Source organism: Sander vitreus, chromosome 3 (genome assembly GCF_031162955.1).
Source record: "Sander vitreus isolate 19-12246 chromosome 3, sanVit1, whole genome shotgun sequence".
In the NCBI taxonomy this organism is placed as follows: domain Eukaryota; kingdom Metazoa; phylum Chordata; class Actinopteri; order Perciformes; family Percidae; genus Sander; species Sander vitreus.
The window spans coordinates 32,458,561-32,745,306 of record NC_135857.1 but is presented as its reverse complement, the minus strand read 5'-3'; the positions used below and the strand labels follow the sequence as shown (position 1 = coordinate 32,745,306).

The 286,746-nt window shown below is 41.2% G+C and overlaps 13 protein-coding genes, 2 long non-coding RNA genes, 14 other non-coding genes and 1 pseudogene across 42 annotated transcripts in view; 10 read left to right on the top strand and 20 right to left on the bottom strand.

The window, feature by feature from the left end:
* The window catches only part of myo7aa (myosin VIIAa), a 59,003-nt gene extending 36,240 nt beyond the window's left edge, over positions 1-22,763 (bottom strand). The window contains exons 1-16 of the mRNA XM_078247059.1: positions 22,659-22,763; positions 20,527-20,640; positions 19,596-19,748; positions 17,276-17,460; positions 16,820-16,941; positions 16,439-16,581; positions 15,784-15,897; positions 14,790-14,858; positions 14,524-14,608; positions 12,312-12,388; positions 11,744-11,863; positions 11,158-11,300; positions 9,729-9,939; positions 6,952-7,087; positions 6,251-6,357; positions 446-583 (exon numbers count right to left, since the gene is read on the bottom strand). Of these exons, the coding sequence (XP_078103185.1) occupies positions 446-583; positions 6,251-6,357; positions 6,952-7,087; positions 9,729-9,939; positions 11,158-11,300; positions 11,744-11,863; positions 12,312-12,388; positions 14,524-14,608; positions 14,790-14,858; positions 15,784-15,897; positions 16,439-16,581; positions 16,820-16,941; positions 17,276-17,460; positions 19,596-19,748; positions 20,527-20,640; positions 22,659-22,763 (2,022 nt within the window). The remainder of the gene's footprint in view (positions 1-445; positions 584-6,250; positions 6,358-6,951; positions 7,088-9,728; positions 9,940-11,157; positions 11,301-11,743; positions 11,864-12,311; positions 12,389-14,523; positions 14,609-14,789; positions 14,859-15,783; positions 15,898-16,438; positions 16,582-16,819; positions 16,942-17,275; positions 17,461-19,595; positions 19,749-20,526; positions 20,641-22,658) is intronic.
* A 22,213-nt stretch (positions 22,764-44,976) lies between these two features.
* On the bottom strand, positions 44,977-57,140 carry LOC144515922 (uncharacterized). Its single transcript, XM_078247122.1, has 4 exons — positions 57,121-57,140; positions 56,765-56,853; positions 52,385-52,909; positions 44,977-49,104 (listed from the first exon to the last, which is right to left on the bottom strand). The coding sequence occupies exons 1-4, from the start codon at positions 57,138-57,140 to the stop codon at positions 47,318-47,320; spliced, it is 2,421 nt and encodes an 806-aa protein (XP_078103248.1). The 3' UTR covers positions 44,977-47,317.
* Positions 57,141-59,638: 2,498 nt separating this feature from the next.
* On the top strand, positions 59,639-63,118 carry aqp11 (aquaporin 11). The gene is made up of 3 exons (XM_078247057.1): positions 59,639-60,336; positions 61,487-61,596; positions 62,177-63,118. Exons 1-3 carry the CDS (start codon positions 59,732-59,734, stop codon positions 62,275-62,277), a joined length of 816 nt encoding a protein of 271 aa, XP_078103183.1. The 5' UTR covers positions 59,639-59,731; the 3' UTR covers positions 62,278-63,118.
* Positions 63,119-65,655: 2,537 nt separating this feature from the next.
* On the bottom strand, positions 65,656-76,278 carry clns1a (chloride channel, nucleotide-sensitive, 1A). The gene is made up of 7 exons (XM_078247056.1): positions 75,823-76,278; positions 74,271-74,407; positions 72,351-72,482; positions 71,536-71,646; positions 68,569-68,742; positions 66,105-66,171; positions 65,656-65,975 (listed from the first exon to the last, which is right to left on the bottom strand). Coding segments are annotated over exons 1-7 (741 nt in total). The 5' UTR covers positions 75,942-76,278; the 3' UTR covers positions 65,656-65,974.
* Positions 76,279-78,697: 2,419 nt separating this feature from the next.
* On the bottom strand, positions 78,698-98,428 carry rsf1a (remodeling and spacing factor 1a). 4 transcript variants are annotated; one of them, XM_078247053.1, is made up of 18 exons: positions 98,199-98,428; positions 95,662-95,753; positions 95,139-95,231; positions 94,763-94,968; positions 94,259-94,383; positions 94,005-94,112; positions 91,126-92,536; positions 90,771-90,960; positions 90,463-90,672; positions 89,644-89,748; positions 89,019-89,098; positions 88,820-88,868; positions 88,325-88,431; positions 88,019-88,083; positions 86,846-87,020; positions 86,504-86,757; positions 85,581-85,778; positions 78,698-84,148 (listed from the first exon to the last, which is right to left on the bottom strand). In XM_078247053.1, exons 1-18 carry the CDS (start codon positions 98,350-98,352, stop codon positions 83,382-83,384), a joined length of 4,389 nt encoding a protein of 1,462 aa, XP_078103179.1. In that variant the 5' UTR covers positions 98,353-98,428; the 3' UTR covers positions 78,698-83,381. The 4 variants fall into 4 exon arrangements, with proteins under 4 accessions (XP_078103179.1, XP_078103178.1, XP_078103180.1 ...); XM_078247052.1 differs by having other exon boundaries at positions 90,771-90,981; positions 98,199-98,427; XM_078247054.1 differs by having other exon boundaries at positions 86,504-86,733; positions 90,771-90,981; positions 98,199-98,427.
* A 2,323-nt stretch (positions 98,429-100,751) lies between these two features.
* Positions 100,752-109,526, top strand: LOC144515872 (pannexin-1-like). 2 transcript variants are annotated; one of them, XM_078247051.1, is made up of 8 exons: positions 100,752-100,942; positions 102,409-102,628; positions 103,118-103,233; positions 104,629-104,816; positions 105,499-105,777; positions 106,059-106,281; positions 106,805-107,057; positions 107,991-109,526. In XM_078247051.1, exons 2-8 carry the CDS (start codon positions 102,448-102,450, stop codon positions 108,074-108,076), a joined length of 1,326 nt encoding a protein of 441 aa, XP_078103177.1. In that variant the 5' UTR covers positions 100,752-100,942; positions 102,409-102,447; the 3' UTR covers positions 108,077-109,526. The 2 variants fall into 2 exon arrangements, with proteins under 2 accessions (XP_078103177.1, XP_078103176.1); XM_078247050.1 differs by having other exon boundaries at positions 100,753-100,946.
* A 2,575-nt stretch (positions 109,527-112,101) lies between these two features.
* On the bottom strand, positions 112,102-139,111 carry LOC144515871 (uncharacterized). Its single transcript, XR_013501781.1, has 4 exons — positions 137,524-139,111; positions 137,232-137,446; positions 113,317-113,358; positions 112,102-113,212 (listed from the first exon to the last, which is right to left on the bottom strand). It is a non-coding gene; the product is annotated as an uncharacterized LOC144515871 (long non-coding RNA).
* Positions 119,705-119,868, bottom strand: LOC144516028 (U1 spliceosomal RNA). Its single transcript, XR_013501787.1, has one exon. It is a non-coding gene; the product is annotated as a U1 spliceosomal RNA (small nuclear RNA).
* On the bottom strand, positions 120,854-121,044 carry LOC144516035 (U2 spliceosomal RNA). The gene has a single exon (XR_013501794.1). It is a non-coding gene; the product is annotated as a U2 spliceosomal RNA (small nuclear RNA).
* On the bottom strand, positions 123,535-123,698 carry LOC144516049 (U1 spliceosomal RNA). The gene has a single exon (XR_013501807.1). It is a non-coding gene; the product is annotated as a U1 spliceosomal RNA (small nuclear RNA).
* LOC144516037 (U2 spliceosomal RNA) lies at positions 124,687-124,889 on the bottom strand (annotated as a pseudogene).
* A 3,932-nt stretch (positions 139,112-143,043) lies between the features above and the next one.
* On the bottom strand, positions 143,044-143,231 carry LOC144516038 (U2 spliceosomal RNA). Its single transcript, XR_013501796.1, has one exon. It is a non-coding gene; the product is annotated as a U2 spliceosomal RNA (small nuclear RNA).
* A 677-nt stretch (positions 143,232-143,908) lies between these two features.
* Positions 143,909-144,072, bottom strand: LOC144516048 (U1 spliceosomal RNA). The gene has a single exon (XR_013501806.1). It is a non-coding gene; the product is annotated as a U1 spliceosomal RNA (small nuclear RNA).
* Positions 144,073-145,041: 969 nt separating this feature from the next.
* LOC144516034 (U2 spliceosomal RNA) lies at positions 145,042-145,232 on the bottom strand. Its single transcript, XR_013501793.1, has one exon. It is a non-coding gene; the product is annotated as a U2 spliceosomal RNA (small nuclear RNA).
* Positions 145,233-147,521: 2,289 nt separating this feature from the next.
* vstm5 (V-set and transmembrane domain containing 5) lies at positions 147,522-152,251 on the top strand. The gene is made up of 5 exons (XM_078247048.1): positions 147,522-147,591; positions 147,764-148,108; positions 149,043-149,369; positions 150,355-150,498; positions 150,951-152,251. Exons 2-5 carry the CDS (start codon positions 148,033-148,035, stop codon positions 150,980-150,982), a joined length of 579 nt encoding a protein of 192 aa, XP_078103174.1. The 5' UTR covers positions 147,522-147,591; positions 147,764-148,032; the 3' UTR covers positions 150,983-152,251.
* med17 (mediator complex subunit 17) lies at positions 151,615-162,595 on the bottom strand. 3 transcript variants are annotated; one of them, XM_078247046.1, is made up of 13 exons: positions 162,456-162,594; positions 160,708-160,977; positions 159,344-159,507; positions 158,922-159,141; positions 158,498-158,634; positions 158,121-158,202; positions 157,573-157,725; positions 156,690-156,820; positions 155,572-155,756; positions 154,542-154,679; positions 153,364-153,481; positions 152,751-152,910; positions 151,615-152,057 (listed from the first exon to the last, which is right to left on the bottom strand). In XM_078247046.1, exons 2-13 carry the CDS (start codon positions 160,940-160,942, stop codon positions 151,849-151,851), a joined length of 1,932 nt encoding a protein of 643 aa, XP_078103172.1. In that variant the 5' UTR covers positions 160,943-160,977; positions 162,456-162,594; the 3' UTR covers positions 151,615-151,848. The 3 variants fall into 3 exon arrangements, with proteins under 3 accessions (XP_078103172.1, XP_078103171.1, XP_078103173.1); XM_078247045.1 differs by having other exon boundaries at positions 160,708-160,952; XM_078247047.1 differs by lacking the exon at positions 151,615-152,057 and having other exon boundaries at positions 152,821-152,910; positions 153,307-153,481; positions 160,708-160,952; positions 162,456-162,595.
* On the top strand, positions 156,762-158,106 carry LOC144515870 (uncharacterized). Its single transcript, XR_013501780.1, has 2 exons — positions 156,762-156,841; positions 157,537-158,106. It is a non-coding gene; the product is annotated as an uncharacterized LOC144515870 (long non-coding RNA).
* A 730-nt stretch (positions 162,596-163,325) lies between the features above and the next one.
* Positions 163,326-181,946, top strand: cep295 (centrosomal protein 295). 4 transcript variants are annotated; one of them, XM_078247042.1, is made up of 29 exons: positions 163,326-163,724; positions 163,967-164,167; positions 164,451-164,575; positions 164,674-164,767; positions 165,045-165,158; positions 165,249-165,389; positions 165,858-166,041; positions 166,252-166,431; positions 166,716-166,952; positions 167,903-167,997; positions 168,677-168,889; positions 169,481-169,557; positions 169,865-170,864; positions 172,239-172,413; positions 172,802-173,011; positions 173,610-173,846; positions 173,974-174,071; positions 174,892-174,988; positions 175,728-175,943; positions 176,382-176,530; positions 177,002-177,452; positions 178,311-178,472; positions 178,650-179,080; positions 179,293-179,463; positions 179,541-179,601; positions 180,029-180,370; positions 180,769-180,865; positions 181,593-181,692; positions 181,826-181,946. In XM_078247042.1, exons 1-29 carry the CDS (start codon positions 163,626-163,628, stop codon positions 181,871-181,873), a joined length of 5,805 nt encoding a protein of 1,934 aa, XP_078103168.1. In that variant the 5' UTR covers positions 163,326-163,625; the 3' UTR covers positions 181,874-181,946. The 4 variants fall into 4 exon arrangements, with proteins under 4 accessions (XP_078103168.1, XP_078103167.1, XP_078103166.1 ...); XM_078247041.1 differs by having other exon boundaries at positions 172,239-172,422; positions 178,659-179,080; XM_078247040.1 differs by having other exon boundaries at positions 172,239-172,422.
* A 55-nt stretch (positions 181,947-182,001) lies between these two features.
* Positions 182,002-188,193, bottom strand: ech1 (enoyl CoA hydratase 1, peroxisomal). The gene is made up of 10 exons (XM_078247044.1): positions 187,797-188,193; positions 186,407-186,575; positions 185,988-186,076; positions 185,781-185,905; positions 185,032-185,080; positions 184,507-184,571; positions 184,288-184,358; positions 183,318-183,389; positions 182,666-182,816; positions 182,002-182,536 (listed from the first exon to the last, which is right to left on the bottom strand). Exons 1-10 carry the CDS (start codon positions 187,828-187,830, stop codon positions 182,432-182,434), a joined length of 930 nt encoding a protein of 309 aa, XP_078103170.1. The 5' UTR covers positions 187,831-188,193; the 3' UTR covers positions 182,002-182,431.
* A 2,223-nt stretch (positions 188,194-190,416) lies between these two features.
* LOC144516033 (U2 spliceosomal RNA) lies at positions 190,417-190,607 on the top strand. Its single transcript, XR_013501792.1, has one exon. It is a non-coding gene; the product is annotated as a U2 spliceosomal RNA (small nuclear RNA).
* Positions 190,608-191,576: 969 nt separating this feature from the next.
* Positions 191,577-191,740, top strand: LOC144516047 (U1 spliceosomal RNA). The gene has a single exon (XR_013501805.1). It is a non-coding gene; the product is annotated as a U1 spliceosomal RNA (small nuclear RNA).
* A 3,055-nt stretch (positions 191,741-194,795) lies between these two features.
* LOC144516036 (U2 spliceosomal RNA) lies at positions 194,796-194,988 on the top strand. Its single transcript, XR_013501795.1, has one exon. It is a non-coding gene; the product is annotated as a U2 spliceosomal RNA (small nuclear RNA).
* Positions 194,989-195,963: 975 nt separating this feature from the next.
* On the top strand, positions 195,964-196,129 carry LOC144516029 (U1 spliceosomal RNA). Its single transcript, XR_013501788.1, has one exon. It is a non-coding gene; the product is annotated as a U1 spliceosomal RNA (small nuclear RNA).
* Positions 196,130-196,904: 775 nt separating this feature from the next.
* On the top strand, positions 196,905-197,095 carry LOC144516032 (U2 spliceosomal RNA). Its single transcript, XR_013501791.1, has one exon. It is a non-coding gene; the product is annotated as a U2 spliceosomal RNA (small nuclear RNA).
* A 2,555-nt stretch (positions 197,096-199,650) lies between these two features.
* LOC144516031 (U2 spliceosomal RNA) lies at positions 199,651-199,841 on the bottom strand. The gene has a single exon (XR_013501790.1). It is a non-coding gene; the product is annotated as a U2 spliceosomal RNA (small nuclear RNA).
* Positions 199,842-200,867: 1,026 nt separating this feature from the next.
* On the bottom strand, positions 200,868-201,031 carry LOC144516039 (U1 spliceosomal RNA). The gene has a single exon (XR_013501797.1). It is a non-coding gene; the product is annotated as a U1 spliceosomal RNA (small nuclear RNA).
* Positions 201,032-202,012: 981 nt separating this feature from the next.
* On the bottom strand, positions 202,013-202,203 carry LOC144516030 (U2 spliceosomal RNA). The gene has a single exon (XR_013501789.1). It is a non-coding gene; the product is annotated as a U2 spliceosomal RNA (small nuclear RNA).
* Positions 202,204-205,813: 3,610 nt separating this feature from the next.
* Positions 205,814-219,902, bottom strand: LOC144515864 (heterogeneous nuclear ribonucleoprotein L-like). 4 transcript variants are annotated; one of them, XM_078247035.1, is made up of 15 exons: positions 219,785-219,902; positions 217,397-217,512; positions 216,918-217,155; positions 216,033-216,118; positions 215,483-215,579; positions 215,017-215,089; positions 211,509-211,541; positions 210,376-210,447; positions 209,441-209,688; positions 208,682-208,803; positions 208,139-208,340; positions 207,681-207,738; positions 207,392-207,508; positions 206,977-207,051; positions 205,814-206,405 (listed from the first exon to the last, which is right to left on the bottom strand). In XM_078247035.1, exons 1-15 carry the CDS (start codon positions 219,860-219,862, stop codon positions 206,347-206,349), a joined length of 1,674 nt encoding a protein of 557 aa, XP_078103161.1. In that variant the 5' UTR covers positions 219,863-219,902; the 3' UTR covers positions 205,814-206,346. The 4 variants fall into 4 exon arrangements, with proteins under 4 accessions (XP_078103161.1, XP_078103162.1, XP_078103164.1 ...); XM_078247036.1 differs by having other exon boundaries at positions 207,398-207,508; XM_078247038.1 differs by lacking the exon at positions 206,977-207,051.
* Positions 219,903-222,753: 2,851 nt separating this feature from the next.
* On the bottom strand, positions 222,754-230,110 carry srsf7a (serine and arginine rich splicing factor 7a). 2 transcript variants are annotated; one of them, XR_013501779.1, is made up of 9 exons: positions 229,874-230,110; positions 228,277-228,510; positions 227,773-227,949; positions 227,540-227,626; positions 227,154-227,195; positions 226,834-226,878; positions 226,310-226,402; positions 224,848-225,395; positions 222,754-223,638 (listed from the first exon to the last, which is right to left on the bottom strand). XR_013501779.1 is itself a non-coding variant. In XM_078247034.1 (8 exons), the coding sequence occupies exons 2-8, from the start codon at positions 228,498-228,500 to the stop codon at positions 223,587-223,589; spliced, it is 720 nt and encodes a 239-aa protein (XP_078103160.1). In that variant the 5' UTR covers positions 228,501-228,510; positions 229,874-230,109; the 3' UTR covers positions 222,754-223,586. The 2 variants fall into 2 exon arrangements, 1 of the variants encoding a protein (XP_078103160.1); XM_078247034.1 differs by lacking the exon at positions 224,848-225,395 and having other exon boundaries at positions 229,874-230,109.
* Positions 230,111-236,261: 6,151 nt separating this feature from the next.
* On the bottom strand, positions 236,262-271,470 carry slc8a2b (solute carrier family 8 member 2b). The gene is made up of 14 exons (XM_078247033.1): positions 270,985-271,470; positions 269,233-269,370; positions 268,668-268,895; positions 266,474-266,842; positions 262,250-262,375; positions 260,604-260,799; positions 260,161-260,291; positions 253,783-254,156; positions 249,771-249,874; positions 247,356-247,373; positions 243,286-243,410; positions 240,130-240,229; positions 238,081-238,356; positions 236,262-237,272 (listed from the first exon to the last, which is right to left on the bottom strand). The coding sequence occupies exons 1-14, from the start codon at positions 271,369-271,371 to the stop codon at positions 236,896-236,898; spliced, it is 2,949 nt and encodes a 982-aa protein (XP_078103159.1). The 5' UTR covers positions 271,372-271,470; the 3' UTR covers positions 236,262-236,895.
* Between the last annotated feature and the right edge of the window lie 15,276 nt (positions 271,471-286,746).

The window sequence follows — 286,746 nt, the reverse complement described above, 5'->3', positions numbered from 1 at the left end:
AATAACGAACAGATTAACCATCTACAGTATCTGCAATATAACAGGACGACATTTAACATGTGGAGGAAATAATAAAAAAAACATCTGACGAAAAACAGCTCTAACACAAACGTGTTCAAGCGTTTGCTTCGAAATATGAATTAATAACAGACACATCTACCTGCTTTATAACTGCTGCATTCGACCTAATGTGACCCTCCTCTAAAGTGGAGTTGTCACTATTATTTTGTCTACCCTACATAATTTACAGCATCATTTTTAACACAATTACGAAGTGAACTTGCTGAGAAATGTTTTGCTGGCCAGCGGCTGCAGACAGTCGACTGGTAACCAACCAAGTGGTTTCATTTCTTTTGCACTGCTTGTCAACTTAATCAATATGACATTATAACGACGACATCCCCATCCCTCATGTTCTGTTAGTATTCAGAGAGCAGACACTCACCATGGGTTTCTTGTATTCATTGGGTTTGATGCAGCGAACGAAGAAAGGCTGACAGACGCTCAGAGTTCTCATCAGCAGCTCTAGAGATCTTTTAAACTGGCTGCTCAGAGTGGGCGAACGCTTCCTGGTCTCTGCCCCCTGAACACACACACACACACACACACACACACACACACACACACACAGTGAGACAGCGTAGAAAGTGTCACAGTCAGAAACAATGAGGACTCCTTTCTCTCTTCCTGAGCTCTGACACTAACCCTTTTCCCTCTTTCTGTCTCTAAATAGAAAAGTCTTTGTCTCGCTGACATTGCAGGTTCAGAGATAAATGCCAAATTAAAAGTGAAGCCAGAGCAGCAGCTATCTCAAGAGGTCAAGAGGTAACGATTCTTAATCCAACAATTACAAACATTAGCTGGTTACAACTTCTCAAATGTGAGGATTTAATGTGTTTCTTTTTCAAACATGACCGTGAGCTGAATATGTTTGCAACAAGCTCTTACAAACTAAACTGAACGATTGATTAATCCAGGATATAATGGGCAGATTAATCAATAATCAAAATAAATGAGTTGCAGCCAGCGGTGATGTAAAAGTACTAATACCACACTGTGAAAATACTCCACTACAAGTCCTGCATTCAAGACCTTACTTACGTAAAAGCATTGAGTATTATCAGCTAAATGTAAACGTGTTTTCCTGTTATATCTGATGTTTCTGGATTAATATTCTTGCTGCATTAATGTTTATGTTGCATGTTACTGCTGTAGATGTTTAAGGCTGTGCTCATTTTAACTCCTTTATATACTGTTGGGTAGTTTAATCTACAGTAATGCATCATAGTCTATAAGATCATCATATGTTTGTCAACTGTGATTCAACTTTTCATGGTGTTAGAAAAACTGTTTTCAGCTTTGTGACGATGCATTTTCCAGCTGATCCGAGAGGATTTTAAAGAGTTAAGAAGTAGGAGAAGTTTCTCAACACATAAAAGAAGACTTCATCCTTCAGTTCATCACAAACATTCAACATCAACACATCTGGAGATACGTGGTTTTCACTGGACAGGAAGGGGAGGAAAAACTGTCATCTGAAAAGTAACTAAAGCTGTCAGACAAATGTAGTGGAGTAGAAACTACAATATTTACCTCTGAGATGTAGTGGAGTAACGTTACAAGTATAAAGTAGCATAAAAAAATGGAAATACTCTTGTAAAGTACAAGTACCTTGACATATTTGAGTAGCTACAAATATACTTTGTTATAGTCCACCACAGCAGCTGCTAATTTAACGTGATTTACCATCTTTCTTTATCCAAAATATCTGCTATGCGAAACCAAATATCATCACAGCAGGTTCAAGAAGAGATTGTAGAATTTAAATCACATTGCTAAAGTTTAAACGTTTAAGAAAAATACATTGAACTTTTAGGAAATCTGCTGATCTTACCGAGAAGTGTAATCTTCTCTCAGCTGCTCTCAGCACGTTAGCCTGCGACGTGCTTAGCTTAGCTTAGCTTAGCACAAACACTGACAGGGTAAACAGCTAGCCTAGCTCCATCAAAGCTGTATTTTACACGCTAAAAACACAAGCAATTTGGTTTAGTGAGTACCGTACCGTGGTTAACTTGAGTTCTGAAGCTTTTTATTGACCAATAACAGCTACGCCAGAAACCCGCTAGCTTGCTCCCTAAAACCTCTCCTCAAAGTTCAAGGTGCTGCTGTTAACATTTCATCTGATTCTGTTACCGAGGTAACTTAACTAACGTTAAAGGGAATTTGCTAACTAGCTAACTAACTAACTAACAAACAAACATTATTGTAAACAAATATCAAGTCTACAGCGTGATTAGAGTAGCTCAACCAAGTTAGCAAACTTATTAAACCGCCGCAGTTTGCCGATTGTTTTACTTTGAAAGATTTCGCCGGAAATGTTTGTATGTTTTTGTGTCTGTCTTTACACTAGATAAACTGACGGAAACGTGTTTACTGCCCTCTAGTGGTCACAGTGTGGAACTGCAACGCAATAAATTCCTGTTGTTGTTGTTAATATTATCAAAGTGCCCAAGTCACTGTTAGTGTAATTATTACAAGTAACACATGTATTAGTAAAATACGTATTTAAAAAGTTGTCTGGAGATTATGCTACATAGGTTGACTGTAGAATCACGAGTACCTACTGCCCCCTTGTGATCAAAGTAAAGAAGTGCATCAATGTGATACCTTAGATACGCTACGTGACAACATTATTCACACTTCCGGTTACTGCTTTCAAAACAAAACAGTCAGAAATTATCTCTTATTATCTCTTATTATCTCTAATTATTCTCTTGTAGCGAACTGATAAATCATTTTTATATCGTAGTTTATTTTTCGTATTCGCAATTTGAAAGAATTTAACTTTCAAATTTTGAAAATGTCGAGTTTTTGAGGTGAAAATATTTTATGATGAAGTTAAAATGTCTGCCAGACAATTTTCGAGATAAGTTTCCTGCTTGTTGGTTGTTTATGTTTGTTGGCACTATGTCCGTCTTGCTTATTATCGGTATGAAAAAGACAGGTGTCCTCATACTCATTCTTTGAAACATAAAAAAACTATTGTTATTCACGTTTTCACACCGATGCAGTTGTCATTGTAACCGGGGTAGTAATCAACGGTCGACTGCTGACATAAAAAAGGCTAAAACTAACGTTACAGCTCGACTCTGTTTATTTATGTCAATTAATCGTGGCTCGTGCATTACTACATTTTCACGGTTTCAGACCGGCATTTTAATATAAAACGATCAATCGTCTAGCTCCAAAAGATAATAGCACAATCATTTATTCATTCATTACGGTTTGTTTCAGTAGGGTCACGAGTTTAGTTTGAAAGGACTGACCGGAAGTGTTATCCTTGTTAACATGTCTAACTTTACAGATCACATTGCTGTAGTTACTCACTGTGACCACTAGAGGGAAGTAAACACTCATGATTTTAAGGTGAGCTCCACGCCTGAAAACTGTTGACACAGTTTTTAACAATAATGACGCTACTGGAGTTACTTTAAATTCTAACACTAATAACAATAATACTAATAATAATTATTATTATTACAATTGGGGTGGCAGTAGCTCTGTAGGGAGGTTGGGTTGGGAACCGGTGGGTCGCTGGTTCAAGTCCCCATACGGACCAAAGTATGGTGGTGAACTGGTAGCTGGAGAGGTGCCAGTTCACCTCCTGGACACTTCCAAGGTGCGCTTGAGCAAGGCACCAAACCCCCAACTGCTCGGGGCGCCTGTCCATCGACAGCTGCAGCCCCCCCGCCCTCTGACATCTCTCCATTAGTGCATGTATAGGTACTGAGCATGTGTGTGTGTATGTCAGGCCTGTGTGTAATGTGTAATAACAACAGAGAGAAAACACTGTAATTTCCCTTGTGGGATTAATGAAGTCGAAATTATTATTATTATTATGTATAATAATAATAATAATAATAATAATAATAATTAGGTGTACATACAGAATTGATATGTAATTGTTCTTTAGGACAGTTAAAGACTCAACTTCCTTTACACGTATAAAGATTATTATTATTATTATTATTATTATTATGACAATATTGATATTAACATTATTAATTTTGAGAAGTATTAATACGGTTTATTGTGTCACGTCTAAATGTTAACAGTATCTAAAACTAATGCCCTTTGTTATAAAACAATATGAGCCATTCCAACTCCAATAAAGTAAAACAGAATTGTAAATAGCACCTTTGGGAATGTTTTGCAAATGTCTACTGAAATGTAAGTTGGTGGACAGAATACATAAATATATATTTGAAAATTGGTATAGTGCATGTTGTGACTATTTTTGAGCTCACAATTGACAGGAGTATATTTAGAAACATGAGCGGTTACTGCCCTCCAGTGGCCACAGTGAGGAACTACATCAAGACTTCCGGTCTTTACTTTCAAAATAAGTGTCCAAACTGAAAGCACTGAGGAACCACTAGAATCTAATCTAGAAAATATCATATGCATCTTTCTAGTGTTTTACACATGATTAAAACATTTCAGGACGGAAATGAGCCAAATACAATCAGACAATTCAAATAATACAGAAATAAAACTGCATTAAATACCTATAACATTAACATAAGATTAAATAATAACAATAAAACAGGTAAGACATGTTGGAAACGAAATAGTTAATCAAAAGGATTTTTTTTAAAGATTTAAAAGATGTCACTGATTCTGCAAGCCACAGGTCCTCAGACTGTTTATTCTTTTCTTTAAAACATTAGCATGAACTAAAATGTGGATATACATATTGAATAAGTAGTCCTTTAGAAGTAAGACTTATGTGACGTGTGACGTACTGTGTGTAGCTGTGTCATGTCTGCTTCTGGCGTAACATCACTACAGTAGTTTTTTAGCAGCACTGGCCTCAGACCGGTCAGATTCTTAATGTCAATGTCAACATTAAAGATATTCTATTTAGGGCAATTTACACTTCACCAGATTTTAGTTTAATCTGATGTTGATATGAAAAACGTGAGAATAAAACATAAGACAAAAGTTTTTTAAAAAGAGCATTTCAGACCACTTCTGAAGTCAGAGTTGGAGTTTAATGAGCTCGAACAAATGCTATCGAAACGTAAACGAGTAAAGATGAAGAGATGAACAGATGGAGAGTGTTGGAAAGGAATGGGAAGGGTTTTACCTTGGGAAGAGTTCTGGCAAGAAGACCAACTGAACTACCAGGAGAGTAACCACACAGAAACTGGTAAGGAGCAGCACACACACAGAGACACACACACACACACACACACACACACACACACACACACACACACACACACGACACACACACACACAGAGACACACACACACACACACACACACAGAGACACACACACACACACACAGAGAACACACACACACACACACACACACACACACACACACACACAGAGACACACACACGAGACACACACACACACACACACACACACACACACACACACAGAGACACACACACACACACACACACACAGACACACACACACACACACACACACACACACACAGACACACACACACACACACACACACACACACACACACACACACAGAGACACACACACACACACACACACACACACACACACACACACACACACACACACACACACACACCCAGAGGAAGAGAGAGAGGACAGGATAGTGAGTTTTGACATTACTGAGAAACATGCAGAAGAAAAGAAGCAGCTTCCTGTGGACCCACAGCTGTCTTTTTGTTCGAATGTTATTTAATTTTTAAATAATAATTTATTTGATAACGTTGCTGTGCTTATGTTTCAATCATCTCTTGATATTGGAACAAAAAAATAACCTCACAATTACACCGTGAAGAGACATTTACCAGTGTGTGTGTGTGTGTGTGTGTGTGTGTGTGTATGTGTGTGTGTGTGTGTGTGTGCGTGTGTGTGTGTGTGTGTGTGCCTGCGTGCGTGTGTGTCTGTGTGTGTGTGCGTGTGTGTCTGTGTGTGTGTGTGTGTGTGCGCGCACCTGCCTGCGTGCGTGCGTGTGTGTGTGTGTGTGTCTGTCTGTGTGTGTGTGTGTGTGTGTGTGTGTGTGTGTGTGTGTGTGTGTGTGTGTGTGTGTGTGTGTGTGTGTGCCTGCGTGCGTGTGTGTGCGTGTGTGTGCGTGCCTGCCTGCGTGCATGTGTGTGTGTGTGTGTGTGTGCCTGCCTGCGTGTGTGCGTGCGTGTGCGTGCCTGCCTGCGTGCATTTGTATGTGTGTGTGTGTGTGTGTATGCTACCATGGCAACGTCAGCCTGGAAAATCTGTTTGATGAACTTGTTCTTGGAGGAGTGAACCAGCTGGATGATGTCACCGTATAAAGTGTCTCTGTTCTTCTCCAGAAAGCCTGCAGACACACACACACACACACACACACACACACACACACACACACACACACACACACACACACACACACTTATTGAAATGTTCCGCATTTTATATTCTATCCAATATGCTAGTGATGCAGTGATGTGAAAATTGTGGCCGATACCGATATTAATATTGCTGTTATGGCCGATACCGATATTTACCGATGTCGATATCTCTGTATAAAAACACATTTTTATGATAATCAAATAATCAGTTTTTTTTTTGACTTTTGAGATTTATTTTCAGAAATGACTGATATTGGGCACCTTCACCTGTGTGCAAAATATGACATGAATATGTCATCAGATTTTCAGAAGAAAAAATAAATATTTATATAATTATATATAATTTGACATCGAACCGATACCGATGTGTAAAAAAATGATAACGATATATCAGCCGATATATCGTGCACCACTTCAATATGCAATAAAAGAAACGTGAAATAGCAATAGTAATAATAATTAAAGGAAACACATCAAACTGGTTTCATTAGATATCTGTTGTGTTCATACAGTAAAAGAGGGAGATGTGAATGATTGTTCCCGGGGTGTTAGCTGACCCTGACCTCTTGTTTCGTAGTAAACCACTCCAGCAAAGTGTTGGATGCCAAACTGCGTCTCGTGGTTGTTCTTCGGAGGGATGTAGTTTGTGTGGAGTTTGTGCTGAAAGTTCAGCTTGTTCAGCATGGTGGTGTCTGTGCCCTGCAGGACACACACAGACCCACAGAAACAAACCGTCACTAACAATCATTTTCATTGTTGATTCATTTGTTTGTTAGATCCTCGGTTACTCGATGAGATGTTTGGTCTATAAAATGTCAGAAAATGGTGAAAAATGTGGATCAGTGTTTCCCAAAAGCCCGAGAAGACGTCCTCAAACGTCTTGTTTAGTCCCCAACTCAAAGATATTCAGTTTACTGTCCCAGAGGAGAGAAGAAACTAGAACAATATTCACATTTAACAAGCTGGAACAGGAGAATGTTTTACTTGTTTCATAAAAAAAACGACTCAGACGGGAGTTTGAATGCAGGACGTTAACTTGTAACAGAGTACTTCTACATTGTAGTATTATACTTTTCCTTAAGTAAAATATCTGAATACTTCACTTAGCGCCTCTGGTGGATGTTGATGGTTGACTACTCTGGTTCAACCAAGGACATTTCCAGGATAGTTGCCTGACATCCTGCGCGGGGCTTCGCTCTCTGTGTGCTGCCGTTTTCAAACTCTGTTCGCTTCGCAAACATTTGGATCGTGGAGGGTCGGAAGGATTGTAAAGATTTACAAAGAATATGTTTACGGCATTTCCTCTCTAACTGGGACGTTTTGGGAGCGATTGGTGGGATTGCTGTGGACGAAGTACACACGGAGATACACTGGTAAGAGATAATGAGCTTTAACCATGCATCAGCTCATTTACAGTGGGGCAAAAAAGTATTTAGTCAGCCACCAATTGTGCAAGTTCTCCCACTTAAAAAGATGAGAGAGGCCTGTAATTTTCATCATAGGTACACTTCGACTATGAGAGACAAAATGAGAAAAAAAAATCCAGAAAATCACATTGTAGGATTTTTAATGAATTTATTTGCAAATTCCTCAGGAAAATAAGTATTTGGTCACCTACAAACAAGCAAGATTTCTGGCTCTCACAGACCTATAACTTCTTCTTAAGAGGCTCCTCTGTCCTCCACTCGTTACCTGTATTAATGGCATCTGTTTGAACTTGTTATCAGTATAAAAGACACCTGTCCACAACCTCAAACAGTCACACTCCAAACTCCACTATGGCCAAGACCAAAGAGCTGTCAAAGGACACCAGAAACAAAACTGTAGACCTGCACCAGACTGAATCTGCAATAAGTAAGCAGCTTGGTGTGAAGAAATCAACTTTGGGAGAAATTATAAGAAAATGGAAGACATACAAGACCACTAATAATCTCCCTCGATCTGGGGCTCCACGCAAGATCTCACCCCGTGGGGTCAAAATGATCACAAGAACGGTGAGCAAAAATCCCAGAACCACACGGGGGACCTAGTGAATGACCTGCAGAGAGCTGGGACCAAAGTAACAAAGGCTACCATTAGTAACACACTACGCCACCAGGGACTCAAATCCTGCAGTGCCAGACGTGTCCCCCTGCTTAAGCCAGTACATGTCCAGGCCCGTCTGGAGTTTGCTAGAGAGCATTTGGATGATCCAGAAGATGATTGGGAGAATGTCATATGGTCAGATGAAACCAAAATAGAACTTTTTGGTAAAAACTCAACTCGTAGTGTTTGGAGGGGAAAGAATGCTGTGTTGCATCCAAAGAACACCATACCTACTGTGAAGCATGGGGGTGGAAACATCATGCTTTGGGGCTGTTTTTCTGCAAAGGGACCACGATGACTGATCCGTGTAAAGGAAAGAATGAATGGGGCCATGTATCGTGAGATTTTGAGTGAAAACCTCCTTCCATCAGCAAGGGCATTGAAGATGAAACGTGGCTGGGTCTTTCAGCATGACAATGATCCCAAACACACCGCCCGGGCAACGAAGGAGTGGCTTCGTAAGAAGCATTTCAAGGTCCTGGAGTGGCCTAGCCAGTCTCCAGATCTCAACCCCATAGAAAATCTTTGGAGGGAGTTGAAAGTCCATGTTGCCCAGCGACAGCCCCAAAACATCACTGCTCTAGAGTAGATCTGCATGGAGGAATGGGCCAAAATACCAGCAACAGTGTGTGAAAACTTTACAGAAAACGTTTGACCTCTGTCATTGCCAACAAAGGGTATATAACAAAGTATTGAGATGAACTTTTGTTATTGACTAAATACTTATTTTCCACCATAATTTGCAAATAAATTCATTAAAAATCCTACAATGTGATTTTCTCGATTTTTTTTCTCATTTTGTCTCTCATAGTTGAAGTGTACCTATGATGAAAATTACAGGCCTCTCTCATCTTTTTAAGTGGGAGAACTTGCACAATTGGTGGCTGACTAAATACTTTTTTGCCCCACTGTAAATAGCTCACGTTGCTGTATTATGGGAACAGTTAACTTCATTTAATATTGTATGTGACGTTTTCTTTTGCAGGGTGCAAATATTCCACCAAAACAAGTTCCTTCCTGAGACTATTTTGCAGAGGGCCCCGTCGCTGCAACCAGAGCTTAGCACCGCCCAAGATGATTGTGATTGGTTAAATGAAAACAACCCAGACTGTTTTTTCCTCTATCCCAGAATGGATCCGTGGTGTAGCCAAACCTTACTGCACAGCGCTAGGGAGATAGGTCTGCAAACTCTAACATCTTGACAGTGTTGACTTTTGAGGGATGGCAACCCTCCCCACCATCTGAGCGTACGTACCCTGGGGAACTTGCTCTCCTCGTCGATGAGCGAGATGATGTTCATGGGTTTGATGGCGATCATGTCCAGAGCGTCCTGGTTGTCAGTGAACTCGATGTGCTGCCAGTTGATGTTCTCCAGGTTGTACTCCTCCTGCTCCAGCTTGAAGACGTGACGGACGAAGAACTGCTGCAGGTTCTCGTTGGCAAAGTTGATGCACAGCTGCTCAAAACTGCAGGCCGGACGGCGAGAAGTGACAAGAAAATGATGACAAAAGAACTTCACTCTCAGTTGCTCTTCAAGTAAAGTGACAAGAAGGTGAAAGGAAGAAGTTTAACATGACATATACTGAAATTAGGATAGGCCAGTATGACAAACAGCTTCATTTCAAGTTGATACACAGATAGATATACAGTATATGTACAGAAAACAGAAGAAATCTGATAATAGGACATTCAAAATCAGTGCATACTGTCAGGGTGACTGTGATTAATCCTATAAAACTCATAATAACGAGTTGAGTTTTAATCATTTCCTTAATTTATATATTTTATACAATGTATTCATGTTTATTCAAGTATACCTGCGCTGGGCTTTGCCTCTGAAGTCTCTGCACTTTGCCCTGTACTGAATGTAAGTCTATGACCCCCTTTACACTTCTTTTTAAAATGTGTTTCGGTGGGGCGGCCTCTAGCTCACCCAGTAAGAGCGTTCGCCCCATGTAGGCTCAGTCTTGCAGCGGAGCAGGATTCTAATCCGACCTGCTGCCCTTTGCTGCTTTCCTCCATGTCTCTCCCCCTTTCATATCTATCCACTTACAAATAAAGGGAAAAGCCCCAAAAAAATAATCTTAGAAAAATGTGTTTCGGTGACCCGAACACAAGTAGACAGCCGAAACACATCGCCGTTCACACCTGTGTCTATCATGCCTCTCCAGCTGGTCACTTGTGTTCATATTTTGTTGCTGCCTCCGTCACTTTGGCTAGAAGGCCAAAGGGTACATCCACACTCTCGCCTGTCGGTAGCCGTTGTGTCAGTGGAGATATCGCTTTCAGCAGAATCCAACACATCTCCTTCCATCATGCCAAATGATAGACGGTCACGCAACGCTTTGTCCACCTCGTCATAAAATAGGCAAATAGGCAAGCTTTCACCAAAACAACCACCACGTCCTGCATTGATGACGGATATTCCTGGTAGGCATCAGGACGAATTAGAGCTTATACTACAAAAGATGTGTCAAATGCATCCCAAAGTTGTTTGAGTAATCAGATTACAATGTGTCTTGGTGGTCATTACACTGTCTTGCATTTAGCGCTGTCCGATTGGGATCCCATCCAAGACACATTTCAAACCCAAGTGTATACAGGGTCTATGCAATTTCCCCAAAAGTGACCTGAATTAACATAGGTGTGTGTGTTTGTGTGTATGTGTGTTTGTGTGTGTATACCTGTTGACAGTGAAGTTCTCAAAGCCGAAGATGTCCAGCAGTCCGATGGAGCGTCTCAAAGTTTTGGGCTGTGAGGACGCAGGCTTGTAAATGGCCGCATTGATCTTCTCCACGATCCACACGAACAAACGGCCATAAATTCCCTGCACACACACACACACACACACACACACACACACACACACACACACACACACACACACACACACACACACACACACACACACACACACACACACACACACACACACACACACACACGTCTTAATTTACTGCCAATGGTTTCACACTTCCACTGCTCTACAGGTGGCAATAACACGCTCAGACAAACAGCAATACGCCAGCAAAGGCAGGGAGAAGAAGACTGATAGCTAATAAAAACATAGGTGTAAACAAAGGAGGATTTCAAATACCTTAAATATTAGCTTTGCAAATGTTTTATGAGAAAGGAAATACATTCAACACGTTTATTCACACTTTTAACTTCCTTAATGGATCTTAGTTTTTGGCTCATTTTTAAGGCCATACATGACAATGGGTTATAAATAAAAAGATTAATATACGACTGTTTTAATAAGTGCTGCACCTTAACGAAAGCGTCCCGTACATCCCGAGCTTGTTCCATGCTGAGTGGGGTGGAGACGGTCTCTCCTCTGGTGATCAGAGTTCGGCTGGTCAGACAGTTCATCAGATCCTTACCGTCCACCTAAACACACACACACACACACACACACACACACACACACACACACACACACACACACACACACACACAGTTAGCTAAGAACGCTAAAAGTAGGCATGTCCTGATTTTATGTGATTGGTTATTTTTGTTCCAGATCTTAAGCAAAGTCCTTTTGTGAGTCTGACCATTGTTTATTTTATTCCATAATATAAAAAGAATAACCTGCACCACAGGTTTCCTTTGGATGTCTCCTATAATATTTTGTATTTAGTATATTAGATGTGAAGAGGAGCAGCAGTGTGGGTCGTCTGTGGCAGAGAGCTTCGGACAGGATTTAGACACACTCTCTTCTATGGGTCTATGTCATTTCCCCAGAAGTGACCTAAGTTAACACATAGGTGTGTGTGTGTGTGTGTGTGTGTGTGTGTGTGTGTGTGTGTGTGTGTGTGTGTGTGTGTGTTTGTTTCACCTCCAGCAGTGTAGCAGCAGTGGTAAGGTGAGGGCTGCGGACAACCTCGCAGGCATCCAGGTTGTCGTAGGTACGAGCTGCAGGGTCAAAGGGCAACATGGTTTATATATATACATATATATATATTAGGGCTGTCAGCATTAACGCGTTAATCGCGATGCGATTAAGGGCCGACGCGATACGATAATTATTTTTTTTTTAAATCGCATTAATCACATGCCGGCATTTATTAATGTATTTTACACTTCACTGGGCTTTGCGTCGTGACTAACAGGCTACTATTTTGACCCTTTGCAGCACCGTTACTTATCATCAAGCTGCCACTTCCTTCTAACACATCCTGCTGCTGCAGGCTGCAGGCATGATGGAGAAAGACAGCAGCAATGAAATCCTGAATGGATTTATTTTCCTAAACTCCCGGACGGCTCGTAGACAAGTCGAAACCATATGCACATTGTGTAAAGCGAATTAAAATATCACCGAAGCACGTCAAGCTTGAGCTACCTTAGTTATGTTTTTTTTTTTGTTAGTTAGTTAGTTATGTTTTATTTCTGTGTCATGCCAAACATTTTGGCCCATCCCACATGGGATTACAAGACACCACAAATTTACTTATTTAACAAACATCTTCCTGTCGCATATACAAATCATTCGGAGAAATACATGAATACATATATATACGCATACATATATGTATATACACGTACACACACACACACACACCACACACAAACAACAAATTCTCATCTACAATTCATCTCGATAAAGAGCTTTTTTCCTCTTCTCCCAAGCTTTATCTAGATAATTGGCTAATTTATGTTTCATATGTGAACAGCCATCTCAGTCTTTGAGCATCATCTATATTTACCAAGTCAATCTCTGCTTTTATCCTACGAAACAAAAAAACACGCTGTTCACAATAAAAAGGACAATAGAAAACAAAATGGAACTCATTTTATATATCATTCAAACAACACATGGGACAGATCCGTTTTTCCTCTTCTACGTTAACATATCGTCCTGTTTCAATAGTCAAAGGCAAAACACCAGATCTCAACTGAGCACACAGAGATCTTTGCCTTTTTGACAAATTATATACAACATAATTCTCAGTGCCATATTCTGGTTTTATCATTACAAAAGTACGCAATTTTGGCTTAGCCCATATATCATCGGCCCACTGCTTTTTGTCTTTAGCAAACACAGATTCTTTAAACAAACCAATATTCAGCTTTTCATTATTAAGAAACAACTCACCAAAACCATAATTACAAAACAATTTGCATATATCTACCACCTACGGAGCTAAGCATAGTAGTACAGTTAACGTGATGCTAGCCGCTAGCATGCTACCCACTCAGGCAAAGCATTATTTTGGAGAGTGCTACGAGTGCTACTTGCCGACCTGTGGATGAAACCAAATCCCAAAAAATAACTACAGCTCTTGCGAAACGGGTGGCAACTAACTGCAGACCTGTCAGCATCGTAGAGGACTCAGGTCTTAAAGACGTACTACGGTTGGCATGTTCTGGCCCGTCTCGTTGCCGTCGATGGGGACAGTAGTTTTCACGCATACACAGCCTGTATGACACGGAGAAAGCAGCCACAGTGGAACAGCTGCAAGGTGCTGCAAACGCTGTCTCATTAACCGGTGATCACTGGATGTCAGTGAGTAGTCAACATTATTTAGAAGTTACTAAACACTATAGTGACTCTAGTAAGGATAGGGATTTTTAGTTTTTTAGTTAGGTACTTGGGGGAATTGTGCAATAATGACAGATTCACACATTTTTCTTTTGTTTACAGTAAATAAATAATTACAAATCTTAAAATCAAGTTCATAAAGTAACTTTCTTTGCATTCATTTGATTCCCAATCAAGATCCACTGGTAAGAATGGCTTTCCATTGTTAATATGGACTTAACAACTGTTCTGAAATGCAAAATAATAGAATTTTAATCATGTGATAAAATATGCGATTAATCGTGATTAACTATAGACATTCAACGATTAATCGCGATTTAAAAACATTTATTTTAAATCTATCATTTAAGACCTTTTTTGAGCCCTGAATAGTATATAAAAGTAAAAGTTGACAGACAGACTATAAACAAGCACAGCAGCAGAGGAAGAAAACCAAACTGGGAACATACCAGAAGAGGCAACAAACTAATAAATGGTGTGTTGTTAATTGTAATTCTTTTGACTTTACCTTCATATCTGAGGTTTCCCATGTGTAATATAGCAGCCAGCAGTTTAGATATCTCCCAGTACTCTTTGTCTGTGAACATAAGTACCTGCAGAACAGAGCAAAGGATCCTGATTGAAAAAGAACATGTATCACCTTCGTCTTTAAAATACAAGAGCAAGTAAGTTTAATCAGTTAAAGAATTTAAGTAGCTACTAAGATACAATTACACACACCTGGAGCTAATGTCTCTTTGCTGTACTATAATCAGCGTTTTGTTTAATCAGTACCTTCATTGCGGAGCGGATGTTGGAGTACTCTTTCATGTCGTCTCGGCCATCACACACTGTGCAGTTACCCTGCAGAGAAGCAGAGAGAGGGACTCAGTTTGGGGTAATCAAGTATTACTCATATTCATAATATTTATTACAGTCCTTCCAGAAAAACGAGGAGTTTTTTTGTGATTGTTGCGGTTATAAATCCTTGATTATGCGTCACGTTTTCTTAATAAATGTGATGGAATATGAGGGATATTTATGCAATTTTATGTGATGAAATTGCGGGAACTTGCAAAAACTGCGGTTTCATCGTGGCTTCATCGCGGGGTTTGCAGCTTTTCGATGATGTTCACGTCGCGTAATTATGGCACTTCATAACGTTCCCATGGCAACAGGGGAAAACGGCTGCTCTTGTGTGAAGTTAACGCAACATTTGTCAACTTCCTGCTAAGATATTTGGGACTTTTTTGCAACGAAAAATGCGGGGATTATGAAATCATGCAAGCCCCGCATATTTTGCGCAGAAATCGGCAATTTATGCGGCGAAAGAGCGGCGTATTTGAAAAATGAAAAATGATATATATATATCTATATATATATATATATATATATATATATATATATATATATATATATATATATATAGATATATATATATATATATATATATATAGATATTTATATATATATATATATATATATATATATATATATATATATATACGATGCTAATAACCACTGACAACGCCCATTCAATGAAGTGATAACATTCAAAATGGGTGTTTTGTCTTTAAACTCGTATTTTAGTTTTCTTTTTTTTTAGCTTTTAGATTTCTCAACTTCTTATCACATCTTCTCTGTTTAGTGTTTGGGGGTTGGATTTCCTGTGAAGCTTATTTTTGTGCACTGACTGAGCGGCAGGATGTGCTGACTGAAGTGAACAGGTTGATAACGACATGACAGACAGACACAGCTTACATGAGGATGAAGGTGCCACTTTACTCACCATGGTCAGGTAGGTGTAGTCGGTGGCCTTGCTTAGCCCCAGTTTCTTCTTCTCATCTGCAGTCATGCCCTTCAGCATGCAATAGAAGACGTGGTAGTTCCTCTCATCGTGGGCCTGCAGAGAGAGAGAGAGAGAGAGAGAGAGAGAGAGAGAGACAGGGAAATATAAATGCAATCACACAATGTGCAGTGAAATGTGTTCTCTGCATTTAACCCGTCCTAACTAATTAGGAGCAGTGGGCAGCCATAGTCTGGCACCAGGGGACAAACTCCAGTTGTCATTCCAGTACCTAAGTCAAGGGCAATGGCAGGAGTTACCTAGCATGCATGTCTTTATGGTGGGTGGAAAACTGACCAACCGGAGGAAAATCCACGCAAACACAGGGAGAACATGCAAACTCCACACAGAAAGGCCCTGCCCGGACCGGGGTGTAAACCTAGGATCGAACCGGGGATCAGGGCCTAATTGCTGTGAGGCATCAGTACTAGCTTCTGAGACACCATGCCCTGCATGCAAATACAATGCTCAGACTATGTAAGTAAGGAAAGAAATCCTGTGGTGTAACTCTGGACACTTGGTTATTTGAACCACTGTAAAACTCCAGAAGCGTTTAAAGTTTGAGCAGGTGGACAAGTGTTAACATTTTGTGCCATACCTGTCGACAAACTCTGGATTTCTCCAGCAGGTATTGCTCTATCTTGGCTCCCTCTATGGCTCCTCTCTTGTTGAAATGGATGTCGATGTATTTTCCAAAACGAGACGAGTTGTCGTTGCGGATTGTTTTAGCGTTGCCAAAGGCTGAAAACAACAATAGAAACCAGTGATAATGATGTCATATGAATGTGTGTGTGTGAAAACATTTCAGACAAAAAGACCAGTTAGTTGGGGATAGCTTGTCCAATTTGGTGACAAAAGCCATGTCCCCACTGGGTCAGTGGTTATGCTTAGGGTTGCCAGGAAATTAATATAAGTCTATGTACATGTAATGTCCCCATACGTTAACTAAGTAAACATATGTGTGTGTGAGAGTTCCTACCCTCTAGTATAGGGTTGGCCTCCAGGACCTGCTGTTCTATCCAGGAGTGTTGACCACTGATGGCTGCCAGGAACTGAAGGATCAGTTTGGTGCTTTCTGTCTTCCCTGCTCCAGACTCACCACTATCACACACACACACACACACACACACACACACACACACACACACACACACACACACACACACACACACACACACACAGAAATACATTCATTCAATTGTGAAATTCAAAGTTTGACCTGATGATGGTGCTAGATGAAAAGTTAACAGATCACAGAAGCTTGCAAAGACGGTTAATGTCTACACCAAATCAGCAATTAATCTAATAAGTGTCAAGATATTTCACTCTGGACCAAAGAGGTGGGCTGACTGACTTACTGACTAAAATTAAAGATCTGGGTCACATATTGGAGATTTAGATTGAACTTTTATCCACAGTCTGAGCTCCTTCCTACCTGATGATACAGCACTGGTCGCGGTTGTTCCTCTGCATGTTGAAGTAACAGTTGTCAGCAATGGCAAAGATGTGGGGTGGCATTTCACCAATTTTCTTGTTGGTGTAGAGGCGGATCTGGTCAGCCGTGTAGATGGGCAGCACCTGGTACGGATTGACGGCCACCAGGATGGAGCCGGTGTAGGTCTACACACAGAGGCAAAGGATGAACTGATTTAGGGCTGTTTAAGGCTGTGGATGTGACGCTGAATGATTTGGACTGAAGCTGCTATTTGCTTACAATTTTGAGCCAGTTTGAGCCATTTCATGCAAATGATCAAGACATGCTGGCAGCAGGGGTGGTAGAAGTATTTAGACCCTTTAAGCTTGGGACAAACTTGAAGACTAGCTGAAAAAAAACGTATAACTTTATATAAACCATAAACTGTATTTTGCAGTGTAGAGTAATATTTCAACCTGTTTGTCGAAACAACATGATTTGCATTGAAACATGCTGAAATATTTCTACAACACTAGCACTATTTATGAGAAAATAAAACTCAGTTCCTGATGAGAGGGAGATTGTTTTCACTGTAGAATGTATGTATGTAATTTAAAAAGATTCAGCAAAATATACAAAGCAAAACAACATGTATGTCTTAATTAGTGGGGTAGAAGTATAAAGTATCATAAAATGGAAAAACTAAAGTACAAGTAATGTATTATTATTTTGACCTGAATTTAAAAGCCTACTAGAATAATTCATACAATTCTAGATGTACTGTAGATGAAACTTGATTCCTGGACCGAAGGCAATCTATCTGCCAACTCTGAGTAGTATGTGCATTTGTTTTTAAATCATGTTATTCTTGGAATGAAAATCCAGTCTAATATAAAATCAAATGCGTGTTAAACAATCCAGATTCTTTCAGCAGCGTCAGGGGGCCAGTGGAGGGTAGATGAGGTGACGGAGGTCTTGTAATTCAGATGGTGAAGGATGACAATGAGAATGTCTCAGTGTTCGCTACGAGAGAACAGACGGCCATGTCGGAAACAAATCAACATGCACGCAGGCTGCAGCACTGAGCTTGGTTACCACTAAGCCTGAGAGAATCTGACACTGCAAGCCCATTTAGTTTGAAGTCAAAACATACTGTGTTTTCTACAGGTTATGGCTACACGGTGAGTACATGATACCCCGCCGACTTTATTTACAAAATGTTGGCCACATTCTGCTTTATGATGAATCAGGCACAAATTAAAGGAGCTAATGGTATAACATAATGATTGATAAAAACATTTTGCAATGAAACCCATGATTTCTTTATTAATTTAAAGTTTATGAGACAGAATAATGCTAACATGAAACATTCAAACCGTGCAACATACATGCAGCTTACAGAAACAGTTAAATAGGAAAGTTTTTGAGGACATGCAGGTGTTGCATCAAATACATTATGTGCATTATTTTCAGCTGAGGTCTGATCTCTCTCCAGCTAGGCTTTATGTGCTAAGAGCTGACTTACCCTGCCACCACAGTTTGTCTAAAGAGGAAACAGGAAAAGGAAGTAAGGAAGAAGGATAGAAAGTAGGACAAGAGAGAGAATAAAGAAGCAAGACATTGAGATGAGAGCAGAAAAACAGCCAACAGCAGACGGCTCTGGTTGGATTTGTGAGATAATGTTGAGAAGTGTTGGTAAAGACCATTCAAGACCTGGATAAAGGTGAAACAAGCGTTAAATCACAATAGCTGTCACCACATACGCGAATGCATCCACATGTTCATGCATTCACATACACACACACACACACACACACACACACACACACAACCTCACAAATTTATTTATTCATTATAGGCCACTCTTACTGCCACACGCCCTTTTTTCAAGTTAACATGAACAGTTGATCAGCTGTCCTTTGGCTCATGACCAATCTTTCCACAAATCTTTTTACCATCTTTATTGGCATAATATTAATGAAAAGATTGTTCTTGTCTTGTACTGCCTTCAAATCATGACAGAAATAGCAGGACAGAGTGCAAAAAGCCAACAAAGTAGGTATAAAGCTATATAAAACTCTAATGTGTGAAATTCTTCTCCACATTTGTGACACTTCTAGTGATATGAGCTGTATGACTCCCATTTTTATCTGCTATAAACTGGTTGATATAAATGATTCATATGCCTATGATGCACCCAACAAGTTGAGGTCACCTAATTTTAAGGGATTTTGCCTACCAATCAGTGGTAGTCTGCCAGAATATGGATCATAATGAAATAACAAGAATGCTTAAAACACTGGTGACCAGATGCCTTACTGAGGGTTGATGGTGTACTCACATAAATGAGTTTTTCTCTGTATCTGATGAGCAGGTTGCGGAGGATTCCTGCTTCATTGAGGTCTCCCAGGCGGATCATGTCCTCCACACCGTGGATGGAGGTGGGATGCATTGGCTTGATGTTGCTGGCATTCTGGGGGGAGATCCAGTGCTCCTGGTGGAGGATGGGGATGTGTGTAAATTTCACACTCTTTGGACTTGGACTTTTTGACACTTTGGACAATCAAATAAAAGGGTGTATGCACCACAATTTAAAACGTATGCACAACAATTTGTATGATATCCTACAAAATTACAGCAACAAGCAAAAAGTTTAGCGTTTCTTACAGATAAATTTAGCAGTAAAAATGTTACTGTGAGGTGCCGGTCATTTCGAAAGCCGCTGCAATTGAGTTTAGCCGACAAAAGGTGACCGTCATGTGGCAACGACAGTTTTTGCAAGGTTATTAAGTTTATGCACCAAAACGACTAGTTATGGTTGAAAAAAGATCTTGGTTTGGATTAAAACAACGGTCCTCCTAAGTAGTACTCCACATTTCCTGGGTGAAAATCTTGTGTTTTCCCCTTAACTTCCCCTGGGACACAAACTCTGCTCCCCCACTTGGAAGCCCTGTGTTTTATGACCCAACTATGCACCCTGACCTCCTCCCTATGCAGCCCTGAGCGCTCTTATACAGCAGCAGTCAATGTAGTACATACAGCAATAAATACATGAAATGCATACAAATTACAGTGCATTACTTTTAGTGTACAAACGTTTTTTGGGTACAGCCTGTCTACCAAAATGTTTTGGTGTAGTCAGAGGGGAAAATATTTCAAAGGGGGTACATTATTGAAAAAATGTTTGAGAACCACTGGTCTAGCATGCTCCCCACAACATAAACAAACCTTTTTCTTAACCGAGCATAACGAAAGAGTGTTTCACCACTTACATTTCCTTCATCGTCCAGCACCTGGATCTGTCCCGAGTCACAGAGTTTGACCACCGCACCGATTGGCACCTCAAACTCCCGACCAGTCTTTAAGTCCAACCACACATAGTCGCCCTGGAAAGAAATCAAAAATCAAAACCATGACCAGGAATGGGATTACAATTTAGTCAAATCACAGTCAGAGAAAGAATTAAAATGTTAAATCAGATTCAGAATAACCGATGACAAATTAGAAGAAGAGAAATTAGAGAAATTAGAAGCATGAAGAAACAATGCCTTTATTACAGCATGTGACATGATTAAACCCATGATTAACATCAATGTTTCTCTGTTTAAATAACTGAATCATAACCATTTTCACACTGCACCTAGACCAGGCTTAATGCAATCTGGAGACATGTGAACCTTTTTAACCAAAGTCAGACTGTGGGTTAAAGGCCTCCTACGGTATCATCTTACTCTACAGCTACTGTATGGGCTGACCTTTTCTTCTATTACTACGTTAATTGGAGCTTGCACATTAGGACTCAGCAGTAAATTAATTATAGTATTCAAATAAATGGTGCAGTCTGAAAAGGGCTAACTGAACCCTGGATGATCTCCTGGTCCAGACAGGCAGTCCTGTTTGGACTGGAAGCTTTTGAAAAGGACAAAACACAAAATGTGTACCAGGAATTTGTCGATGTGGACAGGGAGGACATCTAACCAGCAGACAGTCATTATGTAGGAGAGGAAAGAAGGGTTAGTAGATGTACAGAGGGGTGAATGCATGGAGCAGATATCTACACATCAGAAGCACTCAAATACTTTCCTCTCAACCTTTTGAGTATCAAACTTTCACCCCCTATAGACTTGAAAGGTATCTCTGAAAAACGACAGCAATAAATAACTTATGGGCTCTGAAAAAGGACTGAAAAACATCCATCATCGGTAGCTGTTATAATCCTCTAAAAATGCCCACCAATCACTGCCTCGCGGTCAGATTGGAAAGAACCAATAAAATGCCTCTTTGTCCCACTGCACGTGTTCTACACCTGCCGTGTACAAGCCTGAGCTCAATGTGCGTTATAGCAACAGGTTCTCACACCCATCTCGTAAAATATGGACGTTTATATATTACTTAAAGCGACCTTTAGCGCTTTAAGTAAACGCGCTTGGTCGGGACTATTGCCGACCGTTTTGACGCAGTTATGATAAGGAAAAGGTCGTGGGTGGGCTTATGGTTCCGTGACACGCGGAAACTACGGGACGGTTGGGTTTAGGAAAGGGTCATGGGTGGGCGTACGGTTCCATGACACGCGGGAAGAACGGGTCGGAAAGAAAAAAACGACTATAGCAAGTGTGGCAAGCGTGGCAAGCTGGACGCGAACCCCGGTCTCCTGGGTGAAAGTCCTGTGTTTGACCCATCCACCACCCCAACCAAACGTCCTTATTTTCCGAGTTCGGAGTGAGAACGGGTTGGTTATAGCCACCAGAGTTACTGCAAGTCTACTGGAGAATGGAGGAGAAAAAGTTGCTACTACCGCGGTTAATTGCAATTGACCTCCCTGCTAAAAAGGCAAAGAAAAGAAAGAGTGAAGCTCTGCTCTGAGGCAGCAATGCAGTGGTTCTCGTGCACGTCTGTGTGTGGTCACACAATCATGCTAGCTTTCAACATTACCAACCCTGTCTTTAAGCCACTGTTTGTAGCTACTAAATTGTTGCCTTTGTGCCACGGATTTTAACATGCAACAAGACAGACAGACAGACGGACACACACACACACACACACACACACACACGTTTAAAACCTAAATAAAGTTTTCAGATATATAATTATGATTCATAACTCTGAACAGAGTCAAAACAGAAAACCACATTCTTGTGATTCATGCATCATTATTTTAACACAGTTACGCAATATTAGATGAGACAGCATATATAACACACACACACACACACACACACACACACACACACACACACACACACACACACACACACACAAATTATTAATATTTGATGCATGAAACAAGGAACACAGGCACATATCTTACACAATCCTAATCCCAGAATACAGACATACAATTATGACTTATGAAATTTAAAACACACACACACACACACACACACACACACACAGAGTTGCGTACCGGCAGCAGTGTGCTCTGTTTCACCACTGTGTTGACGTTGCGTAGCAGCGCCCATTTGGCCAGATCCTTCTCATAAAGTTCCACATATTCCCGACGCTTGTACATCTTCACGTACACAGTTTAAACTCACACACACTCTGACAATGATATCTGATGTGATGCAGTGAAATGTCTTCCTTACACACGGGCAGACAATTTCCAAATACCAACGTAAAACATCAAACTAAGACACGGGTAAGGCCCACAGGACAACACACGTAGCTGTCATGAAAACACTGAAATGTTCAAAATCATTTGGATTTAAGGTTCAATTCAGTTCAATTCCAGCAGATCACGGCCACCTCTGTTTCTTTCAGGGATGCCAAAAAATGTATGTCAAGAAAAACAGGTCCAATGAGAAACATCTTATAGTCTAACAGGGTCAAACATCCTGGTCTATGACCTCCAGTCCCGTCTCTCTGTACATGTCATATCTAATAAAATCCAGCCTTCTGCTAATTTTCAGGTCACTTTGAAGTATCTACTGGAGTAACATTTTGGGACAATCCGCCTGCTCTCTCTCCCTCTCTCTCTATCACACTCACACTTTGTTAACCCAGCCCCCCACAACCTCCCCTGTTCCCCATGGCAACAAGATGTCACTTCCTCCTCAGGTGTGTCCTATATGGTGTTGGATTTCTGAGTAGATACACAACAGGCAGTACATGTAAATTCTGAATGTTGCAGGATAAAACATGTGTTCCCTATATTAATAAGTCATAAGAAAACCGTAATTAAGTAAGGAACAATAATGTTTTAGCTTATCTTTCATATTTATGGTATTTGGTATATGTGGTGTCATTTTCTTTAGTCTGTGGCCCAACAGGTAGATTAAGCATCCAAGTTAACATTAGTGAAAGTGTTGAAATATGAAAGCATCAAACATGCATTTAAATGAATGAGATGAGGGTATGTCCAGTTGTTCCTCGTCCCTGTTTGCTCAGTGCTGTTAAATTGTATGTAGGGGACGTGGGTGTTTTCTACCCGGAAGTTATTTTAAAGAATCATTGGGATTGAGTATAGCTCACTGAGGCTAAGTTCCTAAAAACATTTGTTAATAGCAATAATGTTAACTTAATTTAAGTCAACTCAAGCCTGTTGGTAGAAAACAGGAAATAGAAAACCGTCAATCCATGTCCAACTTTTAAGCTCTGTTGACCTAAATATTAATATATAAAAGTAATATTAAAGAAATGCTGTAATTTTCTTGTTAGGGCACTCTGCTGACTGAAGACCAATGGTGGTCCACACAGCAATGAAAGTGATGGGGGTTAAGGAACATGCCTCCTTTCAAACGCTCTTTGAGAAGAACATAGTTAATAAATAGGCAAGGGTAATTATTGCAAATCCCTCCCATGGTACAAACACTCTTGCATCCCTCTATCAGTGATTCTCCTAAACTCAGGTCATAAGAAGGGTGTGAAATAAGGGGCTGTGTTTCACATATATGAATAACTTTATGTCTGTGTATGTATTCTTATATGGCAGCCTTTATGTTAAAGCCACATTTCCCCAGGGTTTGTCCCTTTGTAATCTTGATTCTGAAAGTAATGAAAGAAGACAAAAGAAAACTTTCTTACAAAACCAAACAGAGTAACATATACAATGTCTGATGATGAGCTGCTTTCTCATTGTGTGGACAGAGTACCATCCAGTGTCTCTCAGTCATTCGGTAGGTCTAACACTTTGGTCCGGATTTAAACATAATAACAACTATTAGATAGATTATCATGCATTTTGTACAGAGTGACATTCCCAGAGGATGATGGTGACTTTTCCTCACAGGCCACGAGCAGGTTGACGTTTGTGTTTTGTTTTTTGTTTTTTTATGTTGGATTGATTGCTGTGAAATTTGGTATTTGCTCAGCATCAACATGCCAACATTGTTGTTGTGAGTTGGTTAGCATGCTGCTGTTAGCATTTAGCTTTAGTTTTGTTAGTTTTAGTTGTTTCCTAATCTGTACTCTGTGTGTAGCATGAGTGTTATGTCAGTTTAATTAAGTAAATACTCCGTCTGGCAAACTGAGCCACCTGAACATTACACCACCAAGCACCTGTCACACACACACACACACACACACACACACACACACACACACACACACACACACACACACACACACAGAACAGCAGAGCCAACGTCAAACTATCAGAAACCAAGTGTTGAATTATTTAACACAGGAGGATCTGTTTGGTGTCTGTTTTTTGAGTGTCCTCTTTTATGTTTTCTTCTCTGCCTCTGTCTTTCTTTTCCTTCACTTGTTTTTTCCTCCCATCATCCCCACATCTCTTACAGCACATAACTGATCAGCATATGGAGACTGAAGTCAAAGTGCTTTTCCAATGATGATGAAGTCAATTACAGAACTACAAACAAAACTGAAATGTATCTAAAAGTTAGTGACACAGTCAGTCAAAGATCTTATGTGAGGTAAGAAGCCATAGTTCAGTTTGGGATATTTCATGATCTATACTGTATAATACAGTATTGTTTCCACTTTCCAGCAACCAATGTGTCGTGCAACTGGCCAAAATATCTTGAGATATTTGACAGCAAAAGAAGCATGAATGGCATCGTAAAGCTAAAGCAATACAGCATGGGTGATTTTAGACCCTTTTTAGGGGAGCTCAAGCCTAAAAATTGTAATATTAACACTAATTTTTCAGTTTTGGTGCTTCAAGTGAGAGTTTGCGAACTTGTCTGTTAGTGACAGAGAACAAACAATTACAGGTTCAAAGGTTCAAAGGGCTTGAAACAGGTTTAATATCCTGTGTCGCTGTAGCCAATGCTATGCACCTATAACCCCGTCAAGGAAAGGGTTAACAGAAGGTAGTGCTGGCCAATCGGAGGTGGTTGTGCCAGACTCCCGCCTTTGGCTGAATCTAATCTGTCAGAGGGAGAGCAGGAGTGCGGTTGTGAAGTTTAAAGTCCGTAGTCCCCAGAGAAGAAGTTGGCTATTTCATGGCGCAGATTAGAACCCAAATTGAAGCTTAAGCAACTAAATGAATGCCTAATGTTAGAACATTGTGTCAAATTGGTCGTTATTACTGTGACTTATAACATGTCAGGTTATGTTCCATCATAGTGTTAATAGTGTCAAAAAATGTTAGCTGATGTTGTTGTTCAGTAGCTAGCACAATGATTATCGGCTGATGATGACTGTATCCGTGTCACATTCTTATTAGGGGCTGAGCCCCCCTAAAGGTCTGATCCTAGAATCGCCCCTTCAATACAGTTATGACATTGTTAGTTTTGATCTGCCACATGACTTTTGCCCTTTTTATTCCCTCTGTAATCACAAACACTAACAAATTGATAGGTGAATTCATATAAACAACTTTAGAAGTTATTAACAAAGAACTGCTACTGTTAAAATACAAACTTGTCGTCTGTTTTGATGCTGACTGTCTGACCGGAATTTGCCTCAAACAAACTGAGCTGCGAGTGTCTTTCATGAAAGCATTCTTCATCACAACCATCAGTCTCACATCGACAGAGAGTTGTTTTAACCCACAGGCCTTTTGAGCATTTTTAAACAAGTCATTTAAAGATCAATAAAGCCCCCAGGTCAACTAACCAGACACCGCAACAAATGTAGACAGCCGTTCATGATTTTCAGCTGCCCAGGCTTAAAGGGTACAGTTCACCCCAGATTAAAATACACACGTGTCTTATTACCTGTAGTGCTATTCATCAATCTAGATTGTTTTAATGGGAGTTGCCCAGTGTTGGAGCTATCGGCCCTAAAGATGTTTGCCTTTTTTTCTGATTCTGATTCTGATTAAAAACAGCATACACATTCAAACTACGAATGAATAGAAATAACAATACAATGAAATTATTAACACAACACGACAATCAACAAAAACAAACAAAAACGTGTGCAACAGTGCAACCACACGCGCACACACACACACACACACACACACACACACACACACACACACACACACACATTCCTGCCCGTGATAGTGTGAGATGTAAACAGTTACGGCTTCGTTCTTAGTCAGCTACTACTATCATCATCTCACACAGACCGTGCTTTGGACAAACATGACTGAGAAAAGCCACAGTGTTGGTGTGGTGTTAGCAGGGCAGCAGTGATGTAATGTCCACACTGCCTGCGGTGGATGAGTGTGTGTTCTCATCATCTCTTTCTTCAGGTAAATAATTCAGGACAGACATGAGCCGGGTATTGACTTACGCCTGCTAATGTCACTCCTGTGTGGAAAGATAACAAACCACACAGAGGACAGATAGAAAAAGTGGTTTAGGTTAAGACGCCGTCCATGAACACAACGTTCCTGGTTCGGATCTGGCTGGAAACATTTGTTGGATGCATTTGCCATCTCTCTCTCGAAATTCTTGTTATATATCCATTATTACGTATAGAGTCCAAAAAATTCAAAAAACCAAGGAAAAGAGTCTTCAAAGATAAGAGTTAACATCTCCACAAAACCAGTTGTTCACTTTAAAAACAGGGTGAACAAAACCATTTCATCTGCCATCACAAGCAACACTAAATCAATCCATTCTAAAGTATTCTGATGATACATATTTCTGTTAAATAACTCTGGTAACCCTGAGCACCATTACGTGAACAAAGTGGTCAAGTGGAGGGATAATAATGCTCTTGACATTAATACAAAGAAAACAGAAGAAATAGAATTTGGTTAACATCTGACTCTCATAGTTCCTAATTGTTATCCATAATTAGAAAATCAAACATATAAATACTTTGGGGGTTGATGATAAACCAATGCTATCCAAGAAAGACCACATTGAATCTGTCTGCAAAAGGACAAAACAAAGAGCAAAGGGCGAGTAGACATATTCATCTCTTGTTTTCATCTGCTGTCTTGGGGCACAAGACAGCATTAAGAAGCCATATGATTGATAAAGGCTTCATTTGCATTTAGATTGATTATTCAGATAAGTCAAAGGTCACCGGGTGAGATATAGTGACAAGTTAATTGTGCTGGTATTTGTCACTGAATAAACTTGCCCATAAAAACACAGACAGACTGGCTCTCCTTTCTGCTTCAGTGGACAATAAACATTAACATTTTGTCTCTATTCTGCCTCCACAAAGGCTGCAAAAGAAGTAGACAACAAGTCTTTGATATACGGTACATGTATGAGTTTTTCATACATCATATTATTTTTGGAAAACGCTTATATAAATGCTGCTACTACTGATAGTTCTTCATACACTGCTGTGTAGTTGAAACAAATCTTATTTTAGAGGCAGATGTGTTTTGCCTGTTAATCTGTGAATCTTCAAAGTAAATAGATATATGGGTCAAATAAATGTAGCGGAGTAGAAGTATAAAGTGGCAGAAAAATAGTACAAAGGCTCATGTTGTTTCTAAAATTCTGTTATTTCAGCTCAGTCTAAAGTCTCGCTAACTGCAGCTTTGTAGTATCTTGTTACCCTCAATGTGTACTAGGTTTACTACAAGTTATACAAGCTCCCTCCAGGGTCTGTAAGTGTACACTGCAGACCACAGCTCCCCACTGCAGACTGCACAGTATCTGTCTGCAGGTGGGAGCTCTTCTTCAGGTATGGGTCTGCCCTCTGCTGGTGTTGTTATCACCACTCAGAAAACTCTTAGTGCTCTGCAGCTACACAAGTACAAATACCTCAGAATGGTACTTAAGAACAGTATCAATAAATCGACTTGGTTAATCTTCTATAGAAATAGCCAACAGAACGATCAAGTGATGGAAGCAACTGTGCTTGTCTTTGGATCCGTAACGTTTATTTATGAAGCAACCTTTCACAAATGAAAATCTAAAAAGTGCTTTACACAATAAAATGCAATACAATAAATAAAAGACATAAGAATACATAGGAAAAACATAGATACTTAAAATCAGACTGCCATAAAAACCCTCGCCTAACTAAAAGCCTGTTTAAATAACAGTCAATGGGCCACACATACACACGCGCACACACACACACACACACACACACACACACGCACACACACACACACACACACACACACACACACACACACACACACACACCCCTGTCCTGTTCCTATTGTGGTTGTCCAGTAAATGAGAGAGAGAGAGAGCTGCTGAATGAATGAATAGCAGCTCTCCATCGCAATGGAATTTCACCAAGTGAACGGAGACAAAAAACAGCCACTAAACAAAACAAATAAACAAACAGGCTTTGTATAACAAAAATAATCAGTTTTTAGTATGAGGTAGCACAACATCTGCAGTAAATATGCAAAAACCAACAACAAAACAACAACAATTAAAGTATCATGCAGATTGCTTCCTGAAGATTTCTTGCGGCTGGTAAAGAAGTAATTGATTTCTATGATATTTACTTTTTTTAATGTAATCTTGTGAATGGATGTGTTGCTTTGAGTTAAAGCTGAAACTAACCACAGTGCAAGAAAACCACACCGTCCCATAGCTGGGATTTTGGAGCAGCCTGAGTTTTAGATGCATTGTTTTTAACTCAACGAAAAAGGCAAAGCTTCAGAGTGTGATTCCTAACGTCAAATGTGCCCGCTGTAAACCCATCGTGAACCCTAGGCCCTGTTCTCCTCAGGGATGAAATATTTCACATTCCAGGCCACTTTGTTTTCCTTCTCTAACAAACCAAACCAGACAGACAACCTCTGAGGTCAGGAACAATTTCAGAAATACAGTTTATCAGTTTGCTGAAACACAAAAAAACAGCTGAAAAAAACAACACAACTGCCACCAAAGAAGTCGCTGGCAGCCATCACTTGCCAGTACATAAACTAGGAATAAATAGTTAAAAACGATTCCTTATGCAACAGAATGCCAATAAAGAACCCTGGGGAGGATTTTTTTATGTGGCTGTGACCATGTCTTGTAGTTGTCTAAAATGTGTTTAGCTGCTTCCCTGTCGACAGCAGAACATTGATCAGCTTCTGTGTCAGTACCCCAAGCTTCTCAATACTTGGGGCATGCTGACCGCCATTTACTGTCGATAGAACACTGACTATGGAGAAGTACCTCCAACAACCACACTTCAAAAGATCTAAAATATTCCTTTAGGCCCAGTGATAGGAGTATTCCAAAAAACCTGTGTTATACTTTTATAGAAAACCAATGTAAACACAGAAAGCACCAGAACTCAAATTTGACCACATCTGTAAGACCACAAAATACATGTAAAGGGTGCATCGCTGGATAACACGTAGAAAGAAACATTTCAACTGTTTTCCCTTAAGGTTTGCATAGGCAAAAATAAACTAATAGATTACCAATGTGTGCAGGTGTCAAACGTGTGCCCTAAGAGCTTGACACAACACCACATAGAAAAGATTCACACTGCAAATAGTAGCCATGTAGACACCAAAAAATCCAAACAGCTTGATTCATTATGTTTAGTGTTGTTAAACTTACAGTTTTTCTTGATTGTTTTGACACAGCAGTCAACTCAAACTCCACATTTTTCAAAACAGTTAACACACAGGCCGAAACAGTGGCACTCGTGGTCAAAATGACACATTTTGTTTGCAAAAGGCTGTAACCGTGCCAAAACATGTAAAATATGCAACAAAAGCTAATGTTGCCTTCAAACAACACAACTTGCAAACAAGTGTATGAGCTCTTCCAATCAACCATTACACAGTGGTCAACAAAATACTAAATACAGCACTCAGTGGGAATCAGTGCACCATTGATTGTCACTGTAGCCTATTACTGTACGTAGCTTTCATGCCAGAGACATTTGTTGTCATATTTGCCTTCTTGCAAAGAATTGGATCCAGAATTAGAAATGCTTTGATGCACATTTTATTGATTCCACTGATTCTTATTTTCAAACTGTGGTTAACACTGAAATACTGTAAATATTATATATAATACATGTAAACCAAAATAAAATATTAGAGTATAAGAAATTAAGAAAATAAAAATAAAATCTCTTACAGTAAAGTATAAACATCTATTACTGTAGAGTATAAGAAATAGCCACTATTGATACTCAGTCTCTTCTGTCTTGATGATGGGGCCACATGGCCATGATTGATAACGTGATCAATAACAGTTTCCCGAATTTCATCAGAAACCTGAGCCCTTCCAACTATACCTCCACCTCGCACTCGGACTAATAGTTAGGAACAGATGGTTTCTGTTTGGTTACCATAGCTAAAACAACGGAGTTTGGACTGCTTGAATGACATCCGTGTTAACTGTTCTGCTAAAGGGTGGGGAAATGTGTCAATCCAGTGAGAAAGGGTTAACACATTTGCAAGAGGTGTCTTCTGCTCTGCTGAGACAGTGATGATGAAAACTGAGTGGATCCCAGTTTCTTTAAGCAGGTCAAAGCAATCAAGAAAAACTGTAAATCAAAGCACAGACATCCTGTCTTCATCACTCATCAATAGCATCGATACTGTGGTGTAAGACAAGTATGACTGGGTCCCAAACAAATCTAAAACAGGCATTTATAGAGGAAATGTGAGGACTTTATATTCACAATTACCATTAGTATGGTGTCAACTACAAGCCTACTATAAATCTACCCACTACTTTGTGTTTATAAACCAAGTTTTTCAAATTTAAATCAGCTAACTTATTTGACAAAACTGTAATGTTAAAAGTCATTGGTTTTCAGAAGTAGCCTGTCCTCTGACTGCAGCCTGAGTTTACCTGGGTGAGGGTGCATCTGTTGGTGATACGGCATTCATTTGCATCCCAGCCCTCCAGTGACCAATCAGATCCGTTCCTGTTCATTTTCATTGTCATTTTTACCACATCTAGTTAAGATCCTTGGACCATTCTAAGTATAAACTGGACGGCAAAAAGCTAAAACATGAATGATTCCTTCTTGTTTTGTTGTGTCGATTGGTTGATATTATTTAGCCAACCGGTGACAACAGGTCTCCCAAGCTATTTATATTTTTAAAAAGATCCACAGAGACATCCCAAAATATAGACTTCCAATGCAAAATATCCTTGGCTTGGTGGTAAGAAAAAACAAGATGACAAAAAACAGTTACAAACAGAGAAAGAGCATCTTCAGAAACTCTGTCATATTGAAAAGAAAATGCTTCGCTTTTTTAAACAAAATTCCACACGAACAACAAACATTTAGTCATCACAAGAATTGTTGGTTTTTATCCAACGTAAAATCAAAAATGTGTTCCTCCAGATGTAATGATCCTTTTTTCTTCTTCCAAATTCACCAGTTATAAAAAATAACCCTTCAAACTGGCAATAAAAATGTTCTGCTGTTGATCAAATATCATCTGAGTAGTTATCGGCTGATCTGTGTGTGTGTGTGTGTGTGTGTGTGTGTGTGTGTGTGTGTGTGTGTGTGTGTGTGTGTGTGTGAGTTTGTTTTATTGGCTCGTCCCATTTGGGCCTCCACAGCGGGGGACACTGTCAGAGCTGATTAGTCGATCAAAAAGGCTGACAAGTTCAGCAACGCATTCACTGAGTATCAAAAACACCGACACTAAGGGCAACGCATGCTTACACACACATGTGTGTGTGTGTGTGTGTGTGTGTGTGTGTGTGTGTGTGTGTGTGTGTGTGTGTGTGTGATTGACTACAAAGAGGATTCTGTGGAAAGGGTAATGAGCAGCTGAACACTTAATGAAGCTCACTGCAACAAGCAGCACACAGTAGGCTTTCTTTATAAAACTGCAAAAGTTCAGCTATGTGCCATGTGTGTGTGTGTGTGTGTGTGTGTGTGTGTGTGTGTGTGTGTGTGTGTGTGTGTGTGTGTGTGTGTCTGTGTGTGTGTACCTGCTGTAGAATGACCATGGTTCTGGTTTTTGTCCTTATGACTGGACATCAGCAGTTACCTGTAGACCCTGAGAAAGAGAGAGAATGATAAGGACATCTATTCATTAAGATAATTATTTACTGTCTGTTCCTACAGTGGGTAAGGCTATCATATCTTATATAAAATTGCATAGGCCTACAGCAACAAGTAACATGTAGGCCTACAGAAAAGCACCAGAAGAGACACACACACACACACACACACACACACACACACACACACACACACACATTTGGGTGTTGTTTTACCTATAAACATAATCAAAGGAGCAGCTGACACATAAAAGCTGCTTGTTAAAACTGGCTTTGTGTAAATGAAATAGCAAAGCTATGTGTCTGCTAATAGGAGATGTGTGTGTGTGTGTGTGTGTGTGTGTGTGTGTGTGTGTGTGTGTGTGTGTGTGTGTGTGTGTGTGTTTGTGTGTGTTCATTATTCATGAAGGACAGATTTAGAGTTGCTTCATACAAGCTGTACAGAGTAATTGCAGCTACCTTTCTGTGTGTGTGTGTGTGTGTGTGTGTGTGTGTGTGTGTGTGTGTGTGTGTGTGTGTGTGTGTGTGTGTGTGTGTTAGCTCTAGTAAATTATTCAGCCTCCCTTAATATAGCTTTAGTTTGATCTTTTGACTTTTTGACACATGGCAGCCGTGACACCTCGACCTCATTAAACGTTTTGTTCGGGCTTTACACCTGAGCTGCAAAATAGAGTCAGAGTTTAAAGTTAAAGTCCTCCTTTAGATCCTCTCCTTACACTATCACATTTCATCTGTGATGTTATGCAATATATTGCGAGTTCAGTGCATGTCAAATGTAATTTTGTGAGGAAATTATGCAAATTAAATTTTTTGGTGTACTTGATTTCTCTCAACCTGCTTTTTGTAAGTTCCTATATTATATATTTACCATATTTACCATTTCTAGGAAAAACAGTAACTACAGCATCAACCCCCTCAGGTACACACCTGTTATTTGACTTGTTGCATTAATCAGTATGTATATGAGCGAATCAACTGACTCATAAAAACAGCTGTGCAGGTTGTGGAAAAAAATGTGTTATTACACTATTTACACTAAGAGGCATTCAAAAAAAGCAACAAACTTAAAACATTCAGACTTGTTTTGTGAGTATAATGTTCTGTTTTAAACCATGCTTACATATTGAACCAATGAAACAACAATATTCAGTACAGTCATTAAAATCACCACTCTGTCATTTTTGGTGCCACTGTGTTTTCTGTATGCATTTATTTTGTATGTGTATATTTATAAGTAATAGGCTCACAATAAAGCCCTTTGCGTAACACTTTCTGATAATTTGCATGTTTCCATCCTATATTCTTAGGATGTTGACCTGTTGACACAGTATGATACATAGCCTACTACGTGATTGTATATTTGGATTGGGACGTTACGTTTTACTGTGCAGCGAACATTGGAAGTTTTCTGTAAGACCAACATTTGTTCACTGTGCGTTGACAGTTTTATTGATATTTTTATTGTTTCTGGAAGAAGAGCGATTAAAAAAAACATTACAATGGTGAATTATTTTACAGTTTTTGTTTTCCCAGGCTTTATTTTCTCTGTATTAATTGAAATGTATTGATAGTATATTTTTGCTTGTGGGCAGGCGCATTCACGTATGCTGGTGCATGTGTACACTACCCAGTATTCTTGTCCATTGTACAATGCAGAGTTAGACTCGCTACACAAGCAGGATAAGACAGGCTACAGTTGCTGTTTAAAGCTATAATGTGTAGTTTCTGTCTCCCCCATGAGGAATTCTAAGTAATGACAACAAAACTGTTGGCACGTCCACATGATACAAGCCTTCCGTAATCGCACCCCTGCACATACCTGTGTACATGAGAATTAACCACAGTAAATTATTCACTCTCTCATTATCCAGCTTTAACTGTGTCATTTGACCTTTGACACCTGGCAGCAGTGACAGCTGCCTTTCAGAGGCAGAACTGACACTTTCAAAGCAAAACTCTGAATAACTGACTCCCCCAGGGGGAGTTCACTTTGCTGGAAACCTTTCAAAGGGTTTCTTATTAAAACAGACACTGCAACTTTTCCCTCACTACACAACCACCACACCAATCGCAGTGCTAATGTCTACATGTCAGATTTGGTGCTTTGTCACAAACCAGTCACCATAAAATCTGTCCTAATATCACCAAACACACAGTAAACAGCCTTTACTCCTGTAGCTCTTAGTCTGTCTGCACATGTGGCAGAGATCATGGCCTGTATTTATCCAGCTTTAAAAGTGCCATTTTAGTCTTAAGTGCTGAGAATTTGTGTATATCTTAATGTATTATCTTAAAACTTCTTTATTGTCAAATATGTGTTGAATGTAAACTCCTCTTAAGAATTTCACCACTCAATGTGAATTTATCTGAGAATACTCTTAAATAAGTTAATCTATTCAGTGATTGGTCCATGCCTATGTCATCATCCAAAATCCCATTTGTGGCACAGCAAAGTGTCGTGAATCATCTCTAAGACTGACACTTAAGATGTAGTCCTACACTTCACTTAAATTACAACTGAGATGCTTGATTTTAAGCACAGCTTTGAGCCAAGAATTATTTTTACTCTTAAGACAATTCTTAGCAGTGTTCTTGTGAGTAATTCTCAGAGGCTTGATGAATACGGGCCCAGAGCAAGTTTCAAAAATCTTTCTGTGTAAAGACAAAAATGAAGAAATGAAAGAGAGTGGTTGGTGGGTGTCAGTATAGCCTTGCTGTGTATCGAAGTTAACATTACTGAATATCTTGTTAAGCTGTGAATATAGTTATCAATAGCCATGTGTGTTGTGTTTACTGCAGCTGAAGAGGAATACGTCTCGATCATCTAAGATTTTATTTATCTGCATTACCAGCAGCTATGTGTGATAGGCACAAACTGGGGCTACGGTTACTGGGGCTACACACACACACACACACACACACACACACACACACACACACACACACACACACACACACACTCCCTATTAATATTTCAGCATCTAATTACCCCAGCAGAGTTCTAGAACAAAGGTTGTGTGCAGCCATGGCCTGTGTGTGTGTGTGTGTGTGTGTGTGTGTGTGTGTGTGTGTGTGTGTGTGTGTGTGTGTGTGGTATCAGATTTTGTACCTGTAAGACACATTAGCAAAAGACGCGTTTGAACAAAAGAAAGGCAGGAACAGAGAAAGAAGAGTCTCTCCTTCCTATTTCCTAGCCCTCCTGTTTATTTTCTAGCCCTTTGATACATTACTTGGTATAAACATTGATTATATCCACTTTAAAGATGGGGACAATGGCACACAATTTCAAACAGTCAAAACGCCATTCATAGATTGCACTCATGTGTAAAGTGACAGAAATAGTTGTGTTAAAAATAAACAATACTGAGAGACAAGTTAAAACCCTGGCTCCTTCTTACAGTACCTCCACACACCAGGCCAATTGCTGCTTGAAGCAGTGTGAAAGATCTGTTAAAGCATACTGGCAGCTCTCAGACGTATTTAATCTGAGGGTGCCAGAGCCCCCCACATTTTAGAGACACATTAATTCATCAGCCTGAACAATCTGTTCCATACATGTTGCAATCTGTGAACCCAAATCTAACTCCTGCCCATTCTTCACACACCACCAACCCCCCACTGGTAGAGGCAGCGTGGCAGAGTAAAACCCTCTAATGGGACAGCTGTGGACTAATATCGAACCCAAAGGCAATTGATTGTGAGTAACTTTCTGGGGCAAACCCAGATGGAAAGTGAAAGGAGAAGTGCTTCTATTGTGCAATGATGCTGTTTTTTTGAGTTTGTGAAATATGAGTAAATAAATATGTTAATGTTAAGTTACTGTGGATGATGTTGTAAGAATAAGTTTTATTAGAGATGAAGAGAAACTAGAGAAGTCACAACAGCAGTTACCTCAATGAATAAAATAAACCAAGTTCCAAAGTGTGCACATCAAAGTCTATTTACAGGAGTTTGGGAGTGTATCTGCATATGCTAAAAAAAAAGAAAAAAGGTGCAGGCTATACAGCCTTTTGAGTCTCCAGAGGGAGCTATGAGAAGTCTGGTGAAAAGAACGCTATTTTTATAGAGATTTTATTAATGCCTTTGCCCGGGTCCAATTTCTTCCGCAAAGTCACAAAATGATAACACATGCTGATGGGTCACAGAGTTAGGCTTAGCCAGGTACTGTAAAGGGTAGCAGGAGATATCTTTATATAGGCTAGGCCTAATTGTAGGCTAGTCTAATTTTTTTTTTATAGTTATGGCTATAACTGGAGCAGGGCCATCACAGGAAAAAAAGGAAATTAAAACAAAGAACAATTAACAGTAAAAGCTAAAAATGAAAGTGACAGACAACGGTCGAAACCTGAGTCTATCTTGGTCCGGCTTTCAACAGATGGAGACAACTACTGGTTTTTAAATGATTCAAAACTGACCCTGAATTGGCCCCCAGGTATGTAATATGTCTATTTCATTCTCTTTTATTTAAAGATGATTTTCTGGGCATTTTAGGCCTTTATTTGACAGGACAACTGAAGACATGAAGGGGGAGAGAGAGGAGGAATGACATGCAGCAAAGGGCCGCAGGTCTGAGTCTAACCCTGGCCCGCTGCGTTGAGGAGTAAACCTCTATATATGGGCGCCCGCTCTACCAACTGAGCTACCTGGGCGCCCCTATTTCATTCTTAAATAACTTTACATTGCGTGATGTGGTTGTAGTCAGTAGCCTTCATTAAATTACGTCCCACTTCCATTTAGCGCCGTTTTTTATTTATTTTCGGTCCATGTTTTTGTTGGCCTACTATTTTCTTTTCCCTTGTCCCCCTTAGTGTTGACGAACTGACCGAAGAGCCGGTTAATTAACCCGAGTCGTGTCACTGAACCAGGAGAATCGAGTGCCATACGTCAATGAACCGACTCACTCCTGTTTTTTTACCTCATTAGCGCCTCCACTGGAGTGGTGGTAGAATCAATCAGGAAATGGGCTACCTCGAGCAGCACGATTGGACCCAGAGCCATAGAGATATCTGTCTTTCTCTATCACTCTGATTGGATCGAAAGAGTTGTTGAAGAGTTGTAGATTGGAGACCGCGCACCAGGCTACTGAACGAGACCAAATGTAACCGTGCAACCGCTCGAATCTAATGTAATCAAGCGGTGTCTTGGTTCTCGGCAAGTTTGAGTTATTAACCAAGCCTTGTTTCTGGTGCATCTTAGATGATTGTGCTCATGGCAATTCACACATTATCGATGAGGAAGTACATCACATACAAATACACGTCATGTCGTCTTGGTAGTTACGTTAAGTTAAATGTTAGAGAAGTGAATGTTGCAGGCTGCATGGTAGGTAGGCTGTCACGAGGAGACCGCGCGCCAGGCTACTGAACGAGACCAAATGTAACCGTGCAACCACTCGAGTCTAATGTAATCAAACGGGTGTCTAGGTTCACCGTTCTCGGCAAGTTTGAGTTATCAACCGATCCCAGAAGCCTTTATTTCTCGTGCATCTTAGATGATTGTGTACATAGAACGGTGCTGCATTAGGCCCAATGTCAGATTTTGTTTTCAGCTTGTTTTGATTCGCCCAACAGAACAAACATATAAATTAATTCAGCCTTAATAAATTGATGTTGCCGAATTTGTTCATATCAGCGGATTCTGTTGAAATATGAATGTAGACATGACCTCAGCTACACCCAGGTGAGAAAATGATATCACAATGTACACACCCAGATAAGAGTATAAAAGCTTTGTGAGTACCAAAGGAGGGACCAGGCGTCAAACCCAAACTGCTGCACAGTAGTTTCAAATTAAGAGGTTGCATATAATATTTGTAAACTTTGTACAGGAATTTACCTTTTAAAGATGTTTGTGTGTGGCCGGGGTGGGTCAGTGGTAGAGCAGGCGCACATATACTGAGAGGTTTATGCCTCGACGCAGAGGTCCAGGGTTTGAATCTGAATGATGACAATGTCCTGCATGTCTTCCTCCCTTTCTCACCTAGCTGTCCTGTCAAAAATTAAAGGTGGAAAAGCCCAAAAAAATAATCTTTGCTACATAGGGTGCTGATTGGAAAAAAAGACATAAAGGTACAGTACATTGAATGTATGTAGAAGATGTTTTAAAAAAATGAATGTATTATGAACGAATGTATTATTGAGCAAATCATCGGATACGAAAAACTAGGATGTTTTCCTTAACAAGTGATTGTTGTGCCTAAACCTAATCCCACCTCAACCATAGCTGTATACGATCACATTTTATGCAATTTTTTTTTTTCATTTTTATTTTTTTAGTCATCCTGTTGATAGTGCCATCAGACCAGAAAATGATTTAAAGGGGCAACAATGTATTTGTTGTTTTCTTTGGAGGACTTGTTTTGCTGTTTTCATTACAATCAGTAGAAAATTTGATTTATTGTCGTCTTCTACAACCTACGGTACCATCTGTAAAATGTTCTTCAGACCAGCAAAAATACACAGTATAGGCTATCTCCTTTTGGTAAAACTAAAGAAGAATCAGTAAAGTACATCTGTAAAAATGTTCAGTTCATTGGAAAAGTAGAACACAAATACATCTGATTATTTCAAGGAAACCAATCAACTGATTCAGGTGTCCTATCCAATCAGAAACGCCATCCATGTGTGCTCATTATGACATTAATGTTTTCTTAAATTCAGCTTGTAAAATTGTGGCTTCTGACCCATTGATAATTTAGAGATGACACAATTTGTCTACCAGTTCAACCAAGAAACAATGTTCCCTTCACACATTGTTTAATGTTAATTGTTTTTTTCGAGGAGGATTTCATTGCAGAATATAATAACCACCGAAAAAGCAAGTCATAAGCCATAGATAATAGGAAAACTGGTGTTTGGATTATTATGTTATGATAATTATTTGGAAAGATATCTATCACAACAATAATGGAACATTCTACCCCTAACACAACTATAAGTAGTGCTACTACTCTAACAGGAAACAGTTGGTTTTGTCTGTATATATCCTGTATTGTTGACATATTTCCAGAGAAACTTCTTATATTCAACAGCTAATATTTTAAGAAATAATAAAAACATGTCAGCTGGACCACAGTGCAAAAAACACCATGGCCCTTTAAAACACACACACACACACACACACACACACACACACACACACACACACACACACACACACACACACACACACACACACACACACACACACACACACACACACTAATGAGATTATGCATAAAGCCAACATGCTTCTATAAGCCTCCTGACTGACGGTCCTTACCCTTTTGTGTGATCTGAACTCTTCTCGCCCTCTCGTTCTTCTGTCCTTCCTTTCCCCTTGTTTTGGTTTCACCACAGACGTCCTCCTCGGTGGATGGGGGGATGAAGAACAGAAGTAGAGAACTAGACAGTAGGGTCTTTCTTCAGGAGAAGAAGAGAAACCTGTCAATCCCACTGCAGAAGAAGCTGCAGTTAAAAGAGTGACAACTTCATTTTTATCCTTTCCTCCTACCTCAGACCTTTTCCTCTTTTTCTGTATATGTCAAGTGGCTTTTTTCTCTCTCGGCAGATCTTTGTTTCACTCCTTACTTCTACTTCTTGTCTACTTCTCTCCTCTCTCTTTCATCTCAAGGTGTACTGAGGTATAAGGAGTAAATGACTCCCTCCCTCTTTCTTGTTGGTATTCACGGTGACACGGAAAGCTGCCCATTCACAGCCACTGATCCCTGAGAGAGAGAGAGAGAGAGAGAGAGAGAGAGAGAGAGAGAGAGAGAGAGAGAGAGAGAGAGAGAGAGTCAGTGGGGGGTGATGAGGAACAAGAGGAGGTTGTAATTAGACACAAACGCGCACACACACACACACACACACACACACACACACACACACACACACAGAAACACACACAGAAACACACACAGAAATACACACACATACTTCTTAAATATACTTCTGTTTTTCTAAAATACGAAGGAGTTAGTTGTTGTACTCACCTGTCTGAACGGCATTTTGCAAATTCTGAGCACAGCAAAGTCTTCCTCAATCTGCTCGTTCCTTCTCAAAACACAATACAACCAGTCAACTCGGCCTCTCTGTCCCACTGCACTCCTCAAAAGTGTTCAGATTAAATTTGGATTTCCATTCCACCAAACCAATAACCACATTAACTTTGCTAACCACAGTTAAATGCATTTGTTTTCAAATGCATTTAACATTTAACTGTTGCATTGTTGTTCATGCATTGTTTCCTCAGAGAACACTGTGTGTGATAATGTTCAGTGTGAAGGTACAGTCCTAAATGAGGAGAAGAATAAGTAGACACCAACATCTAGTGGTGAGAGTGAAGAACTCCATGAACTCTTCAGTGTAGGCCGAGCTGCTTCACACTGGAAGACAAAACCAAAAAACACATACAGAAAAAGTTTTAAGAAAAGGGGAATAAAATGCTGACATTTCAGCTCAAAATGTCAATTTGCAGTTTGGTTCATGACCGAACACCTACTTTCCCATCATCCTCAGCTGTACTTTGTGTTATTGATGCATTAATTAAGCACAGCAAACAAACACGGCTCAGACGTGCCCGGTCACACGTTACGAGTAAATGATGCAAACCAGAATAGGAACATTCTCAGTGGCCATGGTGTAACAGAATGTACCTTGTTTCTGGACTTATTCAACCTTAACTCCTAACTATCCATTAGATCAACCCTCCCTGTGCAGTAAGTTAAGATAACACTTTGAAAATGTTCAGGTCAAAAAGGTTAGGCACATATTGCGAAGCTTTTAGACACATCCAATGGATATAGATGACTTGATAAAGCCTTATGATTCAAAGTTTCCTATGATGAGATAAAGAAGTCGTTAAAACCACAATTTATAAGCTGCTGATGAGGGCTGGCGTAGAGTTTGAGGTGAGTGGTGTCAGTGTTTGTCGACACTCACAAGAAGACCTCAGAGCAGAATGGCTGCAGCCGCAGAGCTCTCCTTCCTGCTGTTTGCTCTCATCAACATTCATGCAGAAGAACTTATCATCCGAGAGGAAGGGGACGTTTACGTCATCAAGCTCCCCAACAACGCCAACTCCTGCCTGATCTCCAGATCTGTTGGTGAGGAGAAGCCCGTCCTGTGGAACACCTCTGACCTCGGGTCCAAGAACTCCACAGTACCTGAAGACTTGTAACGACGTCTTGTCACCTTTTTGCATCATCTTCAACCTGACCCATTCAGACTCCGGCCTGTACGAAGAGAAGTGTTGGACTGAGGGCAACGTGACACATGAGAAAAGCATTAGTATTGCTGTTTTTAGTACAAAAGATGCAAGAAAACATATTGCAGCAGGACTTGGAGAAACAGTGGACCTGCCATGTAAGGGAGCGGCTGACAATCTGGATATCCAGTGGATCAAACTTAGTGACAAGCAATAAACATGGACCAGAGTTTTTGGAGACAATACGACATCAGTGATGGACGATTTTAGAAGAAGATACCAAGTGGTGACAAACACATCACAGTCTGACGCTGACCTAGGACAACAAAACCAGACTGTGCCTTCAGTGGACCAAAACTACTCGCTGGTGTTCTCATTTCGAACATAAAATCACTCAGGTGTGTACTACTGTAAAGCCTCTATGAGAGAGCAAACGTATCATCTGTTTGTGTGCCCCAAATTTGGCCCCCCTGCTGTAGAGCTCTTCTCAGAAGGAGAAGAAGTCACCCTCAGATGCAGAGATTGGGAAGAGGATAAGTGGGGCCTTTGGTGCATCAAGTCGCACTGAACAGAGGGAAGAATCTTTAGTGTAACGACTAATCCGAGCATGAGCAGAGTGAGCTGGTCTAATAGGAGCCTGGTTATCTCTAATGTCTCACTGGAAGACACAGGGGAGTACTGGTGTGCAGTTATTGATCCATATGATTATCAGTGTGTGTCAACCAGCAGAACTGTGTTAGTGGACATGGAGCCCTTTGGGATTTACTCCACCTTCTTCAAAGTGAGATGCTCAGTGCTCAGTGTTCTGCTGCTGATGCTCTGTGCTGCTGTAGTCGCTGTGAACCAGAGGACCAGGAGAGGAGAGCAGCTTTTAGCTCAGAGAGAGACTTAATATGCATATGTTCATTTCATCATTGGCTTTAATACAGTGTGTTATACACTTGATGTTAAAACAATGGATGTTAGACATTCATGCAAATAAAACATTTGAACATGAACACAAAAAACAGAGAACGATAGAGAGAGAGATTAAAAAAACAAAAAAAAAAAAACTACATAACCTGTATGTGATATTATTATTAACATTATTATTGGGGCGCCCGGGTAGCTCACCTAGTTGAGCATGCACCCCATATACTACGGCTCAGTCCTTATCGCAGTGGCCTTGTTTGAGTCCAACCCACAGCCCTTTGCTGCATGTCACCCCCCCCCCCCTTTCCTGTCTTCAACTATTTTATCAAATAAAGGCCAACAATTAATCTTAAAACTGATAATTATTAAATGATATGATATTAAATATAAAAGAACAAGAGGTGAAATATAAGATGGGAAAAAGACATAAATACCAAAAGTTATAAATACCTAGTGATTATTATTATAATGATAGAAAATAATAATACTGAGAAAAATAAGTTTTAGAAGTCAACCTTTGATCGTGACAGGGTGCAGATGTTCCCTTATCTTCTGTATTAGTTTGTTTTGTATATTTTTTATTTTATTATATTGTATATATATTTAGTTTTTTTTGCTTTTCTTTATTCTGTTGTGGATCTGTGTGATTATAGGAATCACTGCATCAGGCTGCACCCTGACCCACAGTTAGGTGATATTGTTGGTAATTAACCTTTGAACATTACTTTCACGTCATTTTAACTTTTACCATTTTATCTTCTGTTACCATACTGATGTTTTAAATCAAATGATTGTGATTGTGAATTATATGTAATTATATGTAATTGTCTTTTATGCATTTATATTTGTTGTATTTTGCAGTGTTGTCAGTGTTATATACTTGTTATTATACCTCAGTCTATATCAGTCTATAATCAGTTGTCTGTTTAATAAAGGTTATAAATAACCGATAAAACTTGGGACCAAGTTCTTATGGTTTTCAGAGTGATTTCTGATTTAATTTACTAACTTATCTCTACAGTTTTCTAATTAGGCCTACACTAAATAAAGGTTACAGTTTTTTTCCTAATTAATCTGGATGCATCTTGTGTTTATTTGGGTTCTAATGTAATGAGGAAAATGATCCTAAGAACAAAAAGGAAAGCAGATACATGACATGAATCACATATTAATCATCTTAACATACAAGAATACTTATTCTTAAATTATTTAATTCCATGACAGCATCACAGACCAGGTTTCAGCTCAGACCAGTTTAACATTGTTTGACAGACTTGTTTGCTACTCAACAGATACACTATTTATATTTTTTCACATCAATGTCCACAAAATCCCCAGACAACTCATACAATATCTGGGCTGAAAATATTTAGAAAAAAACTGGTGTGGGCTCTGCATGGGCTAAATCTGCATCAGGTATTGGGAGTTAAACAGTGGTGTAGTCTATGTGATACGCAGGTATACTCCATATACCCACTAGGAAAGTTCAAGGATTTCCGTAGTCCCACTTACAAAAGCCTGAGGATACTTAATGATGATTGCTTTGTGACAGAACCTTTACACTTTATAAATACACCGCGAATGTGTTGCGAGTCACTTAGGAACAACACAGTTGCTTGGCAGTCATTCTCTGTGCAAATTGGGGGTGTCTAACTGCGTGTCAATCATTCTCCCTTGGGGGGGGGGAGGGGCTTAGGAAACCGTTTTGGGATTTAGCGAAAAGGGGGGAGGGACTGAGATTGTCGATGTTCAAAAAGTCCTGGATTGTCATAATCCTACCTACTGCACCTGTAACGTTACAGAAACTTCGGAAAATGAACCAGATGAGGCTGATGCTATATGTGGTAGCGTTACAAAATACGCATGGGGTGTTTCGTTCTGGGATGGGCGAGTATGAAGCTGGAAGGGAAAAATCAAAGTATACTCACTACCAAAAACTAGACTACACCGCTGTGTACATCTAACTTCCTTCATTCCACAAGGACAATTGGACTCTTTAATAAACTACTGTAACTGACAGACATCTCTTCTTTCTAGTTACTTTGCAGGTAGTGATTTGTATGAAATCAAAGAAGCAGAGGTGGAAGAAGTCTTCAGGAGAAATAGCAGTATAATTCACGGTAATTAAATTGAGTACCACTGAAATAAATCTGTATATTAGCTCTACTCAAATACAAGTATACAGTATTTAGACCATTTCACAGTGTATATCAAGCTACTTTTCCCATTTTGTCACAGTGACATTTAGTTCAGCTGGATGTTGTTCTGCTGAGTTCTCAACGTGTAAATGAGGTAGGGTTTGAACACTTAGAACTGTTGTCATTTTATTGTTTAAAATAAATTGGAATTAGCCGGAAACCGTATTGATAGATACTTTATTGTCCCCATGGGCAAATTTGACTTAAACCATCATCACACATGGGCACACAACACCAGCAAAATATACAAATAATACAAAAATACACACCCTGAGGCATTAGTTTGTGGTTTTGTACTGCAGTACAGCCTCTAACCTCTGCTTATCTTAGGCTCCTGTTTAAAATTCCAACCGATACACAAACAAAGCAGTTCTTAAAACGATTCAATGTGAACAGCAGAGCTGTGTATCGTCTGCCTGATGGTAACAGTTCACACAGAGAGTACAGAACATGGGATGGATCACAGAGGATTATCTTTACATGTTTAAAGTACGCACTGGTCAAAGAGACACTCAAGATTATGATGATCTTTCTTTAACAAATAACCTAGAACTTTTATTTTGATGATACAATTGAATAAATCATTTTCATTTATCAAACAAAAATGCAAAACATTTGGCCAGAATCTCATCAGAAAACAAAAGGTAGTGTACAAAAAGGGCCAAAAGAAGGCACTTTTACCTTAAATAGGACTTCATATACCGTAAAAAAAAAAAGAACGCCAACACAAAGAAAGAGGAAGGAGACGGACATCTGGCCGAAAAGAGCGACATCCGGCGGCACTGGAGCAATCCCAGAAGTGGAGCGTCATGGATATAGACTAGTGGTGGGCGGATCGATCCAAATATAGATAATATCAATACTAACATTGGTACCAACATAGGTATTGATATTAATCAATACCAGGGTAATAAGATTGATAGTTTAGTTTTAGTTTCTCTCCAGTATGCACCGCTGCAGTTTCATCAAAGCTGCGACCTGGCTGTCTGTGTCTGTCTGTGTCAGTGCCGCTGCTTTAAAGTGACGCAGCGGCGCCAGGAAAACAAACAAGCAAGCAGCCAGGCCCGGCGGTGGCCAGCAGCACACACACACAAACAGGACAGCGACGGAGCAGAAGAATGGCAGAGAGGAAGAGGAGCGCTGTGTGGCTATATTTTCAGGCCGAAAATGAAACAATGGCAAGCTATAGAATTTGTAAAAGGGCTGTAAGACACAGTGGTAACACAACAAATGTATACAAGCATATGAAAATTCTGTCCTGGGTTTGACTTATTAATAATCCAAATGTAAAAATAACAAAAACACTTAGGCTAAAGGTCATGAAAATTCACCCTCCTTAATTATTTAAAAGTATCGGTATTGTATCGGTATCAACGACATTGGCCCTGTATTTACTTGGTATCAGATCGATACCAAATATTGCATTATCGCACACCACTAACATAGACTAAGAACTATCAAAAACTACTCAAGGTACAGCGGGGAAAATAAGTATTGAACGCGTCAACATTTTTCCCAGTAAATATATTTCTGATTAGGCAATTGGAATGAAATTTTCAGCAGATGTCAGTAACAACCCATGTAATCCACACATACAAAAAAATCAAAACATGTATGTCCATGACAAACGTTGTGGAATGATATTGGGAATAAATATTGAACACATGGAGAAAAAGGGGTGTAAAAAGGCAGGGGAAGCCAATAAACCAGCTGAAATCGGTCAGTATTTAGGAAGCAATCCTGCCCCCTATTAGTGCAAATTAATATCAGCTGGATTAGTCCTAATTGATGGCCTATAAAAAAGGTTTCTCATTACCAAGGTGTCCCTCAAGAAACATTTCATGATGGGTAAAAGCAAGGAGCTGTCCCAAGACCTTCATAAGCTTATTGTAGACATATGGATGGCATTGGTTACAGACGAATAGCTAAACTTCTGAAAGTTCCAGTGAGCACTGTTGGGGCCATTATCTGAAAGTGGAAAAAACATAATTTCACCATTAACCGACCACGACCAGGTGCTCCTCACAAGATTTCTGACAGAGGAGTCCATAAAATACTTAGTTGTCGAAGAACCAAGGACCACTCGCGGAGATCTTCAGAAAGACCTGGAAGAAGCAGGTAGTTGTTTGAAAGAAAACATGGGATGTTACTGACATCTAGTGAAAATGTCATGCCGATCAGCCCCATCAGAAATAGCTTTACTGAGAAAAATGTTGACGCGTTCAATACTTATTTTCCCCGCTGTACATGGATTTTAGCTCCTTGTTAAACTTTAAACTAAAAGTGATTCTATGATACTTAAAAGGAACATTTGGCAAAACCAACAACCATCAAGTTCACATCATTACTTAAACAGCCACTACTGTCCACTCACTGTGAAACTCACATTTGTCATTGATTTGGGAGATTACAAATGTTTCAAAAAACATCTCTTCTCACATGGACCAATAAGACATTATTTTGTCCAAAACCTTTTCCATGATTTGCAAGAAAATCTCTTTTCACCTGTGTGCGTTCTCATGCTTTTTTAAAGCCGAAGAGACAAAGAATCTTTTCCTGCAGGTCTTGCAACCGTACGGCTTCTCACCTGTGTGGGCTCTTCTCATGTGCACCGACAAGTTACTATTTTGCCCAAACTCTTTTCCACATGTTTTGCAAACATACGGCTTCTCACCTGTGTGGGTTCTCATGTGGATGTTGAAAACATGCTTAATTCTGAAATCTTTTCCACATGTTTTGCAGGAATATGGCTTCTCACCTGTGTGAATTCTCATATGCTTTGTTAATGCTGAAGAGTCAACAAATTTTTTCCTGCATGTCTTGCAAACGTACAGCTTCTCACCTGTGTGGGCTCTTCTCATGTGGACCGACAAGTTACTATTTTGCCCAAACTCTTTTCCACATGTTTTGCAAACATACGGCTTCTCACCTGTGTGGGTTCTCATGTGGTTTTTTAAAGCTGAAGCGTCACAGAGTCTTTTCCCACAGTTAATGCAAACATACAGCTCCTCACCTGTGTGGATTCTCATATGGATTTCCAAGTTATCTTTACGTCCAAAGTCTTTTCCACATGTTTTGCAAGAATAAGGCTTCTCACCTGTGTGTGTTCTGATGTGGACCAACAAGGCATTACTTTGTCTAAAATCTTTTCCACACGTTTTACAAGAATACGGCTTCTCACCTGTATGGATTCTCATATGCCTTTTTAATGTTGGAACATCAAATAATCCTTTCTCACAGATCTTGCAAATGTACGGCTTGTCACCTGTGTGGGTTCTCATATGGATGTTGAAATCATCCTTACGTCCGAAATCCTTTCCACATGTTTTGCAGGAATATGGCTTCTCACCTGTGTGGATTCTCATATGCTTTATTAATGTTGAACCGTCATAGAATCTTTTCCCGCAAATCTTGCAAATGTTCGGCTTCTCACCTGTATGGGTTCTCATATGGATGTTGAAAACATCCTTACGTCGGAAATCTTTTCCACATGTTTTGCAGGAATAGGGCTTCTCACCTGTGTGAGTTCTCATATGCCTTTTTAATGCTGAAGCATCACGGAGACTTTTTCCGCAGGTCTTGCAAGGATATGACTTCTCACCTGTGTGAGTTCTCATGTGATTTTTCAGGTGATGTTTATGTCTGAAATCTTTTCCACATGTTTTGCAACAATAAGGCTTTTCACCTGTGTGGACTATCAGGTGTCTCTGCAATGCTGAATTACACGTAAAGTCTTTCCCACATGTGTCGCATATGAAAGACTTTTTACCTGTTTGAGTATAAGGGTGAATCTCTGACATGTTAGTGTTTATGTTGTTACTGTGACTTCTGCTCTTGAGTCGTCTCTTCTTTGGTTCGGCCTCTGCATTTCTAGTTGATCCTGAGTGTCCATGCTCGCCTCCTTTCTGATCTTGGCTCTCAGCTTCATGAGAGTTGTGAGAGAGGAGCTGGTGGTCACTGTTTGCTTCTGATTCCACAGAGGTTACAACTGGCATGTTGGCTACAGACTCTTTCTCAGCTGCACTTAGAGCGTCATAAGGATTGAAGTTCAGAGTCTGACCTTCACTGTGGTCACTTTCCTCATAAGTAGGAGTCAACATAAAGGTATCAGTCTCCTGCTTCAGTACAAGCTGCTCTCCCTCCGGACTGGTGCACAGTTCCTCCTGTTCCTCTTTAATCTGTGGAGGCTCTGGGTCCTCTTGGTCCAGACTGCAGTTCCTCTCCTGAATACAGAGCTGCTGGTTAGAGAAAATCTCCTCCTCCTTACAGACATGTTGCTGTGGGAACGCTGGAGGGACAGACAACAAAAGAAATAGGATACTACTGTTATTGGAGAAAAGAACAGAAGACCTTCTCTCTTTCTTGCATAGACTGTAAAAACAGGACAAAACTTCTGGCCCTAGAAAGTGAAGCCAACGCTGAAGCGCCTTAAAGCTCAGCCTCTCTAATTTTCAGCAGAGGGCGACTCCACTGGCCCCAAAAAGAAGTCTGTTTTATAGAAGTCTATGAGAAAATGATCACACTTCTCATTTTATTACCATTTAATTGGCATCAAAGAAATCGCACTAAGCTGGCTTAAGTCCTATTTATCAGATTGATCCTAAGTTTGCTGATGTTAACGATGAATCCTCTAGGCACGCTAAAGTTAGCCATGGCGTTCCACAAGGTTCAGTGCTTGGACCAATTATATTTACCTTACATGTGCTTCCTCTAGGCAATATTATTAGGAAACACCCCATTAACTTTCACGGTTATGCGAATGATACCCAATTATACCTATCAATCAGCACGTGTGCTAACAAAAACAAAGAAAACAGATAATATTTCTCCTGTATTAGCATCTCTGCATTGGCTTCCTGTCAAATCAATGATTGAATTTAAAATCCTTCTCCTGACCTACAAAGCTCTTAAGAGTCAGGCACCATCATACAGTATCTTAAGAGCTCATAGTTGCTTATTGTCCCACTAGAGCACTGCACTCCCAGAATGCAGAGTTACTTGTGGTTCCTAGAGTCTCTAAAAGTAGAATGGGAGCCAGAGCATTTAGCTATCAGGCTCCTCTGCTGTGGAACCAGCTCCCAGTCTGGGTTTGGGAGGCAGACCCCATCACCACATTAAGAGTAAACCTAAAACTCTCCGGCGGGGGAGGGTGTATTGTGCCAGACACGGCACCCCTTCTCTTCTCTGCTTCTCTTCATAATAGGCCTGCACGATATTGGAAAAATATATTTAAAAATATATATTTAATATATAGATGGTTTTTTTTCATGCGATATGAAAAAATACTAATTTTTACAAGATGACATAAATAGCTCTATTTAGAAATAATATATCATTCTTGACTACTGGGATGATTTTGTAGGGGAGGTCATCTACAAAGAAAAAGGAACTTTTCTTATGTGAACCAGTCAGAACTGTTGTAAAATGCTTTACAAAACACCAAAGCAAGTAAGCGCTGTGACTACTCTTCTAAAGTGATTTTGGAGAGGGAAATTAGATGGTTAAATACACTGGGTGACTGACATGACACCATTGTATTAATATAATACTATTAATCCAGGCTAAAGTGAATGATATTAATAATGCATGCAGGTTGGGGTCGACTAGCGGGGCCTGCTTGTTGCTTGATAAATTGATCAACATTGATTGTGATTGGTGGTTTGCTGTGCATGCAGAGCCTGCATGTCACGCACTAGCAACAAACTGTGTATCAAAGAGCACTTAAATCAGTGTAAATTACGTTATATCAGAAACAGACTGCTGTTGTAGATTAGTTTTACTTTTCCAGTGTTGTGGCTCTGAACCGTAACGTTAGATGGGACAGACGCCTTGGTTCTTTAGGCTAACTATGTTAGTTTTAGCCTGGCTGGTAGCAGCTTTATGAGGTGAAAAATGGCCGGGTGACGTCGTGATAACGTTGCATTATTCAGGTGATTTATTTTGTCTTTGCAGCGAACATAAAACACTGACTACTGTAGCTTCACTACCCATGGAAAAGTATGTGCATCACTGTGTCAGCAGCAGCTGCCGCAGTACTTTTCTACACACGGAGAGCCTCACTTCCCATAACAATAAACCCTGTCGGACTAACGTTACGTCACATACACACGCTACACACATGGCTACCTGTCTTAAAGGGGAAAGGCTGGCCGTTAACAATCATGTAAAAGGAGAACGGTGAGAGTTTACTTTTCTATTAAGCAGCAAAAAGGTTTTAGCATCAACATCGCAACGTCCTGCGGTGTGACTATCGCGCATGCACACATCGCGATGTAGACAAAACAAAATATCGTGCAGGCCTACTTCATAGTCATTAGATTCACCCTTCTGGGGCTGGCTCAGGTTTGCCCTGGACCAGCTCTTAGTTATGCTGTTACATTTCTAGACTGCCGAGGGACTTCTCTGACACACTGAGCTCCTCTTTCCTCTCTTTTTCCATCTGTGTGCATTCATGTCCCAGAAATGATTGTTACTAAGTTAGCTCTGGGGAGCTTCCTCCCCGGAGTCCTTATGTTTTCTTGCCTCGCAGTTTCCCTTGGATTAGGGTGGCACCTTGGTCCTGCGTGACACTCTGCTATGCCCTGCAGTGTCCGGTTACTCCCTGCAGTGCCCCGTTACTCCCTGCAGTGCCCGGTTACTCCCTGCAATGCCCTGCAGAGCCCCGCTACTCCCTGCAGTGCCCTGCAGTGTCCGGTTACTCCCTGCAGTGCCCCGTTACTCCCTGCAGTGCCCGGTTACTCCCTGCAATGCCCTGCAGAGCCCCGCTACGCCCTGCAGTGACCTGCTACGCCATTAACTACTACAACTGCTATTTCTAGTCATAGTTCCATTATCTTTATTGTTACTATTATTGTCACTGTTCATCGTACCCCCAACCGGCACTGGCAGACACCGCCTACCAAGAGCCTGGGCCTGTCCGAGGTTTCTCCCTAAAAGGAAGTTTGCCTCAACACTCGAGGTTTCTCCCTAAAAGGCAGTTTTTCCTTGCCACTGTTGCACTAAATGCTTGCTTTTGGGGAAATTATTGGAATTGTTGGGTCTTTGTAAATTATAGAGTGTGGTCTAGACATACTCTATCTGTAAAGTGTCTTGGGATAACTCGTTATGATTTGATACTATAAATAAAATTGAATTGAATTCCTCAGTAAACACAGAGTTTATGGGCTCAATCGCTAGTTCTAGGTCCTCTTCAATACAGCAGCATGATGTTAATTTAGTAAATGATGGTCCCATTTATCTACAGCAAGAATAGACGATAAAGCAGGGGATGCTTTAGGACCTGACAATCAGGACAGAGGCTTATATTATATCATGTAAAGTTACAAAAATGTTAATCGGATTTGTTTAAACAGACTTGTCCAACACAGTACAGGGATACTAACCAACTAACTGAATAGTCCAGGTGATATGTTCACTTTTTCATAAAAGGATAATTGGTACACATACAGTTTGGAGCCCTGAACATTTTCAGAAATGGAGCCATGGCAAAAACACCTCATGGTGACCATTTAACTTTCCGCTGTAACCAGAATCTTTCCCACGTGTGTCACATATGAAAGACTTTTTACCTGTTTGAGTATTACAGTGGATCTTTGCCAAGGTAGTGTTGTTCAAATTGTTGCTGTTACTTCTGCTCTTGCATCGTCTCTTCTTTGGTTCGGCCTCTGCATTTCTAGTTGATCCTGAGTGTCCATGCTCGCCTTCTTTCTGATCTTGGCTCTCAGCTTCATGAGAGTTGTGAGAGAGGAGCTGGTGGTCACTGTTTGCTTCTGATTCCACAGAGGTTATAACTGGCATTTTGGCTACAGACTCTTTCTCAGCTGCACTTAGAGTGTCATCATCAGGATTGAAGTTCAGAGTCTGACCTTCACTGTGGTCACTTTCTTCATAAGTAGGAGTCAACATAAAGGTATCCGTCTCCTGCTTCAGTACAAGCTGCTCTCCCTCCTGACTGCTGCACAGTTCCTCCTGTTCCTCTTTAATCTGTAGAGGCTCTGGGTCCTCTTGGTCCAGACTGCAGTTCCTCTCTTGAATACAGAGCTGCTGGTCAGAGAGAACCTCCTCCTCCTTACAGACATGTTGCTGTGGGAGCTCTGGAGGGACAAAGAACACAAGGAATATGATACGACTGTTACTGTAGAGAAGACCAGAAGACTTGCTCTCTTTTTCTAAAGTTACTGTAAAAAACAGGACAAAACTTTTGGGCCTGAAAAGTAAAGCAATGCTGAAGCGACTTAAAGCTAAGCCTCTCAAATTTTCAGCAAAGGGCGACTCCACTGGCTCCAAAAAGAAGTCCGTTTTATAGACGTCTATGAGAAAATTATCCCACTTCTCATTTGATTTATTACCTCAGTAAACACAAAGAGTTTATGGGCTCAATCGCTAGTTCTAGGTCCTCTTCAATACAGCAGCATGATGTTAATTTAGTAAATGATGGTCCCATTTATCTAAGAATAGACGGTAAAGCAGGGGATGCTTTAGGACCTGACAATCAGGACAGAGGCTTATATTATATCATGTAAAGTTAAAAATTTTAATCTGGGGTGCCCAGATAGCTCAGTTGGTAGAGCGGGCGCCCATATATGGAGGTTTACACCTTGACGCAGCGGCCCCGGGTTTGACTCCAACCTGCGGCCCTTTGCTGCATGTTATTCCCCCTCTCTCCCCTTTCATGTCTTCAGCTGTCCTGTCAAATAAAGGCCTAAAAATGCCCCAAAAAGAATCTTAACAAAAAGTCCAGGTGATATGTTCACTTTTTCATAAAAGAATGAAATTTGGTACACATGTATAGTTTGGAGGCCTGAACATTTTCAGAAATGGAGCCATCGCAAAAACACCTCATGGCGGCCATTTCACTTTCTGCTATAACCAAATTATGTATTTTGCATCATATCTCCTGAACCAAACATGAAAACACACAATAGATGATGTCTACCCCGATGTTTTGATGGTCAACGATTAGTGTGGACCTAAGACCTATAACTGGATAGATATTTCAATCAATCAAACTTTATTTATATAGCGCTCTTCATACATAAAAATGTAGCACTAGAGCACTGCACTCCCAGAATGCAGAGTTACTTGTGGTTCCTAAAGTCTCTAAAAGTAGGATGGGAGCCAGAGCCTTCAGCTATCAGGCTCCTCTGTGGAACCAGCTCCCAGTCTGGGTTCGCGAGGCAGACCACCAGCCTTTATTTTGACAGGACAGCAGAAGACATGAAAGGGGAGAGAGAAGCGGGAATGACATGCAGCAAAGAGCCGCAGGTCGGAGTCAAACCCAGGCCCGCTGTATCGTATCTCCCTATACATGGGCGCCCGCTCTACCAGCTGAGCTTTCCGGGCGCCCACCATCACAACATTTAAGAATAAACTTAAAACTCTCCTCTCCTTAACTAACTCTCTAACTTACATTAATATAGCACATTTCATGAAACCCAAGGACACTTAATACAGGTACAGGGGCACAAGGGGAAAGAAAATAATAGGCCAACACAAACAAGGACTGAAAATAAATTTAAAAAACGGCGCTAAATGGAAGGGGGGCCTAATTTAATGTAGGCTACTGCCGTACAACCACATCGCGCATTGACATCAGAATGTGTTACTGCAGAGCCGGTCTACCTGCCGGAAAATCGGACATGTGCAAAGGCATTAATAACTATATAAAAATAGCTTTCTTTTCACTGTTAGTCAAGTTAGCTGTTACAGGTCATTTATGATAATCAGATGAAAAATTACAGTTTCAGAAACATTAAAAAAGTTAGTAACTTTATGTACCAATTAAGGCCTTGGCCAATCAATGAAGGCTGTAACCGGCTTTATCCAATTAGACAGCCTCATGGCTGTTAACGGTCAGTGTGTCAGTGATAGAATACACAGTCGGGGTATTTTTAGATCTTAAAAAAGCATTTGATACTGTTGACCATGACATCCTATTAGAGAAACTGAAAATATATGGAATTAGAGGGGTAGCTCACTCTTGGTTAAGTAGTTATTTGGAGAAAAGGCATTAATATGTCCAAATAGATCAATGAAATCACAATATCTGCAGGTTACATATGGGGTTCCCCAAGGATCAGTGTTGGGTCCATTACTTTTTCTGTTATACATTAATTATATTTGTGAGGTTTCCAAAAGTACTAAAACTGATTTTATTTGCAGATGATACAAATGTATTTTGTTCTGGTGAGAATTTTAAACAACTTTTGGATACAGTGGAAAATGAATTGGTATTGCTAAAAAAAAAATAATAAAAAAAGGGTTTATTCTAATACATTAACACTAAATATAAGTAAAACAAAATGTATTATATTTGGTAATTTTCAAATTCAGTAAGTAAAGTAATGATTAATGAAGTTGGAATAGGTTGTCGACTTATTACAGTTCTTGGAGTGATTATAAACAATAAATTAAACTGGAAGCTCCATGTAACTTATATTAAGAACAAGATTTCTAAATCAATTGCAATATTATATCAAGTAAAAGATTATTTAAATGAAAAATCATTATACACGCTGTATTGCTCCCATACATTACTTACTGTGTGGAATTATGGGGAAATACATATAAAACTGTGGTAGAAATTCTAATACCTAGGTGAGATCTGAAATAAGGCTTCATTCAATCAAGTCTTTTAAGTAGTTATTCTTTGCACAAAGAAGGTTCAGTTCATCATGAGAGTCTGAGAGAATGAACAAAGAGTCTTGGAGAATCACTTGCTTATTAACCCTCTAACCAGCTGACAGAAAGAGGGAGGGGGTAAAATGAACAGGGTTGGGGCCTCTGTGTGGTGCAACTTCCTCTCCTGTTATCGTAACTTTAACTGTCTTTCTGCTTGTCTGTCTGGTACACAATGCACTTTTACGCCATATAAGGCTTAACGTTATCTGTCAATCAGAGTTCACCCGGAGTACTTTTAACCACTTCCTCAATGACTGCACACAGCTCTTTTGCAACGAGCATATATGTAACTTTAACTGCCAATATCCCTACACTATCAGTCCAGCTGACCGCTGACCTCCAAATCTGGGACCGAAATGGGAGGTAGAGAAAAGCCAGTCCAGTCTCTGCACTTTAGATAAACAGAAGAACATAAAGTTAGGCTATGAAGTTGGGTCCATACATCAAATAGGGGTACAAAGTTCACACACCTTAAAACTAAAAAAACAAGTCAATAGTAAGATAGGTTAAAAGACAAATATGTGATTTTCCATTACAAAAACCAATCCAATCTTTATGAATCAAAAGAGAGCCATACAGATTGTAAAGAAAGGAGTAAATCTATGGAACAGCTGTCAGGGGGAATTAAAAACATGTTGGGACACTCAGTAAGTTAAACAATAATGTACTAAAACAATATGAAAATACTTGAGCAGAAAGTATTGGCAAAAAAGATGAGTAAGTTAATAAGCTGCGTTTGATGTAATTTTGGATTGTGCTACTGTGTTGTATAGGCCATACTAATGTTTTGTATTTTGTTTATTCTTGTTTGTTTACGACGGACTGAAATAAAACAATTTTTTTTTTCTCAAACACGATTTGTTTATAAAAGGCAGGCAATATAAGCAAGAGCTTCAGCCTACACCTGTTTCAGACTGCTAATATAATGTGTAATGCGTTGTTGTTGGTTGGCTCTATTGTTGTTTATTTCAGAAAGCCAGTCTGAAATAAACTTCAAACTTCAAGAAACCACAGTCAGGTCACAGATCTCATTTAATCCAGAGTGGCTAGCATTATGTGTGTGGAAGTTAAAGCACCATTCTTCTCCAGTTCTTCCCGGGGCTATCTGTGGCGATGCTAACTCATTATAGCAACTACTCCGAGATAATCTAAATGAAATAGGAGGTGTTAAGCCAACCAACACCTTCTTCATCACACTGTAAACCAAGCTAACATGCGCTCCAAACGGACACTGCACTAGTAGTTAAAATAATACCGTGTAAACTCACCTATCCTGTGTAACTTTATCTGTGCTGCCGAGCGATGTCTTCCTCGTACTTGACGATAGTTTTTTTTCAACAACACTACAACAATATTTCTTCAGCCGAAGTAGTTAGTCGCTCGGTGACAAATTCTCAAACACCCTTATTAGAAATCCTTTGGTGCTGCTGTTGTTTACTTCCGCTGGGTGTCACATGTATTAAGTTCCTATGGTGGAAGTAGTGGTGTGGTCTACAGGATTTCGGATTTCCCACTTACAAAGCCTGAGGATGTGTAACGATGATTGTTTTGTGACAGAACTTTTACACTTTATAAATTCACCCTGTATGTGTTGCGAGTCACTTAGGAACAACAACACAGTTACTTCTCACAGTTACACGTCATTCTCTGTGCAAAATTGAAATTAACTAATGTGGATCACCAGTGTTGGGCAAGTTACTATGTATTACATAATGTAATACATTATTGATTACTAGTTACTGTCATTTGAGAGTAGTTATATTACAATATTACTGTAATATAGCAATATAAAAGCAGAAGTAAGACTTGGCAGGTAGCTTGTGAATTTCACCACGGTATCAACAAAGTCGATCATCTTTATATGAGATGACCCTGAAGTGCAAATCACAACAGCAAATAGAAAAACTCAACGGCAAATAGGAAAACACGACAGCAAATATGAAAACACGACAGCAAATAGGAAAACAAAACGGCATTAACTTCTACCGGAAAAGGTAGGGCTTATCTAGCAGAGGACGGAGCCTCCTGATTGGACAGACGGACTGTCTCTCTGTTAAAAGTAGGCGCTTTTCCGTGTTTTTCACCTCTCCTTCCTGTTAAAAGACAGACAGTCTGTCTGTCCAATCAGGAGGGTCCGTCCTCTGCTAGATAGGCCCTACCTTTTCCGGTAGAAGTTAATGCTGTCGTGTTTTCCTATTTTCTGTTGTGTTTTTGTATTTGCCGTCGTGTTTTCCTATTTGCCGTCGTGTTTTCCTATTTGCTGTCGTGTTGCTGTCGTGTTTTCCTATTTGCCGTCGTGTTTTCCTATTTGCTGTCGTGTTTTCGTATTTGCTGTTGTGTTTTATGATTTGCTGTTGCGTTTTTCTATTTGCTGTTGTGATTTGCACTTCAGGGCCACCATATATTTAATCTTTAATCTTAATATTATTTTGTATTATTAATCTGAAGCTGCAAAGTAATTAAAGCTATAACATAAATAGTTAAGTAAAACGTACAATAGCCTACTTGACTCTGAATTGTGGTGGACTAGAAGTAGCCTAATAAGTAGGATTAAATTAAAATACTCAATTAAAAGCACCTTACAAGTAGCCTACGGTATAGTTACTTTCCACCGCTGATAAAATGTAGGCCTAATGATATTACGTGTAGCAAGACTAAACATTAATTCCTGACCTGTTGTTATCTGTCAGTTGCTCGGTCACATTGCTGTCGGCGCTGACAGGACACAGATGTCCCTCTAGCCTACCGTCTCTGGTTCTGGCTCTGACCACGGGAACAGTGACGGGACAGCTCACTTCAGCGCAGCGTAATAACTCCTGAAAATAATGTCCCTCTCGCAAATGTATCTGTCTCTGCAGTCATTTCAACATACAGCAACAGGAAATAACACTCGCAGACTTTTTTTTCTGTGCTGAAATGTTTCGCGGTGTTGGTGAATTCTTAAAAAAACATACGCCACTAAATGTCGGGTTAAATGCGTTGTAACTCGCGTTTCTGAGATTGTAACGGGCATAATATTACCAACATTTTATTAATAATGCGTTATATTACTGTGTTACAGCAAAAAGGAATACATTACTGTAATTGCGTTACTTTTGTAACGCATTACTCCCATCACTATGGATGACTATATGAGATATAAACGAAAGCGAGCTCAAACTACACTCTATCAGTGTTTTGGTAAGCCTGCCCCTGAAGCTACTGCCGCTTCAAGCGACACTGCAGCAGAACTTTAACGTTACAGAAACTTCGGGAAATAAACCAGATGAGGCTGATGCTATATGCGGTAGCGTTACAAAATATGCATGGGGTGTCGCTCTGGGACGCATCGTTCTGGGATGGGCGAGTATGAAGCTGGGAGGGAAAAATCTAAGTATACTCACTACCAAAAACTAAACTACACCGCTGGAGATAAAGGTGCACTATGAGTTCAGCATGGTTTCAGCGCGATTTCATTTTTGTCTCAAATCGTAGGCGTTTCTCCTTGATCCGCTAGCTGCCTGGCCCCTGAACACACCGTGATAAAGCCCGGTCTCGGGAGACAACACAGGGGTCGTAAACATCAAACAAACACTAGAGGCACAGGATAGGCACCAAAATACAACAAACCACCCGACAAGATGGTTGGGGGAGGGGGTGGGGGTTAGTGACAGTTAGTCATGACAGTTATGGAAACATGGGGGGGAGGGGCGAGCTTGCTCTGTTTTGTTTGGAATTTACTTGGAACGTCAACAGAAGTGACGTCATGCAGGAACTGATAGTGCACCTGTAAATGTAAACCAGGTGCAGACTGACGAAAGAGAGGGATGAGATGACAGGGGGAGACAAGTTTAGAGAGAGAGAGAGAGAGAGAGAGAGAGGAGACAAGAAATCAGAGAGTATGAAGGTAGAGGAGTGTGGGTCGGAGGTGTAGAAGATAGGGAGGAGGTGTTGGAGAAGAAGGGAGGCAATCGGTGGGGGAGGAGGAGAGAAACTGCGGAGTTCAGTCACTTCCGCAATCTGCACCATGTGAGCTACCGGGACTGAAGTCTATTTGCTCCTCTTTGGACCCGGCATCCATACGGGATAAAGCAGTTGCCCGGCAGAGCCGAGGCTTTCATCCGCCAGAGGAAGCGAGATCCAGCGAAGGAGAGGGTCCAGAGTCCGGGGAGGAGACATCAGTGGCTGATTTCGGGGTCTCCCAGCGGCTGAAAGAACAGACAGTCCCCGAAAGAGAGCTCAGATCAGCCGGGAAGATGACTGCAGACGTGGCGGTGTCTCTGTCGTTGCTCGCAGGGATCGTCGCGCTGAGCGACGTAACCCGCAAATTGTTGTCCAGGGCCCTCGCGGACACCGGGCTCTCGGTGTACGCGGTGGAGCTCGTGTCCACCTTCCAGCTGTGCTGCTGCACGCACGAGCTTAAGCTGCTGTCCGAGGTGGGCGGGATCGAGACTCGACTCGCGCTCACTTTGACGTACCTGGCGTCCGTGGTCCACGGGCTCACCTTCAGCGGGGCTATCGGCAACCCCTCCGGTACGCTTGAGCAAGCTTACCGCGCGAGGTTCTCGGGCGGTTGCGCCCTGGGGCGGATCGCGTGCCAGTTTGCTGCGGCCGCCGCTGCACAAGCCGCGGTGCCGGTGATCTGGGGTATTGGGTTGTCGGGACTGCACGTGCGACACAAGCTGCACGATTACCGGTGCATCAGCCCCATTCATGCACCGCTGCCCGAGGCTGCAGCTGTGGAGCTCGCATGCGCCTTTGCGGTTCAGACTGCTATAACCCACACGCGATCGGTGGAGGAGAAATACCGCGTGCACGCGGTAGCTGCGGTCATCGCAACAGTGGTTTATGCAGGTATGACGCTGACTCTGCTCTACTTTGTTGTTTGTCTTTGTTGATGAGTCTCAGTGTCTTGCTCATGAGCACTTTAGCAGGTCTCGAATTGCATGCAGCAGTATTGTGTTTATTATAGTCTATGTAATAAAACACAACAAACTTGAGATTTTAGGTAAAATAGGCTTTCTTCTTTAGTCTGTGATCACACCTACAGCTGCTAATTTAGGCCTATCTCCTTTCTTCTGTTCCACTCTGTTTATCAGGACTTTGTCATGTGACTTCTTTTTACTTTGTAATTAGAAATGTAGCAAAGTACAAGAGATAATAGAGATAAGAGATAGACTATTAATTCCACACTGGGGATATTCCCTTGTTGTTATGATAACCTACTTGTGATTAAAAAAATACTTTGCCTAAGTAAGACTAAAATTGCAGTTTAAAATGTCAATCAATATTTCCCAAAGCCCAAGATGAGGTCCTCAAATGTCTTTTGCCCACAATTTTCACATTTAAGAAGCTGGAATTAGAGAAGTTTTACTTTTCTATCTTTAAAAAAATAACTTAATTATTAATTAGATTAATAGATTATGCTAATAGTTGACAACTAATCTATTAATTGATTAATCTTTGCATACATATATAATACATACTAATCATGCCATTTTTGCACCTACTATACTAGAAAATATTGTAATTTCCTGTTTTGTTCTAACAGGAAAACAACAACTTCAATGTGAACACACTTCATAAGCACCTGTATAGAATTAATGTACTCTCATGTCCTCTTATTGATGCTTCACAGCTGTTTGAACTTGGTGACCATAAAACAATATCCATCTTTCTACTAAGAATTACAGAGCACAGTTGTAAACTGTGGCTGCAGTTTTGGTCCCTAAAAGTTCCTACTGAAGATTTACGTCTTCATTATAGAACCAATGGACTTGGAGCTGACAGCCACAGACAGGAAGTCAGAATGTATTGAGAGATGGAGTAACACAGTGTTGGTTTGGATGTTTTCATGGGATAGATGGGTTAGAAAAATATAGAATAGTAACATCTTTAATCATTTCAATTCATTTCATTCAGAACTGCCTCTAATGTAGCATTGTGTGTGTGTGTGTGTGTGTGTGTGTGTGTGTGTGTGTGTGTGTGTGTGTGTGTGTGGGGGGGTGGAGCGCGACAGGAGCTGTGTTTAACCCTGCGTTGGCCTTCTCCACACAGTTTCGCTGCAGTGGAAACTCTTTCCTGGAGTATTCTCTGGTCTACTGGCTGAGCCCGCTGCTGGGTAAGACCCACTGATGCATGCTGATATCAGGGGTATCTGCAATTAACTTTAAAAACTCATGTTGAAGAATATGGAAATGGGGAAAAAACTTTATTGACCTTCACGCTTCAGGACTTCCTTAAGTTAGACAAATCTTTAACCCTAGCGGAGTTTAAGGTTGCTTTCACACCTGAGCTGTTTGGTCCGTTTAAAACGAACCCTGGAGCGTTTCGTCGGATAGTCCGGGTTGTTTGGGGGTGGGGGGGTGAAAGCTCATTCAAACTTTGGTGCAGACCAAACAAACTCTGGTATACTCTGGTAAATGTGTACATCATTTCTGTTTGCATATAGGCTGGCTGTGTTACTGAAGGATGGAATTATAGTCATAATAAATGATTCCCTTTTTGGCTGGGGACCCCCTGGAACTCCCTCAAGGACCTCTGGGGGGTTCCCAGACCCCACTTTGAAACCACTAGTAGTATGTTTGATTATGTATCCACAGGGAAGCAAAGGTTATTATTGTATCTGTCTGTCTGGTCTCGTGAAAGTCTTCAAAAACATTGATTTCAGGTTTCTCAACAATTCTTTTTTGCCATTCCAGGTATGATGAGCTCAGTGCTGCTGTTTGATAAACTCGTCCCCCTGCTGTCGATAAAATCATCGGCTCTCCATCTCCCCCTGGAGACCAAGAAGAGGGCATGAGCATCGCCGGCCTGGCAGCATTTCAAACCCAGAGCATATGTGGGGATGTTGTTACCGATACACTGTTAACCCGCTGCTGATTTCAGTCGCCACGAGTTAGAAAAAGATGAACAGCACTGATATGCACTTTTTTAAAGACCTCAAGAGCACACCTTAGAAGCTAGAAAAGAAAACTAAATACTCTAATTATAGTGTTTTTGTAAAATAGATCTCCTAAAGAAGGCATGCAGAAATTGATTGACCATTTTTCTTGACTTTAGAGGTGGTTGGTAGAACACTAAAAGTCATTGCGATGCTTGAGGTCTTTTCAATTTAAAACCTTTTAGACACTTGAACACTTTGTTTTTTTTGGATCACCACCTCAGAGCCAACATCAACTGTTCCAAATGCACACTGTAAATGTCTGTCCCTAGTATATCTGCCATTATAACTAACAAAAGAAGGTTTGCCTTGTACTTGCATGACTTTAAGGCAGATTACAGCATGTCAGTGTGAAATTCTGCAAAAAAGTGTTGTATTTACAATAAGTTGCCAAGTTTTTTGTGTAATAGAACAATTCACTTTAGCTAATTCACTAATTAATCAAATTTATGATGGAAATATATTTAAAATGTTCTAACTTAAGTATGATATGACATTATTTGTATAACACTTCTTAACAAAGTGCTTAACAGAAAAATTATTAATGTTTGTACCTGATGTGACATTCCAGAGCCAAGCACATTATAGGAATGTACTGGACACACGTCTTGGTTAGCTCTGCACAGATTTAACTGGTGCCTTTGTATTCTCTGTAAAAAAAATGGAAAGGCAGATTAAATTACTGTTTTGTCAGACCCCATTTTGAAAAAAGATTGTTTCTTATTGTTGTTGTTTAAATGGTGCGTAGTAGGGCATTTACTTGATTAGCCAGTCTATAAAAAAGGTTACTCAACATATTAATCATCTTTGATTTGAAAGTAATTTTTCACTCATAGGGACGGCTGTCGGTCCCCCACTTTGGTGCAGACTTAATTACCTCAACAATTATTAGATAGATTGCCATAAAATGTTGTACAGACATTCATGATTCCCAGAGGATGAATTCTACTGACTTATGTTTAGCTTTTAGTGGAAAATATCACATTTTCTATTGTTATAAGCAAGTACAACACAAAAAACACAGATCTTTACACGTGAGATAATACGAAATGTAAACTTAAGAGTTGCCAATATGTGAGATACAATGCATTTAAACATAATCCAAGGAATGTTAAATATCAACTATTCAATAGATTGCCATGACACTTGGTTCAGATATTCATGTCACCCTCAGGATGGATTGTAATAAGGTTTGTGATCCTTTGACTTTTTTTCCTTACACCATCATCAGGTCGACATTTTAATGTGTCTAATATTGTATGACCAAATACCTGCAGGTAATGACATTCCATCAGCCTCAAATGTACTTTGTGTATCGTGCTAATTAACAAATGTTAGCATGCTGATTTTAGCATTTAGCTATTTAGTCTTGTTAAACTTTTAACTATTTCATATATCCTCTTTCTATTGTTCCTTAAATATTGTTTTGCGTGATGAATTTTATAACATGTAAGTCAGAGAAAATATTCTGACATATCTCGAGAGGGGATAATTGTCTTTTCAGTCAACCTTTCCTCGTGCCATAACCTCACTATTTCACATCTCTACTGGACAAGAAATGGCGGCCATCCCGTGCCCTTTCAGTAGCACGATGTGCTGTAAACGTGTACCCCACCCAAAGAAAGGAACCCATACTAGTGAAGCATAAAATATAACTCAGCCTATCAGAGTCATTGAAATATGGTTTAATGCATTTAATGCAAAGAGACACAAGAGCCACGAAGAAGCTAAGGAGGACAAATAAAGGATGTGATATGTCCAAACTTAAGGAAATTATGGATTACATTTATTCTACATTTTTGTAAGTTTTAATCATTTTCACAGGCATTACTTATAGGCTATACATACAAATAAATAAAATAAGGTAGTACTAATGTGTTCTGTTGTTGATCGGGGACACTGTTTCTGAAAAGAGATGTGGAGTTTCTGCAATATATTTCAATACTGTGAGTGCCACAAACTTAGCAGCAGTCACCTCCATTGTATTGTACTGGAGGCAGAAATTACAGAGATAACTATATCTGAAGACCAAATAAATACAAAAATATCTTCATAAATAGTTACCACTAGAGGTGAGAAAATGTTTTCTCCGTGCGATTTGGCCTCTTAAGAAGCTATCCAGAAGGTAATCATTAAAATGTCCAGATGCTCTGCAGCTCACTGTTGTGAATGCAGAAAGAACTGTAAAACCAAACCTCTGAGATTAAAGACACTAAAAAGTGGAGTTGCAGTTTGTGTTAATTGTTTTTAGGTTTGCGAGCCCTTTGTGTTGTATTAAGACACGTGTCAAACTCAAGGCCCGCGGGCCAAATCCGGCCCATTGCGGATTTAGATCTGGCCCGTATATCAATTTGGTTTCACAATAAATTTTTGCCCGCGTCTCCTTTGATTTCCTGTAGGGCTTCATCCATCCATCCATCTTCGTCCGCTTATCTGGTATCGGGTCGCGGGGGTAGCAGCTCCAGCAGGGGACCCCAAACTTCCGTTTCCCGAGCCACATTAACCAGCTCCGACTGGGGGATCCCGAGGCGTTCCCAGGCCAGGTTGGAGATATAATCCCTCCACCTAGTCCTGGGTCTTCCCCGAGGCCTCTTCCCAGCTGGACGTGCCCAGGGAAGCATCCTTACCAGATGCCCGAACCACCTCAACTGGCTCCTTTCGACGGGAAGGAGCAGCGGCTCTACTCCGAGCTCCTCACGGATGACTGAGCTTCTCACCCTATCTCTAAGGGAGACGCCAGCCACCCTCCTGAGGAAACCCATTTTGGCCGCTTGTACCCTTGTACTGTAGGGCTTCATGTCAATCAAAATGTGACAAAAAGCGTACAAAAATGTCAGAAAAAGCAAAAAAATTTACAAAAATGTCTGAGAAAGCCACAAAAGTTCGAACAAAAACCGAGGAAAAAAAGCTAAAAAAAAATGTTTAAAAAAAAAAAAAAACATGCAGTAACAAAACCACGTCAATAATCTCTACATGTCTGGCCCTTGGTGTGGTTCTCTTTTTCCAGTGTGGCCTTCTGGGAAAAGGAGTTTGACACCCCTGTATTAAGATAACAAAAAACAACAACAAAAAAAAATGTTTAGTGGAGCTTTCAAACCTCAGTTCAATTAATAAATCAAGCAAAAGAATATCTTACAAAAACTATGCATTTATTGACAATTTCATACAAAGACATTAACTCTCCTTTGCAGAGAATCCGATATTAAATTGGTTGTTAAGTACAAAACAAACTCAGCATTTTCTTTTTTTTACAGTCAACAGGATCTGGATATTTGTGGCTGCATCTCAATAGTCTACGTTAGCTGACTTGGCTGTATGCAGCGTACTTTACATATATGACTTGGACAAATTAGTAAAGATGAAGGTGAGCAGAAAGCCAACAACACAATACAACATGTGAGCTCCAATTCAACACAAGAGAAAATGTAAGAAGCTTCAAAAGACTAGTGAGATGATTACAAGTAAGAGCTGAGAGCCTTAAAGAAGTGCTGCTGTCCTCGCCTCCAATCCCATGATGCAACACTGGTGCTTTGATTGGCCGCTGAGATGACTTCCCTCTACAGAAAGATTCAGATAACACATGAATGAACCAGACTGCTCACAATCTGATCGTCCACATTTATTTACAAAGACGTTTCCACAAATATGTCTTTTGTTGCTACTTGTCACATCTTTTATTTCATTACCAGTGGTCAACGTCTGCGTCCTCAAACTGACCGGCCTCCATCGCTGCTGCATCCACCTCCATACCGTCTGTCAACAACAAATACACTCAATTTTTTACAGCATCCCAGAAACAAAACCTTGTAAAATCCGCCATCATCTTTTTCACTTTCACAGCAGATTAGTGCTAAAGAAAACAAAATGGAGAACAATATTTTCTTTATAGAAATATCAATAAAATGTTAAATATCTGTCTTCTCTGTGTGACCTTCTAGATACTACAAGTGAGAAGCTCTTTTATTTATTTTTTATTTAACAAAGTAAAAAGTCCCAGTTCAACATTAAGCAGATGAACCAAAAGGATCAACATCTTACATTCAAGCTAAATTTCTCGAGAGTTTTGAACATAAGAAACTTTAAAGTCTATATTTTTATACGGACTTCATGCTTACAAAATATCAAATGTTAATTTGCAAAAAACAGATGCAGAAGGTGCCTTAGACCCTCCTTCTTTTAAACATTTTTATGGGGAATTATTAGAACCTTAGTTTACTGGCAGGTGATAAACTGGGTTAAAGGTCCAGTGTGTAATGTGGTTAGTTGTTCATTATCAAAATCTGTGTTGCCCGTTCACAAACTTGTCCTTTTCATGAATATTTACCACCACCATCAATTCCAAGTATTCCTTTTGGCTTGAAATGTTACATTTGCGTTCGCATGAACTGGGGGAGACGCTCCATATTCATGCTCCATCTTGAAATACGTTAGCCGGTAAGGGACATACAGGACATACGGCTCCACCTTTCACGTTTGTATCGTAGCTTTCCGGCCCCGGCAAGTTTGAAGAAGAAAACATGGAGGACCACACGTATTCAAAATCAAAATTTCAGGAACAGGAGTCTTCTTCTTCGCCCAGAAAAAGGAGATTGAAAAGAGCAAGAGACCGTCTTTTTGAAGTGTGAAGGCTACCGTAGCTGTAATACGTACTTTGAACTGCGTGGTGCGAGAGAGTTGATTAGGATATATGATCTCAACGCTAGATGGGAGAAATTCCCACACATTGGACCTTTAAGAGGAAGGATGATGCCCCCTTGTGACTAAATATAAAAATCAATATGTCTGAACAGTCCCCGTCTACAGTGCTTTTTTCAAAACTAAGTCAACCTATGGCTGAAAGATAAGTTATAGTTTCACTGTCCTTCCTTACTAGTCTTCAACCCAATTAGAAATGCCCTCCGATTACCAGCTGTTTCAGTGTATTTGCAAGAATCATGTTTTGCCTTCTCTTACTGGGTGAGCTAGAGGCCGCCCCATCTTTATCATTCTTATTGGTAGATGAAATTTGTGACGTAATTAATTCCCATCTATGCCCCGACCCACCTTTAACCTGAGCAGAGGTCTAACAAAATGGTGTAGTCTGGCATCTTTCGCACTCAGAAGCTTGAGCGATGCGTTTTACGTCACCACGGAGAAAGACAACAGAAGCGTTCAGCTTTGGAGACGAAGAGGACATAAAAATTAGAAGATAATGACCTCTTCTGAAGAGCCCAACATGTTTTTAATCCTCCGTGTCCTCCTTGATTTGACGGGATAAACGCTACTAGTACAAGTGTGTGTGTGTGTGTGTGTGTGTGTGTGTGTGTGTGTGTGTGTGTGGGGGGGTGCGATCACCGAAGGCTTGTGTCTTGTGGACGCGCTGACAGTTTTGTTGTCATTACTTTGAATTCCTCATGGGGGCGACAGAAACTACGTACTATAGGTAATTCCAGGCGTTTGATATACAGGGAAGGGGGAGAGAGAGGATGGGAATTACATGCAGCAAAAGGATGCAGATCGGAATTGAACCCCCAGCCGCTGCAGTGAGGACTGCACCTCTGTACATGGGGCGCACGTTCAACCAGGTGAACTACCCAGGCGCCCTACAAATTGTCTTTTTAATGAACATATTGAATATTAAGCTGTTAATCTGAGGAAAGCTTGGTATTAGCTTGGTTTAGTGTAGTACGCAGCTTTCATTAGTCAACAGTAAATTACATAGACGTTTCCTTCAGTTTCATCATTATGTTGCACGTGGTGTATGGAAGGCGCCACGTTAAGCCATTCATTTTGTTTTGTTTCATGCTTCTGGTAAAAAGATTTTTGTCTCTCTTGGCTCTACTTACTTGCTCTGAACTTACATCAGGTTAAGTAGCAACAGAACAAAGCAGCCTAAAGTTTTGAATGGTGACGGCAAAAAGATTCATTTAATGAACTGGCGAGTGGCGACCTCCTTCCTTTGAGGGATAGTCATCTGAAATGGCTTCTACCATTCAAAAGGAAAGGTCTCTTATGTTGCATTTCTAAAAAGATGGGGCCCCTTTCTTGATTTCTTAAAGAAGATTAATGAAACATGTCCAACATATCTGATTTTAGTCTATTATCAATGTGGCGTTATCGTTAAATTTCAGTCTCTCCATCACCAGGCTGCTGTGTGTGTTTGACTCAAACCTTCAAATTCGGCGTTGGCTTCTTCGGTTCGGACCCCGGCCATGTGGTACTGCTGAGCGACTGACTCGGCTAACATCCCCTCCAGCCTCTCCAGCGTGGCCTGGCCCTCCTGCGTGAGCGCCGACAGACCCTCATCACAGGTGTAGAAAGACGGGATGTCAGCATGGCCGTGCTCTGGGTGGTGGAGGAGAGAGACGGTGGCTATAACAGCTGCCATGTGCTTGGTATAGAGTAGAAAACTTAGGATTTATAAGCATTATATTAACATTTACGCAAAACACTTTACTGCAGCTGTACAAAGCTATAAATACATTCTAAGTGTTTATTAATGTACAGTTTTTCTCAACAATTATAACTTCCACTATGAAGACAATTATTACAACTGTTTTTTCATTCATTATCGGTTTGTATAGCAACCTCCACGTATGGATGCTCAAAGGAGGAGTTCTAGTTGTTAACAAAAACATTATAAGAAATAATTAAATCTGCTGACATTACTTCATGTATACCATTATAGTGCGTTATAAAACATGCATTACATTTTGATATACTGCTTATGAATGTTAAATATTCTTTAGTTGGCTCCCCACAGTGGTTGCTAGTCTTTCTGGGGTCCACGCAAAACAACAAAAAACATTTAAAATCACAAAGTATCAATAAAACAAATGGCAAAAACAAGCCAGACATAAATATAAAAATAAGTGATATGACTACATTTCAAAAAGTAGACAACAGAAACGTATACGTGACTTCCAACAGCAGGCATTGACACACCCAAAGAGCAACTTAACCAAGACAAACATTTTGAACTTCCGCCCACTTCCTAACTCAGCAGCTAATACCAAGAACTTTATCTGTAATGTTTCAGTTCACCGCTGACATCCATCAGATAAATACACTGACAGAAATCTGAGGAGAAACACCCCCGTCATCTTAAAATGTTGGGAAATGCTGTCATTAGGGCCATTTCCTAAATTAGTTATTGAACCAATATCATCTGCACATAAATAACAAGCCTACATGTGAAATGTGATACTGATAATGCCTAATCATTATTTCTAACTTCACATTAAAACTTTTAAAACGTTCCTGATATTCCTCTGTTCAGAATTGTATTTTGTGACTTTATCCACCTCTACCACCGTTACATTTAGTTTTGTTTGACCTCAGCCTCCAACCCCATTGTATTAACTGTACTTATCTGAGATTATAGGCACAGACTAGCATTATTGGCTGTTAATGCCATAAAACTAGAGGCATAAGAATCTGAAAAAGCATTTAGTTATTGCAAACTTTCCATACTTTAGGTGTTTTTAATCTTAACAGACACATTTGTTCTGTAAAGAATCAATAGAAGGTGTTAAGTTGTTGCAAATGTGCAGCGATGAAGGCTGGAGGTCTTACCTGCCTCTGCAACCAAAGAGTCCCAGCAACCAGGGGAACAGAGAGAGACAGGAGATAAATGAGAGTCAACATGTTATAGTCAGTCTACAGAATGGTATTATACGGTCAGCTGAAAACCTGATTCTCCAAAAATGTATAACGGAAGGGAGAAATAAGGAAGGAGGGAAGGAGTTGGCCTCCTGCTCTCTATGTTTTAATGCAGCCAAATTCACAATACAGTTGTCCTCACTTACATACTGTTCTGTTTCTATTGTCAGACAACTGAATGAGTGTGACCAGCAGTCATTACCAAGCTGCTGAGCTGCAGATAAAATCATTTAAAATGAGTCATGACAGTAAAGGTCAGAAGCAACAAAAAGTTGTCATATTCAGGGGCAGTCAAAATTCCCCCAAACAACTCTGAACCAAGTTATTAATGTGAAGCTCTGCTGCTGAAATGGTTCCAGCGGACATTAAAACTGCGACAGAGTGTATGGATATTGTCAATCAATAAAAGTGATTAAACAAGTATATCCATCTTTTTAAAAACTGAAATCAAGACTTGATCTCATCCTTTAGACATTTTAAGAGACTAAACTGTCTATTTCTTTACTGTATAATATGCAACATTTCCACACTGACATGTCCAAAAACGAGTAGAGCGTTATATTTTGTTGAGCTGTGTACTTACATTACCCCAAATGTTTCCAACAATCAAACCCAGTGAAGTCATTTTGATTAAGGTAACAGTCCGTTACGTTTGGTCTCCTTTGAGCATCAGCGTTAGCAGTGCGGTTGTCTGGCAGAAGCTGCCATAAATTAACTTTGTATCCAGTTTTCAGCCACATTTTTGCAATAAACTTTTTAGATCGTGGACGTTTTTAACTATATATTTTAACCGAATTAGACATCGGACGTCTGAATCCAAAGAGATCAGAGAAACAAGCTGAGCAAACGTTAGCGACAGCAGCTCGGCTGGCGGCAGCAGCTCGGCTCGCAGCCCCTCCACCGACGAGTCGGACAGCTTCAGAGAAAAACTCATTTTTTTAACGTGAACGTACGTTATTTAGTGTCTTTATCGGTTTAAATCAGCGAGTCCGAGGAGACCTCTACAGATAAAAACCTCCTGAACAACGAACACTGAAGGAGTCCTGACTGACTGCAATGACGTCAGGTGGTGAAGACAACAACTCCCATGATCCCACGCTACTTTACAATGTTAACTAACTCCGTCGTTTTGTTTTTATTGAGAGACCCCTAACGGCAGAAACATATACATTACATATACAGTAGTACGTTTAATTATTCACTATTTATGTGCTTACATTTCTGTGGAACCTTATTCCCTCTTCTGCAACTATATAACTTTAAAAAACTTGGTGTTTTGTGAATTTATTTTGAACCAACAATGTGTTTCTGTCAAAGCTACGCGGGCCTTAATACCAGAATCTTGTTGTACGGATTAAATAATTATGATTTACCAAGCAGGTTGAATTTGTTAATATAATGTTGACCTGTTGCTCAGGCGCAGGTGACATTAGAATAAGTGTGTGAGTGTGTCTGTGCGTGTGCATCTTTCCTCACCGGCCTCCTCCACGTCGTACTCTTCTCCTTCGAAGTCATTGTCGGAGTCGTCGTCCTCTGGGTCGGGGTGCAGCGCCTGGCACTCACACATCGCTGAGAACATGGACTCCACTGCATGTAACGAGATGCTACATTAGAGGCAGTGCTGATTAAAATGGATTTAAATGATTACGCTCATTTTATTTTTAATAAAGTTCTTATTAATTTCCTAAAACAGCTAGTCACTATAGTTGTTATCAAACAAACTGGAGGAAATAGTGTTCGATGGGGACTATTTTCAGTGGCGGATTAATCCACATTCGGTGCTCTAGTGATTATTTTGGGGCCAATTCAGCTGCAGTTACTTTTAAAATATTTACACGTAACAATTGTCAGGTGAAATATGCACGCATCAAAGGAAACTAAAACATGTCTTTTAGGTTTTGTAGTTTTTAAAGCCAAAGCGTCCTTGTTAATTGTAAGAGAATAACATTATTTATATTTAAGAAAGAAAAGTGAAGTTCTTCAGCCTGGTGCCTTGTTGTTGTAGCTGACCCAGGACTTATTATAGAACATATTATGGACATTTACAACAAACTGTCTGAACAATAACGTCAACATTTATCTTTATTTTTTTATCTTAAATCTGTGGTCTTAATAATTTGGTCTGATCACTCGTGTGGTTAGCTTGAGTTGTGACTTGGACATTAAAATGTTAAAACTGATCAGAATGAAAATACGACCCTGGTTAAGGCAATAAACTAAAAATATAAAACTACATATTTAAGTTAAGGACCAGAAACAGTCCGACCCTCATCCTCAGTGTGATCACTCACATGCCACCTTGTCGCTGGGCACAAATCGAATCTCGGTGATCGCTTCTTCATCATCACCGGCACAGCTGCTGTTACTGCTGTCGTCTTCCTCGTCATCAGCTGCTTTCTCTGCCATATCTGCCTCATTCTCACCTGCAAGGATATAAGAGTGACACACAGTCAAAAACTCATAGCTTTAACTTTCCTCCTGGTTTTACATGAATCATTATGCCACACTAGAGGTGTTGAAATTAATCAAATAATCGATGCATTGAATCGTGGACGATGCTGCATCGATAAATCGGCCGGGACATAATCGATTATTTCTGTTTATAATTTAATGTAGGCCTAACAACCTTTCTGTTTACATATTCTGGTACGTTTTGCACATTCAGGACGTGCCGTGTGCTCAGTGCTGTAGTTTTATGTGTCCAGTTTATTTAGTATTAGAGCACTGCAGAATGTTTTGTTTTGCTTGAAAAGCTATGAATTAAATATCGTATATGGCTTTAATAGAAAAATGTATTTGACGCATCGAGATATCAAATCGAAGACGTGATGATCGTAATTAGAGATGCACTGATTACAGCTTTCTAGACCGATTACGATTTCCGATTTTCTTTGAGTTAGGCCAGCCGATACCGATTTTATTTTTTCTAACCTCTTTACAGCACACACACATTTATTTTCTCTCTTTTCTTTAATAGAACATTTTGCACAGAACATGTGTTGAACAGATAATGGATCACTATAAAATAGAACTATATAAATTATTCCTGGTTTGGGAAATTCACACACATCTAAAGAGCAACGTTAGAACCATTTCCTTCTTTTCACGTCCAATATCCAACTAAAAAAAAATGTGATTTTGGTTTTTGGGGTCGTCCCTCCACGCCCTACTTTTTCCTTGCAGGTGTTGCATATTGCGGCGCTCCGGCTGGGTGCCGTAGTATTTTACTATTGCTCTTTAAAAAAGCAAAATTATTTTATTATCCGATAACTCAATGGAATAATCAATATAATATTCAATTACTAAAATAATCGATAGCTGCAGCCCTAGTTCAAACAATGCATGGTGGGGGGGGGGTACCTTCCGGTAAAACAAAAGTAAAAAATACTCACATAAACACTTTCATGTAAAGATTTCATAAGTAGGGAAATATTTAGGCCCCATTTACACAAATACGCTCACGGGTGAAAACGACAAAATATTTTATCAGCTCTGCCTTTCGTTTAGACGGCGACGGCATTGTTAGGGCTTAAAAACGCAAAAAAGTGAAACCACCCTCCAGAGTGGAAATCTTAAAAACGCTCCACCGTCACGTTCCCGTATAAAGGGTAAAAACACACTGTGTGTGTGTGTGTGTGTGTGTGTGTGTGTCTGTCTGTCTGTCTGGGCATTGTTTGGAGCAATAACTCCACCTCCTCGTCTGTCCAGACAAAATTGTCAGCTTTTGTTGTTCGCGTCGCACTACTACGGAGAGGAGAGGGAGAGAGGAGGAGGAGGAGGAGGAGGAGTAGTAGAGGGAGACAAGTAGGAGGAAGGTTCTACGCAGGCGCGCAGACTTGGTAGATTGCATTTCACACACTTTTGCGTCACCATATGCACGCAGATTTCCTCGCCCATAACGCTCGTCTAAACGCGGAATAAAAAGTGAAAACACAACGCCACTTTTGCGTTTTCTCTTCAGATCGTTTCCGTCTAAACGTAGCCTTAGTTTGTGTGTGGTGGGTTCACAGACCCAAAACCACAACAGAAACTAAAGAGTTTTCTGAACACGGGTTATTCTTGACACCAAAGAATAAAATGTGTTTAGATTAAGTGGCAGATTTGAAACAAACCTTCCCTCGTTTGCTGCCAGATATCACGCCAGAGAGAAGGCAAATGACTTTAAGTAAAAACTCAACAATTGATCCTACAATGTTTTTTGTCACTCTCACCCGTGAGTTTGCCGTTGACCATGACGTACAGGTGTTCCTGTGGGTAAGCGCTGACGTCTCTAGAGATGGCGTGCAGGCCGATGGTGGGATACTCCAGAGAGAAACCCATCCCTGAGCCGTCAAACCACAACAGCCGCCTGCAGAAAAGAAAATTGCACACAAAGCTGACAGTTGTTGGTTCATAAAGGGTGCACGCACATACCGACAGCTCCATTTAATGGCATTTGACTGTGGCAGGAAACACGGGGAGAGAGGGTGATGACAAAGCTGCAAGACCCCCACAAAGGTTTAGTATGTCATTTTGAGTGCTTTTCCAGGCTTTTAAAGCAAGTTCTGAACGGTTTTCATGACTGTGGAAACTTTGGACCTTTATCAGTTGACAATCAGCGATTGATTTGGAGCGGAGAGTTTAAGTAAAAGTCAGTAGTCTGGTGTCTAAAAACATACGGCTGACTGATTCTGACTACAGGGGTGCAACTAATCATATTTTTCTTAAATCCATTACCTGTTTTAGCTACAAAATGTCAGAAGAATTGTTTAAAACAATCCTGTTATATTTTGCCAGAGCACCATGGGTGAAATAAATCTTCAGTCACTCAGCTTGCCTTCAATATGACAAAGAAAAGCTTAAAACCCTCACATTTGAGAAACACGTTGGCATGTTTGCTTGACAAACAACACTGGAACGAATAATCGACTAATTTAACATTGATTTTCTGTTGATTACTAAAAAAATAACTGATAAATAGTTTCAGCTTTACCTGATTGATCATACAAAACACCCAAAAGGTAACAATATAGTAAATCCCAGAAGCTTTAATGACTTTACACATTGAGATGTTTACATACAAAACACATGAAGAGCTTATAAAATATTAAGCTTTGTTATAACTACCCAACAGTTTATACAAGTACAGCTGAAAGGATTAGTCGACTCACAGAAAACTGAAGATTGATCCATTTTGATAAATATTTAAGTCTTTTTCACGTAGAACATTTGATGGATCCAGTTTTTCAAAAGGTGAAGATGTTCTGCTTTGTCTTTTATTTAAACTTATTTTCACATCTTAGTCAAAATTTAAGACATATGAATCTAACAAATTATATTTATCGAAAATTTCAAAAAGCCAAAAATGTCCCTAGTGATGCACAAGGGTTGAATAACATTTTCATTGCAGGACTTTTACTTGGAACAGAGTATTATTTACAGAGTTGGATTAGTACATTTATTTAGGCAAATTATCTTAAAAACGTCCTTCATCACTGTTTTTATCCGACTCTCTGGGTGACGAATTAGTTTTTAACCAAATTCATTTCCAACTCTTGTTTTGAAAGTGACTACTCCGGAAGTGGTTAGCACGAGGAGTGGCGGTGTTATGATGTATCTGTTATTATTACTATTATTACACTTTCTGTCATGTATTTGTATAATTTAACACAAGGTCTGTTTCAAACACTGATAATACACCAGATTAAACAACAACAACAACAACAACCTAAAACTAAAAATGGTGGTTTAAAGACAAAAACAAGCGCCACGTGCATCACTTACGTTTCGGCGACGTAGAGCGTGCCGCAGCCCAGCTTCTGGCCGTTCATCACCGCCGTGGTCTCGACTTGCTCGTGCCTCACTCCCTCGGTGGGAGGACGGAGGTTTTTTAATAAAACCATCGTGCGTGCAACCGTTGACGTCTGCAGTCTCGCTGAATGATGCGTCGGGAGAGGAAAGAACCCAGACTCTGCTGTCAACAAGGAGCTGCGTGACCTATTTCGTGCCACAAAAGCTTGCTAATTTAACCCGGGATAACTTCTCTGAAAATGAACGCTCGACAGCTGGAAGCGGATAAACTGCGAGCCGGGCTGTGCGCTTCCTCTCCGGGGTTAGCGCAACCAGGCCGAGCCGTTCAGAGAATCCACAAAGACGGTGTAAAGTCTGAAAATACACAAGCGATGTTACTCCTCACAGTTGTGTCGACCTTTCAAAGCTGAAATATCGCGGCAAGATGTGTCGAAGCAACGTCAAAAAATGACGTCACCACCACGAACAAAGCGTAGTAACGTCTGTTTGTACGTAATTATATATATTTTTTTATTTTATTAAGTAAGGTTATAATGTTCCCTGGTTGGAAATGATTATTTTTGTGTGTATGATGCCGAACTGTTCAAACTCTATACTACATGTTTGTAAAGTTTTGCAAATAAAATTTTTTAAAAAAAACGTCTGTTTGTACGTAACCTCCCTATTCCCGTAGCCACAGTGCTCATAAACATTTTATTTTGAATGTTCTTACCGGAAATGTTTGTATGCCATTTTGTCTAACTTGACGCCCATAGACTTAATAACGTTTTGGTGCCCTCCAGTGGTCACATCGCGCAACTACATCCCGTATATATTATATTAAAGATAATATAAAAAATAAAATAGACAAGAACAGTAATCGAAAAACAATAAATGCAATATTTGAAATATATTTAATAATATATTTTGAGGATATTAATTGGAATTAATTCAATTCAATTCATTTATTTATAGTATTAAATCATAACAAGAGTTATCTCGAGACACTTTACAGATAGAGTAGGTCTAGACCACACTCTATAATTTACAGAGACCCAAGTGTTCCAACAATTCCCCCAAGAGCAAGCATTTAGTGCGACAGTGGCGAGGAAAAACTCCCTTTTAGGCAGAAATCTCGGACAGACCCAGGCTGTTGGTGGGCGGGCGTTGGGGGTGCGATGAATAGTGGTAGTTATAGTATTAGTAACAATAAAGATAATGGAACTATGACTAGAAATAATAGTTGTAGTAGGGCGTAACTTTGTATTACTTATTACCCCCAAAAAGGCTTGATAAATACTTCAATACATTTACATAACAGCGTTTTCCTTCTTTATATACATCTTTTTTTATATATAATAATATAAATATCCGAACTCTCTTGTATAACAAAAAAAAGAGCATACACAATTATAATTGTGTATTTAAAAACATTTAGAATTTAATCTGCCTTAATTTAATAATACTTTGTCTTCCCACCATTTATAATGCGTATACTGCCCTCCGGTGGTCGCACTGTGTAATGACACCCCATGATTTATAAACATTTATTTTGTATGTTTTAACCGGATGTACTACTCATGTGTAATTGTGTATATCTTGACCATAGACTGTATATAAATATATATTAATTATTTTTATTATTATAATATTAATATACAGTCTATGATCTTGACGCTAGTGGAATGTAAGTGTAGTTGCTCACTGTGGCCGCTAGAGGGCAGGAACATTCACGCTCTGGTTGTAGTCACATACTGTAACCACCAGATGGCAGTGTACACAAGCTTATACAGTGAACGACTGCACCAAACTGTAAAGGCAGACACTGTAATGTCTTTTTTTTGTGTAATAATATAAAAATACATGTAACCTTAATTATTAAAATTTAGTTTATACGCATATATGTGAAAAATGAAGATGACATTAATTTAAATGTCTCAAAATGACAATTTAAGTTGTACAATATTATAGAAATAACATAAAAGCACCCCCAGTTTTGACTATTTCGGCAGAGGTTGAAGTCAGCTGGAATTCACAGCAGAAAAAGTCTGAAAACTTACACAGAAACTTCTCAAACCTCTCCTGTAGAATAATCTCTGCCATTTTCTAACAACTAATAGTTTAACTGAATAAAAATAAGCCACAGACACGTTTGTGTGTTTTTGAAGAGATGCCTGGGATGTTGGTTTTAATAACTTAGAAAACATTTATGTTACAGCAATACTACAGTAACAGTACAACAGAGAAATGGAAGGAGCCACATTCACATCCAGTGGTGCCTGTTTGAATGCAGATAAGTTGGACTGAACATTTTAAAACCAACGGATTCTGCCAGAGCCGAACACAGATGCACACCAGGTTCAGTGGAATGATTTGGGACCGGTGGCATAAACACATTAATCTCAAATCTGGAGTAACAGTCAGAGTACTCTCTAAAAGTGTTGGTTCTGCCTCAGTGTAACCTAAATGAAAATCTTTAGGGGGCTGCAATCTTATTTTTGGAGTACTGAGTGTCCAGTTGAGCTGATAAATGATATAAAATCACCATGATGATCCAGAGGCTGCACTGCCACATTAAGGGGATTTTCCAAAACAGCCTTTTAAAAAAAAAGAAATCTAGATGTTGTATTTGCGATGACATAACCCATGCTTAGAAAGTAAACCAGCTAATGAGACTCTGTCCTGAACCACTTTAGGAAAGTACCTGAAAGAACATTTAGTAATGTAACTGGCGTCTGGAGCCCTACATGCAGGGCCAGTATGTAAAAGTAATTCCAGTTATCAAGTCAACAGTTAAATCTTATTTAATGCTTTTGGCAAACTGAGCAGAGCAGTTATTGAGTTATTGAGCAGAGGAACTTCTTTCCTCTGCACAAATTATGCATTTGTGACCCAAAAACTGAAGTTTTTAAAGGTGATCATTTTCAGATTTTTCTTCCCCCTCAACGTCTCCAAAGCTAAATGTTAACCGCTGATATAATCTGAGATATAGACTTGATTTTTGCTTAAATCATTACAGTATGTTCTTCAAAGGTATCATAAAGGATACTGTCAAACAACATTTGTTATGACTAAAGTTGTAGACCATGATCTAATTATTAGGATTAGTGGTAAAGGTCTCTACGGTTGTTGAACTACAGATTTCACATCATTATGATAAGATTGGTACATACAGGCAACAATAATAAAGTGCCTGACTCACTAAAAAGTTTTTTGAAATGAAACAAAAGTAGAAAAAAATCCGACGGTTTCTCTTTATGTGCATTATTCCCCCTAAATGTTCTGTTCCCTGACAAGTGACAGAAGCATCGTCCCACATATGTTACAAAATACACTTTTAGTTTGGTGGCCATAAACTCTGCACAGAAAACACTTCTTAAAAAGAGAATCACACCAACATCGCCCTCCAACTCTTTATCGTATAAAAGCAGATGTTTTTCAAATGGACGACTGGCTTTGTTTTGTCGTGCGTCGTACGTTTTGTGACATCTTGAGATAAAGAAAGAAAAGAACGCCTTGTGTGAATCCTGGCTGGTTTGAGGAGCATTGCAGGAATGATATTTGCATTTTGTGTCTTTAAAACAAACGTACGTCTCGCACACAGAAAGCTTCAACGTTGGTAAGAGAGTGAAGTAACTTGGACGAAGCCCAATTCAAATATAAATCATACTTGAGTGTTTTCGGGAACTTCAGCTGAGTACTTTAGTTCTGTGTTTGGAGCCAGGAGTGGTTTTAAAACCAGAGCGACAAAAACAATAATGTCACAGCTGCAGTCTGATCTGGGCCCGTATCTATCAAACTGCTAATAGTGACATTTGGGATTTAAGATAAAAAGTAACAATCCTTTACTTCTACTCCTGAATATCTGTAAAAACTATTCAGAACATTTCTTAGGACTTAAAAATGCATCTTCTGAGACACATTTTTAGAGATTGTAGAAATGATAAGTTGTTAGCTGAGGCAATATTTATAATTCTGAATCCAGTAGTTTTCATTGGATTGTCTGAACTTGTCAATGCTGTAATTAATTCTCCTTAATATGAGTTTTCTCTGATGTACAAACAGCAGAATGTATTTCCTGCTTCACTTTAGTTTATGTTGTTGTTTCCATATATTCCGATATTTAGGATTTCACACTTTTATATTAGTTATTTTTACAGAAAAAGATGTCCCGCATTAAAATGTGAGGATGAACATTATGGTGTAGAGCTGTAGAGTGGATCCATTCCCGCTCTGAGCAGACATGATCATTTCAAAGCTGCTCTTACACTCGGCTGTAAGTCGGAGTAAGTGGCTCGGTAAACGTGTTCATCGCTCGCTTCAGAGCATTCTGAAGTGTAAAATCTTAGAAGTTTGACAAATACAGGCTCAGAGTTTGGACATCGTCCTCGTCGGCTCAAAATCCAGCTTCTGAAAAGAAACTTTTTACTGACAGAAAAGAAAGAAAAAGGAAAAAAGATGTACACCAGTCTGTTTGAGTCTGACTTTCTGCATTTAAAGGGGGAATCATTAGTAATTCAGAGTAAAACCAGGCCAGCCTCTTCCCATTAACAGCTCACAGCATAAAGTCTAGACAGTGATTTGACTGCATGAATTTAAAGGAATTCTGCCATCCTGCCCAACAAAGAGACATCTTTCGTCCACACAGTCAACCCCAAAATGTACCTGCAACCGTTTTACCAGCTAAACCGTGTAAAAAGATGAGCTGAGACGGGCTGGTGGAGAAAACAAAGTTTGTTTGAGCGGTGACCAGTAAATAAAGCTTTGTTACTTCTTAAAAAACTCCTTGGGGTCGCTTCAGGGACACTGAAATGCAGAAAAACCTTTAAAAGACGTTCGACACGGGGCTGAGAGTGAGCAGTTTTCGGCTCTTTGTAACAATTCAGTGAGCTTCTTGTCCTGGTGAACGGGCTCCACGCTGGTCTTATTTCACACAAATCAACGGCCGCAGAATCTCAAACAAAACAAGCAAACCGTTGATGAACTCGCAGTCCACACATCACTCACAGCAGCATCTCTCCTCCTCTCCTTCATATAGAAAATAGAACACTATATTTTACAAGAGGACTAAGAGAACAGAACATCTATTATCTTACAAGAAACAGCGTACAGGCAAAGTATGTACAGCAAACGTGGTCCCACCGAGCCAAGGTTTGGAGTGACCAGTCTGAAACCCAACGCTTTGGCTGTCGGGAGAGAACGCGCATCTCGCTCAGCTCTCAGCATTAAATGAAATGAATTAGGATCATTGTCAGTTCTGGAGATGTTCCTGTTGATGCTTTTGTTTTCTCTTTACATCTTGAGAACGTTTGAACTACATAATCAGTTCAGGAAACGTTAGGAAAACTCAGTTTAAATGACATCCTCCGAAGTCTGCATTTAAAGACCAAACGCTACGTTTTCTAAAATCCACTCAGGTGATCCTCATCAAGTTGAACTAAGTAAGGTGTCTGTAGTTGGCATCCGTTATTTACGCCCTGCCAACTCCACCTTGTTAGCCGCCTGGTAGAATTGCACACCACGAGGTGTTGAAAGTAATGTGAATATATTTACGAGGGCTGCCACTAAAGATTATTTTCAATATCAATTTAATCGGCTGATTATTTTCCCAAAAAGTCCTTTCATATTTTAGTCTATAAAATACAGTATGCCTTATTGGAGGATTAACACAAAAAACAATATTCAGTTTATTATCACATTAGACAAAGAAACGCAGCAGAAGAAGCTGCAGCCAGAGAACGTTTGGTGTTTTGGCTTAAATAATTACGTTAAACATCACAAGTGTTGGGTTAAAGGTGCCCTGCCACACAAAACAGTTTTGACTTGTATTTTTTGAAATATGTTAGGTCCATATGTGTTTGTGTTATGTTGTGAATGTGACAATGAACTGCTGCCTCCTCTGTCAGCTCGAGTCACTGAAAAGATATAAGCGGAGAAATCAGGCCAATTACAAAAGCTGGTCAGTCTGACGTGGTGTTGCCTGAGTTCATTACTATTCATGAGCTCGCCCAGTTGCGCTGGGTAAAGGATGCTGATAGCCAGGCTCTCATTGGCTAGCTGTTAGCCAATCAGAGTCAAACAGCTTAGCTCGTTGAATATTAATGAGAACTGGCACAAATCGAGCTGAGTCTTCCTGCGGGCTTTCTGTACCACGCTAGAATGGCTTGAAACAAGGTAACCAAGGCATTTCTTTCCACAAAAAATGTTACAGAGTCCATGGTAGACCTTCAGACATTACCACAAAGTAATGAAATATGTGTGGCGGGGCACCTTTAAACTCTGGTGTATGAAGCTTACCACTCTTATTAAGCACTTTAGCTGTCAAGGAGAAACATTTTGACTTTACGAGTTAAGAAGGAGCACTTGAACGCAGCGTTACTATTGTAACTGCATTTAGTTGATCATTGACCACTTTGTCATTTCGTTATGATATTGGGTCATGATACTGTCCAGGATTACTCGCAAGAAGCATCTCGCTGTAAGAATCACTCAAGTTACAACCCCCCCCATTTTCTTACTTACCTCTAATGGGATCTAACCATGCAGAGAGTTTCAGGGTTTTTTGGGCAGGTTTTGAGGCATCTGTCAAAGATTTCTGCCACCATCCCAAACACAAAGGAGGTTAATCAGTTTGTGGCGCTCACTAAAAAAAGGGCATTTCAAAACTCAACTCTTAGGTACTGTAGAGAGAGAGCGAGAGACTGGAAACATGGGGAGAGAGAGGGATGGAACATGCAACAAATGCGCGCGCCCCCCCCTCCCCCCGTCAGTACAGCGTCACAACAATGAAAACACCTTTGTGAGGACCACAACACGATTAACTTTGTATTGGGGTGGAGGCAGAAATCTCAGAGATCTCAAAACCTGGACAAATATAAGCAGAGCTATCTGCGTGGGTAGATAGTGATACCACTAGAGGTAAGGGACAGACAATGCTTCGGTTGTGGGGATCAAGTCTGGGGTCTCTAAGCATCAGGTCACATCATCCAAAGGGTTTGGTTTGACACTGAAACACTCTCCTTGGCGGTGGGTTATTAGGTGCTATGAGAGTGATGAAGTGCTTTAGGATGAGGTACACTACAAACAGACTCGTGACCAATTCAACCAGGCCCGAATGGGATGAAAGCGCCATCATCCTGCCACATGGACCCACCAGAGAGAGAGAGAGAGAGAGAGAGAGAGAGAGAGAGAGAGAGAGAGAGAGAGAAAAAGAAAGGAAAAAAAGAGAGAGAGAGAGAGAGAGAGACGTCCGTAACTCAAAGAGTCCGGGGATCACAAGGACCTCCTCAGCGAGGATGCTCTTGGACCGGCTAGCTGTCAGAGGTGACGATGAGTACTCGTGAGTTTGTGTTGTTAAGTACAGTATGTGCCGGTGGAGAACCCTCTAACACAATACAACAGCGAGGAGGAAGAGCAGAACAGGAGAGTAGGAAGAGGAAGAGGCGGAGGTGGAGAAGATATCCAGTTTTAAAAGGTGGTTTGTGGGTGAAAGTCCTGACAGTTAAAAGAAAACAAAAACAAAGAAGCGAGCGTTATTCACACAAACACAGCCATCATGACTGCGGACTGTTCTGGACAGAGTTTAATAAGTCTGTCTGCCCCTCCCCCTCCTCTTCCTCCTCCCCTGGATGTAAGGGGCCATTGTGCCTGCCCTGCCTGCCTGATCCTGCACTGTCCGTGGGCACAGCGGGACTTCCAGCCCCAGGCTTCGCCGGGCCTCTGGAGGTCCGATGTCCGTTTGACGGAGACAGGCTACGGCCTCTCCCCTTTTCCTGAGTGTCGCTGTCGGCCCTCTTCTCCACCTTCTTCGTCGTCACCTTCTGTCTTTCCTCCTCTTCCTCCTCCTCGTCTTCCTCTTCATCATCATCATCATCAGAGTCAATGCGGTTGAGTCTTTTGCGGACTGGGCGATCCTCTTCCGATGACGAGTCCGATTCGTCCGAGTCTGACTCGTCCTCATCGTCTGTCGAAGGCCGTCTTTTTTTCAGCATCTGAGCGAGCCGTTTGCGCCGCTGCTGCGACAGGATCTCTCTCCTCTTCCCCCTGCCCATCTTCTCCAGGTGCTCCTCTTCTTTTTCTGTCCTCTTTAGCATCCTCCGCTGGTCTCTGTCCTTCTCCTTCTCTAATAGTTTCCTTTTCAGACGCCTCCCTCTCTCTCGGTCATCCTCCTCGTCCTCGTGTTTGAATCGCCTCCGCTTTTCTCTTGTCCTGTGTCTCCGGAGGTCTTCCTCCTGTCTTCTCCTCTTGTTCACTCTTCGTCTCTGGTCATCCTCCTCTTCGTCTTCATAATCCTCCTCCGAGTCTCTGGAAGAAGGCGACACTAATAGAGAAAACAAAAAGGGTAATACTGCTGAAGTGCACTTAAATTATCCTGCTGACCCAAGACAGCGAGAAGAACATGTGCAGCCATTACAGCTCCCATTTCCAGTATTTATTCATTACTCTGGTCAATCGTAAGATATGTTTTCTTGCAGTACTGTAGAGTTTTATCCAATTCATCCTTCACACAAATAACACTTCAATGGAAACCCAGTCTCTGGGCCCTATTTTAACAATCTAAGCACATGGCGTGAAGCGCCTGGCGCAGGTGTGTTTAAGGTGTGTCCAAATCCACTTTTGGACGGTGAAAAAAAAAAAAGGGTCCGTGCGCCAGCCGCATGGTTCTAGGGTTGTACTTAGGGTCTTCATTAATCAGAGGTGTGTTTTGGGCGTAACACGCAATAAACCAATCAGAGATCATCTCCCATTCCCTTTAAAAGCCAGGCGTGTTTGGACCTTGGAGCATTGCTGTTATGATGGAGGATTTGCACCGTAATATTTTTATTTGTAATCTTCTGCATGTGTGTGTGCTGCTGTGCGTCCCTGTGTGTGTAACAAGCATAGTGTGCGCGCGCTGTGCATAAGCCAAGGCGCCTTTTACTAATGTGCTGTTAAAATAACAATGAAATGCTGCGTTATTGACTTTAGACCAGGTTTTTGTTGGTCACTGGCTAGAAGTGTGAATCTTCACTGATCTCCCGATTCGATTATAGTTATCACGTCTTTGATTTGATATCTCGATGCATCAAATACGTTTTTCTATTAAAGCCATATACAATATTTAATTCATAGCTTTTCAAGCTTCAAAAACAAAACATTCTGCAGTGCTCTAATACTAAATAAACTGGATACATAAAACTACAGCACTGAGCACACGGCACCTCCTGAATGTGCAAAACGTACCAGAATATGTAAACAGAAAGGTTGTTAGGCATACATTAAATTATAAACAGAAATAATCGATTATGTCCCGGCCGATTATCGATGCAGCATCGTCCACGATTCAATGCATCGATTATTTGATTAATTTCAACACCTCTACCAATGGCGCGATCACTTCCAGCTGCCTCAAGATAACAATACGCCAAGAATGCACCTGAACCCACCTCCCCGTAAGACCAGCACGCCCAGAATGCACCTGAACACACCTCCCTGTAAGACCAGCACGCCCAGAATGCACCTGAACACACCTCCCTGTAAGACCAGCACGCCCATGGGCCACAGATGGGTGCAGGTGCATTTGCTATTTAAACGACGTGGACGCTGGACGGTCGGTCTTAAACTAGCAAAGACACTTGCGTCGGGCTTTGCGCTGCGCTGGGTGCAAGATAGCGCCCTCTATCTTTAACTGAATGTGTGTGAAGCAGTGTGAAGAGTTTTTTACAACCAGTATACATATACTCAAGAGAGTGATCTGAGAGGAATTGACTTACCATCGCTGTAGTCGCTCGAGAGATGCTCCTTGCGTGGTCTGCCGCGGGGTTTAACTTTGACCTTCTTGGCGGAGGCCCGGGAGTTGTCCGACGACTCCGACGTCTCGCGGTAGTTGACCTGCTGCCGCTGGCCACGCCTCAGACCCCGCCTTTTTTTGTCAGCGTCACTGTCAGTCATGTTGCTGAACTGATCCGAGCCTGGAGAAGACGGGGACAGGGGAAGATTTTCAGATAACAATTTCTTTTGATAATGGATTAGTTGCTTCCAGGATCTATCTTCTCTGGTTCCAGGTTCCCCAAATGATTTCCCCTTTTTCTTTGTTTCATATAATGAGAAACTGAATATCTTTGGATCTTGGACTTTTGGTCGGACAAAACAAGACACTTTGAGACCACTTCGGACTCTGGGAACTTTTGTTGGACAAATATATAATATATACAGTAATTAATTCATTAGTTGCAGTCCTAAAAGCTTGAAAACTTCACATCTGCGTAGATATTTGAACGATTAATCATTTAGTCTATGAAATAGGAAGAAATAGTAAAAAATTCTCATCACTAATATATTGACCAATATATAATATATAGAGTAATTATTCCTAGAAGTTTAAGAACTTCACAGCTGACAAAGAGACTCAAGAAATCATCTCATTTAAGAAGCTGGAACCAGAGAAAGTTTGACATTTATACTTGAAAAAATGCCTAAAGCTTCTCTGTTATACTCAGTTATAAAAATGGTAATATAAAAGTTGAATTACATTTCGTATAAATATGCCTAAAACACAGTTTCAGGGGCTAAGAGAATTCCCCAATGAAGCCGGTAATAAAAGAGATTAAAATGTGTCTCTGTAGCTCAACTCTGCAACTTTAAAGCAAACTATTCTGTGTTGCAGGGGGGCAGTTTCCGCTCGCCGTGCACTCACCCATTTCTTCATCAGTGTCTTCCTCCTCTTCCTCGGAGGAGCGTCTCCGCCGCCGTCTCAGCCGTTTCCTGCCCCTGCGTTGGGTCTTGCTGGGTCGGTGCTTAGGTACTCCTCTCGCTGCCCGTCTGGGGCGGGTCCCACTCTCCAAGCTGCCCACGTCGCTGCCCACATCTTCATCTTCCTCCTCGTCATCATCAGCCCCTGAAGCACCAAATTCCTCATCCTCTGAGCTTTGAGGGGGAAGAGGAAGAAAACTATAAGACAGATGGAAGCAAACACTTTTCTAAAGAGGGAACAAGGGGAGAGTGTGTGTGTGTGTGTGTGTGTGTGTGTGTGTGTTACCTGTTGCTAAGCATGAACTCGTCTTCACTCTCTGCTGCAGTGCTGTCACTCTCCAGGTCGTTCAACCTCCGCTTCTTCCTGTTCCTGGCAGAATGAGCCTGGCTTCTGATTGGCCGCTGGCTCTCCTTCCCGTCCTCTGACAGGATAGCGGTGATGTCTCTGCCTTGCCCTGTTCCTACATCAGAATAGTGTTAGATTTATCAATACGATGCATCAGAAACTGGGTACTCTTAATAACAAACTGCTGTTTCTATAGCTGTGTAACAAGTAAAGACATGTACAGAATATGTGGCACTGCCTCAATATAATGGGGTATAATTTTTCCACTTAATAGAGACAAACACCAGACAGACACCATGGATTTAGAGGAGGGAATCATGAATCTCTTTGATTCAAATCATTTGACTACATGACTAGTTTGTTCACTTTTTCCCAGAAAAAACAACAGCTACAGAGAGTTGTTCAAAACCTTTTTTAGTAAACTCTGGGTACACAAACAATGTTGTCAATGCTTCCGTTAAGGTGTAGAGCCCCTGGTGATACTTGGAGCCAAGTCTCATGTTGTGTCGAGCCTTCTTAGTGGTTTTTTATTTTGAGGCTAGCATCGTAGCGCCCCTAGCACTCCCATTCAGAAGGCCATTTGACCCAAAAACGAGAATATGGTACATCTTAAAAGTGGTGATTCCGTCCTAAAAATGCTTTTAAACGAAAGTTTGACTCGGGTACATTCACAAAAAGACCCTAGGTTGCATTTTGGCGAGAGTTACGCTTTAAGCAATCCCATCACCGTTCACCGTTGGAATAGTGCATATTTCTCACATCTTCATGGCCAAACCAGCTCATTTCATTTAAATCATTTTACAGATATTTCTTCGTGAGCGACGTTACTATGTCTGCTCTACCCACAGAGACTTCGCTCTGCTCTGCGGCAGCTGGTTTGACCACGGAGAGACGAGTGACAGAAAGCTGCTAGAGTACAGCTTGCAGAGTACACCTGGTAGTTGGGTCTGATCGAGGTGGAATCACGTAAAAAGGAAATGTACCGAAGCGTAACCAGATTTGATTTGACTGAACTAAACAAGGCAGGTGTGAAACATTTTTTTAATAGAAATATATGAAAAATAATGGATAAAAGTTTCTATAATGCTGCAGTTCATCACATCGTCCACTCACCTCCACAGAGGTCCCTGATGTCCTCCTCTATAGCCTCATCAATGGCATCGTCAAAGTCATCAAACCTACAACACACACACACACACACACGCACGCACACACACACACACACAATTTCTCCTCACGTTTATGATTTAAGCAAGTCACACATTTTTTGTGACACTGAAAAATTATAGTTGCGATGCAAAAATGTAAATAATGATGATCCCAAATTATCAAAAAAAATATTAGCTTTGCTTTTCTTGTGTTTTGATAGACACAATGTGTTTTGCTCTGTACATTTAACCCTCATCTGGTCACACCCACCTGTAGCTGATGTGTTTCCTGGTTCTGGTTGATCTCCTCCCGAGATTTTTGCTCTTTTTGGGATCTTTCTTTTTTGCAGTCTTCTCCTCTTCCACTTCATCTCCCTCCTAAAACAAATTATTTTTAATTTTGCACAGTGAAATACAAGGTGATATTTCTTTGACATCAAACAGATGGCCACCATATCAAGTCTGGTTTAAGTTTGTTTCACAAGATTAGACTGTTGTGTTGACATGCTGTGTTGCATGTTGGAAAATCCCAGCCAACTGACGGCAATTCAAACATTTGTTTTTCATTGGTCCAACTCAGAAAGCCCAGATAAAAAACAGATGAGAGATTTGCTATGCTGAAGGTACATGTGCTTCCTCTGTGATAAATGTAAATATGAGTGAGCTTCTTCATTCAGAATGTTACTACTACTACTTCATATTTCAATTTCAAAATAAAAACGTCTGGCATTAAAAAGGTGTTAAAACGAATATAAAGATGACTTACAGGGATGATGTTCTCCACACTGATTCCCACGTACACTAGCCGCTCCCTCCTGAACAGACAGGAAGAGAGAAGGGTCAAAAGCCACATCATTTTGAGTTTTTTTTAGAAAGATGATCATAGTGTGTGTGTGTGTGTGTGTGTGTGTGTGTCTCTGTCTTTCTGTGTGTGTGTGTGTGTGTGTGTGTGTGTGTGTGTGTACCTCCTCTCTGCTCTCTCTCTCTTCTTCAGAGCACTGTCCAGGTTCTGCAGCTGCTCCTCCAGTTTCTCACACAGCAGCTTCTGAATGGAGGAAAACCAACAACCACAAATGAAATGTTGGAAAACTACTCCTTTAAAATGCCTTCTTGTTTATTAGCGAACCTCAACACTAGTGCTATAACACTAGTGCCACTGAAATCTGTCCGAAGCACCGACTTATGATGACTTTCAAGTACTGAAAGCTAGCATTGAATGTCTGTTTAGAATTGTAATCTTATTTGCTTATAAAATAGTTATATCAAATAGTGTCAGTTTTACATTATATTATATTTAGAAAAGGTTCTTGTTCGGCTGCTTGTGTTTGGACAAGAGGAAATATTGGAGAACTTTGGTATATTTTGTTAAATGAACATTTCTCAAAGTAAGGTTACGCTAATGTTGAACTGGCATAACAATACCCAGCCTTACTGTCAACATGAAAGCAAAACTCACAATGAAGTTTTATTCAAACCTTCAACTACCGGTACTTAAATAAATTACTGACCAACCAGTAGGATATTAATAGGGGATGCTGATCAATATGTTGTATATTGTCTGTCGTTCTCTCTGTCACACACACAGCTTACATGTTGGCAGGGAGGACAGAACCACTCTCCATCTGGAATCAACATGAGCGGCGGTCGCAGACAGGCAGTGTGGTATCCATTATCACAAGAGTCACACAGCAGGATCTGAGGACAGACACACACACACACACACACACACACACACACACACACACAGTGAAAACAACTCAGTTACTCATAGTTACAACTTCTTGCATTAACATTATCATAAATAATTTTTCATTGCTGCTTAACTTTGGTAATGTGCAATGTCATTGTTGTTGACATTTCATAAAGTACACAATCAAAACCAAACAAGAAAAATTTAAAAAGACACAATAAGTAGGATTTTCCTAATAAAAATGCCCCACTATAAGTGTGTGGTGGTGTCTGAATTTGCAAAGGTATTTTTCTGCCTGCATTTTCTCATTTCTTTACATTTTGCTGTGTTCGGGACGTTTCCTCGCTCTCGCTCTGCCTCTCGCTGTCTCTTCCGGCCTCTTCCCCCCCGGGTGACATTGTAATTGACCTTCCACCCCAAACTAAGAAAACTATTTATTTATGGACTTGGCTTTGTGCATGGAGGCATTGTCATGTGAACTTTCCCAAACTTTTGCCCCAAAGATGGAAATACACTGTAGTCCTAAATATCACTGCATTCTGTAGCATTAAGATTACCCTTAATTAAAACCACAGGACCTTGAACAAATCCTAAAAACCAGCCCCAGACTAAAAGTACCCAAATGTACAGTATGTGGACAGGGGATCTCCAAATACTTTTGTATGGGTATAATAAAATAGTGAAACAGTATCTCACACAACCACACTCTCCTCTCTCACCAGTTCAGGGTGGTTGGGCAGGCCACAGTGACTGCAGGCATCCTCACTGGGAATCTCCTCTGATTTACAGGATTCTTCAGAGTCGCTCCCTCCTTCACTCTCCCCCTCTCCTCGTTTCCTCCCTCTGTCCTCCACCTCCTCTCCCTCATTCAGTTTGCGTCTCTTAGCACGAATGTTGGACCATCGGGGGCGTCGATGCCTCCGTTTACCCTGAAAATGAGAAAGAGAAATAGTCAAAGAAAGTAAAGTTCAACCCAAGTGTATGTGTTCATTCTCCCAGACAGGACACACATTAAAAAACGGATTACCCTTTGCTTCCTAATTTGCCTGGCAGGTTCTGTTTTTCCGTCTTTCTTTGTAGTTGAGCTCAGCTCCTCTTCCTCTTCTCCCTCCTCCTCCTCCTCCTCTTCTTCTTCTTCTTCTTCCCTCGTTCTGTCGGGCCGTGCCTGTTTTTTTTGTGGTTTCTTTCTCTGGCTCTCAGCCACCTTCGAGCTCGGCCTGCAGGTTGGCAAAGCAGATCTTCAAGAAAAAAGGTATAGATGGGACTAAATTTATTGTCAGAATGAAACCAGCTGTATCTGAGATTACAATGAACAGAGAAAAATACAAAGTGCATTCTCTAATAATAATCCCCCAGTTTCATGAATTGTAATATACTCATACCTGCAAATTCTTGCAGATCTCCTCAGTGCCCTCCCATCCTCTTGCACCTCCTGCTCCCTCTCTTTCTCCTCCTCCTTTCCTCCTTTTCCCCTTAACTTGTTTCTCCGGTGGGGAGGAATCTTGATCTTCAACCGGATTCCTTCTTTCTGGAGCTCAGAGGAGGCTTCCTCCAATGGACCCTGCCTCTCCACCGATCCAAGCCCAGTGTCCTTCACCCTAACCTGGACAGCCAACCCACCATTGACCCCATCTTCTTGGTGGTCCTCTTCATCCTGCTGGCCTACTTTTAGAAGTGGAGTGGTGCTCCCTGATTCCGCCCCCAACTTTCCTAAAGTGCTTTTATTCTTTTCATGGTCACTTTTGCTTCCTTCTTCTGCCTCAGGGTGCCCAGACGCCTCTCTTCTCCTCTCTTTCAGGTCGTCATCCTTCTGTTGATGACTGCTGTGCCCAGTTTTCATCCCCCTGTCGAACTGCTCCTCCGTTACTTTTTTACCCTGGTCTTCTGTGGACTGAGACAGCGAGGGAAGGCTAACAGAATCCACTTTTCTCTCTACAGCTTCAGAGAGTGGATCAGATTTTAAGGATGACAACGGTAGTTTTCTGGCTGTTTGAGCCTCCATCGCTGCAGGAGGAGGAAGAGCGGTGGCTGCTGCTGCCGTCTCCCCTTCAACCGGTGCCTTCCTTACCAGCACTGACTGCCGGCTCACCTCCCTCTCTTCCTCGACAGCTCTGGAGCCTCTGTGGTCCAAACTGGGCCCATTTTGTTCCTGTTGCTCAGCACCGGGGGCTCTGTGACGCTCAGATGGGCTGCGGATAACCCCTATGTGACTTACAACGCCGACTTGACCTATGACCCCTATGACTCCATTCTGTCCCTCTTTGTGCGTCAAGGGGAGAGACGCTCTCCCGTTGCTCAGTTCCTGCCTCGATGCAGTGACCACTTGTTGCTGCTGGGGTTGTGAGGCAGCTGGACCACCAGGGGGCGCTAATGAGCTCAGCAACTTCCCCTCTTTTCCATGACTGTCTTTGGTCTGGATCACTGACGGGTTACAAACAATAATACTACTGCTGTTGCTGTTGTTAAGGTGGTTGCTGTGGTTGCTGTGGTAGCTCTCAGCAAGCTTAAGCTCCCTCTTCTTCAGTGGTATCTTGGCCTGCTGGTTGCTCCTGACGACTGCCCGCTCTACTTCATCTCCCTTGTTCATTTCTGGTTTGGTCACAGTCGCACCTGGCGCCATGACCACCGACACAGCGTTTTTGGGAGCGTCAGGGTCCCTGGCTTCTGATTTGATGATGGTGGTGATCGTGCTCACGCGGTTATCAAAGACAGGCGATGATTTGTGGTCCGTCTTCTCTTCTTTCACCTCAGCCTCAGGGTTTTCCTGCTTGGTAGTTTCCTCCAGCTTTATCACTGCAAAATAAAAAAAGACAAAACAATTACGCTCCTAGAAACAGCAAACAAGAGAGTGACAGAGTGCAAGGAGCTGACCAGGTAGAATAAAAGATTATTTGTACCAAGATGAGAATCAAATGTAGTGTGGATGATCAGGGTGGGATGTTTGTCAGCCACTTGAGCTGGTAAACAACCATCAGTAAAGGCTCGTAGTAGTGAATACTTTGGCCAGTTTCCCGTCCCTCTTCTTTAGTGACAGAAATCTAATTTAAGGTGCCCTAGAGATTTAAAATGCTGTCCATGTAAGCACAACATACGTAGTTTGAGTCTGGCTAAGGTCTTTTGTTGCAGTGGTGGAACGTAACTAAGTAAGTTTGCATAAGTACAATTTTGAGGTACTTGTACTTAACTTACCATTTTATGCAACTTTATACTTCTACTCCACTATATCTCAGAGGCAAATGTCATCATTTAACTCCATTTGACAGCTTTAGTTACTTTGTAGATTCAGATTATTAATACAATATAACTCAATTTATAAAGGAAGATGTCATCAACAATAATAATAGATAAGATTCTGAAATGGGCCATTCTTTTAGTACTTTAAGTTTATTTTGATGTTAATACTTTTGTACTTTTACTTGAGTGACATTTTGAATGCAGGACCTTTACTTGTAACAGAGTATTTTTACACTGTGGTATTGCCATTTTTACTTAAAAAGTGCTCATATTATGCTTTTTGGGTTTTTCCCTTTCCTTCATTGTGTTATATATCTTTTTGTGCACGTTATAGGTTTACAAAGTGAAAAAGCCCAAAGTCCCCCCCAAAGGGACTTACCATCTCCAACAGAAAACACTGTTCACAAACTGCTCCAAACAGCTCTACTGTAGTCCAGCCTTTACTTCAGAGACAAACGTGGTCACTTTGGAACACGTTATAATGCTCGCCTAGCTGCTAGCGTGGCAATCCCTCAGACTAGCTAGCAGTACTTTCTGAGCATGTGTGTCTCCCAACAAAGATGGAACATAAGTGAGATGTCTCACTCTGTAGCTAAAACAGAGAGCTCAACACACAGGGTGAAAAGAGGAGCTGCAGCAATGTGCAGTACAACAAAAATATGGTGTATTCTGAAAATTAAACCACATAAACCTATTCTGGTACAACCTCTAAATACAATTATGAACCTGGAAATGAGCATAATATGAGCACTTTAAGTAAAAATCGGAGTACTTCTTCCACCACTGCATATCATCCTGACTCTCCCTCTCCCCTCGTTTCCTGTTAGCTCTCAGCTGTACACTTTCTAATAAAGCAATAAATGCTGCAAAATGGTGTCATTCAGCTCTTTACATCAAGGATGATTAGATCCATCTATCGGGTTCAACCATCTATAAGATGTTTAAAATTGAAAGACTTACCTCAAGGGGGCCTTTCTTATGAAACAAAACATAAAAATGGGATTGGCAGTTTCTATAATCTATGTACCTGGTGTTAGGAGTTCCTCTTCTTTTACAGGGTCAACCTTCTCACTGTCAGTGTGTTCCTCTGTGGTCTTGGAGGGTTCAGGGTCGGTGCTACCAATGGCATCATTCCCTAAGTCGTCATCACACACACACACACACACACACACACACACACACACACACACACACAGAAACAGTGTTGTAAATTATTAGATGTTTCCCTCCATAATATAAACCCTACGATGCAGGCAATATCTACTCATTCACTCAACATACCTGCATCTTTCTCTGTGGGGCTGGCACTCCTGGATCCAGTCTGGTTCTGGTTCTGGTCTTGATTCTGTTTTGGTTCAACCTGGGACTTCAGCAGCTCCAGAGCCTCAGCTAGGTCGTTACGAGTCCTGAAAAAAACAGTTTGGATAAGTGGCTCAAGCAAGATAAAAACAACAACAGGGGGACAGAATTTGAATAGACTTGGTGGTGAACCTGACATTAACCGGAAGCCTGTTATCCAGCAGGGACCAACAATTCATTTTCAGAAAAAATAAGTGATGAGCTGACTTTAAGCTAGCCTTAAGCCAGGGTTGGCAGGTAAATTTGCAATGAACCTAATCAAACAAAAGTATGAAAAACAACTTTTCTAAGAAAATAGGATCCAGATTGTAAAGAACTGTATTTTGTTACAGAGAATACAATAATAATAGATGTGATTGCAGCCTGAGACACTGGTGCCACCTGTCAACACACGATGAGAAGTGTATCCACCAGATTAAGAAATACCTGACGATGCACTTCCAGGTGGATCCGTCCAGATCATCCTGCTCCTCCGTGTACAGCCGGATATTCTGCTCCTGGTCCAGCTGAAGCCAGTACATCAGGCCCTGCTGGTCCCGACCTATAGGCTGCAGACGCATCTTCTCTGGTTCCTCCTCATTAATCGCCATCTTGAACTTTAGGTTGTCATCGAACTGACACTCGCAGAGATACTGATGGATAAACAAACAAAATAAATGTGTGGAAAGAGGAGAAGGATGTGTAAAGGGCCAAATATATAACAAAGAGATGAATTAAAAAGATGAATGTGGTTGTTGCACTGACTGCAGATGTTTCAGTCTTTTATACACGTATTACACTGAGTAAAAACAGGACGTCATACTTTGAGAATGCATGACTTGCACTCCATGGACATCTCCTGGTAGCCGTTCTGTTCCAGCTCCCATGCCCAGGTACTGTTCAACTCCTGGCAAACCTAGAGGAAATAATGATTAGATATGTTCTCTGTCTCAATGCTGATATGATAGTTTAATCTTCTGTCATACGTCTGTTGACCACAACAGAAGTAAGGTACTACACTTAGTGGGAAGTCAACTCCACAAAGTCAGAGTTTTCTGTACAAATACACCTTTGTTTTTGTCCTACAGTAAATGACAAACAGGGGGTTGTAACTGCGTCCCATCCCCACTAATGATCACTTTCTGCACATTTAATTTTATCTGTGTGGTGTGGTCACAGGTGAGAAACTTGAGCGCAAACCTGAGAAGTGTCTCTTAAGATGCAGAAAGCGAGCACTGATGGCTTAACCTCTTCAGTAAGTTGGGTTTAATCATGTCAAGTGAAGTTTCAATGGAATCTGATGCCAAACACATTACAAACACACACATAGTACATAGAGCCCTCACCTTAGCCAGGTATTTTTCCCAGCGGTCAGTAGTCACAGACCTCCCCAGTTTTCTGAGCAGCTTCACGTGGAGCTCCACAAGGGGTTTAGGAACTGGAAAACACACAGGATGATTAGAAACATAAAATGCTTCACTTTTGTAAGTCACAACAAGTCCACAACTAACATTCATCCTGATGAAGTGCCCTTAAGCACAACTTTAAAGCCAGCCACAGGGTCGTTGTTTTCTATAGACTCTGATCTCTTACCTCGCTGTTTAGCGGGGCTGAAGGGGGAAATATCATAACCCTTCTGGAGATCAATCACATCACAAAACACAAACACTGTTTTCATTGTTAAGTGTGTTACAGTGTTAGATTGTTCTTTTGGAAGGATTTAAAAAAATAACTGAGTTCATACTACTACTCTCTTATGAATTCAAAAAGAAGTTCATTGTGTGCCTGGATAGCTCAGCTGGTAGGGCGGGCGCCCATATATAGATGTTTACTCCTCGATGCAGCAGGCCCGGGTTCGACTCCGACCTGTGGCTCTTTGCTGCATGTCATTCCCCCTCTCTTTCTCCCCTTTCATGTCTTCAGCTGTCCTGTCAATTAAAGGCCTAAAATGCCCAAAAAATGTAATTGTTAATTGTAAATCTTGACATCACTCTTGGAAAATGCTTTATTAAGAACATGAAATGCCCCAAAAAGAAAGCCTACTTTGATGGTATTTCTATACGATATTGACATGTACCTCTGTAAAGTGTCCTGAGATAACGATTTGACACTATATAAAAACATATATTGTGTCTATTATATATTTTTTAATTTGTATTCAAGATGTATTAAAAGATGTGTTGGGTCAGGGTGTCCTCTGATTATTGTTGTCATGACACTGTTAAAGACAGTTCTCCTCCCTTCACAATACAATTAAGTCGTATTAAAATGTATCACTATGCTAATAACTATAAATACAATCTTGGGACATGACCTTACTAAAACAAATGGGCTCTAATGTGAGACTGTTACGGAGCCCTTGAATTTACAGTAAATTCCAGTATTCTCTGCTGCAGGCACAGTTCATTGAAGTTTTCTACGTTTACTTTTTATCAACACAGACTCAGAATCCCGACACAAAAACGCAGTTAATAATGACTGAGTTTGACATGTCAGAGAACTTATTATAGCTAACTAACGTTACAATATAAATATTAGCGGTTAACGTTAACCATGTTTCAAACCGTGTAACCCGCCTTACACGACTTGAAACAGGGGAAGCTACTAATACTACTCAAACATCACTTTCTGACAAACGTTAACGCGATGAACTCATGGGTGAACGTGTACTTGTACGCGGTGTGTTGTACTTTGACAAAAAGTTGATAATTGATGCTAAATAACCGTTAGTTAGCCAGAGTCCCTACTGCGCCTGTGCAAATTTGACAGCCACTTTAGCCCCCAAAAAAATAACATCCACTGTTTTTAGCTAACATTAGTCGCTCCGTTCTACAAGCCGTCTAAAATGCTGATCGAGGGGGAGACAATATCACCGCCATAAACACAAGATCAACACATAAACAACACAGGGGACACTGATGTCATCCCAGCCCGACTGCCTGTGAGGCAAGGCCGGTGAAAAATTACACCTGACAACACTCCGGAGCTAGCTGGTTGGCTATGTGCAAGGAAACTAGAAAGAAGGAACAGTCACTACGCAGGTCATACGTCATTGGTGCCGAGCTTGTAGTAGTATTCTACATGTATTTGATTGTAAGATGTAATATTCAACTGCTGAACAGAGCCATGATCTGTTTGAAGACCAATAACAAGGAAAACAAACGCGCACATTTAATAAAAAAAACATCAGTCAACATCACGTAATGGGTTTTATTTTATTTTGTGGAAGCATGTTTCACTCAATGGTGAAACAACACTATATATGATGGATTATAGTGAGACTTGCCATGTCCGCTCCATTAACGTCAATAGAACTGACACCAATACAAAATTCGAATGGCGTATGACTGTTCCTTCTTTTTATTTTCCTTGGCTGTGTGTGGTCACTAGGCAGTGCTGCATCATGGCTCCCACACCAAGTTTAGTGTTAACAGATCAATACCAGCCTTGACAACATTATCGACGATCTGTCACTTGACTCTAACTAAAACCCCTCGTTGTAGCTGTATCAGCTGTAACCGTTCCCCCTAACTTTAGCACAAACATATCCCAAAGTGTACGGAATTTGAAGAGCTTTCGGTTAGCAGTCTACGTTTTTTCTCTGTCCAAATATTGCCTCAAAAACTTAATGTTTCTCTTTTAAGGGAAAGCTGACTGTGACCAGGGCCAAAATGTGCCCCACAACCGGGTAAGACAGCGTAGATGCTCGCTGACTAAACTCCCAATCTAATGCTGCTCTGCCGGGCCACACACTCAACATTTTTCGTCACCATCATCACGATGATGATGGTGATGGTGGTAGTGGTGGACCCCTTCGGTTTTAAGTGTCGCAGCTTTCTACCACTTCTTCGCCCCACAGCCACCGCTACGACCGATCTCTCACCGGTCGTTGTGTCCCGCAGATACCTCTCCATCTGTGGGTAAGTCATCTCGGGCAAATCCAACGCCGCTCCGAATCGCTCCAGGAACGAACAGACCTCCGCGAAGCTCGGGCAGAGCGCCGGGCCGGAGCTTCTCACCACCACCGGAGCAGCCATCTTTCCAGGCGGAGAGAAACAGGAGGGGAGGGCTCGCTGCTAGGATGCGACTGTGCGAATGAAATGAATGGAGGGAGTGAAACATCTACCGGTGTCAAGCTGGACAGTGCGAGACCATTCGGCTTCCGGGTAGGATTTTCAAAATAAGACCGCTTGGGACGTTATAGTTAAAAACAAACAACGTAAAGGATGTAGATGACCTCTTATCTTAAAAGGCAAGGCGAATTTATTTATACAGCAAATTTCAGCAGCAAGGTAATCCAAAGTGTTTAACATCAAACATTACAGGAGCAATTAAAAACAATAAAAAACATTATTTAAAGATAATAGAAAATAAAATCAAGCTAAAATAGAATAAGTCAGATTTACAATACAAAAAAATAAAAGCTACAATGCCGTGTAATGCAATTAGCAATTACTTTTTGAATAAAAGGCAGCGTCAAACAGAAAAGTCTTCAGCCTTGATTTGTAGGAACTGAGAGATGCAGCGGACCTGCAGTTTTCTGGCAGTTTGTTCCAGATATGTGGTGCATATGCATTTCCTCTTCCTTTTTTTCCTTATGCAACAGTTACTTTGTATGTATATATTTGTTTTTTTCTTTATTTATTGTGTAATTTATATAAACATTTAATATGTTTGTTTGTTTGTTTATGTATGCACCTACCACCAAGGCAAATTCTACACAAGTGTACTTATTGTGGCAATAAAACCTCTTCTGATTTCTGATTCTGATTAAAACGGAACGGGGACAGAAAGCAGACGACCTGAGTAGTCTGGATGAGTCATAATGTAGCAGATCAGAAATGTATTTTGTCCCTATAATATTAAGTGGCCAGTGATTTATAAACCAACTGTGGTATTTTGAAATAATTTCTTTGAGAGACAGGAAGCCTGTGTGAAAAAGAAAAATCAGAACTTCGCCCCTTTCATTACGCTAAACACACATCCTACACCTTTATTTTTACATAAAAATATTCCCTTTCCGGTATCATTGTGCATATTTTCTAAGAACTTGACGCAGCAGAGAGAAGTTGGGAGGACCAGGGAGGGCAGAGCGAGAAATGCCCAGAATTCAACGCGCTAGAGCTACATCAAAAACATTTCAAAATGGTTTTGTTTTTATTTCTCAAACGTTTCTATAATGAACTTAGTCGCCTCGAGTGTAACCACTGTTCAACCCTCCCCAAAACATTAGCAACCTAACGTAGGTGTGAACAATGGATTTAAACTGACGCTGCAATTTTATTTATCGTGATTTGTTTTTGTATTTACAGCTTCTTTTTTTTTTTATACACGAAGGATCAATCTTCTATACATCAGTACTGCATGCTGCGTAGATAGTCACGCTGCCCAGGAGGATGCTGCCTTTATGGAGTATTGGAAATATCTCCCAATCAGAGGAAGAAATCCCAATTTTTTTTTGCAAGAACAGGACAGCTGTTTAAGATTAACCAGTTTCAAACTACGGTTGAGATTTGGGAACATGTTCATTTCATAATTTTGATTTCACTGAAAATCTGCTTAAAAAATCTTAATCCATAAAAGATGTGTAGTATACACACACACACACACACACACACACACACACACACACATACATATATATATATACATATATATATATACACACACACATTCATGTTTACATTCATCAGTTATTATATTATAACCATAATTCATTTGCAACTTCTGTCTTCCGCAGAGTGATTTTACATTTTATTATGTATGTATATATATATATATTTTTTAACTTGCACTATTATGTCTTAGATTCTCATCTTGTTTTTTACTTGTGATTTTCTGTTTTATACTAATTTAATTATCATTTTTGGAGTTTGGGAGCCTGAGACGAGAAGATTTCCAGTGACAATGACTGCTTCTGTAATTGTTGTGCATCAGACAATAAATAACTTGAAACTTTAGTTACATAGCGCTTAATATTACAAAAACATGAACCTTACGCATAAGATGATGATTGTTTATGACTTGTTCGCAATGTAGCCTAGTGGTGGATTTCTACTGATGTCTAACATTTGAAAATATAATGTATGTGGCGGATATTGATGCAAATTAGTCTCAAGTCATCAGTTGTGAATTTAATCAAAAACAAAGGTTTAGTTAAACCCACCCAGCCAATCACAAAATGCCAGACTTTTACTTGAGTATTTTTACACTGTAGTATTGCTAAACTAAAATATTTATATACTTCTTCCACCATTGTCCATGGGTAAAAAACACAATCCTACCTACAAAACAAATAAACAAATAAAAAATGAATTCGCCAGACACTCTTGACTTTACTCGACTCCCCCAAAACACAAACTCACGAGCTACATTGAAGGCAGCACTGCATCTGGAAAATCAGAGCTGTCGATTTGCACTTGAAGGCACCTGTTTTTCAAGAGGGACGGAAGAAGTTTTCTGTTTTACAGGAAGAAGACTCATTTGCGAGGGTTGTGTTTATTGTTTCATCATGTGTTGAATGTCTAGTCTGCCTCATCATTTAACTTCACTCCTGGAAAACACCTGTACGTTACCTCTGCTGCAGCTGAAGCCATGACGCTTTCATAGATACTTCATACTTCGTCGGTAGGTAAGTTCAAGTTCATTAACCCGTTTTACAATGAATTGACGTTATAGACCACTTCACAGTTGTGTCTATGGTCTAGCAATTGAATTAAATTGAAAATGTCTATACTATACTGAGCTAAATAAATTAGAGGTAGCTTCTTCTAAACCTGAATACAACTGGTCTGTGTTAAGTTAACGTTACTGAGACGCTTTTAAGTGAAGTTACTGAAAACAAAAGTGATATTAAGTCTAGTTATGAATGCATTTTCTGATCAGTCACACTCGTAGCTAGTTAAATAACGTACTCAAAGTGAACCAATCTTCCAAATAAAGTGACTTTTTAGCTAAAAGAATATAATAAATACAAGTATAAACTATAAAATACTACTACATACTGCAAAACTCCTGCTCCAGCTAAACAAAGGAGCTTGTTGATGTGGGAAGACGGCTCACGAGTTGTTTTCGTTCTTGGTTTTTTATAAATCAGCACACGTTTCACCATTTTTAACCTCAAGAAATTCCTACAAACAAACCAGTCAAAGCTGCATAGAAGTGGTTATGGCCAAAATGGCGGGTGAATGATTATTCACGGTCGGAGACCATCAAAAGAAGATAACCATCAGTCTGTTATGCCTACAAATTACATTACAATTACAGAACTGTTATTCGTGTGTTGAGCTGAGGTTACATTAGGCTAGATTCAAGCACTATTGGCCGCTGCAGCTTCAAGTTTTAGAGGAATAGGATGCAAATCAGAAGCTATGGATCAAATGAGGTTATATAAACAAAAAAACGAAATCAGATTATCAAGACGCATGCATCATAAATATTCATATCAATGCAAAAATAAGAGTCTACCACCTGTTAAGTGTCTGTATTTAGTTTGGGTTGAGTATTAAGGACTGCACTGATTGTAAATGGGGAACATGATAATATAAAAGGGGTATACAGTATGTCAAGTGAAAAATATAATTGTTTTTAAGAATATACACGTCACCCTAATACATGAGATGAATGGTAAGTAAGTAAATGTTACTGGTGAACAAAAGTGTGAAAGATTGCCCATTTTGGGATTTATAACATCACACCTTAACTATATACATAAAAAGTATTTATCTGGTGTTTTATAGACATTAGTCACCTTTACTTAAAGGTTTTTCAGGTGGTCATTTTCACAAAGTTTGTGAACATCATATCAATCAAAGTAATGCCTTTTTTATTTAGGAAGCAGAGCAATCACATTGGGAAGTCACCAGACTAGTAATCTTCTGTCTGTGGTCTGTCTACTGTACCAGCCTCTTTGGCTAGTAACCACACACACTGTTGACCTTATGATTCGCTTTGCATTCTGATTCTACAAATGCAATTTGCCTGGCAAAACAGCAAAAGGAGCTTCAGGCAGTGAGGAAGTAAGGGCATGTCAATATTCTACACAGAGAATGAATCTAAATATCTGAAGTGTTTCTTGATTTTTGTGTCCTCAGGTGTTATTTATGTGCTGCGGGTAACAGACGAGCGGTGAGATGGCCATCGCCCACGTGGCTACAGAGTACGTGTTCAGCGATTTTCTGCTGAAGGACCCAAACCAGTCTCGGTACCACAGCGTCCGAACTGAGCTGGCTGTGGACAAGATGGTGACCTGTGTGGCAGTGGGCCTGCCCCTCCTCCTCATTTCTCTGGCCTTCGCTCAAGAAGTTTCAGTTGGTAAGTTTGGAGCCAGGGCTGGAGTCAAGACCACAAAGCTTGTTCCAAGACCAGATCCGGTGTAGTCCAGGTCTAGACTAGAAGTTTATTCAAGGAATGACGCTACGGAAAGCTGGACTTATTGGGAAAACTCTGACCTAAATTAAGCTAAACTGTAGATTCAGGTCTACGCCAAGGCTAATTGAAGCCTGATGATGTTAGTTAGGACAGCTGCACGTTCTCTAGTTTAGGAGTCTTCAACGTTTTTTAGGCCAAGGACCCCTTAGCTGAAAGAGAGACAAAGCTGGGACCCATTGCTACATATATTGTACACAACTGAGCTGCATATTGAACTGGGTGGATGGATGGATATTCATACGTTATTTATACATCATGTTTTAATGTTCTATAATAAAAAAACAACAGTGCTCCAGTTTAACATTTCAGTCTCGTTCCAATCACTTTCTCTCATGTTTTTGTGTCATTTTTCTGTCTCTGTGTTTGTTTCAGGTACTCAGATCAGCTGCTTTGCTCCTTCTAATTTCTCCTGGAGGCAAGCTGCTTATGTGGACTCGTTCTGCTGGGCGTCTGTACATACACACACTCTACCTCTGTGGCTGCACAAGGTACACACACACGGTTAGAATTCCTGCAACTATTCCAATGTGTTACTACTAGAGATTAGTTTGATGTTTAAAACATGTCCATACACATGTAACATGCTTTGAAACACGCCTTCTACCAGAACAATAAGGCAGGTTTAGACTGCAGGCTCATTACAATGAGTCATCATGCCATGCAGTAATAATATAGGTATGCCATGCTGAATGGAAATAATAAATGTCTGAAAGGGATTTTCATAAAAATTCCTAACAGGATGCACTTGTTTAAAGGAACATGCCGACTTATTGGGACTTTAGCTTATTCACAGTAACTCCCAGAGTTAGACAAGTCCATACATACCCTTCTCATCTCCGTGCGTATTGTAACTCTGTCTGACGCCCCCAGCGCTAGCTAAGCTTAGCACAGATCCTGGAAGTAACCGGCTCCATCTAGCCTACTGCTCCCAATGAGTGAGAAAATAACATGTTCCTGTTTACAAGTTGTGATTTGTATAGTCACAGGGTGTACAAATAACAAGGTCACTATGCTTTTACTATCTAGTAATTGTTGACTCTATTACTCCAACTCTGAGCAAATTCCAGGCGAACTCTCTACTCCTCACCACGGGGCTTCAGGTGCTGCGAGCAAATCACTCCGCCCAAGTAGCAGAAGTAGCAGTGCTTCGCCTTTCTGAGAATATAGTTCCCAGTTTATATACGGTTAGAAGACGGCTGCGTCTCATGTGACCTTGTTATTTGTACACGCTGTGACTATACAAATGCCCCAAAAAAATCATCTTAAAAAAAACTGCAACATTGATTACATTGCTATAAGGGCTGGGTATCGTTTAAAATGTACGATACCGGTATCAATACCAGTACCTTTTTTAAAGTGAAACTGATACCAAAAGAGTACTTCATTTGATACCTTGCGGTAATTGGCTGCGAGCAAAACCATACAAATAGTCTTTTTTTTTTTAATACTACTTGGTACTGGGTTATTTATTTCAGTTGATACCTTATATTGAGTTCTGATACCCAGCCCTAATTGCTACATCTAAATGCAGTTACGCTGCTGCACTCTTGACCAATATTATTATCAGTGAACCAAACAAAGCCTCCTAACTAACACTAAAATAACTCAAATAAATTTGAAATCAAATCTTTAAGTCATTGAAATAGTGTTTAGTTGTCTTTCAAGTTCAGCATGCGTCAGGTTGGCACCAAGTTTAGGGCTTATTTGTAAAATGAAATGGAGCCAACAACCTCACTGAAGAAATAGGGATTGCGTGTCAGCTAAAGATAGTGACTCCTGTCTTTGGGTGGAGACTTGGACAGTTGTTTGGTTGTGTTTGCATGTCTTATATCAACCAGTGTATAATGTGATTGGTTACTTACTATCCTGTCTCTTCTCTGCAGTTCTTCCCCTACATCCTGCTGCTGGTGGCAGTGATGATGTACACCCCGGCGTTGTTCTGGAGGTTTTCTGCAGCACCCTTCCTGCAGTCGGACCTCAGCTTCATCATGGAGGAGTTGGACCGGTCTTACAACCGTGCCGTCACTCTGGCAAAACGCATGGCCACCTCAGGACTGCGCACCTCAGACGGGTACAGTAGGACACCTGAAATCAACTCGGAATTGCAGAGAAAACTGGTGTTAGGATACCGTTGGGTTCAGATTTAGCATCGCATAAGAAAACTGGTTTGAGTTTGTGCAGTGTGTGAAATCTATGACTATTGGGAGGGTCCCTTGCTGCTGTTGTGTCAAAGTCTGTTTCTCAAAACCAACTTTATACCAGAAATTGTCTCGAAATTAATTCTGGACCTGACCTAACTTGTTGAAACAAGCGCACACTCAATAATCCTGCACACTTTACATACAGCTGGCAACAATAGCTTTATTGATTATTTGAATCTTGTGACACCACACTGGCATTGTTTTTCCCGTCTTAACACTGGTGAACTGTTCCAACAGATTCCAGGTTGATGCAGTGAGATTATTTGGCCGGCAAACCCCACTTTTGTTGGTTTAGTGACATAAAGGCTGTTTAACAACTTTTAATGGTTTTCCCTGAATATATAAGGACTGATATTTTGCATTTGGGATTGTATATGTTTACTGGACTTAAATAATGTAAATGACGGCTTTCAAATATGCAGAGAGTCAGTATTCTCAGAGTTTAAATGTGGATATTTAATGTAATTAATAAAGCCATCACACATGTTAAGTTATCCTGGCTTTCTGCTTTCTCCTAAGTGTTCTCTTTGCTTCTGTATTCTCTTAATGCAGCGACATCACCGAGGGCTGTTTCGATTACCCGCTGGTGGAGAAGTTTCTGATGACCAAGCGCTGCTCGCGGTCGATGTTGTTTTACTACCTGCTGTGTCGCGGCCTGACTCTAGTCACCCTGCTGTGTGCCTGTGTCTACCTGGGCTACTACCTCCGCCTGGCCTCCAAAACGGACGAGTTTGGCTGCAGCCTGCGTGTCGGCCTGCTCGCCTCCGACCCGGGCGTCCCCGACAAGGTGCAGTGTAAGCTCGTCGCTGTGGGAGTCTTCTATTTGCTGAGGTATTTGTCTGTGCAGTAGGCGGTTCGGTTTGGTCCCTTTTTTTTCATGATAGTTCTGGATGGCATTATTATCCTAAGGTGTCTTTGTTATTTTGTCCACCTGTATAATGGTTTGCGGTTTGTAAATTGACTTTGCACCATCATCTAGTTAAACTTCATATTTGTTATTCAGTCTAAATGTTATGAATTAGTTCCAATCCTTGTATTGTTTGTGGAGTTGTTGTCAGGCCTCCTCTCTTCAGGTCAAACTGCAGCCTGCTTCTTTAACTCTCTCTTTCCAGCCTTGTCAACTTGGTTCTGTTCATTGCGCTGATTCCCGTGGTGATCTATGCCGGTCTCCGTCCCCTCTTCTGCCATGGATATGCCCGCTTCCTGGAAACCTACCAATCACTGCCCACCGTGAGCGTCCTGCCCACCCCTGGTAACCAATGGGACGATCTCTCACTGTATTTGCTCTTCCTGGAGGAGAACCTCAGCGAACTTAAGTCCTACAAATACATCAAGGTGTGTTGGCATCTATTGTGCGTTTGTGTCTGAAATCACTCCCTTTCGACTATATAGTGCACTATATTTACTGTCGACCACTGTCTGCTCACAATCCCACAATGCAGTGTCACATTTTATAGATGTAAAATGAACAGTTGTGCGTCTCTACAGCTGTCAGTGATGACACGTGATGAAGTGTCAGAAATCTCAGATTACTTCTCTCTGTAAACTACCATTTACACAGGGAGTAGTGAATGGGAAAATGAGAGACTGATTTCAGACAGCCCAGGTGATACATCATTCTCGTTCCTTATTTTGGATCGTGCCGTTATGTCAATTAGTTTTCATCAAAATCTTATTTTATTACTAAGCTCTGTTTCCAGTGTGAAACTCAGTGATGAGAAAAAAAGTGATCAAAAACACAAGTATGGTGTACAATTATTTAGTTTTGGCAACTAAAACAGGAATATATGGTCATATAGAATTATTTGCAGCTCTCCTTGTTTTTCGTTGTCCAAATGCGTATGTCTTCTGACTGTAGGTGTTGGAGTTGTTGAAGAGACGAGGTGAATGCTCTGGAGAAGACTTTGATTCCATGGGTCTGCTGCAGACTCTGTGTCCAGTGAAGATGGACAGTGTGGATGGGAGAAAACCTACCGGTGCTGCGGGGAAACAGGATCAAGTAAAGACGAATGCAGCGGACTCTGCCGGCAGCCCCACAGCACCTAAGAACAGCTGCGAGAGTCCAAACTCATCTGAGGATAACGACAGCAAGATGGAAACTGAGATGAAAGGTGAGTACAGACGGTAGTCTATGAAGGATTCAAATTAACATTTAAATTGAGAAATTCATTACTATTGTTTTGCATAGTTCTGTCATTAGTTTCAGTTCAGATTGATAATATGAAATTCTGTTTGAGGTTAAACCGTCTTTAGTTCATTTCTTTTTAAACTGTGCCACCTTCAAAGACTCGAATGAGTTGGCCTTGTCATGACTCAGTGTAGTTTTACAACTTTTAGTTTTAAGTAAATGTGAAGGGGAACGATTATAAATGACAGGAAACAGAGTTAAAGGTGGAGGAAAGGGTGTGTGATGGTGATAATTGTCTCCAACAAACAAAACCTGTTTCCTGCACATGCATGCCATTTTCCAGAACGCATGTCAATGTTTGACCGCACATAATGAAATTAGGTTTCCCTTTCAGGTTCCTGTTCCAATGGGGATCAAGCGAGGATTTTTTTTTTTTTTTTTTTAAAGAAATAGGCAATGTCTAATATCCTACAAAATGTATATTTTGAAAGTGAATAATGTTTTTTTGGTGATTTGTCCAAAACCTCCATATACAAGACAATAACACAGTTATGTAAAAAGGTTGATATTGCTCTAGTCTATATACTTTGCGTTCCACTTTGGAGGAGGGTCTGGCAAAGCGAGACTAATATTGCTCTAACGTGCAAAAACAAAAGTGAATTGTTTACACTTTGTTTTTTAAAACAAACGAGACACAGCACATTCATTATTGAGCTTTACATGTTCTGGTAGGCGGATTTTGTCAACATTGGACAGAGCCCGGCTAGCTGTTTCCATTCGTAATGACAAGCTAAGCTAACCGACTGTACGGATCCTGAAAAAAATGTGGGCCACATAGTAAATATACTCTGTACATTTGTACACAAAACACCAAATACTAATTCAGTAACATGTTAAATTATTGATCTATTTTCAGAGCTGACTCCCTTGATACTAAGAAACAGCGACGTAACGGGCAGCAAAAGCAGCGAGGGAGAGACTCTCCGACAGCGAGCGCTGTGATCAGCCTCTGGCACGGCGAGGGAGACCTGGACTAAGTTGTTTCTTAAGGGAAATGACTTCACAACTATCTCATGGTGTATCCACAGCTCATGCCCTTCCTGTCCTGATGGAGGGGTTAGAAAAATGGAACGGGAGAGCGAAGCACCATCATTGTCCCTTTTTAATTTTTTTTAATTTTTTTTTATATAAATGATGTGCCTTTTTTTTTTTTTTTAGAGTGGTTTGAGAAGCAGATTTATTTTTGTCTTAACAGCGCAGTTAAATAAAAAAGTGAGGATGTGAGCATGGGGTGATGTAAAACTAGACACTGGAAGATGACAGTACAGTAAGACATGTTGGTAGAGATTTCAGGAATCATTGAATTTGTCGAACCATTAAGGACTAATTTTTGAAACACTACAGTACTACAATGCAAGGGGTAGGGTTTTAAGTTAAGAGTTAAATAATATAGAAAGTGTCTTAAAGCTGCCACCATATGACAATGTCAACTTTAAATTCAAATTAAAGTATGGAATTGTCAAAATTGCAGTCATGCAGGTGATGTATTTATTTGCACTGCCATTGTGGGAGAATGTAATTTTTATGAGATTATCAATCACATTACAAGATAATGTCAAGGTTGTGAAGGAGGATACCACTCAATGAGGAAGTCATTCTTCATTCTAGGCAGCTGGAACAGAAACCTGTGCTCATTAATGTCAGACAACGTTTTTGGGTGTTTTGCTCTCTGGTCTATTTTAAAGGAGCATTCTCAGTTTTTGCAGTCTTTCATTGGATTATGTATATAAGATGTTTTACATGTGGTACAAATGGAGGACGAGGAAAAATGGTACAAGCTGATCAGCATAAGTTCTCCTAAATGTCAGTCATTTCTAAGGAAACAGCACATCACAGGTAATAACTAGTAATATCCAGTTTGGGGGCTTTGGGTTAAATCATTTTGTCAGAGTTTATACTTTTTTTCAGATGTTTGGATGTCTCAACCTGGAATTAAACTTGCCATGTTTGTTTTGGGAATCTCAGGGATAAAAACATCTCACTACATCGCTTGTGATTGTCAGTGTTTACGTCAGACTTGTATTTTAAGCCTCTTCCACTGCCTGTATATATGTACTGCACTAAGTGGAACATTTTAACATATCTTCATGAAATTGGTCAGGTCTCCTCTTTACTATATATCAGTGTGTTTAAGAACTTCTCTGCTGTTTTTTTTTGTTTTGTTTTGCATATGATAGCTAAATGTTAATGCGGGCCCATTTCTGGGGTCCTTATTAATGTAAAGTGATGCTTTTTGTTTTTTTGTGATATGAGAAAACCTTTCCACTGTTCAATTTCTGAAATGACATTTTGATGTCTGCAAATACTGTTGGTCATGTTTGAGATATAATGGCTGTTATTATTACACTTGTAGTATTGTCTGCAGTCTTAGAAATAAATGTAGTTGATATTACTGTTGAGATGTCTGATTACTTTATGTGGGGTAAAGTTTTACAGTTTTACTAGGGTAATGTGTTGTATGTATAACATTATTACATAAACAGGATGGAACACCCTTAGTAAGTCTGTTTAAAACCGCAGCATCAATACTGTTAACCTTCTGTCTTGTCAGTAGGTGGGGCCATTTTACCAAGTCCTCACCAGATAGTCCTCTTGGTGTCAGATGCTCCTCCATCTATTAGGTCTGCAAATCCTGGCTGTAAAGTTGGTCCTGGAGAGATGTGAGGAGAATGCAAAGAAGAAAATATCTGCGTGAAAATGGGGTTAGGTCTGAGCCTCACCATTCCCCCCTAAACTGTGTTCAGTTGTTGTCTCATTAATTACAAAAACTGACTTAGTACACAAAAGTATATTTCACTGCAAATTAAAGAGTATTCTTGGGAGCTTTTGAGGGTTTTAAATCATGAACTTGGGAGATAAAGGACTTGTTCTTACATCATCCCATCACATATTTACCAACAATTTAACACTGTAAACTGACTTAAATATACTTCCTTTCTGTGTTTTATTCAATAAACACAAACAGATTGATTTCAGTTAAAAATCACAAAATATTTTTCATTTAAAGTTGAGCTCTACTATAAAATATATAAATAAAAAAATAGTTAAATGTTTGTTATTAATATAATCAATTCACCTCTCAATTGGAATAAATAGCATGAATGATGTGGCATTTGGTTAACTGAGGTCACGCAGTCTACGGTTAAGCAGTCAGTTGGTCAATTGATGGACTTCGGTACAGAGCAATAACTTTCTTTAAATGTAGCATGTAGAAATTTAATTGTAGCAATTTAATTCCTTCCTCTGTCTGATTTCAGATCTGATGTATTATGTTGTATTTATGCCTCTGCTGAAAGATTATGTCCTAATTGTATTGGCAGTGTTTTTATTTACCGTATTTTATATATTTCTCCCTGAAATGACGTTCTCTCTACCGAAGTGCAAACTTCGCCCTACGTTCACAGTTACAGCCCCTCATTGGCCCAGAGTCTACGTTCACTGTAGACAGTTACGGCCCCTCATTGGCCCAGAGTCTACGTTCACTGTAGACAGTTGAGGCCCGTCATTGGCCCAGAGTCTACCTTCACTGTAGACAGTTACGGCCCGTCATTGGCCCAGAGTCTACGTTCACTGTAGACAGGTACGGCCCGTCATTGGCCCAGAGTCTACGTTCACTGTAGACAGTTGAGGCCCGTCATTGGCCCAGAGTCTATGTTCACTGTAGACTCTGGGCCAATCAGAGAGCCAAACTGTCTAAAATTAGCCTAAGCAACTAGCTACATGGTGACAGTGCGTAACTAACCATCGTCAACAATCAGCATCTCAGCCAACCTTCAAAAAAAGCAACCAGGATTGCGAAAAATATGATCCCTTTCGATACTGCTATTTTAATATTTTATTTATAGTAAATAAAATTGTATATTTTCATATACAATACTTTGTCTCTGACCCCTAATTTTGTTTAACGAACCTGTGCTCTAAAGGTCTTGGGCCTATCCCAAGTGGCGTTGTCGGAAATCTTAAATTCCCTGAGTGTCATTTAGCCCAGTATCACCACATATAGGTACTGAGTATGTGTGTGTAATTCAGGCCTGTGTGTAATAACAGAGTGAAAACATTGTAATTTCCCCTTGTGGGATTAATAAAGTATACATTAGAGCTTTTGCTTGCTTGTTCACTAAGGTCATAAAATGTTTTGTCTTCAGCAAAAAGGCGCTGTGGGCTGGAGAGTCCTACTGAGGCACAGTACCTGGGGCGGACTTTTGGCAGCTACATTGGCAGGACCTTCAGGTGGCTGGTGGTGAACAACGTGTGATATGTCAAATAGTAAGTATTTCCCAGAAAATCAAACCATGTGACAATCCTCTGCCCGGGTTTCAGAAGCTGGAGGCATTCTGTGCGGCGCTGGTTGAGGTCGGCTCGACGGACTAGAAGCTGCTCCTCAACACTGAGCAAAGGAACAGGGTTCTCGACTCCTGGAATGCGGTGGAGGAGCACGACAAGCAGCCAGAGAAATACCACCAGCTGTACCGCACACACTGGGGCAACACATTGTACTGCCGTACAAAGAGGGATGACCTTGCAGGCGCCGCGGTGGTCCAGAGAGTGAAGACTGTCATCAGCTGTTTACTGTGTTCTGGTGTCAACATTGCTCTTTAACTTATACTGGCAAGTTTGCTGTGGTACTGAATAAAATTGGTCAGTGCTACAGTCGTGGAGTGTCTGTAAATGGATTCATCAATAACAGAGCCTACAGTTATCAGAAATTAAGGGTCAACATAAGTCCCAGAATAATTTAAAGTGAAGACATGGGGCCTATAGAGGAATAAATGCCTTTAAATGTGCATCACACTTTTCAAAATGTCCCCAGTTAAGTCATAAGGGCCTTATGAATAAATTGCTTCTGGGGAAAAACCGTTAAGTGCCATAAGAGGCACATGAATAAGTGGTTTCTAGGGGGGAAAAATAGTGCTCACAGAAGCATGCATTTGATAAATCCAGCTACTTTATTAAAAGAAAAGGAGCAAAAGAATTACATGGCATGATGTTTGAATAGCTTTTGTTCATACACACACTTAATATAATCAGTCAAATATAGCAAAGGTATTACAATAAATACATTGAATCATTAATTCTGTTGACATGACAAAGCCATGCAAAAGCATACCAGGTGGGACTTTAGTGTGCAACTAAGACTAAAAGTCATTAAAATGAATGCAGGGGCTTATGCTTGATGCAGCTATGAAATTGTGATGTGCCATTGCAACTATAAAAGTTGTTTTAATATTAACAGCAACTTTGGATCAGTGATGTGCAATAATACAAGATGTATACCTTTAATTCTTGACACAGGTCACGGTTTTGTTTGTTTTGATGTCAGAGGCATGTGCGCTGTCAATTCCTTGGAGTTCCTGGTCCAAGACACCTGGGGGAAGGCATCTGCAAATTAGTATTTGGGTCAGTGACATCAGAGGTGTTGATTTTTCCTCTAAGCCTATGGCGTGCAGGGTCACTTGCACTTCCGTTCTGCACACAGCAGATGTCAGCTCCGCCGGAGTGCAATGGCTAAGCTTCACCCTGGGTGAACCAATTCAACTTTTGGACATTTATGAAGTCCAGTACAGGGGTAACATCAAAACACACACATTACTTACACAGTACTACATTAAGTTTTCAGGTTCCCATTAAAAACAATAGCAATAATTTACGTTATTAGCCCCTTTGGCAGGTTGATGTTAAAATAACAAAATTGGGTCCTGTTAAGTTAGTATACCCGCATGAGTCAACCTTGAGTGGAGTGGGGACAGAACCTGTTTGTTCTTGTGATTTTGTCATATGAAGAGTTGTTAATTTTGGGGGTTTTTTTAGGACATGAAAACAGTTTCCTTCATTTAAGACCATGTTTACGCATATGGGATGACACGGCCAGATTGTTCTGATATGAACACGAGTTGGACCCAAACGGAAGACAGAGAGTATGATGCTGGTAAGAAAAGAGTCATTTATTGTAACAGAGGAGACTGTTGACTTGGTAGGGGAATCCCAGAACAGCAGGAGTGATGGTGATTGAAGCTGACGTGAGCAGTGAATGTGGGGGAAATGTGGCAAGCGGGTGTAGCAGGCAGGCAAGTGGTGAACCTGGGACACAGAATAAATAAAACAGGTTAGAAGGCATATACAAGCATGAGGAAGCAAAACACTAGAACTTATAATATATTGAATTGGCCTTGATGTGTAGCTACCTCTGAGGTTGAACAACAATTTGACGATGAATGGCTGATGGGCTGGTGAGAGGCAGGCGAGTATGACGAGCAGAGCAGGGAGCCAGTAGGAGGACCGAAGGGAGATCACGTCCATGCCAACAGACAAAACAAACCAAGAGAGACAGGAACACAGGGAAGGGGACACAAAAAGAAAAACTAAGGAATCTTCTGGAGGGACAACCAGTAAAACAAATACCTTTTCCCCACTGATGAATAAATACTGTAAAATGATCAGAAAAAGTGGATTTTTACCAAATGTTCTTTAATGTAAAACCATTTAGAAAAGAAGCAATCATATCTCAGATATTGAGTAGTCTAGAAGGATGATATTTGAACAGTTTCATCCTCTTATGTTGTACACAAAATGAAGGAAATATGATGTGTATATGTCCATGGACCTTTTTCACAGCAGACATTTGGACTTGTCATAGTAGGAAAAGCACAGCTGAAATTGATAACCTTAACGATGGCTCAGTTCCATCAAGTGTCCCAGTAAGCTATTTCAGCGAGTCAGCATACACAATACCCAGTGTTGGGAAGGATACTTTCAAAACGTATTCCGTTACAGAGTACAGAATACATGCCCAAAAATGTAATTTGTAATGTATTCCGTTACGTTACTCAATCTAAGTAACGTATTCTGAATACATGGATTACTTCCACATTGAATTGCATTTTATAAGTAGGAATGCGGCCATCACATACAGCTTACTAAACAGGCCTATTCTGGTGTGGTCTTCTGTTCCAACTGGCTGAATGTGTACCTAAACAAGCAGACAGACTTTTGTATTTGTAGTCCCGAACTGCATACTCCAAAAATCTAACCGCAGTCTAAGCTACCATGAGCTAATTTTAGCTCACGTTAGCTAACATGTCAAACGGGGCTAGTCTTTCAACGGCTCTGGGGTTAGTAAATCAGCACGTAGGAGAATGTAAAGTCACACGTCAACTATAAAATAGCAAGGTGACCAGTAAAACTACAGCAGACGACTACCCTTGGCTAAAAATACCTTACTTTAAGATGCTTCTTCAGGTTGGAGGTGGAGGAATTTGGACGCTGAAAGGAAGTTGGTTGCTGGCAAGCAGAAGTTGCACTGCAGTGCACAGTTATATTTCGTTCTCCCTTCTCTTTCTTTAATGTGAAATGCTGTTTGAATTTCCAAGATAGAAACGCATTCCTGCCCTGGCTCTGTTGTTCCGGCTCCATCTCTACCTCTATCAACGATCACGCAAATAGCTCATTTTTTCGTTTTCATATTGGGGCTTCTGGGAAATGCATGGAGTCGCAAGAGTGAATAAACTCGTGAAACAGAGAAGTATCGTCATGTAATCCATTGATTTCAACAATGTGACTGTATTCTAAATACCAACTATTTAAATTGTAACTAACAGAATACAGTTACTCATAATTTGTATTCTGAATACGTAACGCCGGTACATGTATTCCGTTACTCCCCAACACTGACAATACCAGGGCCTCTCCTAAGTGGAATGCAGCCATCATTAATGGTTTGAATACACCTGTGCTTTTCCTACTATGACATGTCAACAGTGAAAAACAGTCTGCTGTGAAAAAGGTCTATTCCAGATCCTGCCACTGCCTAAGGCGAGAATTATGGACGCAGCCCAGCTGGCGCGTACAAATGTGACGTCATGGGATCGCCGTGACTATTTATACCCGCACTGGTGCTCGCGACACTAGTTGCAGTCTTCTCCTGAACAGCGGTGGCGCTAATGAGCAAAGACTACCGACGTTGCTCTTTCTACGGACTAGAAGAAGAAGAAAAAAGTAAACAACGGCAGAACTGGCAGCAGCATTGCCGTCAATGCTTCGATTTGATTGGATGAGCTACTTCGTCGGATCAAGCCTTTCATTCACCATAAAATAACTCATTTTAACCCAGTAAGTTTACAAGAGAGACTTGCAGTCACTGAGAGTCCTGGCATCCGGTTTTCGGTGAACTCATTCAGGCCTCCCGTTTCCGCTTTGTCTTGCGCCGCTGAAAAAAGAAAGAGCTGTGCGCGACAGGATATTGGCATATACTGGCAGGATATTACGTCATTTTTACGTCACAACGGCGCGCGCCACCTTGGATGCGTCCAGTGTAATTCTCGCTTAACACCTTTAATCAAATCATTTCCTTCACTTGGCCACCTCCTCACCTGCAGCTCATTCGCTAATCAGTCCCTCAGTATTTGTATTGGTTAATGTCTGGTTTCATTTACTCTCCAGATTGTCTAGTGTTCACAGCCTAGCTTTCCAGCATTTGATTCGCGTTTTTGCCTGACCTGCTGCATTGAACCCTTGATTTTTGGACTCTTGATTCCCCTCTCTGCCCACTGTCTGATTTGTTTGCCTTTCGACTAGTCTCGCTTTGCCAGACCCTCCTTCACAGCGCTGCGGAGGAGGATCTGGCCAGTCCACACAGCATTCCGGGATGGCAGAAAAACTTGCTCGTCTTGGGCGGTGCTAAGAGCCAAGCGCAGCCACGGTGCTGCTGCAAAAGACGTAGTGTTTCCGTTATCTGGTAATTGCGTAAAAACGTAAATAAAACCTGCTGGTAGTCATGTCACAGAACACCCCCAATTGGGAAAACGAAAGCTGTGTAACAAAGTTAGGCTCATGGACACATTCCTACAATTGCACAAATAGAGCACTGAGCCCCTGAGTGCACTGACAATTAAAAGCAACCCCCCTAGTACCTGCCTAACTTTTACTAAAGCCTGAATATCTTCGGGGCGTCTTTAAAAGCAGAACTTCAGTGACACTCAACCATATGGCCAAGCCCTGAAATGCTTACCCCCACCAGAGAAACATGTCTCCACCCAGGGTTACCTCGAAAATAAAAAAGGCAAAAAAACAAATGAGTGCACCGATGGAAGGACGAGTTGCTCAGTCCAGCTGGCATACTCCCCAACTAACCAGGGAGATCACTAGCAACCTCAGTTAAACAGCACTCAGACACTACACCCACCATCTACTCACCAAAGAAAGGAACAAATACAGCAGCCCACAGCCACAAAGCAGCTTTCGACATAATCTGTAATACATCAGTCTTTATTCATCTTTACAACGTTTCTTTACTATTATCACAATTACAGTCATATTAATGCTGACGGTACTAAGTTTATGTTTACGATTCCAGTGTCCTTGACAAGCACCGAGTAGAGGTGACATCGATAGGTGCATCTACGGACAGAGAGGGTTCGAGGATCGCACCTTTCAGGAGATGTGGGAGCTCTACAGTCAGTATAACGAACAAAAAGACAGGTCAGCAGATTACAGCGCGGAGCAGAGGGAACGAATACAGAAGGCCTCCAATTCTGTAAGAAGGCTAAACACACCGGTGACGCACATCACCAGCGTCCAAATGAAGACATTCCAAAAAATATCAAGGATAAAGAGCAAGTAAGTGTTGATTTGATTATTTTATATGAAACAGGAAGAGCAGAATAGTAAATAGTACAAAACTACTTTGTTTGGTACATTCTTGGGGTCATTTTGTTTGGGCAAGACTAGCAGTCAGCCTCTGGATTCCCAGTCCTAGGGTCCCCTGCCCATAGGCAAGACCACACAGCCTGAGGCTGCTGTCTGACCCACAGACAAGGGTCATGATTGTCCCATGGAATCCCCCCCGAGTGACTCCCCTGTAAGTGATGCACATTATATGCAAACAATGTAAATGAACAATTTGGTTAACATGTTTGTTTTTTTATTGGTTTTATTTTTTACCATTAATTTGTTCACAGTAATATCCAAATGTTTTGTATGCGTTGTGTGTTGCAGGTGGAGCTAGAGGGTTGGATAAACCCCAATGGCATCCCATCTGCCCACATTTCCTGGTTGAAAAGAGGACCCAGAAAGAGGGCTGTTCACCCCGCTCTAAATGTACAGTGACATCACCGGTCTTTTGAGAAAAAGACGGGCGATTAAGTCTGACCGAATGTGGTTTTACCCACCAGAACTTTCTGGCTATGTCAAGGGTTCTCCCAACACCACAGCTCTTTTTCAGAGATGTGTCTTTGTGTGTCACAGTGGGTCGCTGGGATTTTGCCATTTTGTCTTAACTTAGAGAGGCTCATCAAGCTTTGGTCCCTGCCATCCTCACCAGCAAGTGAGTATACAAACATTCAAATATCTCTCTCTCTCTCTCTCTCTCTCTCCACACACACACATATATACATACACACACACACTAGGTACCTGTCTGAACACATCAATTATGTTGCTAGAAAAATTGTTATTTTTAGATCCCATTAGCTACTGCATTATAACAGTAGCGACTCTTCCTGGGGTCTCCTGGCATCTTCCTTGACTATAATCAGTTTTCAGCAGCACATAAAAAAAAACCTGTATGAGGTTTCAAAGAAGGAAATGGCATGCAGCAAAGGGCCGCAGGTCGGAGTCAAACCCGGCCCCTCTGCATCGAGGAGTAAACCTCTATATATGGGCGCCCGCTCTACCAACTGAGCTCACGCATGAGGCAGTACTAAAAGGACAGGGCACCGCGGTCGAGCCGAGTCGAGCAGGTACCATGTAACGGAAAAACACCAATAGACTTCTACAGAAACAGACCTTTTGCAATCGCACGTATCGCCCCCTGCTGGAATTCAGATAGAAGGCAGGTTTAAGGAACTTCCGCATTTGCAGCACTTCGCCGAACCGGATGTGTTGTCCATTAATATTAACAGGAAGTCCGCCATTTTGAATTCAAAGTTCGAAATTAGTGCGATTGTGGCCATTTCCACGTTGTACTTTAACGAACTCCTCCTAGAGATTTCATTTGATGGACTTCAAATTTGGTCTGTGCCATCTTAAGACCTTAAAAATTAAAAGTTATTAAAAGAAAAAACTTTTCGTCATAGGGCATGGCCGTGGCAGGGCGGCCATTTTGTGCGTTTTGCCAACGAAACAGGAAGTGGGTGTAACTCAAGTGTACATTGCCCAATTGGCTCGAAACTTTTCATGATTCATAAGACTATCTCTGAGGACAACCGATATTGACTCAAAGTCATAGCGCCCCCTAGTGGCAACAGCAAGTAGACCTAAAAGTCAAGCTGCTATACTTCAACAAACTCCTCCTAGAGATTTCATCCGATAAACTTCAAATTTGGTCTGTGCCTTCTCAACACCTCAACAATAAAAAGTTATTAAAATCAAGACTTTTTGTCAACCGGTGTGAGCGTGGCGGCCATTTTGGGCATTTATCGATGAACGAAGAAGATGCTGTAACTAGAGTGTACATTGTCATATCGGCCCGAAATTTCTCACGACTGACAAGGGTCCAGGCCTGAGGACAACTATAGGCAAAAACTGACTTTTGGTCATAGCGCCCCCTGCCGGCAACAGGATATCAGCCTTATGACAAACATCATCAGATTTACATGAAACTTATGTGTGGTCTACATGTGAAACTAAGCCGCCCCCTATACTTTAACCACGCCCACTTACTCAGGCCACACCCCCTTTTTATGACTTTTGAACCGTTTGACGTAAACTATTGTGTCAATGATTGTTATCAATGAACTCAGCAGAGAGTTCCTTTTTCAATAGTGACGGTTTGCGATGTCCAACGGTCGCGCAAATTCACGGGAGCATGGAGCGGCGTCTGCCAGTAACCTCGACACATAGATAATGTAGATTTTCTTTAGGGCTTTATTACGTGGTATCGGATCGGTGCATAAACTCCAGTACTTCCCAATACCAGCGTTTTAGGCAGTATCGGAGCCGATACTGGTACATCTCTAATTGTAAACTGATTGTTACTTACAAAAGTTCATAATAAACAAGCAAATTTGTTTTGCTTCTTTACTTTAGTTGTTAGGAGTTTTGCATTTTTTTCCCCTTACTGTAAATAAACCGAACCGTGACTTTTGTGTACCGTTACACCCCTATTGAACATAAAATCGTGAATTGTATTGACTCGTGAGTTGAGTGTATCGTTACATCCCTACAAATAACAAAGACCGAGAAAAAAACAAAGAAAGCATCATAAGAACGCTAGCAAGCTACTGAAGCTTTCTTAACTGGAAAAAATAAATTTAGATTTAAAAGGGGTGAAACAGTTTCCACGTTAAAATACAACTGATTATTATCAGTTAGCACTCAAAAGACGGTTCATGAAAGATCTCTCTGTGGTTAGTGTGTGCTGTTGTCTTCAATTTAAAAAACAATGGCGCTCCAACAGTCTCTAGTGGACATAAGACATAACTGCAGCTGGTACACACTGAATCTTCTTCAGCACCACAACAGTAAATATATAACCCTTAGCTACACTGTACCACAGCTGCTTGACTATGTATTTCAGCCTCTCCTAAGAGTTTCAGCTGTTCATGATGTAAGTTATATTTTCATTTAACATGTAATCAGGGGAGAGCGCGAACGCAGTCCCCCACTACCAGAAATTATGCAGTCGAGATTCCCACATTTGGGGAATTCGCAGAGGTCAGCTCAGCCGGAGTGCAATGGCCAAGCCTCGCCCTGGGTGAACCACCTTCTTGATCATGGTATCTCCCCTGCCAGGTAAGTATGAGTTGTACACGTCAGAGTCAGGGGAGTCTTTCACAGAAACACCATGCTGACTAAAGGTGCTGACAATATACAAATTACCAAAATCAGAGACTATAAAAGGCATGACAATCTACAGGATTTAAATACAGAAGAAACATGTTTGTTCTAAGGCTAACAAAGATTATTTACACTTCACTTGAGAAATAACGTCTTTATATTTCCCATAATGCAATGCTGTATCTTCAAATCACAAGCCAACTCAAGTCACCCGTTTTATGTATTTAACTCCAACAAACTAGGAACAGCCCAACAGAGAGTTTAAATAGGAACAAGCTGAATCATACTGCAACAAAAAGTAGTTTGATCCACGTTTGAAATTCAGAGAAAAGAGTAAAACACAGTTCTGTTTCCTCACATTACAACTACTTCCTGTCTTTGTTAGTTTCTGGGGGGCAACTGACCCACCCGCCCACCTATTGGTCTGGAGTGTGAACAACACTATTAAACATTCATCTCTGTTCTTGTGTCTATGCAACGTATACAGCGAGAAGAAATAACTTAGATAACAGCAAATGAAGTGCATATGCCTTTTTAATGTCAGCAGAAAGCCGACTGGGAAACAGCAGCAGAAATTATGCAGAAAGGATTCTCACTTTTGGGGAATGATCTAACCTAATTATCAGACTGAACCGACAGTTATTTTCAAAATTACAGTGAAATAAAACTAACCAACAACATCAAGTTTGAGGATCTACCAAGATCAATAATCTACAAGCAGTGAGTGCAAAGAACAGCACATTTCTTTTAACAATCTCCTCGCCTCTCTCAACAGTTACTGGTTTGATTCATTTTACAGAGACAGGCATTAAAAACATGTCTCCGCTTTACAACCTCCTGCTCTTCAAACAATAACAGCACCAGAGCACTTATATTACACTTATATAATAAAACATACCCACAACAACAACAACAAGATGTGACTGAGATTGATGTTAAACATTGAGAGGGGGGTGCACCGTTCCTGGAGGTACTGCAATACCAGGTCGATGCGTGGAGTGGACGGAGCAAGCCCCTATTCCATCTCCCAGTTCCAAAAATCAATTTAATATATGGTCCCCGGGTAGGGGACGTATCAGATATTAAACTGATAAGAACAGATACTACACTTGATCTTAGCCAAAAGGCCGAGAAGCGATACTGACAATGGGTCGGCAGAGAGGACCACATTCTCCGCACGGTACGTCTCACCTATGGGTCGGGTAATTAACTACAAACTTACAACAGTTTTGGTCACCATATTAAAACAGGAACAACGTACATTTGAGGTCATGTAAAACTGGTGATGGTTTGTGGCGATATTTATAACAAACTTGTGCTTGTGTTTGTACTAAGACTGACTTATTTAGCCTACAGGTTACTTGAGAAAAATGGGCACATATCCCATCATGCAATGCTGTATCCCCAAATCAAAATAACACATTTTTTCCTGTGAGGGAACTTTGTTTGTGGTCACATAAGACTAAACTAAATCATACTGCTACCAAAAGTAGTTTGATCCACATTTAAAGTTCAGAGAAAAGAATGAAAACACACTTTTATTTCTCACATTACCACTACTTCCTGTCTTTGTTTTCTGCCGATGGTCAACTGACACACCGCCACCTATTGGTCTGGACTGTGAACAACACTTTGTTAAACATTTAGCTATGTGCTTCTGTTAGTCTGGCTATCACCAGACCAAGCTCAATCTTTTAAGCAACATTAGTCTGGGGAGTCTGCTCTGTGTTTTCTACTGCACAAGAGACGTGATCAATGGGCATAGTTCAAATGACTCTGTACGCAATTGGATAGTCCTTCAACCAATCAGAGTATAACAACGGGGTTTGAGCTGAGCTCCATTCTTTCGGCCACCAGTGGGGCTAGCTGGTAAATTAGGCTTTTACCAAAGCCGGTCGGTAGGAAGGCAAACACATCCTTTTGTAGGAATTGTTTCAGGGCAAGTTTATGTTCTGTTTTCTGAGAAAACTTGCCTTTGAAATGTTTTAAAACAGCAGCGTCATCAACGGGTTTCTGCGCTTTGGTGGCCGCCATGTTGAATGTAAACAAGAAGCTGCTTGCAGTCGCATCTCTGTCGTCATTGTGTTAAACCCGCTGTCACTACCCAATGTGAGTCGAGGGCAGATGTGAGTTGCGCATGAATCACTTTGCAACTTCACGCAGATCTGTTGCTGTTAGCCACAGATTAATGAGATGGGTACTAAAGCCCGTCTACAGAAAGCCGTTCCACTCCCTATTCAGCCCCATTGTACCTACTTTGGTTGCAGTTCCACTGGGGGTGATCACGGTCCAGTGCAAAATGAATGGGACCCTATGGAGCTAGACGGCTAAATGTGTCTCTTTCGCCTGATTGTCGTTGAGAAATCTCAGATTTGATTGTAGTTGTTGCAAGTTCAACATGGATTATAAGTCAAAAGTTGAATGAACGAGTACTTGTGTCCTTTCGATTTCTTACAGGTTGAGTCGTTGTTGCCCATAACACGCTAGCATTCTGCTAATGAATGCTGATTGGTCAGTGAAGGACTGATTACGATCGGAGATCCCGCTTGACGGCATCCGAAGCAGAACCAAAATGTCAGAGTGAATATTTCGGTGTGGTCTTTAAAACATTAGCAAACCTCTTTCTAGCACGTGTATTAACAGGGAGAGCCTAACCTGTCAGCTGTGTTGTCGATGCTTCGAGAGAACAAAGGAAGCGACTCAGAGCTTGCCGTAAAGCAGTATCTCTGGCCGTATATGTGTACGACGTCATTGACATTTTAAAAGGCTTTTTAGAACAAAAAAAGCCACTTTAAAAAAAATCTAACACCCAGCAGTGTGTATTTTCTTAGCCTCCCCTTCCGAATGCAACATTCAAATTACTAGACAAAAAATGATATCCTGAGAAAAGTGGATTTTGAGGGGTATAGCTCCATAGAGTCCCATTCATTCTGCACTGGCCTGTGAGCGCCCTCATATGGAACTCTGGTGGAACTGCAACCAGTTCAGAAGCCGGAAATAACGAGAGAGTGGAACTTCTTCCCTTATTAGAAATTCTTTGTAGGTACATTACTTAGCAGTAATTTATTATTTGGCGTAAGGCATCACATTTTCACGGCATGATCCCTGATGTCAGTTCTAGATTAGAGGCTGAAGTAGCCTACAAGAACCTGCTAACGAGAGACTTCTGTAATGTCAATACAATAAAAATGGACCTACATAACGAAGTTCGTTCATTGCGGGCTACAAGTTAGCAATCAAACACAACAAAGGCTGTCACTTGAATGGCGTTTTGAGCCAACGTTGGCAATCAAACATCAAAGATAGCTAAAACGTTTGCTGGATCTGGATCCCTTGGTGTTATGCTGTAAACCGTTTAAATCTGAGCATGCGCAACACACATCTGCACTCGACTCACATCAGGTAGTGACACCCGCCAAAAACGCGCCATGTGGTTAAGCCAGTTTGTGATTGAGCCCCGCAGATTTGTAACGGTAGGATAGAAAAAAGTTTCCAGCCTGAGCTGCAGGGCGAAATCAAATCGCCGGTAATGTGTGAGAATATATTAATAACATTACAGGAACTTGTTTTGCTGTGTTAATAGTGTCAGTCCATCTGATTGTGATGTATATTTTCATTTAACATGTAATCAGGGGAGAGCGCGAACGCAGTCCCCCACTATCACAAATTATGCAGTCGAGATTCCCACATTTGGGGAATTCGCAGAGGTCAGCTCAGCCGGAGTGCAATGGCCAAGCCTCGCCCTGGGTGAACCACCTTCTTGATCATGGTATCTCCCCTGCCAGGTAAGTATGAGTTGTACACGTCAGAGTCAGGGGAGTCTTTCACAGAAACACCATGCTGACTAAAGGTGCTGACAATATACAAATTACCAAAATCAGAGACTATAAAAGGCATGACAATCTACAGGATTTAAATACAGAAGAAACATGTTTGTTCTACGGCTAACAAAGATTATTTACACTTCACTTGAGAAATGACGTATTTATATTTCCCATAATGCAATGCTGTATCTTCAAATCAAAAGCAGACTCAAAAGTCACCCGTTTTATGTATTTAACTCCAACAAACTAGGAACAGCCCAACAGAGAGTTTAAATAGGAACAAGCTGAATCATACTGCAACAAAAAGTAGTTTGATCCACGTTTGAAATTCAGAGAAAAGAGTAAAAAACACAGTTCTGTTTCCTCACATTACAACTACTTCCTGTCTTTGTTAGTTTCTGGGGGGCAACTGACCCACCGCCACCTATTGGTCTGGAGTGTGAACAACACTATTAAATATTCATCTCTGTTCTTGTGTCTATGCAACGTATACAGCAAGAAGAAATAACTTAGATAACAGCAAATGAAGTGCATATGCCTTTTTAATGTCAGCAGAAAGCCGACTGGGAAACAGCAGCAGAAATTATGCAGAAAGGATTCTCACTTTTGGGGAATGATCTAACCTAATTATCAGACTGAACCGACAGTTCTTTTCAAAACTACAGTGAAATAAAACTAACCAACAACATCAAGTTTGAGGATCTACCAAGATCAATAATCTACAAGCAGTGAGTGCAAAGAACAGCACATTTCTTTTAACAATCTCCTCGCCTCTCTCAACAGTTACTGGTTTGATTCATTTTACAGCGACAGGCATTAAAAACATGTCTCCGCTTTACAACCTCCTGCTCTTCAAACAATAACAGCACCAGAGCACTTATATTACACTTATATAATAAAACATACCCACAACAACAACAACAAGATGTGACTGAGATTGATGTTAGACATTGAGAGGGGGGGTGCACCGTTCCTGGAGGTACTGCAATACCAGGTCGATGCGTGGAGTGGACGGAGCAAGCCCCTATTCCATCTCCCAGTTCCAAAAATCAATTTAATATATGGTCCCCGGGTAGGGGACGTATCAGATATTAAACTGATAAGAACAGATTTTTATTTATTATTATTGACACAAGTTCAAGACACATTTCATAAGGTCTTCACACAATTCACAAAATTTCAGTTACCATTTAAGATACAACGTGATAAATAAATAAGTTACTCTGTAAAACTATTTAAAACAGGTGTAGTACAATAAAAGCAGTTGTTTTCAGACATAATACAGGTAAGAGTTGTTTTCATAAATTTCAGGTAAACATAAAAAGTTGTCATCTTGTGCATTTCATATTGTGTTTAGTGTCCATATTAAAAGTCTTAAGAGAGACGGCATTGGCTTAAAAGCTCTCTTCAAATATCAGTTGTGCAGGAGCGCAGTGAGTCTCTAACAATGTTAATACCGTTTGAGTCTCTCGGGATCCTGTTACGGTGCTCAGAGGAGACCCTCCCCTTGTTGCTCCTTCCCACCTGCCTCACCCGGAGAGTCAGGCCGCCGCTGCTTTGACCTTTTTTTGTGTGGCTCCGGCTCCTTCGTCCGAATGGGCACAGAGGCGATTCTTCTTTGCAGCTGTGTCCTTGGCCTGCCGCTTGCAGCTCGGGCCATTTGGGCCGTTGCTGCAGCCATCTTGATCACAGCTGCGGGGGGGGATCTGCATGTGCTTTCTTACCAGCAAGTTTCTGGAGGTCCAAATGGCGTCTTTGATGGCGGCCAGGGTGAGCCACTGATTTGCAAAGTCACGTGCTGGCATCTGTTTCTTTGGGCTCACCCCATACAGCACTAGCTGTGCTGTGAGGACCTCCCTTGCTGGTAAGTACGGGAATTGCAAGGAGCCGGCCATTGCCCACTGGTCTACGGCAGCGCTGCACTCCCAGAGCAAATGCCTCACCGACTCAGGCTCGCCACAACCTGGTCGGGGGCAGGTTGAGTGCGCTGACATGCCCCGGGAGTGCATGACGGACCTGACCGGGAGGATCTCATGAGCCACCATCCATGACAGGTCCCGGAGTCTGTTTGGGAGAGCCGAATGGTTCGTGTTGCGCCAAACAGTTGAGGGCTCTCCAAATGCCAGCCCACGCACTGGACTCACTGGTTCCCGCTCCTGCACAACTGAAATGAGAGAGCGATGATTTGTTAAGACACACACATCTTCTTGCTCAAGGTGAAAACGTTTTAAAAAGGTCTGGATAAAAGCATAGGTTGGCGGCAGGATAAAAGACACAGGTACTTTAAGATCAGAGGGTAAAATCTTCAGTCTTCTGAGATATGACCCCATCCAGAACCGTGCCATAGCTGCTGTCTTAGTATTTCTGGATGGGGCTGTGGCTGCTGTTATGTGTATAGCTGTAAATCTGCTCCCTAAAAACAATAACAGGTCCGGCACTCCTTTCCCTCCTTTCTCCTTTGGCTTCTTCATCACGCTTCTCTGCAACCGTTCCCACTTGGACCCCCACAGGAAATAAAAGATGGCTCGTTCCAGGTCTAAAATCACTTTTCTGGGTGGGATAAAAACAGAGCTGATGAGTAAAAGCAAAGGTAAAATCACTGCCTTGATGATTAAAACCTTTCCTTCTAGTGTCAGTCCTCTAAGTCTCCAGTACCCTAGTCTCTGCCTAACTTTCCCTACCATGTCTGGCCAATTTGTTTTCCCTCCCCCCTCCCTATCAAATTTGACCCCAAGTATTTTTTGGTCGGTCTGGGTCACAGTCAGGGGGAGTCCTGTCATCTCAGTCGCTGTCCACGGTCCATAAAAATGGGCTAGGGTCTTGCTTCTATTTAGTTTTGACCCAGAAGCCCGCCCAAACCAGTCGGTCAAGTCTAGAGTCCTGTTGACAGATAAAAGGTCAGTGCATAAAATGTTAATATCGTCCATATATAAAATGCACTTTGTCGCAAGTCCCCCGCTCCCTGGCACTACTACCCCAGTGATTTGTTTGTCCCTTCTCAAGATCTGTGCCAGTGGCTCGATGCAAATAACATAAAGGAGGGCAGATAACGGACACCCCTGACGGACACCGCAGTTGATATTGACTGCTTTTGTCAGATTCCCGTTAACAAGGAATTTGCTGGTAATACCCCGGTACAGCAATCCCACCCAGGCTATAAACCTTCTTGGGAAACCCATTTTTCGCAGTACCTGGAAAAGGTATTGGTGCGAGACCCGATCAAAAGCTTTCTCAAAATCTAAATTTAGGACTACTAGCCGGATGTTTCTGTCTCTCGCATAACAGATGGTGTCTCGGATCAGTACGAGGCTGTCGGTGATCTTCCTCCCTGGTATGGCACAGGCTTGATCCGGGTGGATCAGCCCTTCTAAAAAACAAAGACGTGCGTGATGCTAAAAGTTTACTAAAAAAGTTTACAGTCAAAATTTAAAAGTGTGATGGGTCTCCAATTTCTCAGGTCAGTCTTGTCTTTGTCTTTGTAAAGGAGGGTCACTATCCCTACTCTAAAGCTGTCAGGAAGTTGTTCAAGTTTTTCAAAATCACTAAAAACATCAAGCAAGTCAGGTGCTAAAATGTCCCAAAATGTTAAATAAAATTCTAAGGGAAGTCCGTCTTCTCCTGGGGACTTCCCTGTTCTAAAACTCTTGATGCATTCATTTAACTCTAGAATGGTAAAATCCTGGGTTAAAAGCACTGTGTCGTCTACCGTTTGCTCAATGAAATTTAAAACTTCCATCATGCTGTCTCGTTGAACCAGTTTTTCTCTATATAGTTCTGTATAAAAGTTTTCAATTGTGTCTTTGATTTCCTCTGTTGTTGTAGCAGTGCAGCCATTTTCTTTTTTTTAAGCTTAAAATGCCCCCCTCCTTTATTTACTATTTTCTTAAAAGAAGTATCTTGTACACTTTTCCCCTTCCTCTATTTCTTTTTTCTTTGCTTCTTAAAATGACACCCTTGCTTTTAATTTCTGCTAAAAGGGACATCTCTCTTTTAATTTGTTTCATGTCTTCATTTAGATCCATCCCTTGTTGGTTTAGTTTAAAATACCTCTGGAGTCGTTTTTGCAGTCCCAACATGCGTCTGTCGTCCCTATCTTTCTTTCTCTTACCTGCCTGTCTAAAGAAGGTCTGGGTCCGTCTTTTTACCATTTCCCACCAATGTGCACGTGTATCGTAAAAGTCTTGAAGGGTCTGCCACTCGAGGTACTGTTCCCGATACTGACTAACTAACTCCCTATCCTCTAAAAGGGAACAGTTGAGCTTCCACAGACCACTTCCTAATATCACCTCAGAAGACAGTGAGAGGGTGCAGGAAAGCATTGCGTGGTCTGAAAAGAAAACGGGTTCCAATCTGGCATCCATTGGTGGTCAATCGCGTGATAGAATGTAATCTATGCGAGAGGCTCTGGTGCCATCACCACTGAACCAGGTGAAGCCTTGCTCTCTGGGATGCATGGTTCTAAAACAGTCGAGAAGTTTAAAATCTTTGCATATGTCCTGTAATAAAACCGATGTTTTGTCAATTTTAAAATCTTCCCCTGCTCCTTTCCTGTCATTCCTGCTTAGAATACAATTAAAATCTCCCCCCTACAACTAGTGGTGCCCTACCTAGCATGTGGAACTGCAGGTCTTCTAAAAGGTCATACCTGTCATTTTTATCATTAAAACCATAAATATTTAAGACGTTAAAATCTCTTCCCATAAAAGTCAAGTGTGCTAAAAGTGCCCGGCCATCTCTCACCACTGTGCTACCCTTCACCAAGACTAGGGTTTTTTTGATTAGAATGGCCACGCCATCATTTTTGTTCTGATTTGATCCGCTCCATATCAATGTTTGTTGCCATAACTCCTCCCAATCTCTTTAATGGTTTAAAAACGGCAGGCCACACTCCTGTATTAAAAACACATCCGACTTCAAAGAGTTAAGAAAGGATAAAACAGTCTTGGCTCCAACTCTCGACTTCACACTTCTCACATTTATGGTTGAGAAGGTAAGTGTCATGAGTATGATTATAAATAACAAGTATGACATTTTAAAGGACTAAGAGGTGAATTGCAATGTTAAAATGTCTTAAAAGAGGCAGTTAGTCAATGGCTTGTGAATGGAGCTCTTCCTTCACTCCTATTGGTGAAAAGGGAAGGGTTTGAGCTTCATTTCCCGGTTGGACTCTGGGGGTGGGCCTTTGTTGCAAGGTTGCATTTAAGTTTGAGTCCTTTGGGGTTGATTGCAGAGCTATGTTTAGGAAAGATACCTCATTTGGGGAATTGGGGGGGGAAGACTCTGGGCTCCCCCACAGATAAACTGTCTGAGGAGTTGCCAGCTCTTCCCCTCTTCTCTGCGACTCCAGGAGACTCAGAGGACGTTTCTGATAAAGGCCTTTTGGCCGGCTGGGCATTGGGGAGGGAGGCATCCTTGCTATTGCCTTGTGACTGGTCACTTTCATGTTCTAGACTAGCTCCGCCTTCTGCCTACACTGCCCCATCTTTCTCACCACTCTCCTCTGACTGGGCAGTTACAGGCCCCTCCTCCTCTCCCCTGTCACCCATTTCTTGTTCTCCAATCACAGGATTTGGAGGGAGATTTGAATTTTCCAGCTCGGCTTCTTCAAACAGCTCTCTAAATGGTTCACCTGGTCCGCCATTTTGTTCCTTTGCGACTACTTTGCTGCTTTCAGTTTGTTGGCAAAAGACTTTGGGCAATCTCTGAAGAGGTGGTTTGTTTCTCCACAAAGATTACACTTCCTGCCATTGGTACACTCCTCAAAGGTATGCCCAATTTCTCTACATTTCCCACAAATTATCTGTTGACATGCTTCTGCCAGGTGCCCATGCTCACCACACTTGCGGCAGAGCTTGGGCTGTCCCTGGTAGTGGATGTAGCCTCTGTTGTTACCGAGAACTATCATTGATGGCAGATGTTTCAGGCCCTGGAAGCCCTGAGGGTCCTGGCCTTGGTGTATGGGCACCCTCCACGCGCAATTCCAGATTCCATCCTCATCTCTCACCTTGGTAGCCTGGCCTTTCACAGTGCAATATCTCCCCAGCCACAAACAAATGTCATCCGCATTCACTGTCTCATTGAACATTCTGACAATGACTGTTTTAAAGGCATTGTCAGTCAGTTTCTCAACATTGAAAGTGGAAAACTGGTGTTTTTCATTTTCATATCTGTTCCAGAAGTCTCTGAGAACACTGGCAGAGCGAAAGCTTACATCAAAACCTTTGTTAAAAGGCAGGGTAACAATACAATTTATATCTTCTGGTGGGAAAAGTAACGTTCTCTGTATTAGCTTCCTGGAGAAGTCAAGCCTTGACATCACCAATGGACTGCCATCTTTGTCTTTAAAAGTGAAACGGACGCTGTGGTGCCTCCGCATGCCAGCATGGCTGGCTGACATGATGGAGACCCCACTCAACTGACCTATTTGAGGTCAAAAATAAAGTTTTAAGCAACTTACTTACCTTTGTGAATGAGCAAATTACAAGGAATTTTAACAATTTCAAACAATATGTAACAATATCCTCCAAAAACAGAGAAAACAAGGCCACAAACAGGCAGAGTTTCCCGATTAACCGGAGGTGATCGCAGTCTTAACCAAAAGGCCGAGAAGCGATACTGACAATGGGTCGGCAGAGAGGACCACATTCTCCGCACGGTACGTCTCACCTATGGGTCGGGTAATTAACTACAAACTTACAACAGTTTTGGTCACCATATTAAACAGGAACAACGTACATTTGAGTTCATGTAAAACTGGTGATGGTTTGTGGCGATAATTATAACAAACTTGTGCTTGTGTTTGTACTAAGACCGACAAAAATGATGTTACTTGAGAATAATGGCCACATATCCCATCATGCAATGCTGTATCCCCAAATCAGAAGCTAAAGTCACCAGTTGAATGTCTTTGACTCCAACAAATGAGTAACAGCCCAACAGCAAGTTCAAATAAGACCAAACTAAATCATACTGCTACCAAAAGTAGTTTCATCCACATTTAAAGTTCAGAGAAAAGAATGAAAACACACTTTTATTCCTCACATTACCACTACTTCCTGTCTTTGTTTTCTGCCGATGGTCAACTGACACACCGCCACCTATTGGTCTGGACTGTGAACAACACTTTATTAAAACATTTACCCAGACTACTTTCTCATTCATTAGGAGGACGATTCACTGAATCTGGATTATCCATCCATCCATCCATCCATCCATCCATCTTCATCCGCTTATCCGGGGTCGGGTCGCGGGGGTAGCAGCTCCAGCAGGGGACCCCAAACTTCCCTTTCCCGGGCCACATTAACCAGCTCCAACTGGGGGATCCCGAGGCGTTCCCAGGCCAGGTTAGAGATATAGTCCCTCCACCTAGTCCTGGGTCTCCCCCGAGGCCTCCTCCCAGCTGGACGTGCCTGGAACACCTCCCTAGGGAGGCGCCCAGGGGGCATCCTTACCAGATGCCCGAACCACCTCAACTGGCTCCTTTCGACGCAAAGGAGCAGCGGCTCTACTCCGAGCTCCTCACGGATAACTTCTCACCCTATCTCTAAGGGAGACGCCAGCTACCCTCCTGAGGAAACCCATTTCAGCCGCTTGTACCCTGGATCTTGTTCTTTCGGTCATGACCCAGCCTTCATGACCATAGGTGAGGGTAGGAACAAAAACTGACCGGTAGATTGAGAGCTTTGCCTTCTGGCTCAGCTCTCTTTTTCGTCACAACGGTGCGATAAATTGAATGTAATACCGCACCTGCTGTGCCGATTCTCCGACCAATCTCCCGCTCCATTGTCCCTCACTCGCGAACAAGACCCCAAGGTACTTGAACTCCTTCACTTGGGGTAAGGACTCATTCCCTACCTGGAGAAGGCACTCCATCGGTTTCCTGCTGAGAACCATGGCCTCCGATTTAGAGGTGCTGATCCTCATCCCAGCCGCTTCACACTCGGCTGCGAACCGATCCAGTGAGTGCTGAAGGTCACAGGCCGATGATGCCATCAGGACCACATCATCTGCAAAAGCAGCGATGAGATCCCCAGCCCACCGAACTGCAAACCCTCTCCACCCCCGACTACGCTCGATATCCTGTCCATAAATACTACAAACAGGATTGGTGACAAAGTGCAGCTCTGGCGGAGGCCAACTCTCACCTGAAACGAGTCCGACTTACTGCCGAGAACCCGGACACAGCTCTCGCTTTGGTCGTACAGAGATCGGATGGCCCTGAGAAGGGACCCCCTCACCCCGCACTCCCGCAGCACCTCCCACAGTATCTCCCGGGCACCCGGTCATACGCCTTCTCCAGATCCACAAAACACATGTAGACTGGTTGGGCATACTCCCAGGCTCCCTCCAGGATCCTTGCGAGTAAAGATCTGGTCCGTTGTTCCACGACCAGGACGGAATCCGCATTGTTCCTCTTCAACCTGAGATTCGACTATCGACCGAACCCCTCCTTTCCAGCACCTTGAGTAGACTTTACCGGGAGGCTGAGAAGTGTGATACCCCTGTAATTGGCACACACCCTCTGGTCCCCCTTTTTAAAAAGGGGAACCACCACCCCGGTCTGCCACTCCTTAGGCACCGTCCCAGACTTCCACGCAATGTTGAAGAGGCGTGTCAACCAAGACAACCCCTCCACACCCAGAGCTTTAAGCATTTCTGGACGGATCTCATCAATTCCTGGGGCTTTGCCACTGTGGAGTTGTTTAACTACCTCAGCAACCTCCACCAGGGAAATTGATGCCAATCCCCCCTCATCCTCCAGCTCTGCCTCTACCATAGAGGGCGTATTAGTCGGATTTAGGAGTTCCTCAAAGTGCTCCTTCCACCGCCCTATTACCTCCTCAGTTGAGGTCAACTGCATCCCATCCTTACTGTACACAGCTTGGATGGTTCCCTTGCTTTGCCTCTTTCACGGCAGAGGCTGCAGCCCTTCGGGCCCTTCGGTACCTTGCAACTGCCTCCGGAGTCGTCTGGGATAACATATCCCGGAAAGACTCCTTCTTCAGTCGGACGGCTTCCCTGACCACCGGTGTCCACCACGGTGTTCGTGGGTTACCGCCCCTTGAGGCACCTAAGACCCTAAGACCACAGCTCCTCACCGCAGCTTCAGCAATGGAAACTTTGAACATTGTCCACTCGGGTTCAATGCCCCCAGCCTCCACAGGGATAGACAAAAAGCTCCGCCAGAGGTGTGAGTTGAAAGTCTGTCGGACAGGGGCCTCCTCCAGACGTTCCCAATTTACCCGCACTACCCGTTTGGGCTTACCAGGTCTGTCCAGAGTCTTCCCCCACCCCCTGACCCAACTCACCACCAGATGGTGATCGGTTGACAGCTCCGCTCCTCTCTTCACCCGAGTGTCCAAAACATATGGCCTCAGATCAGATGAAACGATTATAAAATCGATCATTGACCTTTGGCCTAGGGTGCTCTGGTACCAAGTACACTTATGAGCATCCCTATGTTCGAACATGGTGTTCGTTATATACAATCCATGACTAGCACAGAAGTCCAACAACAAACAACCACTCTGGTTTAGATCAGGCCAATCACGCCTCTCCATGTGTCTCCATCATTACCCACGTGCGCGTTGAAGTCCCCCAGCAGAACTATGGAGTCCCTGACTGGAGCCCCATGCAGGACTCCACTCAAGGTCTCCAAGAAGGCCGAATACTCTGAACTCTTGTTTGGTGCATATGCACAAACAACAGTCAGAGTTTTCCCCCACAACCCGCAGGCGTAGGGAGGCGACCCTCTCGTCCACCGGGTTAAACTCCAACGTAGCGGCGCTCAGCCGGGGGCTTGTGAGTATCCCCACACCCGCCCGGCGCCTCACACCCTGGGCAACTCCGGAGAAGAAAAGAGTCCAACCCCTATCCAGGAGTATGGTTCCAGAACCAAGACTGTGCGTAGAGGTAAGCCCCACCAGATCTAACCGGTAGCGCTCCACCTCCCGCACAAGTTCCGGCGGTTCCTCCCACAGGTGGTGGGCCCATGGGATGGAGGGATGTCCGCCACGTAGCTTTTTTGGGCTGTGCCCGGCCGGGCTCCGTGGCAAACCCGGCCACCAGACGCTCGCTGACGAGCCCTCCATCTGGGCCTGGCTCCAGACGGGGGCCCCGGGCTTCCTCCGGGCAGGGTCACTTCATCCCTTCCTCGATTTTTCATAGGATTTTTGAACCATTCTTTGTCTGGCCCCTCACCTGAGACCACTTTGCCTTGGGAGACCCTACCAGGAGCACAAAGCTCCAGACAACACAGCCCTCAGGTTCATAGGGACACACAAACCTCTCCACCACGATAAGGTGATGGTTCCCGGAGAAGGAATCTGGATTAATTTAAAGTAATGTGTGAGGATATAGAAAACGGCTTATGTTTAAGTTTAGAGGGACCGATGATTTTGTTATGATGAAAAGTTACTGCTATAGCATATCTGTCCATACAGCTAACGTAGAGTTAGCTACCGCTAGATGCTGCTAGGTACCACTAGCTCTCCTCTCAAATCACCCCAGAACAGCCAAGATGGACACACTTAAAATATCAACTACATGATTTATTTGATATCAACAGGTTTATTTGATTGATGTGGGCATTCAGTCTTAACTAGATCTAGATTGTAATGTTAGTCGCTGAGTAGTGACGTAGGTGATTGAGCTTGCTCATCACTGAATAATGGAGATCATAAGTGAACTTGATGCTATAATGGTAGATTTTGTCCTGCATTTACCTACAACGATCATATTCTAGCGCTATAACCTTTTTGATTTATCAACAAGATATAACCTTTTTATTTTTAAATTAAGCTTTTTAGCATAATTGAGTCATGGTTTTTAAATCATGGGAGTTTTGTTGAATCCACACTATAAAGTTTATTTTCGTTAAAAATGTATACACCGTGGCTATATTTATATTGTTTTCCTGTCGAGTGACATAAGCAATCTTTCAAGCTGCAACTCAAGTCAGTGGCCCTCATTTATGAAACGTGCATACGACCAAAAACAGGCATAGGACGGCCGTACGCCGATTCCTACGCAAAGCAAGGGATTTATCAATTTGAACGTGAGCATAGGCTGCGATAAAATCTCATGTCTGGTCTGAACTTGTGTACCCAAGTTTTCGAGTCAGTGTGGACTTGCGGTGCAGCATATAAAAAGTTTAACAGGAGAAGGAGAAGTCATCAGTTGATCACTTATCAGCAATGGCAGATCTGGCTCTTTTAAAAGATCTCTATTCGCAGGTACAACAGTGCACATCTAGGTCTATGCGCACGGGCCACGTTCCAGCGCCCCATCAGATTGATTAAGGGCAGACAGCTCATGGTCTTGCATCCGCGGGGGGGGGGACCCTACTATACACAGCAGAAAAAGTCTGCAACATTGTTTTAGCCTGTGGGGTTCTGGAGCCAGATGAGCCGATGCCCAGAGAGCAGTGTCCAGCACAGCCCCAACTGGGGCTATACGAATGAGACAGGATATTATTCCTCGCTTTTAAAAGGTATAGTGTTATGTTTGGCAATGATAGCCTACTCAATACAGGAAACATGACGATGCACAACATTATTATTTATTCTTCAGGTTTTCGTTTCTCTTTTAAAGTGTCGTTAACGGCCACAAGTGAACAATTTATTTCTGCCATTGACCGAATTATTTCGGCTTGTTTTTCCAGCCCCTCTGCTGTCAGGAGACAGGGTCGGGGTGGTGGTCCTGCACGGGGGGGCGGAGGACACGCGCTCTCCCTCACAGCTCTGACTCATGAAAAAAAACGAGTAAAATAAAAGACTGCATAAACTCAGCTACTGTGTGTTTATTTAAATATACGTAAACCATGTAGGCCTAAGAGATTGCAATATAAGCCTGTATGTTACTATTAGGACTATAGCATACATATGTCAAGGATGTATGAATTAAATAAACTTCAGCTGGAGTCTGATTTACTACGGCAACACTGTTGACTGCATCAGTGATCTCTTTCCATACCCCATTCTTTCTACAGCCTTTAATACCAGTTTTCAGGCTGCCAAATCTACAAACGTAAGTGCAAATGAACCTGAGACATCAGGGTTTCAATCTCCACCTCCGAAAAGTGATGCTTCTTAGCTGGATTACGACTCACCATGTTGTAAATTGTAGGGGCGAGGCCTCAAAACCCAGAATATATTGGGGCGTGATATTTAAATTACGATCGTTTCCAGCCGCTGCATTTATCAATGTACGACCATTCTTACGCTCTGATTGGTGTGATACAAACGTTTCATGAATCACACGTGACGCCTGTCGTAAGAGGATTTCTGCGCTCCTATCTGCGCTGGTTTCTACGTTAGATTGATAAATGGCCAGTGTGTCTGCGATTTGGCCCCGAGACATTTGCAACAAAAAAAATAAAATAAATAGACTATTCACCTCGTTTGTATAAATTTTAATACGCGTTATATTTGCCAATTGTATATTTTTAATTCTAGTCTCAATGATATTACTTTTGTCTCCATTTGTCTAATAATAGTGACTATTGCAATGGTTACAATGATCATGATACTGATAAGTCTGTTGCCAATATCAGGTACTGATAATAGTCTATAGCCAATTTCAGGACATGGATACTTTGCTGCCAGCCCTCCGAATTGTTGACACCAGCCTGCCGGCAGAGAGGCAACAACAATGTCTGCTCAATGCCTCAAAGGAAACCAAGGCCCAGCAGGGAAGAAGTCAGTTTGTGGGACCACAGGCTGAGGGATCCCAAGACTGCCTTCAAGGAAGGTAACATCTTGGCATTGTATTTATACTACAAGCAATGATAACCTAATGTGGTGCACTAGAGCTTTTGCTTTCTTGTTCATTAAGGTCATAAAATGTTTTGCCTTCAGCAAAAAGGCGCTGTGGGCTGGAGAGGCCTACTGAGGCACAGTACCTGGTGTTGATATTTGGCCGCTACACTGGCAGGACCTTCAGGTGGCTGGTGGAGAACAACGTGGGATACGTCAAATAGTAAGCATTTCCCAGAAAACCGAACCATGTACAGTTTCCCTTTACTGAAACTACCTACGATATGTGTATGTATTTCAGTCTCATCGACCAGCACATCAAAGAGAGCTGTCAGCCGGAGAGGCGTGCGGTCATCAATGACGAGAGGGTGAAGGACAGACTGCTGAAGTACGTACAGCTCTTCCCACCAGTCTCCTGCCACCTCGAGATAAACATCAACAGGGCCATTTACGGCATGGGCCGCTTCAGGTCCTTTACTTTCCTCGAGATGTGGCAGTGGAACAGCCAGCACAAACACCACCAGGCAGACCTTCGAGCTGGGAGTGAGCAAGATCGGAAGATGGCGCAGGAGGCTCACGTTTCTGTCAAGCAATGGCTGCTGATGAAGGAGAGCGACATCACCTCCTAGTCGCTCAAGCAAGTACATTCTTGACAAAGAGGTAACTACAACACCTCACAAGCACGCACATACATATGCATGCATACACACACACAATGTCAATATGTGCAAAATGACAACAGCTCACCATGCATGTTTGTGTGTTTACAGCAGCCATTGATGAGGTGGGCCAGCCAGCAGTGACACCTGGAATGCATCCAGGACCCACCAGGCATGGCCATGTACCGGGTTGCCCGCACCACGACCATGAACGGTGTAGACCTGCCGTATAACAAGGGCCTGCGTGGGAGCAACAGCCTGGAGGGGTTCCACAAGTTGCTGCCCCATATGATTCCAGGTAATCTAAGGGGGGAAAATACTTGTTTAACACATATCCCTTTTTGTATCATTCCGATAATACCTTACTGGCACAGCCTTACCAGGTCTACCTCATCAGTAGAATCGGCAGGTGAAACTCCGACCACAGCTTGGACGCCGTGTTTGGGGGCAGAGGCCGGCACCACCGAGTCTACTCTGCGCAGCTCATTGACCACCTCAACTCCCGCTGCCAGCAGCTGTTTGGTGAGACGGTGGAAGAGAAGTTCAGGGCCACTTCCAACGTCCAGTCAGACAAGCTGCTTGGGCTCGAATATCTTTTCAGCCAGAGCACGTGGGGGTCCTTCTCTCTCGAGGGCATCGTCAACGACGGTCCTGGGCCAGAGGAGGAGGAGGTAATTCAGCCTGGGCAGGCTGACCAAGACGCTGAAGCAGACGAGGCATACCAGAGCGACGAGGACCATCCTGCTGTCGAGCCCCGCATCACACTGACCAGCAGTGAGACTGCTACGGTCAACCCTCCTGCCTTTGTGAATAGAGTACCTACTTGTCTGATAGAAGAGAATACAGTGATAAATGTGACCGCTGAAAAACAAGCCATTGTATGCATTGGGACTTACCTACTTTTCTCTCTGTGTCCATGTGTGTGTGTGTGTGTGTCTGTTTTACAGGAGGATGTCTGCAGTGACAATCCTCTGCCCAGGTTTCAGAAGCTGGAGGCATTCTGTGCTGCATGGGTGGAGGTCGGCCTGACGGACCAGAAGCTGCTCCTCAACACTGAGCAAAGGAACAGGGTCCTCGACTCCTGGAATGCGGTGGAGGAGCACGACAAGCAGCCAGAGAAATACCCCCATCTGTACCGCACACGCTGGGGTAGGGCTGCACAATTAATCAAATTTTAATCACGATCAAATTCATGTGATCGAGCAATATTTAAAATGCTTCATTCCGTTCATAGAACGCTCTGTTTCAAAGTTGTTTTTTTCCAAAGCGCCGTAAACCACTCTCTGATCACGTGCCTCCATGAGCCAATCAGAGTTGCTCCCTGCACCGTGCTGCTTAGTTTAGATGTTGACAGTCACAGAGGACAGAGTAACGTGAGGAAACAGATAGCAGTCGGTCATAAGTCGTCACAAGGTTTACCAGTTTACCAGTAAACGCAACATTTTGTCCCGTCTGTGTTGTTTTTCAGACAACAGCAGTGACCAGTGCTAGTTTGTGTCTGTTAGCTCATAGCTTTAGGGGCAGACTGTTGTACGTCCCGCTGTTGGAATCCTCTACAGTGAAATATAGTCACACTACACCATTTAGCTGTCAGCATTTTAGCCGTGTTTAATCCAGTTACTACTGTAGCTAATGGTAGGCTAACGTTACCTGCTGTGTAACGTGTTATTAGTGTTTACTAGTGTGACATGCAGCGATGTTTCTGGTGCCTCTGACGTCTGTTTTGGAGCATCAGAGCGCAACGCAGACATTTAAGTGGCACTGTAATGAGGCACCGTAATCCGTGTCGCTATTTCGTCCAGTAGATATCAGGCACCGGTGCCCTATTGGCACCAGATTTTAACATGCGCCGTTAACGTGAACGTGAAATTGCGTTGCCTATGTCTTTTCACGGCAAACGCGCATGTTTGGAAAGTGGTCGCACAACAGCTGAAATGGCTCCTTCATAGTATCCTTCAACAAAAGGAGGAATGTAGCACAATATGGATGTGAAAGCAGTTATAATCAGCCTGTGAGACAATAACATTTGTTTTGGTTAAAATCAACAAATAATCGTCATAATTAATCATGATCAATATATCGATCAAAATAATCGTGATTATCATTTTGGCCATAATCGTGCAGCCCTACACTGGGGCAACACATTGTACTGCCGTACAAAGAGGGATGACCTTGCAGACGCCGCCGTGGTCCAGAGAGTCAAGATGGACAAAAGGTACGCGCCAACACAGTGGGACATCAGCCTGTAGCACAACCGCCTCATGTACAGTTTACAGCATTTTTTCATACCTGCCTAAAACTTTTGCACAGTACTGTATGTGCTTGTCAAGATGCTGTGGCTGCGCTCCCCTAAGGCCTCTCGCTTCAGCCCAGAGAAGGCTAGCATCCTCAAGGCCTACGACAGAATCCAGCATCAGGTCTTGGTGGATGACCCAATCCTGTGCAAGGCAGGTATCCCTCTCCCCAAAATAAACAGTGAGGGACTTCATCCGCCAGCAGGAGAGGCTGGTGAACAAACAGCCACAGCAGTTTAACCAGCTGTACAGAACCCACCGGGGCAACACCCAGTACTGCTGAAACAATCAAAACGTACAAGATGCTGCTGCTGTAGGACAGAAGGTCAAGATGGCCAAGCACTACACACCGGCACAGCATAACTGGCTCATGTACACGCTGGATAAACTGCTGTGGTTGCGCTCACCTCAAGGTTCACGGAAGAGTCCTGAAAAAAGCATAATATTGAAGTGCTATGAGTGCATCCAGCACCGGATTTTGGTGGAGAATCCAGTGCTTTGCAAAGCAGGCATTCCTCTACCAAAGATCAATATCAAGACTGTGCAGGACTTCATCTGGCGGTAAGAGCTCATCCTCAATATGCACGCCACAAAACAGGCATCCACCATAACCAAAACCACTTCGGTTTCATCTGCAGTCCTACCTCCAGCACCCCTCCAGGCAGCAGTCCTCCCTCCGCCAGACTAACCCCTTATGGAATATGTGCCCACACCCAGCATGGCAGGGACAAAGATGTTAAAAGGAAAGGACGGAAACGATCATGCCACTCTTCTGGCCTCAACGACCACTACTCCCTGTCCTGCTGTCACCGCCAGTCAGAAAAGCCCCTGCCACCTCTACCATCACCAGACCTGTGGCCACCATCACTTCATCCTCAACAGCTGGGATTTCTGGCCCATCCACAAGGCCCATAATGTTAGCTCCCTCTGCTCGGCCCTTAATGCCCGCCCCCTCGGCTTGGCCCATGTCCGGCTCCTGCATCGGCTCCTGGTCTTGAGAGGACATCTGATGTGACCGTTGCAGATGTAACACTTCAGCCATGTCAGGCGGCGCTACCTGAGGTAGCTAACACTGTTCAGTTCTGAGTACAGAGTGGTTGTTGGATATGGTTTTGTCTTTGTTACACTACCAGGTTACATTTGAGGGCTGGCACAAAATGTGGGAGTCTGCTGCACATGGGCTGCCACAAGCAGATTTAAAGTGGCTGAAAGAGGACGATGTCAGGGGACTGCTCCAGAGGGCAACATCGTACCAGGACAAACACGGCCGTACGAAGTGGAGGAAAGTCCTCAAGGCTGACCGGATGTAGTTTGATGCCCCGGAATTCCCTGGAGTCAGACTCGGCAGACTCCTTTTTTCACAACAATGGTTTTTTTTGGAGACCAGTAGGGGTGTGGCGGTACAGTCTTTGCTGTCCCCGGCCTGGGTGCCCAGTAAGTGGCAATAAGACCGCTTTTCTGTACCGTTGTGGGTACTCCCACACGGTCAGACAGATCAGCGGCATATCTGGCTGGTACTCGATGCTTATGGAGGTGCTGGCCTGCAACGCATAAAGGAAAGCTGCCAACGAGTCGGAGGAGCATGCCATTGGCCGTTTCCTGTCATGGGAGGCAGGCAGGCATCATGGATCAGCTCAGTCCAGCTCACAAGGCTATGTTCCCTGCTGTGCTAACATTAAGGTGAGTGTCTGCATCATTTCACAGCTATTTGAATTCTAAATCATAGCAATATATGAAGATTCACTAATGCATTAAATGATTGTGCTCTAATTTCAGGCGTGGTGTGGACAAGCAGGTGATGTGCCTGATGAGGGACTGCATCGAGGGCAAGCCCATGTCCAAGGTGTGGAGACAGGTGCTGGGGAGCCACTGCGAGGAGTACCTGCAGAGGAAAGACCTCTACACCACCCTCCTCAGCCAGTACAATGAACCTGGAAAGATCACAAGTCCGATTTTTTTTCCCTTCAGTGTTGAGGCAAAGACTAAAATAGTGAGACAGTGCAGAGTGCAGCAAACACAACAGAAAGCCTTCATTGTAATAGAGTACATAAGCTCTAATGCTACTGTCAATTCTGAAATTACTAATCACTAATGAGGTCAGTATCTGTGTATATTTTCTCTGCCTTCAGGAAATTTGAGCATCTCCTTCCAGTTACCTCCAACAAGGGCAGAGCTGCCTGGACATTTTTAATTGGATACACCGATTTGATGCCGCCGTCAGAACAGATCACCATCCAAAATATGCCCTGTTCAAGTCTGCACTCTCTGCTGCAGTCTTCTCATACAACAAAGACAACATGGCACTGCCCTTGCAGGCCATACGTGCAGGACACTCAACCCACTACGATTCCCTGACGGATGGTCAGCACGATACCAGAAATTCAGTCGTCGGTGCCAATACCAGTAAAATAACACAATTCTTGATGCCAATTTCGATACCACGGTTAAAAAAACAAAACAAGGATTTTCTAAGATTCCAGGTACTTTAACTTGAAACATGAACTTCTTTATTAAAATATTTGAAAAATATCAAAATGTCATAACAAGACATACAAAACATATGCAAAAGAGAATAGAACAACATAATAAAGTGCAATGAATGGTCATAGTGCAACAACTAGTGTCCCCAGACACATTCCAGGCAACTTTTCAAAAGGTACTGTGCAAAAACAGTGTTTCTAACAGTTGCGTGACCACAGATGTTACAAACCACGGGTAAATATTGGAGATGTATTTGAAAGAGTTGGCTAATTTCCTCCTGAACAGGTAGCTAAGCATTAGCTTCAGGCGAATTTATCACGGCTACAAGGGACGGGCATTTTATGTCATTTCAACATTTGTGTACTCACATTGAATTATATAGCTGGAGTACCCGAGTTGGTTACTCGCAAAAACAATTGAGACACAGCCAGTAAAGTGATCCCGACTGGTCCTGGCTAACCGTGGCTAACGTAGCCATGCTAATCCTGCTAACGTTACCGGATGAGCAGGCAAGCGGGCCACGGCTGTTTACAACGTGTAGCCTGTTCAGCGGCCGTAGCCGGTGAGTTATTTGAAGCCAAGAGAGGGGGCTGTAAATCAGGAAGAGAGGACCGTGAGTTTGCAGTGAAGATGCCGATTTTTAGGTCGGGTAGAGTTGACTCTCGGCCACTTCTTCGTGACCTCCTCCTTCTGAATGTATTGACTGGAGCACTCTGAAGCGTATACTGCCCCCATCAGTCCCGGAAGAGGCACAGCACCGTTGCTGCTAACACTGGCATCGGCGCTAACAGTGCCTACGGTGCATAAAAAAAATGGGCATAGTCGGTGTTTTGTCATTTTAGAACCGGAAGGTGTCGGTAGTATCGGTTCTTGTGACATCCCTAGTGTCTACGCAACGTATACAGCAAGAAGAAATAACTTCGATAACAGAAAATGAAGTGCATATGCCTTTTTAATGTCAGCAGAAAGCCGACTGGGAAACAGCAGCATTAAAAAATACATCTCCACTTTAAAACCTCCAACCTCCTGCTTTACAACAACAACCGCACCAGAACACTTATATAATAAAATGTACCCACAGCAACACCAACGAGATGTGACTAAGATTGATGTTAAACATTGAGAGGGGGGTGCACCGTTCCTGGAGGTACTGCAATACCAGGTCGATGCGTGGAGTGGACGGAGCGAGCCCCTATTCCATCTCCCAGTTCCAAAAATCAATTTAATATATGGTCCCCGGGTAGGGGACGTATCAGATATTAAACTGATGAGAACAGATACGATACTACTACTTACAAACTTACAACAGTTTTGGTCACCATATAAAACAGGAACAATGTACATTTGAGTTGATGTACAACTGGTGATGGTTTGTGGCGATAATTATAACAAACTTGTGCTTGTGTTTGTACTAAGACTGACAACAATTATTTACATGTTACTTGAGAAAAATGGGCACATATCCCATCATGCAATGCTGTATCCCCAAATCAAAATAACAAATTTTTTCCTGTGAGGGAACTTTGTTTGTGGTCACAAGACTAAACTAAATCATACTGCTACCAAAAGTAGTTTGATCCACATTTAAAGTTTAGAGAAAAGAATGAAAACACACTTTTATTTCTCACATTACCACTACTTCCTGTCTGTTTTCTGCCGATGGTCAACTGACACACCGCCACCTATTGGTCTGGACTGTGAACAACACTTTGTTAAACATTTAGCTATGTGCTTCTCTGTATGAAAATGGGAATTGTCAGATTCTTGTTTTCTTCCCTGATTGACAGTTTACTTCCACATCTACATTAACAACAGAGAGCTGTTATGACTGATTTTTCATTCATTAGAGGATGATTCACTGAACCTGGATTAATTTAAAGTAATGTGTGAGAGTATATTAATAACATCACAGAACTTATTTTGCTGCGTTAATAGTGTCAATGTCAGCTCATCTAATTATTGTGATGTATATTTTCATTTAACATGTAATCAGGGGAGAGCGCGAACGCAGTCCCCCACTATCACAAATTATGCAGTCGAGATTCCCACATTTGGGGAATTCGCAGAGGTCAGCTCAGCCGGAGTGCAATGGCCAAGCCTCGCCCTGGGTGAACCACCTTCTTGATCATGGTATCTCCCCTGCCAGGTAAGTATGAGTTGTACACGTCAGAGTCAGGGGAGTCTTTCACAGAAACACCATGCTGACTAAAGGTGCTGACAATATACAAATTACCAAAATCAGAGACTATAAAAGGCATGACAATCTACAGGATTTAAATACAGAAGAAACATGTTTGTTCTACGGCTAACAAAGATTATTTACACTTCACTTGAGAAATAACGTCTTTATATTTCCCATAATGCAATGCTGTATCTTCAAATCAAAAGCAGACTCAAAAGTCACCCGTTTTATGTATTTAACTCCAACAAACTAGGAACAGCCCAACAGAGAGTTTAAATAGGAACAAGCTGAATCATACTGTAACAAAAAGTAGTTTGATCCACGTTTGAAATTCAGAGAAAAGAATAAAACACAGTTCTGTTTCCTCACATTACAACTACTTCCTGTCTTTGTTAGTTTCTGGGGGGCAACTGACCCACCGCCACCTATTGGTCTGGAGTGTGAACAACACTATTAAACATTCATCTCTGTTCTTGTGTCTATGCAACGTATACAGCAAGAAGAAATAACTTAGATAACAGCAAATTAAGTGCATATGCCTTTTTAATGTCAGCAGAAAGCCGACTGGGAAACAGCAGCAGAAATTATGCAGAAAGGATTCTCACTTTTGGGGAATGATCTAACCTAATTATCAGACTGAACCGACAGTTCATTTTCAAAACTACAGTGAAATAAAACTAACCAACAACATCAAGTTTGAGGATCTACCAAGATCAAGAATCTACAAGCAGTGAGTGCAAAGAACAGCACATTTCTTTTAACAATCTCCTCGCCTCTCTCAACAGTTACTGGTTTGATTCATTTTACAGAGACAGGCATTAAAAACATGTCTCCGCTTTACAACCTCCTGCTCTTCAAACAATAACAGCACCAGAGCACTTATATAATAAAACATACCCACAACAACAAGACGTGACTGAGATTGATGTTAAACATTGAGAGGGGGGTGCACCGTTCCTGGAGGTACTGCAATACCAGGTCGATGCGTGGAGTGGACGGAGCAAGCCCCTATTCCATCTCCCAGTTCCAAAAATCAATTTAATATATGGTCCCCGGGTAGGGGACGTATCAGATATTAAACTGATAAGAACAGATACTACACTTGATCTTAGCCAAAAGGCCGAGAAGCGATACTGACAATGGGTCGGCAGAGAGGACCACATTCTCCGCACGGTACGTCTCACCTATGGGTCGGGTAATTAACTACAAACTTACAACAGTTTTGGTCAGCATATTAAACATGAACAACGTACATTTGAGGTCATGTAAAACTGGTGACGGTTTGTGGCGATATTTTTAATAAACCCGTGTTATAAAATGCGCCTTCTTGTGTCTTCCGGGTCACGTGGTACGCTTTAGTCCAATAGGCTGTAGAAAAGTAGAAACTTTTAACTTCAAACTAATACTTCTAATTTCCTTTAACAGACACGTTAGCACATACATATATACACATATATATATATACACACATATATATATATATATATTCATTCAAGTTAACTTATTGGCGTAAAACCACCCTGTGCGGTTAAGGAAAATAATGTTTTCACGCTTCAAAACTCACTTCCCAACAACAAACAGAGCTCCTCGAGGAGTTTCTAGTGGCGAAGAGAGCTAACTGCACACTTCACGGCCTTCAGACTCCCATAAAATGATAACAACCCGGCAAAGCAATCATTTACCAATTTACCGCGGACGCCATGCTCCGCTACTCATCCAGAACAGAAAAATATCCATTCTGTGACACCGGTGTCACAATAATGGATGCCAGCTTGTCAAAGAGTTGCAGGCAAAGACAACTAGCCAATCAGAGGGAGAGGAAGGCGGGCTATGTCCTCACCATCTCAAACCTTAGCGGTGTGTCCACACCATCACACGCAGCTGTACCAAATTAAATTTAATGCAATATACTGTCACTCTTTGTAAAAAAACAAAAGAAAAACAAAAAACGCTATATGTTATTGCACTGGCTTGTTGGTTAAACTCGTGTAACGTTACTGTGACAAACATGGGCCTGATTCGTTAAGTAGGCCTTATTAGTAGGTCATGATTATCGGACATGAAGGTGAAGTAACCCGCTATTAGGGCGGCTGGAGGTCAGTCTGAAATAAGCTAAAGCGACCATGTCATCTTCCACTGCCACCCTGACGAAATAAGTATAGAAAGTATAAAGTAGACACAACTAAGTTTTTATTACGCAAAGGGTAGCATAAAAACAAAATAGCTACTCAAAATAAAATTAATTTTGGCATGCTAACGTTAGCTAGCTTATCAAAACCCGTGCTGCGGTTTAACGTGCTGCGGCCGAAAAAAAGGCCGTTTTCCTCCTCAATAATTGTTATCTAAATAGTTAACATTATATTCTTCCTATACATCTATAAGAAATGTTACGTTATTTCGTTAAAATTAACTTACCTCGACGTGTAAAGGTGTCTTCGACGGCGGGCGAAACGTTCCGGTGACCCACTGCGCTTGACCGTGTGCAAAATTACGTACGTTCAGCTCAACCAACCAATTAGCGTTAACTACGGGGCGACCTCTAGCCCACCCGGAAGAGCGTGCGTCATAAAGGCAATAATATCATTAATATAGATAATAAATCAGATAATAAAAATACAAGAGTTTATTTCAGATTGCATTTTAGTGAAGCAACAATTTTCGAGCTTTCTGATTGCTCCTCCTTTTCAGGGCGTTTGGTATACAATGAAAATAAATGTACAAATATATTCAGAAGGAGGGGGGTGGGTGGTGAAGGAAAAACTATGACCGATTCTTCAAACAAAAGTCACCAAACATGATATCGTATCTCCTTCAAAGAAAAAGCTTATTTGATGTTGTCTCAGCAGACAAAAAGAATAGCTCAAAACGCAACTTGCTAGTGCAAAGTTAGCACCAACAAGTTAACTAGCAGTTAAGAAATAGATTGTTTAGCCTATTTTTCTTTTAAAATGCAGAAAGGTTTTTAATAATTTTTTTTAATTGGTTTAATAATATTGTTTTTAACTGTTAAGCTGTCAACATTTTTTCCATCAGTTAACGGTTAAATGGATAACTGTTGACATCCCCAAGCCATTAGGTGTTGACAGTTAATGTAATCAGAGGGCCACATGAGCAATTTTATATAAAAATGTCTATTTTGTCATCCTGGCTAAACACCAGGACCCCCTTGATAGTTTAAAATTATTTAAAATTATTTATTTACTGTGATAAGTAAAATTATTTTTTTCTGATCCCAAGCAAGATGTCTATAAAAGAGATCAAGATTATTTAAAAAAGAAATCAGAAATGAAAATGTCATAACACACACAAGCAAGAAGCTTATTCATGCCTCACAAATTGAAATGTCAATTCACTGTGTGTTTGTGTTGCTTTGTGCATACATGTGAACGCACACTTCTTGTTTGACATGTTTTACCAGGTGTGTCACAGCATGAATATACTGGGTGATTCAACCTATCCTGGTTTCATTTTGCAATAGTGTGTCTATACAGGTGAGTGTTTGTTGGGCAGGGTGGGGTGGTGTGGTGGGGGTAAGTAAATTGAGAAGGATCTGTGTATGTGTGTGTGTGTGTGTGTGTGTGTGTGTGTGTGTGTGTGTGTGTGAGATCACATAACGTTGAGTACATGTTTGCTCAGTAATCTCTGGCTGAACCTGTCTGATAGGTGTGGGCTGACACTGACTTGTGCAGGTATGAAGAGAAATCCAGCACAGTCCTGAGAGAGGAGGGAAACTACAGCACTTCTGTGACGGGAACTCTCAAAAATAAGGGGGGAATAGTCACACACACAGACACCTGTACAGGTGGAAGAAGAAACCCTGGAAACAAGGAAAGGCTGTTTTGGAAGGAGAAAGACAGGAGAATACTTCAGAATGTGAAATAACCCCAAGGAGATTCTTCAACTGCGGTTCGACCAATGGGTCTGGGATTTCAATGTGGCATTTCAGGCTCTGGGATGTACAAGATGTTGCTGTGTTTCTCAGCATCACATTATATATGTGTCACCTAGGTAAGCATTCCAATACATGCTTATAATGTGGTTTTCTCTAGAGCATGCCTATATGGCAATCTTACATTTGCTCAAGGCTAAATACATAGGATGAGGATCCGGTCCTTTCAAAGAGACCTTAGTTGAAATTCTGGCAGGGGTGAAAACTAGAGTCAGAATTGCAAACATCAGATTGCCCAAGGTCCCAGTGCACAAGAATCTGAATTGCAAAGAAAAAAGCATTTTTTTCCCACACTGTCTTGTTACATTTAGTCAGCCTTGGTAATCTCAGGAAGAATTCTTTACCTGTTACTCATTAAGTAAACATCACCTGCAGAACCAGATCCCCCAGTGAAACTCTTGTGAAAATATTTGACGAGGGGCGGCCAAAACAGACCCGAGACCAGCACTGTTGCCTACATTCAAATTCATACTTCTCAGCTTGTTTGACTAGTTTGATCCCTCCAGCGAGAGGCTTGTCATTTGCCAAAAGAAACTAACGGAGCAGCACATTTCTGGCTGTACATGGAATTCAATGCATATGAGTCACAGTGTTGGCCAGCAATAGTGACTTACTGTGTCATGAAATGCAACACATATGAGGTAAAACATTTTCTATTCATGGAGCTGTATGTGTCATACTCTGAAATGATTCCGCTGTCATTACTGTCCTACCTAGATGAAGATTGAACAGGAGCTAAAATAGTGAAAGACAAAGGTGTGACCGTAACAATCATGCAGTGTGCAATATTTTTGTACCTTCTGAGCCAACATCTATCTATCTATCTATCTATCTGTCTATATATTTGTCTGTCTGTCTGTCTGTCTCTCTGTCTGTACAGGCTCTGGCCCCATATCTTGATGTGTATTACATCTGTTTTTCAACTCCAAAATGCATTCACAGTTAATCTATAATCCATATCTTCACATATCTTTATCCTTTTCACTTTGGAAGCTGGAGCCATCTCCATTCAGTCTCCCCAGAGGAGCCTGACCAGGTCGGTGCAGGAGGATGTGTTTTTCTCAGTGAATGTTACCTGTCTTGGGATCCCCACTATACAATGGACCTTTATGTCAGGGGTGGTGAGCCGCACCATAGGGGCTTGGCAGCCGGGGGTGTACACCAACATAACAGTGGATTACAGCAGCAGAGTGCAGTCCTTCAACAATGGCTCAATGGGCCTGTCAGACCTGCGGCTGCAGGATGCTGGATACTACGTGGTCACTGTCACGGACACAGCAGGAAGCAGCAAGGACACCGGCTTTGTCCTGAAAGTGAACGGTGAGTGGGTCTGGGCTTCTGTGTATGTCATTCGATAAGAGTGCTACATTTTGGAAGACATCATTTGACCACATTTTCTTTTGCCTTAACAGCCTTACCTCAAATTAACAGAGCTTGATTTCACACCTGCTGTCTAATACAAGCAAATCAGACTAGAATATAAAGCAAGAACTTTTAAAAAACAAAAAAAAACAGGATGTACCACAAAATACAGCCAGTGAACTAATTTGCTAAGCACTGATGGTCCTAATTCAAGTAAGAAATAAGTCTTAAGATCCACTTTGGCAGTCTAACTACTACAGTACTGCGAGGGTGTCTTGCTCAACAGCATTGTGGTAACAGTTGTTGGCGTATAAGAATAACAGTTGCCCTGCCAGCGTTTCCCAAACTTGTCTGCACTTATCCCTCCTTCATTACCACCACTAAGGTGCTCTTGAGCAAGTCGCTAAACCTCAACTGCTCAGTAGCCAGTAGGTCAGACTTTGGTTGTACTGGGCAGCTTCCAGGTGGGAATGTGTGTAAGTGTGCTTGAGGCCTTCTTGCAAAAAAGAACTGAATAAATGAAGGTAAAAAATAACCAAAACACTGGCAAATTACCACATTTTATGGACATGTATGATGTAGTCAGCTACTCCAGTATCTGTGAAGGTAGTGAAAGTCTGGAGCGACAATTTGAACGTTATATGTGCCTTTCAGATCTTCCGATCAAGCAGATACTTTGAGTTTATCATAGTTATTCATCAGTAGACAACATCAGCATTCATCTATCTTTGATAAACATTACAATCAGATACAGGATTTTACTGTTAAAAGGACATTACAAATAGCTATTTTTACCAAATGATCTTGACATAAAAATTAGAATGTTATTATTTCTCAACATTGAACACAGTAATTGTTGTGTTTCCATTTTTTGGAAAGTAGTCTGTGCCCAATGCTATTTTGAAGTGAACATGATTTGGCTTCCTGTGTCTCTGTTCTCCAGAGGTGCTGTATGAGGATCTTCAGTACCTGTCTGTCTCTGCCTTAGCACTGGCCTGTGTGGCTGTCCTTCTCATGCTGGCCACATGGCTACTAGACAAGGCCTACAGGAAGGTAGTTGCATGGAGACGCAAGAAAGAGATGCCAGGTAAACAACGTAAAAGTGCATGCCCCTTTGTATCAGTTTGTATGAAATACCATCATGTTTGCACTAAAGATACAACTCTCACAAGATAAATGTCACTTAACAACTCGATGAGTTATTACAGAAGTTTACGGAAATAAAAAAGTAGGATAGTGGCATGTACTGCTACTTGTCTAGATGGTACTAAAATGCTTTTTTAAACAAGAATATAATTGCTGGATCTTCATTAAATAAACCCCACGTTTTATATAAGCTTGTATAGATGAGAGTGTAGTTCAGTTTATTTTGTTGCTGCTACATCATTGTGTGTGTGATGCATGAATATGGCTTTATGGGCGTGAATGTGGGTTTAAGTTATTTATTGTGCGTAAGTATGGGTGTGTTTGAGTACAAAGGTCCATTATAGCTTTGTTACATCGGTGTGTTGTGTTAAGTTGAATTCTCCTTTTATGCAGAAAATGACGCAACAGAGCTGCAGCCTCTCTGAAGGACGTCTGGCTGTGTTTTGGCTGGGAAACACCACAGACTGTTACTGTGTACATAAAATAACCGTCATTTTATTTTAGTTCAACACGTTCCTTGCAGCCAGGAAGATGGCTTGTCTTTTGAATTTGAATTATGAAAAACTGTGTACCGAGATGTTTACATTTATATTGAATACACATGCATTTACATTGGGCAACAATACATACTGTATTTACTGTCTAAGCAAATGAATTGTGTGATTTACTTTGACTTCTGGGTTCTTCACAACAATTATCCAAAGTTGAATCAGGCTTTGAAAAAAGGTTTTATAGCAGGTAGTCTGTATCAGACCTTTGATGCAGTAAAAATACTGTAGATGGAATGAACAATAAGTCTACTTTTCTCATTACTTACATTACTCATTTTAAAAGGTGAACTAAAACCTAACACTTGGTTCTTTCTTACAGTAAAACTGATGAATCAGACTAAGAAGAAAGTCCGTTTCTCTAAAATGCTATTGCTTAAATCAGACAAATTATAAAGGTTAAGCAAAACTGTGGAAACACATTCCTCACAAAAAAAGACATTAACCAGAAGTCCTTGAAAACATCTAATAGCTTCATGATATGACAAATCAGCACAAATACATTTAGACAGACTTAACGTTTTATTTTGTATCAGATTGTTTGAGGTACACACAAACATAAAAAACAGAGCACGCTGCAGACACTACTGGAGGTTGACATTTTTTAAAATGTCAAATTTTGTGGCTGAAAATCTCTCTAGAAAAAGTGGATTCTATGGGTTTGGTTGTCCAGTTCACCGCCATGTAACTGCATATAAACCATGGCTTTGTATACGGGAAAGGAGTCCGCAGACTGACTGTATCTAAGGACAAGGAGTCAGTGCAGCCATGAGGAGCTCCATCTTGTAGACAAAGTTTCTTCCTTCCATCTTGCTCCAGTGGACCTCTTTGCTCGGCCCTCTGAGGTGGCTCCACTTGGCGTCCTGGATGACGTCGCTCTTCGGCAGCTCTTTGGTCTGGGTGCGGGGGAACTGGACTAAAACTTTGCACCCACTCTCTGGGCCGTTACGCACTGAATAGACACACAGACAATAAACAGCATTAGTGACTAAAATCCGCTTATATTAATACATCCATGCCCAATTCCTAGTCATTTGACGTTATGCGGATATTCAGTGTTCATTCATCGTCTTAGGATACTCTTATCATGTTAGATAACATTAATCCATGATGTTGATATGATGCATAAAAGCGGTTATATTTGTGGTGAAGTGTTTTGATTCACTTTCTCAATGATCCCTCAACTTGTATAAACTCTGTTTGAGTGATTTTAGACAGGGTGTGGCCTAGGTGCATTCAGTGAGAGCAATGCTGAAGTTGCTACCCTTGTTTGGGAAAAAGGGAAAAGTTGGGCCAGTTAAATCAAAATGCAACAGGTCTCATCTGTTGCATTGCATTCTGGTCAATTAGGCCTAATGTTGGTAAATAGCATTATTTCCAATTCTCATGCATTTCTCCTTCTGTGTCTGTTGAATCTCCCCGTTTGATTTCCAGATACTGACACAAAAACCTGATGAAACCGATAGGTCAACATTATTTAGCTATCTAGCTGGTTATTGCACTGAATTTTTTTATTTCTTGGACTAAGAAAAACACATACCAGCAACAATAAATTATTATTAAAATGCTTCAAAGTTGAATCTGTATACGTTTTCTTAAGATTAAGGGGAACTTCGTATCTGGAACTTTACAACACTCATCTCACCTGAGATGGCGTACTCTCCATTGGGAGATGCAACAGTGATAGCTGACGCATTTCCAATGCTCTCCACTGGGCCCAGGCCTACGTGGTTACTGAAGCTTAGGACATGCCAGCCCATCACTTTGGCCAGCTGCTGAACTGCATGCACCTGATGCTGTGACATCTGTAGAAGTAGAAATACCACACTGAAAACAATCAAGTAAATTACAAGTAAAAGTCTGCATTCAAAACCTTACATAAGTAAAAGTATATAAGAAGTATCAACAAAATAAACCTAAAGTATGAAAAATAAAAGCATTGCTTGTGCAGTAAAATGTTCCCTGTCAGTGTTTGATGTTTCTGGATTAATATTTATAATAATTTAATTTACCAGCTGATCCAAGAGGACTTTAAAGACTGTATTTTAAGAAGAAGGAGAATTGTCTCAACACATAAAGGAACCTTCAGTTTATCACAAAAATTCAACATCAACACTTCTGGAATGGGAGGAGAAACTGTCATCTGAAAATCAACCAACGCTGTCAGACAAATTAAGTGAATTAAAAAGTACAATATGTACCTCTGAGATGTAGTGGAGTAAAATATAATGTTCAGTTCAATCAGGGAACCGTGATACCTGTGAGAGGAGGAAGTCCTGCAGTTCCTGTTCCTGGTGTGACAGTGTGACGACACGTCCGTCTCTGTGCACCACTCTGATTTGCTCGACACCGATGTTCAGCTGCAGCTGGATGGACCTAAACACACAGAACATGTTACGCCTTATCTAGGATCTTATGCGTCAGTCAAGTGGAATGAGACCAACCATGTGCAAGCAAGGAAATATAGGAGGGACTAAAAATGTATTTCATAAAAGCAGAAAGTCATAGCATTTTGTGGCCTGTATTTCACAGCCACGTAAGACTCACTTCTAGTTCTAAATTCATAATGAGAGCAAACTAGTATAACATGCTGAAAAACAACGGCCATAGCTTCCAATTTAAATAATTTGAAATGTTATTAAAGGGCCTTCACATACCAACAGCAGCTCTTTAAAACATTAGCTGCCCCCCCCTGCATTTCCCACACTGTGTCCCCTTTTCTGATCTGGTTCTTCCTTTGGCTTAATCTTCACTACTACATTTTAATTTATAAGCAGCATTTTGAGACTTAGACAATCTCCATCCACACAAGAGTTTTCGTTCCAATAGCAGAACTAATCTCCATCATATCAACACGTCCGACAACGCCTATCACATGACCATTCACATACACTGGGCATGTGTGTGCCGGTGTAAACAGGAAGCAGATTGTCTGACGTTACTCTGCGGTTGAAAATCATGGATGTAAAACTTGAAAATACAGAAAAATACACTGGAGAAATAATAACAATGGTGAAAAGTAAGGGCAGGGATTTATTAGCTTGGACCGACGACGAAAGGTATGTAAGCCTACCTAACCGATAAGACTGACTGATGTGCATCGTCGTTATCAAAAGGTCTCCATTTGTGCCCGTCCAGACTACAAAGCACGGCTGTAGTACTTGAGAGACTTGAACCTCTTTGGACTCGGTTTTGACTCGACTAGTCCTGGTCTTGGACTTGACAAAGGTGGACTTGACTACAGCGCTGCTACAAAGCAACCCCGGATTCTTCAAACTAAAACGGGGAAAGCAGTGTTTCCAAATTCTCAGTTTTAGGGGCTCGGAAATGCTGGAGTGGTATGCCATTGAGGCGTAAACGTAGCAAAAGACTTTTTTTTAAACCAAAACGTAGCAGTGTAAATGTAGCCTCTCTTTCCCTCTTCTCCTCCACTTACTTGCAGATCTGCTCGTAGCCCTGAGAGGTGATGAGCACCTTGACACTGGACTCATACACATCATTGATATTAGACCAGTGAGCCTGGATCTGGGGGTCTTCTATGCGGATTGCCAGGCTGTCAATGGTCCGCGCCGTCCTGGTGATTACAAACAACAATACTGCTGAATTATGAAGCAGGTGGCTAAAAATGAAACCTAATACCTACTGCCTTTACTCATCATTATATAGTCAACACTGCTTTGAAAAAACACTTTAAATATTGCTAAGGATTTGTATTTTGCTGAGCTCAAACTATGATGAGCAAAGACAAAGTTCGCCATCTTTTGGCCAAATGTGGCATTGCAAACAGTTAGGGGAATGTTTTGTAGTTTCATATTATGTGGTCTGAGCAATGTTTGCTTACTTTAACTGAGCAAATAGTATTTAATTGCACAACCTCCAATTATTTTCAATGCAAACCATGGCATTATATACCTGACACTTCCACCTGGTTTTACATACAATATCTATAGTGGTAGTACATAGTTGAATGTTTATTGCTCCTAACTTTACTGTAGCTTTAAATGTTGTGATACAATGCAACAGTTTTGTGATCTGTTGTGAATAAGTTAAATTCACTTCTGTTCAAACCTCCGAACAAAGCCTCTCTCATCGGTTTTCATTTGTATCGGAAATTGTAACACGGTTTTCCTTCTTCAAGATGTCTCTGTGTGAACCAACCTTACACCAATCCTTCTGTCCTCTGGAGCCTCTCTCTTATCTTTCTACTCTTATGTCATCTAAGTGAATGGAGTGATTGTTAGTAAATGTATATATCCTTTGGTGTCTCATTAAACCTTTAGAACATTGTGAACTGAACCCTGCTTCGTTTCACTTTTGTTCTCCAAGCTCGCCACTGCTTACAGAATCGACTCACAGAGGTCAAGCCAGTAGATGATAGGATACGAACCACAAAACAATCGTGATCGGGTGGTTTCCCAACATGATCAGTCCTCAAATAAAATCATGGAGGATACAACTAAAGTTACCTGCTACGTAGGAAAATGTGTTTGGCCTGTTTGATGATCTTCTCGAGAAGACCCTCACTCTGCTGCAAGCTGGAGATTTCAGCTTTGTCGTAGGCCATCGGCCCCGCTAGGCGCATGCGCTTGTGGCCAAAGGGGGCGCTAGCAGGATGTGGCATTACCACAGAGCTCAGCTGCTGCTTGTGAAACTGAAACAGAAACAAGGCTGTTGAATGAAATGAGAATTGATATATATAGATATAGATATATAGATATATATATATATATATAGATATATATATATATATATAGATAGATAGATAGATAGATAGATAGATAGATAGATAGATAGATAGATAGATAGATATATATATAGATATATATATATATATCTATATATATATTATGAATGGTGCCAAATCATAACATTAGTTATTTCAACCAGAATCATTGAGAGCAGCCACAGTCTAAGGTCAACTGGCAGCACTAGTGTCAGTGTTCAGTTTTTTTAGCAGTGAAAAGTACAGTATACTGTATAAGTTACTTTATTCAGATTCTAATAATTCTATCTATTCTCCAGAGAGTGACAATTTGTATTTTAAATATATTCAGATTTTATTCCTGTGATTGTTATTTTTTCCTGTAAACAAGACTCAACCTGATGGTCAAATTACCTTGAATTTCCCTTTGGGGATCAATAAAGTAAGTAAGTAAGTAAGTAAGTAAGTAAGTAAGTAAGTGAGTAAGTGAGTGAGTGAGTGAGTATGTATCTATCTATCTATCTATCTATCTATCTATCTATCTATCTATCTATCTATCTAAAAGCTTAAAGCTAAAAACTGACTGTATTTCTAGAAAGTATAGCGTGAATGATAAAGGGTATTTAAGGCAAAGAAATATTAGAAATAATGAAATTATATTTAAGAATAAAAATAACATTTTTGATAAGGTTTTTTCAGTTACTACTCTCTGTTGGAAAAACCCCGTTTAAAAACATATCTTTGGCATTTCCGTATGTCAATTTCTTGTAATGTATCGACTAACATACGTATACGCTGATACAATGTGTCTGCAATGAGCCGATATCTCTACTAGACAGCAGCTTCAGATGAGATGCAACGTGACTTCACACAGCGTTTCACCTCTCTCATCATTTGATGCAGATTGTGCTCCAGTACGTAAAGGTGGTCATCTGGTTTGGGTTTCTCTGGAGACGCCCGGTGATTCTTCTTCTCTCCCGTAAAGTGGCACAGTGAGATGGACAGCTGCAGACCTATGAAGGAACAAGGCGCGGGTATGGTTTGTTTTGTGCCGCTATACCGAAAAGAAAAACTCCAGAGACACAGATCATAAAATGTTTCCAAGTTATTCAAATATTAGGAATGATGTCTGTACCAGCGGAGCAATTGAATCAGTCCTTCCAGAAAAACGAGGAGTTTTTTTGTGATTGTTGCGGTTATAAATCCTTGATTATGCGTCACGTTTTCTTAATAAATGTGATGGAATATGAGGGATATTTATGCAATTTTATGTGATGAAATTGCGGGAACTTACAAAAACTGCGGTTTCATCGTGGCTTCATCGCGGGGTTTGCAGCTTTTCGATGATGTTCACGTCGTAATTACATCACTTCATAACGTTCCCATGGCAACAGGGGAAAATGGCTGCTCTTGTGTGAAGTTAATGTAACATTTTTCAACTTTTTACTTTTTTGCAACGAAAATGTGGGGATTATGAAATCATGCAAGCCCCGCATATTTATAATTTATAATATATATATATATAGTGAAAGAGCGGCGTATTTGAAAAAATGCGCCCCCCTCGCATAAATATGAGGACTTTGGCTGATTATGCATTGAATTATGCGATCGCATAATTGCGTTTTTCTGGAGGGACTGATATATACACACTATATACTGTATATAACTGTTAGAATTTAACACAGGCCTATAGTGATGCATTTTAATGTTTAATATGCAACAAACATAGATAACGTCCAACAAAACATGTCCTGAGCGTTCTGACCTGGGAAGGGCTGTGAGATGATCTGATTCTTCACGACAATGTGAGGGATCTGGGATTTAATCTGGACTGCTTCCCTGGACAGCTGGGCAAAGATCTCCTTACACAGCAAAACGTTCTGAGCTGCCTCTAGCTTTACATGCCACAGCTGGGTACCTGGGCGGAGATGACGGCAGGACGAAGAGCGATCCGGTGAGGAGAATGGGGAAGAGATCAAAGATGATGTGTGAGGATGTGGAGGAAAAGAGAGTAGGGCCATTTTAGAAATGACATCCATTTACTGTTCTACAGGCAGAAATTCAGGCAATTACTAAATCAGTCCTTAAAGTGTGAGGTCTGTTGGAAGACGTGCAATGCCATGTTGTCTTTCTTTCTTGTTTATTGGTATTTTAAAAAGCCTTTTTAACATCGAGGCCAAGGGACTACAGATGAAAAATAGCCTTTTGGCTAATTCTGGCATTTATAACTCATGTATTATTGAGTGGTGTTTTTAATTTGCATTGTCCCCTTCCTAAATAAACTGAATTTTAACTCTGGGTATTGAAGCATACCGGCTTTGGTTTTTGGTGGTCTTCTGAACAGGTTGACGGTTCCCAGATCACCGATGTCTGGAGCTTGTTTCTGGATGGACACCTGAAGACATAAACAGTACTCGACTATTACAACTACACGTTTCTGCAATCTTAAAAAAAAAGAGGGTATATTACACACATTTAAACAGATAGAAAGAGCTATAGCTGTTGTGCGTTTTCCCTGTCTACCAAGAGGGGCAGATGGCTTGACGATTTTACACGCAACTGAGAACAAATGACCAGCATTTGGCGGGTGCTAATTTCAGAACCTGTTACGCCGAATAGAAAAGACTGTATTTCAATAAAACGTGCCATTGTGGAGAGACATGTTGATCCGTGTTTTGTTTCCCTCTCACCTTGATATAAGCAGATCCCTCCAAATCACTGGGGATCTGGACATCAAGCGGGCAGTAGTCCTCTGGGATCTTTTTGTCCAGATCAATGTCTGTGTTCTTGATCACCTCAAACGTGCCATGGTGAGGAAAAAGGGAACCTGCATGGGTTGATAGATAGATAGATAGATTTTTATTGATCCCAAAAAAATGGGAAATCCCAGTGTTGCAGCAGCAAAATATCAGACACACAGCACACATACAGAATATACATGAAATAATAATAGGATAGAATATAAGAACAAATAATTATTAGTCAAAACATGTTAGATTGGGATTAGAATACAGGTTCAAAGTGTCCTCACGTTACTTTGTAGAACACAACAGGATAACTGTGTTTTGTAAAAAGCCTTTCACGGATCTGAGTTTACATTAGAGGCCTTATCACCTGCGCTCCGGTAGCTGAGGTCTCCCAGGATCTTGTCTCCCACTTTGCGTAGTTTCCACTGAGAGCGGAGTCGCAGCAGCTCAGAGTTGAAGTCCCTCTGCCTCCTGTTCTCCTGGTTCTCTGCTACTGACTTATTGAGCTTCTCTGCTCCCTTCAGGAGGAGCTGTGCTGCTGTGCCCAATGATTTCTTTTTACTTATCAGCTGGAACACCTGAGGGGTCTGCACGAAGGGCAAGAAAACAAACAAACAGAGAAGGTCGAGAAAGATTGCCTTGAGAAATATAAACCACAGAACGTCATCATTTTTGTTTCACGTTTCATTAGTGTTGCAGTCACATTTGGGTATTATCTGTAGGATCTGTATTCACCCTCCTATAGATGTTAAGTGATAGTAGTTATAGTGATATTCTTTAGCAGTTTACCTTGCCAGCTGTTGGATCCTGAGACACTGGGTCTAAGGCCATGTACTTCTTCTCCTTCACCACGCTGAGCACATCATGGAGCACACACATCTCTGTCAGGGCACTGCGCAGGTTGTTACGCACCGAGTCCCAGGGCCAAAGAGATGGCTGAAACTTCACTGTGCCTGTGTAAGAAAACTGCTAATTAGATAAGGGATGCACCGAATCCATATTTTTGTGTTTCGGCCGAATACCAAATCCACTGGTTAAGATTCTGCCGATTCCGAAACCGAATACCGAATCCTACTCCCATCCTCAGTCCATTAACACAGTAAACACATTAATGAAGTAAACAATGTCCACAGCAGTGTATTTTTCTTTATACTGTTTGTTCGGTGTAGAGCTAGCAAAGCTGGTAATGGTCGTCTGGTTAACACAAGTTTTTAGCTGTGACTGTCTTTGCCGTACCTGAAGTTGCTGCATTTTGGCTGCTGTCTGTAGATTCCTTCATGCACAACTCGTATTCTTTTGGATGTTTCATATGTAAATGTTGTAACAGCGGTGATGTTGTGTATTGTTTAGGGTCCTCGCCACCACGAGACAAATCAGCATTGCAGATTGAACATGTAGCTGGACTTGAATGGCCTTCTTTTGACTGAAAGTACTGCCAAACAACACTTTTTCTGCTCACGAGTTCCATTTTCACTTTCTCACAGCCTACTGCACTGAACGCTCCACCTATGTAAACACCTTCCCGTAATCAACGGCGGTGTCATTACGTCGACCAATGTAGTGCAAGCGTTGGGTTCAGTTTGGAGGAAACAAATTCTAAGGTTCGGCAGAAACCGAACCCCAACAAAAAGCCAAATATTCAGCCGAAGCCAAATCCGAAGCCTGGATTTGGTGCATCCCTAAATTAGATTGGTATGTTACACAATGTCTCTTTACCTTATTGTGTTTTTATTATTTAACAAAATGTTCTTACTTGATCTTGATGTAAAAAGCCCTTAACTTCCTGGTTGTTACTTTTTTTATTTTTGAATTAAACTATCAACTTAATGTACCACCTTTAAGACAACGGGCCATGCAGCTGAAAACGCCGTTTGTTGGGGGAAAGTTGTGCAACTTGTTTTGCAATTTGAAAAATAAAATAAACTTGCGTTAGTAAAGAATAATAGAAAATATAAGAAAAAGCTGAATTACCAACGTCTCAATTTTAATCTCCTACTTCTCTTTAAATGTATGGCATTCCCTCATATTGTGTGTGGGTGTTCCCCTAGCAAGCAATCAAATTAGCTGATTTTTTTCTTATCTTAAATCAGTGATGGATCAATCAGAATCTAGCTGTGGCTCTAAATGTCCCTGCTTTCTCTAGAGCGTGTTACCTTCTTCTTCCTCTGGCTCCTGCTTGCTCCACTCGCGGTCCCTGGGTTCGCCCTCCGTCCCATCCTCCTCTGAGTCAGATCCCTGGCTGAAGTCAATTCTTTGGGCCAACTTTGCCAAGTTCTGCGACATGGACAGAGGGGGGACGTATGTTTCTGTTCCATCCAGGGCCACTTCCTGCACCTGCTTCTCACAGGAAGACTCAATGCTGACCCGTACTGCTGGACCACCAGACATGATGACAAGGCTGATAGGAGGAACACAAGCAAAGACTGAAACACAGTAGAGCACAAAGCAACTTATTTAAGTGGATCTCTAAATGTTCTTTGACATATTTTAAAGCCAGTTTGAATAAGTAGCCCAAAGACAAATTCACTTCACAAAATGTTTACAATGAAAAGAAGATGCACAAACCACAAAACAGATCTGCATAAGTAGACTTGGTATCCAATCGGGAGAAGAAAAACTGTATTTTACCACCTCCAAAATCTAAAACTTAAATGGTCATGTTTAGTCATCTACTTTAACTTTAGACTAGGATCTTTGAAGGCTTTAAGAACTTTTTGGGACCTGTTCGGGAAGTGCTTTATACTTTTTGCGTGTACTTCACTACATCTCAGAGGTAAATATTGTAGTTTCTACTCCACTACATTTGTCTGACAGCTTTAGTTACTTTTCAGATGACAGTTTTTCCTCCCCTTCCTGTCCAGTGAAAACCACGTATCTCCAGATGTGTTGATGTTGAATGTTTGTGATGAACTGAAGGATGGAGTCTTCCTTTATGTGTTGAGTACATTCTCATACTTCTTAATCTAAATAAAGTGGGGCAGTAGCTCAGTCAGTAGGGAGTAGGGTTGGAAACCGGAGGTTTGCTGGTTCAAGTCCCCATACGGACCAAAGTGTGGTGGTGGACTGGTAGCTGGAGAGGTGCCAGTTCACCTCCTGGGCACTGCCAAGGTGCTCTTGAGCAAGGCACTGAACCCCCAACTGCTCGGGGCGCCTTTTCCATCTGACATCCATTAGTGCATGTGTGTGTAATTCAGGAGTGTGTAATAACAACAGATTGAAAACATTGTAATTTCACCTTGCGGGATTAATAAAGTATAAATTATTATTAAAAAGTATCTCGGATCAGCTGGAAAATGCAAACAGTTTTTCTGACACCATGAAAAGTTGTAAACCTTTTTAATACGTGGTTCTCACAGGACAGCGACGCTACAAACACATGATGATCTCATAGAATATGATGCACTGCTGCAGATTAAACTACCAAACAGTGATGATATGTAATGAGCACAACCCTAAACATCTACAGCAGTAAAATGCAACATACACATTAATGCAGCAGGAATATTAATCCAGAAACATCAAACACTGACAGGGAATATTTTACTGCGACAATCAATACTTTTACTTTGTACATTTTATTTTGCAGATAATACTTTACGTTACATACTTTAAGTTCAGTTTGAATGCAGGAGTTGTACTGGTAACGCTGTGGTATTAGTACTTCACTTAAATGATCTGAATACTTCTTCCACCACTGCTGGATTGTCTTTAACCCTTAAGATGTTTTCTAAATAACTATTACTAATAGTGGCTGCACTAACTGCATTTGATTGTGTATTTCTGCGTCTGGCTAGCGTGACAAGCTAGCGTTAGCCCCTTGCTAATCTCACAGGATAAATAAAACCACGGCGCTCGAAATAAATGGCCAAATGAGAACATGTTTTAATCGTGTTAATCTTACCTCTAGTATGCACTAGCTAGTCACACGTATAAAAGTTATTCACTTCAGTTGAGGAGTATTTTCCAGCAGCGAAGTGAATGATTCATTATCCGCCCCCTAGCGTGAGGCTCCTCCTTCTTCTTCTTCTTCTTCTTCTTATTTGGGTTTTAACGGCAGCTTGCCCCCTTAATGTTGCACTACTGCCACTGTCTGGAGTTAGTTAACTCCTACAGTCTCCAGAATGTCAGCTTTCCCCATACAGTCTATGGATTTCACTCAAGTCCTGTCCAAACACTGTATATAAATAAGCCTGTCTCATTAGGAAGCTGACCAAGCATCTTCTGCCTTGTCCACTTTCACCACTCTCACATGTTCTTTACTCCTACTTACTCCTGTTATCACAAATCGATTTATTTTTTTCCACTATGTCCTTTCTCTCTGATACATATTTTGTATGGATGTTAACTCCATGTCCCATTAAGTTAACCCATAGACGAGACATAGATGTATGAGTTAACCCCGTGGATGTATAATTGTCTACCAGCTGTTTACCGACGTAACCACAATGGCATTTCAGCTGCTTCAACTTGAAGTGCACGGCCTACCGGGGAGTTTCTAGCTGACCGGTTCGGGAGTTTAACATAGTTAGGGGCTTCATTTTACTTTTATTGAATATATTTTTTTTTCTAAATGAAACATGTTTTTGTTTAATTTAAAGTAGGTAGGTTAAATTATTTTCGACGCACAAGGGTTAGGGTCGGAAAGCGGCTTATATATATTGTGCATAGGAACTAGGAACCATGTATAGTATCTGGTCGGAACCAAGATGAATTTTGTTTAGCGCGGAATGGATACGTACGGCGGGCAGTTTAAACTACCGGATGTGATGTTTAGGACAAAAGCGTCACTGTTTTTTTTTTCAGGTTGGCAGGATTTCTGGCGATAAACAAAACATAGTGTTGATTTAGCTAGTCTTCTTGCGCTACTTTTTCCTAAAATTATTTGCATTGTTTTACTTTTTAAACTGTTAGATGGCTGTCTAAGTCGTAATGGTTGTAAATATATGCAACACAATGAAGCTAATATAAACTAACGTTAGCTAATATCAACTAGCACGGCTAACGTAGCTAACGTTAGTTGGTTAGCTAGTTGTTAGCCACCTGCTTTTTGGGAAATGTCCATTTGAGGAAAATGAAGAGAAAAGTGGCCAAATTAAGACTGAGTCCTAACGAAGAGGCTCGGATAATACGAGAGGAGCATGACAGGAGGAGAAAACTTCGAATACAGCAGGTAAACTAATGTCAGATGATAATAACATGAGTTAATTTCAGCGATTTTTCAGCTTTTTTCTCAAAATAACGAGTTAGTACCGTTAACGTTATCCTAAAATTAGTTAGTATCTCAAAATGTGTTGTGTTGTGTTTTAAACGTTTTTTAAGCTACCTTTATGAAAACGCCTCTCTGAATAGTTTTCAAAAGCATCTGTTATTTTGAGACTGAGTATGCGTGTATATGTTTGCATTGACCTCCAGGTGCGGGAGCAGCAGCGGTACATCGCTCTGCAGATCCGCCGAGAGGTTGAGCAGAGACGGCAGCGTGAGCTGGAGCAGCTGGAGGAGGAGCTGAGGAAGGACTGGGAGCGACAGCAGAGGGAGAAACTCGACACACTGCAGAATCTATACCAGGAGAGCCTCCAGCTTCTCGGTCAGGGACACAGGAGTGCAAAAGAACATGTGAGATAACATTTATGTTGCTGGTTGAACACAATACACCTGTTGAAGCTGTCACTACCCTTTGGAACATTTTAGCCACTGTTGAGTTAGTTGCTCAGTGCAAACAATATGTAAGATGAATTTGGAGACACTGAAACTGACATTATCAAAGACCAAACCAAGGAGAACATCTGAAATGAAAATGTCAAGAAAACGCATCACATGATAACAACTTCACTAGAAGATGAACAAAGTGTCCAAATCATTGAATTTTTGTGTAGTGATTTTGATTTCTTTGCACAAGGAACCCGACTTGGCCGCCATAGCTCAGAGGGAGGAGGAAAATCATGTCAAAGCAGAGGAGCGTTATCGAGAAGCCTTAAAGGATCTCAAATCGCAAAGGCTTAAAGATAATGAGACACAAAGCCGGTAAGCAGCATCACCAACATTTGCTTGAAAGACGTTTACATGTTTGAATTTGATCACAAATAGCTGAACATTAAGTCTATTCCTTTGCTTCTCTGTAGATCCATCAATGCCAGGAAGAAGGCACTACAGGCAGAAAAGGAAAGATCAGCAAAAGTGGCCAGCCTCCCACCGCCTCTTCCAAACCCCATTCAGGTGATTTGTGCAATCAGTAATATAATTTACATTTTTTTCTGTTGGCCTGACAACACCTGGATTTAGCTGACTTTTCACTTTATGGTAAGAATCAGTCCGCGCCTGAGGCTATGTGAATGCAGCCTTAGGCACGATCTCTCTATTTCTCTTCCCAACACACAACTAAGCATTGCTACCGATCTGTTTTGTCTTATCCTGTTTACAAAGCTTTCCAAGTTACAAAGTTTAGGTTCTGGGTGGAGTCAAGGTAACCTTGTGTTGTTTCTCATTCAATCAGAGCATTGATTCCAAGAAGCCACATGTAGTAAAGAAATCTGATGTAAGTGCCTTTGCTGCCACGCATTATCACATGCCTGAGAGCACAGTGGACAGAGAGGAAGACACAGAGCAGGTAATCCTCTGATTTATTGTATGCACTTAACCCCATGGCTTGTTTGTCTCCCTTTTATCAGAGTTGTCTAATCTGCACATGTGTCTACAGCCTAATGCCCATGAGGAAGCTGAGCTGGAGGGGAGGAGACTGCAGGACTTACAGAGGGAGGAAAAGAGGAGGAGAGAAGAGCAGCTTGAGAAGGCTCATCTCCGAGGGAAAGAAGCTCTGAGGAGGGAACATCTCGTGCAGGTACAATTTATTTGTTACTTGATGAACAGATAAGATGCCAACATTGAGCATGTGTATCTGACAGAAGATTTGCTCTGATTTACTTGCCATCACTGTTGCAAACACTGCTGACTGACAGCAAGACAACACCATTCACCAAAGTAAGAAGGCTGACCTTTAATGCAAAGATTGTAGTGGTTTGTATGGTATTACTAAGACCCTGTTTACACTTGGTTTAAAATGTGTTTTGTTTTGTTATCCGAGAACAAGTGGATACAGGACGCATTTTAAAACCAAGTGTAAACAGGGTTTAATTGTTGCATTTGTGTCATAGCAACAGAACACCAGTTCCTAGTGCAGTCCTTCATAGGAAAATGAGTTAGTACCAGAATAAAACGTTTCCCCTAAGCATGTAGTCTTGTATTAGAGTGCCAAGAGAGATAACAAATGTTTAGGGTGAATATACAATCTGTTTTTATTCTCTTTTAGGATCGTGAACGCTTGCTTGTTGAACTGGAGCACATGCAGCAGACCGACCTGCTGAGGAGGAGACAGCAGGTCTCACAAATGCCTCCTCAGATTTTCCAGCCTCTCTATAAGAGACAGGAGACAAGGGAGGACTTCCAGAGGGAGATAGAGTTTGCCTTTGAGGACATGTACACTGGAGAGAGGAGTAAGGACTGTTCATGAGAGAAGTATTTACCTATGAATGTGTTTTGTAACAAATAATCAGAAATACAAGTATGTGTCATCAGATTTCAGCACTTTTAGCTTTTCTTAACATCATGCAAATCATTTTAAAGTAGCCAGAATTTAGCCAGATATAGCATACATGTATAGTTGTAGAGGAGCCTTATTAAACCTCGGCTGTGTCTGATGCCAGGGGTTAAAGGAGATCTGGTGGTCCAGCTGGTACCCGAGCCTCTGCCAGCTCTGTCCACAGGCAGCCAGGACCAAGAGCTGGACGTCACACTGGATGAAATCGCCACACAAGAAACAAGAAACCCACAACATGACACTGATCAGGATGCTGGAGGCACTGAGCAGGAAACATCTGCTCAAGGTGAAGAGAAGCACCACATACACATTAAACCTAAATGTATTTGTCTTTTAAGGGTTGTAACAAGATTTATTTTTAAAAGTAAAGTGCCAGTTACTTTCTGGCATTTACACAAAACCAATACACACATTGTGGTTTACTGTTATATATACATTTAAGTTCAAGCCCCTTACATTTACCAACCCTGAATACAATCGGACTGTTCTGTGTGATCTGCTTGATGTTATTTTCTTGAAACTCATCTTTACTAAGCCAGAACTGCATTCAGCGTTTTTCTTTACTTGCAGTGGAGCCGTCCAAAGCTGCTCCAAGACGGGCGTTGAAGAAACTCCTGGATCGTATCCGGAGCCAGAGGAATCAGTGGACTGACCACAACAGTCATGTGCCTGCAGCCGATTCACCGACGGCTGTCACCGATCAGATCCCAGAGCGGGACACAACCATCGACACAGGCTCTCTGACCAGCGAGGAGAAAGACACACTGCCCCCCGTCGAGCGTCCTGAGCCTGCCCCCTCACCCCCGGGTAAGTCATTCACTGTCAACAGCTGTATTACAATTCATCTAGAAGGCCATGCACAATGTGATACAGTTTCTGTTTTCTTCTTTCATTATTTTCACATTTTTCCCCCTATTTACACAAATGAATCTGGTCTTTGGCAAGCTCTATATTAATAGTGATTATTAAAGCTATACAAATGTGTTCTAAATGTGTTTTTATTTATATCTTCATCTGTTTGTAAAATATAATTGTATGGTCAAAGTGATTCAGACTAGAGCCCGACCGATATATCGGCGGGCTGATATAAGGCATTTTCCAAACTATCGGTTTCAGCATTTATAAATGAATATTTAAAAAATAAAATAAAAACGGATGAAACCCCTTCAACCATGTTCTGAGTGTTGGCATTGCATAGTTGTCCTCCAGAGGGTGTTCTACAACCTCCCTTTTGGCTACACCTTGATTTTTTTTTGTTTTGTTATTGTGTTGTTATTGTGTTTTTGACTTTTATACATTTTATTTATCAGAACTTTTAATATATTTTGATGTTCTGTTGTGACAATAAAACAAACAAGTTTATTTTTAAACTGCATTATCATATTATTTTAGTGGGGACTCATAAATAACTACAAATAACTAATGTTAGGGAAATCTGTTTGTTTTGTTACGCATTTCTGGATTATTTATTTTTTTAAATATATATCGGCCGATGTATCAGATCAAATCACCAAATATTTGTATCGATATTGGCCTTAAAAATCCCTTATCGATGGGCTCTAGTTCAGACTACTTCTGGGCTACAGTTATCCCAACTGTTTCTTTCTTTGGGGTTTTAATTCATTCTTCTAAAATTTGAAATCTATTCCTGTTTTGATTTCCAAACATACTGTACATCCCTGAGGCAAAAAGTTACAATACTTAGTTGTTGTAAGATAATAATTATTTTCTGTTTTTCTTGTATTTAATTGGACCAGTGTTGGAGACAACAGGACATTCAACTGCAGCAGATACTCTACTTCCTGATGTACATGGCAACAGAATCCAAGAGTTTGAAGAACGAAAAAAAAGGGTTTGTGTTGATTCCCATTTATATGATACAGAGCAGGAACAATTTTTGTACATGTACACATAGGCAGGAGCAGGTAATCAGACAGGTTTAAATGCTTGTACTGTATACCCAGTGACAGTTGTTAGACCACATTAACACGGAGAAACATGCAGTGTTCTGTCATGCCTACTAACATTGTAAATCACTCTTGTTTTCTTATTTGTGAAGGCACAGACGTTAATTTGATAGCTGCTTGTCTATCTGCATTCCACACACAAATGACATCAAAAAATGAAGTTATAGGAAGCAGAAAGTTGATAATTTAGCGCTGAGTTTTACACTACACCAAGGTACTGTAATTTGACGCTTTGTCAGAGAGGTTATTCTGTATGTGTCTGGTTCTATTGTTATCCCAAAAGCTTCATGCGTTGTTTTTTTTTTTTTGTGATTGGTCGTTATTCATTGATACAGGTGTTCCTCATAACTCAATTAGTCTAGCCTCTATCTGAAGCATGAGCGGGTTGAGCAGGGTGCAGTTACATCTCCCTCTGCGTTACAATTTGTTCCTCCTTTGAACATGTTTGATTTGTTTGGGCTTTCACTTTTCAGTCCAGCTGCAATGTCTCAACTTTTGTTATCTTTAAGACAACTGATGCCTCAAATGTTTTTTTTTCTTTTCTCATTTTTTTTTTCTTCCCAGGAAGAGGAGCTCGAAAGGCAGAAGCAGCAGCAGGTGGTTTTGCTCCAGGAGCTGGAAGAGCAGAACGCCAAATTGGAGCAGCTGCTGCTTGAGGCCCAGCAGGAGAGAGAAGATTTGAAGGCAGTTGTGACACAGCGACTTCCTATTAACCAAACAAAACTACCTGTCCATGACCAGGAAGCCACCTCTGTCACTCCTGGTCTAGTCACTGAGGTAGGCTCTTTGATACAATATCAAAGATATCCTAAGTTAACCTGTTCTCATATTTCCTTTTAATATTCCTGCCAAATTAAAATTATTTACAGGTATTGCTGTGTCATCCTTTTAAAGACAGTGGTTCCCAACCTTTTTTCCTTGGCGCCCCCCCCCCTACTCATGTCTAAGAAAACATGAGTATGTACCTCAACGAAACCGAAGTTGAGGTAACTCTTTTTTGATACAGAGGAGTTATCAGCACTTTTACGTTAAGGTTAAGAGGTTAACACTAAGAGGTCCCAGAGATTTGGCCTACTAAGTAGCCTGCCTACAATTTTAAGCGAGAACAAAAATATATGGTTTTTATACAGACTTTTGTATAAATTATATATTCTAGTGTATTATCATAATTTGTTTAACATGTGCACATATATTTTTTTATTTTATTTTTTTTTTTTTTTACCTCAACCTCAAACCAGATAAAGACTTGTGCACCCCTTTCCATCTTTGCTCCCAGGTTGGGAGCCACTGCTTTAAGATATTATAAAGTGTGGTCTGTCTAGAACAATTACTTCAGTGATGGATAATTGCTACTTCTGCACTCTACAGCTGGTGCCTCCTGCAGGTGAAGATGACCACGACAGAAGGATTAGAGAATATCAACAGCGGTTGCTGGAACAAAACAGGTGTTTAAAGCCTGAACATAAACTACTTTCTTGTTAACAATTCACATTCATCCCTTTTGCCATGTAGTTATTCTTTAAAGTAGTATCTCAACATGTGACAGAATATTTAACCCTTCATATGTCCTTACTTACTTTTACTGTCACTATATTTATCACAACCATTCCTCAAATAATACAGCTTTAGAGGATCTTAGTGTAGGGGGTGCCGATGCTGTACAGATTGTAAAGCCCTTTAAGGCAGATTTGTGATGTTGGGCTGTTTTTAAATAAGAGTTTTATTCTTTTTGACCACCTTTTTTTATTTTAGAATTCACCAGAGGTCAGTGGAGGTGGCTCGTCAGCGCCTGGAGGAATACCAGCGAGCTCTACGAATTCGTCACAACATGGCCGCCACATCGTCGCTATCTGCTGTTGTGCCTTCAGTCCTAATTCGCCCACGTCTGCACAGTGCTCAGTCTGTGCATCTTCCAGCTCCTCTGCAACTCCCTACAACTCCTGCAGTGCAAGAATACACCCACACCAAATCACAAACCTCTGTGGAAGTTCCTACAAGAGAGTCTGACATGTTGGCTTCACCTCTGCGACTTCCTAGCTCCAATGTAAGCGTTGGCTCCAAGTTGCTGCCAGATGAAGTTGAATCTATTGCGAGCAGTCAGAGGAACCAGAGACCAGATGTCACTGCCTGGCTGACTAACAACATAATGGAAAGAGTAACAGAGCACCTTAAAGAGAGATTGAGACCCTCCTCAGAGCCACTGCCTTCCAAACTGTTCCCAACACATCACTCAACCGGCATCCCACTCCAGCCAACCTCTGAACCCATCCAAGCCATTAGCCCGATGAGCGTCACAGATGGTGCAACTCTGGTTCCAGGACATGCAGCGGTTATGCCTGGGACCTTGCTACATGGCTCCCTGTGGACTGGGTCTCTGAACTCCAGAGATAACGACGACATGGAGAGGCAGAGACGAGAACTGCAGGAGGCCCAGAGACGGGGGCTGCAGCAGAGACAGCAAGAGGAGGAGAAGCAGAGACGAGAGCTGCAGGAGGTCCAGAGAAGGGTGCTGGAGCGGAGGGAGGCAATGGCGCTGCAGCAGAGACAGCAAGAGGAAGAGAAGCAGAGACGAGAACTGCAGGAGGTCCAGAGAAGGGTGCTGGAGCGGAGGGAGGCAATGGCGCTGCAGCAGAGACAGCAAGAGGAAGAGAGGCAGAGACAGGAAGAGCAGCGACAGAGACAGGAAGTGGAGATGGAGCAGATCAGGAGGCAAAAGGAGACATTGCAAGCTCTGATTCATACTGATGCACAAGTAAGTGAGGGGACTATTACGGCCCTGGTGTTTCTGTTGTAGTACAGTAGACAAAGTATAGTTTCTACACAAAACATAGATAAAACAGAAGTAATAAGTAGAAAGATCCCCTTCAGCTGGTTTGAGCCTCCTTTGATTGCAAGAGTGAACTCTGCTCAAGAGCCCTTTTTAAATATATTGCAGGGTGACCTTTAGCTCACCCAGTAAGAGCGTACGCCCCATGTAGGCTGAGTCCTTTGCAGCGGCCTGGGTTCGAGTCTGACCTGCGGCCCTTTGCTGGGTGTCATCCCCCATCTCTCTCCCACCTTTGCTGTCTATTTATTGTCACTATCTAATAAAGGGAAAAGGCCCCAAAAAAGATCTTTAAAAAAGTGTGTGTGTGTGTGGAGCGATGATGTAAAATTACTGAACCTGAAATGTATTTAATTAAAAATACGTTCCATGATGGTTTCTACACTTGAACTGAGCTCTGTGTGTGTGTGTGTGTGTGTGTGTGTGTGTGTGTGTGTGTGTGTGTGTGAGTGAGAGAATGTGTGCCGAAATGTTTGAGTGCGTCTTTGCGTGAGTGTGTGCGTGTCTTTGTTTCTGTACACTGAGCGATGATGTGAAATTACCTGACCTGAAGTGTATTGAATTACAAATACATTCCATGATGGTTTCTACACTTGAACTGAGCTCAGTCAGTACAGTTACATACACACCAATATTCCGCTATTATTCCAAATATGACAATATTCCCAATTTGATACAGGTCATCTATGTACAAATAAGGCCCTTTTCCAAATATAGCTTTTTCCGATTAAGACGTGGGATATTCCGGTAGTATTCAGGTTTTGGAGGCATTCATTGGACATGTATACAGCGCATTCGGAATATGTGTCTCAATCGGGGGGGGTTTTCACCGCAGGCTTGCGGTCAGCTCTGTGCGTTGCTCTGGTTGCTGTACACAAACCAACCAGCCAACCGTTTGCAAGGCTGCAGACCAGATAAGAAGGAGAAACACAGCTACTTTTAATCATTATCAAAACCTTGGATATCAACAGGTTTTTGGATATGCGCACACATCGCTACGCCGACCTTTTCAAGAAGCTGGTTGAAGGAATGAAAGAGGGACGCTGTGTTCGCACTGTCCAACAAGTCCGCAACCGCTGGTAAACTTTGAAATAATCGTTTCTGGCACGGCTACATGTAAACGGGGATATTAGTGGAATATATACTTTCATTAGCCATGTAAACAGCTTAGTCAGAATATCGTCTTTTTCGGAATTGGGGCAAAAACAGGAATATTGTGTGCATGTTAACGTACTGAGTGAGTCTGTGTTAATGTATGAATTTGTATCAAATAACTTTTCTGATGCATTTTCTTACCCACAGCCAGTCCCAGAGGCTGCCAGTGAAGTGTTAGTTTCAGAGAACATCGGTCAGACCCGCCTGAAATTACTTGCGTCCCTGCTGAGAGCTATAGAGGAGTCTAACGGAGGATCTTTATCACACCTAGAAGACCCTCAGGAGAGAGATGGCTCCTCTCCGCAACCGCCATCTAACAGTGGTGAGACAGGTAACTGACATGTCAGATTGCACAGTTTTTGTTTTTTTTTTCACACAATTTCCATTTAACTTCAGAATGGAAAACCTTTTCCACTTAATTTATTTACCCTTTTGAGTTTCGTAATCTTGCCAAAACGTGCCATGTTGTCCCTTGCTGTTTTATTCAGTACTGGTTATTAAAATTAATTGAGTGGATTTACACATTTCCCATTAAACTAACTAATAAAGCATTGTTTTAATGCTAGTAGCATTTAAATACAAAACTGTACTTCTGAATAATTGATTGTGTTGCACTTCCATTACAAATTAAATGGCCTGCACTTAAAGTAACCGTAAAAACGCTGCAGTATCATCAAAATTGTAGAGTTAATGTTTTATTTTCCATTTAGATCTCATATCTCGGAGCAATGTTCCTGCTGGACCTGCCCCGGTGTCAGTCCTCCCCTCAGGACTCCTCCTCCCTCCACCTCCTCCTCCTCGAGCAGCAAAGCCCCCGGTGACCCGCGTCAGGCCTGGCATCATAGACATGATGACTGAACAACATGAGCTTAGTGCCATTCAAGAGGTTGAGACACCAGCCGACACCAGCCAAGTCACAGGTCAGATCAGTGCCAGAAACGCACGAATAACTCAGATTTTTCAATGGGCATGTCTGTGCTGCGTTCTGGTTTGTTCCGCCCTCGCAGATTTCATATATATAAAAATCTCTCTACAAGCACTTTACAGAACAATTCCGTGTTTATTAGGCTAGTATCTACCTTCCATTTCAAGCACTCCTGTAATTAAACTCCATACCTTCTCTTTTCTGGTGTTGTCTTATACCAAAGATTTGTAATGTCTATTATGTTTTTCCACCTCCAAGATGAGTCTCTCGTCGTCCGTGGTGTTGTGGAGGAGACATATACGATATTGGGGGGGTGTCTTTTAGTAAATACACTCACTGTTTCACTTCCTACCCGGCTGTTCGAACGGCTCGCGTGAAAATAGCCCTGCTGCGTATCTTTAGTGGAGAGGAGAGACGCTTCATGCATGCTTCTGGGACGCTCCGTGGCGCAGCTGGTGGAATAGCAAGCATTGATTTGAATGGCAGCGATTGCTCGCGGGGGTCACATCACCTCCGGAACGCGGCGTAGACGCTCAGAGTGGAAAATAAGGTTAACTGCACACACGTGGGTTGTTGATGTGTCCTATCTTCAGGTCCAGAGGATAGTGTGAAGGTTCCTCCACACACTTTGGACAGGGATCTGCAAGAGGATTCAGAGTCGTCTGTGGCCTCTGACACGTCCCAGCAGACACCCTCTTGGTCCAGCAGTGGGCAGCGGACTGCTGAACGATCAACCGGCTCTGGAACAAGCTCAGGGAGATCCAGCAATGTCATCTGGAGAGAGAGGCAGCTGATGGGGGCAGGAACATCTCCAGAATCCTCAGAGTCTGGTATGTAGATGGCAGGTGAAGAGTGATGAGATGAAGAATACAGATGAGAGAAAAATGCTAGCATTTGATACATAATAATGGGGCAAAAATTAAGAGATTTCCCCTTGGTTGGAATATTGTTTTCCAGATTTAGTCCGGAGGACAATCTCACCACCTTCCTCTGACTCTGGGAGAGGAGCTGACTACTCTGGTCCTGCAATCACAAGTTACAGATCCCCCACAGAGGTAACCAGAACAACTGAAGATGTACTAAACTTAGTCCTTTCTTCTCTTTTAAGTCATCAACATTGTGGCAAACCTTTGCAGCAGATGCTGATAAGAAAGTTACAAGGGAAAGAACAGTTTTGGTCCATATGCAGTGATGGAGCATCTGGCTGCTCTCTGTTGGAGATAATCTTTCTGTTTTAATTTCATGTTGCAAATTGTCAACTTTAATGTAAGCGTTTTCCCTCTGTAAATTGCAGTTTGAGTGATGATTTTGCACACATTTTGCCAGCATTCTACAGACACCAGTGATAATAGTACTAATTAGATTAGTGATAAAACCAGCCAAATCTGAGCCTCTGGCTTTGATTATGTTTGTGAAGCTTTTATATTGTCTCTGTCTGGCTTCCTTTTTATGGTGTGTATGTAAGAGTAAGTGTGAGTACGTGGTTGTGGTGTTTTGTTTCTGTACACTGAGCGATGATGTGAAATTACTGGACCTGATGTGTTTAATTAAAGATACGTTTAATGAGGGCTTCTACACTTGAACTGAGCTCAGTGGGTCTGTGTGCATGTCTTATTCCAAATACAAATTTACGTCATTTCACTACAGTAAATAAGTACACTGCCTAAAATTTAAAAATACATTTTGTGAATCGGTCTCTAAAAGTGTGTGTTTGTGTGTGTACCCCACCTGAAGTGTATTTAATAAAAAAATACGTTTCATGATGGTTTCTACACTTGAACTGAGCTCATTGAGTATGTGTACATGAATGGGTTCTCTAATCTGTTATGGTTATCTCCTTTACACATTTATTTTCTGTGTGTGTGTGTGTGTCAGTCTGCACATAGGCCTCCTGATTCTGACTGCCTCTCCTCCACCACCATCTCCACCGGCAGCTACATCACCTCCGATCCTGAGCAAAACGTAAACACTGGTAAGGGACAGCAGGATCGTGTCTTGTATCACGCGGTTCTTTTGTTGTTTGTTCCTGATTTTTGACCATGTGGTTGATTGTGCTTTGAATGTTGTGGAAAATCTTGGAAAATGTAACGGAAAGTATGAGAATTTCACAGTACGATAACCGTCTAAGAATAATATCACGGTATACGGTAGTACACAATTATCATCAGTTACAATTACCCTTAAAGGAATGAAAACGGAAGGGTTTTTTGGTTAAACAAAAGCTTTATTATAATTGAAACTTAAAGCCATTTTTTATGGAAGTCATGACAGTCTCCCTTTTTAAAAAAAAAAAAAAAAAAAAAAAAACCCGAATCAATACCGTAGAGAAGCCGTCAATTTTCATACCATGGTATTCCATGAAACTGGTATACTGCTGCAACCCTAGCTGAAACAATGAAGTACCATGTTTAAATCACCTTACCAACGTGACTTGGCTCTTCATTGTTCACAAGAGAATCTGAGTGTGTGCCTCAAATTATTGAGCATTATTGTGTGACCTGTTGGAATATGCTTCGTTCTGCAGTCTGTTGAGTGCTGCTGTGCATGAATGTGGTTGTTATATTTATCATTATTAAGGTGACAATATGTACACATGACCTTTTATTTAATGTGTGTATACACCAGGCAACATGCTGATTGCGTTTCTAACTTTATTATAGCCTTAATCTAACTTTTTTTTTTTTTTTCTTCTCTCCCACTTCTTCATTAAGATAAATCCCCGTCTCTGAGACGTTTAGAACAAGGAGCAGATTTACTCGACGTTTCCTCTCCAGCCGGTCAAAGCTTCGGTATTAAGGAAAGCTCGACTGAAGGCCATCCTGGTTTGGCTGTAGACTCTCTGTTTAATGACAGCAGCATCCAGCACATTATAGACCGATACACAAGGGAGCTAAACATCTCACTCAGCACTGCTGGCAAAACCACAGGTATACAAATACTGCACACATTTACAAGAGTATCGTTTCTCTCTTCAGCTTGATAGATTGATGGCCGCATCTGTGTTAGTTTACTGCAATTATTTAAAACACCTGAGTAAGTGTGATGGTAAAAGTTAAGATCGGTATGCTTTTAGCAAACTACTACTACTTTTTACAGTGTGTCTTGCGACCACGTCTGAAAATGTTTGTATATGTTTATACCGGCTACACTCAAAGGCAAGGCAAAGAAATCTGCATTCGAATAGCGGGACGAGATGCGATAACCATACCACCATACTCATCTAGGGCACTCAAGCTGTTTCACTTAGTTGTACACACAAAAAGTGACACATAGCGAGGTGTGATTCCAACAGCTGAAATGTGTGTGTTAGTGTTCAACTGCATCATGTTAGTACAGTGTCTTGTTTCTTCTTTGTTGGCCTGCAGACAGTGAATCCTCATATATGGAAGAAACCGGCTCTTCAGTTTCCCAGCAGTCTTTGGTTCGAGTCTCGGAGAGGAGAGGGGAGGATGAAAGCTCTACGCCTCATCAGTCTCTTCCCTCAGACACCGCAGGAGCACGGAGGAGTGGCCTGGTCAGTGACTTGCAATCCTTATTTTTTAATTAAAAGTTGTAACACTGATGTTTTTTGTGGCCACTTGGGGAAATTATTTATAACTTGTTAACAATTAAAAACGATAAACTTACAAGGTTGGCGGCTCAATCCCAGGTCGTCCGGCCACATGTCAAAGTGTCCCTGAGCAAGACACTGAACCCCAAGTTGCTCCGCGGACGCTGTATGTATAGCTGTCCACTGCTCCTACTCCTAATACTTAGGATGGGTTAAATGCAGTAATAGTGTAAAAGTAAAAGTGTGACTATTAAGGAATAATGTTTGTTAAAGGATCTGCAAAAAGTATTATATGGTGTTCTGAGCTTTAAACAGTTTGACTTTGACTATGCATATTTTCCATTTTATTTCAGAACATATCATAAATGGTAGTCAGTTATAAATATTTTTGCTGTCAAATAAATACCCAACATTTTATTTATTTTTTTGCTACAGGAATGGGACAATACAGTCAATCCGATCCTGGAGCAGTTCTCAGGCGAGGACACGTCACTGGCTGTGGACCAAGAGCAGGACTCTTTCAGACCTCTGATTGGCCAGCTGGCAGACCAGTCATCCTGTCTCGCTGTTGACCAGAGGGACTCAGCCATGGAGCGTCTGGTCGGTCACCCATCGGCTCACTCGTCCATGATTGGTCAGCTAACCGGTCGGCCTGTTTCAATGAGCTTTGAACAAGGTGGATGGGATTCCACTCTGAGTCGAATGATTGGTCGACTCTCCCATCAGTCCAGCTCTCATTGGCTGAGTGGTGGGCAGGACTTTTATGCCGGTCAGCTGATGGGTCAGATGCCATTGGAACAGTCGACCACATGGTTGGATGAGAGCAGAATGAGACCGCTGGTCGGGGAGCTGGATGAGTCTGCAGGGCAGCACAGTGGAGGCTCAGGTAAAGAAAGTCGATGAGGACTCCACCCTAGTGATTAACTTAAATAAGTTCATGATGGCCATTTCCCATTGTTAAACAATTAATGGATAAATAGAAATTAATTAATCAAATGGACTGTTAGTTGCATTTGTAGTTGAAACATTATCCATTGGTAACATCTATTGATGCTATTTTTTATGTTTAGTTAGGCAGTGAACCCTCAATTCACACAGCTCTTTATGAATGAATACAGTTGAGTTAAGTGAGTTGCTCGGAGTCAGTTTATATCAGCATATTTAATGTGAGCGTTATCACGAATACACTGCTGTTCAAAAGTTTATAATAACTATTTTAACAGAGATAAAGACGGTATAATTCAGACAATAAACGTATTATGTGAAATAGTTTTGGCACCAAAAGAACTAAATGATTCAAACTTCCATTTAGTCAATGTCCCACAGTGTTGCAAGTCAGGGGAGAATACTGTTGGAACTTGAACTTTGAATTTGTTTTCCAGTCCAGAAAAGCGTCAGACACCTTTTTAACTTTATTGAAGCACAACGTGCTCTAAATATTGAGCTGTGTTTTTCTTTGGGTCCTCTGCAGACTTCTCAATGGTTAGATTGAAGAGGTTTAAACTGTGATTTGTCAGGCCATAGCATGTTCAGCTGATATTATTTGTTATAGGCTGCATTATTGAGCACTTGACACTGAAACAGAAAACTGTTAGTATTTAAATCTGCACACATATTGATGCTAAGCTTCCAGTTTCTTTTACCAACTGGACCCAATCAAGCTTTGTGGCAGAAGATTACAAACGTGTGTCCCTGCTCTACTTCAAAAAAAAAAAAAGTTTGTCATCTTATCTGCTGTTTTTAGATGGAGGAACCCATGTAGATATTGGTGTCTCCACTGAGGCCAGAGGGCCGTCACACCCAGTGTTGCCTCCTGAAGCCTCGTCACACAGTGCTTCTGTCCCGGCTGTGAACCCACATCCGCAGGACCAAACCAACATGGAACCGGGCCCAGAGAGGACTGAAGGTGAGGCATAAAATAGTGAATTCTAATTCTGTGTGTGTGTGGTGAATTCAGGAAACTTGAAGCAAAAAGAGTCAAATGTGTTCATGCAGTTCTTTTAACTAATGTCTTTGCATGTATGGTTCTTACCTAGTTAGAAACTGAAATGTGCTTTATGTTCATGTTTATCACCATCTTTAGTGTTTCCAGGTTCAGACTCATTCCACCCGCTTCTGGCTGAGGTCACCCACAACGAAACAGCAGACCCCTCCATGACCTTTCACCAGCCCGAACACGATGGGCCCACCTCCCCTGAAGGACAGCCAGCTAGCGGGGGAAGCCGTGTTTCCACACCTTCTGAGGAGTTTGAAATCCACACGGTTGAGTCTGAACCTTCACCTGAGCGCCTCAGAACAGAGGATCCGTCCAGCTGCATAGCAGATTCCCCTGCCTTGCAGGAATCCTTCTTCCAGCTCACCACCTCCCAGTACCAACCCCGTGAATCTGTCCTCATAGTGTCTCCCACCATGATGTCACCAGAGGGAGCGGATGCAGACAGAAACGGCATTTCTGAAAGGCTTGGAGATTCAGTCCCATTCAGCGACCTCTGTCCTGTCTCAGATAAGATATGGGTACGATTGTGCTTTCTTCTTCACCTTGGTACACTTTGAAAAAAGGGCACTGCATTGCCACGCTTCAACTGCAGGCTGTTATTTGTAGAATCTAAAATCAGTTTATTTTGGAAAATGACAGCTTAGTGCTTATAAACCGTGTTGTCCTCTCTTGCTTATTGTTCTAACTTGTGTGCTGAGTTGTGTGCCTGTCGTCTATTCCCGTCTATCAGGAGGCCGCCAGTGAGAAGGGGATCCTGGAGCAGTCAGAGATAACACTAGTGAGCCTGACAGATACCACGCTGCAGGACCAAGAGACGACCATCACTGAGGACGAGGGAATTTGGGAAGACAAACATCCAGATGGAGCGAGGGAAGAGGGACAGAAAGGCCATGAGACAGAGGTGACTGTCTATACACGTTTTTGACTTTAGCTGCAGGCGTCTTTCAGATCTCTGAACACAAACCCTGTCTTCTCTAGGAGACGGAATCCACGTTGTCACCGGATGAGACTCCAGAGGACAAGAACCAAACACACCCAGGTAAATAAATCACAACAGTTACCGACTCAGTATATCTAACTGAGATATAACACTGATGGGAGTGCTGCATGTGTGAGCTGCTGAATTGTGGAGAAACTTAAATATGGATGTGATCAGGAACTAAAAAGCAGTACCAGTAATTCAATTTCATTTTGTGTATAGTGTCAAATCATAACAGATGTTATCTCAGGACACTTTACAGATAGCGTAGGTAATTTACAGACACCTAACAATGTCCCCCAAGAGCATGCATTTGGTCTGACAGCAACCAGGAAAAACAGGCAGAAACCTCCCACAGAACCTAGTTCTTGGTGGTTGGCCATCTGACGCGACCGGTTGGGGGGCGATAATATCGACAAATGCATTTTTTTCTTGCATCCTTTTTTCAGTCAGAACATTGTAAACTCGTGAAACTTTTCCTCCCTAGATTCAGTGATGCTCCTGGAGTTTCAGTGGGGTCCTAGCAGAGGCCTGCAGGAGGTCCACCACGAGAAGCGCAGAGCGCTGCTCCAGAGATCGTCCCGCAGGGTGGAGGAAATTAAGGCTAAAGCGACTCTTGCCAAGATTCAACCTGAGATCCAAGCTCCATCTGAAGCCGGAGAGCAGTCTAAAGCTAAGGAGTCTCAACCAGTCACCTATAAGGAAAAGTTGAAGACAGAACCTCAACATAAGACTAATACCAAGTCAAAGGGGGGACAGGCTGAACTGCATCAAACTACTGAGAAATCTGGTTTTATCAAGCAGAAAAAGCCCCAGCTTCCCCCTCCAGGTATCTTAACTTTATACCATTGGACACTTTGAGTCATCTCACTTTAAGTACCACGAGCCCTACATTTGTATCATGGGTTGCAAAAACAGACTAACCATACAGGCCCACAAGTTGGAGCCGTTTGTTAGGTACCTAAGGAACAGTTTTTTAAAATGTACCTTGATGAAAACTACTAGTCCCTACTCACTCACAATTATCCCAGTTATTCACCTCCCTGAAATGTCTTTAATCTGATATAACACCCAGCTGGCTCTGTGCTGTACTACATGTTGTATGGCTTTCTTGAGGAAAATAATGACTGGTTAAGTTTCATTTGAATGCCAGCCATAAGTCGATGCTTTGTAAAGTGGTCAGCAACAATCTGTCCAAACATTAAGTCATTTTCTGTGTTTCCTCAGTGAGCGATCTCAGGCTGAAAAAGGTGGACGAGGTGAAGAGCTGCACACCGGAGCAAAGGAAACTGGATGTCTTTGAGATGCACCAGAGAACTCAGAGGTACTGCTACAATATTAGCTTTAACCTCTACACTGTATACTGTGGAGTTAATGTTGCTTCTCCGTACTACTACTTCTAATTGACTAATTACTGAAGGGTAAAATCCAAAACTTGATGACTTGCATTAAAAGGGAACAGCACCTAAATTATGAATTCCAACATGTGAGGTGACCTCTTGCTCACCCAGTAAGAGCAGTCGCCCCATGTAGGCAGAGTCCTTTGCAGCGGCCCGGGTTCGAGTCCGACCTGCGTGTCATCCCCCTTCTCTCTCCCACCTTTCCTGTCTATCCACTGTCACTATCAAATAAAGGGAAAAGCCCCAAAAATAATCTTTAAAACATAAGAATTCCAACATGTTTTCATGGCCTAGGAAAGTTCAATTAATATTTTATCATGATCTACTCTCTCAAAGACAGAAACCAGGGTCTCAAACTTGTGATATCAGGTAAAAAGTCTGGAGCTCCTCCTTTTAAAAAAAATGAATGTTGATTTTGTGGACCCACAGAATGTTTCTTTATTTTACTGGTGTTCTCAGTTCTGACACAGCACGTGTACAGTATACTCCAAACATTCCCCTGGGTGCTCTGTGTCATCTATTACATCTTTCCCAATTCATTGTCTATGGAGCAGTTCCAGAGTTCATACCACACTGACAAATTTAAGTTTTAGCACTCTAGTTTTTGAATACGGGAGCGTTGTTCACATTGCAGCGTATGTGTCTCTGCAGACTGTATAAGCAGCTGGAAGAAGTGAAGCTTCAGCAAGCAATCAGGAACAGACAGGAAGCTTGTGCAAAAAACAGACTGAAGGCCAAGGAGTTCCACAAGGTAAAACACCTGAATCATGAGTGTTTGAGAAAATGTTTTTTAAAGATGATGCTTATTACAGAACTGTGAGCACCACATTTTGTTTTAGTTGCATGAAACCTGAGTTGAATATTTTTCTACCATCTCTTCGCAGAAAACGTTACAGAAACTTCGTGCCAAGCAGACGCAGACACTGTTGTGAATGTGTTCTAGTTCTACTTTTGTAAGTTTTTGTATAATTTAAGTTTTATCAATAAAGCATTAAGTTATTTTAATCCGCCTTTTGTTAAATCATTTTAGAAAATAACAGGTCAATGTGGATATTTCGAAATCAGTCAACACTAACTTTCAGATTAGTTTTTTTTTAATAAGATTAAACATTCATGAAGTCGATTACAGATTTACAAAACCTATTTTTTTACAGTACAAGTTCAGAAAATCCCTGGTTATTAGTTTGACGTCACCTGGGGAAAGAGGTTAACCTGAACTTCCTTATGATTCCAATTTTACACATGGTTGACTTATCAAAATGCTGTTTCAAAGGCTTTTCCACCCAAACAATAATACATTTCTTTGGAAACCAATCCCAAGAAGGACCATCTGTCATATTTCCAACAGTGGATTCAAGCCTCCATCTCTTACATCTCATTACATCATCCTCAAGTGGCCACAGATTAGCACATAGTATAGATGTGGTTCCCCTTCACACAGAAAGGCCACAATGGCTTTTGCGTTTTGTATATCTTTGCGTCTGTGAGGTTTAGAGTTTGGAGAAAGCTATCGTCTTGGGACTCTTCTTCTCCATGGCGGCCTGAGCTGATTTCATCACATCTTGAGTCTGAAGCATGCTCATGTTCCAGGTAGCCTGAAAAAGGATGAACAAGGTATTTAGTGTAGGCTAATATAAAGGCAGCTCCATGGGCATGGTGATTCTGGCAAAATAAACATGCTCAGAAAAATCCTCCACTGTTGTTTTAAAAGGTAGTGAACTCACCATGTAGTTCAGTCCCTCTGCTACACTGTGGTCTCTGGAATAGACAAGGTTGATTTTGGTGCCCTGCACAGCTACAGGGCTGCGACCGGCGATCTCCCCGGCCATCTCCAGAGCTCCAGCCATCATGGCCTCCTTATCTGCAAACACTCGGCTGGAGAGGAACGATGTTGAAAAATACATGAATCCTGGCTTAAAAAAGGTGATAGTTGAAACTGCAGTATATCACAAAGTAGTACTTTATTTTTGGTTGAAGATATATCCCCAACAGAGTGGCTTTCTAATAATATAAAGTTCTGATGAATAGATCTACAGTATAACAACTGAGGAAATCAATTCTTTGTGCATTGACGACTGATTTTAAAGCTGGGGTAGGCAGTTTTCTGTCCTAAGCCCCTCTCTTCATACAGTAACCTACAAGTACTAGTCATTCATTTTAATCATCCCCATCATGATTGTGATCCTGACGCCGTTCTATTGCAGGTGATTCTTTGAGAGACACAGCTGTAAAGATGTTGGGCCTGTAAGCTACACCACCTCTGGAGTTGCTGAGTCGACAAATTAAACTGGCCAACAACTTTTTAGGTTCAGTAAAAACAATACTACTTAATGAAAGAAAACACCCGCTGTATATATAGTGTACATTTAAGCTCACCTGACCAGTCCGCTGCTTTTGGCTTCATCGGCATACATCTTCCTGGCGGTCAGAGCCAACTCGTTCACTAGGCTACAGAAAGAGGGAGAGTTCATCACGCAACAATATGGACTACATGCATACATATTACTTTTATTTCCTGGGTCAGACGCTGTGTTTTAAACCTTTCTGTTTTAAAGGGTTAGTTTGGATTCACCAAAGTCACACAATTACACAAACAAACTAACCGCTGGAGACAGCGGTAGACCAGTAACTCCTGTGTTTTACGAGGTAAATTTACTGGTTGGTTTTTTTAAAAAGGAGTGTGGTGGCTTTTAGAGAGCATAGATAACGGCTTCAGTTCCCTGTTGTCTGACTGAAGGGCTGTCCGACAGCAAGGTAAAGCTGAGAACATTTTCTAAATTAAATACAGCGTACACTTTTTTTTTCCTTTTTTTTTAAAGGCGGTCCTTTTTGTAGTTGTCTATTTAACTGCTGCCCCTGTCAACAGCAGCACATCTCTTGGCTTCTAGGGGTGTGCAATAAAAATCGATTCATATTCGAATCGCGATTCAAGCTCTACCGATTCAAAATAGATTCATAGAATTCCAAAAATCAATTCATATTTTTAAAAAGAAATTGTGTGTCTACTGCAATCACATGGGACAAGTAACTACATCTACATACTGTGAGTTGTTTGTTTTTTTGAATCGAGAATGGTTTTTGAATCGAACCGTGAGCCTAAAAATCTATCTTGAATCGTGACATTTTCTGAATCGTGCACCCTTATTGGCTTCCGTGTCGGTAATCCTGCCTGCCTCTCCAAACTGTTGTCGTGCCGACCACCATCTACTGTAGCTAACACACTGACTGTGGAGAAGTAGCTCATACAAACACACTATTTGACGACCACTTTATGTAAATGCTTTGAATACTACATCACATGACCTCACCCCAAGACTCTCTTGGTTTATTAAAATGGCCGGTTTACCTGCGGCTGCCGATGACTTTAGGAAGTCTCTGGAGAGTTCCAACATCTGCTGCAAGTCCAATATCAACTTCCTGTAAAGCCGACCAGAAAGACAGAAACTGTGGTACAACTCTCTGTTTCCTCTTAATCATTTATCTTTTTCTTGTTTTCCCCAAAAAATATTTCCCATTTCCCTTACCACATTTCCAAATTTTTATAATTAGATGGACGTGTACGTACCTTTACCTGGAACCAGGCGTCCTGGGTACACAGACGAATGTCACAGGCTGTGATTAGATCAACACCTGCCACAGAGCACACCATCCACAGTGAACATGACAGTGTGTAAACTGTTTTCTCCACTTTAAATAACACACCCTCCTGTGATTATCTGAGCGCGCAGATAATCGTAACATTTTCTGAAGACTTACTTATCTAAATGATTAAAAACACAGTGAGATGTGGAAGAGCAGCCATCTTTTCCATGCAAACACACAAAGTGTACCATCCTGGGGCCTGTATCACAAAGCAAGTTTAACCGAGTCTGGCAACATTACTCATCCTGACCTCTCTGGATCAGGTGAGCCGTGCAGCATCTGTTACCATGGTTTTCTACTCTGGCTTAAAGTGAGCCAGCTACGTGACACCAGAAAACCAGAGTTAAAGCCTAAATCCTGCCAGCTATCCCACTAATCTTACTTTGTAATATGGGCCCCTGGTCTGAATTCATGGCTGCACTATGACCAGGTGATCGTGATGTCCTACCTCCCCCAACACAGGCTCCGTGAACAGCTACCACAACAGGCTTTGGACACTACAAGAAGAAACCATCATCAACTTCACAGAAAAATACACTGACAACCCATCATTTTAAAATGCTGTCCAAATACATAATCATGTCTGTGAACGTTCAGATCTTAAAGGTCCAGTGTGTAACGTGGTTAGTTGTTCATTATCAAAATCTGTGTTGCCCGTTCACAAACTTGTCCTTTTTCATGAATATTTACCACCACCATCAATTCCAAGTATTCCTTTTGGCTTGAAATTCTACATTTGTATGAACTGGGGGAGACGCTCCATATTCATGCTCCATCTTGAAATACGTTAGCCGGTAAGGGACATACAGGACATACGGCTCCACCTTTCACGTTTTCGCTGTCACATGATAAGCTGCTAATGCTGCTAATGGGTATCGTAGCTTCCCGGCCCCGGCAAGTTTGAAGAAGAAAACATGGAGGACCACACGTATTCAAAATCAAAATTTCAGGAAACAGGAGTCTTCTTCTTCTACCAGAAAAAGAAAAAGGATATTGAAAAGAGCAAGAGACCGGCTTTTTTGAAGCGTGAAGGCTACCGTAGCTGTAATACGTACTTTGAACTGCGTGGTGCGAGAGAGTTGATTAGGATATATGATCAACACTAGATGGGAAAAATTCCCACACATTGGACCTTTAAAATTCCTCAGTGTGATAGAAAAAAATAAAATAAATAAAAAAATAAACCACTCCTCGAACCTTCTCTATGACAGAGAACGTCTCTTGATACTTGGTGATTATTTTTCTCATGTTCCAGGAAATTCTGGCCGTGTCGTCGCCCTCTGGTTGGAGTACGTCGCTGGCCATGTCCATCAGGTCAATACCTGGACAGTGACACAGCACAGAGAATAAATACAACTTGACAACAAAGCTGGTGTCATTAAATGCAAACAGACTGATACCTACCAGCTGTGAAGATCTTCCCGGCTCCAGAAACCACAACCACTCTGCATTCCGGGTCGCCAGCTATCTCATTGAAGCAATCCACCATCTCACTGGGAGAAGAAAGAAATGCATTGTCCTTAAAAGGTTGGATTTTTCCTCTTTTTTTTTTTTTTTTTTTTAAATTCAGGCATTAAGATCGATTTCATCAATTGATTCCTCTTTTTAGTCAACTCTAGCATGGGTTCATAAACTTCTGAGCACCACTGTACTTTTCATTTTTAGCAACTCAACTGTAGAACATTGCTCAAAGGGATTTAAAAAATGTAAAACAGATTAACACATTAAACATAAAAAAGTCATATGTAAAAAAACATAATAGTTAATTTGTTTGATTTGTGTGTTTTTGGTGTCTTTGCATATTAATGTAAACAGATTCCTGCCTCCAGAAAGCTCTGTTCATGGCGTTACGTTTCTCCGGGCGGTGCAGCTCTACGTGTGTGATGGACTCTGCTGGGTGACTGATGGCGAGGGTGGTGTAAGGAGAGGGGTCACCGCCTGAGGACGACATGGCCCTGACCACAGCCTGACTGGGCAGCCAGCACCTCCTGTCTGAGAGGAAAGAGACAGAACGACAGAAACAACACAACAAGTTCATCTAAAACAACTGCAACAGGATGGGACTAAAACCTGTGAAGCCAATAAACTGTTACAGCAACTTAGATTAAGAGATCGATACAGAGAGCAGTGGACGCTAAATGGCTACCATGGTAACTGTTCAGATCAGAAAATCATCAAAAAAAAAATGACCTATTTTTCTAATTAATTGAAATCAGTTTTTTCATTAAAAAAAAATATTCAGATTCCAGCTTTAGGATTTAATGATCATCTTTGAGTTTGTGTGCTGTTAGTTGGATAAAACAAGACATTTAAAGAACGTGATGGAGGTTCACGCCATTTTGTGGTGTATTGATTTAAAAAACAGGTATTCAAATAGATAGATTCATTATTGAAAATAATCGTTATTTCTAGCCCTGATTCAGGGTATTTTTCTTTCCACTTCAATAAAAACAGAATATCCCCAAACAGAATCTAAACATACATTAAAGCCACATAAGTGAAGTACAAAGTGTCACACAGGAGAAATAGGAGTAGAAGAGATCGTAAATATTTGGAAGGTCAAAGCTGGAGTTCAGTTTGTTTCTGTCCATGTTGCGCATACAAAACACCTCTTTAAGGAACTTATTATCCTGGTCTGTGGATAATACATAGAAGTAATCTGTGACGTAATGCAGGTAGCATTATTACCTAAATAAGATCTGCAATGTTACACTGCTAGACTCACAAATGTGTAGTGCACAGCTATTTGCACAATGCACAAATAATATATATGGCCTAGAATATGTAATGCAAACATTGTATACAGCTTTTTAATTTAATTTAATTATCTTCATTTCCTATTTCTTTGTATATCTTATTTAAAATCACTATTTTCTGGCATTGAAAAAAATAATCAGCACGTTAACGGTTGATGAAAATAATTATTATTTGAAGAGTAAAGTATAAAAGAATACATATTAGAGCCCAAGAGATGAGCTCTACAATACAACCTTGCATGCTGCAAGAACAACAAATGCTGGTGACCTTTCACCTACAAAGCCCTTCAAAGTTTTTTTTAAAGCAGTTTTTGTAATCCTTTGTCTACAAACTAGTGTGAGCTAACAGACCTGTATAGCTAACAGCAGGTGCACTGTGAATTTTATAAACATTACATCACGTTTTCATTAATAATAAGACGACAAACAGCAAACGGCCAAAACAATTGTCACTTACATTTCGTGAGAGCTGACCTGACAACTGACAACATCGCCCTTTGGACCTTGCACACTATTTAGAGGTCAATATAACCGCAGCAAACAGAGAGAACACGTTAATGAATTCACTTCACCTGCTTCGCCTGTCTCTGTAGCTCAGTGTGCTGCTAACTAATGTTAGCATGAAGCCACACTGACGCTAGCTAATGCTAACTAGTTATTAACAGCTGCCTCCTTCTGGAAACGTGGTCTGCACGCCAGGTAGTACAGTGCTGCTGTGACTGCTGTGTGCACCAAAAGGGAATTTGCAGCCCACTAAATGTAACAGTGCACTAACTTTCATTAACCCTTCCTTCCTACTGACATTATCTCAACCTCTTTTATAAACAGCCTGCTACGGTGGCCGGCGAGGCAAACTCGAGAACCAAAGATGATGTGTATATGCAATAGACTAGGAAAAAATAGGTATGGGTGGTTGACGTGACATGGCATTTTTGTGGTCCTGAGTGTCAAACATAAGTAAAGTAATGCCTAATCTGCAAATAAATGTGGTTATATTGTTCAGAAAAAGCTGTTTTATATTAACATATAGACCATTCATGCCAGTCATATTCTTGTTTTTCACAATTTTCAGCCAGACCAGGAAAAGCTCATATGGAGTGACTGTCCCAAGTCCATTTCATAAAGTTTGATTTTTAATAAAACCAATAAAATTGATAGATTTTACCCTTATTTAAGTACATATTAATACCACAGATGTCTACTTGTAAGTCTGCTGTTTTAAAAGTCCAGGCATAATATTTTGAACCAGCCCTGAACAAAAAGATTTTGTCCCAAAATCTATATCATATGGTGTGGCTGTTTTTTAAATGGGCAATTGTCTGGAGACCTTTGGGAATAGGGGGTCCTTCTTCATTCAGGAAGTATAATAACATCTCAGAAGGACATTGAAAGTTTTCCAGGTGAGTTATCTCTCATATTTCTTTCAATAAATCAAGTATTTCCAAATTTCCAAATGCCTTACTTTGTGTATTGATGAAGAAATATACTGTAAAATGTAATACATTTGCACAAGGAAATGCTAGATATTGATGAAGTATAGAAGATTATGATACATTAACTCACATGAAAGAAATATACCCAATTATAATTTTACACACAATAACTTTCATGTCACACCATATGACCATTTTAGTCACTAACACAACAAATTAGTGAATAAATATGAATTCCAATACAAAATCTAAAAGACCATACATATGTATGGGAATGGGAGAGTCAGTACAACAGGACTAAGTGATTTCCATGCCTAATATCAAAAAACGCTTTTTCAGCCTAAAACGTATATGCCTGTTTTCATTAAACATGGGGCCTACAGTTCTTAAACATAAGGTGTAAACAACAAGGTACAAAACACGATACAAGACAAGGTAACAAATATAGGTGTGGAATAAAATAAAAATATAAACACACATAGTGTAAATAAATGTAAACAATTGCAAAGTGAAGAGTAGTCTACGATCAAATGGACCGATTTCTCTCCCTGATAATATGTGAAATGATAAAAGTAATCCATAGATGTACATTAATCTCTCTCTGGGTATTTTAAGATACATGAAGTCATTTAAGGTGTGCAAATATCGGTTTGATATTGTTTTTTGTTTTAGTGTCAATGAGAGATTTGATGTAGTGAATGGGAGTTAAGGCTTTACATTTTAGCTTGAAACAAGAAATGAATGAAATCTGTCATGATATCTTTTGGAGGTCGAAACAAGCTGCTGAAAAAAACTGCGACCAAATCCATTGTGTAGTACAGAGTAATAAGGGGATTTCTAGAAACAGCTGAATAAGTGACAATTTTAAAGCATTTTTGAAAAATAAAATCCTAGGTTGTTTTTATAACATACTATGACTTTTTTTTATTATAACTTTGGATGATTCAGGCCTCCCCGTCGTCTATTAATTCCTGATCATGGACACATCGTCGGGCATTAACCCTTACATAAAGAATGTATTTGCAACTCAGCAATAGCATCTTTTAAGGGAAAAAAGCATGAGAAATGTATAAATCGTAAAATAAAGTAGGCTATATTATAGTGCGGTGAAGATCAATTTTTATCGGACTTATGATATTATATAAACGTTCTTTTTACATCAGTAACTCAGATGGCATTTTGTTTATTTAAACTAGAAGTTACAGCTTTCTCTCTGACAGTAAATGAGATAGTGTCCATTGACTGTCTATAGTGTCGCCTTTTAAACTCTTGTTGAACTATGACTACACCACGTCACCAGGAAGCGCAAGCTTCCGCCACCAGATGGTGCCGTTCAATCTTCTATATACAGTCTATGCGTTCAATAAGTCTAACGGGAAGGGCGGTGCTCAACGTGGGTGGAGTCAAACGTCACCGCCCCGAATTATACACTGCAGTTTCTGTAGCTTCACATGCGACAACATAACTTAATAAAAATGACACATTTTGCTGCCATTTACAGCACTTTTCACTCATTTACTGTGTGTAGTGTAGTCAATTGAATCCCATCGTGATTAGTTGTGTTGTGACTGAAACACATATTTGAACCGTGAGTGACGATGGCCGTGCGGAGAATGTGGTCCTCTCTGCCGACCCATTGTCAGTATCGCTTCTCGGCCTTTTGGCTAAGATCAAGTGTAGTATCTGTTCTTATCAGTTTAATATCTGATACGTCCCCTACCCGGGGACCATATATTAAATTGATTTTTGGAACTGGGAGATGGAATAGGGGCTTGCTCCGTCCACTCCACGCATCGACCTGGTATTGCAGTACCTCCAGGAACGGTGCACCCCCCTCTCAATGTCTAACATCAATCTCAGTCACATCTTGTTGTTGTTGTTGTGGGTATGTTTTATTATATAAGTGCTCTGGTGCTGTTATTGTTTGATGAGCAGGAGGATGTAAAGCGGAGACATGTTTTTAATGCCTGTCGCTGTAAAATGAATCAAACCAGTAACTGTTGAGAGAGACGAGGAGATTGTTAAAAGAAATGTGCTGTTCTTTGCACTCACTGCTTGTAGATTCTTGATCTTGGTAGATCCTCAAACTTGATGTTGTTGGTTAGTTTTATTTCACTGTAGTTTTGACATGAACTGTCGGTTCAGTCTGATAATTAGGTTAGATCATTCCCCAAAAGTGAGAATCCTTTCTGCATAATTTCTGCTGCTGTTTCCCAGTCGGCTTTCTGCTGACATTAAAAAGGCATATGCACTTCATTTGCTGTTATCTAAGTTATTTCTTCTTGCTGTATACGTTGCATAGACACAAGAACAGAGATGAATGTTTAATAGTGTTGTTCACACTCCAGACCAATAGGTGGCGGTGGGTCAGTTGCCCCCCAGAAACTAACAAAGACAGGAAGTAGTTGTAATGTGAGGAAACAGAACTGTGTTTTATTCTTTTCTCTGAATTTCAAACGTGGATCAAACTACTTTTTGTAGTATGATTCAGCTTGTTCCTATTTAAACTCTCTGTTGGGCTGTTCCTAGTTTGTTGGAGTTAAATACATAAAACGGGTGATTTGAGTTGGCTTGTGATTTGAAGATACAGCATTGCATTATGGGAAATATAAAGACGTTATTTCTCAAGTGAAGTGTAAATAATCTTTGTTAGCCTTAGAACAAACATGTTTCTTCTGTATTTAAATCCTGTAGATTGTCATGCCTTTTATAGTCTCTGATTTTGGTAATTTGTATATTGTCAGCACCTTTAGTCAGCATGGTGTTTCTGTGAAAGACTCCCCTGACTCTGACGTGTACAACTCATACTTACCTGGCAGGGGAGATACCATGATCAAGAAGGTGGTTCACCCAGGGCGAGGCTTGGCCATTGCACTCCGGCTGAGCTGACCTCTGCGAATTCCCCAAATGTGGGAATCTCGACTGCATAATTTGTGATAGTGGGGGACTGCGTTCGCGCTCTCCCCTGATTACATGTTAAATGAAAATATACATTACAATAATCAGATAAGTGTTCTGTGATGTTATTAGTATACAGGTGCTGGTCATATAATTAGAATATCATGAAAAAGTTGATTTATTTCAGTAATTCCATTCAAAAAGTGAAACTTGTATAATGTATACATTCATTCCACACAGACTGATATATTTCAAGTGTTTATTTCTTTTAATTTTGATGATTATAACTGACAACTAATGAAAACCCCAAATTCAGTATCTCAGAAAATTTGAATATTGTGACAAGGTTCAATATTGAAGACACCTGGTGTCACTCTAATCAGCTGATCAACTCAAAACACCTGCAAAGGCCTTTAAATGGTCTCTCAGTCTAGTTCTGTAGGCTACACAATCATGGGGAAGACTGCTGACTTGACAGCTGTCCAAAAGACGACCATTGACACCTTGCACAAGGAGGGCAAGACACAAAAGGTCATTGCTAAAGAGGCTGGCTGTTCACAGAGCTCTGTGTCCAAGCACATTAATAGAGAGGCGAAGGGAAGGAAAAGATGTGGTAGAAAAAAGTGTACAAGCAATAGGGATAACCGCACCCTGGAGAGGATTGTGAAACAAAACCCATTCAGAAATGTGGGGGAGATTCACAAAGAGTGGACTGCAGCTGGAGTCAGTGCTTCAAGAACCACCACGCACAGACGTATGCAAGACATGGGTTTCAGCTGTCGCATTCCTTGTGTCAAGCCACTCTTGAACAAGACACAGCGTCAGAAGCGTCTCGCCTGGGCTAAAGACAAAAAGGACTGGACTGCTGCTGAGTGGTCCAAAGTTATGTTCTCTGATGAAAGTAAATTTTGCATTTCCTTTGGAAATCAAGGTCCCAGAGTCTGGAGGAAGAGAGGAGAGGCACAGAATCCACGTTGCTTGAAGTCCAGTGTAAAGTTTCCACAGTCAGTGATGGTTTGGGGTGCCATGTCATCTGCTGGTGTTGGTCCACTGTGTTTTCTGAGGTCCAGGGTCAACGCAGCCGTCTACCAGGAAGTTTTAGAGCACTTCATGTTTCCTGCTGCTGACCAACTTTATGGAGATGCAGATTTCATTTTCCAACAGGACTTGGCACCTGCACACAGTGCCAAAGCTACCAGTACCTGGTTTAAGGACCATGGTATCCCTGTTCTTAATGGGCCAGCAAACTCGCCTGACATTAACCTTATAGAAAGACTATGCGGTATTGTGAAGAGGAAGATGCGATATGCCAGACCCACCAATGCAGAAGAGCTGAAGGCCACTATCAGAGCAACCTGGGCTCTCATAACACCTGAGCAGCACCACAGACTGATCGACTCCATGCCACGCCGAATTGCTGCAGTAATTCAGGCAAAAGGAGCCCCAACTAAGTACTGAGTGCTGTACATGCTCATACTTTTCATGCTCATACTTTTCATGTTCATACTTTTCATGTTCATACTTTTCATGTTCATACTTTTCAGTTGGCCAACATTTCTAAGAATCCTCTTTTGTATTGGTCTTAAGTAATATTCTAATTTTCGGAGATACTGAATTTGGGGTTTTCATTAGTTGTCAGTTACAATCATCACAATTAAAAGAAATGAACATTTGAAATATATCTGTGTGTGTGTGTGTGTGTGATGAATGAATATAATATACAAATTTCAGTTGTTCAATGGAATTAGTGAAATAAATCAACTTTTTCATGATATTCTAATTATATGACCAGCACCTGTATCCTCGCACATTACCGGCGATTTGATTCGCCCTGCAGCTCAGGCAGGAAACCTGGAAACTTTTTTTCTATCCTGCCGTTACAAATCTGCGGGGATCAATCACAAACTGGCTTATCCACGTGGCGCGCTATTGGCGGGTGTCACTACCTGATGTGAGTCGAGTGCAGATGTGTGTTGCGCATGCTCAGATTTAAACGGTTTACGGCATAACACCAAGGGATCCAGATCCAGCAAACGGTTTAGCTATCTTTGATGTTTGATTGCTAACGTTAGCTCAAAACACCATTCAAGTGACAGCCTTTGTTGTGTTTGATTGCTAACTTGTAGCCCGCAATGAACGAACTTCGTTATGTAGGTCCATTTTTATTGTATTGACATTACAGAAGTCTCTCGTTAGCAGGTTCTTGTAGGCTACTTCAGCCTCTAATCTAGAACTGACATCAGGGATCATGCCGTGAAAATGTGATGCCTTACGCCAAATAATACAGTAGTGCTAAGTAATGTACCTATCTCATTAATCTGTGGCTAACAGCAACACAGATCTGCGTGAAGTCGCAAAGTGATGCATGCGCAACTCACATCTGCACTCGCGACGGCAAGCATAAAAGATTGAGCTTGGTCTGGTGATAGCCAGACTAACAGAAGCACATAGCTAAATGTTTAACAAAGTGTTGTTCATTGGCACTACACGGCAGACCAATAGGTGGCGGTGTGTCAGTTGACCATCGGCAGAAAACAAAGACAGGAAGTAGTGGTAATGTGAGAAATAAGTGTGTTTTCATTCTTTTCTCTGAACTTTAAATGTGGATCAAACTACTTTTGGTAGCAGTATGATTTAGTTTAGTCTTATGTAAACTTGCTGTTGGGCTGTTACTCATTTGTTGGAGTCAAAGACATTCAACTGGTGACTCAATGTTTTTAGTTTATTTTAGTATTTAGCACATGTTTATTCTCTGGTATGATTAATATGGACTATGTATTGTTGTATGTTGTGTTTGAATGTGCCTGACCACAAACAAAGTTCCCTCACTGGAAAAATCAAGTTATTTTGATTTGGGGATACAGCATTGCATGATGGGATATGTGCCCATTTTTCTCAAGTAACCTGTAGGCTAAATAATTGTTGTCAGTCTTAGTACAAACACAAGCACAAGTTTGTTATAAATATCGCCACAAACCATCACCAGTTTTACATGACCTCAAATGTACGTTGTTCCTGTTTTATATGGTGACCAAAACTGTTGTAAGTTTGTAGTTAATTACCCGACCCATAGGTGAGACGTACCGTGCGGAGAATGTGGTCCTCTCTGCCGACCCATTGTCAGTATCGCTTCTCGGCCTTTTGGCTAAGATCAAGTGTAGTATCTGTTCTTATCAGTTTAATATCTGATACGTCCCCCTACCCGGGGACCATATATTAAATTGATTTTTTGGAACTGGGAGATGGAATAGGGGCTTGCTCCGTCCACTCCACGCATCGACCTGGTATTGCAGTACCTCCAGGAACGGTGCACCCCCCTCTCAATGTTTAACATCAATCTCAGTCACATCTGTTGTTGTTGTGGGTATGTTTTATGTATATAAGTGCTCTGGTGCTGTTATTGTTTGAGGAGCAGGAGGTTGTAAAGCGGAGACATGTTTTTTAATGCCTGTCTCTGTAAAATGAATCAAACCAGTAACTGTTGAGAGAGGCGAGGAGATTGTTAAAAGAAATGTGCTGTTCTTTGCACTCACTGCTTGTAGATTCTTGATCTTGGTAGATCCTCAAACTTGATGTTGTTGGTTAGTTTTATTTCACTGTAGTTTTGACATGAACTGTTGGTTCAGTCTGATAATTAGGTTAGATCATTCCCCAAAAGTGAGAATCCTTTCTGCATAATTTCTGCTGCTGTTTCCCAGTCGGCTTTCTGCTGACATTAAAAAGGCATATGCACTTCATTTGCTGTTATCTAAGTTATTTCTTCTTGCTGTATACGTTGCATAGACACAAGAACAGAGATGAATGTTTAATAGTGTTGTTCACACTCCAGACCAATAGGTGGCGGTGGGTCAGTTGCCCCCCCAGAAACTAACAAAGACAGGAAGTAGTTGTAATGTGAGGAAACAGAACTGTGTTTTTATTCTTTTCTCTGAATTTCAAACGTGGATCAAACTACTTTTTGTTGCAGTATGATTCAGCTTGTTCCTATTTAAACTCTCTGTTGGGCTGTTCCTAGTTTGTTGGAGTTAAATACATAAAACGGGTGACTTTGAGTCTGGCTTTGTGATTTGAAGATACAGCATTGCATTATGGGAAATATAAAGACGTTATTTCTCAAGTGAAGTGTAAATAATCTTTGTTAGCCTTAGAACAAACATGTTTCTTCTGTATTTAAATCCTGTAGATTGTCATGCCTTTTATAGTCTCTGATTTTGGTAATTTGTATATTGTCAGCACCTTTAGTCAGCATGGTGTTTCTGTGAAAGACTCCCCTGACTCTGACGTGTACAACTCATACTTACCTGGCAGGGGAGATACCATGATCAAGAAGGTGGTTCACCCAGGGCGAGGCTTGGCCATTGCACTCCGGCTGAGCTGACCTCTGCGAATTCCCCCAAATGTGGGAATCTCGACTGCATAATTTGTGATAGTGGGGGGACTGCGTTCGCGCTCTCCCCTGATTACATGTTAAATGAAAATATACATCACAATAATTAGATGAGCTGACATTGACACTATTAACGCAGCAAAATAAGTTCTGTGATGTTATTAATATACTCTCGCACATTACTTTAAATTAATCCAGGTTCAGTGAATCATCCTCTAATGAATGAAAAATCAGTCATAACAGCTCTCTGTTGTTAATGTAGATGTGGAAGTAAACTGTCAATCAGGGAAGAAAACAAGAATCTGACAATTCTTCCCATTTTCATACAGAGAAGCGCATAGCTAAATGTTTAACAAAGTGTTGTTCACAGTCCAGACCAATAGGTGGCGGTGTGTCAGTTGATCGGCAGAAAACAAAGACAGGAAGTAGTGGTAATGTGAGAAATAAAAGTGTGTTTTCATTCTTTTCTCTGAACTTTAAATGTGGATCAAACTACTTTTGGTAGCAGTATGATTTAGTTTAGTCTTATGTGACCACAAACAAAGTTCCCTCACAGGAAAAAATGTGTTATTTTGATTTGGGGATACAGCATTGCATGATGGGATATGTGCCCATTTTTCTCAAGTAACCTGTAGGCTAAATTGTTGTCAGTCTTAGTACAAACACAAGCACAAGTTTGTTATAATTATCGCCACAAACCATCACCAGTTTTACATGAACTCAAATGTACGTTGTTCCTGTTTTATATGGTGACCAAAACTGTTGTAAGTTTGTAGTTAATTACCCGACCCATAGGTGAGACGTACCGTGCGGAGAATGTGGTCCTCTCTGCCGACCCATTGTCAGTATCGCTTCTCGGCCTTTTGGCTAAGATCAAGTGTAGTATCTGTTCTTATCAGTTTAATATCTGATACGTCCCCTACCCGGGGACCATATATTAAATTGATTTTTGGAACTGGGAGATGGAATAGGGGCTTGCTCCGTCCACTCCACGCATCGACCTGGTATTGCAGTACCTCCAGGAACGGTGCACCCCCCTCTCAATGTTTAACATCAATCTCAGTCACATCTCGTTGTTGTTGTGTGGGTATGTTTTATGTATATAAGTGCTCTGGTGCTGTTATTGTTTGAGGAGCAGGAGGTTGTAAAGCGGAGACATGTTTTTTAATGCCTGTCTCTGTAAAATGAATCAAACCAGTAACTGTTGAGAGAGGCGAGGAGATTGTTAAAAGAAATGTGCTGTTCTTTGCACTCACTGCTTGTAGATTCTTGATCTTGGTAGATCCTCAAACTTGATGTTGTTGGTTAGTTTTATTTCACTGTAGTTTTGACATGAACTGTCGGTTCAGTCTGATAATTAGGTTAGATCATTCCCCAAAAGTGAGAATCCTTTCTGCATAATTTCTGCTGCTGTTTCCCAGTCGGCTTTCTGCTGACATTAAAAAGGCATATGCACTTCATTTGCTGTTATCTAAGTTATTTCTTCTTGCTGTATACGTTGCATAGACACAAGAACAGAGATGAATGTTTAATAGTGTTGTTCACACTCCAGACCAATAGGTGGCGGTGGGTCAGTTGCCCCCCAGAAACTAACAAAGACAGGAAGTAGTTGTAATGTGAGGAAACAGAACTGTGTTTTATTCTTTTCTCTGAATTTCAAACTACTTTTTGTATGATTCAGCTTGTTCCTATTTAAACTCTCTGTTGGGCTGTTCCTAGTTTGTTGGAGTTAAATACATAAAACGGGTGATTTGAGTTGGCTTTTGATTTGAAGATACAGCATTGCATTATGGGAAATATAAAGACGTCATTTCTCAAGTGAAGTGTAAATAATCTTTGTTAGCCTTAGATCTGATATGATGATGAATACAATCATAGAGTGTTTTTATGACATACTAAACTATTTTTTGGATTCTTTGGATGATTTAGGCCTCCCTGTTGTCCATTAATTCCTGGCATTGGCCTTTACAGAAATAATGTATTTGCAGCTCTTGTAGCATCTTATAAGGGGAATACCATGAGAAATGTATATCTATAGCTAAAGGTTTAAATGTTATTTATCTTAATATTAGGAACCTTCTGTTTCAAAAATGTATTTTCTTAGAGTCTGGGTTACTCTTTACTAGTCGATATCATTGACGGTCCACTTCCGGTATTCCTCCGGCGCCGCAGGAAATTCCGCCAGATGCATGTATTTTCGCCGATGTCTGTTTCCTTCTGCTTTCTTTGTGTTGTAATTTTAAACTCCGGTGGATTTGTGAGGACTATGGTTAACTGCTCCTCAGATCTCTGCGGGTAAATCCAGACAGCTAGCTAGACTATCTGTCCAATCGGAGTTTGCTTGCACGATTATTTTACAGCGGCTCCGTGCGGAGCTTAGCACCACCCAAGACGATTGGGATTGGTTTAAAGAAATCCCCAAAAAATAACCTCCATAACACCAGAATGAATTATCCTATCAGGATTAGTGACAAGTATCCAATCTAATAATGATGAAGACAGATTGACTAGGTGAGATTTACACTACCAAACTAACTAAAACTGGAGTAGCCAGTTTCGGTTAAAGTCACCCAAAACAATAATTTCATCATGCTTTCCAAGAGAATTAATAGTTGATCAATTATACTTTGTAGAGTCAGTCGGAGCAGAGGGAGCCCTATAAATGTTGAAAAGACATTCAAAATGAACTGGCTCTACATTAGGAATGACACACTCAGAGACTATTTTTGCAGACCACCCCACCTCCTCTAGAAACCCTATCAGCTCTAAACGAAGAAAAGATGATTTACACTTGAGACAGAGGTGAGAAATAACGTCTTTATATTTCCCATAATGCAATGCTGTATCTTCAAATCAAAAGCCAACTCAAATCACCCGTTTTATGTATTTAACTCCAACAAACTAGGAACAGCCCAACAGAGAGTTTAAATAGGAACAAGCTGAATCATACTGCAACAAAAAGTAGTTTGATCCACGTTTGAAATTCAGAGAAAAGAATAAAAACACAGTTCTGTTTCCTCACATTACAACTACTTCCTGTCTTTGTTAGTTTCTGGGGGGCAACTGACCCACCGCCACCTATTGGTCTGGAGTGTGAACAACACTATTAAACAATCATCTCTGTTCTTGTGTCTATGCAACGTATACAGCAAGAAGAAATAACTTAGATAACAGCAAATGAAGTGCATATGCCTTTTTAATGTCAGCAGAAAGCCGACTGGGAAACAGCAGCAGAAATTATGCAGAAAGGATTCTCACTTTTGGGGAATGATCTAACCTAATTATCAGACTGAACCGACAGTTCATTTCAAAACTACAGTGAAATAAAACTAACCAACAACATCAAGTTTGAGGATCTACCAAGATCAAGAATCTACAAGCAGTGAGTGCAAAGAACAGCACATTTCTTTTAACAATCTCCTCGCCTCTCTCAACAGTTACTGGTTTGATTCATTTTACAGCGACAGGCATTAAAAACATGTCTCCGCTTTACAACCTCCTGCTCCTCAAACAATAACAGCACCAGAGTACTCACATAATAAAACATACCCACAACAACAAGACGTGACTGAGATTGATGTTAAACATTGAGAGGGGGGTGCACCGTTCCTGGAGGTACTGCAATACCAGGTCGATGCGTGGAGTGGACGGAGCAAGCCCCTATTCCATCTCCCAGTTCCAAAAATCAATTTAATATATGGTCCCCGGGTAGGGGACGTATCAGATATTAAACTGATAAGAACAGATACTACACTTGATCTTAGCCAAAAGGCCGAGAAGCGATACTGACAATGGGTCGGCAGAGAGGACCACATTCTCCGCACGGTACGTCTCACCTATGGGTCGGGTAATTAACTACAAACTTACAACAGTTTTGGTCACCATATAAAACAGGAACAACGTACATTTGAGGTCATGTAAAACTGGTGATGGTTTGTGGCGATATTTATAAGAAAGTTGTGCTTGTGTTTGTTCTAAGACTGACAACAATTATTTAGCCTACAGGTTACTTGAGAAAAATGGGCACATATCCCATCATGCAATGCTGTATCCCCAAATCAAAATAACTTGATTTTTCCAGTGAGGGAACTTTGTTTGTGGTCAGGCACATTCAAACACAACATACAACAATACATAGTCCATATTAATCATACCAGAGAATAAACATGTGCTAAATACTAAAATAAACTAAAAACATTGAGTCACCAGTTGAATGTCTTTGACTCCAACAAATGAGTAACAGCCCAACAGCAAGTTTACATAAGACTAAACTAAATCATACTGCTACCAAAAGTAGTTTGATCCACATTTAAAGTTCAGAGAAAAGAATGAAAACACACTTTTATTTCTCACATTACCACTACTTCCTGTCTTTGTTTTCTGCCGATGGTCAACTGACACACCGCCACCTATTGGTCTGGACTGTGAACAACACTTTGTTAAACATTTAGCTATGTGCTTCTCTGTATGAAAATGGGAAGAATTGTCAGATTCTTGTTTTCTTCCCTGATTGACAGTTTACTTCCACATCTACATTAACAACAGAGAGCTGTTATGACTGATTTTTCATTCATTAGAGGATGATCCACTGAACCTGGATTAATTTAAAGTAATGTGTGAGAGTATATTAATAACATCACAGAACTTATTTTGCTGCGTTAGTGTCACAGACATTACATGGCATTGTTTCCTACTTTTAATAGATGAACCCTTTGAGCTGCTGTTCTCTAGATGCTTTACATGTCATCCAGCACCTTCTGACAAACCTTCATCTGATTATTGTGATGTATATTTTCATTTAACATGTAATCAGGGGAGAGCGCGAACGCAGTCCCCCACTATCACAAATTATGCAGTCGAGATTCCCACATTTGGGGAATTCGCAGAGGTCAGCTCAGCCGGAGTGCAATGGCCAAGCCTCGCCCTGGGTGAACCACCTTCTTGATCATGGTATCTCCCCTGCCAGGTAAGTATGAGTTGTACACGTCAGAGTCAGGGGAGTCTTTCACAGAAACACCATGCTGACTAAAGGTGCTGACAATATACAAATTACTAAAATCAGAGACTATAAAAGGCATGACAATCTACAGGATTTAAATACAGAAGAAACATGTTTGTTCTATGGCTAACAAAGATTACTTACACTTCACTTGAGAAATAACGTCTTTATATTTCCCATAATGCAATGCTGTATCTTCAAATCAAAAGCAGACTCAAAAGTCACCCGTTTTATGTATTTAACTCCAACAAACTAGGAACAGCCCAACAGAGAGTTTAAATAGGAACAAGCTGAATCATACTGCAACAAAAAGTAGTTTGATCCACGTTTGAAATTCAGAGAAAAGAGTAAAAAACACAGTTCTGTTTCCTCACATTACAACTACTTCCTGTCTTTGTTAGTTTCTGGGGGGCAACTGACCCACCGCCACCTATTGGTCTGGAGTGTGAACAACACTATTAAACAATCATCTCTGTTCTTGTGTCTATGCAACGTATACAGCAAGAAGAAATAACTTAGATAACAGCAAATGAAGTGCATATGCCTTTTTAATGTCAGCAGAAAGCCGACTGGGAAACAGCAGCAGAAATTATGCAGAAAGGATTCTCACTTTTGGGGAATGATCTAACCTAATTATCAGACTGAACCAACAGTTCATGTCAAAACTACAGTGAAATAAAACTAACCAACAACATCAAGTTTGAGGATCTACCAAGATCAAGAATCTACAAGCAGTGAGTGCAAAGAACAGCACATTTCTTTTAACAATCTCCTCGCCTCTCTCAACAGTTACTGGTTTGATTCATTTTACAGCGACAGGCATTAAAAACATGTCTCCGCTTTACAACCTCCTGCTCTTCAAACAATAACAGCACCAGAGCACTTATATTACACTTATATAATAAAACATACCCACAACAACAAGACGTGACTGAGATTGATGTTAAACATTGAGAGGGGGGTGCACCGTTCCTGGAGGTACTGCAATACCAGGTCGATGCGTGGAGTGGACGGAGCAAGCCCCTATTCCATCTCCCAGTTCCAAAAATCAATTTAATATATGGTCCCCGGGTAGGGGACGTATCAGATATTAAACTGATAAGAACAGATACTACACTTGATCTTAGCCAAAAGGCCGAGAAGCGATACTGACAATGGGTCGGCAGAGAGGACCACATTCTCCGCACGGCCATCGTCACTCACGGTTCAAATATGTGTTTCAGTCACAACACAACTAATCACGATGGGACTCAATTGACTACACTACACACAGTAAATGAGTGAAAAGTGCTGTAAATGGCAGCAAAATGTGTCATTTTTATTAAGTTATGTTGTCGCATGTGAAGCTACAGAAACTGCAGTGTATAATTCGGGGCGGTGACGTTTGACTCCACCCACGTTGAGCACCGCCCTTCCCGTTAGACTTATTGAACGCATAGACTGTATATAGAAGATTGAACGGCACCATCTGGTGGCGGAAGCTTGCGCTTCTTGGTGACGTGGTGTAGTCATCGTTCAACAAGAGTTTAAAATTGTCACTTATTCAGCTGTTTCTAGAAATCCCCTTATTACTCTGTACTACACAATGGATTTGGTCGCAGTTTTTTTCAGCAGCTTGTTTCGACCTCCAAAAGATATCATGACAGATTTCATTCATTTCTTTTTTCAAACTAAAATGTAAAGCCTTAACTCCCATTCACTACATCAAATCTCTCATTGACACTAAAACAAAAAACAATATCAAACCGATATTTGCACACCTTAAATGACTTCATGTATCTTAAAATACCCAGAGAGAGATTAATGTACATCTATGGATTACTTTTATCATTTCACATATTATCAGGGAGAGAAATCGGTCCATTTGATCGTAGACTACTCTTCACTTTGCAATTGTTTACATTTATTTACACTATGTGTGTTTATATTTTTATTTTATTCCACATCTATATTTGTTACCAAGTGTCTTGTATCGTGTTCTGTACCTGTTTTGTATCTTGTTGTTTACACCTTATGTTTAAGAACTGTAGGCCCAATGTATAATGAATACAGGCATATACCTATTTCTTTCCCAGTTTATTGCATATACACATCATCTTTGGTTCTCGAGTTTGCCTCGTCGGCCACCGTAGCAGGCTGTTTATAAAAGAGGTTGAGATAATGTCAGTAGTCGTTGCTGTTGCTGTGGGTACATTTTATTATATAAGTGTAATATAAGTGCTCTGGTGCTGTTATTGTTTGAAGAGCAGGAGGTTGTAAAGCGGAGACATGTTTTTAATGCCTGTCTCTGTAAAATGAATCAAACCAGTAACTGTTGAGAGAGGTGAGGAGATTGTTAAAAGAAATGTGCTGTTCTTTGCACTCACTGCTTGTAGATTCTTGATCTTGGTAGATCCTCAAACTTGATGTTGTTGGTTAGTTTTATTTCACTGTAGTTTTGAAATGAACTGTCGGTTCAGTCTGATAATTAGGTTAGATCATTCCCCAAAAGTGAGAATCCTTTCTGCATAATTTCAGAAACTGTTTTTACTCTTTTCTCTGAATTTCAAACTACTTTTTGTTGCAGTATGATTCAGCTTGTTCCTATTTAAACTCTCTGTTGGGCTGTTCCTAGTTTGTTGGAGTTAAATACATAAAACAGGTGACTTCTGAGTTGGCTTTTGATTTGAAGATACAGCATTGCATTATGGGAAATATAAAGACGTTATTTCTCACCTCTGTCTCAAGTGTAAATCATCTTTTCTTCGTTTAGAGCTGATAGGGTTTCTAGAGGAGGTGGGGTGGTCTGCAAAAATAGTCTCTGAGTGTGTCATTCCTAATGTAGAGCCAGTTCATTTTGAATGTCTTTTCAACATTTATAGGGCTCCCTCTGCTCCGACTGACTCTACAAAGTATAATTGATCAACTATTAATTCTCTTGGAAAGCATGATGAAATTATTGTTTTGGGTGACTTTAACCGAAACTGGCTACTCCAGTTTTAGTTAGTTTGGTAGTGTAAATCTCACCTAGTCAATCGGTCTTCATCATTATTAGATTGGATACTTGTCACTAATCCTGATAGGATAATTCATTCTGGTGTTATGGAGGTTGTTTAAGCGATCACACAGTTATATTTTCTGTCTGGAAAATGTAAATTAGTAGAGCATGTCGTAAAAAGTCATAGTATAGTATGTCGAAAAAAAGCAATTAAAACGTCATGTTGGAAAAAAGTCATAGTATATTAAAAAAAGTGATAGAAATAAATAGTATACTATGATGAAAAAAGTGATAAAAAGTCATAGTATAGTATGTTGAAAAAAAGAAGTTTAACAAAAGTCCAGAACAAACCTGCAGCGCCGCCAACGAAATTATACTCAGAAATGTTCTCTTGGTGTATTTGACTTCATTAAAACATTAATCAGGTTGGAAACTATGACCATTGGGGTCCAACCAGCATTATATCACACTGAGCCATGTTATCTGACACCCTCACTATTGTTTCGTAGCATATTTGACTTCTTTATTGTGGACCTTAAAATTCAATGTTCCCTAAGGCAGCGGTGTCAAGCTCAATGTCACTAAGGGCCACACTGGAAAAAGAGAATCACATCAAGGGCCAGACATGCATAGTTTATTGGCTTTTATTTCATCGAAAAAGTCAAATATCTTTGACTCAATTATTGCATGTCTCATATAGTCTTCTCACTCCCAGTTTGGTCCACATAAAGCAAAACAGTTCCAAAGCCATCCTCGAATTTAGCAAATCAAGCAAAACAATGATTACATTTTCTAAGTAGGCTACCACCCAGCTGACTCCCAACAAGCTCTTTCACAGCCTGAATATGCAATCTCTCTGCTTCTGGGGCAACTTCTGAGTCTCAAAGTTGGCAAATTTGCCAACTTCTGCTTTGAGTGTCACGTAATTGTAAGTTGAAAAACAGTTTCCCATGTTTTTGGTTTGGCTCACAAATAGCTGGGCCAAAATATATAGTGAACCTAGATTGATATGTGGCCGGATCAGAATTAGCGAGGGGCCGGATTTGGCCTGTGGGCCTTGAGTTTGACACCTGTGCTCTAAGGGTTTGAACCCACAACCTTATATATTCATAAAGACCACAAGGACTTCTAAAAATGAGCTACAGTCCAGTCCCAAGCAGCATCCATCCTCACTCAGGTACAAAAGCTAATTCACTTTGGATGCCAACTTGACAGAACAGTCTTTAGTAAATACTTCTTATACTCCGTTAATTCTGTTACACAAGTTCAATAACTTCATGGTCTAGCTGCAGTTAACCGTGTCCCAAATCAATACTTAGATTTTATTTATTATAACACGGACCAACAGTCATAGAACCACAAGAAAACAACTTAGCAAAGTATAAAATGGTAAAGTTGGGCATATGTGAAACAAAACGTGATTCAGACGTCAAATGTCACCGCTAGTTAAACTTCAGAAGAAAACAAAATGTCTAAGACTGTTGAATTGGTCTTCTTTTCAAGTTGTTAGCAGCTTCTTCATGTAGGGTTAGGATTACTGTGGGAGATCAGGATCCATCAACATTTACCATCTTGTTGGAGTATACTTTGTGTGAATATAAGTGTTTAAAATGAGTATGTAGTACAGATTTGAGACTCCCTACAATTTAGGCCTTCATAACTCACCATTAAATACCACGGCTCAGATTCATCACCAGATTAACAAAATTCAAAATGTACTTCAAACATTTGACAGAACAGATAGGAAAGACACTTCAAAAAGGATGGCAGAGGAAACCCAAACTTTTAAGTTTTATTTTTATTTTCTTACAACAAAACAATTCTCCATCTGCATATCAGACACGGAGACACAGAACTGAATAGGTAGCAATTAAAACAAAAAGTGAGCTATAATAAAAGTTTCAAAAGCGACTCTTTTACAAAACCATGTTGTCCACTGCCACTAACCGTAGGATTAGCATAAAACCAATTCTTTCAAAAACGCGCCTTCTCACATTTCAGGTTACTGTTTTAAGCATAATACAAAAAGTAAAAAGGACAACTTAATCGTGAAGACACAGGTACTGATACTCTATAAACCACATCTGGGGCATAAATATCCAAACGTTTAAATGCTTGTTAGCATTTGTCAGATCTACTTAATATATCAAATAGGAGGAGTTTCCACTTTAGGGATCAATTGCATTGTGAAAATGTATTATTTCACAATATTTTGGGCGTATCTCCAGGCGTGTTGCAAGCAGTCATGGTCTAAATACATGTGAACATGGGAATGGTGGACCAATCTTCATCTTACTGGCTACAAGGGAGCACTCAGTTGGCGTGCTGAACGGTGGAGAAGCACAGTTTGAGGGTGTAAGGGTAAGGACCAGCTGTAAAGAAAGAAGAGAATACAAATTAGACGGCAAGAAACATGACCCATGAGATCAATCCATTTCACCTCTGGGACACTCTACCATTAATTGTGTTTACATCTCTGTATAAATGTGCTCTTGTCAAAGTTACTCCAGTAACCGGTTTTGGGGCTGAGACAAGTGTCATAACTATGCAAGTAAACAAACTTTTTCAAAAAGAAAATTCCCCCACACACACGTCACATCTGCTTTTGGTTTATTTGGTCGGTCGGCTTCTCATGCGTCTCGGTGATTTATGTGCGGGATTTTTTTTTGAAAATGGACCTTCGGGGGAAATTAATTTTCTGCAGCACAAAGGAGACAGAGTTGTGTGTTGCTTTCTAATCAAGTAAACAAACCTAAAAAAAGTGAACATGTAATTACTGCAACATTGCTACCAGCTCATCTGCATGCATCATTTACAAACGTGTTGGTAAAGCAATTTCCCATCTTGCTATGGCTTCTTAGGCCGTGTTACAGACAACAGCACTGTCTGTGTGGGGAAATCATCCCATTCATTTGAATTAGACAATTAAGCACGTTTTCACACCTATAGTTTGTTTGCTCTGGTCCGAATCAGCTGATGAGTTTGTAAACTTTGGAGCGATTTCCCCTCGTTTCACACCTGGAAAAAGCGTATGAGTCAAGCCAGGCAGGTAATCACATACAGGAAGACCACAGGGCAGCCGGATATTTCACAAAAACATTCAAAATAAAACACCTAAGTTCATGGTGATTTTGGCTTTCTTCCTCTTAAGAGGACAGGACTGTGGTGTGTCTGATTTGCCCTCTAGTCTCCAATCGTTTCAGATTAATTTAAATACAATGGTTGATGACTGATCATCTAAATCATGTGTATGATGTTTTTTGTTAAAGAGGTAAATTCAAATTATTCTTACTAATAATATGTAGAAAATAAAGATTTTAAGAGCCCTAGTTAAAGGGAAACTAGTTCAGTGTCTTACCCATACCTGCATTTTTCATCTGGTAGTGGTTCATCATGGCCAGGGCCTCCATGGCATCGTTGATGGACTCCCACTCCAGGAGCCCTGAAGCACTGCGGTCGCTGGGAGCCGCACCACCTGGTGGTTACAAGGGTCCAAATTACACATGGCACAGTCCACATACAGAAATATTGCTACATGTGGTGTAAAGTGTATCTCAAGATCCATTTTTGTGAGGTTTTAAATGTTTGTCCACAGCAGCCACATTTGAAGTCATGTTTCTGTACGTGTTTGAATCAAAGCAGCTTACTCTTTCCTGTGAACATTTTGACGTTGACGGGGCTCTTGACACCAATCTCGTCACAAATCTGTAAAGAGCACATTTATTATTTAGGACTGCGCACACACAACACTTCATTTGATTTTATTCTGACAGTCAAAGCTTGTATGGTAGAAAACACAGGCTATATAGTAAGGCCTTGGCTTTAATATGAATGTTCTTTAATCCCCCCCCCCCCCATCCTTTGTGTTAACTATTGTATAACCAGTAAGTCTGAAACCCAAGTATTTTCCAAGACTTTCCAGATTCGTCATACCAAAGAAAAATTCAACAGGATTTCAGATTGTGACCCAAACAGCTAAATGTTCACTATCCATGAAATAAAGATCTTTATAATTGCACCACCGCCTCCTGATGAATACATCAATCATCCTCCGCAAGTCTTTAACACTTGCACTTTTTTTCTTCATGAATACTTTCACACCAACCTGATTGAAAATCTCTGGCGTGACGTCTGGCTGGGCGTTGAAGAAGTGCAACACGTTGCTCGGGTGCTGGATGCGGTTTTTGGCCGCCTGTTCTGGCGACGTGAAGCGGTTGTTCCTGGAGCCGTGGAAGTCTTTGAAACTGGTTGAGCCATCCTCTAGGTCATAGCACTGGCCAGGTACGATGGCTTGCTGCTTGGAAACACTGCATGGAGGGAGGATTACAACTTTTAAAACATTTCACTTAGATGTCAGGAGAGACACCAAGAAAGGCTGGAGCTTTGACTGATGGGGCTGTATAATATTGGAGTTAAATATGTCATGCTAACATTAGGGGGTTTAGTAGTTTTTTTTTACCCTCAATTGTCAAAGAATTGCCAGTACACTAATTATTTCTTACTTCTTTGTTAGAACTGACACCAACAGAACATGTCCATTTGTACGAGGCTTCAGTAGTTTTAATATCCTCGAGGCATCGTACTTCACATCATAGCTTACTTATGTGGACAACAGAAATGTTTTGGGAACTGGACGGGATGAACTCACCACACATTCAGTCTCTGTCCAAAGAGAAAGTTGTTGTTGAGGTGAGTGATGGCGCGGTCCACTGCATAGCAGTCTCCCATTTCCACCATGGCTGCCCCAGGCTTACTCTTCATGAACTTCACCTGTGGAACGGGACAGAAAAAAAAACAAACCTTAAGAGTCATAAATGATTCATTTGGAGACAAACTGTCGGGTTTGAGATGATGGCTTGGGGCAAGAGTGTGTGGTTATATAAAGTAAAATGTCCCAGTTACGTAGCAAAGCTCTGCCCATGTCCCATTGGAAAAAAATATTTTTCTCAGTTGATAGCCCTTGTTTGGGTCTAAATGTTAAATTATTAACTCAGTCTGTTATTTAATGCCTAAGAGTTAATGATAAACTAAAACATTACTATTTCAGGAGCAGCTATCCATAGAAGCACGACAACTGCTGCTCACAGCAATATAAATGAGATTTAAATGAGGGCTTTGACATAAACACCACCCCCCCCCCCCCCCTTTTTTTTTTAAACTCCAAAGTGTCATTTCCTTACTTCCCCTGGTACCAAGACCTAACAAAAACTGATTTGTTTCTTCTGCACAACGCACAGATTTTTATCTCTGTGTACATAGATGAAATTTTGTCTGTCTATAACCTGTAGCCTGTTTTTCCATATAAATGATTGTCTGAAACGTTACTTATAACAACTTGGGCGCAAATCTTAGTGTGGACCGTTTCTCCATCCCCTTCATTGCAAAAACACATCTGTCAGGTACTGACCCGCTCTACATTGCCATAGAGACAAAAGATATTGAAGACACGGTCGGCGTTCATCTTGACAGGTTCCAGTCCGTACAACATGACGACTGGCGACTCAGCGTGGCCACCATACTCGCCGGGAGGAGGGGGAGGAGGTCCGTAGCTTGGCCCGTAGCTTCTCCCGCCGCGCCCTCTCATTGGTGGACCCATGCGGCGACCCTCATAGGGCGGGGATCCGTAGCTCTCGTCATAGCCATGGTAACCACCTCCTGAAGAAGGAAGCAAGCGAGATGACAGAAAATAAACTAATCAAAGGGAGATCAACTGAAGGGAGAACTATTTTTCTAAAAAACACACTGACTGCTTTGAGAAAAATATTTGGTCCCAATTTCATAAATTTGTTGAGTCAGTAAAAAATAAAGGCATCACTTAAGTGCTGACACACCAACCAGACGGCCGACCGTCGGCAGAAAAGGCAGTCCGACTGATCAGTCGGGTCCCCGAGGTCCAAAAAATGCCTCACACACACACACAGAGGAGACGCTGACTTGAGCGTACGCAAAACGTAATACGTCTCCATAGCAGCAGGCGGCGCTTCTCTGTATTGTTTCTATTAACAGTGTACGTTTCCCAGAAAATGAAAACCGGCAGCTGGGTGCGCCCCGACTGAACATGTCGGGTCGGACCAAATGAAGGCCGACGGCTCCTCTGATGAGCGACGGCACGGAACAGACTCGAGTCACCGACCTCGCCAGATGGTCCGACGGCCGATAATTGGCTCTGTGTGTCAGCGCCCTTAGCGGTCAGGTGTGTGGAGGAGCCATTTATAAACTCAGATTAACTAAAATAAATCAACTTTAATATTCCTAACTGTCTACACAGAATGTATTTCAGGTAATAAAGCCCAGTATTTTGTATACACGTTTTCTTGTTCCTCAGGGGAGTGAGAGCCTTACCGTAGTCTGGAGGGTGGTCGCCCAGCAGAGCAGGCTGTCTCTGGCGCTTGTTGGGGTTGGCATTTACATCTTCTATATGAGCAGGAAGAAAAAGTGAGAGGAGAAAAGGTAGAGAGAAAGTGACAGATATGAGCATTTTAGGTATGACATTTTGACTCAGATCGCACACCATTAGGTAGATAAATAGTTTGTCATGGGTAACTTTATCAAGGTCTAGTACATGAGACAGATGCATGCATTTCAAGACAGATTCATCTTGCCTGTAAAGAGTCGTAGCAGCACAGCCATAACCCCTCCCCCCATATTAAATGGGCACCTTAAGACCAAAGACTGTGGTCCAGCTATTGTGAGTTGTGCGGCGGTGGGAGTCACTTAAATGGCCCATTTATGGGACTTGCTGTTACATTATTTAACAGCAAGTTAAATGTTGCTACCAGTAGACTTATATTTCACAATTAGTTTTCTGTCAGATTGTTTACAGATTCGCGCTTCAAGGCGACTTCATTTTACAGCGAAAAAAAATAAGAGATAGAAAAAGTGACTCCTAGGCAGTTAAGTGCTCGTGTTTTGTTATATTTACCCTCACAGTGTTCAAAAACCTTTTGGCTTTTGTCATTTACTGTACGGGACCCTCACAGCGCCTTAAAACCGAATGATAAGCCTGTAATCAGTCAGGTTGTGTTTCTTCAAAAGTTGAGTCGGTCTCAACTTTTCGCTGCATTTTTTTTTTTCCAGGCTCCCCCTGCGGACCCCACCGTCAAAGCCTATATGCACTACCCCTATTCAAGATGAATAGGAAGACCTGCGTTTTCCCTGGACCGTCTGACGACCGCTTGAGTACGTGCACAACAATCAAACCAAGTAGCTGAAATCTGAGTGATTGACCTTGGGCTGTAGTAAAAGTAGTTGAGGGAAATGGGAAGGGAGGCGTGGAGATCTAGTTAAGTTCTACAGCAATAACCCTAAAACACAGACGAATCCACAATGATAAACTTTCAGCATATGAAGTGCAACAGGGGGAAATAGGTGGATGCTGATGATCTAGAGAGTGTAAAGGTTAAGGATATGAGACAAATAAAGTATGGTTACATTAGAACAATGGTTACACAAGAAAAATTTGTACGCTCACACACCTGAATTGCTCCCATTGCCATCTGCATCACCATCTGTACAGATACACAATAATCATTCACAATCAGAATTGGAGCCGGGTTAATCAAAAAGGTACATTTTTTCCCCCCCGGGCAAATGTGAAATCACCCCAGTAAAACCACTTATGACAAAGCTGCCTGTCCTCATTTAGTATTTCAGGGTAACATTGATAGTGGAATGTTGATGGCTTGGTACCAACAGACTCTTAAAGCAATTTGGCAACTAAAATTAAAAGCAGCTTGTAAATTTTATACATATAAAAGATTTAATTCCCAAAGAAACACTGTAGATAAGATTCCTGGGACAAGACAGTGAACAGACATACAGTAGGTTTGAGTTGCATTAGAAACGCAGGCTTCGACAGAAACCCAACCAACACTCTTCCAGAAAGAGAAAGATTAAGCCTGTATGGAGGGGGGGGAAATGGAGTCATGTCAGTCTTGTGTGGCGATGTTGGGTGCTGGGCTTTGGGGTGATGTGGTGCTGTGCAGTTATGTTCCCCGAGGAGGGTCTCGATTTACTTACTGCATGCCTCCACCACTCTCCACTCAATTCATTTCATCCCATACTCTTATCCATTTCCTCTTTTGGGGAAACAACTCTCCACCTCAGGATCGCTTCCTGGTTTTATCAAGTTGAAACGCCCATTGGTGGGTTGGTTGGCCGTTTGGCTGGCGTTTCCGTCCCGTTTGTTGCTTTTTTGGAATAGTCCGCTTAGGACCCACTGGTAGGCCTTGAGGCTGCCATAGAGCACATTTCAGTTGGGAAGCTGGCTCCTCTTAGCCGCAAATTGCCAAACCTGCATCACATGGAAGGCGTTACACAGGTGCTAGAGACTTTAAAATATCAAGAAAGAAAAAAAATCTGCACTCAAAAAAAAAAAAAAAAAAAAAAAAGAAAAAAAAAAAGGGGATAGCAGAGATGCATGTAGTAAGAATATCAGAGGGAGGAAAAGATAGAGATGAGGAGAAAGAGCAAAAGAGAAAGCTGAACTCCATGGGGGAGGAAACACATAAAACCAAAAATGGGCCTGAGTGTGCTTGATGGTGTTGTCAGCAGTGTCTTGTCTTCATCAGTTGTCTTGTGTTGACTCCAATGTGGCTGGCTACAGCTTGATTCGGGGGTGTGAGTCATCTATTGGATCAGTTGGTACGCCGCCAGCGAGTGTCGGAGAGTGTGTTGCTTGAATGTTTTGTTTTCGTGTCAGCAAGCATGACGAGCAACGCAGCCCAAAACAGTACAGGAAGGGCCGAGGCTTGTGAAAATGTGACCTTGGTCGACTGGTCAGTATCAGTATGCATCAGCTGTTGTACTGAGATGTCTGTCACTACCTTCTGTTTGGGTGGATGCTGTGTCTTCTCTGGTATCAGTCTCCGTTTGGTGTTGACAGTGGGGAGGCTGTAGATGCAAGCTTTGGCCTGCTTCAATGTGTCATTCGCTTGTGTCTCAAAATGGGTAACAAAAAGGAGGAAGGGCCCGAGTGTAGCTCAGTGCCCAAAACTCCCCACCCTCTAGACGTGTGCGTTGTCTTCGTGGCTCTTGTGCAGGAATGCGGAGATGAGGAATGGTATATCAGTCCTACATCGTCATGTTGAATGGGTGGTGTCTTGTAGTTTATCCCCTTGTATCTCAGGGGACATTTGGCCCTCTGTATGAAAGTGGTTGTGTCCTCACTGAAGAAGTGGAAACTTGAGGTGGTGGTTGCGGAGTGGGGATGTTGTCAGCATGTATCTGCCTCTCCCCCGTGTGCATGTTGGACTTGCTGAGATCACCGATTTATCAGGAGGAGATAAGAGTTACATGATGCAGCAGAAAGCCTGTTAACTGATGCTGGTCCTTGCCGCTGTTCTCACTTCTCAGACGTACAGCCTTATTTTGAAGTCTGATTTGTCCGAGTTCAACAAACTTGTCTTTTCTCTTAACCTCCGTTTCATATCAAACTCATTTCAGCTCTACGGAGTATAAGTGCTAGACTTTAGTATGTTGTTGGTCTAAATGAGAATTTAACGTAGAAGTTAGAGGACAGTGGAAAAGACCAGGATCAGTCTTGGTGGCAAAAAGAGTTGTTACCATCGATCGCCTTTAAAGTCAAAGTTGAAATACATGTTGCCTGAACTGTTAAATTGGTAATGGTGCTATCATTTTGAACTTTAAGTTGCAATGCAATATTTATAGATGTGTTTTAAGGAAGGCAGGAACAGCAAATGCTGGCTGACTTGGTTGCGTCTTCATGACTGAAATATGTAAACAGGATTCTTAAGAGTTAGTTTATTGTCCCCGTGGGGAGAGAGTTAATGAAAACATCCCATCACTCAGCAGCGTGCCCCTCGAGACAACAGCACTTGTGTCTGCTTCGTGACTGCTTTTGGAACCGACAAACACACTAGAACCTCACGTAACCTCAATTAATCTTGTTTAACCTTCTGCAGAGATTAATGAGATTTGAACGTTGCCTACTACTTTTACAACTGGTTAAAAAGGAAAACATTTTCATACTTAATTTATCAAATCGTCATATCTACAATCATGCTAAAGTTTATCGTTTCCTCCGATCACGCCAGTCAAGGAGTTAAATGAACCCACGTTATTTTCAAAAATCATCTAAGAAAACTTTACTGGGATTATCTGATTAAATAAGAAGTTTTTCTAAAATGAATTTTGTTTTGCAATTTGGCATCGTTCTCTAGCCTGAATGATGAAATAAAAACCATCTACCACTGAACATGAACAATAATGGATAAATTCCTCTTTAAAAAGGATTTAAAAAAACTCATTAGCAATGTCCAACCTTTGATAAGGTAAGGCATCCTTCTGTACTTTACCCGAGTACTAAATGTTTAGTTATTACAGACATCTTATCAGGTGAAGTAAACCACAACAACTACATGCCACAAAGATCAAGAATGCTAGCCTGGAGATAGACAAGAGAATACGGCACATGACTAATTGTACAACTGGAAAAATAGTTGGATAAACGTCAGTGAGTAATATTATCTTTCTATATGCAAATGTGTTCCCGCCATTCCTGCCACACAGCAGAGGTCTTTATATTTAGCTGGAAGTGTGGGTATTCATTTCATATATTTGACCTCGTGCTAAAAATTATTGGTGACAACTGGTTTCAGTTTTTTTTTTTTTTTTTTATGGCTGACTTGTTGCGAGTTATCCAACATGAATATTATTCACATCGTGCCCGATACTCCCAAACTTTTCACACCTGCATATGAACCCTGACCATATTGTGTACTGAGAAGTGTTAAGAGTAAGACCCAAAGCAACACTTCAGTCATAATGCTACACAAATGCTTCGCAATCAAAATGCCAATATATTAGTGCATTGGACATAATTCAAATCTATTCAGTAGCATTATCAATGAAGGCTCATGCTGAAACTCCCCACAGTGGCGGCGAGGATGCTTAACAGTAGTAGGCTTCTTGGCTAAAAAGCTTGTGTGGCCCTCAGCAAATGCGTTTGTGTTTGAGGTTTACCTGGGCCTCCCAGGTTGGGGTTTGTGTAGTCCCAGGTGTCTTGGTCATTCTTGAACACATTCAGGCGAGTGGGCTGAGGAAATACGATATATATATGAATACACAAAAGTTTTAACATCGCTGACTTTCAAGACACAAGCATGTTCACCCTCTAACATAATGTCAGGCTGCACACAGTGCAGATGAAAAAAAACTGCATTGTCATCTACGCAACCAAATTCAGAAGGGGACATTTTGTGTTACAATTTTACTTTTAAAAGATTCTATATGAAAACAGTGTTTGGAAATAAGCTGCAATTGTCACGCCTTTGTAAAACTTGTGTAAATTTAGCCGAGAGTGTAACGAGGCGTTACATCAAGTCCAATTCCTAGCAGAGCGGTTGTTTGGCATTTGTTGACGTTGCTCTGTGCCCACCACACTCATTTTGTCTGAACACTGGCTGTGCTTTGTGTTTTGCAGCAGTACCTTGGCGTACTCGATCTTCAGCGTGCAGCAACCAGAGTAGATGTCTGCGCCGTTGAGCGATGCCTTGGCTCGCTGGGCGCTTTGCACAGAGTCAAATGTAACGACAGAGTTAAGGACAAGACAGTGAAGTACCAGGTTATCTTTGACAGGAGCGAGAACGCAGACTTCCAGAATAAATAAAACCTGGCTGCACACAAGTTATGTTGTTCCTAGTTCCTCTTAAATTTTACAGGGATATGACTTATTATATGGGATATGACTTATTATGCATGTGTATATGCCTTCTGATGATTGACAGACTCATCAGAAGCTACAAGCCAATCACCAATTAAACTTGACTAGCAGGGTTTTATCATCTGTGAAATACACCTACATGTTTTAGAACAGGTTTGTGTGATTGTACCAGGGACAGGCGTTCCTGTACCAACCACTATTCGTGTTAGAACTTGGAGAAAATCCAGCAGTCCATGTTATTTTGCAACGTGGCAAAACTGCCAGTCAACAATCAGATTGTATCCCCTGTCAGATAGCACCCATGGCAAAAGGATATTCAACCATCGCTTGGACGCCGTTCTTCCTGAAGATGACGATTCTCTGGACAGGCCCACAGTTGTTGCAGATGGTGTAGAGGACATCCTGTGAAAACGCACCAGATTTAAAAAAAACACTATACATATACTACACAGAGGCAAATGCTAAATCAAAGTGAGCACAACAGCATATGCAAGTCTGAACTTGTTTTAACATGCAAACTATAACAGCGGTATAAAGAAGGTGTCGACATTTACTTTGCTGTGCAGACATTTGGTTTGCTGAGAATACTTCCAAAGTACAGTCAGGAATTTATATGCATTGCACAATATTATTGTAGTATTTAGTTGCTTTCCCTCCCAGATTTGACAATGATGCGAGATACGTTAGCGTTGTTTCACATCATTGGAAATTAAATCTCTGTGTTTTGGGCTGTTAATCGTACATTATAAGACATCACCTCAGACTGGACATTTTTCACTATGACATTTTATAGACTAAATGCTTAATTGGGAAAATAAATCAGTTGATTAATCAATAATGAAAACAATTGTTTTCAGTCCTTGTTCCATGATGGCAGCCCTGTGTAAGTTTCTTCAAGCGGTAAACAGTCACTATTGTTGTCATGTTATGAAATAGCAGTAGGAGCAGCAGATGAGTACAGTAAGAAATTAAAAAGGCAAAAAATAAAACATTAGCAAGCTGAATTTTGCACACAGACTTCTGTTTACTACTAACAGAGCTGACATTTCAACAGCACCACTGTCAGTTCCTCATGCTGGCCCAAAATGCAGCCCTCACACTGGCACCGCTAGTCTTTGAGAGTTAAAAACCTAACGTCACAAAGGGAGACAAAGCTCCATAACTATGTTAAAGACACATTGGCCAAAATCTTTGCATTTACCGAGGTGATGGGGTAGATTGGGTTCATGATGGTGAGCAGAAGAACATTGTTAACACTTCGAGAGTCATCGGAGTCTCCCGGCCTCGAGATCTTCTGGCTGGTGGAGTAGTTGATAAAGGCTGGGTGGCCGGCGATGTAAACTTGGTTGTCTGCAGCATAGGTTACGGCTGTGGATGCCCCGTTCATGTCTTCGTACTCCACCAGTGCCTGGCGCTTCTTGGGCATCACTACCACATAGCTATAAACAAAAGCAACAAAATGGGGTTAGATACAAAGGCAGATTCTGTGAACTCAACTGGGTCACATTGGCAGCTAGTTCCAGGTCAAAACTTTTACTTGAAACTTCATATCTTACAGGTTAAACCGTGAACCCGCCTTTGTGCCGTGTTAAAATCTAGGTAATGACCAACAAGCTGTGGAAAGGTTGCATTTCTTTTACACTTCTTTTCCACACAAATTAAGCCATTCCATTCCTCTACCTGATTGCTCCAAATTCTTGCAAGGCCTCCACAAGATCAGCCTCCGTAACACCGTCCACCAGACCCCGGACATGCACCACGACAGACGGAAGGGTCTTGTGCGGATCTTCATATCCCTGCATTAAAGAAAACAGAAAATTAGCAAAACATGATCATCATGATTATTTAGAGCTGGGCGGTATGGAGAAAATCAAATATCTCGATATTGTAGAGCTGACAATTGGTGCTTAAAAAAAAAAAAAAAAAGTCACACAATTACATTTTTGATAATCAGTAATGTTAGATATAATGACCAAGCGGGTAAAGGCAAATAAATCCTCTAGAACAGTCTGATAAGTTTAGAAATGATATCACTTTACTGTAATGCAGCCTTTAAAAATCAGGAAAAGGCAACCCTAGTGTCCTATCACGATGTCCAAAATGTAAGACTATATATAGTCTCATATCGATATAATGCTCAGCCTTACTCGTCTTATCTAAAGTGCACACATGTGTGGGAGTTTTCTCTGCTGCGATCTTGTTGACTGTCTTTTGCCATTTAAAGAAACTGCAGGATTCAGTGTTTGTCTGAGCAGTAGTAGTTATAATTGACACATCCTTAAACATCTACAGTGGTAAAATGCAAAATACAGGGCTGAGTATGGGTACCAGATACCTTTTAGTGGTATCAAATGAAGTGGTCTACTACGATACTCAGCTCTAATACACATGGACAGCGACAAACAAACACTGACAGGGAACATATTACTGCACAATGAGTACTTACTTTTGAAACTACAAGTACATTTACAGTATTTCCCTAGGTTTGTGGAAGACTCAGGTGCGGGTATTTGGCGAGAGGGTTTACAAGTGCAATTTCACATCATTTTGGACCGTTATTAGTAACACATGCTAGAGCGTAATTTCCACTGGGGACACCCCCCCTGCACTTTTCTAACTCCAGTTTATGCCCCCCCTTTCAAATTCGTTTGATATTTTATTTATAAGTCTTGGTGATCGGCAATAAAGAAAGTAATACATTTTTCTTGTACAGTTTAGTACCGTTCTTTTTTTCTGGATTTTGGATCACCATAGTCCCTAAACTTATGTAGAAAATGCAGTAAATGGGATTCAAATAGAAAAAAATTTTTTTCCTGGCAGACGACCCCCCCCCACACACTTCTCAAACCAAAGTTACACCTTTGAACATATGTGTCTAAAATGTTGGAAAAGCTAGAACAGAGAATAAATAAAACTCAAAAAAGCTTAAAGACAAAACTTGCTGAAGAAGTTACAGGAGTCACTTGAGAAAAATAATTACGTTGGTTTTAACACTCATATTGATTTTTACGTTTGGCTGGTGCCCAAAATGTCTTGGGTGCTGCACCTAAACCTGTTAAAAAGGTACGGAAAACACTGATTTAGCTGATAAGTGTTACATAATTTTACTTAAGGTTTTGAATGCAGAACTTGTAGTGGCGTATTTTTACTGCCTCTACATGAACGCAACATATCCTTTGCTCGGGTAACTTTCAGAAACAGATATGAGAGCCAGTAGATGCTGTTGCTCAGTCTTTGTTCTGTATTCGTCTCAAACAAACATACCTTTAAAAATTACCTCAGGTTGCATATGCAGGGTATTCGCTACCATTACAAGACTTTGTTGCAGCACCTAAGCAGTTTTGGGGATCATCTAACCCAAATTAATGTAAAATCAAAGCATCAAAACGACTCTTCTCCGGTCTAATGGTTGTAACGTTAGTTTTATTCTGCGCTAGCTTTCTAAATGATGTGATATTGCATTATTTTTTAATTGAAAAACGTAACATTTTCATGAGCACCTAAGTCTTCCACAAACCTAGGGAAAACCCAGACAGGGGTGAAAGGGGTAGTTCATTGCCCGTGTGTCATGTTATTGTTTAATACAAAAAAAAGAACTATTGATTTGATTACACCTGCATGTGCAACAACACTAAAATGTTGCTGCACATGAAATAGCGGCTGCTCTGATGCTGCCCAGTCGGATTACCAGTGTGTAGCTAACGCGGCTAACGTTAGCACAATGCTAACCGGTAACGCTCCAAGAACAAAGCCAGGCTCAGGCGAGGCCCGCCGACCTCAAACGGTCCCAACCAGACGGCACAGGTATATGTACGATTTATGTTTCGGGATGTGTCCTTGAGAGCCCCACGAGTATTATACACGCGATAAAGCTAATAAAAATAAGAATTATGCATCAACACTTAACACAAATATAGATTGAGCAACCTGTGACGCGTCGTGACATTTTTTTTTCCAAACGCGCATTTGAATGAATCAAATCCAACCGCGAACACTGTAACCGAGCTGAGCGTGTTCGTTATGCAAGTTAAACTAATCTCCCACTGCGAGCAAACAGTCACAACTCACCGTGGCCATTCCGTCGGTTTTCTGTCGTTTCGTTGCCCTACCGTCTTCGCTGTAGTAACGGCTCGCTGCAGTAGCCATGTTGTCCCGGTTAAAAAGGATGGTGGTAGTGACGATGAACTGAAATGGACGGAAAAGTCAAGAAAAACGAGGCTCGTGTATTCACGCCCAGTACAGCAGCACCGCGGGCTGTGATAGGCTCAGGCGGCTGTCAATCTATCTGACTTCAGTAACAACCAATAGGGGAGCAGTAAGCGTTAACACGATTGAACTCAAGTAGTTGTCTCACAAAGCATGTTTTATACAGTCTATGAATGTATCTGAAGCCACCGGTTTATTCTGATAAATTACTCGGTATATTAATTCCTCGTTAGGGGCCCATCGGTCCCTGGCACTGAAAGTGCGAGTAGCCTATTGTTTTTGTAAGGATTATTATTATTAGTATTATTTTCTGCTGCGCAATCGCATTTTGAGGGGCTTAAGGATACTCGAAAACTCAACAACATTAGCACACATGTCAGACCTGGCTAAAACTGCAAAGTTCTGCGGTGACTGGGCTCGGGCGTGGCCATCGGGCTCCATAGTGCCTCCCAATGCACCCCATGTTTCAGATAATTGATTGATTGATTGATTTTATTTGACCACTTAAATATAAAAATATGAAACAGTACATGTGTCATACATTAAAAATACATAAATAGTCAGGGATGACACAATAAAGCCCAAAGACTTATTTCATTTGTGGTCCCTATAAGGGAAGGGGGAGAGGACATTCATTCATCATACATTAAACAAATTCATCCACATTACACAGAAAAATGAATGTTCCTTTGATCTTAACGAAAGTTTAGTTGGGGGATTATACTCATTTTGGAATATCATTTTTTTTCTTTTTTTTCCGCCCAACAGGAATTCTCAGCCATCTTGGATTTTGTGCGTTAATTTTCATTTTACGAACACGTTTGAGACTTTAGCATGCACGAAAACTCTCAACATTTTACAGCCATGTTCAAAATAGTAAATACTTCGATTTAACATCTCATTTGGGCTTGGGCATGGCATGGTGGCCCGCATTTTTGATGCCCTTAATATCCTCGAAAACAAAATTTGGCAAACAAATCAAAACTTTTAAGCATTGTGAGATTATACCGCGGATTTGGTTCATGCGAATTTAGCGGGTTCTATAGCGGCCCTAATGCGTGGAAGGCCTTATTTGGACATTTGCTGCAATATTTGACAAAGGGGTTTTGACTTTTATATACAGTCTATGGTTTTTGACTATTATTTTGAACTCCTCCGAGGGGGGTTTATTGGATTTGTCTCATGTTTGGTTGGTATGCTGCGTTCTATTTACCTCGGAAGCCGGAACTGGGAATGACGTCATACCCGAGTTGAATGCGTTCTATTGAAGTTGAAAATGCATAATCTGTGCAGCCAGCGCAATGTATTAGCAAATTCCGGTCAATGATGTGATCAGGGTCAAAGAAAGTTGACATTATTACAGAGTATCAAGAGAAAACAACTACAATTATTATCGCTAGAGATTTGTATGCGACATAAAGCCTCATAGCACTTCATCATCTTTCTGTCGCTAGGTTCTGTGTAAGGGACCGTCGACAAATTACAGTTTTGGTAGATCGCCAATGACTGTAGGGATGCAAAACGTTGGATATTTCTTGAAAAAATATTCACTAATAATTTGTTTTCATGATGACTGCATTACTTCCCAATACGTACAATTCAGTTATTATTTCTGGAAAATATGAAATAAAAATCTCATTCTCTCATTGTGAGGCTACTTCCCAATCACTCACTGCTACTACAGGTCACGGTTACCTGAAAAGACAATTTATATGAGTAGGAAATTCATGAATATTAACTGAGATACCCCATTATGTTGTGAGCAGTAGTCCTACGTGTGCTGTTGGCAAAATTGTGTCTAATCTGTCTGTGTCCATGTTTGACCTGGGCTGGCACATGTTCACGTTAAAAAGCGTGTGCGTGCACGAGCATTACGGTCACCTGCAAAGTGTCCTGGTTTTAGTTCCGGGAAATCTGGTCACCCTCGGTATAATTCTCACGCTGATGTGACCTTAAATTGCGAATAAATTTCCGATTGCTCGAACGATGATGTCATAGGTTTTTAGTTGTGGGACTTTTTGAAACACCTCCGAGGATTCAACAGATCCTTCCCATATTGGGTCAGCAGAATGTCAAGACATTCACGATGCCAAATTGCAAAGCTTTTGTGTTTTCGTAAAACAGCGTGTGTGCATGGTGTGACGGCCATTTTGTCCATTTCCCCGTAACATATGAAGCTGTTGTAACCGGTGGTAACTTTACGTTGTCCAATCTGCCTGAAACTTCACATGCATGATAGGAGTCCAGACCTGGAGACATCTATACGCCCATATTGAGTCATTGTCATAGCGCCACCTACTGACAACAGGAAGGCAGGCTTATGTGACAAACCATCCGATCATCATCCGATTTACATGACATTTTCGTGGTCTACACGTTATATACAGCAACTAGCCATATAATTAGTGTTCTCTAGCGCTACATAGTGGACAGAGGAAGTGTTACAGGCAACCCACCAGCACCAGAAGGGTGAGAGCCCGTTCACTGTGCTTGCAGCTTTAATTTAATTAATTTTTTTTTTTTTGGTCCAGCTTTGTTGTCCCAATTTTAGCCGAATGTTTATTTCTGTGCATGTACATTGACAGCAACGATGAACCAAATTCCTTGTATGTGTACACATTCTACATACAAATATCTGAAGTTTGTGATGGCATTATGCCTGTAGTTTGAAAGACGTTTTCTTTTTATATAATTGCACAAAAGTACAGTAACTGCCATATGTATCTAGTACACTACTAATGAAACATATGTAATGAAAACTGCGGATATCTTGACATCTTTTGAAGTACCATAGCAAAATAAACAGGTGAAATAAAATAAGACCACTGAGGTATGTTGAAGAGGTTTATTCAAAACTGAAACTGCCACTGTCTTACAGTATAAGCCAGGAACAGAACAAAACTGTTAAAGCAGCCCTTACATAAATCAAACTTCAGCACTGTATATATTTTAAAATTAAAAGTCACAAACAAAATCGGAGATTCAACACATGGGGAAAATCCATTCAGCACACAGTATTGCTGATCAGGTTCATAAAATGGGGCAGTGCAGCACAGAAACAACAGGAATGTGACTACATATTCAAAAGGCATGCGGGCCAGCAACTACCTCCTTACACCATCATGAGTGGAAACGTTAAACAGCATTTTAACCTAAAAAAAAAAAATATATCTAATTTGGAGAGCAATACAAAAAAATAATTATTGGGAAAATATTTTGATGGTTTAGAAATTTTAGGGAATAAAAGCAGTTTTCAATGCAATGTCTTCACTCTCAAACGCTGCATCAACTGGGCTATCTTCCACAGAAAGTGTACTGTACGAGCTACTCATATCATTGCTAAAAGCCAACGGCAACATTCAGTACCACCTTAACACAGGTGTTGCTTCTTACACTGGCTACAGCACGCGACTTCAGAGAAGAAAGAGGACCTATGCAGCAGCAGTACACTTTCTATCAAATGGAAACTTTTGTCTGCTAAACTGACTAAATCTTCAACAATCTGAGGCTGCACGAAGACTACATTCCTGGGGAGAAAAATAATCTTAAAAAAGACTGGGACTAAACAGACAAGTACAAAAAAACAGCTGCTGTAGGGCTGTGAAAGCAGACGGGATGCAGAGCAGAGGGTCTGTCTGTTAAGGAACTAATAAGTCTTCTTCACTCAGTCGTCTGCGGGCGTAGGGCTTCGGTGTGGACTTGCTGTACGGGAACGACTGAAACAGAAACAAAGAGGAGTTAGCTCGCCACAGGGGAGGATGGAAGAATGATCAGACACAAAATCCCACATTACTCAACATCTTAACACGGTGTACATCTTTTGAGAATGTCCATGACTGGATAGGCGCGGATACTTGTTAACTATCTCAATACCTCTTTGACCTTTTCAGACCAGATGATTTTTTTCCTTTTAGTGTTTAATATGTCTAAGGCAACTTAATATTTGTATTTCAAAGAAATACTTGTCATGTCAAAAGCTAAAAACACAATTGAACACCCCCCCCAGGGCAAAAAACACCCATTTAAAATCCTGACGGTTCCTTGACAGTCTCCTCACTTGCGACTACAACAGATTTATAGATTCTGCTCCGAGGAGCGCCCGTGTGCTTCCCGACCACAATCTGGAAGCTGAAGCAGGAACGCTTAGCAACAGGTTTACGAGGCGAGTGGTAGAGCCACTTGAATTTTGAACACTAACTGAGGGAGATCAGTAAGATTCATATTTATTTTTCATATATTAATGTTCACACCTGGCAAGTTATTCTATATTCAGATTTTAAGTTTAGTCATGATGGTTATATTACAAGGTTTAAAGTTACAAGTCATAATATTCTACCGTGATCATCAATTTATCTCGTTTCCCTCACAACACGTAGGTCTGGCCTACATGAAAGCACAGTTTATGTTGACTGTATCCAAGGTTGTGTTGGTCATACTATAGAATGATTTATAACTTGTGTATAGGTCATACAGAAGATAACTTTTTTAATCACATACTGAATCACAATTTATTTACATTATTTCCCCATATCGTTCAGCCCTAATAGAAACTGTTCTATACCATGACCAGAGAAGGAACTGCACATCTGAAAGCCACCACTATTATTGTACTGTACTAAAATAAATACTAAAATGATAAAGCTGCTTAAAAACGGTAATGTTGCAACATCTACGGCACAAGAAGAAAAACATATCTGACAAACCCTCCTCAGAAATCAACCCATTAAGATTCACCTTGCCTTCCTCTCTTGCACTCACTCAATCATCCACGCGCACTCGCATGCAAACACACATTTGTACTCTGAGCATGCTTGTTAAAGCCTCAACTTTAGCTCTATAATCACCAGTTTTCCAGACTACATCAGACCTGTGCATTTTCTTTCACCATGAACATGAGCTTGTCAGGGGGTTTGATTTTTGGTTACCTTTGGAGACAGTGGCAGAAACAACAAGTACAGAGAAGCGAAGGATGAAAGGACTGTAGGACGGATGACTACAACTCGGAGAGACACTGCGCTGGGAGGCTCTTGAAGACTGATCTCTCGTCAGCTCTCTTTCAGAAGCTAAGACAGAGGCCGAAGAACTCTGGTAGGTAGGGGGGTCTGGTAGGTAGGTAATGGACTTAAAAAGGTAGCGGTCGAACTCTGATCTGTGTGGGTCAGCCCTCTGGTACATCTGAAGGCTGGCTGGCTGGGTGACTCTAGTAGAACTCTAGTAGAACAACTGTATGTGTGCACGGGCTGATCTCGTCTTAGCGTGTGCGTCGGTTGAACAGACGGTCACCCATTCACTGTGGGGAGGGTTCGGTCGGTAGGTCGACCTCTTTCTCGCTGTCTAACACCAGATGCAGACGAAGGCTGATCTCAGGTCAGCGCTTAGTCACCCTCCCGCAGGACGTACACACCGCCAGCTGGCAGACCCTGGGCCTGGGATCAGCTGTGGTGTCAGTGCGGTGCTCAGCTCCCACCACACGCTTTAAAGAAAATATGAAAAATAAACAAAACTGTGCTGCAAAGATGCTTAACTTAAGTCACACCAATGGTGTCGTTTTGTCTGATATTAGCTAATATTTTTCTGGAGAGTTCTCTTGCTGTAGCCAAATTCAGGATAGGGATTTTTTTTTTTTTTAACAGTTACAATACTACCTCTGACCATCTTTACTTTGCACTTGTCAAATCCAATAAATACAATTTTTTCTGTAGAATCGAGCTACATCTAGGGTGGGTGAGGTTAAAGAAAAAGTACAGAGGATATGGGTGCATCTCACTGGTTTTAACGTTTAGAGTCTGAAAAGTTTACATGCTATCTTTCGTGTGCTCTATTTTCAAGATCAAGTGAGACTGATTAAGAGCTACACTGAGATTAAACAGTGCACAGCTATCAAGAGTTGGAAAAGAGCACAAGAGAGAGGTCTAATCTTTCATCTAAGTATACTTCTCTACACCAGACAGAGCGCCCAAGTCACTGTCCTCTACCCCACTCCACTGCTGGCCAACAGCAGAGGCAGAAGATGCAGATCTCTCTGTGTCGAGAAGGTGGATGGGTCTTGGCGGTCGTCCATCTCACCGTCAAGTGGGGGTTGTTTGGAGGCAGCATGACGCTCCGGCGTAGGAGGGTCTATTTAATAGTCATTCCCTGCCTAGGATGGAGCACCTAGTTCTAGCTAACGTGAAGAACATTGACTGTCTTGGAACGCAAGATAGTTGTGGTCTCAACTGCGATATCAAATCAATTATTGTTAATATAGACCTCACTGGCACTTCTTCCTACTGAGGCGTTAAGTCTAAAATGTCTTGGTAAAACACTGACAACTGGCAGGACTAAACATGTATTCAACAGCCTACACCCTGTTTCAGTGAAGGAGAGACATCTAGACTGAGGGTTTACCTGTTCCTCTTGTGATTGGCTGCTGGAGATCGCGAGCGAGATCGGGAGGGAGAGCGTCGTCTGGGCGCAGAGCCGGACCGAGATCTGGAACGACTGGAGAAGAGAGAGAAAAAGAAAAAAAACATTTACATGCTCCACTATCAAATTCTCAAGCTGGAATTATGCTTCTGCAGAGATGCATACAAACATCTTTGCAAACCCAAGCAGAGAAGGGTGTTCTGGGTAGGGTTGCAGACGCTCGCAGATTTTCTGATCTATTCTGTATTTTCTTGACTTTTACTAAACTTGGCTTTTTGTAAAGTGGTGCTGACACCACGAGGACTGACTAAATAAATGAAAATGCAAGTCAACACACCAGCAGCAATCATGTGTGTGTAAATATCACAAAGCAAAAATATTGGACTTGGTATGTCTTACTCCACAATCATGTCACCAGGACGGAAGGTTTGTGTTGCCAACAATAGTGGGTTTTAGAGACAAGCTGTGTAATTATGGTGTGAAAGCCTGCAGCTTACACAACCTACCTTCTCACTGGAGTCCTGGACTTGGAACGGGCTGGAGAGCCAGACCTAATGTTACAGGAAGCAAAGTGGATTTAATTACAGCTATGGTGGGACCCATTGCAACACTTAAAGCGTTAACCAGTGTGGAGGCTGAACAAAATGCACACACTGCACATGTACATAATTGATCCCTGAGGGATGTCTACTCATCTGTTCTGCCTCGGTCACATTCTGCTGCAGAACTGGGTTAACACAACACTGATGAGGAGCGGCTACATTCGTTTCATGTGTTGCTAATGATGCAAAAAGCACAGAAATTAAGGAACCAGCTGTATTCTTACCTGCTCCTGCGTCTAGAATAGGATGGAGATCGACGACGGCTCCTGAGGAAGTACAACATAAGTCACAAAAAGGATGGACAACAGGTTCATCTGTTAGCCTGGCTGGCATTAATCAACACAACAGAGTGCAACTCTTTATTATTCAAGATAAAAACAACTGTGCGTGTTAATATAAACTTGTGATGATAGTGTGCAAACTCTTATTTGCAAAGTGAATTATGAATTTAGCTATTAATCTGTGTTAATCTGATCGGTGTGATTTGCTGAGGTTGGATCAGCTGTAGCTCACACCAGTACATTCAGGCTCCAGTGCATTTGGTTTGATGTGCAAAGCAACAAAAATTAGAACCAAAAGCCGCTGGGTCTGCTTTTTGGTGTTGACGTACCGGCTGTGGCTACGGCTACGGCTGTGGGAGCGAGAGCGATAACGGCGCCCGCGGGACCTGGATCTAGACCTGGAGTGGGATCGAGACCTGAAAGGGAAACAAGTCTATCAACTTCTGTCCTTGATGGAACAAGATGGCAAATACGGTTTGAAGCAGAGCAAGAAATGATGAGCTGCACGAGTGTCAATGTGCATCAGCCATGTCCACATGCAAAACAGACTGTATTCCTTCACCTGCTGCGACGGCCTCCTCGCTTGCTAAAGCGGTAGCAGTCATAGGCATAGTGGCCCCGGTCCCCACACTGGTAACACCGATCATTGGGGTCAAACTGGCGTCGGCTGGGGCGCCCACGGCCCTTCCTGGAGAGGCCCGTTGACAGCTCCACACGAACACGGGAACCACAAAGGACCCTGAGGAGAAGAGAGGCCAAAGACGGTTTTAATTCCTGAAATTGTTCTTCATGCTGGCTGCGAGGATTAAAAACCTAGATTAGATTACACGTTTGTCTTCAGGAGTCCTCAATATTTGACAATACAAGGCAACACGCAGGATTTAAGGGCTAAACACTGTTGTATTTGGGATTTGTAAATTACACAGTAGAGGCTCATTTTTGTTTAAGCTTTTCATCTTCTGCGCTTCACCTTTTTAAAATCGAGAACAAAACAGCACTACTGAAATATAAAAGTTTTATACAACATGTATAATAATATATTTATAATATAAAAACGACTACTTACTTTCCATCCATGCCTTTCACAGCATCTTCTGCATCTCTGGCATCCTCAAACTCCACAAAGGCAAACCCAGGTGGGTTTCGGGCCACCCAGACAGTTCTCAGTGGGCCATAATAACTGAATGCTCGCTCCAGCTCCCCCTTGGCAGCACCATTGCCCAAGTCACCCACGTACACTTTACAGTCGGTTGCCCGAGACGAACTACGGGAGGATGAATAGTGTGACATCTCTCCTTGCCTGTGGGGAAAAGGAGAACATGTGCATAAATTAAAGTTAAGCCTGTTAATCACTGAGACAATTGACAAAAACTTGATTGAAAATTACTCTCTACTTTCATAATCATTATTTGAGTTCCGAAAAACTAGATTGTACACTTATCGCCATTTTCTGACATTTTATAGAATAAATGATTAATTCAGTATATGACAAAATAATCTGTTCAATGAATTAGGAAAATAGAGTTGCAGAGAATGCAGGACTTTTAGTTATAGTTGAGTATTTTCAAAGTGTTGTATTAGCAGTGGTGGAAGGTTACTAAGTACATTTACTCTAAGTACTGTACTACAAAAAGAGTCTTTTCATGCTACTTTCTACGCCACTATATTTCAGGGGGAATTTTACTCCACTACATTAATCTGCTTTAGTTACTTTTCAAATTAAGATTTTTTTTACAAAACACACAGTTTTTAAAATACAATGTTGAAAACCCAGCAATATATATAGTCCAGTTGAAATGATTGTTTTGATCACTTCCAATTTCGAAAAAGTGAGGATTTTTCTGCATAGAGTATTTTAACTTTTGTAACATTTTCAATGCAGGACTTTTACTGGTAACAGCATATTTTTTACAGCGTAGTATTAGCACTTTTACCTAAGAAAAGGATGTGAATATTTCTTCTACCACTGGGTATTAGTGCTTAAGTGAAGGATTTCCTACTTCTTCCACCACTACACCTGTGGAAGAGGGGTTTGAAAACATCTCGTTTGGTAGCTCAGCAGGTGCAACAGCGCCACACTAGTCGTCAACGTTACCGCCTGTTAGCGCGCCAAACACTGCCTCCTGAAATAATTTCAAACCAAGATTAATCACGTCCTGTTCGCTGTGTTCAAGACACAAATCAACTGTGGCAACTTCATTCACAGTGATGAAGGATTATTTGAATAACCGTCGTCATGAACTGATAAATACAGAGCAGTTGTGTTAATATTAAGCGGGCACGTTTCATTGAGGCACATTATAAGTCCATTTCATCTGTATTACTATTATTATTATTGTATCGGATACCAGCTGTGGACACAATTTTGTACGCTTGAATTAAAACATATGCGCGGATCAGTTTAAGAAACGTTAGCTTAACGTTACCTAACGTAACAGTCAAGACGGCCATGGAGCCATTTCTAGCCCAATAACAGCTCAATGAATAACAATGTAATGTAGATAGACCTTTTCATAGATAACTATTCCAATCCAACACACAACATATGGTTTGTGTGTGTGTAGTATGTAAGTGGTTATACCCAGGAATTAACGTCAGCCGAAGGCCTTGCTCTCCGCCTGCTCATAAACAATGGCGACTGCCGAAGCGTTAGCTAACGTTACCTTGTTCCGCTGTTCCGGTGATTTCTGATTCAGCTACACGCAGAGATGAAATTCAACCGCCTCAAACAGAAGCCCGAGGTGGCGTTGAACGAATTAACGACAATTTTTTGCTGAATGAACTAGCTAAATAGCCACTCATGGACATTAACAAGTCTTCCACATGTCTGTCACACAGATTGACCAGCTAACCACCACCAGAATTTCCTGGACAGACTACAACCCCACAATCTAAAGGCGTCACATCCGCATCTGCGCACTTTGACTCAAAAGACGCACTTCCGGTGAATACTTAAAACCATTCACCAAACTGATATAATCATAACATTAATTAACAGAAATTAGCCACCTAAGGCTAAAGAAGTTCATATTAAAATGATGAACAAGATTCAGAAACACCTTTTTCGCTTGTTGAGTAGATTAGGACCTTTTGGGACGCCTTTCAAAAGATAATGATCAAAGTACTCCGATTCGAACATATGAAAACATACAGTATGGTCTGCAACTGGAGGACAAGAAAACACAGTTTGGGGGAAATTATTTAATTATTTTTGCAAAAGATTTCATACATGATTCCTATAAAAATAAGTCAAATTTGAAAAGTCCTATATCCATTATGAATATCTATGTACCTTAATTCCGGATTGACCACTTGTGTTTTTTGTTTTATAATTTCCATTTATATATATATATATATATATATATATATATATATAACAGAAATTCAATTAAAAGCAACACAGCTGTGTAGAAATACTCTGTTACAGGTAAAAGTCCTGCATTGAGTAACCAGTAAACAATGCAGGCTATAAAGTAAAACTAATCATTATGCAGGATGACCCATTTCAGAATAATGTATACTATATTATTGAATTATAATTAAAAATGCATGCATTTATGTGTACATTAATGTTGCAGCTGGTAAAAGTTTGGCAAATTTCTATATTGTTTATATGTTGTGGGTAGCTTAATACATAATAATATATCAAAATGTATTGGTTGATTTATATTTTGTATTATTAATCAGAATCTGCCAATTAACTTATGTTGTAAAATAAAAGTGTGCCTATAGGCCTACAAAGTACAATATTGGTTTCCTGAATGTAGTGGAGTAGAAGTAGAAAGTTGCATAAAATGGATAGTATCTCAAAATTCTACTTAAATCGTACTTGAGTAAATGTACTTAGTTACATTCCACAAGTGGAAACACTAACCCATATTGTTCTGTGAGAATAACGCTAAGTAAGACACTCATACTGATTATTTGTATTACATATTTGTTATCAAACAATATTAATCCCTGGCCAGCACCTTTCAATGCCGAAGTAGCGCTGTGGAGACGGTCTCTTATAACACATCCATGTGTGGAGATAGGTCTGGCAATGCGAGGCTAATGTAGGCTCAGTGGCCACTGGAGGGCAGTAAACACATACAGACTTTCACAATGACTACCTGTATGTGTCCCGTTGAAGAATACGATGTGATTTCTAAATCTGACAACCACAAAATTGTTAAAATTATGATTAAGTCATGATTATTTCTAATTCATTTCGGATTGTGTCTGTTTGGTCACTGTGTCTTGGTATCCCATACAAGGCGTTTCCTAAAGGCTCCCTTTTCAAGATTCAAGATTCAATATCCTTTAAAAATCCCACAATGGGGAAATTCACACTGTTCACATTCATTCACACTTTGGTTATAGTTGTGTAACCTTTAAAGAATGTTTTAGGAACGTTTTCATAAAATGGATTCACAGATCTATTTTATTTCTAAGAGTAAAATGGTTTTAGGGACATTCTTAGAACGACTGAGGAACGGTTCCTCAAGTTAAGATTGACATTTACTAAATTAATTTCAGTTTATATTACACCCTATTGGTGAGCATATTACAAATTAGGACATACTATAATACTTAGATATTTATATATCAGTAGGGTGTTGGTACATTTGTAGAAGTGGTGATTTTGTCACCTGCCCAGGGACTGTAGACATTAGCTAGGTAGTATAAAGCATCCTTTTGTTGTTTTTGAGATGAATGTATTTTGTACATGGTCCCTGATGTAAATAAATTAAACTAAAACACAACTTTTGAGTTATGGTTGACCTGTAAAATGTCTCTAACCATGCAGGTGCTGCATACACCTCATACTCTGTCCATGTTGGATTGACTGCTGTATGCTCATTTAGTGCAAAAATAATGACTCGGACACATTACGCCTTGAAAATAAATAAACTATATTCAAATAAGGTCAATTTCACGTAATTAAAGACCTTAATTTTCTTTCGGTAACACATTACACCTCATGCCATGTTCTCCAAAACAAGTTATCATTTTTTTTTTTCCCCCAAAGATTCTTTTTGCTGCATTTCATAAAAAAACTTAAATATCATCTTCAGTTAATCATTTATTACAGTATTGAAGAAATGTCTACGTTTATCACATGATATTGTAGTAACTCAGTCATTATTTCCCTACAAAGGTTCAGGCAGAGAGAGAGACATTTTCATCATCACAGGAAAAAACTTTCACAGAGAGACACATTGAAGAGCAAGACCTGGGAGGGAGCGAATGGGAGAACAAGAGAAGGAGGGGGAAGGGGGGGACACTAACACAAGACACAGAAATATCGTACACCAACACACAAAGAAAGATGACCTGGGATGTTGCTCGTTGCAGACGGAGCCTTGACACAACAGAGCACGCTCTCTTTTCACAGCTTCTAAAAGGTAACAAAACAAATAAGCAGTAGACACTGAATCCCTAAATGCCGTCTCTGTGTGTGTGCATCTCTTCAGTTTTATCTGTATGGAGTTGTGGTTGTGTCTGTGTGTACTACTTGCTCATTTTATTTCACAAAGAGCCTCTGGTGTTTGGGATTCAAACTGTGGGGGAATTAGGCCTACCCCACAGGTAAAATATGCCTATAGGCGTCCATCACAGTAGACCATGCTGCTAACACACGTACACAGGGATTCATCATGCATCTGGGGAGGAACACAGAAGGGAAGCACAGACACAGACACACACTGGGGAGGGCTGGTTGAGGAGGAGAGGCTGGATAGGGGATGCATCACATCTAGCTACAGAACAGCAAAGGCCAAAACCAGACAGTTAGTACAGAAGTTCATGGAAACATGGAACATTGTCCAGACATTGTTGACAGTTCTGTTTTTGGGTGCTGAGCCACACCTTCTGGGACAACACTCAGTACATAATCCGATGCATCCTGTACCCGCTGGTACTGATCATTCTTCACCTGATCATAGATTACACATGAGTTCAGCAGACCTGTGTGTGTGTGTGTGTGTGTGTGTGTGTGTGTGTGTGAAATATGTATCCAAGTCTGTGGGAGCGTGGGAGAGGGAAGTGCGAGGATGACAGATGGATGATATCTGTGTGTGTGTGTGTGTGTGTGATGTGTAATTGTGGTCCCACCTGGTGGTTTAGTGAGTAGACTAGTGTTAGACTACTGTTACAACCTCACACACCACCGATCTGCCCCACAGACTCCATTAATATCTACAAAAAAGTTCTTCTTTAGCTCATGACGACCCGAGACTGACAATTATACTGGCAAATGTTCCACACTGTTTCTTCATGTAAACATGCTACTTACACTCAAAAACTCCTCCTCCAAGAGAACTGAATGAAGAAATGTACATTGGCGGAGGGTTACAACAAATACTGGAGCTGTAAAAGATGTGAACTGACCTCTAGTCAAAGCTACTAACGAAACAATTGACAAATGTGTTTTTAATAGCTTTTGCTCCTTGAACTAAACGCCAAACTGTTCGCCTCAAGGACCTGCGGCACAGCTTATCTATACATAAATAATCTTCTTGTAAATAAATAAAATATCTAAATAAATAATCTTATGCAATAAGTTACATCGACACAAACGTACTTATTTAAATCAGATGGGATAGTGTTTGGTTATGATACACTACACTGTTTGGATCAGTTCAATGGGGAGCTGCTTCACTGTGGAAAATAAATCTAAATCCACTAAATTCAGTATAACGATATAATCTACACTACCAATTGTATATATTGATACTATTCTAAACCTCGATTAGAAGTACAAAAAAATCTACCATGGCTATATCTGCAAGGAAAAGATACAAAATTTTAGAAAGTTTACAAAGTATAGTTAGTCAATGGTAAACGAATCGATTCTTTCTGATATTATCGCATGTAATAACGGTAATAACAAATTCCACTTGTATAGCACTTATCATTTGTGGGTGGAATGTTTGTGATGCACCTGCAGCACAAAGTACAATGTATTTAATGTGACTAAGATTAGGCGGTGAATATTACAGTAATTATAACGCTGACTGGCATGTGTCCACATGATGAATTTACTCTTCCTCCTTCAGAAAAGGAAAGCTGGACTCTTGAAGCTTCTAGTCTAAGCTAATGGTTAACTACTTTATTATCGTACTATGGTGTTTCACACTGCTCGCTACATTTGCCATGACATTTTTTTTTTTTAACAATGTTAAAAGTAATAAACCTGAAACGTCCACAGCAGTTTACACTGGTTTTTAGTTGTGCGTTCTGGTTTTTCCCCCCCCCTGTCTATTAAGCAGCCAGTAGTTTCAGTAACGTGTGAACATTTTAACTGGATGCTCCAACTCTGCCATGCAATACGAAGCAACACATACATGCCTTGAACAGCAGTGTTTTCCACTGAAAACTGCCTATGCTATGGTACTATGACTATAGAAACTGTCTTTGATTTGAACCTCTGATGAGGCTGACTGTCAGCTGTCTGCAAAGCGAACCATTGTCTGCTGTTGATCTACAGACTGTAAACAAACTCTAAAGAACATTAGATGACAGACCTTAGTTAGTTCGTTCTTTTATACAGTGTGCAGACTTCCAATAAAACGGTAAGTATTTTCTTTAAAATGTCTGCTACTCGTATTGTGCTCTAAGCACAGACGGATGGGCAGGGATGAATTACAACAATCCCTTTCCACGGGACAAGAAACCTGATGTAGAAACTTTAGACACTTCATAGTTTTACTCCAGGGACTCATGTGTTCCACGCTAATAGTTTGTCAACTAAAGGAAAAAGAAAAACACAGCATGTTTTAGTTACATTAAATAAAGTGCAGCTTTGTACAGCCGAAAGCTTGAATACTAGATTTTTATGAGAGTTTTCCTTAAGGCATTGTATAGGTGCCATCTTGAAGCATCAGTGTAATCCAGATTAGCACCCTGTATCCTAATTAAAGTTTGGATTAGGATCTTGTGTCCTCATCAATATGCTGTAGACTGAAAGTTGATGATAGGAATCCGTTTTTTTCAGTTTTTAAATGACTCAATTGTAATTTACTGGCTTTAGAGGCTTTACTCTTGAAAGTAAACTAACACTGTTAAGTCTTGTTCGATGGCCCATGCATGTTTGTCTGACCGTGCTGCTGTCACTAAAGGTAAAGGATTAGTCTGTCAAGATACATGCCACAGTAATGGATTACTCCGTTACTACCCACGATGCCACGGTGATGACTGACTGCAGTTCAGTGTCTCAGATCTCAGTCCATCTGGATGGAGAAAAAAGCTTTGAACAAAGTTTCCACGTGTGTTTTGATTACACTCCACACAGCGAATGTGTGTGTATGTATGTGTGTGTGAGTGAACATATTTGGTCCTTCTGAGGAGGAAAATGTCCTTTTTGTTCCTCTCATATCAAACACCTCACCTCTTTCCCATCGGCCTACACAAATGCAAGGATGTCATTTACAGATGGATTCTGATTATTCCATTTCACAAAGTATATTTGTGACTTATTGTGTAAAGATGTTCAATATCTGGCTATACATGCACACAAAAAAATCTGTCAGTTTGATATACTGTCAGAGAGGGGTTATGGGTACCATGGAAACCTTCTGGTAAAAAGACACATCTGATGGGAATGCAGGATGCTAGGGATGTATGGCTTTTCATAAACTTTTATTTCACCAGTTTATCATTCATTTGTTTGGTCAGCTAAGACATTCTAATAGTTTGTTGCCAAAAATCTTCCCACACTCATCGTCTTCACTAATGTTTTGTGATCTGTGGGCGGTGTTCCAGTCTGCGCGTGGACTTTTAAAAACACTGAAGCAGAGACCTGACTGTTGTTTTTTTCGATGTAATTTGACTCTCTATACAGAATGGTAGCTACGTATTTCCACCCTCTCTAACTTTGTCAGTGGTAGACATTGTCTGCCTACTGAAAACACTACACTCTATATGTACAGTACACTGGTTTGAACTATTTACAGCGCATGTGGAGAACCACCTTCATCTATACAGAGTATCAGACAAGCATCACCACTTTATAAGAACTTCCTGTAGTAAACAAACGTAATGATATTGTTATTGTAAACATTCCACTCCTTTTTCACACAACGCTCCACCCCCTCAGTGTAGCTGTACCAGTAAAGACAGTAATACAGAGGAGAGGCGGGCAGGACAGGTTTTGTTGTAGGAAACAAAAGTGTTGTTTCTTCAATGAAACTCAGATAGATACATTTAGTCTGGTGTGCACAAGATTCTGTTCCTCTTCTCTATTAGTGGTCTGATCCTACAGGACAATTCCCCGAGACAGCACTCCAGAGGCTGACCTGACTTTCTTTATACCTCTAAAATCTCAACCTTACAATCACTCTCTTTCTCTCTCCATCTTCTCTCTGCTAACTTTGCTGTTAAAACCTTTTGCATTCACATCTCTCGCCCCTCACTAACACTTCTTCTTGCCCTTCATCATGCCTGCAAATGTGCGTGCGTGTTTGTTATGATCTGTTTACACATGCGTACATAGAGTGTGTGTGTGTGTGTGTGTGAACATTTATCTGAAGTGTTTTAGTGTCCCTGTATCAAAGACCAGGACCCTTTCGGGCCGCAGTAAGCCCTATCAAACAGATGAATCTTACACTTGTTTCATGTCGAACTGTGAACTGTATGGACTGGATGTTAAAGTATGTGTGTGTTGCTGTGGATTATTCTTCCCAGAACTTTCTCCATCTCCTGTTTAAAAGCCGCTGATGTGGCAGTAAGCCTCCAGGCTGGAGAAGAGGATGTAGAGGAACCACAGACCCAGGAACAGCAGGCTGGTGACGAGGCGGGCCCCCTTTGGGCCGCCGAGCTCTCCGCCGATGGAGGGCCGGCGTCTGAACATCAGCACCCCCATGCAGATGAAAGCGAAAATGGTGAAGAGTGTGACGGAGAAGGCCAGCGACCCTGGGTCCACCTTGAACTCCTTCCCTTTGATTTTCCAGTAGATGGAGGCCACCGACCACGCCACGCCGATCCCAAGGAACACGTTGACAGCGTTGCTACCGGTGACGTTACCAATGGATGCGTCAGCGTGCTGGTCCTGCATGGCGGCCACTTTGCTAGCAAAGGTGTCTGAAAAGAGAGAAAGAGGTGAAGCACACAAACAGAAGAAGCAACAATGATGAACTCTGATACACACCCTGCTACACCCTGCAGTGCCCTGGTATGCCCTGCAGTGCTCTGCAGTGCCCTGCTACACCCTGCTATGCCGTGCAGTGCCCTGCTACGCCCTGCTACACCCTGCAGTGCCCTGGTATGCCCTGCAGTGCTCTGCAGTGCCCTGCTACACCCTGCTATGCCGTGCAGTGCCCTGCTACGCCCTGCAGTGCCCTGGGTCAAAATGAAAACCTTTTTTTCTCAAATGTTTCGGTCGTCTTTTTCGGCGCTTTTTTGACGTTTTGAAGCATTTTTTCCCCAAGTTTTTTGTCACTTTTTCCGATGTCTTTGTCGATTTTACATTTTTGTTGTATTTTTTATCAAGTTTTTGAAGCTTTTCCTGACTTTTTTTGTCACTTTTTTCCAAGTTTGTCACTTTTTGTGATGTCTGTCGATTTTTTTGGAAGTTTTTCTTGTTTTTTTCTCCACGTTGTTTGAAGGATTTTGTCACTTTTTTTAACCTTCTATCAATGTTTTTTCAAATGCTATAAAATCTAATAAAATACCCAAATTAATTGAAAGGATTGAACCGATCATTTATTTTACACTAAAGAGTAACATTCTTTGGGGACAATTTGTTGAAAGAAACCCAAATTTTTGATATAGAGACTATTTGAAAATGGGTCAAATTTGACCCGAGGACAACAGGAGGTTTAAACAAGCTCTGGTAATGTCAAGTGGTCTGTCGTGGGTTGTCTCACAGTGAAAGAGGATATTCACCCACCTGGAATAGAAGTTCCCAAAGCCACAAACACCACGGCGGTCACGGTGTCCCGGAGCCCGACGGTGCAGCCGAAATGTGACGCCAAATCGCCGATGAACGCGGTGAGGAGGCCGATGACGCAGATGGAGACTAAGAAGCAGGCCCAGCCGTTCCAGTACTCTGTGGGCGGGACGCAGGCGAACAGAACCTTCCAGAAAACGGTGACGAAATGCATGACGTAGTCGTAACACGATGGAAGGCGCTCTTCGCGACCCTCCTCGTCGTCGTCGCCGTCGCCTGAAGGGAGACAAACCGGAGGAACATTAGACAACATCACGGAGAAGATAAGAGTCGGAACAGCTTTAAAAAATGTAAAAGATATACAGAAACTCTACTTCATAGTACACATCGACACAGCTGGTGCCAGATTGACACATTAGTATTAAAATACAAACACACAGAATACATTTACAGACTTTAAAGTCTGAACAATTACCCAGTTGATACCAGAGTGGAATAATGAATCTCTGCAGTGAACTGTTACTTCCACTAGATGATGGCCTTTAGTTACAAATCTGACTCCCTTCTAATGTTAGGCCTGCTGCTCCTAGGTAGCATCTCTGTCTCTCCTCTCTCCCTCCCTCTGTCCTTATCGCAGGAGTCTGGTGTGCGGGAGTCAGGGTTCCAGCTGCCTCTCATCTACCACAATCAACCTCTGCTTCATATACCCGGTCATTCCTCCACTCTGCGTCATATCATAGTCAAGACGACCACAGTTAGTCTCGCTCCTGACCAACCTTTGCTATCTGTTTAGTCTATTGTATGTTGCCTGTTCTGAGCCTTTCTCTTGTGCCTCAGCTGCCATTGGAACCTGGCTCCTGCTACCGCTTCACTCCTGCCATCCACCGGGCCAGAACCACCACCACTGGACCCCACCACTAGCCTTGCCTCTCTCCCCCCCGGAAACCTGGACTGTACACTTGAGTACTTTGAATAAACCTATTAATTCACACTCCTGGCTCTGCGTTCTGTCTGCATTTGGGTTCTGTACATCATTCAAACCTAACACCTAATTAGTTATGGTTGAATAATAACACTGACCTCTGCATTCATGTTTTTGAACACATCAATATTTCCCAATTTTGTGACATTACGAGATCCCAATACACTAACTCAAAGGCAGGTTGAAGATTAAAATCCTTTACATCTGCTGTTAGAGAGTTTTATTGACTCAAAGAATAGCTCAGCTGGTTTGTTGCCCTTTAGCGAGTCATAACCTGTGGTAGTTATTTGTTAGTAATCTGCTGTACATTCAAAAGGTTTGGCTTCAGAAGTTGGGGGAAGGGGGGGGCACAACATAAATAGATACATGATACTTTAGGATTCAATGTTGTTTGCTTTACTTTTTTTGTTTTTCACTGATGTTCAATTGTAGCATGTTTGTATGTGGATAATAACTGTAAGTACAAAAATAAACACAAAGTTGGCAGTCCCTTTTATTCACCCCTGAGCAGTGTCTGTAGATTATTCCCAACAATGAAAATAATTAAGAAACTGCTGCCTGTTCTTTTATTTGAGAAAGGGTCGGTATACATTTAAAAAATATTCATGCCATCAAACTGCAACTTATTTTGTTTCAAACCATTAAATAATTAATTTGCCATTTATTTTGATCATAATCTTGGTGGTGACATCTCTGACAGTAGCTATAGCCAGCTAACATATACGTCTGTATTTGTTTGTGTATTTGTAGCATGTTGAGCTGTCAGGGCTACCGCATAACAGACTGATTTTATTCAATCAGTCACGACAACAAGGCCAAACTTCTAATAGATACATAGATACACAGACAGACAGACAGACAGACAGACAGACAGATAGATAGATAAACAGTAATTATCATATTGAATCACTCTTACCTGGCCTGCTGTGTAGTTAAAGTGTGCCAGACTCTCCTTGTGACACCAACACGCACACAGACACGCTCACACACACGCACACGCTCACACACACACACACACACACACACACACACACACACACACACACACACACACACACACAGCTCACCTGCGCTGACAGTGACCGCCTCCACAAACTGCTCCCTCCAGGAGTGTGTGCCGATCACCAGTGCCAAGTTGGTCTTCTTAATGAGCTTGTCAACGGTGCTCTGCCAATCAGAAGCCACACACACACTTCATTAGCAACCAATTACAGCCGAGGACAGGTGACAGAGTCACTCAGGTGAGGCTGAGCTTGTTAGCTTTGCTGTGCTGTGCGGGAATCAAGCACTTCCATCGTTCTTTCTTCTTTTAGTTTGAGTTCTATATAAGAAACTTCAAGAAAATCTGAGGTTGAAATTTAAAGATTAATTCAAATTCAAATTTAAACATCATGATTTAAAGGGGCCCTCCCCCATTTTTTTTTTTTACACATGAAGCTCAGTTTACTCATCATGAGGAGCGCTACGATCTTATGTGGCTCTGGAGGGAGCTTTTTAAAGACATGACAAATATAATTTTTTAAGAGAAATCTTGGCAGTTTACCCCAAAAGATGTTAGTGGATTGCATTATGGAAAATGTGTGAAAAGTCGAGATATATCAGCCTCTGCTGGCTCGATTCACTTTCCGGCAGAGATTAAAACAAGGATCGATCCAAAAGGCCCATTCTAGCCCATTCTGGCCCATATATACAGTATAGACCCATACATATACAGTACAGTATACCCGCTACAATACATTAGACTACACCACTGAGATCAATACCACTGTCGTATCTGTACGTTAAATTTGAAGCGACTGCCTGTAGCCAATTAGCTTAGCTTAGCATAAAGAAACAGCTAGCCTGGCTCTGTCCACAGGAAACAGCACCTCTAAATCTCAATTATCTTGTTTGTTTAATCCATATTGACTATAAACTCAGAGGGTAAAATAACCCAAGGCACAAGCAAAGACATTTTCCTCTCCATGTGTTTCACCTCTATCCAGTCGGGCTGTTTTTCTGCTTTATTTGCAGAGGACTTGATTTCCCACTCGACCAAATAAAACTCCATATCTATTGGAGTAAACTGGGCAAACTAAACCTTGAAATTGCTTTAAAGTAAAAACAACAGTAAGAAAAACATCTACATATGAACAGATATGCTGAGTGTGTCGACACACTCTGTAACAACCAAGTAAAAAACTTAATGTCTGATATTTTTTTTGCTGTGATTTTCCTTTTTAAGGGAAACACACTTCAAGTTTAACTGCAAAATACAAAAATGAGCAGACAATACAACCTACCTAGCAGACAGAGATCCCCAGTCCACTCACATTGATCTCCGGTGTACTAAATCCAAATGCCAATCATACTGAATTGCATTATTCCTCTAGTTGGTTCTCACTACCAGCAAATCATAAGAGACAGGGCTAATTATATCTGTCCACAAGGGGGTCAATTGACTTCATAATCATATGAGAGAAATTGAATTTTGGTGCAGTGTGTATTGAGTGACGATAGAACGACAGGCTCTCATCTCTTTTGTTGACGTTTGTTTAGCGCTCACTTTGTACTCTCTCTCCTTCTGTTATTAATGGTTTTGAATTGGCTCAAAGTGAAGCGGATGTTTGATCTGTTTGCTCAATTAATTTGTATGTTATTTAGGGAAAGTGTAGCAATAAGGGCCGAGGGTTCCTTAGAAATGTAAACGAACAACCATATTCAATGTAACTTTAACCTGCTGAAGCCAGCAACCAGCTTCCACGACACACTGCTGTTATTTACTGTATGTTTGATGGTATTTCATGATTTTGGGGCTTTTGAAACACCCACTGATTTAATTACAGACATGAATGCTGATCACAAAAGGAATTATGGTAGTAGTAGTTATAGTTGAAATTGAAATAATGTATTCTGTGCTTATTACACAGACTCAGAGGCGTTCAAACAATACGATACTTCCCTCAGTGCTTATGGTAAAACAGCATTCGATTTAGATCACAAAAAGTTAAACCCCACATGAGGGAGCTTTTTACTTAATTACGATTCACATCGTTTTAATTTTCTTAAGGGCAATAAATGGATTAGCAATATAACATTCTTCTGTGTGTTGGATGTTTTGTGAATTGAGACTTATGGCTATGCCAGTAAATTGTACTAATGTTATTGCCTAGAGTGGCTGGCAGTGGGTATTTGCTTATGTGGTGGCTGATTTTATTTGCTTAAAATACACCTGAGCTCAATGCACATTTCAAATATTTGAACTGCTCGTGGCCCGCTTCCTCTGACTTTGCTCTCTGTGTACAGGGGATCGCAGTGGAAGCCTGAGAGGCTGGCGTAGCAGCGCTCTGTGCTCTGTGCATGCCTCAAGCTTTCTGCCACATCATCCATTTAAAAAATGTAAACCCATATCCAACTTGCTCGCTGAGAGGGTTAAGACCCAGGTTCACTAGTGTGAGAGAGAGTGTAAAGGTGTATTATATAATAAGTCCAGAAAAGCCTTTTTGGCCACAATATCAGTGCCCCAAACACCATCTACAGCGCAGGACCACAAGTGTGAACATTTCTGCTGTGGTTTTTGCATTTAGATTGGAATTACATACTATATACATACATTAAATGTTCAACTCTGCTTCTCTGCTATTAGACTGCTGCTTAAAGCAGGCTTCTTTGCCATTTTTTTTTTATTATTATTTTTAAATACAATAAAATGAGTTGAGTAGTAAACTTTAAAGCTGCTGTTAGAGCCAGATAGATTTTTTGTTATTTTGGTTTTGTAAATATGTAAAAAAATGTTTTACTTTTGTTGTATTGTTTGTATGCAAAGACATTACATAGGTATAGGTAGAGCCATATGAAAGGCGTGTGCTGTTAAATTGCACCTTATATATGTGCATGTGGGTGCTTCCCATTGTGTATGGCAGTCGAGAAAGTCAACATTTTGAAAGGTCAACAGACAAATATAATTTAAAGCACCAGATTTTTTAGAAGTAATTACATTTATTTTCTTTCAATAAATGTTTTCACTTTTAGACTTTCAAGCATCACACAGCCACCACTGGATGTCAAGTCTACAGCTGCGATGAGCTACCATCAATAAGCCATCCACACATTTATCTTAAGGACATCAGAACAACAAAAACAAAGCAAAGACTATTGTTGGAATAAACGGGCATCTTTTCACAGCACAAAACACAAAGAGGGTGCTGTTCTTCCAGAGGAAAACAAATACATGAATGGTGCACCTTGAATTCGTACGACTCCTCGATGACCACCTCCAGGCGGCTGTGCTCTCCCAGGATCGGCTTCCCCATCTCAGCTATCTTGCGAGCCTCCTCCTCCTCAGCACTCATCTGCCCCTCCGCTCCCTCTGTGGGAGGGAGAGGTGATGGGAAGGAAACAAGAAGGACACCAACGGTGAGCGTGGATTGAAACCAAAGTGCATGTCACAGATATTTCCAAGTTCTACCGCTATCAATAATAGATCGTGAGTCAGCATTTTATTTCAAGCTGCACTGCATCAACACGTCTGAAATATGTATCCGAGTCTGTGATATGTGTGCGTTCTCACACAGCGTGGGAGAGGGACGTGAGAGGATGACAGATGGATATCTGGGTGTGTGTGTGTGTGTGTGTGTGTGTGTGTGTAAGCAGAAAAACAACAGCAGCGACAAAGAAAGATCAGAGAGGTGGATCTACAGAGAGTAAAAACTAACTTTTGATTGGTTTGCTGCTTAGCTGAAGTTCGGAATCAAACAGAAAATATTCTATTATAGGTTTCGACAAAGGCGCCTACGGACTGTGTGAGATGGGTGTAGTAAAATCTTGGTCTAAGTCTGTGGCAGACTGCACAATCCCAAAGATATCCAGTTTACAATGAAATCAAGCTGAGTGAAGCAAATCCTATTGTGTGTAAAGCAGGAAGCGGAGAGTCTTTTTTTGCTTAATAAATGACTTAAACATAATGGATGGAAAATGTATATTGTGGGGCCTCCTGCTGCTGGCTCAGTTTGCCAAGGTAGACATGACGTAACCTCCATCCAGCTTGGATCTTAGACCTAAACGTTGCATGCCAAGGCTTCTAGTACTGTCTAGTACTACTGAAATGTGGTCTCTTCAGCTGGTTTGAATGATATAAAGACAGACAAGGTGAAGCTACTATCAAAGCTTAACCTTGTTCCTCTGGATAATATCGATCCATTTGTGAGTCTCTCCTTCTTCCTGGGCTTCCATACAGTATTTGAGAGAGAGATAGGGAGCTAACAATTTGCAAGAAGAGGGGATTAATGCTGACATGAGGTTTGTGTTATTGATGTAGCAACAGAAGAATTCAACACACAGAAATAACTGAGAAAGTGAGCCAATCATGATTCAAGTCTCTTCTCTTTACCAAAGAGAGGTTGTTAAAGTCTGGTGATTCACAAAGAGCTTTAGAAACACTTCTAGAAAGACTCTCTGTGTAAGTGGCTTTTTCACATTCGTCCCTTCTGCTCAGGAGTGAGAGAGAAGGGAAATAAAGAGACCAGACGGTATGGAGACGGTGTGTGTGTGTGTGTGTGTGTGTGTGTGTGTGTGTGTGTGAAGTGTGTGTCTCTCTTCAAAGGTGTTTAATAATGAAAAGACTGTAGTAGTAAAGCAGCATATGGCAACTTTGTCTGCATCATTGACACTATTTCAAGCTGTCATAAACACAGACACGCGTTAATGCACACATTAGCATGCACACGGTCAAACATGGCTTCACTTTACTTTAAAGGGGTAGTTCAGAATTTTGGACATAGGACCTCATTTCCAAGTTAGCCAGTGTGTTATTTATCAATGGAGACCGTTTTCAACACTTTTCATCCAGTCCTTCCAGTTGCAGAGTTCACTAGTGCTAGGCTAGCACAAGTCAACAGTAACTGCTAGCTTGAGTAGAGTCTCGGCCGGTGTCTTGATGTCCAAGCCAGTAGCAAGAAGCCACAGTTGGTTCCTTTCTGGATCTCGCAATGGAAATTTGTGGAAACTTTGTGGTGCCCATCTGTTTGATTTATTTTTACAATTTCTAACTGCACAGTGAATCACCATGTTGCCTAGTCCTTAGTTTCCAATCCAATGCTTCAATACCAATGTACTAGGCTACTACTAGGTGTCCTGACTGGAGCGCGCTTCTCTGTTTACTTTTCAGCGCAGTACGACTAACCGGGGGAAAGTATAATTCCGCCGCTGATGAGAAACTAGTCCCTCAAAATGGAATGTGATCATTGAGATGCAAGGGTAGTTTTATTTCGAACATTATTCTATCAACAGACATTTACATCGATAGTCTGGCGTTATAATTTATTTGCCTCGGGTGTACTGTGGAGTGGGTAAGACTGTTTTTAGTGGCAGGCTAGCAGATACTGTTGACTTGTGCTAGCCTAGCACCAGCGAACTCTGCAACTGGAAGGACTGGATGAAAAGTGTTGAAAACGGTCTCCACTGATAAATAACACACTGGCTGAAATGAGGTCCTATGTCCAAAATTCTGAACCATCCCTTTAAAATGCTTCGCTAGAGCAGCAACATCGTCCAGCCTTCACCAGAAGACCGACTCTATAAAGACCGCCTCCCCCGGGGTGAACAACAAATCACCTTCAGGACAATGATGCTGCGGGGCCTCCCGCTCTCGGTGCACTTTTAATTGATCCTTCAGCCTCTGAATTCGGCTTTGGCTGCATCTAATCGTCAGTCATTTGAGGTTAAAGCTGCTCCGTTGCTTTGCGCTCCAAGTAGCAGCAAGAGGCTATTTTTGAATTTTGGAAAGTTCTAAGACTTCAGACAAAACACATGTCGTCAGTTACTTGTGCACACTGGGGAAGTTAATAAATCAATCTGCTTTACTGGGCACTAAAAAGCGTTCTGGCTGGATTATTATTGGCAAATCTCGTTGTTCTTTGGATTCAGCTGCTGCTGGTTGGAGAAAATTGTGTTTTCCATTAGTATATTTTGATTTGTCACAAGCTCAGAGGACTTCCGGCTCAAAACTAATCTAAACTTAAATCAATGGGTTGTTAGTGAGCATGGAGGAGGCACTCTACTCCTTCCAAAATCCCAGACATACGTCATTCTTTCTGCTGCTCTCTTCGATTTGTATGAAATCCAATCAAACAATTTCCATATAACCAGATGAGACCTCAAGTTTAATAGTTATACTCTTTTTTTTTTTTTGCTCCAAATAAAAAGTTTTTTTGTCATAAAAAGCAATATAATATTAAAGTATAGTATGATGTATATGATAAAAGTACAGCCACTGCAGGCTTATTAGCTACTGCATTTGGCGGTCTAAGAAAGGCCACAAACACGATGATCCATCTGCATCGGCACACAAACAGAGCCCAGAGTGTGGAGCGCCGACTCATTTGTAAGGATTTATTTCCAACCTGTTCAATTGTGCTGTGCTGAGATTCACAGAGGCCAGTTCTGCTGGGATCCAAACCCATCGCTCCCCTGGACAGGGTTAACATCAGAGAGATGCCAGACATGTGAGCCAGGCCATTACAAGGTAGTACAGAGTAAACAAGGCAGACGCTCAGCAAAATACCTGAGCAGCTGCAGCGGAAAAAAAATTATTGCAGCTGCAAAAACTTGTGGTATTTGTTCGAATGTACTGCAAATGGAAATAAATTACTTTTTTGGATTCAAATTTTGCTTCCTCTGAAACCAGCGAAAAATACCAAACATTTCCTTATTTCAGCTTCTCAGTTATGAGGATTTTCTGCTTTCTTCTGTTTTATAACATTATAAACTGAATAATGACAAAGGTCAGACAAAACAAGACAACTGAAGAGATCATCTTTGACTTAAGGAAATTGGGCAATTTTTAACATTCTATAAAACACACAATGAATTGACAAATCAAGAAAACAATCTGCAGATGAATTGATAATAAAAAAATAATCTTTAGTTGCAGCCTAGTCTCGCTAACTCGAATGCTATGTGGAGTAGCCAGACCCTCCTCCAGCGCACTTTGGAGGAGGGTCTGGCCACTCCACATAGCATTCATGGATGGGATGAAAATGTGCTCTGGTTTATTGGCATTTCTTTAAACCAGTCACAATTGTCTTGGGCGGTGCTAAGCACCGGAGAAAAGCTGCTGTGCCTCTGCAAAATAGGCTCGGAAGGAGCTTGTTTTGGTGGAACATGTGTACATTTAAAAGTTGTTTTCGTCGTGCAACAGAAAACTCAGATTGGATTTACCCTGCAGAGATCTGAGGAGCAGTTAACCATAGTCCTCATATATCCACCGGAGTTTAGAATTATAACACAAACGGAAGGAATAATCAGATGGTCTTACCTTGGTTGAGCAGCAGAGCTGTGAAAAGGACAGAGAGGGAGGGTAAAGAGAGCAGTGAGTAATAGCACACATTCAACCCGACAGCAACATCTAATAATACATCAAAATCCACTTGACACGGCCAGATCAAACACAAACTCACAGAATCCCTGTGAACTTCACCTCACTGTAGTATTTAAGTTTCTTTCCATGGGCCATCAGAACACTCAACATACATCCAAACCATTAGCTCGCCTTTATCATCCCGCAATAATATTACAATATTCATACACCATGTGCAATATTTTTCCTGTCCCATTCTTAGTGTTTTTATGTCTTAAATTATTCTTGCTTTTAGCTATTTATTGTCTATCTTGTTTATTATCTCTAATGCACCTTCAGTTGTGGCACTCACAATTTCATTGTATGAGTCTCTTTATCTATCTTATCTTATTTATCATCAACAAAACTCTCTCCTCTTAACCCTCTATCTGACAGCAGCTAGTAGTTTTGTAACCTCTAAGTCAGTTGTTCTCAAACTTTTTCACATCAAGGACCCCTAAACTGACAAACTGACAAATTAGACCATGGACCCCCATCTGATAAGACGTTGTCCCAGGGTCCCCTTCCTGATGGAATTTTTGCTTTTAGATGTTTTATGACAGAAAGTGAATGAAACCCATGAGCAAAATAGTCATACAATATGTCATTGTGTTACTTATGGATAAAACTATAGTGAAAATAAATTAGTCCCCTTTTTGTTGGGGACCCTTTCAGGGACCCCGGACCCCACTTTGAGAACCACTGCTCTAAGTTAATAACACACTGTGGCGACGGCTGTCTGACTTCTAAAAAAAATACAAAGAAAAAAGAAGGCGGCTCAGCCCTGGTGTTTGTGTAGTGACAGGTAATGGATGAATGCATGGATCCCTGAACGTGTGTGAGTCTTTGTGTCTAAGAGAACTTTATTGATCCCTGTGGGTGAAGTGGGTCACTGAAGCAGCTAAAAAACAAAACAAACTGAACAAAAGACAAAAGGAAATGACCAGGCCGCAGCAAAACACAGAATACTCAAACTAGAACAGCACAAAAGTTTGCAGTCGGTTGGATTCATTTTAAACGCGCAATGTGTAATTTCCTTCCGGTAGGGGTCTCCATCAGAACAACAACAACAACAAAAGATGCAGTTTGGTGACTCTGTGAAGTAGCGTGGTATCAGTTATTGTCTTCAGCATTGCTTCATTGCTGTCAGCTTCTCCCGGTTAGAATTCCTTTATTTCTAATTCCTTCTTGTTTACCACTCAGGAGGTATTTACCAGGAGCCAAATTATCCACAGAGGCATGTATCCTCTCCAAAACAAACAGACCCTCTGATTAAAACTGGTTAAACACTGAATAAAGCAGCCTCGCGTTTAAAATCTGCTTCTCTCCAACGCTGCTTGGAACGAGCTGAGCTGCTGCTAACGTTTGCTCAGGTTGTTTCTCTGATATCTTAAGATTCAGACGTCTGAAAACTACAATCTTCAATTTGATAAAATATATAGTTAAAATCCACCAAGACCTAAAAAGTGTATTGTATAAATGTGGCTTAAAACTGGATAAAAAGTCAATTTATGACACATTATAGAGTGTGGTCTAGATCGGTAAAGTGTCCCGAGATAACTTCTGTTATGATTTGACACTATAAACGAATAAATGTCATAAATTGATGTCAATTTATGGCTTAAGGCAAGACCAAATAAGAAAGAACTGTAACCTTGATTTATGTAGGAAAGTTTTCTCTGGAAACATTTGGGATGATGTAAGTACACAACTCAACAAAATATAAAACATAGGTCTAGTCAGTTTTTTGTTTTTTTAATCAGTACTGAAAAATAGTTCTTTTATTTTGACAAATACAACCAATTTGTTTCTTCTAAAGAAGTTCTCAGAAGTTAAATGTTGTCTAAATGCAAAAAGGACTATGCTGAAATGAAACTGTTTAACGCTGAATGTACAGATGTATGTGGTGCTCTGGGCCAACTCTGTGTACTTCAACGTGAGTGAAACGTAGAAGCCACACATTACCCTGTTGTTGTTTGGGTACAACATGATTGTCTCCTGTTTTCTAACCGTTCATCACTATTCATGAAATATGAGCCCCAGTTGCAGTCTGGACTAATGTTTATTAATTATTTCTTCATGAGCTATTTGTGAAACCAGAACATGAATACATTTGCATTTTTAAATTGACTTTCTTGCCGGTAGGTTTTCAACACAGAGCGGGTATCTGTACATGAATATATAGAGGAGAACATCTGTGTTCCTGAGATGTAAGAACTACTGACTAAACTAACTTCTTGGTTTGTTTGTAATATTTCAACTTTCTCTAGAAGGTGAAATAAAGTCATCAATCAAGTCCGAAATGAAAAACATATACTGTATATATACACGTACCCGAGATTCCTCTCTTAAGCCAGCGTGGCTCCTCCAACACAATGAAGAAGTTTTCATGTTTTTCATATTCCTCATCATCAATTATCCTCACCTGGAAAGTCTGACTGCATGCACACGCACACATGCACATACACGCACGCACGCACGCACACACACACACACACACACACACACACACACACACACACACACACACACACACACACACACACACACACAAAGTGTTTTATTAGTATTTTGCATTGTAACAAACATATGTACTGTATGTAGGGAAGCATCTGTGAAGATGATTGGTCTCCCTGCTGTTGTCTGATCAGGACCAGCTGCTATCACAGCATCACAGCAGAAGGCAGCAGGACGCAGAGAGTCTCAATAATTCAGACAAAGGTGGGAGCAGAGGAAGAAAGTAAAGAAGTAAGAAAAAAGAAGCAGAAACAGTATGCACTGCAAACCTGGAATGTTCTAGACATTATTCCACATCAGTTGGACCGGACATTAAACGGACTTTACCCTGCCAGCTCTCTAGCGTAAAGTCCATGTAATGTCCAATCGAGCCCATGTGTCAATAGAGCAGGTCATTGTCCGGAGAATTCACAGTGAGCAAGTGGGCGTGCGTGTTGATAATGTTTCTATCATGCGGAACGCACAAAACAGTAAGAAATGGATCCAAGGGTGAAGAAGAAACGTCATTTATACAAAGAGCCCCTCGCCTAAACCAAACAGAGTATTTTCAGTAAGTGAGAACACGTCTGACAACGACAAACTCCCTTTTGTGTGCTATGTGTGAAAGGGAAACTCAGGACAATGTCTGCACCTGATTCGTCGGAAATTGTCCGGCAGTTAATGCGAGAAAACAGCTTAAGAGGATCGCTAAGAAAGTTATGAGAGGACAGATTTTGTGATGATTGATAAAAGTGGGTTTTACAGCTTTGTCTGTGAAAACGACACTATGAGAGCAGTGAGAGTGATCTTAAACAGTAAAGTTGCAGCCGGACAGTTAAACAATAAGCTGAAACTATAAAGCATACAAAAACATTGTCATTTCATACATTATTATAAAAATATTGATTATAGCCGCTTTAAATACACAAACATGAGACATGATGACATGACATGGAATAAAAGGATCTTTAAAGAGAGTTCTCAGAAACTTTACACCGGAAGATTAAAGTTACAAAAGACAAGATCAGGTGGGATAGCTTCATGAGGGCCACGGCACCGACACTGAGGGGAAAAGAAGTGAACTATTAAAAGAAAAAAATGAAGGAGAGGATGTGAAGTGAAGATGAAGTGATGATGACAAGACCTGTTAGTGTCTCTGAGGACCAGTAGACCGAAATGGAAACCTGCTCACAGAGAATGAAGACAAACCACACTGACAGCAGACAGAGAGAGTAAATGAAAGATGGAGGAAAAGGTTAAAATAGACAAGGAAAGGAAAAAGGGAGGAAGAAGAGGAGGTGAAAGAAAGAAGGGAGGGAGACAACGGAGCGATGTAAGGGTAGAGAGAAAGAAACAGGCGGAAACAGAGGGAGAGGAGACCCACAGCGAGGGAAAACAAAAAATCAGCGAAGTGAGGAATTGATGGACAGAAAGTGAAAGAAGGTAAAAAAAAAAAAAAAGAGAGAGACGGAGAGATGTAGTCAATCTGTCACCTTGACGGGAGAGTAATGTGTCGTAAAAAATGATGGTGGAGGGAGATAATTAAATGAAGTGAGGATGAGCGGACAGAAGGATATTAAAACTGCATGGCGGCAGAGTAACAGCAATAAGGACACTGTTGAAAGCTATAAACTGCACTGACACTTATTAAAAAAAACATGAAAATGAATTCTATTTAATTGACAAACTCATCAAAGCATCACAGCCAATAGACCAGACCGGCATCGCGTCATGTAGCGTCAATTACCGAGGCCGCACCCATTTTTTGGGGGAAAGAATCACGCTGGCACATAAGGAGAGAAACTGTTATGTTGAGGCTGGTACTTTACAGACAGCACTTAACCTAATGATGCCTGCTGATTCAATCAAATATGTATTATTACTAGTCATAGTTCTATTATTTGTATTGTTACTATACTTCATTATCACTGTTAATCATGTCGTTCAATCATACCAAATGCTATAATTATTATCATATTTCTGTATATCTTTATCTTTGTCTCTGTGTCCCAAGCAGCAGTGGCAGATGGCTGCCCACCGAGAGTCAGTGTCTGTCCGAGGTTTCTGACTGTTGAAGGGAAGTTGTTCCTCGCCACTGTCGCACCAATGCTTGCTCATGGGGGGGAATTGTTGGGTCTCTGTAAATTATAGAGTGTAGTCTAGATCGGTAAAGTGTCCCGAGATAACTTCGGTTATGATTTGACACTATAAATGAAACTGAATTGAAAACAGGAATGCCCAGCATCCTGGTCAAGACAAATCCAGCATCCAAGCAAAACAAGATGGACTTGTGGAGCAAAAAAACACCCCACAAACAAGGTCCCTGGTTTCAGGTGACGGATTCAAGGATGGAGACAGATGTGAGCCCACAGTTCCCAGCAGAGGTCCTTGATATGATTCCACATGACAAGCTGTGGCCAAGAGGAGCCAAAACTCCTCTCCTAATAGAGCAGACTGAACTCTGAGCAGAGGGAGCCTCGTCACAAGACACAGAGAGGCAAATGTATGTGGCTGCAGAAGCATGAAGAAGTGTGGAACTGCAGTCACAGCGATTTTCACAGTAAAAGTTGGATCCATAGGCTTGTAAGTGCATCAGTGATCAAGCAGTAAGGGGCAGAGAAGGCAGAAAGAGAAAGCTGTTGGCTGTAGACGAGGTAAAACAGACGACAACACTGTCAATCCAGCAGCAGAAATGTTCTAGTTTTTTGGTTTGAGGGTGACACAGAGCCAAGGTGGTTTTCCATTGTCACACTTGATATCCATCAACTCAACCATCACACATCCCCAGGCCTACCTCACCTAATCCAGGTCTCAGTCAGTTCACATCAGCTGGAATCAATAACAGTCCAATCGAGTTTCTCACATGTGCTGCACAAACATAAAACCAAAGAAACACAACAGTGTCTCAACAATTTATTTTATATATATATATATATATATATATAGGAGACACACCATGATTAATATTTACAACAATAAACTTTATTAACCAAATTAAAGGTATGGGGTATGGTTGCCAGTATAGTCATTGTGTGTGTGTGTGTGTGTGTGTGTGTGTGTGTGTGTGTGTGTGTGTGTGTGTGTGTAAAGTGCAGACAGAGAATACAGATAAACTAAAGCAACATAACCAAACTAAACCAACGAATAAGAAGGGAGAGCTGGAACAGCAGCAACCGGCAGGCAAGCAGAGATAGAAATATGCGAGATTTCTGTATTGTTTTGTGGCCAGAAAAATGCTGGATTGATTTTCAGGAAGTAATTGGTTATATGGTTGTTATGCCTGATGTGTTGGCAAACAGACTATGTAGACCAGGGGTGTCAAACATATGGCCCGTGGACAAGAACCGGCCCGCCAAAGGGTCCAATCAGGCCCACTGGATGAATTTGCAAAGTGTGAAAATTGCAGAGAAGTAGTTCATTCCAAATGTATGTCCATACTTTAATGTCCATACTTTAATGTCAGAGAATATCCAAGTTATTTTTCTGTACATTTACGACTTTAATCTTACAAATTCTTTTCTTGGAATATTACCCGTCTCTCCCGGGTCCATAACATTATATCTTTTCCTACAATGGCCTTACAATGCTGACGTAGTAGAAGCAACTCGCGTTTGCCAACATCAAGCTGACAAGAAACTCTCTGGAAACCTCTGTGGAAAATTAAGTTTCTGATCTTTCTGGAGTGGTTTACTGGTCCAGCCAACTTGAGATCAAAGACTTGATTGCTTTGTGACCAGCAACAGAAGGTGGAGGTTGTGCAGACCTCTCCGGGACGCAAATGTAGAAGAATGTAAAAACATTTCTGGATACATGAAGTGTAAAAAAAACAATAATGATGAGTTTGACTCACGTGGTCTGGTCGTTGGTGAACTCCAGCTCTCCTCTAGCATCCTCGTAGTCCTCCCCGGCCTTGGCGGTGCCTGACTCGGTGTAGTACGGCAGGATGACGGTGCCGCGGGCACCTGAGTTGCGCACCACCGTCACCTCCATTGTGCCCACGCTCTCGCTCACCCGCACCATGCGCTCGCTGAACGTGAAGATGCCAGCGTGGTCGTCATCCAGGATGGTCACCATAGCCACTAGGGGCTCAACAAAGCGAGCTTTGGGGGCAGAACCCACTTCGTCGCTCTCGAACATGCCTTCTGCGTCGCCAATGCGCAAATTCAGCAGGCGCACAAAGAAGTGCTCGTCCTCTTCGAATATGTCGTCGTCGATTATACCGACCTGGAGATGCAGAGAGACAGAAGAATGGTATCTTTAGGCATGAATGATCAGAAAACTGTACTTTGACACCTTTGAAGAGAGGGGGTGGTAGAGTCCAAGTGGTACTGGCCTTTTCAACAACACCTGCTGTAAAGTTGCTTAAAGGTCGCATGGCATGAAAATTTAACTTTATGAGAGTTTTTTTAACATTAATATGAGTTCCCCCAGCCTGCCTATGGTCCCCCAGTGACTAGAAATGGTGATAGGTGTAAACCAAGCCCTGGGTATCCTGCTCTGCCTTTGAGAAAATGAAAGCTCAGATGGGCCGATCTGGAATCTGCCCTTTATGAAGTCATAAGGGGAAAGGTTACCTCCCCTTTCTCGGCTTTGCCCATGGCAAGTTGGTCAAGGCCACACCCCCACCCTCCACCTTGCCCCCCCTCTCTCCTCCTCAATAGCTACAGACACAGAAATGGCACATCCTAAGGAAAGCTCATTGTGGGACTGGCTCTAGTGGCTGTAATTCTGCACCAAGGCTGAATTTCAGGAAAGAGACTTCAGATACTGTATTAGGGGACCACTAAGGCCTATATAAAAGACTTCAGATACAGTATTAGGGGACCACTAAGGTCTATATAAAAGACTTTAGATACAGTATTAGGGGACCACTAAGGCCTAGATAAAAGAGACTTCAGATACAGTATTAGGGGACCACTAAGGCCTAGATAAAAGAGACTTCAGATACAGTATTAGGGAACCACTAAGGCCTATATAAAAGAGACTTCAGATACAGTATTAGGGAACCACTAAGGCCTATATAAAAGCATCCAAAAAGCAGCATGTCATAGGACCTTTAAATGTTTCTATCAGTTTCATACACAAGAAATGAAACAGGATGAGGCGCCAGATGCGTAGTGGAGAGTCCAGTACTTTCTATATCAGAAGAGTATTATTGTGCTTTTACTGGCGAAAAGAGAAGTGTTGTTTAAATGATTTACGTCCGTTTGTAGTCAGTTTAACCCATGATTACACGTGTTTTATAGATGGTAAAGGAAACTTTACCAAGCAGCAACTGTAGATAGTACAATTTATATGCATAACTGCAATTTAGCGTGCGTTTTGAGATGACAAACATGCACGATACACAATTTATTATGAAGAATCCGTTTAGTCAAGAAACTGAGCTCTGGAGGTGGAATTTCACAGGAGTTGATATTAAATGTTTTCTCAATAAGAAGTTACCAGAAAAAAAAGATCCCAGACTTGTGCGATTATTATTTGAACTGCAGTTTAATTTGAACAATTTAAAGTGAATTGACATCAATCCTGGTCTGAATGCTTGTGCTGAATATTGAGCGGAGGCAGGGCTGAGAGCATCTCCCTCAGCAACAGAGGCTCCAGTTACATCTCTCTTCTATATGAGACTGTTACCAATCCAATCACGCCGCTGCGCATTAACGGACAGGTGGAGAAGCTCCCAAATCGGATTAGGTTGGCACTGTAATCTAATGAGCCAGACCACATCCTGCCATGGGTTCAGACTTCACGATGTTCTGGATAGAGTCGGCCACAATGCAACATGGGGCAGTGGTGACCTTAAGGTTAGAAAAGTGAGCTAGTGACTGTCGATTCAATCCCCCGGACCGTCAAGATAAATCTGGGTGGGGAAAGTGAAAAGCAGCGATTGCCTAAAATATAAAATATTGTATTCTATAGATTTCTGTTCTATTTATTTCTATTTCTCAGCTGCTTTCTGAAGCTAAGCACAAAATAACTTTACTACACCTTGTACTGGGACATTGACATTTTCAGGAGAACAGTGAACTAAGAAAGACTGTACATTGGTCATATGATCAGTGCCATAATAGACATTCACACAGAGATGTACAATCTGCCATTTGCATCAATATTTTTAGACTTGAATAACTGGCAGCACTGTTATAATCTTGCTGCACTTCCATTTCATCACTGAGTTGCAAATCAGATTCATTCTGCAACTTAAAAGAATATATATAAAAATGATGACTCTTTGTTACAACAGAGTGCTGATAACAAGGCCTTTGATTGGCTCTGCTAACCCAATCTCTTTTGTTTAATCAGCAGAGAACTGAGTCACACAGTGGAACTGACTGAGACATTCAAGTTTAATTGGTTTCCCTGCTGCTCATTTCTGACACCATGATCGATGAAATCCACTGGTATGCTGTGGAAATAGATGACATTGACCTTTGTAATGTACTCACTAAGCTTCTCTCCATCCATTCACCCATGGTAGATGAGCCAATTTATAGTGTGTGTTGTTTTAATGCCCAGCCCTCTCCGTGCTTCTTTTATGCAACTCCTCAGGCTCTTGCATCACTCTCCTCTCACCCAGCTCTCACATTTCTTATCAGTGGGGAGATTACCCATCTTACTGCGTCTTTACCTCGTGCAATCATACTATATGTTTTTCATTCACACAGCATAGTGCGCTTTTAAAAAGGTACATTGTAGGTTTCTTAAATTCAGATTGCAGAAAAAACGAGATTGGGAGCATTTGTGATAAAAGACAGTGAACCTTGAAACAGCTCACTAGCAGTGATCATCTATAATTCTTTTCAGATTATACTCAAAATGATGACACAATGGTAAATGGGTTGAATATACAGTGGGGAGAACAAGTATTTGATACACTGCTGATTTTGCAGGTTTTCCTACTTACAAAGCATGTAGAGGTCTGTAATTTTTATCATAGGTACACTTCAACTGTGAGAGACGGAATCTAAAACAAAAATCCAGAAAATCACATTGTATGATTTTTAAGTAATTCATTTGCATTTTATTGCATGAAATAAGTATTTGATCACCTACCAACCAGTAAGAATTCCAGCTCTCACAGACCTGTTAGTTTTTCTTTAAGAAGCCCTCCTGTTCTCCACTCATTACCTGTATTAACTGCACCTGTTTGAACTTGTTACCTGTATAAAAGACACCTGTCCACACACTCAATCAAACAGACTCCAACCTCTCCACAATGGCCAAGACCAGAGAGCTGTGTAAGGACATCAGGGGTAAAATTGTAGCCCTGCACAAGGCTGGGATGGGCTACAGAACAATAGACAAGCAGCTTGGTGAGAATGCAACAACTGTTGGCGCAATTATTAGAAAATGGAAGAAGTTCAAGATGACGGTCAATCTCCCTCGGTCTGGGGCTCCATGCAAGATCTCACCTCGTGGGGCATCAATGAACATGAGGAAGGTGAGGGATCAGAACTACACGGCAGGACCTGGTCAATGACTTGAAGAGAGCTGGGACCACAGTCTCAAAGAAAACCATTAGTAACACACTACGTCATCATGGATTAAAATCCTGCAGTGCACGCAAGGTCCCCCTGCTCAAGCCAGCGCATGTCCAGGCCCGTCTGAAGTTTGCCAATGACCATCTGGATGATCCAGAGGAGGAATGGGAGAAGGTCATGTAGTCTGATGAGACAAAAATAGAGCTTTTTGGTCTAAACTCCACTCGCCATGTTTGGAGAAAGAAGAAGGATGAGTACAACCCCAAGAACACCATCCCAACCGTGAAGCATGGAGGTGGAAACATCATTCTTTGGGGATGCTTTTCTGCAAAGGTGACAGGACGACTGCATCGTATTGAGAGGAGGATGGATGGGGCCATGTATCGCGAAATCTTGGCCAACAACCTCCTTCCCTCAGTAAGAGCATTGAAGATGGGTCGTGGCAAGGTCTTCCAGCATGACAACGACCCGAAACACACAGCCAGGGCAACTAAGGAGTGGCTCCGTAAGAAGCATCTCAAGGTCCTGGAGTGGCCTAGCCAGTCTCCAGACCTGAACCCAATAGAAAATCTTTGGAGGGAGCTGAAAGTCCGTATTGCCCAGCGACAGCCTAGAAACCTGAAGGATCTGGAGAAGGTCTGTATGGAGGAGTGGGTCAAAATCCCTGCTGCAGTGTGTGCAAACCTGGTCAAGAACTACAGGAAACGTATGATTTCTGTAATTGCAAACAAAGGTTTCTGTACCAAATATTAAGTTCTGCTTTTCTGATGTATCAAATACTTATGTCATGCAATACAATGCAAAGTAATTACTTAAAAATCATACAATGTGATTTTCTGGATTTTTGTTTTAGATTCCGTCTCTCACAGTTGAAGTGTACCTATGATAAAAATTACAGACCTCTACATGCTTTGTAAGTAGGAAAACCTGCAAAATCAGCAGTGTATCAAATACTTGTTCTCCCCACTGTATATTGCGCTTTTCTAGTCTTACTGACCAGTCAAAGTGCAATATAAGGACCGTAAGAATCAATTCTGAAGCAAACAGGTAGCGAGTGCAGAGACTTCAAAGTTGGTGTAATGTGTGCTCTCTTTATGGTCCGGGTCAACACATGTGCAGCCGAGCTTTGCAATAATTGTAATTGAGCTATATTCTTTTTAAGGAGACCAGAAAGTAAAGCATTACAAAACTTAATCCTGTCTTAATTAATATCTCTGTATTGGCTTAAAAAAACGTTTTCACTCTGGCGATGTTCTTAAGATGATAAAATGCATTCTTAGTTATGTTTCTAATGTGAGGTTTAAAACTAAGGTCAGAATCAAAGATAACGCCTCGGTTTTTAACTTGTTGGCAGTTTTTTATTGAGTTTGTCTCTTTGAGCTTCAGTACCAATAACCAATACTTCAGTTTTGTCCTAGTTGAGCTGTAAAAAATATCTAAAATGCAGCTAAAAAGGGCATCTGTTGGCCATGAGTCATCAGGTGACACGGCAATGTATTTTATTTATTTATTTTACCTTTATTTTTTCAGGCAAGTCATTAAGAACAGGTTCTTATTTACAATGGTGGCCTGTCTACAATGGCAGCCTGACAGTAAAGCTGTGTGTCATCAGCATAACTATGGAAATTTATGCCGCACCTCCTGATGACGTTTTGAAGTGGCAGCAGGTAAAGGTTAAAAAGCGTAGGACCTAAAACTAAACCCTGAGGAACACCACAAATAACTTTATAGATTGTAGACGAACATTCATTCACGTTTACAAAGAACTTTATGAGTAAAGTCAATGATCTGCATTGTAAACATTGAATTGCTTATCAGGGAATTTACTACCTTAAATTTACCCTCTCGAAAAGTGCAAATAAAGTTGCCTTGGCGCACTGTTTAAGGCGCTGACACACCAACCCGATTATCCACCGTCGGACAGTCTGGCGAGGTCAGTGACTCGAGTCTGTTCGGTGTGTTCCGTGCTGTCGTCTGTTGGAGGGGCCGTCGGCCTTCATTTTGGCTGACTTGACTTGCTGGGTCGGAGGGCAGGCAGTCAGACTCAATGACCAATCTGATTGGTGGATTGCTAACCCGGAAATGATGAGTGGGATGAGCATGACTAGAGTCTCTCAAAATCTGACGGAAATCTGTTAAACTGACCTTTGTCGATCTGAAATGAAGACAGATTCAGCAAACGCACGGCCTATTTCTCGCTTAAAATGTTTTCAGAAACATGTTTCGGTGAACTATTTTCGTAAAATATGAGATCATATTCCGAATGAGCCGCCTTGATGGTCTGGTTTTGAAATTCCGGAGAAGCCAGACCCACGTGACGCATTCGTCCAATCAGCTGCCGGTTTTAATTGTTTGGGGCGACAATACAGATTAGCGGCGCCTGCTGTTATGGAGACGTATTACGTCTCGCGCACGCACAGAACGTACGCTCAAGTCGGTGTGTTCTGAGGGTCTTTTTTGACCAACTCGGGGAGGCAGTCAGTCCGACTGCCTTTTCTGCCGAAGGTCTGCCGTCGGGTTGGTGTGTCAGAGCCTTAACATAAAGTTCCCTTCGTTCGTACCAAAGAGCTTTTAAAAATAGTCGGATTGTTTGCAAACGTAACATCACTATGTCAGAGCCCCTCAACCATGTCTGAAAGCAGTCCAATAAGCCAATGACGTCTTTTAGGTGGCTTGTGGTGGTTTTAGTGCTCAGTGTTTAAATGCTTCTCTCCATTAAATCTCTCCTCACTATGCCTTTGACTTACCTTAATATCTCTACGAGTCTCTCCAGGTTTGAACACCAGTGTTCCTTCGCAGTACTCGTAATCTGACCCAGCATTGGCTGAACCGTCCTCTGTCCTGTAGTCCACATAGAAGGTATTCTCTCCCAGACCCCCTAAACAGCAGGAATAAAACAGATAACGATTTAAATGTATCTGACAGTGTATGAAAACTTAAATAAGATGTACTTTTTACAGTTCAGTTATATGAAGAGATTGCTCTGCAATTACGAAACCCTGTTAGACATTTTTACATCCTGACAAATCTCTGCTCTGATCTAAAGTAACGGGTGGAAGTCCTGAGAGGCAAGTGAACTTAAACTTAAACTGATCAAAGACGGGTAAAAAAAAAATGTAGTAGCATTCATTTGAAGAATAGAAACTAACTGAATTATGTGAAATCAATATTAGCTTATTTATTTCACTACCTTGGCAGACTACAGCCAGTGTCACAAAGCCACAGTTCTCCATGCACTGACTGTGGGCACTTTCAAATGAGATGCGGCTGCATATCCCCAGGTCTTCTTCTTCTGGTGCTTCCTCGTCGGTTACGGCTGTGCGGCGAGCGTTGTCGGCTGCGTGCTTCTTCAGGACGTTTCCAGCTCCAATCATCATACGAGTCGCCTGGATGGAGACAGACAGGAGGAGGTCTTAAAAGAAACTTTTCACTCTCAAAATGTATAAATCAAGAAAAGGACAGGAATATTATGCTTTTTGGCTTTTCCCCTTTCCTTTATTGTGTTATATATCTTTTTGTGCACGTTATAGGTTTACAAAGTGAAAAAGCCCAAAGTCCACCCCAAAGGGACTTACCATCTCCAACAGAAAACACTGTTCACAAACTGCTCCAAACGGCTCTATTGTAGTCCAGCCTTTACTTCCGTGACGAACATGTGTCACTTTGTAACACACGTTATAATGCTCGCCTAGCTGCTGGCACGCCCTCACACTCTGCTTCTGACTGGCTAGTAGTCCTTACCTAGCTACTGCACATGTGCGACTCTCAACAAAGATGGAACAGAAGTGAGATGTCTCACTCTGTAGCTAAAACAGAGAGCTCAACACACAGGGTGAAAAGAGGAGCTGCAGCAATGTGCAGTACAACAAATATATGGTGTTTTTTGAAAATTAAACCATGTAAACCTATTCTGATACAACCTCTAAATACAATTATGAACCTGAAAATGAGCATAATATGAGCTCTTTAAATGTAATGTGTCAACAGGAAGTATTCAGATCATTTAAGTCAGCACAAGTCCTAATACCACACTGTAAAAGTTTAGTAAAAGTATGTAAGTATAATCAGGGAAATGTACTTGAAGTATTAAAAGTATAATAATTTTCCCTGTGACTGTTATACTATTATATATTATATAATTTGATTATTATAAATCATGCATTAAGGTAAAAAACAGCATTATATTTTTGTTGGTTGAGTTGAAGCTCTACTAATGATTATTTTTATTATGAATTAATCTGCGGATTATTTTTTCCATTAATCGATTGATTGATAGATTGTTTGGTTTGTAAAAATATTGAAAATAGCGCAAAATTGCATCATAATTAGCCTAACCCAAAGTGACACCTTCTCAACGTCTGTTTTGTCCAACCAACAGTCCAAACCTCAACATTATTACTACTACATTAACATTATTAAAAGGAAAAGCAGACTGGAACCATGAAATGTTTTACATGAAACATGACTTCAACCATCAAAATAGTTCAACAGCTGATCAACTAATTGATTTACTGACTTATTGTTTCAGGTGAACTACTCAACAGTTTATACAAACTGCTGAGTAGTTCAATTTATAACAAAACATGATTTATAAGCTTTCGTTTCTCTCTTAACTTCTAAGGACACTTAAGCTGTCAGATAGATGTAGTGAATTAAAAAGCACAATATTTCCGTTGAGATGTAGTGGAGTAGAAGTAAAAAGTAGCATGAGAAGAAAATAAATAATTCAGTCTTAAAAGTCCTTGAACTACTTTATGTGCTAATATAGGTCTGGAAAACCTTGTGTGTTTACAACAGGGACTATTTATGAATAGTGTGTGTGTGTGTGTGTGTTACCTGTATGCGGTAGAAGGCTCTGCTCTTCTGTTGGTGCAGCAGTGCGTAGTAGTTGGCCAGCTCCACCAGCTGGTCCAGCTCTTTGTCGGGATATTTCTGTTTCAGCTCCTTTATGATACGGATCACCTGGAGGAGAGACGAGAGGACACACTCATGGTAAAAAATATATCCACAATTTTCGTTCCTACCCTCACCTATGGCCATGAAGGCTGGGTCATGACCGAAAGAATGAGATACAGGGTACAAGCGGCCGAAATGGGTTTCCTCAGGAGGGTGGCTGGCGTCTCCCTTAGAGATAGGGTGAGAAGCTCAGTCATGCGTGAGGAGCTCGGCGTAGAGCCGCTTCTCCTTCGTGTCAAGAGGAGCCAGTTGAGGTGGTTCGGGCATCTGGTAAGGATGCCCCCTGGGCGCCTCCCTAGGGAGGTGTTCCAGGCATGTCCAGCTGGGAGGAGGCATCGGGGAAGACCCAGGACTAGGTGGAGGGACGTCCAGCTGGGAGGAGGCCTCGGGGAAGACCCAGGACTAGGTGGAGGGATTATTAGGGTTGGGCATCGTTTAGATTTTAACGATTCTGATTCCAATTCCGATTCTTCCTTTCGATTCCAGTTCTTATCAATTCTCGATTCCGATTTTTGAGGCGTGGAGTTGGAACGGGTCACATGCCTATTTTCTAGGGCTGTCAACATTAACATGTTAATCGCGATGCGATTAGGGGTCGAGCATAATGCGTTCATTTTTTTTTAATCGTATTAATCACATGCCACCATTTATTAATTTATTTTCACTTCACTCGGCTTTGCGTCGTGCCTAACAGGATACTATTTCGCCGTACTTCCTCGTAACACATCCTGCTGCTGCAGGAATAGCAACGCGGATTTCGGTGCCTCATTGTGGTGCCACTGATATGCCTGCACTTCTGTCTGATGCTCTGAAACAGACGTTACAGGCAACAGAAACACCGCTGCATGTGACGCTAGTTAACACTACACTCGACAGCAGCTAACGTTAGCCTACCGCTAGCTAGTAGCTGGATTAAACACGGTTACAATGCTGACAGCTAACGCTAAACGGTGTAAAGTGTGACTGTGTTTTACTGTAGAGGATTCAACACCGGGATGTAACAATCTGCAGCTGCTGTCGGAGAAACAACACAGACGGTGCGTTCAAAGAAACTGGTAATTTACAGCCTCGTGGTGCATTCAAAGTTGTTGTTAAATGCCCTTTTCCCACCTGGTGGTTGTTTTTGTCATTCAACAGCTATTTACTAGTGAAATAAGTTATTGTTATAGCGATTACATTATTATTAAACATTTAATTTTGACGATATGGCCTTAGCAATAAACAAGCCATTCTTTAATGTCGCCAGCTGTTTAGTACCCTTTCTTAAAAAGTATCCGTTCAGGCACCGATAAGGCACCGGTACCGTTTTAAAAGTACCGCTTTAGCACCGGTATCCAAACCAAACAATACCCAACCCTAATATTGACTCTAAATCTTAAAATCAAGTTCATAAAGTCATTTTCTTTGCATTCATTTGATTCCCAATCAAGATCCACTGGTAAGAATGGCTTTCCATTGTTAATATGTACTTAAAAACTGTTCTGAAATGCAAAATAATAGAATTAATCATGTGATAAAACATGCGATTAATCGCGATTAAGAAAATGTAATCGTTTGACAGCCCCACTATTTTCACAAATAAGAGGAACGTTTTATTTTGAGTCAACGGTGGATTGCAGTTTTACAGCTTCTTCAACGTAAAATAAAGCCAGACTAGAGCGCTGCTTACTGGGCTCCAAGGCTGCAACACAACAAGCGCCTGGTCGCTATGGAAACCAAAACTTGCGCATGTTAAATTGGTAAGCGATGTTCGGATTTGAAACCAAATCCTCCAAATGATTCCAATAAAGAAACGATTCCGATGGAATCGTAATTTTTTAAACGATTCCAAGTAGGAATCGGTTCTCGATGCCCAACCCTAGGGATTATATCTCTAACCTGGCCTGGGAACGCCTCGGGATCCCCCAGTCGGAGCTGGTTAATGTGGCTCGGGAAAGGGACGTTTGGGGTCCACTGCTGGAGCGGCTGCCCCCGCGACCCGACCCCGGATAAGCGGACGAAGATGGATGGATGGATGGATGGATAAAAGGCCCACACTGACAGCATGCACGGCTGTTCATACAAACACTGACTGTAGAACTTTCCGTCTCTGTAGCTGGGAGAAAGATTGGAGGAATGTATGCCTTAGCTTGCAGCTCAACAACAACTTCCTACAATAATTGAACTTTCAAGGGGCACTTCCTATTAGCTAATTACCTCTAATCATTTTCATGTTTTAACTGCTGTTGTACGATGGCTTGGTTTTATGTGTGGGTTAAAAACAAAATACTGCAACTTTATAAACTGTTGAAAACATTCCCAGAACGTTAAGATGCAGACTGCCAACTGGATAAAAGACAGAACATTTCTGCTGCCCCACAAGAAGGTTTAGGCCAAGGTTGAACTGCATTCAAAAAACCCAAAGGCTGAGTTGAGTCAGAAAATATAAGTTCAGATATTTTGCAGATGGTCAATCAATAAAAAACTGAAAGTTTTTGCTTTAGAAAGGGTATTTTGTTCACGACTCACCCTATCTCTAAACACGACACAAGCTGCTTATCTTGCCGTTTTATCTCCTTTCGGCTCTCTCATTCTGTCCTCCTCGTTGTCGTCATGTGGATGTTTCTCCCTCTGTGTCTGGTTTCTCCTGGACTTCTCTGAACCTCATTATCGTATTTTCGCTTTGTCTGTCAAACCTCCCACTTGTTCCTCTCTCTCTGTCATTATCTCGCAAACCCTTCTTATTTTCTCTCCTTCTCCTTAATGGGGAAACAGCTTTATTTTCAGCAGGATATTAACAGGTTTAAATGTGGATAAGGTAATCTACCTTCACTCTGCATGCTTGAGACGGTTAAGTGTTTTCTGTGTAAATCTATCAAGTAAAGAGGAACAAAGTTTACATACAAACTGGGATCACAAAAAACAAGAACAACATGCATCACTTTAGAAAATGTAAACTGGAGCCATTCATCGCAATTTATTAGCTACTTTTACCGACTCCTGCAGGGAAATTATCCATTATTTTGCACATCAATCATGTCATAATCACAACTGCAGAGATTGTGTTTTTTATGTTTACTGCATTTTTCACCAACACAAAACCTGAAATGCGATTAGAGACTGATTGCGTTTTAAAGCTTATTTCCCCCTCTGTAAGTGTGAGCAGTTTGCCCTCATTAGCAGTCCCTTTTTTCATTTTGGCAGCGTCCTGGTTAGAGATTTTGGCACTAAACAACCTTGAGAGTGAGCGACTCGACACCAGAGAAACTTTCGAAACGTTTGACTTTGGCCACTAGAACTGAACGCCTACTACCTCCAGCTATATTTTATTTTTGGACCAACCAACAACAAAAAACTTATAGATAGAATACTTTATTCATCCCCATAAAACCACTATAACCACACTATGGATAAATAAATAGCCTTAACATAATTGTAAAACAGAATAAAAACTGAGCACAAATATATTGTAATCCATTCTTCAGGAGGTGTTACAAGAAACAAGAACCGTAAACGGATGCCGTCTGGTCTGGCCACAGGTGGGGAGCTCTAGGTCGGAGCTAGCTGTTGTTGCTGACCGGAGGTAAGGCCACACGCAACCCAATACCAGCCAGCCTTCACTTTACACCGCACACTTTATGTTAGGGAATGAACTTACCCTAGACACGCTAAGATCCAAACAGTGTCATTCTCGTAAAATCCTCTCTGTAAACGATCTGATGTTGAAATAATGTTCTGCACAAACCAGTGGTGTATTACAGCATTTACCAGTTTTTAATGTGAAGTAGGAAAAGACCAAACACACCATTATGGAAGAGAGCGCAATTATAAAAGTTTGCTTACAGTAGTGACATTAAAACATGCAAAAACAGAAAACACTACAAAATATTTGTATTATATTTTCTTAATGGCATCTCTGTGGATGGGGCCGATGGCTCAGCGAGGGCTTTGGCAAAACAACGAAGGGTCGCAACGCAATGCAACATCATCCCGCAAGGTGTGAGTGTGGGCTTGCATGCCCACATTCCTGCTAGATTACTTTGGGACACCGCCCTGTTTCTACCATTTACAGTTGCCAACCTATGTAACAGATTTAAAAAGATTTTTATAATTTCTGTCTCTCACCTCTTTGCGGCTCTCGTCCAGTTCCCTACTGCTCTCCACATTGACCATCGCGCTGTTGGAGTTGGGCAGGTTGCCCCCCGCACCGATGTTGTTGGATGCAGCGCCCGCTGTGCCGTCCTGAGTTCCGCCCCCACAGTTCTCGGCGGGAAGCACGGTGCCCCCTTGTGTTGGGAACTTGCCGTCTATGATCATCTCCATGCCTCCCTTGTTAGGTGTCAAGTCTCCCTCAGTCTCCACGACGATGCCGTGGCGCTTGTCGGCACGGTAGCGCTTGCCCATGTACTTGTAAAAGAGTAGGCGGCGGTCGGCGATCCAAGCCAGGATGACACACACTGGGAAGTACAGCAGGGTCACCAGAGCCTCCCACACCTGAAAAACACACACACACACACACACACACACACACACACACACACACACACACACACACACACACACACACACACACACACACACACACACAGTGAGTGGTATAGTTCTGGCACAACTGAGACACATTATTAAATATTAAAATACAGCCTCCCAACACATACAGCAGCACAGATAAGATTATGTTCCTTTTCGAGCTACATTTATATTTCAGCAGTGGTGAAAAGAAGTGTTCACATCATTAAAGATTTCTTGCGTTACTTTTTAATAAATATACATACTTAATACTTACTGTAAATATTTAGCTTAAGAAGGAGGAGAACTTTCTCAGCACTTACTCGACACACACAAACATTCAACCAACATCGACCTATCTGGAGATACATGGTTTTTACTGGACAGGGAGGGGATGAAAAACGCTCATCTGAAAACTATCTAAAGCAGTCAGACTAATGTAGTGGAGTACATGTACAAAGTGGCAGACAATGATAATACTCAAGTAAAGTATAAGTAGCTCAGGTTTTTTGCTTTCTGGTCGGTATAGTACTGGTACTTCTGGTCGGTTCAAGTCGGTGTTTGGTGTTTTAAGCCCCCAACATCGCCTTCCACGCAGCGCAGCAATGGTTATGTTTAGGGTTAGGGTTAGCTGCCTGGAAGGCGGCGTTAGAGGCTTAAAACACCATCAAGCATCCCCGCACAGGGCAAGTATGGAGAGTGGACTAGAGCGGGACTGTTTTTTAATCCCGCTCCTGCCCGCTCCCGATGGATTTCTGACCATTCCAGCCCGCTCCCGCAGCTTGTGTGTTGGTCTCGCCCGCACAGCAAACATTAGCTTGAGTGTCAATAGATTGACCATTGATTTTGAGTCTTGAGACGTTATTTTACTGTATAGTGTTAATAAAGATATGCATACCTGTCGGTAATAATTAGCTAAATTACATCCTGCAAGTTCTGCAATAATTAGGCCTACAGTTATTCTAGTTCAATAAGGGCAAAGTGACATTGTATTCATTTATTTCTTTCATGTGTTGTTGGCTGTGGTTTGATTTGCTAAGGTTGTTTTATTTTGTTTTGTTTTTTCAGTCTGTTAATGCACTGTTACAGATTTGATGTTAGTCCCTGTTGACTGGATCCCTCAGGCTGTCGTATTAAAAAGGGGCGAGAGCCCCTGGAAGGAAAGAGAGAGGGAGTGGGAGTGTTAATAAAGCCTTTGGCTGGTGTAAAAGACAGCCTGTTCCTGTGAGATTATTTTTGGGTCCTGCGGAACCCCTGGGATCCTAATCCCAATGCAGTCCTCTAGTGTGGACCTCCCAACTGCTCGGGGAGCTATCCTGTGAGGCAGCCCCCCTCACTTTGACACCCTTTACATACCCCTCGACTTTGGTACGACCTGCCCGAGGGGATAAGGCTCACAGGATCGGTGGACTCTCTTAAATCACTTCTCAAAACTCATTTCTATAAACTAACTTTTATGTGATGTCTCTTTTTACTTTCTTTTTATTCCCTTTTTATTGTCTCATTTCATTGTTCCTTTTGATCTGTGTGTGTTATTGCTAGTGATCTTTATTCTATATATATATAATACTTATTTTGTCTCATTACCTTGTTTTGCGTTTTTTTGGCCCCACTGTTCAGCTGTCTGTTATCTTACTGACCTCTTTTGCCTTGCTTGTCTGTCAAAGCACGTTGTAAACTTTGTTTTTAAGTGCTATATAGATAGTTATTATTATTATTATTATTATTATTATTATTATTATTATGTGTATAGGTCCTGTATGTGTGTCCTTGCGGGATTAATAAAGTCCACCTTCTGAGTCCGTCTCACCTCCACGATGCCTGGCGTTATGACGGACAGGATGAGGTAGAGCCAGATGTATGCGAAGATGCTCCAGAAGGCGGTGATGAAGAACACCCTGAGGTGTTTGATTTTGCGGGTCTGCCCGTTGGGGATCGTCCAGACGCAGATCCCGATGATCACAAACATGTTGAAGGCGGCGCTGCCGACGATGGTTCCTGGTCCCAAGTCACCAGCATGGAAGCCGTGACCGCACACCTGGAGAGATAGGAGTGTGTGTGTGAGGTTTGTAGTAGGAGGGAAGAGGCTGACACTGAGGAAAGGAATCTTAAGGAATTTTAAAACACGGCTTTTGCAAACTGAGCAGTTATTAGGTTTTAAAATGTAATGCACAATTATTGCTCTGCCTTGAAAATGACTAACCAGTCTGATGTGATGACAACACGATATTGAAGTTATACAGATGCAGCTAAAACATAAACCCCTGTAATAGAAAGACACAGTGGGGGGTGTGTGTGTGTTTGTGTGTGTGTGTGTGTGTGTGTGTGTGTGTGTGTGTGTGTGTGTGTGTGCGTGCGTGCGTGCGTGTGTGTACCTCTATAACAGACAGCAGTATCTCCGGAGCGCTGGAGCCAAGAGCCATGAGCGTCAGATTGGACACTGTTTCGTTCCAGATTCGAACCGTCGCCACTGATGTTTCCCCGTTAGGCATGGTGATGGTCACCTCCTTCTCCTGTTGGCGCGCACACACACACACACACACACACACACACACACACACACACGCACACACGCACACACGCACGCACACACGCACACAAAGTTAAAACTCATGGGTTACTTAATTTTAGGATTTATGGATGGAGAGGGAAATCTATATGAATCCCCATTAAGGGATCTGATCAGGCCTGGCTTGCAGTAAAGAGACAAAGAAATGATGATGCAAACACATTCACTGGCAGCTTCACTTCCTCAATGGACATCAAATACACTCACTAACCCTGAGCATAACAAACACTAATGAGTTATTAAACATGCATGCACTACCTGGAAATGGATTCATACTATAGAGTAAGTCTATTTTGGGATGTTTGATGCATTGCCAACATGGTTTCTGTCCATTTGCAAGCAATTAAATCTACTGCTACGGACTATGATGAGGTTTAAGAGCTGATGGGGCAAGATGGCTGATTTAATGCACCATTATCTCTGTAGATGTAAGTTGAGGCAAAACCCATGAAAGGTGGAAATATAAGAGGCTGTGAAATAATCGTATATCTGTGCACATGACGTTTGGGTGCAACAATTGACTGGCAGAGCAAACACTACATTAACAAAAAGATTCCTGGTATTAAAGTGACAAAAAATGAAGTGAGCTTAAGGTGCTTTCATACTAATACTTCCAATAAATATTGTTTTGGTGGCAGGTGCTGAAACTGTAAATATCTTTTTTTCCTTTTGTTTGTTTTCTGTGTGAATGTGCTGTACAGAGATAGCAAAGAATACGACTATTTTGACATGCAGCAAAAGGGCCACAGGTCAGAATCAAACCCTGCGGCGGCTGGGGTAAGGACTGAGCCGTTGTACATGGGGCGCACGCTCAACCAGGTGAGCTACCCAGGGGCCCATCTGTGGGTGTTTTTTTTTATGGGAATGTGGATCTTTCAGATCAATTTGAGGAGTGCCTATGGTTAGCATTTTCCCCATTTTATCATGTCATGCAGTGCGGGACTCGCATTTGTCTGGTCTTGGTCTTCACTTGGTCTCGGTACACTCGGTCGTTGTGAGGACTTGGTCTTGGTTTAGGTAGTCTTGACAACATTTTTTGCAAGCATTTTGTTTTGACAATAAACTGCAGGTGCGCTCCAATAACTCAATCAGCGTAAAAAAAACTGCACACATATTTTCTGTTGAGGCCCACTTAGACTGGCAATCTCCTTATCCTCCTGTAAATCCCTTTTAAAACCCATCTTTATAAGTGCACTTTCACAGGGTTTGTGGCCTGAAGATATTTTTATCTGTTTAATCATATTTGATATGTAATGGCATTCTATTAACCTGTATTCTTTAGACTATTATAATTAGTTTATATTTGTTTATTATACTTATTCTCTTGTTTTGCTCCTTTTTTTAATGATGTAATACTTTGTTTTAAATATTTGTTATCATTGTTGGTCTGCCATGTTATTATTGTCTTGTCAAGCACTTTGTAACTTTGTTTTCAAAAGTGCAGTATAAATAAAGTTATTATTATTAATTTTATTATTATTACCACATAATGGCAATATGCCCGCTACTTCCTGCTAAATTACACCACCCATGTGTTCCTCCATTCACTCGTTCTCACCTGTGAAGTGATGACCTCTATGGACGCCATGAAGCGGTCTGCGATGATGGACACTCCCAGGAACATGTACATGAGTGACGCAAAGTAGACCACAGCTCTGGCCACCTGTTGGCCGAGGCCGGGCCGGTTGGGCTCCCAGATGGGCAACAGGATGCCGGGCTTGCACATCGCCACTTCCCCACACTTCTCTTTTTTCTCAGGCGTGGTGCTGTTACCGTAAGACATGGAAGGAGGATAGGAGGAGGGGAACATGGAGGGCGAGACCGCTGGGATCTCGGGGTCGCTGCTGGAGACGAGGCGCTGGGACTCCGGCTGGCAGGGAGGCAGTGGGAGGAGGAAGAGGAGGAGGAGGAGGAGGAAGGGGGCGGGACAGGCCAAGAGAGACATGGCGGCGTGTGGTCCCCACAAGAAGCGGGAGGAAAAGGTGAGGCAGAGGATGATGGGGTTAGGCTGAGGAGGAGGGAGGGGGAGATGCTGCGTAGAGCTGACGGGGGTGCGGGTGGCTCACCTAAAGGGGGGGAAGAGAGAGAGAGAGAGAGAATGTAAAGAGACAGACAGGTTAGCGTGTAGACATCATAACCACAGACCAGACAGCCTTTATTTCTCTTTTGTCATAAATACGGCTCGTTTTATTATGTTTTGACAAAGCACGCATGAGAGGAGTGAAGAACCGAAAAGGTGTTTCAAACGGAACACAAAGCACATTTTAGAGGAGTGGACACAAAGTAGACTCGCTCTATAGGAGAGAATTGAGGCCAAGACATCTCCCTAAGTGGAAAATGTTTCAACTTAAAGAAATAAAAGGAGAAACTGAAGGGAAAAAGTATGAAGATCAGTCTTAGTTGAACACACAAGTCTAACATCTGTACAATTGATATATTGTCTGTAGAGCAGTCCTACAGAACCCAGACAGCCAGCAACAGAAACTCAAACCTTTGAGTAGATGCAATGCAGAAACATCAGAGTACAGAAGTTACCACAGAGGACAGTGTGGTCACAAAGTCTTATTTTGTTTCTAGAAATCTGAAGGGTGTAGTCTGCTTGGACTCCTGACATTTCCTCAGTATTTATAAAAACCTGGCACCTGTTCCTGCAAGAAAATTATAAAAGGAGGAACTCAGAACAGTTAAAGGGGGCATGTGCTCATTTTCAGGTTCATAGTTTTATTTTGGGTTTCTAAAAGAGCATGTTTACATGCTTTAATGTTCAAAAAACACTACTTCTAATACTGTCTGTCTGAATACACCTGTTTTCACCCTCTGTCTTAGCGCCTGTCTCTTAAAGAGCCCCTCCTGTAAATGCCCAGTCTGCTCTGATTGGTCAGCGTTTCCGGGTCTTCTGCATCTGCGCTCATGCGTCTCTTTACCGTCATTGCAGTCGGGTAATGATTGTAACGGCACTGTAGCAACACTTTCTACCTATACAGGCTAGAGTATTGTTGTGACATCACAACTGTACAGAAGTCCTGACAGCTCATTTAAAAGGGACAGTTTCTGAATATTGGCTGTGTGCATTTCTCTGTGAATTGAGCATTTTGATACTTTCACAGTATTTATATAGCACCTCAACCTGCTTTATAACCAAAAAAAGACCTTGAAATAACATTCCAGCTTTGTTTTTGAGAAAGATGCAGTGAAAAACAAGATTGCACTATGAATTGCTGCCACAGAAGTATATCTACTTGTTTGCACATCCATGAACGGCCAACTCTTTTTTTTTGCTTTTCAATGTCAAATCCATTTCGAGAAGATTCACCATTCGTCCATGTTCACCAGAAAGAGTCCTGCCTCATCTATCGACAATACCTCCATTTATATGATGTTTTTACTTCTCATACGAACGCAGAAAATCTCAACGGGTCCTTGAACATTAAGAACTCAAGTGGCTGCATTTAAACTTCAACTTTACGAATTCTGAAAAGATGAAAAGTATGATTCATAGCAGATGATGTGATCCGGCAGAGACCTTGGCACACTCTATTCATGGTGGTGAGTCACCGGTACTGCGATGAAGGCCACGAGCCAAAACATGTCGGTCTGACAATACAGTTGTTCTTTCTACGTTGCCTCAGAATTGTTGTTGTGCCAGAATTTCCTACGCTGCTTCTACAGTGAGACATTGGCACACAGGAAATTACAAAAGAGGCGGTAAAGAAGAAAAGGTTATAGGAAAGAAAAGCAGGGCTAGAAAATTAGACAGAGCAGTTGGTTACTAGGAGATGAGAATAGGAGAGAGAAATAAGAAGACGAGGAAGAGAGAAGGGACAGAACGACTGAGATTGAGGGAAGTGGAAAAGTGAAGGTGCAGAGAGGAGACAAAGAAACAACAAAGAGGTATGGAGGGTAAATAAAGAAAAGAGAAAATCAGGAATTAAAGGTATTGGTAGGTGTGACTGACTTATTTTAGTTCAGATCAGGCTCTTTCCTGCAGCATTTCTTTTAATCCAGGACATTTTTCTTTTACAAGGGGCAATTAAAGTAACCTTTACCTCTGGGGATATTCTGATGGAGGAAAAAAAGAACACGGGGGAGAAGAGATGAAGAAAAAGAAAAGAGTGGGAGGGTGAAACCTGGAGTGCTCAACCTTAAACTCCCTTCTGTCATGCAATCGTGCATGCACGCAGTGTAGAAGTTTTGATCGAAATTAGCATTTTTTGTAACCCTTTTTGGCTCCCTGTCCTCTGTATCTCCACAACACACTGTGTGTGTGTGTGTGTGTGTGTGTGTGTGTGTGTGTGTGTGTGCGCAAGAATGCGTCTGCCAACTGGTGATATTTAAACCTCAGCGTGAAACCAAAGGATGGACAGATGGACTGAACCCTGTTTCCTTCAGTATGTTCATCTTCTGCCTCTCTATTCCTCTCACGCTTCATTTCTCTCTCTCTCCATCCGTCCATTTGTGAGGATGAAAGCACCTGTTCACACCTTCTGTTTTAAAACACACCTCAACTAATCTCAGTTTATCGTCATATCAAAAAGATTCATTCCGTTGCCTTTTCTTTCTTAACTTCTAATTCCTCCATTTCTATACATCTTCCTGTCCTCTCTGTGGACGAGTTTCTGTACATGACAAAGAATAGTTATTCGAATATTTGATGCTCAATTGCAGCCTGTAAAATAATATTTACTACCCTACTCAGGCTTTTGCATTGTCGATGGCATTACAAGCATGTGGTTGTTGTTACACGTTCGGTCCACTAGAGGGGCTTCCAACATTAGCCTGGCCTTGAGGGGACCTGCACGCAACTTTGTTTACATTCATTTTCCACCACGCACACAGCGACAAACGCAAATCAACAGAGAACTCTGTAATGAAACATTATCAACAAGTGTAGTGAAGCGGCTCTGTTGTAAAGGCTAACAGTGCTCGGTGAGCACAATGACATCATGTTAGAAAGCACAGCCGAAACGTTTTGACATAAACTAGCTAGGTAACAAACGATGCTAACGGCTAAATAACTAAGCCAAACGTGCTGTCACTACTATTTTAGTGATTTATAAGCAACCTGTTTCTTGCAGATTGTCACGTTACTGAGAATACAGCTATTAGAAGGTAATATATGAAGTCGAAGCTGACTGACACCTGTAGGGCAGCTAACATTACCTTTAGCTGTCTTCATGAAGCTCCCAGCTACGCTAACGTTACAATACCTCGCGACGCAGTTAGAAAATAAGAACGAGCTAACTAATGTTAACATAAGCACTTTGGCTCGGTGGAAGTCGATTTTAAAGTCATGTTAAAACTAGTTCCCGTCCTTAAGATTTCCAGCCGCAGCCTGTCACTCCCCCGTGTACTAACGTTACTCGGTACGTAACGTTAGCTCCGTAATGTTGTACTAGCTAACGTTATCTTAGACCTCACAATGCCTTGTGTTTCTCACTCCCGTTAAGTCATTGTTCATAAAACGTGACATGAGTGACACATGCGGGTAGGCCTGGCCAAGGCCAGAAGAGGGAGATTAGCTAACGTTAGCCAACAGATTTATAAAAAAAAGTCACATTCGAATAGTAATTTCAGCATTCGAATAGTATTGATTTTTTTTACTATTCGAATTATATTCGAATTTCGCCTTCGTTCCAACAGCCCAAATATATATATTTTAAAAATTACTCAAAAGTTAATGTTTAAGTATCATTTTAAGAGTTTGGTTCATGTGAAGATAAACAGTATTTCAACAGTAACCAGTAATTAAGTGAGAACATTAGAGAAGGCATTTTAGGCCTTTATTTAGAGAGGGGGAATGACATGCAGCAAAGGGCCGCAGGTCGGAGTCTAACCCACAGCCGCTGCGTCAAGGAGTAAACCTCTATATATGTGCGCCTGCTCTACCAACTGAGCTAACTCGGCCACAATGTGTTAATAATAAAAAAAAAGTCTTATGCAATTTTTTTTACGATTTGCATAAGACAGACAATCACATTTTCTTCAAAAACTAGCAGCTGTGAAGAACTGACAGCATCCTAATGCTGCATAACAATCCCAGTTTACACAATAAATACACCAAGGTCAGCCCATTCAAATGTTGGCTGTCTCCTCTGATAAACCCGACCACACAAGCAGAGACAGCAAATATTCTGACATGACAAACACGACAGGCTCGATATTTAGATTCTGTGCACTTTCGGTTTGAATTTGTGTGACTAGAGATTGTTTATTCTCCATATTTGCTTTTCTGCATCTCCTGTGACCCAACAGGACACGACAGGGCTGCAGAATAGTTTTGTCAACAAACACAACAGGAATGAAATAAGAATCATTGTCGGTCCAGAAGGGTCTGCTTGTTCTCAAAATACATCCCATGAGTAGCTCCAGGTTCCTGTTGTCCTATTGGACTGTCTTATATAAGATATGATGAGATGTTTCAGTTAAACCGACAGAGACGGATGATAATTGGTTCAAATGAAATGATAAAAATGAAACAGAGCTGTGTCTTCCTATAGGCGGGCTATGCGGATGCATCAGACCCTCGCAGCCACTATGGGGCCCCAAAGCTGCAGGTTCAGCCTGTTCAGCCTCAACATATATAGGGAGTAGGGCTGCACAATATATAGTTTTTTTTATCGTCATCACAATATCAACTGGCGCAATATACATATCGCGAAAGGTTGCGACATATCACGATAGAAACTACGAGATTTTTTTGTGTTAGTTGAAAGAAAATAGCAGTTGAAAACTGCACTTTAAAGTGTATATGTCATTCATTTTAAGTAGTGCCTCATTGGTCATTCAATAAAAGAATGTTAGAAATGATTACTTGTTTTAACAAGCAATTTGTTGTATTTTAAAAGAATACTGCAAGCAACAGAAAAGCAGAACTGAGTACACTTTAATCTGTGTACTCAGTGCACTAATCTGTTAATTTATCGCAAGTAATATCGTTATAGCGATATTCAACAACGTTATCGCGTATCGCATATTTTCATCATATCGTGCAGCCCTAGTAGGGAGAAATAAAATAAAATGACCTGTCTTTATTTGTAGCCACTAGCAAGTAGCCTTCTTTGTTTTTAATCTTTTTTTTTTAAATAAAGGAAAATCCTGCATCTGTTGCATTTATTGACGTAGAGGAGCCTCACTGTAAACTTTTTTATTATCATTTTCTGTAGGTTTAAATTGCTTGGGTCAACTTGAGATGTTTAATTTGAATTTGAGAGAAGTTTTTACAAATCTAGCCTGTTTTCCTCCTAAAGTGTAACAGATTGATGCATCTCCACGGATCATCTTCAAGGTTTGAATCCCCCCCCCCCCATTGTAGTTTGACAAAATAGGGGCCCCAAAACAGCATCTTGCATATGGCCCGCCAAAAACTAGAAACGGCCCTGTTAAACAATATAACATAACAGTGTGTTATACAGTTATTCAAACATAGTTATGCATTGCCAGACCTATCTCCACAGGACTGGCTAGTCCACACAAAATGTCAGGATAGGAGAAAAACATGCTCTGGTTCATTGTCATTTCTAGTTTACTTTGTAAAAAAACAAAGTAAACTAAATGTTATCACTACTGAGTTTATCTTTCAGCATTAACAGCAACCAGATATGATTTTGCTTTCGTCGACAATAGGTTTTACTATTACTTGTGTGTCTCTGGCGATGATACAGGGTTTTAAAACGTGTTTAGTTACATGTAGGTGTCTCATTAACTTCATCTCTTCTCTCCTGTTTCATTTCTCTTGTTGCGACCAAGAGTCTCAGTGGAGCCGGCAGCACGTCCAAATTGAAAGGGAAACAAAATGGAGATGAGAGTGAAGACTAATGACTAATGGACTTTGCTGTGATTTTCACATTCACCAGCAGAATTGGATAACATTTAGTCGGTTTGGATTAACTCACCTTGACTGCCGCTGCATTTACTCTCTTTGAAAAACAATGCAATTTGAAAGAAGTTATCAATTTAACTGATGTGTTGGCAGAGGCACACGAAGCCTTTTCACTGCAACAGTGTTTTTATAGTTTAATAGATAGTCTTTATTGTCCCCAAAGGGAAATTTATTTTGCTTTGTCGAGCAAACATGAGGAGCATCATCAAACGAGAGTCAACTAATCAAAAGGACACAGGCAGCTATCATTTTCATGAGTCAGTAAGGCAAGGCAAGGCAAGCCAGCTTTATTTGTAGCACATTTCAGCAACAGGGCAATTCAAAGTGCTTTACATGAAAACAGATTAAAAAAATCAAAAACAGATAAAATACGAGAAAAAAAAGTTACAGTGCAGTATAAGAAATTAAACATTGAAGAGCAGTTAAAACAGTTAAATATATAAAAGCAGATAAAATAGGAATTTCTCTTTATATGCTTATATAGATTGTTATACAGTATCAACAATGCAGCTTCAGTATAAGAAATGAACAGTTATTTAAAGAAAGGCAACGTCAAAAAAATAAGTCTTCAGCCTTGATTTAAAAGAACTGAGAGTTGCAGCAGACCTGCAGTTTTCTGGGAGTTTGTTCCAGATATGTGGAGTATAAAAACTAAACGCTGCTTCCCCCTGTTTAGTTCTGACTCTGGGGACAACAAGCAGACCTGTCCCAGACGACCTGAGAGGTCTGGGTGGTTCATAGTGTAGTAGCAGATCAGAAATGTATTTTGGCCCTATACCGTTTAGTGATTTATAAACCAGCAAAAGTATTTTGAAATAAATTCTTTGAGGCACTGGAAGCCAGCGTAGAGACTTCAGAACTGGAGTGATGTGATCCACTCTCTTGGTCTTAGTGAGGACTCGGGCAGCAGCGTTCTGAACGAAAGTACCTAGAAGCACGTCTCTAAAGATGCACATTTGCCAATTTCACTAATTGTGTTTTAATTTTTGCAGATGACGCAGCGTTCTGTAAAAAGCCAAAGGTGCATTTATGGACTTGCTTATTTATGAGTAGGGAATCCAGATTTTTGGGGTTCGGACGAATACCGAATCAACTGGTTTAGATTCTGCCGAATCCGAAACCGAATACCGAATCCTACTCCCATCCTCAGTCCATGGTGTGGTTAACACAAGTTTTTAGCTGTGACTGTCTTTGCCGTACCTGAAGTTGCTGCATTTTGGCTGCTGTCTGTAGATTCCTTCATGCACAACTCGTATTCTTTCGGATGTTTCATATGTAAATGTTGTAACAGCGGTGATGTTGTGTATTGTTTAGGGTCCTCGCCACCACGAGACAAATCAGCATTGCAGATTGAACATGTAGCTGGACTTGAATGGTCTTCTTTTGACTGAAAGTACTGCCAAACAACACTTTCTCTGCTCACGAGTTCCATTTTCACTTTCTCACAGCCTACTGCACTGAACGCTCCACCTATGTAAACACCTTCCCGTAATCAACGGCGGCGTCATTACGTCGACCAGCGTAGCGCAAGCGTTGAGTTCAGTTTGGAGTAAACTAATTCTAAGGTTCGGCAGAAACCGAACCCCAACAAAAAGCCAAATATTCAGCCGAATCCTGGATTCGGTGCATCCCTATTTATGAGTGATGAATTTCATCATTTGTTTTGTGTACATTTGAGCGCCCATCTCTGTGTTAATGATCATTTTAATTTGATCATGACTTATGAAGCACTTTCTAACGTCTGTTTCAACATGAGCGCTATCAATGGATGATCGAACATCCTTCTTCTGATGTTTAATAATGAGATAATGATAAGATTTAATTGACTGAGATTTACTGCGATGATAGCCTGCAGAAACGTGATTAACGTGTAAAAGAAAGGAGATGTCGAGAGTTAAGGAAAGGATGCATAGAAGGAGTGAAAGGCATTGATGGAGAAATTAAACAAGTGCGTTGGGGTTGACACAGGGATACAAGTTGGGATGAGAGGTGCAGAAGGAGTGATGGAGGGATAAAATAAGTCATAAAGGGGTAGAAGAGGCAATGAGGTGTAGAACGAGGGATATAAGGTGGGATGGAAGGGGTAGATGGGTGGGTAGGAGATGTAAAGGGGGGCTGAAGGAGGGATGAAGGGTTGATTAAAGAGGAGTAAAAGAGGTGATAGGAGAGACAAAAGGAGTCATGAAGGAAGAGATGGTGGGATTAAATAAGGGGATGAAGGGAGGGCTAGAAGGAAAGGGAGGCATAGAGGACACAAAGAAGGTGGCATGAAAGGAATATGGGAAGTGATCAAAGAGAAGGAAGGGATAGAAGGAGGGATGGTGGCTGGAGGAGCGAATGGAGGGGTAATAAAGTCATAGGCTAAATAAGACGAAGGATGGGTGTGGAGGAAGGGAGAAGAGGGTATAAAAGGAGGGGATTGGATCGCAGGAACGATGTGGGCCGAGGTCCGAAAGAAAGGCACATGTGTGGTGTCATTGCGACTAGAGGAGAGGTTGGGTGGGGCAATTAATCAGAGAGAGAGAGAGAGAGAGAGAGAGAGAGAGAGAGAGAGAAGAAGTTAAAATCCCCCAATAATCAAAACTGGTCAGTGCAACTCCCCCCAAAAACCTATTATAGTTTTCTTTACATAAATAAAGATATTTGCCCCATGACTTGATGCAGAAAAGGCACAAATTCACCAGAATGCATGCAGAAATGCTCAAAATTTCAATTTGGTTTAAGGCAGGTTGACACAGATAGATTTAGGTAACAGATTTACAACACATACCCACAACTGTGTCCCGAACCGCACCCCCCTAACCAGATCTAAAATAACTCAAAACCTTGACAAATGAAACCAAAGCTATCTGATTCAATTAGTGCACATTATTTGCTTCTATCATGAAATACAAATGGAAAAACATGGTATACGCAGTGATTGAACTGCAATCAAGCTGTCTGTGCCTGTGCAATATTACATCACGCTCTATCTCTCTTATTTTGTATTGCGTGAGCGCGCACACACACACACACACACACACACACACACACACACACACACACACACACACACACACACACACACTCTATATCTGATCTCTGCTCTCCTATCATGCATGTTACAGTAAGTGCCATCATTAGCCTCCCACTCATCAAACAGCCATTTAAACAGGGCATTAAACAATGTTTGCTGATGCTGATAGGTCTGTTCCTATTCATTTCTTTTGGTGGTGACCGGGATGAAAGGTGAATTTAAAGCCATTACTGTAATATGTTTGTGTGTTCTGCAGCGACGAGAGCTCTGAGGACACATTAGTTGTCTACGTCAAATAAACGTAGAGGAGTAACTCACTTTCCAATTCTGAATTCTGTTAATACTTAAAAATCTCGTTGGGTGACATTCGCGCGCAGAAACTCAAGTGGAGATTATTCCCTCTTCTGAAGAGTCCGTCATGTTTTTTTAATCCTCCGTGTCCTCCTTGGTTACTAGCAACTGCGTGGAGGAGGGGTGGGGGTGGTGCGCAATCACGGAAGGCTTGTATCATGTGGACGCGCCGACAGTTTAGTTGTCATTACTTAGAACACACTATAGCTTTAAAATGTCACTGTATTTTGCACAGTCCGCAGACAGACAGACAGACAGACAGACAGACAGACAGACAGACACACATATAAACTAGGGCTGTATTGGATTAACGAAATTGTTTCTGTTCTGTAAATCTTTATCTAGAAACAATCTTTCAAAAGCACCACTTTAAATCTGGCATTTACCAGAGATGTGCTCATACATTTCTTGGAAATAAGTCATTCAGCATGAAAAAAACATAAAACAATGACTAATCGACTGAAGAAATTGTAGTCAACTAGAGAACTCAAGACCAAAATGATCGATTAGTCGTCTAATCGACTCAGAGGGACCAGCACTATCATAAACACCTGGCAACGCTCCCGCTATAGTAGGCGTCTCTAGGACATTTTGCCATGATGACACACACACACACACACACACACAGACTCACCAGGTGAAAACGATAGCAGTGTCGCTGTCGCAGTTGGTAATAATGAACAGAATACATTTAATGCATTCTGGGATGCTGAATCACACAAACTTTGTATTGTCTGTAGGCAGCGTAGTCATGGTCACCCCTACTATCTTCCATTTACCAAATCAATGTTGAATATCATTAAGCAATTTGTGCCGAAACTAATGAGTCAGGCTGAGGATTTCATTAGAGCCATACTGGCTACTCAGTTTTCAGCAGAAAATCCACTTAGGTTTGGTAACACGTTGAGGCCTTCTCGTTTCGCAAGAAACCCAAAAGGAGGGTTTTACACACGGACACAGACAAAATGTTTTTAAAAACTCTTTAAGAGCACACACTCACAACACTCTTTTCACACTGTTTATTGTGCTTAACAGGGGCTGGAGCTTATCTAACCCTGTCAGCATCCCAGAGTTTCCAATTAAAGCAACCTTGAAACTATATTAATACATCAAAATAACAGCAACTGCACTGTACCATTCACTCAATCAAGGCAACAAAATGTTCTCTTCAAGACCCACTTTGGCACTTTTTATCCTTTATGTTACATCTGAGCAACGCTGAGAATAAAAGGAAATTTAAATGGACTCTGGTGATTTGTTTTCTTTTTGAACTTCTGATATATTTGTATGTAGATAACTGAATAATGAATTATTTTGTACTTGGTTCAATTACGTCCTTCAATCGAAGCACTAAACACAGAATAATTGTGACTATTTCAACTGAAAATGCTAAAGACTTTTTTGTTGGGAGTTAAGTGTTCACACACAATCGTGTTTCACCTCTCGAATAACGTCAGCCTTTGCCTCCAGTGATATTCAAAGATTATTTGAAGTAACAATCGCAGAGATCTCTGTTTTTCGTTCTTTTTGGCAGTTTGTGTGGTGATAAGCGGTAATTGCAGGTGTGTTTTGGGATCTCACTTTCAATTTAACTTGTTTTTTAAATTTTCTTTGTTTGTTCGGACATAGTAACCATTAGCAGGGACTGGGAATCACAGGTCGCCACTTCACACATAAGTGAGATGAAGAGCGAGTCTGTTGCATTAGCTCCGCATGCCCTCTCTGGCGGACCCACTACTTCTGGATGATGGAAAACGCGTTACTAACTGTGTACCACTTGTGATTTTTCCTGGCACACCCATTTGGTAATATTTCAAATGTAAGGGCTTTCATTAGTGGGCCATAGGTTCAATCACCATCGCTTACCTCATTCGGCAATAGATAGTGACCTAAGAGACATTTATTTAAAACATTTTTTTCTTTCGATTACTTCTTTGAGGTTCAATCCTTAAATCCCTTTAGGATTCTGGGAAGGAGGCTCAATGTAATGCTTTGCATTTTAGCACAATTTATAAGCTCTTGTCAGTTTGCACTGAGTGATGATGTGATGTGCAGGCCGGCAGGGTCAAGGCTGAAAGTTGTGAAGCATTTGGCAAAGACTCAAAGAGCAGTGACTCCAGGACACCATCCTGCCACTCTGAGGTAGAGGTCTAATAGACTCGTCTCTGCTCTTTTAAAAGCAGACATTATTACCAGTGGCAGCAAAACACTTAGGAAGGAAGAGAAAGGCTTTTCTGTCCCTGGTGGTTTTCTCGGTCTATTTCTGTCCCCTCTCTCCCCCTCTATCTCTCTCTCTCTCTCTCTCTCTCTCTCTCACTTGTTCTCCCTCTCAATGTTCATTCTCCTTAGTGGCTCACAAACACAAAGCTGTCCAACTTGGCACACTGGCTACAATGTGCCAGTGATATTGTCCTCTAGCTGGCAGGTCATTTTACGGTCATCACAAAAGTCCTCATCCAAACTTTTAAAATACTACTTTCCCACAAAGACAAAGACAGAATAGACTCAAACGACGGTCTCTCCCACTCTCTTCATCGCACACTCCCTTTCCTCGCTCTCTTTGCTCCTCATCCCCGTCATCATGTTTTGTGAAGGACTATTTCTTTGATTCTTATAGCCGCTGCCAAAACATCAGGCGGTCCAGACTAAAAGTGTGCGAGGCTCTAGGGCTTTAATCTACAGATCAGAGGCAGCAGACCACTCTGTCTAATGAGATCAAGCTGTGACAAGAAGGGCTTGCTATTTTGTTTTTAACCTTTATTTGTCTGAGAAGGTTTTCTCTTTCTCGCAAACTAGTGGCTGGTATCATATTTATTCTTATGCTGCAGGGCTCCAGACTAACTTTTTGCCTTAGTTGCACTGGTGCCCCTAACTTTTTTATTTAGGTGCACCAGCACAAAATTTAGGTGCACCCAAATTTTTCCTTGCGTCGCCGTTAACGCTGAATGGGGATACACGATATATAGCTCTGTATCTTTTTACCATGTGGGCTAAATGTTCAGTTTTAAGTCAAAGCCACTTTTCACAAGCTCTTTTATTAAAACAGATTGTGATTAAAATAAAATGCAAAGAAAGGGTTTCCTTTACCAGTTTGAAATTTACAGCTGCAACACATTCAGAAAGTTATCTGAAATAAATAGCTTAGGATATATTAAAAAATATATCTCTGAGAAAGCTCCTTCACTTATTTTCAACAACAATAACAGACTGATTAAAAGAGAGAGAGGACGCCCGGATAGCTCAGTTGGTATATATAGAGGTTCGACTCTGACCTGAAAAAATAACGCAGATTAATCCATTCCATATTGAGGTTTGACCCGGAGCCGTTCTAGCCACCATTGGACTGTAAAATGAAGGAGGGAGACGAGAATGTTCTGCCTGGATTATTAATTGGAACATTTACTTGTAAAAATCTTCTTCCTGCCAACCCTGGCTACCGAAATTTGGTGCCACTGATATGTCTGCGCTTCTCTCTGATGCTCGGAAACACAAACCCCGCTGCACATGACGCTAGTTAACACTATACTCAACAGCAGCTAACGTTAGCCTACCGCTAGCTAGTAGCTGGATTAAACACGGTTACAATGCTGACAGCTAACGCTAAACGGTGTAAAGTGTGACTGTGTTTTACTGTAGAGGATTCAACACCGGGATGTAACAATCTGCAGCTGCCGTCGGAGAAACAACACAGACGGTGCGTTCAATGAAACTGGTAAACTACAGGCTCGTGGTGTATTTGAAGTTATTGTAAATGTCCTTTTCCCATCTGATGGTTCAACAGCAATTTACTAGTGAAATTAGTTATTGTTATTGTTATACATTATTATTAAATCATTTCATTTTGACCATATGGCCTTAGCAATAAACAAGCAGTTCTTTAATGTCACAACTTTTTTTTTTTCTTTTTTTACTTTCTTAAAAAGTATCGGTTCAGGCACCGTTAATTATGTATGCGATTCATTTCGATTAATTAATCACAGAGTATGTAATTAATTAGATTACATTTTTTAATCGATTGACAGCCCTAGTTTTAACTGTTGATTTGTTTAACTGTTTCACCGTTTTATAAGTTCAATAAATGCAACATCTTTCCAAACGTCAATGAGTAATCATGTTTAATATTGACCAAAATAATTGAGATTTTTTTCCCCCCGTAATCGAGCAGCCCTACTTTTGGTCACTCTATTCACAGGAAGAGCCGTGTTTTGAAGGTTTCCTACCACCAATAGTTGAACCAAAACCTTCACTGAATGACTTTGTGTTACAGATGCCTTTAGATGATTTGTGTCTCTAGAAATATTAATGCAGCATCCATTTTCATCTCTTTTTCTCCAACACAACACACCCTTCGTCTGTGCCCACTTTCTCATCCCATTCAGTACATCAAGTTAAAGGACATTTCATGAGTGATTGCTCCTCATAAGACACCTGTGTAATATCGACTGAAGCCAGCTGGTGGAGGAGTGAAAAGCTCTCCCTGCTGTAAATTCTGATGACACTAATTTCTAGGGAATGATTATAAAGTGTTTCTTAAGAGGACGACGGAACCCAGCTGTCAGGGACGTTAATGCATGATTCAGCCTTTGTACACGGAGGGAGGAAAACAGCAACAACCCAGTGTGGGCCTGTGTGTGTGTGTGTGTGTGTGTGTGTGTGTGTGTGTGTGTGTGTGTGTGTGTGTGTGTGTGTGTGTGTGTGTGTTGATGACACCATCTGCTGTTGACTTGACTGGGGGAAACATTAGAGCCACATGGAGAGGTTCTCTGATGTATTCATTCAATATAATAGACACATTATTTTCTATTTTCTGCAAAATATGAAGGCTTGTTTGACCTAAATGACAAAAAAATCGGTGTCAACAAATATCTGTCTTTGACATTTCTGCCACCACACCAGTACAATGGAGGTGAACGGTTCTCATCAGAGCTATGCTTTACCAAAGAAATAGTTCCTACTCCTCATTGTTTCTGTGTGGGTGTGTACTGTCGCATTGCCAGACCTTCCTCCACAGCGCTGCGGAGGAAGGTCTGGCTTGTCCACACAGCATTCCTAGCCTGGCTCCGCCCTCCTACGTACTTCCACTCAATTTTCATTTTCCTTCAGTACGTCGTCTGGGTTTGCGGTATATTCTTGGGTTTTCTCCGGCCAAATCAGCGAACAGAGGGAGTGGCTGAGAACGATGACGTTGAGGTCATGCGCTAGTTTGTAGTTCCGTAATGGCATCGGGGAAAGATGCGAGCGAAGCCATTCGGTCCGTTGTGGCAACGCTGCCGAATATCCAGAAGTTAAAGCCTGAGCAAGAATAATCTTTGCTGAGGTTGTGTTGGTGGCCATGATGTTGTGGCCCTCCTCCCCACGGGTTCGGGAAAAGTTTGCTTTTCCAGCTCGCTCCGTTAGTGGTGAAGGAGTGGCTAAGGCGAACACTAGCAATGCTAAGCTGACGTCACGACCAAACTGGTCATGACAGATCCAGAGTGGCTCTGGGCAGATCCAATAGTTTTAAACTTCAACAGAGTACCCGCCTTCAAGGAAGTTAACACTTGTCAATGGAGAGTGGCCAGACTCTCTGGACCAATGAAATTACGAGAGTCTGGTAGGACCAGACTACAGCATTCCTGGATGGGAGAAAATGTGCTCTGGTTTGTTGGCATGTCTTTAAACCACTCCCAATCGTCTTGGGCGGTGCTAAGAGCCAGACTCAATGATGGTGCCGATGCAAAATAGCCTCGGGAAGGAACTTGTTTTGGTGGAACATGTGTTCATTTAAAAGTTGTTTTAGTCGTGCAACAGAAAACTCAGATTGGACAGATAGTCTAGCTAGCTGTCTGGATTTACCCTGCAGAGATCTGAGGAGCAGTTAACCATAGTCCTCATCAATCCACCGGAGTTCAAAATGCCAACACAAAGAAAGTGGATGGTAACGGAGGGGCAATTTCCAGGGGCACCTGAACAATCCCGGAAGTGGAATGTCGTTGATATAGACTAGTGGGTGTGTGCAGCCCGGTATCCGCACGATTTACGTCCATATTGATACCACACTTCACGTAGGTGATTCTCAAAGTGGGTCCGTGAAA

Excerpts from the sequence above, each read along its gene's own strand:
- LOC144515864 (XM_078247035.1), bottom strand. The coding sequence starts at position 219,862 with ATGGCTACTGCAGCGAGCCGTTACTACAGCGAAGACGGTAGGGCAACG. Across the intron at positions 211,542-215,016 it reads CCCCAACCTGGGAGGCCCAG|ATGGTGATGCAGATGGCAAT; the intron begins GTAAACCTCAAA and ends GTATCTGTACAG. Across the intron at positions 207,509-207,680 it reads CAAAATGTTCACAGGAAAGA|GTGGTGCGGCTCCCAGCGAC; the intron begins GTAAGCTGCTTT and ends TGTAACCACCAG.
- clns1a (XM_078247056.1), bottom strand. The coding sequence starts at position 75,941 with ATGGTTTTATTAAAAAACCTCCGTCCTCCCACCGAGGGAGTGAGGCAC. Across the intron at positions 74,408-75,822 it reads ACGCTCTACGTCGCCGAAAC|GCGGCTGTTGTGGTTTGACG; the intron begins GTAAGTGATGCA and ends TCTTTTCTGCAG. Across the intron at positions 66,172-68,568 it reads AGCCAACGCCGAATTTGAAG|ACGGTATGGAGGTGGATGCA; the intron begins GTTTGAGTCAAA and ends TGTTGTTGACAG.
- LOC144515872 (XM_078247051.1), top strand. The coding sequence starts at position 102,448 with ATGGCCATCGCCCACGTGGCTACAGAGTACGTGTTCAGCGATTTTCTG. Across the intron at positions 103,234-104,628 it reads TACCTCTGTGGCTGCACAAG|TTCTTCCCCTACATCCTGCT; the intron begins GTACACACACAC and ends TCTTCTCTGCAG. Across the intron at positions 105,778-106,058 it reads GGAGTCTTCTATTTGCTGAG|CCTTGTCAACTTGGTTCTGT; the intron begins GTATTTGTCTGT and ends CTCTCTTTCCAG.
- ech1 (XM_078247044.1), bottom strand. The coding sequence starts at position 187,830 with ATGTTGTCAGTTGTCAGGTCAGCTCTCACGAAAT. Across the intron at positions 185,081-185,780 it reads CGTTCTCTGTCATAGAGAAG|TGTCCAAAGCCTGTTGTGGT; the intron begins GTTCGAGGAGTG and ends TTCTTCTTGTAG. Across the intron at positions 182,817-183,317 it reads AAAAGCAGCGGACTGGTCAG|CCGAGTGTTTGCAGATAAGG; the intron begins GTGAGCTTAAAT and ends GTTCCTCTCCAG.
- srsf7a (XM_078247034.1), bottom strand. The coding sequence starts at position 228,500 with ATGTCACACTATTCATCCTCCCGTAGTTCGTCTCGGGCAACCGACTGT. Across the intron at positions 227,627-227,772 it reads CGAGGAGGCCGTCGCAGCAG|GTCTCGATCCCACTCCAGGT; the intron begins GTGAAGGAATAC and ends TTTCCCTTTCAG. Across the intron at positions 226,403-226,833 it reads TCCAGGACTCCAGTGAGAAG|TCGTTCCAGATCTCGGTCCG; the intron begins GTAGGTTGTGTA and ends TCTCTTCTCCAG.
- med17 (XM_078247046.1), bottom strand. The coding sequence starts at position 160,942 with ATGTCTGGTGGTCCAGCAGTACGGGTCAGCATTGAGTCTTCCTGTGAG. Across the intron at positions 159,142-159,343 it reads AGGATCCAACAGCTGGCAAG|ACCCCTCAGGTGTTCCAGCT; the intron begins GTAAACTGCTAA and ends CCCTTCGTGCAG. Across the intron at positions 157,726-158,120 it reads ACCACCAAAAACCAAAGCCG|GTACCCAGCTGTGGCATGTA; the intron begins GTATGCTTCAAT and ends ATCTCCGCCCAG.
- cep295 (XM_078247040.1), top strand. The coding sequence starts at position 163,626 with ATGAAGAGAAAAGTGGCCAAATTAAGACTGAGTCCTAACGAAGAGGCT. Across the intron at positions 163,725-163,966 it reads GAAAACTTCGAATACAGCAG|GTGCGGGAGCAGCAGCGGTA; the intron begins GTAAACTAATGT and ends ATTGACCTCCAG. Across the intron at positions 174,072-174,891 it reads GTTACAGATCCCCCACAGAG|TCTGCACATAGGCCTCCTGA; the intron begins GTAACCAGAACA and ends TGTGTGTGTCAG.
- aqp11 (XM_078247057.1), top strand. The coding sequence starts at position 59,732 with ATGACTGCAGACGTGGCGGTGTCTCTGTCGTTGCTCGCAGGGATCGTC. Across the intron at positions 60,337-61,486 it reads GTGGTTTATGCAGGTATGAC|CGCGACAGGAGCTGTGTTTA; the intron begins GCTGACTCTGCT and ends GGGGGGGTGGAG. Across the intron at positions 61,597-62,176 it reads CTGGCTGAGCCCGCTGCTGG|GTATGATGAGCTCAGTGCTG; the intron begins GTAAGACCCACT and ends TTGCCATTCCAG.
- LOC144515922 (XM_078247122.1), bottom strand. The coding sequence starts at position 57,140 with ATGACGTGTAACTGTGAGAA. Across the intron at positions 56,854-57,120 it reads ATGACGTGTAACTGTGAGAA|AAATATTGTTGTAGTGTTGT; the intron begins GTAACTGTGTTG and ends CTTCGGCTGAAG. Across the intron at positions 52,910-56,764 it reads GATAAAGTTACACAGGATAG|AGCTCCCACAGCAACATGTC; the intron begins GTGAGTTTACAC and ends TTGTCCCTCCAG.
- vstm5 (XM_078247048.1), top strand. The coding sequence starts at position 148,033 with ATGTGGCATTTCAGGCTCTGGGATGTACAAGATGTTGCTGTGTTTCTC. Across the intron at positions 148,109-149,042 it reads ATTATATATGTGTCACCTAG|CTGGAGCCATCTCCATTCAG; the intron begins GTAAGCATTCCA and ends TCACTTTGGAAG. Across the intron at positions 150,499-150,950 it reads ACGCAAGAAAGAGATGCCAG|AAAATGACGCAACAGAGCTG; the intron begins GTAAACAACGTA and ends CCTTTTATGCAG.
- slc8a2b (XM_078247033.1), bottom strand. The coding sequence starts at position 271,371 with ATGTCTCTCTTGGCCTGTCCCGCCCCCTTCCTCCTCCTCCTCCTCCTC. Across the intron at positions 266,843-268,667 it reads TAACGCCAGGCATCGTGGAG|GTGTGGGAGGCTCTGGTGAC; the intron begins GTGAGACGGACT and ends TGTGTTTTTCAG. Across the intron at positions 249,875-253,782 it reads TTCACCAACGACCAGACCAC|TCAGACTTTCCAGGTGAGGA; the intron begins GTGAGTCAAACT and ends GTGTGCATGCAG.
- rsf1a (XM_078247052.1), bottom strand. The coding sequence starts at position 98,352 with ATGGCTGCTCCGGTGGTGGTGAGAAGCTCCGGCCCGGCGCTCTGCCCG. Across the intron at positions 95,232-95,661 it reads GGGAAAAATACCTGGCTAAG|GTTTGCCAGGAGTTGAACAG; the intron begins GTGAGGGCTCTA and ends TATTTCCTCTAG. Across the intron at positions 94,969-95,138 it reads GCAAGTCATGCATTCTCAAA|TATCTCTGCGAGTGTCAGTT; the intron begins GTATGACGTCCT and ends TTTATCCATCAG.